At 38.2% G+C, this 287234-nt stretch overlaps 2 protein-coding genes across 2 annotated transcripts; one reads left to right on the top strand and one right to left on the bottom strand.

The window, feature by feature from the left end:
- The first annotated feature begins 73834 nt into the window (after positions 1-73834).
- On the top strand, positions 73835-256351 carry zcchc24 (zinc finger, CCHC domain containing 24). The gene is made up of 4 exons (XM_039772967.1): positions 73835-74374; positions 91065-91265; positions 232572-232736; positions 255292-256351. Exons 1-4 carry the CDS (start codon positions 74138-74140, stop codon positions 255403-255405), a joined length of 717 nt encoding a protein of 238 aa, XP_039628901.1. The 5' UTR covers positions 73835-74137; the 3' UTR covers positions 255406-256351.
- A 10176-nt stretch (positions 256352-266527) lies between these two features.
- Positions 266528-287023, bottom strand: ppifa (peptidylprolyl isomerase Fa). Its single transcript, XM_039772955.1, has 6 exons — positions 286704-287023; positions 270505-270535; positions 269482-269570; positions 269238-269334; positions 267243-267318; positions 266528-267149 (listed from the first exon to the last, which is right to left on the bottom strand). The coding sequence occupies exons 1-6, from the start codon at positions 286881-286883 to the stop codon at positions 267014-267016; spliced, it is 609 nt and encodes a 202-aa protein (XP_039628889.1). The 5' UTR covers positions 286884-287023; the 3' UTR covers positions 266528-267013.
- Between the last annotated feature and the right edge of the window lie 211 nt (positions 287024-287234).

Here is a 287234-nt window from a genome sequence, read left to right as displayed (position 1 = left end):
TTTTACAGATGAGAGCAGGTTCACCCTGAGCACGTGACAGAAGTGAAAGGGTCTGGAGAAGCCATGGAGAACATTATGCTGCCTGTAACATCATTCAGCATGAGCAGTTTGGTGGTGGGTTAATGATTGTCTGGGGAGGCATATCCATGGAGGGTCACACAGACCGCTACAGGCTTGACAAAGGCACCTTGGCTGCCATTAGGTATCAGGATGAAATCCTTGGACCCATTGTCAGACCCTATGCTGGTACAGTGGCTCCTGGTGCACGACAATTCCTGGCCTCATGTGGTGAGAGTATGCAGGCAGTTCCTGGAGGATGAAGGAATTGATACCATTGACTGGCCACCACACTTTCCTGACCTAAATCCAATAGAACACCTCTGGGACATTATGTTTTGGTCCATCCAATGCCACCAGGTTGCACCTCAGACTGTCCAGGAGCTCAGTGATGCCCTGGTCCAGATCTGGGAGGAGATCCCCCACAACACCATCTGTCATCTCATTAGAAGCATGCACCGATGTTGTCAGGCATGTATACAAGAACACAGGGGCCATACAAAGTGCTGCGTACAATTTTGAGTTGCTGCAATTAAATTTTGGCAAAATGGACTAGCCTGCCACATAATTTTTTCACTCTGATTTTTGGGGTCTTTGAATTCAGGGCTCTGTAGGTTGATCATTTTCATTTCCATCAAACGATGTGGCATCCTTTCGTTCCTAACACATTACCCAGTCTATATCAGTATAGATATCCAGGAGGATTTCTTTTTCCCATTGAGATCTGATGTGTTTTCAAAGTGTTCCTTTAATTTTTTGAGCAGTTTATATATATATATATATATATATATATATATATATATATATATATATATATATAGTGGTGTATGGCGGCTGTTAATCGGCCAATACCCTAAGCGCCAGGTGGAGCCCTCCATTCAGTATGGAGGTCCCGAAGACCAGCAGGGCATCATGGACATTGGAGTTTTATACACAGCCCTGCTGGATACCATGGGGCCACTAGGAGACGCTGCAGGAGGAGCGATGGTTATTTGCCTTAAGCCCGGAAGTTGAGTCACATGGGCAAGGGAATGGCGTGCTTCGGGTGAAGAAAAGGACTTTTGATCTGACCGGAAGTGATAGAAAATCACATGACCTGGGGATTGGAACACTTCGGGTCAGGGACTATAAAAGGATTGTGGGAGCTACGGATGGTGAGCTGAGCTGGGTGGAAGGGTGGCAATGCGTCTGGGAGTGGAGGATTGTTTATTAGTGATTATTGTATTGTGGTTAATGAATATTGTGGAGGAGAGGGTGCTTTGTGCTCTGTGCAAAAGTAATAAAGTCAACATTTGGACTTTTACTTGGTGTCTGGAGTCTTGGACAGGGGTTCAAGGAGCGATAGTGCCCCAATCTGTCACAATATATATAAATGAGTCACTAAATTGTGAAAAAGTGCATAATTAAATAAAAGTAATCTATTATGAAAGTCATTTATTTTGAAATACAATGTCATTTTTATAATTACGTTTATTTCAAAATGGTTTTATTTTTAAAGACCGTTTCATTTTACAAGGTGACTTTTCCAAATGGCACATTTCCTAATTGCTCTTTTAAAGCCAGTGCTTTTTTTTCACAATGCCTCTTTTCAATAAAACGGTCTTTAAAAAGGCTATTTGGAAACAAAACCAGTAATGATTATAAAATAATGACATTGTATTTCATAATAATTAGATTACTTTTTTAAATTATGTATTTGTTTTATCATTTATTGGCTTATTTATATATATCGTTGTACTTTTGCTTGTCATTATTATAATCTTCTTAAACCAAAATTATTAAAGAAAGAAAGAAGAACTGTGAAAATGTGGCTCTCTAAAAATATGAAGATTTATTATTTAAAAAATATCTTTTAATATGAAACAACCAAAAACTAAGCCTGGCCAAAAAAGTGGGCAAAATGTAGGTTTGCCACAAAGGCTACCCAAAGCAAACAAATCCACTCCACAGTCCAAAATTCCAAAAACCACAAGAATACAGGAAAGAATTACAAGAAACAGAAAATCCACAAAAGTACTCAATATGAAGATGCTTTCACTACAGCACTCAATGCCAAATACAGTAAATAGGCAGAGAGTGGTCCCTCAGTTGAATGTCATGGGGTCCGTCAGACAGAGTGGGGCGTCCGTCCTGGATAGGCAGGGGCCTCGGTACAGGGCTTTGAAGCCCAGCCCTGTAGGGACCCGTGGCCACCGCCAGGCGGCGCCCCGGTGCCTAATTATCCCGGGAGCCCGGCACTTCCGCCACACCAGGAAGTGCCGGGGCTTTTGTGTGGCACCGGAGAGCTGCCAGGAAGACAGCCGACACTTCCGCCACGCGGGCGTGGCTAGGCGGAACACCTGGGGCTCATCCGGGAGCCTTATTTAGGCGCCTCCCTCCAGTCGGTGGTGGAAGTCGGGAGGCAGAAGGACTGAGCTGGAGAGAGAGGGGGCGGAGGCGGCCAGGACAAAGGCAAAGAGACTGTGGGCCCTGGACTTTGGGGGAAATCGGTGCAGAGGCACTGGGGTCGTGTGAGTGTGCACTAGGACTTTTATATTGTAAATAGTGTGTCAATAAACAGTGTGTTGGGCAAAAATATGCTGTCCGTCTGTCTGTGCCGGGGCCAGCGTTCACAGTGGCGTAGTCGGCAGGATGCTCCGCCTGGGACAAGGCGGGGACCTGGGTTCAAACAATCAATTTCTGTGACGGCCCGGCGCAGCAGCGGACCCCACACACTGGCCGCGGGAGCGGCCCGTGCACAACCCCGCGGGAGCGTTTCGCCCCAGAAACCGCCACCGGACAGCGAATCGCTTTCCCCGGGTGCGGAGGAGGACCCGACAGCGCGACTTTGGGCGGACAGCCAGGCGGCGTTGCCGCTGAAGGCCACGCCGAGCATGGCGGGATTCGGAGGTGAGTGCCTGCCCTGCAATCGCCGGCCCGCCGGTCGGACTTACCTTTGTTTGACAGGGAGGGGCGGGCGGATCGCGTCGTGGCGAGCACGCCGGACCCGGGCTGTCGGCAGCGGCGGAGAGCAGCGAAGAGGGCTGCGGATTGGAGCGCTGCGGCTCAAGGAATCGCCGCAGTCTGCAGCGAAGAGGCACATCTCCGCGCGGAGCAGGGGAGGCAAGATGGCGCGGGCGGATGTCCCGCCGCTAACAGGCACAGGATTGGCGGTGTGTCTTGCGTGCCCGCCGATGATTGGATAGAGGCGGGCCCAAGGAATCACCAGTCTCGTGCCAAACCGAGACGATTGGGCCAGAGGAGTGGCCCAGAGGAGGCAGGCGTCGCGTGGAGCTGGTGGACAGGTAAGCCCACCGGCGTCTGTCTCTCTCTTTCCACCAGCGGCTCGGCGTGTGTGGAGGAGTCCCGCCCGCCAAGCCGTCAGAGAGAGCTGCTACGTGTTCGCCGCTCAGTGTGAGCAGCTGGCGGAAAGGCGTCGCGTCGGGAGAGGCGCCGCGTGAGACGGAGGATCGGCGCGGCGCTGGAACCGGAGGCCGGCAGAACACGGCGGGGGTGGTGAGTATTACCGTCCCCGTAGAGCAAGTGGGGGGGTTCGCCGAACATGGCCGTGACCGATTACGGGACGAGCGGCTCGGGTAGGCAACTTCCCAACAGCGGATCTTGGCGGTGCAGACAGCTAGCGAGGCTGGGAGATCGAACACGCAAGGGCTGGTAGGATCGGGGCTGCGAGTGCCCTGGGTCCTAAGCGCCCTGCGCTTCAAGCCCGCAGCTGTCTCCTGTCGCTCTGCCTGGACGCAGAGCGGGGCTGGATTTGAGCTTTTGCTGTGCTCAGACCCAGACCGTCAGCGCGTCCAAGAAAAGAAGGAGGAACCGAAGGGTGAATGCTGGTTCCTCCGATAGGAGAGCGGCGCTGGCGCTGGAGTGCAGCGTCCGGAGAAAGGCCGTCCTCTGCGGGCAGAGGAGATCCCTGGGCGGCTGGGCGAGCCACCTGCGAGGCGGTGCAGCGGGCAGCGACGGGCATGGAACCTGCGGCGGAGGACTTCAGCAGGCAAGTTGGGGGCTGTTGGAGGGGCAGGAGCACGGTCGATACAGAGACCGGCAGGCGCTCGGGATGAGTGTCCTGGCTGTGCTTCTGGCCCTCTTTCTTTATTTTACAGGCCGAAGCCCGGCGGCGCTGAGGCCGGCGTCGGCGGGGACCTGCCCGCCTGGAACGGGCCGCTCCGCGGGAGTGCTCCACGCCGGGAGGCCTACAGTGACCCGCTGGGGAACAGCGAGAGGCGGCGCAGACCACAGGGGCGTTTGCGCCCGGCGAGGGTGCGAAGACAGATGTCCCAGGGTGCCGTGTTGGACCCTGGGGACATAGTAGGACCCTCGCTGGGGGCGTGCTGCCCTTCGGGTTGTGGCGTTGGACCCGTGTCCTCGCTAGCGGTGGGGCACTGTGGCCCCGGCGGGCTGGAGCCCGGCGGGCGCTGGAAGGGCGTGAGGAGGGCTTGTGCCTCCTCCAGACCGCGAGGCGTCCGTCCTTGTTCTGTTGGGGGCCCGCGGGTTGAGGGCATGGAAGCCCTTCCCTGTAGGGGCCCGTGGTCACCGCCAGGCGGCGCCCCGATGCCGGTTTATCCCGTGCGGTTGCGGTCGGGCAGGAGCCCGGCGGGGCGCCTTGAGGACCGGAGGAGGGCGAGTGCCTCCTCCAGACAGAGTGGGCGTCCGTCCTGGATAGGCAGGGGCCTCGGGTACAGGGCTTTGAAGCCCAGCCCTGTAGGGACCCGTGGCCACCGCCAGGCGGCGCCCGGTGCCTAATTATCCGGGAGCCCGGCACTTCCGCCACACCAGGAAGTGCGGGGAAGCTTTGTGTGGCACCGGAGAGCTGCCAGGAAGACAGCCGACACTTCCGCCCGCTTGGGCGGGCTAAGCGAACACCTGGGGCTCATCCGGGAGCCTTATTTAAGGGGCCGCCTCCCTCCAGTCGGTGGTGGAAGTCGGGAGGCAGAAGGACTGAGCTGGAGAGAGAGGACGGGAGGCGGCCAGGACAAAGGCAAAGAGACTGTGGGCCCTGGACTTTGGGGGAAATCGGTGCAGAGGCACTGGGGTCGTGTGAGTGTGCACTAGGACTTTTATATTGTAAATAGTGTGTCAATAAACAGTGTGTTGGGCAAAAATATGCTGTCCGTCTGTCTGTGCGGGGCCAGCGTTCAATATATATATATATATATATATATATATATATATATATATATAGTGGTGTATGGCCAGCTGTTAATCCCGGCCAATACCCCCAAGCCGCCAGGTGGAGCCCTCCATTCAGTATGGAGGTCCCCCGAAGACCAGCAGGGCATCATGGACATTGGAGTTTTTATACACAGCCCTGCTGGATACCATGGGGGCCACTAGGAGACGCTGCAGGGAGGAACGATGGTTATTTGCCTTAAGCCCCGGAAGTACGTCTGAGTCACATGGGCAAGGGGAATGACGTGCTTCCGGGGTGAAGAAAAGGACTTTTGATCTGACCCGGAAGTGATAGAAAATCACATGACCTGGGGATTGGAACACTTCCGGGTCAGGGACTATAAAAGGATTGTGGGAGCTACCGGATGGTGAGCTGAGCTGGGTGGAAGGGTGGCAATGCGTCTGGGAGTGGAGGATTGTTTATTAGTGATTATTGTATTGTGGTTAATGAATATTGTGGAGGAGAGGGTGCTTTGTGCTCTGTGCAAAAGTAATAAAGTCAACATTTGGACTTTTACTTGGTGTCTGGAGTCTTGGACAGGGGTTCAAGGGAGCGATAGTGCCCCCAATCTGTCACAATATATATAAATGAGTCACTAAATTGTGAAAAAGTGCATAATTAAATAAAAGTAATCTATTATGAAAGTCATTTATTTTGAAATACAATGTCATTTTTTTATAATTACACGTTTATTTCAAAATGGTTTTATTTTTAAAGACCGTTTTCATTTTACAAGGTGACTTTTCCAAATGGCACATTTCCTAATTGCTCTTTTAAAGCCAGTGCTTTTTTTTCACAATGCCTCTTTTCAATAAAAACGGTCTTTAAAAAAAGGCTATTTGGAAACAAAACCAGTAATGATTATAAAATAATGACATTGTATTTCATAATAATTAGATTACTTTTTTAAATTATGTATTTGTTTTATCATTTATTGGCTTATTTATATATATCGTTGTACTTTTGCTTGTCATTATTATAATCTTCTTAAACCAAAAATTATTAAAGAAAGAAAGAAGAACTGTGAAAATGTGGCTCTCTAAAAATATGAAGATTTATTATTTAAAAAATATCTTTTAATATGAAACAACCATAAACTAAGCCTGGCCAAAAAGTGGGCAAAATGTAGGTTTGCCACAAAGGCTACCCAAAGCAAACAAATCCACTCCACAGTCCAAAATTCCAAAAACCACAAGAATACAGGAAAGAATTACAAGAAACAGAAAATCCACAAAAGTACTCAATATGAAGATGCTTTCACTACAGCACTCAATGCCAAATACAGTAAATAGGCAGAGAGTGGTCCCTCAGTTGAATGTCATGGCGGCTCCGTCCCCTGAAACTCTGTATAAATAAGACCGGATATACTGTATAACTACAGTACTGTATAACCAAACACACTAACATAAAATGAAAATACATATATGAATAATTAATGAGCAAAACAATATTCAAAACATAGCAGATAAACAATCAAAAAATGTAATACAATAATAATCATTATTATCACAAAGAAACTAAATTACATTTAAACTGGTGTTGAGATGCTGCTAAAAAATGACAAAATTGAACTGAAGCAAAACTTGCAATAAAGCTGAATCATGAAAGAGGGGAAGCAGGCTGCTTTTATTAGTTATAAATTCAAGTGTAATTGACATTGCCTGGCAATGGCAAATAGTAATGTCACTCTATAGTAGAGACATGGTTTGATGGGAGCTTACTTGAGAGTGTGACTGAGAGCTGCAGTGCCCATCCATAGGTCACTGTAAGCCACCTCAACAAGTCCGTTAACGTGCTTCACATGTAAAAAACATGTCAATGACTAAAATGTATCTCGATTTTATGAGTTAATCCTGACACAATGGAGTAAGGTAGGAACCAGCCCTGAATGGAATGCTCATCTATTGCAGGATTGTTCTCATGAAGTTCACAAAGACAGGCTAGGAGCTGAACCCATTGTGCACTTAACCTCATGCATGGTGAATTTAGATACTTGTATAACATATTACATTCTCCAGTGGACTGGTATCTTATGAATGGGTGTCTCTTGTTGCATTCTTTAGCTGGCATAATCCTCAACAGAGTCACTGTTTTAGTTGTGGCTATTCAACCTTTGAAATCAATTGAACAATAAAGAAGATAGGCTGAAAATCTATTCAGAGATCAACATTTTTAAAAGACCCTTTTAATACAGAAGTTGCCTAGACAAATTTAAAAAAGAGCTGATGTGGCACTAAAGGCAGTCATGCCATTTTTGAAGACATATGTCATGTTTAGGTAAATAAATAAACCAAAGCGTTACCTCTTTAAATTTTATGTTGCAAAATTCCTGCTGTAAATGCTATGTCCTCTCATATATGACTCACAGTTTAAATAATATAATCGCTTGGACTGTTTATTGAAGTAGAGCATATAAATGGTGAACCATAAACTAAAAGGTTTGTGGATTCAAGGTGTATCCCTTTTAAGAAAAAAATTCTGTGATTTTGGGTGGGGGACGGTGCTGTTGAAATCCTGACAGGGAGGGGATTTATACTTACTTTTAAAAAGAGTCAATGCTTAAAAAGCAGACCTGGAATTCAATGAGTGTTGTTTCTGCTTGTCTTGTTTCAAACTAGTAATTCAGGTTTTTCATTTTTTGCCATGTGCTTTGTTTTTTTTTTTTTCAGATTGTTAGCATGAAACCCAAAAATAAATGACAAAGTCCGGGAGGTGGCCTTATTTCTCTGTTACTAGATTTTGACTTCATTAAAAGTTAATATATAAACACTTGTAACCAACCGACCAAAAAATATGCATGTTAGCTGTGCAATATTTATTATGTTTCACATTAAAAATCTGGAATTTATTTATTTATTTTTAGGTATTATTGAGGGCTTGAATTTAAAGAGAGTTTATCCTATGGTACACATAATATTACAGTGTATATCCATGATAAACATGAGCTCTGATACACACTAGAGTCAGACAAACTCTGAAGGGTTAGAACTATAATGACAGAAGTAAGTAAACTGCAGATAAAATTTAATGGGCAGCAGAGCAGCACTTTGACTGTTACTGCTGCCTCACTGACATGGCATCTGGGATTTGAATCCTGGACCTGATTGTTGTCAGTTAGGAGACTGCACATTCTCCTTGTCTTCATGTGGCTTGTTTGTCGTCTTATATCCACAAAGATATGCATGTTAAGCTAATTGTCAGTTTCACCTGGACCCACTGCAGCTTGCCTATCGGACAAAGATTTGCAGCACTGTAATAAATCTCCGATGCTTTCAATAACATCTAGCCATCCCTGTTAAGAGATAAGCTTAGAGATATGCAGGGAGATGAAGCTACGATTTCCAGGATCATTAATGGACTATCTGTTGGGTAGACAGCAGTTTGTGGGACTCAAGGACTCAGTTTCTGATATGGATGTGAGTAACACTGAGGCACCACAAGGAAAGTCCAGTCTCCTCCTCTCTTCACTCTGTACACCTCCAACTATAAACTTTAAAGTCAGTTTCAGAAATTCTCCGACGATTCTGTTCTTATGGGGTGTATTGATAAAGGGGATGAGACAGAGTAGAGGAGTCAGGTGGAAAACTTAAAGAGAATATCTGCTCTGAACATCAGCAAAACCAAGAAACTAGTTATTGACTTTTGCTGCATCAAAGAGCCTGTTTATCTGATCCATATTCAGGGAGTGGATGTAGCTGTGGTACACTCTGTCACACACATGTGCATAGGAGATGGGTTACAGGTTCTAATAGTGTGATTTTCCAGCTGGGCTAGGCGTTGGTGCTGCCTTCTAATACTCTCTCCTTTTGGCCCTCTTCAGACCGACTGAAGACTGTACCTCACAGTAGCACGACCTCTGTTTCTCCCTCCGATGATGTCACTGCCGGCACCAGATAATGACGTCCTATCCAGTCCAGAACCCACCTTCAAAGACATCACTTCCTTTTCTGACCTCACGAAACTCCACCTCTTCATTCTTGTACAATATATATACGAGAGAAATTGTTGTTAACCAGTTCCATTTTGAACTCTGTTTTGTAAAGACGTCTTTGTTGTTTTATCAATCTGATTTTTCAGTGTATGAGGTGGCCACCCCCAAACCTTTTTCTGCCTCCAACTCTTTCCTATTACAACTCCTACAATTACTTGGGTGTCCACATTAATGATAGGTTGGACGGGTCTCAGAACACAAACACAGAGCAGACTCTTTATCCTTAGGAGACTGCTTTTCTTAAATTTGGGAAGTGACATCCTTCACATCTACTGCAAATCTGTGATGGGCAGTGAATTTTCTACACTGTGGTGTGCTGAGCTAGTAGCATCACTTCAAGAGATGCACACTGAATGAACAACCCAATTAAAAGGGCAGGCTCAGTCATGGGATGCACTTTGGACCCCCAGTAGTAGTGAAGGACAGAGCGAAAACAGCACTGAGTGCCATTGTGAACAATGCTGCACATCCTCTCCCTGACACAATAACACTGAGGACTTTCAGACAACAAATCATTCAGCAGAAGTCTGTCAAGAAACACTTCTGGGACTCCTTTATACCAATAGCAATACATCTGCAAAATACCTCAGTGTGAGCTGGGACTGCCAAGTCAGAAAGTTTCATTTATTCCTTTAAAATTTTCTTTCTTTTTAATCATTCTAGTGTGTGTTCAGACCATAGTGTGTGTGTATATACTGCTCAAAAAAATGAAGGGAACACTTAATCATCACAGTGCAACACCAAGTCAAGTAAAACTTCAGGAATATCAATCTGTCCAGTTAGGAAACATAAGTGATTTTGAATCATCTTCACTTGCTTTGGTGCAAATGAAAGTGATAACATGTGCACTGGAGAGGCAACAGCAGGACACCCCTAAAGAGGGAATGGTTTTATAGGTGGTGGCCTCAGACAATTGTTCTCTCTTTATCCTTCTCTAGTTTTGCATTTTACTAGTGTCCTTGCCACTACTGGTAGCATTAGGTGGTACCTGCAGGTAGTCCAGCTCCTCCATGATGGCACATCCATATGCTCCATCACAAGAAGGTTTAATGTGTCTCCCAGCAAAGTCTCAAGAGTACGGAGTAGACTGGGCCATTATATGAGGAGTACAGCCATCCTGGCTAGCTGTGGTAAAGAGGAACTCCTCTTCTCTGGCGAACAGTCAGGCTTCTGACTGCAGAGGTGACTTCTTTTTTGATGCAGGCTCTCTCCATTTCAGCCTCGATACAGTTGCTTATGCAAACACACCTATACTGGGTCAAATTACAGCCACCAGTCAATTTAACAGCATGTTGTTGTACTGTGGGTAGAATTTGGAGTCCACACATACAGAAGCGAACTCCATAAAGATGCTTTGGTGTGGTCAAGAACAATACCTTCTTAGCCGACATGTATGCACTTATTGTGTAGTTTACTATTTCTGGCAAGCTGAAGTCACTCAGTTACATTGTCTGTTTATTTCAGTACAAAGACAAAACTTTTCTTCTCACATTGAAAGTCCTGTCAACACACACACCTCCCTGTGCCTTTCTGTACTACATGTATACCTTTTTGGCCCCCCAGGCTTCTAGATACTGTGAAGCCTTGTTACCCTCCTCATGATGGAAGCTACCTAGGACTTCACTTTTATATCCTTCTCTTGTGTGATTTATTTAAAACTTGACAGTGCCAGATGCTATATTACACATATCCTGTCATATTGTAATCAGTCTTTGGATTTGTATGTTTTACTGTTTGTTAGGTTTTAATTTGGAGGGCAGAGAAGCAAACAAATTAAAGAGATACTGTAATCTCATTTAGAATCATGAACAAAGGTCAGTAACGTTAGTCAGAGAGACCAGATCGCCAAACCAAAACCATCCTTTTGTTAAATTAAGTTTGGACATCCTGTTAAACATGCTGCCATCTTTTATACAAACAGCATGAGGCCATAACGAACCATGGCCTGTTCGAACCACATGATCAGCAACAGGCACCATTGCCATAAACAGCAAAAAAACAACACAGAAAAAGCGCACAGAAAAAATGACAAAATGTTGTCATGATTACATCACAAAATGAATGTTAGAATAAATCAGCAACCAAAATTAAAATTAAGTTTGGATAAAATTATATACAGAAATGGCACAGTCAAATTCCTATTATTGTTACCATAGATAGATAGATAGATAGATAGATAGATAGATAGATAAAGGCACTATATGATAGATAGATAGATAGATAGATAGATAGATAGATAGATAGATAGATAGATAGATAGATAGATAGATAGATAGGCACTATATGATAGATAGATAGATAGATAGATAGATAGATAGATAGATAGATAGATAGATAGATAGATAGATAGATAGATAGATAGATAGATAGATAGATAGATAAAGCAAAAACTGATCCTATGTGGGATGCTGACTCACCACAAATAAAAAAATATAAAAAATTGTAAACCTTTGTCAAGATTAATGAGTAAATTAATGTATCTAAACCTTTGGATGAATACTTCTACCATAAATGTGGGTATAATGTATTAGTTTGTGGTGTGCCATCAGAGTGCCATGGGGGTGATGCAGCTTCAATGACACAGTTTCAGTATCCAGCCCAAGAGTGCATGTTCTCTCTGTATCCATGTCGGTGTACTCCTGTTGCTAAAGCTTCCTTCAGCATTATAAAGGCACGCAGTTTAGGTTCATTGCAGACTCTTGATTGGCCTGGTAAGTGTGAATGAGGGTATGTCCAGCAATGGAGTGGTATCCCTTCTAAGGTGGGCTACTGCAACTCCTGTATTAGAAACATGGAGTCACAAAAATTACTTGGTAGCATGAACTATTTCTAAACCAAAGTGTTAGTCATCTTCCAGATATTTCACAATGAAGTCACAAGGGAAACTGTTTAATGCAAAGTTTACATCAGCTGAGAGCACAAAAAAACATAGCAAAATGAAAACAGAAATTATAAATCCCACTTTTTATTTTCCAGGTTTTAAGGTCTTTGCAGCCAGCACTTAATGATTACATTTTTAGAGATTTTTCCAAAGCTTGTAACATTTGGGGTAACTACTAGAATATTATTATTTGGGATTACTACTGTTGACATGCAGAACTTGTTTCAAGTTCAAATGCTTTCTATGTAAATATTGAATGCTGCCAATTATGCGGTGCGATCATTTGGGAATCCTTTGAAGACCTCAGTGAAATGCAGGCTGGTTGCCTTCAGGGTGGCATCATATTAATGGAATGTTCCTACCTTTAAAAGTGGCAGCTCTCCTATAACTGGGACACAACAGTTTAAAAATGGGTGGACTGTTAAGTTCATTTGTGTCTTTTTCTATGTGTTAAACAACATCTAAAAGTTCCTTACAAGTTAATCTCATTTAAGAGGGAAAATATTTTTCTCTTTGCTCCACTATTTTCTGGAATTACAAAAAAAGCTCAATTGAATTTGCTGGCACAAATCAATGGAGCTCATAGTAGTTTTGTTAATCTAAAATATGACTGGATCATATTGTTTCATATTAAATACTATTTATTGTCAAGGAAGTCTTTCTTATAATCTATTCCCTAATTCTTTTTTTCATGATAGAGATGTTTGAAGGCAGAGCCTGTTTGGGCATAAGGCAGTAAGCCCCATTCATCACAGGGCATTTACTCTTTTCTTCTCACTCATACTGAGAACATTTTGAATCTCAAATCAACCTACTATTCACATCTTTGAGATTTAAAAGAGAACCTGAGTTCTTAGGGAAAACCCATTCAGATACAGTATAAGGAGAATGTGAAAACTCCATATTCTCAGAATCCATGTGAACATGCTGGAGCTGTTTGTTAATTTACTAAGTCATAGTGCTTTGCTCTTTCTCTGACGTCTGTTCCTTTTCTGGTACTCCTTCAGTGTGCAGATGTTTTATGGTGCTTTGTATAAATTTGTGTGTGCTCTGAGAGGTCATTATAACTATTTTACTTTTTCCAACACTACTATGGTCATAGCTATATTGCTTGTAGCCATGGTGTTGTTGCCAGTCATGCGACATAGTTAGCAGGTAGTCTGGTACATCAGTATGCAGATTCTTTGAATTTTAAGAGTGAAACAATGATTCAAATCAAGGATCTCCTATATGCAATAATAACAAAGAAAACAAATATTAAAAGACAAAAAAGAGGGGGGAAAAGAAAGATTTAAGACAGGGGTGTCTAACCCTGGTCCTGGTGGGCTCCAGTGGCTGCAGGTTTTCATTCTAACCATCTTCTTAATTAGTGAGCTGTTTTTGCTGGTGATTAACATGTTTTGCCTTAGTTCTAATTGACGTAACTCAGAACCCTTGGTCGTTTCTTTTATCTTAATGAGCAGCCAAACAATAATGAGACACAACACAAGCTGCCACATGACCAGCTAACTTGAAAATAAAGAATGGTGAAGTTCTCGGTCATGTTGGTCTGCTCAGGTCACCAAAACATCTTGACGGTGATCTTAGAAAAAACTGAAAATCAACAGTCTGCTGTGGCAGAATGAGAGCAGCAACAAGTCATGGTATTCAAAAACGGCTTTAATTAGCAGCAAGAATTGGCTTCTCATTAAGAGACTGGTTGGAGTGAAATTGGCTTTAGGTTGACGTTCCAATTCAGCTGGTCATCTGTTGGCTCATTTCATATCACATTTCTGTTTAGTTGCCATTTAATGAAGAAACGAATCAATTCAGAGGACTGAATCCTTAAATACAGGGCTATTACAATGAAGGGAAAAAGGAGTTAATTAGCAGTGAAAACTGCTCGCTGATTAGGAAAAGGGTTTGAATGAAAACTTGCAGCCACTGTGCCCCACCAGGACCGGAGTTGGACACCCCTGATTTAAAGAGTATAAAAGCCTCATCAAGGGTTTGAAAAATTTCACAAAAATCAGAACGGTAAAAAAGGTTAAATGTTTAAAGCACTGACTGCAGAAGTATTCATGGCCACAGATCAGTTGGTTAGTTGCTACTCCTGTGCTGACAGTTTACAAAACGTTGTCAAAACCTGGCAGGATCTAATCAATAACATTTTAAAATAAGCATTACAATTCGGGAAGCAGGTTCTCTCCCCTCTTTTACTTCATTTACTTTATTCATTTATTATTTTATCAATTCATTTGTCTTTACTAGCATAAAGTTTTACACTGCTGGCCTAGCTCTCTTTCTCAGGGGTGGGGGTTGATTTGTGTTTCTTTTTGTTAAACTTGAGTTATGTGTATGGATTGTTATTTGATTTTAATAAATTCAATAAAATAAAATAAAAAAAGTCAGTCAGTTTCATATCCACCACCAGAACATTTTTATTGATGTGTAGATGGCAAATGAATGCGAGTCCTTTGTCTGTGATGCTGCAGTGCGAGCAACTGTGCCACTTTATAAGCTAGAAGGAGAATAGTAAAAAAAAAACTTGTGCAATTTTTATTACTTCATTGGTATGACCTCTCCCACTTTGAATTATGATTTCTTTCAAACCAGAATATTGTTTATTTCAATCACTAATACTATTACTGTTACAGTACAATTACTATTATTTCTTAAAACATTACTAATAAAATTAGTGGATATTCCACGTTGAAGGAATTTCTTTCTTTACTTGTCGTCAACAGTGATCAACATGCCACTCCTCTCACATTCCTACAAGTCCAGTTCAGCATGTCTCACCAGAAAGTGATCTGCATTATTTGTGGTCCAGCACTTTCACTTTAGTATTTTGAACAGGACTGAATTTTACCTTCGTTATGACAGACTGACCATGCATAAATCAGCTCTCAACAATCACTTTCAGGATTTTGCTTTGGATTTCAGGGCTGGTTTAGATGCCTCAATAGATGACATGACATCTTTGCCATCTCTCATGGGTAACAAGTGTAGTGCAGTAAAAACTCTTGGCTGTGATGGATCTCCTCAAAGTTGTTTCATAGTATCTGGCATCTTTCCCATTTTTTTTTAGATTTTTAGAAGATCAGAAGCTGGAATGTGCAAACACTGTGACTAATCTAAAGATCGCTGAGACTTTTCAGATAGACAGCTGGGTGTGCAACAGCAGGAGTGGTTGGAACTGTGTGACGGATGAACTTTGGCCCAGAACTAAATCTGCACACCTGAAAATGAGTAAATGTAAAAACTTGTCATGTACTACAGCTGTGAGCAATTAAAATGCGCTAAAAACTTCCCACATGATGAACTGCTATATCTTAATCATTTGCATAACTGACGTAGTATGTGAATGTGAATTTCCCCTTAATAAAGTATCTATCTATCTATCTATCTATCTATCTATCTATCTATCTATCTATCTATCTATCTATCTATCTATCTATCTATCTATCTATCTAGTATCATTTCTAATTACCAGTAAATTAATCCATCCTTTCAAAGGTTATTCCATTAAAGCAGTGTCTATAACTTCGTTCCTGGAAGACCAAAGTGGCTTCAGGTGTTATTTTGGACACTTTTCTTATATAGAAGTCAATCCTTGCTTCAAGCTGAACTTAATTATTTGTTTTTGGTTTCCTTTTTCCCATTTAGAGATTTAGAACCATTAGTTAGTTCTTTTAAACTTAACAACTACATTTGGGAGCCTAAAGCAAATTTGGTACCTGTTATAAATTGTTTATATGGTATTGTATTGTTTATTTTTTATCCAACTGAAGGGTAGTTTTAACTCATGCTGTGGCCATATTTAGCCTTAGCATCAACAGTTTAGTTGTGGAGACTGTTAGGAGTACCAAGTTCCTCGGTGTGCACATAACTGAGGAAGTTATGATGATGCATAACACCTCATCACCAATCAAGAAAGCCCAGTAGAGATTATACTTCCTGAGGTGGCTGAAATGAGCAAGTCTTCCCCCTTCCATCCTCACCATGTTCTACAGAGGCACCATTGAGAGTGTTCTGACCAGCTGCATCACTGTCTGGTATGGCAACTGCAACATATACGACCGCAAGGATCTGCAAAGGATGGTGAAGATAGCAGAGAACAATATTGGGGTGCCTCTCCTTTCACTACAGGATATATTTTACAAACACAGCGTCCACATGGCCTACAGCATTGTGCAGGACCCCTTACACCCCTCACACGGACTCTTCACACTTCTGCCATCCAAGAGAAGAGCATCAGAGCCAGATCTGCCAGGCTGCAGGATAGTTTTTACCCCCAAGCTGTTAACACCATGCATTCACCTGGGATCTTCCACACTGCCTCAACCACCTTTAAAACCAGAACTTTTATACATGCAAGCCACTTTCCTGCAAAGACTAGTGTGCATGTAGAAAAGAACTTAAATTTCTCACACTGACCTTTAAGTATTTTGCACACTGCACTTTGACATTCTTTGATATCCTTCTGCTGTAAAACATTCTGACCTGTCACTGTTTACACATGTCTTAAACAACTATTAACATACACTGATAATTTCTGTATTATCTATGTCTAATATTTATTTATTATATTACATATTTATTGACTATATTTATATATCTAGATTGTATTACACCATACATTGCATCAATGTTCATATTGATTACTACACGTCAATATTGCTGCTACTTCTTTGTCTTGTCTTTGCACAATGTCTTGTCTTGTTTGTGATTTAATTTTAATTTTAAATCTTCCATCCATTCATTCATTATCCAACCCACTATATCCTAACTACAGGGTCACGGTGGTCTGCTGGAGCCAATCCCAGCCAACACAAGGTGCAAGGCAGGAAACAAACCCTGGGCAGGGTGCCAGCCCGCCGCAGAGCACACACACACACAAACACACACTAGGGACAATTTAGAATCCCCAATGCACCTAACCTGCATGTCTTTGGACTGTGGGAGGAAACTGGAGTACCCAGAGGAAACCCACGCAGACACGGAAGTGAACCCGAGTCCCCTAACTGTGAGGCAGCAGTGCTACCCACTGCACCACAGTGCCGCCCATTTTAAATCTTAATTTTAATTTTTAATTTTTATTTTAATTCTAATTTTAATTTTTTATTTGCACTCTACACTGTGGACCTGAGGTACACAATTTCATCTATGTGTATACTTACTTGTATGTGGTTGAGATGACAATAAAGTTCTCTTTGACTTTGATATTTATACCATATGTTACAGATGCGTGTTATAGATCACCTGAATCATGATTTGCATCGCATAAATAATAAATGGGAAAAATAAAATTGTTACAAACCATTTCCAAATGAATTTCAAAACACTAAAACCAACAGAAATTAATATGGACTATGACACCTATAAATAAAATACACATTTCATTAACAACAAGAGGAAAGGCACTCAGTGAAACCCCTAGAATTCAGAACATGAGGCCAGAATAAACCCCCAATGGAATGCTAGTGCATTAGAAGACACATGTATACACACTTGTTCTGAGAAATCAATTCAACATACACATCTTTCTGTGAAGAAAACACAGCACAAACATAGATAGAGGTGACTACATGCACATGATTATTGTCAGCAGCAGGTCCTGGTATAGACGGTATAGGCTGGTGCTTAGGGAGACAAAGGAACAGGGCAGACAAACATCCCCATTCCCCTCGCAGTGCATCTTTATCCCTTTAAACCGCATGACTGAATCAAATGGCACTCATGTCCATGGCCCCCACCAGGCACTTGTTCCTCTTTTCTATGCTTCTTCTCCCAATACAGCTGCTACTGTCTGCTAACTGGAATGAAGTCCAATGAAGGTGTGGTGAGGCTGTCAAAACCTAATACCATCATTAAGTTTGTGGATGATACAACAATGATAGGGTTTGATTTCTGATGTAGATGAGCTGGCTTACAAGAAGGAGATTCAAAACCTTGTAGGATGGTGCAAACAGAACAATCTGGCACTCAATACCATCAAAATCAAACAACTGTTCATTTACACCAAGAAGTGTAGTGCAAAGGTTTTTTCCAGTTTCCATAAAAGGAAAACTGGTGGAGAGAGTTTCCAGTTTCAAATTCCTGGGTATTTTATTATTTTAAAAGGTCTCTCATAGATAACTAACTCTTCTACCTGTAAGAAAAACCACAAAAAATCATCATTTGAGTTGTGGCACCCACATTCAAAACCTGTAAAATTAAAACAAAATGTGAATTATAAACGTGTTGAAAAGAAAAGAAAATATCTTAAGAGTGAATTGCTCCAAGATGTCAAAACTTTCAGTTAAATATAGGCCAGTCAGGAGGAGCAGGGTCCAGACAGACAGACTCCCAGAAGTGATGTCAGAGGTGGTAAGGTTGTCAATCATCCAGTTTGAAGAGGGAAGAAAAGAAGAGGCATTAGTATACAGATGCAAAGTTTCAAAGTTGACTGTCTCCCTCAGTCAATCCCTCACTCACTCCTTCATTCATTCACTCACACATCAACAAAAACACTATTTCCCATTTAGGTAAAAAGCTGAAATTTGGCAGTATGGTTCATCAAAGGAATTATGTATCTGCTAAGAAAGAATATTTCGATATCTGTTGACCTCCAGACCCTTTTCGCAGTGCTGAATTATGCCCCCCAAACTCTCATGGTCATGGTGCTGCAAATTACAATGGAGAAACTGCAGTCTTACGCTGGGTGCACACTGACAACTTTTAGAAATTGTGATGAGGCAACTATTGACACTGCATTTTAGAGTCACCAATCGTATATGTGCTCAAACTGTACAAACACATTCGGTCTGATTGGCATGCCACGACGTGGGTGCTCAGCTTATACATGTACGTGGCCCCAATGGACAGCTTTACTCATTCAAAAAACATAATGTCCACAGGCTTCTCAAAATGTCAACAAGGAAAAGAACTGCATTCTTGACTCTTGCTGTAGTGCTGTACAAAGAGAAAGACTATGTGGTCTGTCCATTTTACAGACACAATTAGAGGTACGTAGTCTATATAATATACCATTGTGTGTGTTTTACGTTCACATCTGCAGACTTTAAATGGAAACTGCAAACAACTTATAAAAAATTATTCTTCTTCTTTTGACTGCTCCCATTAGGGGTTGCCATAACAGGTCATCTTGTTCCATATCTTCGTGTCCTCTACATCTTGCTCTGTCACACCCATCACCTGCATGTCCTCTCTCACCACATCCATAAACCTTCTCTTAGACCTTCCTCTTTTTCTCTTACCTGGCAGGTCTATCCTTAGCATTATTCTCCCAATATACCCAGCATCTCTCCTCTGCACATGTCCAAACCAACACAATCTTGCCTCTCTGACTTTGTCTCCAAACCATACTTACCCTCTAATGTATTCATTTCTAAACCTATCCATCTTCATCACACAAAATGCAAACCTTAGCATCTTTAACTCTTCTACATCCAGCTCTGTCTCCTGCTTTCTGGTCAGTGCCACCGTCTCCAACCCATATAACATAGCTGGTCTCACTATGATATCTGTCTGTCACAAATTACTCCTGACACTCTTCTCCACCCATTCCACCCTGCCTGCACTCTCTTCTTCACCTCTCTTCCACAATCCCCATTACTCTGTACTGTTCCCAAGTATTTAAACTCATCCACCTTCGCCAACTCTGCTCCCTGCATCCTCACTATTCCATTGACCTCCCTCTCATTTACACACATGTATTCTGTCTTGTTCCTACTGACCTTCATTCCTCTCCTCTCTAGAGCATATCTCCACCTTTCCAGGATCTCCTTAACCTGCCCCCTACTATCGCTACAGATCACAATATCATCAGGAAATATCAAAGTCCTTGGGGATTCCTTTCTAATCTCGACTGTCAACCTGTCCATCACCATTGCAAATAAGAAAGGGCTCAGAGCCGATCGCTGATGTAATCCTACCTCCACGTTGAATGCATTCATCACTCCTATCATAAACCTCACCACTGTCACACTTAACTTGTACATATCCTGTACAACTCTTGTGTACTTCCTTGCCTCTCCCAACATCCTCATACAATACCACAACTCCTCTTGAGGCACCCTGTCATATGGTTTCTCCAGGTCCACAAAGACGCAATGCAACTCCTTCTGGCCTTCTCTAAACTTCTCCATCAACACACTCAGAGCAAACATTGCATCTCTGGTGCTTTTTCTTGGCATGAAACCATACTGCTGCTCACTAATCATCACCTCACTTCTTAACCTAGCTTCCACTACTCTTTCCCATAACTTCATGCTGTGGCTCATCAATTTTATCCCCTGTAGTTACTACAGTCCTGCACATCCCCCTTATTCTTAAATATCGGCACCAGTACACTTCTTCTCCACTCCTCAGGTATCCTCTCACTTTCCAAGATTCCATTAAACAATGGTTGAAAATGCCACTGCCATCTCTCCTAAACACCTCCACTTATCCACAGGTATGTCATCTGGACCAACGGCCTTTCCATTCTTCATCCTCTTCATGCTTGTCCTTACTTCTTCTTCGTTAATCTGTTGCACTTCCTGATTCACTATCTCCACATCATACAACTTTCTATCTCTCTCTCTCTCATTCTCTTCATTCATCAGCCTCTCAAAGTGCTCCTTCCATCTCAACACAACCCACCTGATAGCAACTGATAAAAAAACATAAAAAGAAACACTGTACATGAGTGAATGATATAGACAAATGGAAATCATAAACATCTAATAATGAAAAACATGCTCAAATTCCACATTATTCTCACTGATTTCCTGTTTCATTACAAAAGAATACACCTTCCTGAAAAAGAGGAACAAAGCCAAGTCATTAACAAGTCATTGACAAACATCAACAAAGCCAAGTCATTAGGAAAAGTAGAAAAAAAACAGGAATTGATCTAATGCAGGAATGTTTTACTCATGGACTATCATATATAGCATGTTCAAGACTAAGCAGCTCCAGTAACCTAATAATAAAACTATTATTACTTATTATTTGACTTATTTGACTTTACCTTAGGCAAATTACAACATATAAAATACAATTGGCTACATTTCTTTTGTTTTTCCAGTTGGAGCACAGGCAAGTGACGTGACTTACTTACGGTCACACAGTGTCAGTAGAGGGATATCATTTAGGGAATCACATATTGAATTTTGTACAATAAAGACATTGTTGTCTATTCCTGTTCTCACTTTACCATTAAAGAGACTTTTCTTTGGTGATCAGTATCAAAAATGCCAAATTAAATCTTCTGTGATTGAATGTTGTATAATACAAATGTGAAAACATCCAAAGGGGTGAATACTTTCTATATGAACTGTACATGACTGGCCATTTCAATCAGAAACTGGCACTTGGGGAAATTTTTTCCCGGTGGCTCTTTTGCTAAATCAGGAAGTTACACAGTCAAAATAATGCATAAATATTTTTAAAGTGAATTGTTTTTCATTTTTTATTATGTTATTATTTCAAAAATTTGGAGATGGCAGCTGAAAACATTACCTTCTTTTGAAAAAAAAAAACAGTTTTACATCAATTTTGTTAGTTTCATCAACACTGAAGCCAAACCTCTGTTAATCTATACTGCAAACCATTTTGATTATAATTGTAAATGGAATACATTCCACAAAATCTATTTGTTTTACAAACCATCACCCATTATAGTTTTTTTGAACAGGCAAGATGCTATGCCAGTCACAATGAGCATAAGACTAGAACATCAAGAGAATAAAAGTTGTACAACTATTTCATTTTTGTATTTACCCTTTGTTCCTAACCATTACTGACCTTCTGCTGCTGTCTTGGTGGATTTAAAGACAGATATTCACAATTTCATATTGTCGCTTTTCATGTTATTGCTGAATGAACTGATTGTTTGTATTTCTTCTGGGTTTCTGTTGCCTCACTTCTGGATTTTTGACCTGCCTCAGCATGAATGTAACGGCTGATTCTGAGCTATTGACGCTCTTGAAGTTGCTGAAATTGCATTTTCTTCATCCTTACATAATTGTGTTTAGTGGTCATAGAAGAACTGCTGTCTTTAATTCTGATTAGAAACATGCTTTTTGATATTTGCAATAGCTTTGTAAATTTTTAATTTGTGCAATGCGCCAGATGCCTGCTAATTTTAATAAGCAGTTAATTTAATGGTAGTAATTGCTCCTGTTCTCCTATCTTTACTTTGTTACAGTGAAATGACTGACTGTTTATACTGAAAAGCTACTTTACATTTTTGTGATGGTCTTGACAATGTCTTCATTTTGGCATTTTGAATAATACACTGTGAACAAAAGGATATAGATTATATAGTTCCACAGTGGATTTGAGTTGTTTTACGTACATATGCTTATTTATCGGTACTATTATAAATGCAAATGCATGAACAACAAAACTTACCAAATAACATTCATTCATTTTGATTCGACATGATTCCAACTCAGATTGAACAATAACTCTGCATAATGAAAATAATCATTTACTGTCCAAACTAATAGCATTGAATCATTTTCTTACTTGGCCTTTTGCAGGTCATTGTAACAAAACGTTTCCTGTTTTAGTTGCTGCTGAATTAGGCTTTGCTTTAATGTGATACCAAACCATGAAATGTGGATTGAGACGATTGACTGGGCATGGATAATTTCTATCAGTCTGTCTGTCCATTTCCTGCACCCATTTAAGTCCAATCTTTATTGTGGTGGGGGACCTGGAGCCCTTGTCTGAATCACTGGATGCAATAGGCAATAAAATCCGTCACTGGACTTTAGTCATCCACAGGGCACACTGTCCTACACAGAACCATTTAGTGTTACTGATTAACCTACCATACATGGAAAGAACATTTATACTCCAAACAGTCTTTAAATAGACTGAGACCTGAACCTAAGTTGTCAGGTTTGGCAGCCCACACTAAATATTACGTCATTGTGTCCCACCTAATTATTACAAGTGCTACGAGTGCTAATGAGTTCTATAGACAATGTCACCAGAAGAGTTACTTTAAAGAAGTTTGTCAAGTTAGTTCTATCCTGTGGTTATGAGCAATTGACTATCAGAAATGTCGAAGACAATAAGCAGGCACATTTTTGAGAGCAATGGAAAAGCAAATAATAAATCTTATGGCCCAGAAGGAGCAGGGGCATAGCTAGTTAATTATTATTCTGTCAGCAGGGAGGCCTCAAATACGACTAGATCCCATTCACACACACCTTTGCCACATTTTATGAAGATGAAAATATAAAGTATTTAAACTCCTGCCCTGAAAATAAATGAGTTGCATTTAGATACTGAGGACCAGGACAGCTGTTACGTGCCTGAAGCTATTGCAACAGATGTTATTTTGCAAGTATTTTTGGCATAAAGCACAATGCAAATTAAAATATTTTTTGTATGGTTTATGATTTTACACTTCCCCAGCTCCCCAACCCTAATTTGGTTTAACTGGCTTTGAGATTATTATGTTTTTATTATATAGAATATTTCATAGAATTATATAGAATATTTCAAATCATATTATAATAACAATAATATAATTGCACACCACAATTTTGATACCAGAGTAAGAAAGGATGCAAAATGAAATGACTCCATCACAATTTCACAATATGAAAACAAGGAGCTGCACACAATAAAAACAATATGCAAAAAAGCAAAAGTAAATTCAAAACCCTACTTTTCTCACCTTCACTTTTTGTGGGAAACTGCTTGAAAAACATTACCTTATCCATAGTTGGATGACCATGAAAGCTGGATGGATATGAACGTTTATGTCCATGAAGAGGCCTGCACAGGCTCATCTTATCTTGTTGTTTTTGTTTTTCATTAGCTTCTTCCTTTGGGAATAATACGTAGCACCACCTGGTGGTTTTTACACACATTGCATCTTCTTAAACCAGATAAGATGAATTGGATACAGGTCTAAATTTTGGAAAAGTGATTTGTCACAAGGCTTTGGATGCTGGGAACATTGCACATGTCATAAATCCACCTACAATAGCTTTAAAACTTGAAATTATGTCATTCTAGTCAGAGTGAGAAGAAGCCCGGGCTCAAAACTGCAAGCAGAACGTCATTCATCTATTCTCAAACTCACTTAATGCAGTTCAGATCCATGGGTTTTAGACCTTATATATGTTGCTGGTCCATTGTAAGCAAGGGAACTGCCTCTGAGGTTTTGTGGACCAAAGCAACTCCATATTCTTCATTGCACAAGGTACCATATTTATTAGGCTATTGGAGGCACAATAAAACTTATTTTTTCACATATTTCAAAGTGAAATGAAATTTGTTTTGTTATTATTTTCAATATATTGGATGTTTAACCTCCTCCAGTTTTCCTTGGAGTAAATTCTTTTCTTTGACGTTGTATTCTTACTTCTCTTTGGAACCCTTTCTGCAACCCCCTAACACAATGAGTTCTGTCAAAATGTTTGGGTGCCACAATCAATTGTAGAACACACTCCGCCAGAGAGAGCCGATTTCAAGTGTACAAATTAAGTAACACTAGCTTTTACACAAGAGTTACCATCACTGGTTTTAGCAGCCATTTATTGGTTTACCCGGGATAGTCAGTTGCTTCCAAATCTTTTTCCTCCGCTCTCCACAACTCTGGGCATTCTTGAGGGTGAGCCTTAATTCTTTCATACCACCTGACACTGCATGCAATGTTGTCTACTTTGGCCTTCCTCTTGGCCTCCTTCCCTCCTTCTTCATCTTGGTGCACCTCATCACCCAATCCTTCTCTGCTTTTAGATTCACACAGCCAGACCACCTTAGTCCGTTTCTCCTCATTACAACACCTACAGTATCACCTTTCCGCAAAGCCTTCCTCTCAATCCTGAATTTGTGTTCCTCTGAACACTCCACACAGCCATCTCATTTCTGCTCTTTCCAGTTCTTCTTCATGTTCCACTTTTACTGGTCATGTCTCACATCCATTGAACATACTACTCCTCACACAGGCTTCATAAATTTTAGCCTTCAATGTCAGAGAGATTTCTTTAGAAGTCAGAATGGGGAACAGTTTGTGGTCATTTTTCCATGCACTATCACCTTGTGTCCACAGTTCTGTCTGCAGTCATCATGGCACCTAAGTAGCAGACCTTCCTTTCTTTACACAAAGCAAGTCATTTGCTAATATTTACATTTTCACTTATGACATTATCATTATGCACCCCTGTCTAACAACCTTACCACACAGAACACATGGCAGCTGCACCCACCTCTTCCTAGCCTCCTATTCCTTTGCCTCGAACCATAACTTTGGTCTTTTTCGCATTTACCTTGAGTCCTTTCACTTCCAAACCAGCTTTCCATTTCCTTCTCTTTCAGTTCTGCTTCACTTTTTGCCATTAAAGCAAGATCATTAGTGTAGAAGAGGCTGCATGGACACCACCTTTGTCACAGGTTTTCTGTTCTATATGGAATTAGCTATAAAAACTCCATAACTTACTCCACTTGGCACAAATTCTTAATCTCTCACACTTATTCTGTTTCCTATTTCTTTTTTCTGTCAGAGACTACTGTTATTAGGTGTAACAAAACTCTTGCTGGCGAATGTCTAGAATTCTTCCATTCAGTAAATGGAAATCCTCAGTTTCTAAGTCAGTTATCTTCAAGCATGTCTGTGGCACGAATTAATAGGTCATCTGAACCCAACATTAAAAGGCAGATGTCTGTGGTGTGATTGGTGTGAGGCTGGGTGGCCAGTGATTGGTGTTTCTAACCTAATTCTTAGTTTTCTCCAAACTGTGAAGCCTGCTATGTGCACTGGCATGTCTCCTGCCATTTGATTCCGGAATCTCTTTACTTGTTCCCTTGAATTTCCAACAATACTGGGTCAGAGCTGGGGGAAAGGGTATCATTTGGAGGCTGGGTCTCTTTCTATTAATTTTGTTCATTTTACTCTTGCTTTTTCTTCTGTTCTTTAATCCCAATTAAATTTCATTTACAAAAAAAACCATGTAATTGCAGAATTATTTTTCTGTTGAGCAAAACAGTAATGGTTGTTATAAATTCACTCTGCATAATTTTTCTTAGCAAAGCAGATAATGTAGGAATGAATGTTATTTTAAGACCACTAATAAAAAAAAATTCTTACACGTCACAGGTTAAAGGACCTTGTTACAGATGTCGGGGAAAAAAAAAGAGATGTGCAATGTTGAGCCTTAAATGATGACGGCAAATGCAAAGTGGCTGAAGACAAATGAAGCCTTGTAGCACTCAAGCACAAAGCCTGCATTCACACCTACACTAGATATGACTGCCCTGGATTTCAAGGTCAGCTTTTCTTAGTAAGTTGAGAAATCATTACTCTCTGAGCAACTTAAGCAATGCTAGCAGCACAGACTTTGCAAAAGCAGCTTTGTTGCTTGTTTAGAATCTTTCATGATCTAAATATTCCACCAAAAGAAACTGCAAATACAATATTTAGGCAGGCAACGACAGCAGATCAAATGTTTAGACTCCAATAGCTGGTGTAAACTTGTCTGGTCAGGTCCACACAAGTGCTGTGCTGTCCTCAGGATATTTTGGCTGCTTTATAGCTGTGCTTCTGAGCCTTAGTCCTTGTAGGAGATGCAGCTGACTGTTAGGTTTTGTTGTAAATGCATACTGTTTACTGCATGCTTGAGAAGGCTCTACTGCTTGTGAGTTTATTCATGCATGAATTATCAGCTAACGACTTGTTTTTCCAATAGAGGAAACTGATCTGACAGCTAGCATTTAATTTCCTAAATCAGAGTTTTGAATAGTATGAAAATGTGTGCTGAGGTATTTGGCAAAAACTAAATTGTGTGAATGTGTGTGTGAGTCTACTCTACAATGGTCAGTTTGGGTTTATTCTGAATTGAGTCCCATCCTGTCTTTATAGGCGTCAGCTACTTGCCACCCTAAAAATAGATTTAGCATTTTCAAGCAGAATAGACTGGCTTATCTCTGTGGTTTCATCGGCTTAGTGCCGGTACTCTAAAGTTGTCACAACCCCCCTCCATTAAACCTGCTGCTTACTCTATATACTGGCAGGACACCTATCTCTGTTACCCTGCACATTATGGACTCCAGTCTTGGATTTCTCACAGGGCCACCCACCAGCAACATAACTCTAGCACATAAAAATTCTTCTCATTAGAACATTAATGAAAATATCCGATATATCCAGTGCAGGTATTTAGAGGAGTATGCAGGATGAGCAAAGCAATCAAATTTCATTTTGCATTTAATTCTTTATATGAAAAACTCAATAAAAATTTTTGTCAAACATTGGTGAAGAAATTATTCATGTGTATTGTTTGTAATGCCTACTTTGTGTGTTTCATTTCTGTTCATATTTTTCACAATAGGTGTAGTATCCCAAAACAGTGCAATGTAGGGGGGTGTAAAATGCAAAAATGTGCATTTCCTCATTATTTAATGTGTCTTTATGCCTGGCTGAATGACTGCCTGGAGCTCCCCTCAAATATCATGTCGAACAGTGACCCGCCCCAAAATTCAACACCTCCACCCCTCATCCCCACCCATTCTGTCCAATATACTGTTACTTGTTGGATTTTGGGGATTTTACGTCAGGAAGGGCAGCCACTGTAAAATTCTGCCAAATCAATATGCGGACAACAATACAAATTTCCATACCGGATCGGCCGGGCCCTGGGTTAACAACGACCGCCAACCGGCGGAAATTTGGCTATTGTTGGCGAAAGAGGAAGAATAAGAAGGAGAAGAAGAGGGGGGAGAGGTGTCCAGAGGCAGGAGGAGAGGATGAAGGTAAAGAGAGTGGAACTGAGGGTAGGAACTTTGAATGTTGGCAGTATGACTGGTAAGAGGAGAAAGTTAGCAGATATGATGTAGAGAAGGAAGGTTGACATATTGTGCATGCAAAAGACTAAATGGAAGGGGAGTAAGGCCAGGTGGATCGGAGGTGGATTCAAATTGTTCTATCATGGTGTAGATAGGAGGAGAAATGGAGTAGGGCTTATTCTGAAGGACAAGTATGTCAAGAGTGTTTTGGAGGTGAAAAGAGTGTCAGACAGAGTAATGATTATGAAATAGGAAATTGGAGGTGTGATGATGAAAGTTGTTAGTGCATATGCACTGCAAGTTGGGTGTGTAATGGATGAGAAAGAAGATTTTTGGAGTGAGTTGGATGAAGTGATGAACAGTGTACCCAAGAGACAGAAAGTGGTGATTGGAGCGAATTTCAATGGACATGTTGGTAAACGGAACAGAGGAGATGAGGAGGTGATGGGTAGGTATGGTGTCAAGGAGTGGAATGAAGAAATTCAGAGGATAGTGGATTTTGCCAAAAGGATGGACATGGCTGTGGTGAATATGTATTTTAAGAAGAGGGAGGAACATATTGTGATGTACAAGAGTGGAGTAAGATGCACACAGGTAGATTACATCCTATGCAGAAGAGTCAATTTGAAGGAGATTGAAGACTGCTGTTGTAATGTAAGATTTTGCATATAACTTGATAAATGTTTTGTATGTCTTTATTTATAACTAGAAAAATACCCGCGCTTCGCAGTGTTGAAATACTGAAGGGAATGATTACTTGATCAGTAAACAAAGTATAAAATACCTATACAATAAGTATAACAATCGTAATAAACGAACAATAAAACTGCGGAGAACCCGTGGATTAAATAAAAAGGCTGCTAATTCGGCGAAGCAAACAAAAACAACGGCTTATACAGTATGGCGTTTGTTTATAAAATAGCGGAGAAGCTACGTAAAGGCTGCTTGACAAAAAAACAGCGCAGCGGCTTATATGGGCAGGCAGTCAGAGAAAGAAGGGAAGCAATAAATAACTCTAATCGTAATAAAGGAACAAAAAAATAGCGGAGAGTCCGCGGATTAAATAAAGGAAATGGGTATTTGAACAGTAAAGTAAGTCTAAAATAGCTACACAATAACTGTAACAATCGCAACAAATGAACAATAAAATAGAAGAGAACCCGTGAATTAAATAAAAAGCAAGGAAAAGGACTTTCTTATATGTCGTTCGTTTTTAAAACAGTGCAGAAGCTGTGAGAAAGCTGCTTCCTTGGCGAAGCTCGAAAACGAAAGAAGACACCGTGAACACAGAAGAGAACCCGTAGATTAAATAAAACCTACACAATAACTGTAACAATCGTAACAAATGAATAATAAAATAGAAGAGAACCCGTGAATTAAATAAAAAGGTTGCTTCGTTGGTGAAGCAAGGAAAAAGGACTTTCTTATATGTCGTTCGATTTTAAAACAGTGCAGAAGCTGTGAGAAAGCTGTTTCCTTGGCGAAGCTCGTAAACGAAAGAAGACACCGCAGTGAACACAGAAGAGAACCCGTGGATTAAATAAAACCTACACAATAACTATAAAAATCGTAATAAATGAACAATGAAACAGCGGAGAACCTGTGAATTAAATAAAAAGGTTGCTTTGTTGTTGAAGCAAGGAAAAAGGACTTTCTTATATATCGTTCGTTTTTAAAACAGTGCAGAAGCTGTGAGAAAGCTGCTTCCTTGGCGAAGCTCGTAAATGAAAGAAGACACCGCAGTGAACACAGAAGAGAACCCGTGGATTAAATAAAACCTACACAATAACTGTAACAATCGTAACAAATGAATAATAAAATAGAAGAGAACCCGTGAATTAAATAAAAAGGTTGCTTCGTTGGTGAAGTAAGGAAAAAGGACTTTCTTATATGTCGTTCAATTTTAAAACAGTGCAGAAGCTGTGAGAAAGCTGCTTCCTTGGCGAAGCTCGTAAACGAAAGAAGACACCGCAGTGAACACAGAAGAGAACCCGTGGATTAAATAAAACCTACACAATAACTATAAAAATCGCAATAAATGAACAATGAAACAGCGGAGAACCTGTGAATTAAATAAAAAGGCTGCTTCGTTGGCGAAGAAAGGAAAAAGGACTTTCTTATATATCGTTTGTTTATAAAACAGTGCAGAAGCTCTGAGAAAGCTGCTTCCTTCGCAAAGTAAGGAAGCGACTGAAGAGACGGGGGGCGGTAAGTGTTCGGCAAGGCAGCTGAAGCACTGCATTATGGGATCTGTAGTTTATTGTGTTACCAGCGCTTCATATCCCCGGGCCATTAATAACAATAATACAGTATATAAAATGATCTCGGGGCGGATATAATTACGCCGGGCGGATGTGGCCTGGGCCTTGAGTTTGACACATATGGACTAAATAGAACTTGAAAAGATATATTTTTTCGTACATCGAGCCCGCGTGCTATTGTGGTTTTGCCTGCATGCCTCAATAAGTCATCCTCCCCTCGCTCTTACTTTTTTACCGTTCATCTAATGAATACACTGAGTATGGCTTTACCAAAACAATCATTGATGGCGAATAAAGTATCCATTATTCGAGTATGTAGATCGGGGTATATATATACATATATATATACCCGCATATCGCAGCGGAGACGTAGTATCTTAAAGAAGCTATGAAAAAGAAAAGGGAACATTTTAAAAATAACGTAACATGACTGTCAATATACAGTAATTGTTTTGTGAGTTTTACTGAGTGTTGCTGTCATCAAGGATTTGATTATCATTATTTCTTTCAATCAGGTTCGTATTTGTAGGATGTGTTGTGTTCAAGTTACATTCCGTGTTTGTCAATCGTTGTAAAGATGACAGGTTTCATTCATCGATTCGTTTCTTACTGCATCAATAAACAGCTCGTCTTCTTCTTTATCTGAGACCTGACACACTGCATGCACGGGTTTTTTTACACTGTCTTCCTTTAGCGGGACATTGACTTTTTCCACTGTGTGCTTTGTTTCCACAGTAGCTGCATTTATGAATATGCTTGTATGTATCAGACGCTTCATATTTTTTTGCTGCCTTTTCAATTGTGTAATTCGTTTTTGTTCAGCTCTTTGGAACTGTTGCTTTTTGTCTGTGCACTGCGTCAGTTCACGTGAGCCGCTCGGTGTACATGCATCGAAGTTTCCCAGCTGTGCTGGTGCCATGTCGTGCTATGTCCATGGCTGTATCTAATGTTACCGAAGTCCTGGCACTTAAAACTTTCTCTCGCAGTTTCTCTGAGTTTGTGCCAAACACCATCCTGACCATCTCATCTTCCTCTGCATAAGCACAGTCCTTCACCCGTGAATATTTACCCGTGGCAGTTTGCTATTGGATTGCCGCTGACCGACGGCCTTATATGGGTAGGCACTAAATTACAAGCGCCAGCGGCAGCCTGTCTATGAACTTAATTTAAAGTTTAGGTTTACATCATGCTTTGTTTCCGAAGTAGCAGAACTCATGAATATGGTTGTATATGTCACTCGCTCGCTTCTTATTGTTTCGCTGCCTTCTCAATTATATAATGCATGTTTTCTTCAGCGCTTTTTGGGCCTCTTCCTGGTTTTCTACGTACTGCGTGATTACGTGGAAGGCGTGATGATGTCACACGAAACTCCGCCCCACGGGTTTCAAGCTCATCTCCATTACAGTAAATGGAGAAAAACAGCTTCCAGTTATGACCATTATGCGTAGAATTTCGATATGAAACCTGCCCAACTTTTGTAAGGAAGCTGTAAGGAATAACCCTACCAAATTTCAGCCTTCTACCTACACGGGAAGTTGGAGAATTAGTGATGAGTCAGTGAGTGAGTGAGTGAGTGAGGGCTTTGCCGTTTATTAGTATAGATTTAGACAAAGCAATGTAATTTAGTGTTACTTTGGTGGGAGGCATTCGTGTTTCCCCTCCCCTTTACGACTAAGTCTGTTTGTAATTTTATGACAGGATTTGGGGGATGTGTCTTAAACCAGTTTGGCAAGTATTTCTCTGCTAAAGTCTTTCAACCCCCCGCAAGGAAGACATGATGTTTAACATATGGTTTGGGGACAGGTGTTAAGATGTACTATTTCCCCCATTGGTCAGAGGGATAGCTGTTTGGAATTGGCTTGTCTCAGAGGCTTTTAAGCACCATGATGTCCTATTTGCTGTAGGGGTTGGACAGAACATCTATAAATGTACATGCTTAACCTCACAATCTCTCTCTCTAACCAACATATGATGAAGAAGCATCTCTCTTGCTAACCTGTGATGATGTAGAAGTATCTTTCTCATGTTAACAACTGATGAAGACCATCGCACCATGAACTGACAAGAACAGCACAATGAAGAGCACAGCTTCAGCCATATTGAGACAGGCTTGAGGCCTGTTCTGAAGAAAGCTGAGCACCAATGATGCCTTAACTAGAGACATTTTAAGTAACTACAAGTCTGTGTGCCACCTGAGTTACACATCACCATTGTATCAGGTTGTATGGTTGCCAATATTAAAATGTACTTTGCATTTTGTTATTATTTATAAATATTATCAGTAATACCTTATTTTATGTGTAACTTAACTCCTGCTTGTCTTTTTACTACATCTAATTACCTGAGGTTATAGATATAGAAGGGAAGGTGGGGATAAGTTATATAGAATAATACCTTATAAACAGTGGTAAGTCTGTGAGATTACACATTCTAAGGCTACATATTAATAATACAATAGAGGAAAGTAGAGCAATATATATATTACTCTACCAAGATAAAACAACTGCAAAGTGGTGGCAGGGGAAAGTGTAGTTAAGCAGGATAGGATGGTGGTCTGTAGGATGTTGTTGGAGATCAAGAAGAGGAAGAGAGTGAGGGCAGAGTCAAGGATCAAATGGTGGAAGTTGAAAAAGGAAGACTATCAGGCTGAGTTTAGGTAGAAGGTGAGACAGGCACTGGGTGGTAGTGAAGAATTACCAGATAGCTGGGAAACTACAGCAGATATAGTAAGGGTGACAGCAAGAAGGGTGCTTGGCGTGACATCTGAACAGAGGAAGGAGGAAAAGGAAACCTGGTGGTGGAATGGGGAAGTACAGGAGAGTATACAGAGGAAGAGGATGGCAAAGAAGAAGTTGGATAGTCAGAGAGATGCAGAAAGTAGTCAAGAGTACAAGGAGATAAGGCACAAGGTGAAGAGAGAGGTGATGAAGGCTAAAGAAAAGATGTATGATGAGTTGTATGAGAGGTTGAACACTAAGGAGTGAGAAAAGGACCTGTACCGATTAGCTAGACAGAGGGACCGAGCTGGGAAAGATGTGCAGCAGGTTAGAGTGATAAAGTATAAAGATTGAAATGTACTCGTAAACGTACTTGAAACGTAAGGAGATTGTGTTGAGCAGATGGAAAGAGTACTTTGAGAGGCTGATGAGTGAAGAGAAAGAGAGAAGAGGTTGGATGATGTGGCAATAGTGAATCAGGAAGTGCAACGGATTAGCAAGGAAGAAGTAAGGACAGCTATGAAGAGGACGAAGAATGGAAAAGTCATTGGTACAGATCACATACCTATGGAAGCATGGAATTCTTTAGAAGAGATGGCAGTGGAGTTTTTAACCAGATTGTCTAATGGAATCTTGGAATGTGAGAGGATGCCTGAGGAGTGGAGAAGAAGTGTACTGGTACTGATATTTAAGAATAAGGGGGATGTGTAGTAACTACAGGGGGATAAAATTGATGAGCCACAGCATGAATGTATGGGAAAGATTAGTGGAAGCTAGGTTAAGATTAATGAGCAGCAGTATGATTTCATGCCAAGAAAGGGCACCACAGATTTGATGTTTGCTCTGAGGGTGTTGATGGAGAAGTATAGAGAACGCCAGAAGGAGTTGCATTGCATCTTTGTGGACCTGGAGAAAGCATATGACAGGGTGCTTCGAGAGAAGTTGTGGTATTGTATGAGGAAGTCGGGAGTGGAAGAGAAGTATGTAAGAGTTGTACAGGATATGTACGAGGGAAGTGTGACCGTGGTGAGGTCTGCAGTAGGAGTGATGGATGCATTCAAGGTGGAGGTGGGATTACATCAGGGATCAGCTCTGAGCCCTTTCTTATTTGCAATGGTAATGGACAGGTTGACAGACGAGATTAGACCAGAGTCCCCGTGGACTATGATGTTTGCTGATGACATTGTGATCTGTAGCGATAGTAAGGAGCAAGTTAAGGAGACCCTGAAAAGGTGGAGATATGCTCTGGAGAAGAGAGGAATGAAGGTCAGTAAGAAGAAGAGAATACTGTACATGTGTGTAAATGAGAGGGAGGTCAGTGGAATGGTGAGGATGCAAGGAATGGAGTTGGCGAAGGTGGATGAGTTTAAATACTTGGGATCAACAGTACAGAGCAATGGGTATTGTGGAAGAGAGGTGAAAAAAAGAGTACAGGCAGGGTGGAATGGGTGGAGAAGAGTGTCAGGAGTAATTTGTGACAGACAAATATCAGCCAGAGTGAGAGGGAAGGTCTACAGGACAGTAGTGAGACCAGCTATGTTATATGGGTTGAAGACGGTGGCACTGACCAGAAAGCAGGAAACAGAGGAGGTAGCAGAGTTAAAGATTCTGAGATTTGCATTGGGTGTGACAAGGATGGGTGGGATTAGAAATTAGTACATTAGAGGGTCAGCTCAAGTTGGACGGTTGGGAGACAAAGTCAGAGAGGCGAGATTATGTTGGTTTGGACATGTACAGAGGAGAGATACTGAGTGTATTGGGAGAAGGATGCTAAGGATAGAGCTGCCAGGCAAGAGAAAAAGAGGATGGTCTAAGAGAATGTTTATGGATGTGGTGAAAGAGGACATGCAGATGATGGGTTTAACAGAACAAGGGGCAGAGAACAGAAAGATATGGAAGAAGATGATCCGCTGTGGCGACACCTAACTGTAGCAACTAAAAGAAGAAAAAGAAGAAGAAGAAAGACCACAGGTATGCTGCTTTCCATTTACCTTAAAAGTCGGATATCTGACCTGGGAAAGACACCACACCTGTCATAATCTGGTATTATTTTGGGTCCTCAAAGTGTTTATTTCAGTCATTAGGTCCTGTTCCAGCGTTTCAAGTGGTGTGGCCTCTGGTGTTATGGGATAAAAGGACAGCTATGAGTGTAAATCCTTATCTAATCTCTGAAATATTTAAAGTTCATCTTTGTGTTCTTTTGTCATGTGTACTTCTGGTTTTGACCCTCTTGTTCTCTCGATCACAATTATTGTCTCTCGTGTTGGGCTTCAGTCTTAATTCACTTTATATATTTTTTGTTTTATTTTTTATGCACATCTCCCAGTTTTTGCTCAAAAATGTATCTGACAGTAAAATTGCCCAGTTCTAGTAAAGCATTTGGAAAACCAATAAAGACACCTCCAGGAAAACCTTTCTTGTGTTTGCTCTTTCAGAATAAAGACAACTACTAAACAATGCATTAGGCAATACTTTGCGCATCCAAACTCAGAAGAAATATTTCCACAAACAGAAGTTGGACAGTACTGTGTGTACGACTGATTTAATGAGACACAAACAGATAGGATTGCTATTAAAAAGTATAATATTACAGCTTTCACTTCTGCTGATGTGATGAGCAGTCCATTTTGTATTTTGAGGTCTGGGTTGGTGAAGTTCTACCAAGTTGAAAATCCAGTTCCCAGCAATAGTTGCAGTGTAGCTGAGATAGTACCGAAGAAGCAACAGATCATGACCAAACTATGTTTTATGATACTAAGAGGAGATGATCCTCAAGTCTAAATACTGTCTCTATGAAGAGCTGAACAAGATCAATACCAAGTACTAGTCTTGTTTTACCCTTGTGTTTCTATTTGGTTTCCTCAACTGGCTGTCTGAATGCCCATTAATGGCAGGGCACTGGCAATTAATGTCCTGCCCTATATCAATTAACAGTGTGGAGCTGCACAATCCTCTCGATTCAAAGGGACCAAACACAGGGAAGAAGTACACCCTCATGTAAACATAATAACAAAAATTGCTGTCGTATACATTAGTAGGAATGTGTCTGAAGCATAATTGTCTCCCTATAACTCATTTCCCAATTACATAGTAGATAATACAATAACAGAAGAGTTGATATGTGTCATTAATTATACGCCCAGCTATTCCTAATAACTGTATTAATCCAAAAATCACCGTAGCACATAAAATACCTAGTCAGAGGCTGAATTTTATTCGTAAAGAATGTCTCATCGTGGTACATACTTCACAGTAGCACATAAGCTCTACAAAGTACATTTTGTGAGAGATCTCATATCAGATCTGCAGGCCAACCATTAAAACCAGAAGTTTTAATGTGTGTGGGGGGAGTTGTTTTTTTTATATCTATTTTTTCTTGACCTTATGTAATTAGGCATTTTGCTACAATTTCAATATGTGGAAAAAAATGTATTTGATTTGATATCTTCATAACACAACAAATGAACACATCATGGAAAAAACTGGGAGCATCTTTCAGTGTGCATTTTCTGAAACAGCAGCCTGAAAGTTACCATTTTTTTTTACAATAAATACATAATTAGACCAGATCAGCATGGGATCATCTCAGGCAGATAGAATACTGCAACTGAGCCACCATGTCCTCTCTAATATTTCAGATGCCCCTTTATCAATTTTGCTTGTCCGGAGTTGGAGCTGCATGCCCCCTGTGTATGTGTTTTTTAATAAATTTGCGGTACTTTTAAAAGTTTGTAGGTCTCCTCCTATACATTTTTCCAACTGTTAACATGATGATTTCTAGAAAAAAATGTTAAAGTAATGCCAGGGTGCCACCCCTGGTATATGTTTAAATTGTTTGTTTTTTTATCTTTCTTCACTTTTCATTAATATCCATTAACAATTAACAATTTAGAATCGTCAATGCACCTAACCTGCATGTCTTTTTGGACTGTGGGAGGAAACCCACGCAGACACGGAGAGAACATGCAAACTCCACACAGGGAAGCAAACCCAGTTCTCCTTACAGCCAGGCAGTAGTACTACCACTGCGCTTATATGTAGTATTTTCTGCTAATTTTATTCTATTTAATTAGTAGTTTCTGTGTACTTAGAATTGTTTTATGATGTTCCATATAATTGAGTGAGGTTCCCAAAGCGGCATGGACACCTGTCCGTCTCTGTTGAGAGATTGCCCTCATTCCTTTAAAGGCTCATGAAAACGCAGTCCCTTTGCACGGTGTTTAGACGGAGGTTATGCTTTACCGCATCCTGCAACTTTGGCAAGAAATCACGTGATAAGCTTTTGCTTTGTACTCTGTAGTGTTTAGAGTCCCTACTCATGATCTGTAGATTCTAAGAGAGGCACGCCGTGCTCTGCCTCTGCCTGTGGCTGTGTCTACACGTGGCTTGCTTCTGGATGCGAGAGCAGGGTGGCGGCTCTTTTCTTCCACCTGTTGTTTCTGCATTTTGGCTCGGTGATCCTTGTGATTCAACATGAGTACTAAAAGGAAGTGTCAGTTCAATAATGGGCTTCAGCGTGAATTTTCGTATTTGCGTCCGACCCCGGATGCTTCTGTTGTGATCTGCAGCGTGTGTGACTCCAAGTTTTCCATCGGTAGTGGTGGGAGAACTTCAATCACGGAATATGAGGGGAGTAGTCTACGCTCCTCTAGCCCCAATGTCCCCAGATTGGCCCAAAAAAATCTGGTCACCTTACTTTAGCCTCCCATTTTCCTGGGGCCAGATTTACCTTATGGCAAGACCAGTTTTGTGGACTAATTTTGAAGGTTCCACCTTTGGTTTTGTGGAGCAAGCATAATCATAATGCATGCTGTACACAACCTGCTTTGTAAAATATGAATATAGACATTTGCAATATAATCTTTCTTGAAGTAATGATAAAAGTCTTGTAGCCATATGGTTATTCATTCCTACTGTATTAACAAAGCGTTGCCTCCAAACTCCAGAGCCCTCCTTTAATTCCTAGCACATACTCTGTGTGTTTAACTCCTGATTTAATTAGTTAGCTTTTCTTTCTTCTCTTTTTCTGCATGTAGGAAAGTTGCAGCTACTTGAGACTTACATATATAGGATATTTTCTGTAGTTTTAAATGCTTAACTCTATTTTGTTGTTTTTCCTGTTAATTCAAATTTTTCCTGTGGAGTTTGTTTAATTAATTGCATCTTGGTAATGACAATTAACAACGGGCAGAGCAGACACCAAGACAAATGATGCTGCATGAAGCTGCAAGTATTTTACGATCGTACAAAGCTTAAGTCTGTGGACAGCTTGAATAAAATCTAACATGGCTCAACCTAGTGACTTCTTGGGGATTTTCTCAGTCTATTAATCCATCAATCCATCCATACATTTTCTAAACCTGTTCATACAGAATAGAATCACGGGAAAGCAGGAGCATTTCCAAGCAAGCATTGAGCTCAAGGCAGGGACAGTTCCAGGAAAGGATACCAGTCCATAACAAGGAGAACACATACATACACACACCCGTGTGCACACCCACAAACAAATGAGAGGCCAATTCAGCATTGCCAGTCCACCTAACCGGCATGTCTTTAGAGTGTGAGAGGAAAGCAGATCACCCACTGTTGTAGAAATGAGCAGGACTTCTCTTATAATGTTTAAAAAGTGGACCTTTACAAAGATATCTAATTTTGCTTTCTTATGGTTTATTTTTTCTGTACCAAATTATTTGTTGTGTTAAAGCAGCTGGTCAAATTTTTTGACTACTGAAAAAAGATTTTGTTTGCTTACAGTTTGATAATTAGTTTTAGCGGAAAGCATAATTAACTCTTCTATAGTGCGAGTGCAAGCTGTTTTTAACTTATACATCCCGGCTGTGCTGTTGGCTCTCATATTTATGTCAGAAGTATTAGATAAAGCAGCTGAGTTCAGACATATAGTTTTAGTTTTATGAACTTTGGGTGTATAGAAGAGCCCCTGTTCCTAAGTTACAAAAGCAACCCTCACTGTAGCTTCCTAACTCTAATGGCAGAAGCGCCTGAGTTCTGAAAACTCTTTTTGGAGAAAAGACATTTATTTGTTAAAAAAAGGCAAAGTTGCCTTGGAGACAGGACAACCACATCATATCTAGATCAGTTTTGCAAGATCAGTAAGAAGTTGGTCAGAGAGAAGAAGAGAGGAGGAGGGGAAAGTCAATCTAAGAATGCTCTGAGTTACTGCTGATACTTCAAGCAATGCAAGAACTGGGCCACCTGGAAAGACTAAATATCTAGCAGTACCAGTATGGTGTTCACACATTATTTTGCTTTTGTTTAATGGAAGTGTCTGCTGTGCTTGATCTGTAATACATGAATAAATATGTAACTTTTTGTTTGCCTGTTGTGGTACTCTGTTTCATTGACTTAGAGGGTTACAGATGTAAAAGGAAAGGGGAAAATACTGAACTACAATAGCAGTCAACCATGACAGTGTGGTAAGAGTATAGGGTTTGACGCATTCTGCTAAGGTCTACATAATAAAGAGCTTAAAGGGCAATGGGGTCAGCCCAGGACCCACCCACGACAAAACTCCCATGCTGACATGGCGAGAACATGCAGATTCCACATAGGGAGCATTCAAGACCTAAACCACATTCTCCTTGTTGCACTTGTAGATTTTGCATTGTAAGTGTATCATTTTCATCATTTGGTCAACGTACTTTTCCACTCTTGTCTCTGGATTTAAAATTTTGATTTTTTTTTTGTTTTGTTTTTTTTAAAGTACTTGATCATCTATGAATTTTTTTCTTATGTTGATTTTGAGTATCCTTGAGCTAGTTTTTTGTTTTTTTACTTTACTTCTCCTCCCTCCCTTTTTTAAACTAATATCCTGGTCCTTTTCATGCCACAAACCTGAACCTGTGCTTCATGGCCAGGACTGTGTTTTGTGTTGAAGCCTACTTGGAATTTGTTTAGGTTTAGTCTGATATTAAAGTTTTTTTTTGTTGAGTTTTGTGGGCTCAGATATCTCAACATCTGTCTCATCTCTAACTAGAAAAGGTAACTGCAGCACAAACCTGTCTGGTATTGCTGGGAAAAGATTGTCCTGCCGTGACCATGAAATGGATTACATGGGTACAAGAATGAATGACGGAACTGCATCATAAATAAGTGCATCTCAATCATGCACTAAACAACATGGAACATATAATAATTAAAAACATCCATTTCAAAAAATGAAGATACATACAGTATACTTAAATGAAGGTTTTTCCCTAAATTTCCAAGTTATCACAAACTAAATATTTAATATATTGGTTAAACATTTTTAAACATAAACTAAATCTTTCCTATAGATAATGAAAAAAGAAACTTCTTGGCAACAGTGTAAATATATGAGCCTTTATCTGATATGGCAGCTTTCACAGATTACATTATCACAAGGTTCTTTAGAAAACACAAAAAATGGCCAGAGAGAGCTAACAAACTACAGAGTTTCACTCTTTGAAGCATTGACTGCATTTCATGAGCAGCCACAATTCATTCTTTCCATTTTCTGACTCAGACTTGCAAAGTGAGACACCAGCAGTGCTCTTGAGCACACCCTGTTTCCAAAACAAACTTGTGAAGCATTTTGCATTTTTGTCTCTATGGGGAAATGTACAGGCAACGTTCACACTCGCAATGGGCCTTCATAACCATGCAGGACACAGTAAATCTTCCTTTTTGATCCATAGTCATTTCAAAGTTATTTTATAACAGAGGCTGATCGAGTGTGGGGAACAGCTTCATTAAAAGTTAATTAATTGGTTGTTGCTTGCTAAAATAAACAAATCAAAGATAATGATTAAATGGATCAGCAACACTGATGTCCTCATTAAATGTATTCCTGAGTGGAGATGGAGTCTGTATTGTGGCAATAAAGGCTCTTCTTCTAATTACAAAGCAGAATGAACTGGCAATACTAATGTACACTACTGTCTAATTCATGCATGTTATGATCAGACTTTCTTCTAATTTTTGTCTTGGTTTCATTTTATGTGTTTAGTAATTCATTTGAGGTATTTGAGGAAAAGAATACATTTTTGTTATTTGCTTTCATATTAAAATTAGTTTTAAAGATATTAAATTATTTTCATATCACGTTTTATATGGCTGTGAATGTGACCATGGGATGAATTACGCTGGTCACTTTGGTTTTACAGTTGCCATGTGTTGCCATGTATGGAAATCAATGGCTCAAAAGTATGATTTCACCATTGTAACAGTATAATGGCCAGTGTTGTGCACTTCCTGGTTGTCCAAGGTTATGGGTACAACTCAACTGAACTCAGTGGTGTGCTTTCTAGTTTGTTCCTGGCTTATAACATTCTCATTTCCTGAAATATAACTCTGTTTAGTGTTTTTTTGTTTGATTGTATTCATTTAACTGATGTCATAGATTTCAATTTTAGACCTGTTTTTATTTCCTGGTCAATATTTATTTTGTCGACCATTTTGCTCTTAGGCAGGACAGTGCACAAGTGGCTATCTGTGTAACCCATAATAGTTTTTCCTACACATTTTTGTTATGATTTTCCATAAAAACAAATTCCAAAACACAAAAAATGTCTATTAAAAATTGTATTTATTTATTAAAGAGATGGAGAAATAATAATCGGAAAATAAACACTTAATTTATTAATAAAACTGAACCAAATAACATTTAAAATAAAATAAATGAAATCTGAATGCAGAATGTGCCAAACAAGACAAGAACAACAGACTATTACTTAATGTCTTAATCCCTGGCTCAAGTATCTTTTCCCTTTATTTAGTTACTAGCAAAATACCCGCGCTTCGCAGCGGAGAAGTAGTGTGTTAAAGAAGTAATGAAAAAGAAAAGGAAACATTTTAATAATAACGTAACATGATTGACAATGTAATTGTGTTGTCATTGTCATGAGTGTTGCTGGCATATATATATATATATATATACACACACACATATAAACATATATATATACACATATATATACATATACATACATATATACATATATATACACATATACAAATATATACATATATATACTGTGGTCCCCGGCCGGGGCTGGAGCCCGGCCGGGACGCCCAGGAGGACGAGAGGAGGGCTTGTGCCTCCTCCACACCGCGAGGGGGCGTCCGTCCTGGTTTTGTTGGGAGCCACGGGTCGAGGGCATGGAAGCCCTACCCTGTAGGGGCCCGTGGTTACCGCCAGGCGGCGCCCCGATGCCGGTTGATCCCATGCAGTCGCCGGCCGGAGCTGGAGCCCGGCCGGGACGCCTTGGAGGACGAGAGGAGGGCTTGTGCCTCCTCCACACCGCGAGGGGGCGTCCGTCCTGGTTCTGTTGGGGACCACGGGTACAGGGCATGGAAGCCCAGCCCTGTAGGGGCCCGTGGTCACCGCCAGGCGGCGCCCGATGCCGGTTTATCCCGTACGGTCCGCGGCTGGGGCTGGAGCCCGGCCGGGACACCTTGGAGGACGTGAGGAGGGAGAGTGCCTCCTCCAGACAGAGTGGGGGCGTCCGTCCTGGTTAAGCAGGGGGCCTCGGGTACAGGGCATGGAAGCCCAGCCCTGCAGGGACCCGTGGCCACCGCCAGGCGGCGCCCCAGTGCCTAATTATCCCGGGAGCCCGACACTTCCGCCACACCAGGAAGTGCCGGGGGGAAGACTTTATGTGGCGCCCGGAGAGCTGCCAGGAAGGCAGCCGACACTTCCGCCACGCTGGGGCGTGGCCAAGGAACAGATGTCGGAAGCACCTGGGGCTCATCCGGGGCATTATTTAAGGGGCCGCCTCCCTCCAGTCGGGGTGTGGAAGTCGGGTGGAAGTGGACTGAGCAAGAGGAAGGACTGGAGGCGGCCAGGAAGGCACAAGAGACTGTGGGCCTGGACTTTGGGGAAATCGGTGTAAGAAGGCACTGGGGGTGCACGTGAGCCATTTCTGTAGATAATATTGGTGAAAATAAATGGTGTGTGGTGAAACAATGTTGTCCGTCTGTCTGTGCCGGGGCCGGAGTTCACAATACATATATACATACATATATATATACACATACATATATATATACACATATACATATATGAGGGGGTGTCTGTCCTGGTTACGCTGGTGGCCTTGGGTAGAGGGCATGGAAGCCCAGCCCTGTAGGGGCCCATGGTCACTGCCAGGTGGCGCCCCACTTCCAGACCATCATCTGCCACATCCAGCTGAGGCAGGAGCCCGGCCGGGATGCCCAGGAGGACCGGAGGAGGGCCTGTATCTCCACCAGACCACGAGAGGGTGTCCGCCCTGGTTATGTTGGTGGCCTCGGGTAAGGGGCATGGAAACCCAGCCCTGTAGGGGCCCATGGCCACCGCCAGGTGGCGCCCCGCTGCCTAAACAGCCCTGGAGCCCAGCACTTCCGCTACACCAGGAAGTGCTGGGGGGAAGACGACAGAGGACACCCTCGTGTGGCGGAAGTGCCAGGAAGCAGCTGGAGCCCATCCGGGTTCCCATAAAAGGGACTGCCTCCCAGCGGTCGTAGTGGATGTCGGGTGGAAGTGGACAGAGCTGGAGAGAGGACGGGAGGCGGTCGAGAGAGAAAGGCACAAAGGACTGTGTGGCCTGGACAATTGGGGGATCGGTGCAAGAGGCACTGGGGTTTGTGCACGTGACTTTAATTTGTGTAAATATTGTAAATAAACAGTGTGTGGTGAATTTAAGATGTCCATCTGTGTGTGTCCAGGTCCAAGGTCACAATACATTTACATATCTACACATATACTGTATATACACATATATATATACAAATCTACATATATATATCTACATATATATATTAGGAATGGGACTCGATTAAAAAAATTTATCTAATTAATTAGAGGCTGTGTAATAATTAATCTTGATTAATCGTATGTAATCACACATTTGCCCCAAATCGCAAATGTTTTTTTTTAATTTAAAAGGGTTTTAGTGGGCGACAGAATCAAATAATAGACATGGACATGAATATTGTAAACTCAAGCTGTTTTAATTTCTGAAAAAAAATGCTTTTAAACTGCATTTCAATTCAAAACAGAAACAAAAATATCATCCCTGGCTAAAATTGGGCAGACTTAAAAATAAAGTGGTAGTTTAAGTACTTTAAGTACATTTTCAGAATGGTATTGTCTTTAAATAATAATAACCAAAATTTCAACATAAAGTGCAGTTTTTCTTCTTAAAAAATAAGTCAGAAACATAAAAGGTAATTTGACCAGCTTAATCTTTAAACTCTGAGTAACCTTAGCCAAAATTATTTTGTACATTAGGCTAAAACAGTGTGATCATTGAACATTTTGTAATTAGATGTAATTAGAATTACTAACGGTCACGGAAGTCCAATGATTCCCAGTAAGAGCCACAAAGTCCGCTTTCTGTAATGCATCTAATTTTGCTTGCTTTTCAGTGTGCACAAAACCATGCTTTTATCAAGGCTTCCGCTCGGGTAGTCCTTTGAAATGAAATTTTCCTCCGATCAGTCGTAGGAACGCTTTATTCCGACTCTAACATTTTTGTAGCTCTGATGTGTGCATCAATGTAATCGATGTACCAGGAAATCATGCATTGACAAAAGTTCCCCTTTGCTTGGAATTGAAAGTGTGATTAAATGCGTTATTTTTTTTAACGCGTTATGGAGTAAATGCATCGAAGCTTCTCAGCTGTGCTTGTGCTAAGAAAAGGAAACATTTTAAAAATAATGTAACATGATTGTGAATGTAATAGTTTTGTGACCGTTATGAGTGTTGCTGTCATCAAGGATTTGATTATAATTTCTTTCAATCAGGTTTGTATTTGGACAGTTTGCACAAAACCACGCTTTTATCAAGGCTTCCGTCTGGTAGTCTTTTGAAATCAAATTTGCCTCCAATCAGTCTTAGGAACGCGCTTTGTATCCATTATTCATAAAGCTTCAATTGGTGATCTGTCTTTCTGTGTTAACCGCATATTTTTTCATATGTCTCAAACCAAAGGGATGCGAGGGTAAAATGAATCGGGAACCACACATACATACTCAGTGCACCCCCTCTTGGGAATCGAACCTTGGCGCTAGAGACGAAGCCTCTACCATTGCGCCACGGCGTGTGGTTTGTCTATTTGAGAGTATGTAGATTGGGGTATATATATACATATATATATATATATACCCGCGCTTCGCAGCAGAGAAGTAGTGTGTTAAAGAAGTTATGAAAAAGAAAAGGGAACATTTTAAAAATAACGTAACATGATTGTCAATATACAGTAATTGCTTTGTGAGTGTTATGAGTGTTGCTGTCATCAAGGATTTGATTATCATTATTTCTTTCAATCAGGTTCGTATTTGTAGGATGTGTTGTGTTCAAGTTACATTCCGTGTTTGTCAATTGTTGTAAAGATAAGATAAGAGGTTTCATTCATCGATTTGTTTCTTACTGCATCAATAAACAGCTCGTCTTCCTCTCTATCTGAGACGTAACACACTGCATGCACGGGTTTTTTTTTTACACTGTCTTCCTTTAGCGGGACATTGACTTTTTCCACCGTGTGCTTTGTTTCCGCAGTAGCTGCACTTATGAATATGCTTGTATGTATCACACGCTTCATATTTTTTGTTGCCTTCTCAATTGTGTAATTCTGTTTTTGTTCAGCTCTCTTTGGAACTGTTGCTTTTTGTCTGTGCACTGCGTCATTTCATGTGAGCCGCTCGGTGTACATGCATCGAAGGTTCACAGCTGTGCTGGTGCCATCTCATGCGATGTCCACGGCTGTATTTAATGTTAGCTAAGACCCCAGCACTTAAAAGTTTCTCTCGCAGTTTTGCTGAATTTGTGCAAAACACCACCCTGACCATCTCATCTTCCTCTGCATAAGCACAGTCCTTCACCCATGAATATTTACCAGCAGTGTTTCTATTGGATTGCCGCTGACAGATGGCCTTATATGGGCAGGCACTAAATTACGTGGGAGGCGTAACTCCGCCTTCCACGGGCATCGAGCAGAAGTCTATTATAGTATATGGACGAAAAAATAGGTTCCAGTTATGACCATTACGCGTAGAATTTCGAAATGAAACCTGCCTAACTTTTTTAAGTAAGCTGTAAGGAATGAGCCTGCCAAATTTCAGCCTTCTACCTACACGGGAAGTTGGAGAATTAGTGATGAGTCAGTGAGTCAGTGAGGGCTTTTCTAATTCTGTTTTTGAGTATGTATTCTTCTTAATGATTATTGTTTTCTTAATTAGTTGTATATTATTGTATTATGTTGGTTATATATTCTTTAGTTCTTGTTTATATGTTACATATCTTCTTTCTGTTGAGCCTAAGGGGACAGGATCCCCTGATGCAACAACAGTAGGACCACCCCAAGACCTTTATAATTTCACAGCAGCGGTTTGGCATTCAAGTATCTGCTTCTGTCTTTTGCTTCTAATTTTGGATTTCACAAGTGTATTTTTGTTATTTTTTTTTATAATCTTTGGTTTGTTAGATATTAAAGATTTTCCTGAATTTCAGGCTGGAATTGTTTGCTTGGAGGTTTGCCTTTAGGCATCACCTTTTTGCCTGGTTTTCTGCTTTTGCGCTTGCTGTAAATTTTTTTGGTCTTTTTAAATACAACTAAAAATATTAAAGGAACTGTCATTAGTTTTCATGGACGAGAGGTTTTTATTGTTTTTCCTCTCTTCTTTGTGAATATTTTGGTTATAAAGTTTTTCTCCCAATATTCGGCCTGTGCCTCTTGAATTTGAGCTGGGTTGCTTGGAAGTGATGAGACTTGGGTTATTTCGGTGTGGACTTGTGGTGAAGTGAAGATCTGACTTTTTTTGTTTTTGATTGTTGTCACCAATTTTTATATTATGAACAAACAGGATAACACAAATTAGAAGTGAGAGCTACATTGAAAAAATCTTCAAGACAAACACAAAGAAACAAAGCTAAGAATTTCTTGAGAAAAGTGGTATGAACATAGGCTGAAAGAACAATATTGAAAGCTAACTAATTCAACAGTGATGAATGGTGGCATGCAGGAGTCTTTTATATGCCTTTCAGGTAACTGCATTCCTAATAACAATGCAGTCTTAACAATCCCGTCCATTTACACACTTACTTGTTTCCATTTGGATGTAACAATAGCAGTGCCTGACTGGTATTAGGCATTAGTTTAGCATAATACAAAAGAATGCTTTGAGAAGGGCTGTCTACCAATAGTATAAGTCACCATAATGAACAAAGAGTTTTTCCACACACTAGTACACTGCAGGTAGAGTTTGCCTATCTTGAGGCGTTATGCCTTATAACTATAAAAGGTGATTGGGCAGGGGAGATTTTTTAAGGGCACAAAATGAGACAAAAGGTAAAGTGGATAAACAGGTAGACAGTGCAGCAAAATATCCCCAAGTGGGATACTTAACATCCTGTTGCCTATTGTAAAAAATCCTTAAGGACTTTTATCTCTTTAAATAAAAGAGTTGTCTCAGAAGTGCAACAGTTCTAGGCACAGCTACTGTAGATGGAACACAGACATGGTGAGCCAGGAGCTTATGAGCCACCTGCTTATGATAGGCTGTTTTACAAGATTTGAGTTTGTTATGTATTATAACTATTTATAGACTTACTTTGCCATTTTAATTAGATATAAGGTTAATTTACCTTATGTTTGCGAGAGAGTGATGTGAAAACTCCAGTGAGAAACAGCAAAACACAACCACAAAGTCACCATTTGGAGGAAAGTGCAGTCAACCAGATGTGGAGTTTCCGGTAAGCCTATTGAAACTCGGGTTCTGTCGAAATCACTGCGTTACTCTGTAGCAGCTGAGGGAATGATGTCCATTTAGTCTGCATTTGTTGCAGAAGTTACCAGCAGAAAGAGAGCACAAATACAAGTCATTCTAAGTTAAAGTCCTGGAAAGAGTTCAAGAAATTTACCTGAAGATAGCGTTACACGTACTCCTGCTGGCCGGTACACACACACGTTTGAGAAGACATAGATACTGAGGACACTTACCTGATGAGGAAGTAGAGGGAGGTGGATGTCAAGACATTTTCTTAGATTGATTGTACCAGACAGACTTAAGTGGAGACCCTGCATACAAAACCAATGTAAGACCACAAGAAGTCATCATTTGACCAGAATTGTAGAGTGAGTGCAAAAACAGTAAACAATTTATATATATATATATATATATATATATATATATATATATATATATATATATATATATATATATATATATATATATATATATATATATATATATATATATATATATATATAATCATTGTTTTTTGTTGTACTGTTTTGGCTTGTTTTTCCCCACTTTTTGATTTTGATAACAGTTCTTTTTTTGTCCTCTTCATATTTGTCTTGTGGAAAGGAGGGGGGAAGAATAGCCATTTGCTTGTTTATCTTCTTATTGTTGCTGCACCTTTATTTTAGAGCCACTGTTTATACTGTGCAGCTTCACCTGCACTTATTTTTATATTTTGTGTCATTTCAGATTGATGTGATTATATTTGAGTTCATGACACTGGGATAATCTTATGGCCTTTAGTAAAGACAAGTATTGTTGTGGACAAACATTTGGTCTGTGTCCTTTACAACGTCCATGTCTCTGTTTACCTTACAAGATTGATTTGCTCAGGTATGACTCCAGATGCCCGGAGTTTGAGAGAATATGTAAGAGTGCCAGAACAAGAAGCATCGCACTCCCAGATTGATTACATTAAATGCCCTAGAAGTAAACTCTGAGTGGATTTTAAAGGTCACTCCCTCATTGGACACTGTGGAGTGCAGAGGTACTTCTTCGATTCAAGATGCTTAGGTATGTTGTCTGAAAGGTATGGATCAAAGTGCAGACAAAGGCTAAAAGGCAGAGTTCAATGTCAACAAGTTCAACAAAAATTGTGTTCTTGGAAGAACCAATATTAAAATATGAATGACTATTCAGAAAGTCCAAAAGTCTATTGATATTATGTTTTAGATTTTTGTGAGTCCCCTTTTGTTGTTTTTGGTGGGGTTTGGATACATCTGTTTTTTTGAGAACTCATTTCTAGAATATATTTATAAATTTATTTTAAAGGAACTGGAAGATTTTTGCATCTTACCATGATGCCATTTTCTTTTTCTTATGGGTGTTGCCATTTTCCAGTCTTGTTTCCACAACATGACAGCTGGTTGTCAGGGTGTATGTCCCAGAAGGCATGTCATATCACATCATCAGCTTGACTATAATTAACTTGGCACTGTGCTGAGACAATTTTTTTTGCTTTCTTATTGCTTAATTCCCCTCGTTCTTGAGGTGCACCTCTAAGCCACCTGTTTGGTGATTAAATGAGAGGCCTAGCATAAGCTAGTGACTACTGTGAATAGGCCAGCTGACGACTTGGGAAAGACCTAGGGACTGCTGGATAGACAGCTGACAGGAGGGAAAGACCTCTGATAGGGGCTGGCAAGGCTAGCAATCCTTGGCAGCAGCAGCTAGGAAATTCTAGGTGCAGCCGATTTTACTTGCTACTGATGGAAGTAAGGAAGAAATACCCACTGAATGTGGGTGGGTAAAGATTAGCATAAGCAGATGGCTAAGGATTCATCAAGGAAAGATAGGTTGTTTGAAGGCAGTGGAGAGACGCCACATTGATCAGTACTTCTTGAGAAGTCAGTCAAGTCAGTCGGGTGAAGTCCAACAGCTGGCGACTGACCACAGTGTGCAGGAGATCACTATCCATTGTATGCAAGGGAGGAGCAGTGGCGAGTGGTGAATCTGAGGCCATGAGAGCAGAAGTAGGAAAAAAGCTAAGAGAAGAAAAGGGCTTTGACAAGGAATAGGGTTAAATGGCCAAAGGCATCTGAAAAACATGAATAGGAAACAATTAACGAAGACTTAGTAAGAATTCTTGGAAGCAACAAGGGGACTGTTGAGAGAAAATTAGAAAAGATGAGCGATGTCATATATAATTATGGTTTGAAAAGATTTGGTGTCTGCAAGCCTAAAACAAGGCAGGAGAAAAAAGAAAACATGTAATTGCATCACCAAGGGCAAATATGTAAATTAGTGCCAGAAAGAAGAAAGCTAAGAATGCAGTGGAAAAAGACAATTTTTGGTACTGTGTGACAGGAGCAATGAGATCCTACAAGAGGAAACAAAACTGAGGTTGGCAGAGCTGAGGAGAGACGGGAATCTTAGATAAAATAGGAAGAAGGAGGGCAAGGGCAGATTTTTTCTGTGACCCATTTAAATTGACAAAATCCTAGTTTGAACATCAAAAAAGTGAATGGCTTAAAGTGTCCAAAGAGGAATTAGAGGGACAGCTGCATAAAATATATACTGAAAAAGAAAAGCTGGGGGAAATGACGTTGCCAGGGGATATGCTGCCACTAGGAGAATTGATTAAGGAGGTGGATACAAGTCACTCTAAGTGGTTGGAGGTATTAAGGGTGGTGCAGCGAGCTAGAGCGGGGTCAGCTCGAGGACCAAATGGGGTCCCTTATCGGTTCTATAAGAAAGCCCCAGGGGTTCTGAAATGGCTATGCAAGATTATTCCAATGGCATGGCGGAGGGCAGGAAGAGTTTACCTTCCAAAAGAAAAAGATGCTACTGAAATCAGTCAGTTTGGACCTACAAGCTTACTGAACATAGAATAAAAAATCTTCTTTAGCATACAGTCTTATAAAAAAGTTTGGGAACCCCTCTTAATTCTTTGGATTTTTGTTTATCATTGGCTGAGCTTTCAAAGTAGCAAATTCCTTTTAATATATGACATGCCTAATGGAAACAGTGGTATTTCAGCAATGACATTAAGTTTATTGCATTAACAGAAAATATGCAATATGCATCATAACAAAATTAGACAGGTGCATAAATTTGGTCACCCCAACAGAGATATTACATCAGTACTTAGTTGAGCCTCCTTTTGCAAATATAACAGCCTCTAGACGCCTCCTATAGCCTTTGGCGAGTGTCTGGATTCTGAATGGAGGTATTTTTGACCATTCATCCATACAAAATCTCTCCAGTTCAGTTAAATTTGATGGCTGCTGAGCATGGAAAGCCTGCTTCAAATCATCCCATAGATTTTCGATGATATTCAAGTCAGGGGACTGTGACAGCCACTCCAGAACATTGTACTTCTCCCTCTGAATGAAAACTTTTGTAGATTTCAAACTGTGTTTTGGGTCATTGTCTTGTTGGAATATCCAACCCCTGCGTAACTTCAACTTTGTGATTGATGCTTGAACATTATCCTGAAGAATTTGTTGATATAATAATATATCAATAATATAATAATACGAGAAAATCCAGCACGACTTCAGTCTGACTTCACCTCAGAGGCTGCTGAGATGAGCTTGAAGTATGAGCCTATTTTGTGTGACTCCGAATGGAGTTTACCTCTGAGGTTGGCAGAACAGGCTCGTACAGGAAATAAGTGGATCAGTTGGTTTATTGGTTGTATTTTATTACTTCATAATATCATTTTTAGATTATTTTAATAAAACTAAGGGAGATACAGAATTGGCTGGGCCTCTGTTTGTCAGGAAAGGAAGGGTGAGTGTGCAAGACGTCACATGCACTATTCAAACCTTTGCTGTCTCGTGGGCCTTATGGCCAGGTTTATACTTAATACGAAGTGACCTGTGCTCCAGCGGACACTACTACTACGCAAGTGATGTACTGTTTATACTTGTGCACGTACTTTACGTAAATCTGGAAGATTCCACCCGGTGGCAGTGCAAGATATCATCACAGTGAGAACAGGTTCAGCTTCATTGTGTTGTGAATTACCTGAAACACCAAATAAATTCTGAGGACACCTTGCCACAATATCTCAGAAAAGCATGGATGTTTATTGATTAAATCCATCAATACTGGGATGCGCCCATTCCACCTAACATCGGGCATGAGGCAGAAACAATCCCTGGATGGGGTATAAGCTCATCGCAAGGTGAATAGATAGATAGATAGATAGATACTTTATTCATCCCAAGGGGAAATTTATATACTCCAGCAGCAGCATACTGATACAAAAACAATATTAAATTAAAGAGTAATAAAAATGCAGGTAAAAACAGACAATAACTTTGAATAATTTTAATGATAACTCGTCACACCCAGGTGGAACTAAAGAGTCGCATATGGTGGGGGAGGAACAATCTCCTCAGTCTGTCAGTGGAGCAGGACAGTGACAGTAGTCTGAAGCTGCTCCTCTGTATGGAGATGAAACTGTTCAGTGGATGCAGTGGATTCTCCATAATTGATAGGAGCCTGCTCAGCGCCCGTCACTCTGTCACGGATGTCAAACTGTCCAGCTCTGTGCCTACAATAGAGCCTGCCATCTTCACCAGTTTGTCCAGATGTAAGGCATCCCTCTTCTTTATGCTGCCTCCCCAGCACACCACCGCATAGAAGAGGGTGCTCGCCACAACCGTCTGATCTGAATCTTATTGCAGATGTTGAAGGACGCCAGTCTTCTAAGGAAGTATAGTCGGCTCTGTCGTCTCTTGCACAGAGCATCAGTATTGGCAGACCAGTCCAATTTATCATCCAGCTGCACTCCCATGTATTTATAGGTCTGTACCCTCTGCACACAGTTACCTCTGATGATCACGGGGTCCAGGAGGGGCCTGGGCCTCCTAAAATCCACCACCAGCTCCTTGGTTTTTCTGGTGTTCAGTTGTAGGTGGTTTGAGTCGCACCATTTAACAAAGTCCTGGATTAGGTTCCTATACTCCTCCTCCTGCCCACTCCTGATGCAGCCCACGACAGCAGTGTCATCAGCGAACTTTTGCACGTGGCAGGACTCCGAGTTGTATTGGAAGTCCAATGTATATAGGCTGAACAGGCCCGGAGAAAGTACAGTTCCCTGCAGCACTCCTGTGTTGCACTCACATACAGTAGCGTCATTTTAGCATCACCAAATCCCCAAATCTGCGTGTCTTTGGAAGGAAAACAGGGCACAGTGTGGAAACCCAGCAGGAAAACATGCAAACTCCAAGCAGAGAATACCAGCGACGGGACTCCCTGCGAGACAGCAGCGCTACCACTCTGCCACCGTGCCACCCCATATGTGTAACTATTAACAGTATTCATTATTTAAATGAAGTTAGCGACTGAAGTTAGAAATTTCCACTTTAATCATAGAAAGACCTTTTCACCGTGTCCTTAATGTTTTTCTCTCTGGCTCAAATACAGCGCTGTACATTATACTGGTGTTATGAAGATGCAAAAAAAAAAAAAAAAAGACGGCACAAAAGATGGTGCGTGAGACTTTTCAAATGTATCTTGTCATTATGTTGGGGAATATGCAACACTTGAATATAAAAGCACTACAAATGCATTTGTATGTCGACATTTTGCTTCACCTCATCGAACCATTCATCAAACATCGAAGCACGCACATCGATCCAATAGGATCCTCAAAGCGGCTTTCTGTCACATGTAGATAGTAAACAGAGACTCTGACGTCACATTCCGACTTTTATCACACTGCCCCCCTGACTTTTTACCGCAACTTGCGCACATGTCTTGTTAATTTCTGAGGACGTGCTCAGAGGACGTGTCAAATGAACACTGAGAATGCGTGGCAGTCATGATGCGTGTGCGTAGGCCTATGTGTTCTGAGCATGAAGTATAAACAAGCCCTAAATCTGACGAATTGAGAGAAGGGGGCCCACCCGATGATGTCCTGTGAGGCAAACTGTCAGCCAAGTCGCAAAGTCATTTAAGTAACGGCAGTATGAAAGGCTTGTTTCATACACTTCTAGTTCCGTTGAGGTTAAGATGAGGAGGGGTTCCTCTGAGCCACCTGTCTGGTGCAAAACACTATGCGATTAAATTATCCTTACTCTGTTTTTTGCCCTTGATTTTTGTTTTGAATTTTAAGTAAAAGATTTCCCGGTTTTGAAGTTTGATTAGTGTTAAGACTGCGTTACACTCCAGATGTCAGTTTTTAGTCAATGCTATTCTTTCCATCTCTGTCAGCACAGATTTCAGATAAATGATCAAATTTTAGAAATTCTGTAGAACAGCATGGTGATATTTAAGCAGGTGGTGGAAGGTAGAGCGCATGGTGCAAGTGAGGAAGTCACACTCCCAGTCAGTTAGTTTGATCTAGTTGAGGGAGACTGAATTTATTTTGTGTTCAATTATTTAGTGCTATGTGTTCTTTCTTTAATTACTTCTATCCTTTGTTTACTTCAATTTTTTTTTGAGGTTCTACTACCATTTTATATACTGTATATAACTTATCCAGCACGGGGTGCAAATAAAGATATAGCAGTGACACCTGATGAAATTATTAAATTTTGTTCTCTAAAGCAATCTTTTATGGCTTGTGTAATTCACTATCTCTGATTTTGCTAGTATTCCAGGGAGACTATCTAGCACGGTTTATAGCACTGTTGCATCTCAACTACTGTATATGAGACTAGGTTAGCACTTTGGTCCAACGTGTCCTTCCACATTACAAAAATGTGTGTACTAGGTTAGCTGGAGTTGTTGAGTTTGTCCATTTTCAAGGAATATGTGTGTAGTGTACCTTGTGAGGGACTGATGTCCCATTTAGAGTTGGCTCCTGCCTTTCACCTAATGCTGTAAGACTAATTCTGCCTGTGATAGTGGAGGTTGAAAATGAACAGATATAGGAATATTAGTAGTTTAACATTGACAACTAATCAAATTATTATTATTATTATTATTATTATTATCAGATACTCATGAAAATAAAACAAAACATACTTTGTCAATTAAAACTCAAAAAAAATGTAACACTCATTTGTACAATTCTTCGGGATTTTGACTATTGCTGTTTTTAAAGAGCTAATAGTGATAATTTGACTAAAGGGGTGATACGAGAGAATAATCATAAAATAGTTTTAGGATTAGTACCAAAATAATGTAAATAAACTGATCGTCAAAAAGAAAAAGATGCAAAAAACTGCAGACTTAGCATTTTACATTTGTTCACTTAGCAGACACTTTTGTTCAAAGTAATTTACCAAAGAGGTCAACAAAACTGAGTGAATATCAGTGTAGGAACGGTTTAAGACAAAGCGTTACAGGGCAAGGTTACAAAATTGATCATTATACGTGGAGAAATGTAAATCAAATAGAACACAAAACTAGTTAATGTTTTCTTAAATACAAGGACCTGTCAAAGTCATTATCAGTTCGACAGTGTCTTGTGTGTATGTCCAAGTAACTCCTTGAGTACTCATCCAAGGTTTGTAATACACTTCAAGCACGACAGGGGCTGCTACCACTAACAGGCTTGTCTCTTTTCTCTTCCTCAGTACCAAGAAGATAACCCCTGAGGTCAATTCACTATGTCCTTTGTTGGCGTCTCATTTGGATCTGAATAATAGAGAGAAGGGATTTCTTTAATTCTCACCAGGGCCGGATTAAGACGAAATTGGGCCTGATGCTGCAGCGCAAATAAGGCCTATTTTTTCTCGGCATTGGTGCATGTGCATTCGACACTCACTATACATGTGCACTCAGACCGACCAAGGAGCCTTAATTGCTTGCGATGCAACCAGCCAGCCTTTATTGAACATGAATAATAATAACGACGTAGTATTGTAACAACTCGTGATTTACATCAAACTATGTAAAATCAAAATTCAATAGCAATTGTCTGAAAAGTGCACTTAATGCAGAAAACTTAACAATGAAATACAAAAAACTTCACAATTCTCTTACGAAACAGAATAAGAATAAATGAATTTGCAGAGACATTGGGTCAAAGTGACTCAGTTCAGGCTCTTAAGGGTAAAAATTTGTCCACGATTTAAATTTCATAATAAACCAGAATCCAGTCGAGGATTTTAAAAATTCTAAACATCCATGCCGGGCCCGCCGGCTGGCTTTTAGTTTTACCTTTTAGGATAACCATTTAAATAGCCATCGATTTTTACTGTACAACTAACTTTCAAGGTGAAAAATTTACTATGTGGCACTTACCGAACAATAATAAAATTGCAAGAATCCCCAAGATATTGCAAAAAATGCAGCTAAATTACTAAGTAAACTGTTTAACGTGAAATTGATAGCATTAACTTGAAATGTTCGGTTAACAATAAACACAACAACGTTATAGTTACGTCACAACGCAAAGAACAACAGTAACTGTATAATAAGTAACTCTGTGTCTAGGTGTCCGAAAGTTGGACTCCAAATGTCATTCTAAGAATTATTTTGAGGTTAATATAGCGAAGGAAAACTGTTCGGCATTTAGTATTTTATCAAAAAATACATGTGTTTAGGATGTTGTGAACATACGACTGGAAAACTTGCCATGTGGATTATGCAACATGAGTATCTTGAGATTTTTTTCAGGGATATTTTAATATTTTTTCTGTTTTCCAACCTTTGCCCCACTGGCCCCTATGGAATCCTATTGTATCAGAAACTTTATGTCTGTTCGTAATGAAAACAGGGGTACTTTTTTTGTTTTTTGGTCATCACTACAAACACAGGATACAGAGTATGTAATGCATTTACAATTATTTTTGGGTGGTATATTCCTTTATATAATATTTATGCAATGTCATCATGTGTAACTATATCAAGAACTCATCATTAACAGCAGCACTGTGGCCATGAGCATTAAATCTCAAAATTGCAAAGTTGGCTTGGAAAACAATTGTAAAATGGCACTGTGATAACAATACAATAATAAAGATGCAATTTTGTAATATTAAGAATAACTACTGAAAAATGAAAGGAAAAAAGGTGAATGAATACAGATGTTTTCAAAATAATTTCACAACATGAACCATGATGAATTTTGGTGCACATGCTACAGCATACTATAATAAATCTCCATAAACTTGACAGCAAGCTCAGAGCTATGGGCCAGAATGACTCTGTGTGCAGATGAATACTGAGCTTCCTGTTAAATCGGCCCCAGGTGGTTAGAATGGGTGGCATCACTTCTTCTATAATTGCTCTCAACACTGAAGTCCCCTAGAGATATGTACTAAGCCCTCCTTTATATTTCCTCTACACCCATGACTGCACAGCTAGGGACAGATCTAACATCATTATGAAATTTTCAAATGACACAACAGTGTTGGGCCTTATTTCGAGTGGTGATGAGACTTAATACTGAGGGGAAATTATAGCCCAGACACACTAAAACCAGAACATCTGTCTTTCTCTCAGTGTAACCAAGACCAAAGATACTGTAGTGGACATTGGAAACCAAGGAAGAGTACACTTCTCTGTTGCCGTCAATGTAACTAATGTGGTGAGGGTGATTAGTTTTACGTTTCTCTGCACATATCACTGAGCACCTCACACGGACTGTTTACACAAGAAAAGTGGTCAAGAAGGTGCAGCGACATCTCTGGTGCCTCAAGAGGATGAGGGCATGAGAGCATGAGCCCTTGAAACCTCAGTTCATTTTACCACTTCACGATTGAAAGCATGCTAACTGGATGCATCATAGTCTGGTATGGGGGCTGCACTTCCTTCAGTCGCCATGCTTTGCAGAAGGTAGTGCATTCTGCCCAGCAGACTATTTGGAGATGTAGCTTCTAATCTACAATACACACATAATAGACGGCTCTAGTGAAAGCCAGGAAAATCATCAATGATCTCACTCATCCCAGTCATGAACTATTCACATTATTACCTTCAAGTAGATGAAACTTTAGCATCCCAGACCAGCAGGCTCCGAACCAGCTTCTTTCTTCAAGCTGTTCAGATGCTGAACTCTGCCTTGTGACAGGCTGTTATCAACACCCCCATCCCTCTCCCACATTCATGCCACTCTTCCTTCATAGCTGCATTTCATTGCATCATATCTGGTTTGTGTTATTAGTATGCACTGTATAGTGTACGAATTGTTGGTATGTCTAACTCAAGGGTTCTCAGACTCGGTCCTGGGGGCCCACTGTGGCTGCAGGTTTTTGTTCCAACCAGATTCCTAATCTCAGTGGCAACACCTGATAGCACTGATCTCATTTAATTAGCTGGTGTTATTTATCTTTTATTCTACATTCAGAAAAACACAGCAGCATTGTTTTTACATTTATAAGAAACGTAGAAATATTTCTGTTTTTGCTATGGATTTAAATGCTTAACTCTCTTTTTATTATATTTTGCCCTTTCTCGGTGCAGTTTGCTTCCTTCATTGAATCTTAATAATGACAATTAAAAACAAGCAGAGCAGAAACCCAAGCAAACAACACTCAATCGTGAAAGGCTGAAACTACTTTAGCGTCAGCCCCACAAAGTTGTAAATAACGGATTGATTAAACAATTAGAACACCTAGAAAAGTAGTATGACAAACAAGATGAAAATACTGTTAAAAAGAAAAAAATACATATAACTGCTTAGTACATTTTAATACTTTTTTTTTTTTTTTTACCAAACTTAGTTTTCTAATTTGTATATTGTTCCCAAAACAGGGAATCTGGGAAACAACAGCACTTAATTAGCCCAGGAGTCCAATTAAAAACTGAGGCTGGTTGGAACAAAAACCTGCAGTCACAGGGGTCCCCCAGGACCGAGTCTGAGAACCCCTGGTAACTGTTTACTTACAGTATGTAATGTGTTTATTTTTACACAGTATGTGAATGGTGTATCAATATTTAAATGTATTTATTATGTGTATGCTCTGTTATTGCTGAGGACTTTTGCACTCACCTGTACATTCATGTCAAATGCTGTGACAATAAAGTGACTTGACTTCACATTCCATTAATTTATTTTTATCAATCTATCAGTTCTTCTATCCACTTTTTCAGTGAGCCAATGAAGGTCATGTAAGTGCTCATCTACAAAATAAAAAGGTCATGTAATGGATGTTTTCAGGATGTAACAACGAATAGAAGGTTGAAAACAAAATACAGCAATTGAAATGTGGTTCAAGGTCTTGAGACATTTCCAGCCCAGTTGAGACGTTGAGTTTTTATTTTTCTTTTTTACCTTTTTTCATGTATTGGCTTTTTTGTTGAATAAATAAAGACAAATTAAAATCTGTAATGTGTTTTGTAGATTTGTACAATTTTAGTTCTTATTACTGACTATATGATTGATAGTTAAGCCCTTATATTTGAAACTATGAATTAAAACAGGGTGTACAGTACAGTACTTACTTTTTCACTTGACTGTATCTATCTGTGATAAGTATCCACTAGATGGCAGTGCACTCCCAACCCAATCCTTTTAAACTCTAAATAAATTGAAAATGTCTGAGGCTGACTTCTAGTTGCAGAAGTGAACAGCACGCATGTACTGTTGCATTTATCACATATTCAAAAATCATTAAAATCGATCATCACAGGATAACATTGATATAACAACATACCATGAAAACACATGTATATACACCGTCAAGTTAAAGCAGTTAACAAAGGGAAATTTTAAAAGGAGAAAAGTTTTTTATTTTTTAACCAAATGAATGTAGGTAACCAAACAGTGCTGCATTTAGTGCAGTTGTTTTAGGGTTGTGGGTCCAAATTCTGGCCCAGTCATTGTCTGTGTTTGTTTCTCTTTGTGGACTCTGGTATCCTCCTGCATCCCAGAGTGATATAGCTCAGGCTGAATAGTGATTCTAATATGGATAGCAATGACTGAGTGTGATTTTATGCCTGAAGTGTTTCACTAGTTTTCACTATAGTGCCCCATTCATCCTTCACAGCATAGCGTTTAGTATAGCTGTCTAATCTCTGACAAAGTATGGGAATTATTTTAGGGAACTACATGGTGGTGCCCTGGGTAACATCCTTCCATAGCCACCAGCAAACCACCTTCCATATAATTTAAGTTTGGTCAGATTTTTAGAGCACCGGGTCCAAACAGAGCAATGTGTGCATTCCAGAAAACTTTTCCAGGTAGTATGACAGTGCATCATTGGCTGTATTTGGTGTATGTGGCCCTAAAATGGGTTGTCATCCTGTCCAGGGCTGTTTCAGGCTCTGACACTGAATAAATAAACTGGTTTGAGAGTGCAGAAAATAACCAAAAAGCAAGAAAATAATCTTAAACTAATACATTATATTGTCAAAACAATTTGGATGCAAAGCAATGGGCCATAATGCAGAGACCCAAATCCATATCAACAGTCATGGCAGAGGAGCAAATCGACAAACAAAAAATATGCTTTCAAAAAGCTCAGAACCAAAAGAATCAGACAACCAAAGATTTAAATAAAGGGACGTTTTTCCAAAAAGGGATTTTTTGAATTGCCAACTCAGATGATGAAGTGAACTTTCACCTGAAAGTTTTTCCTGATTACTCACAGGTTCAAAAAAAAAACAGCAAATTGGTGGAAATTGTTAAAATATAAAATTGACCCTAAAACCCGTAAATGAAATACAGGTAGTCCCCAGGTTATGGACATCCGACCTACGACTTACGAATGGGGCCGCAGCTGCAACGCATGCACCTCAGTAACTGCCGCTCCGTCATCTTCGGCCTGGGGACGCTGCAAGCGGTGGCTGGAGGGGGACGATTTCACTGCTCGTGCATTGTAGTGTCCCTCTGGCGGCTCCCAGCTGCAAACACTGACCCGCGGTCCATAGTCACCAGGCTTGATGAGGCGATTCGCTGCCCACCCACTACGCCGCCGCAGTTGCTGCTCCTGACTGGACGCAGGCTGGATGGAGTGGATATTTCACTGCCCGCCCACCTCACATGGCTGCCCCGTTCATTCTTAGTGGGCGGCTGGTAATGCTGCAAGCGGTGACCTGGTTGTGGCTGAACGGAGGATATTGAGGGTGAACGGGGTGGCGGGGGGTAGCATTGTAGTGTGCCTCAGATGGCTGCCTGTTGAATGGAGGTGGTGTTGGGAGGTTCACTACCTGCCTTTGGCCGCACCGTGTTCGTCCTCGTTGGGCGGATGCTGCAGGCAGCATACTGTAGTGGAGGTGACTGTGAGGTGGGCTGGTGATGAATCGCCCTTCGCCGCCCTATTCATTCTCAATAGCAAGCCTGCTTGTACCGTTACACACATAGCAGGAAGTTGTCTCTTGTCAGTACATCAGATGTGTTGACGATGGGTGCCTTCCTGCTGTGATAGCGTGGACAGTGCTGTGCAGAAGAGCTCATCTTAATCTTTTGTCTTCACCCTTCAAGAATGTCTCTGAAAGACAAATCTGATGCAAGTGCTGGTGATACAGTAAAGTAAAGTAGAAATAATAAAAAGGTCAGAGAGAGGTGAAACTCCATCATTCATTGCCAGAGCACTTGGTTACAGTCGGTCAACAATAGCATTTATTAAAATAATGTACCTGTTCTGACTTACAGTGGTGTGAAAAACTATTTGCCCCCTTCCTGATTTCTTACTCTTTTGCATGTTTGTCACACAAAATGTTTCTGATCATCAAACACATTTAACCATTAGTCAAATATAACACAAGTAAACTCAAAATGCAGTTTTTAAAAGATGGTTTTATTATTTAGGGAGAAAAAATCCAAACCTACATGGCCCTGTGTGAAAAGTAATTGCCCCTGAACCTAATAACTGGTTGGGCCACCCTTAGCAGCAATAACTGCAATCAAGCGTTTGTGATAACTTGCAATGAGTCTTTTACAGCTCTGGAGGAATTTTGGCCCACTCATCTTTGCAGAATTGTTGTAATTCAGCTTTATTTGAGGGTTTTCTAGCATGAACCGCCTTTTTAAGGTCATGCCATAGCATCTCAATTGGATTCAGTTCAGGACTTTGACTAGGCCACTCCAAAGTCTTCATTTTGTTTTTCTTCAGCCATTCAGAGGTGGATTTGCTGGTGTGTTTTGGGTCATTGTCCTGTTGCAGCACCCAAGATCGCTTCAGCTTGAGTTGACGAACAGATGGCTGGACATTCTCCTTCAGGATTTTTTGGTAGACAGTAGAATTCATGGTTCCATCTATCACAGCAAGCCTTCCAGGTCCTGAAGCAGCAAAACAACCCCAGACCATCACACTACCACCACCATATTTTACTGTTGGTATGATGTTCTTTTTCTGAAATGCTGTGTTCCTTTTACGCCAGATGTAACGGGACATTTGCCTTCCAAAAGTTCAACTTTTGTCTCATCAGTCCACAAGGTATTTTCCCAAAAGTCTTGGCAATCATTGAGATGTTTCTTAGCAAAATTGAGATGAGCCCTAATGTTCGTTTTGCTTAACAGTGGTTTGCGTCTTGGAAATCTGCCATGCAGGCCGTTTTGCCCAGTCTCTTTCTTATGGTGGAGTCGTGAACACTGACCTTAATTGAGGCAAGTGAGGCCTGCAGTTCTTTAGACGTTGTCCTGGGGTCTTTTGTGACCTCTCGGATGAGTCGTCTCTGTGCTCTTGGGGTAATTTTGGTCGGCCAGCCACTCCTGGGAAGGTTCACCACTGTTCCATGTTTTTGCCATTTGTGGATAATGGCTCTCACTGTGGTTCGCTGGAGTCCCAAAGCTTTAGAAATGGCTTTATAACCTTTACCAGACTGATAGATCTCAATTACTTCTGTTCTCATTTGTTCCTGAATTTCTTTGGATCTTGGCATGATGTCTAGCTTTTGAGGTGCTTTTGGTCTACTTTTCTGTGTCAGGCAGCTCCTATTTAAGTGATTTCTTGATTGAAACAGGTGTGGCAGTAATCAGGCCTGGGGTGGCTACGGAAATTGAACTCAGGTGTGATACATTTTGTGTTTACTTGTGTTATATTTGACTAATGGTTAAATTTGTTTGATGATCAGAAACATTTTGTGTGACAAACATGCAAAAGAATAAGAAATCAGGAAGGGGGCAAATAGTTTTTCACACCACTGTACATACAAATTCAACTTAATTACAAATCTACAGCCCATATTTTGTACGTTACCCGGGGACTGCCTGTACACACATAAAACAAAAAAATACTAATAGATACCAAACCATAACACTTGGATGAATAGGAAGCATTAGCCGCACATTGAGACTACCCTAACCTAGCAGCAACTGCTCCACAAAAAGGCAGCTGCTTTGAAAAACAAAATGACACACAGAAAAGATTGTAAAATAATTCAGCTTTTTAACTACACTTTCTAAATGCAAGCTAATGTTAAATTCAGAATCCATGGTTTTAAAAAACCCTAGTCAAATGCATATTTTTAAAAAAAATACCTCAGAAAAGCCAAGACAAATGAAAGAAAAAATGCAAATCATAACAGTCATAAAACTTACAGTATGAAATGTAAGAAATAATAATCACTTAACTGGAAAGAGACACAGAGTCTGGAGCCATAGAAATAACGTGTGAGAGACGAGAAATGGAGTTAAGTCACTGATGGATAAGTGGGCCAACCACCTCACATAACATTTATAAAACATTTATAGAGGTTTTATCGTTGTGTGTTTAAAGTTCTTCCTTGTGTGCAAATCACTTATGTGTTTTATTCTCTTTTGTTGAAATTTCTCCTCAGGGTTAATAAACTGTATAAAATCAAAATACCTTTTTTGACTTTTCCTGGAGTGAAAGGGTGCCCTCTAGTGTTCACCCCATGCAAGTCACCCTGGCTTTCTCCAATCTTGTGCAATGCAAGCTAAAAAACCTTAAAATTTTATTACACAACAAAAATATACAAAGACCCAGAACTGATTAATGTTTACATAAACTTGCAACTCAAAGTCCTTTCCACTGGAATCAGAATTCATAAGGATCGCAGGAATCTTCGGGTAGAGGGGTCCTTTCATCGGATTGGTTGGCTCAGCTGTGGAATGGCCAATTGGGGGAGGCAGCTTGATGGACTCTAAAAAAATACAAATCATATTATGTGATATCATCTACTGTTAAATTCTGCTCCATACGTTTTATTTTTATACCGTATTGAGGATTTGTTCTGTTCTTAATTGTATTGTATTGACCCCCTTCTTTTTGACACCCACTGCATGCCCAACCTACCTGGAAAGGGGTCTCTCTTTGAACTGCCTTTCCCAAGGTTTCTTCCATTTTTTTCCCTACAAGGGTTTTTTTTGGGGAGAGTTTTTCCTTGTCTTCTTAGAGAGTCAAGGCTGGGGGGCTGTCAAAAGGCAGGGCCTGTTAAAGCCCATTGAGTCACTTGTTGTGTGATTTTGGGCTATACAAAAATAAATTGTATTGTATTGTATAAGCTCAATGTAAAAATATGTTGTTGAACCCAAGTATTTTGTGCCTCCTTATTAATTTATTTTTATGTTACATTCTTTGCCTCTTCCTTGTCCTTGTATAATGCCAAGTCAGACACAGAAGTGCACATGTTACTGACAGCTGAGCAGATGTGTGCAAAAAAAGTCCTAGGCAGCCAGCTAACTACCATTTTTCTCAACCTTAAATGTTAGCTTCGCTAGCCGTAAATGCTGCTTTCAGGACTGGAATATCACATGGTGACTGGTGACGTGCAGGTCAGGTTTATCTTTTGCAGGCAATTAAGTGGTAGCTGACATTTACAAAACTGGGAAATGCATGGAAAGAATGCAAGTTGCCACCCTGAGCAACTCCATCTTGATCATGTTGCTGTAAATAAACAGTGAACATGAGTGAATATGAGGCAGTAATGGCAAAGCCAATTAGAAAAATTAGCTGCAGAATGTTAAAAAAATAAATTGCTTATATTATAATCTAATACTATTTTTTGCTGTTTGAATCTGAAACTGAAAATAATTCGTCCTTCCCTAAATAGCCCATCAGAGAAGAAAATATTCAGTGCCTTCACACTTGTGTGCATGCTTTGTAGAACTGTACTTTCTTTAAATGTGTGTGCTTTGGTTACATTTGTAGCAGAAGTCCAGTATCTATGGGGAATGAAACAAGCACAAAACAAACAACATCTGAGCTGCTACAGTACTGCATCTATGACACGTGTCGGTATGTGTCTCTGGAGTAATACTGTCTGGAAAGTGAACATATTTAATATATCAACAGGCCTCAGACACAATTTTAGCGGCAGACTTAGCAGAAAAGAATATATTTTACTCATTAAGGGCATTCATTAGTAATGAAATCATTTTGGGGTCAACCTATAATAATCAGAATTGGCAGAAGACATACAAAATAGGCTTTGTTGATAATTCCTTATCTATATAGCTTATTTCTTTTTGCATTACTATGTATTTTTTGGCTGAGGTATATTCTCTGCTTTATGTCATATTACTGAATGGCACGAGTTGTTTCAATATTTACCCTTTTTATGTCACCTTCCACACTATTTGAAAATCATCTTGAAAAATAACACAAATCAATCTTTTTGCTTCCAAAAAGCTTGCACAAAATGTCTTATTAAAATTTGAAAATCAAAAGTATTTTGCAAAGTTTGGAACTCTGTGAGTACAATGATCTACATTTTAATTACTTATTTCTAGTTTGTGGCAATTATTTCTATTTTTTTTTTGTAGGATTCGTTCAGTCTGCACTTGTTATTGCTTGAGATATGATGACGCAGTGGTTAGAACTGTTGCCTCACAAGCTCATTCAGATCCTACTTTTGGTCACAATAATAGCAATCATGGTTGGCAGACACTTCACCAGACTTTAGGGACACATAAACAACCTTTGCAATATTATAATCCATTCAAAACTAGTTCAGTTCCTCTTTCTCCATTAACTTCAATTAATTTTGCAGAGTTCTGATTTTGCTGAACTCACAGTGAAGCAAACTCTCTGGGTTTTTTGCAGTCAATACTACTGGTATGGTGTGTTTAAATATTTACTATTTAATTAAGATTCTTCCTGATGTATTTTCAACAAGTTGCAGTCATATAGGAATGACATAAGAGACAAGCATATTTTGTGTTTCTTAAATGAAAAAACACAGTGTGAGTAATATGGTTAATGTGCATTTTCAAATGTACTGTAGGTCTAAATCCATAATTATACCTAGATTCTTTACTTCTGGCATGATCTGCAAAGCCAAATAGTCATGTTTTATTCTCTAAGAACCTCAGTCTGTAATGCAGTCAATGACAAATGCTTTTGTTTTTCTCTTGTTTAATTTAAGGAAATCATTGCTGATCTATTCGCTAATAGTAGTAAGACACTCAATTTAGGGGGTTGAAAGCCTCCAGATCATCTGATAGATATAGCTATGGTAATTTATATTATTTATACTATATTTAGAAAATGATTTGGGCAAGTGTATAAAGTTACAATAACAAAAAGGTCTGGAATTGATCCTTGAGGCAAAAGTCACTAGGACCTTGGAAGAATTTTCTCGCTGTTATACACAATTGAAACATGCTTAAAACACAACCAGAAAGACCAACCTATCATCTAAAAAAGTTAATAAAAACACTATGATATAGAGTTTATGCACTCCAGAAAGTTGAATTTTGACTTTTTAGTGGCCAAATCGAATGACTGTGAAATTTAAGTCTCAAAAAGAGCTAGCAAAAACATTGTTTTTAAACAGGCAAGGTTCAGGAAACTATAAGAAGCCAACCAAAACCTATTGACCAAACACAAAACAAACGTGAAAGTCAAAAAGTCAAAGGTCCTCATAAACTAACATGGTTTCTTAACTGCTAACTATCATTGATGTTCTAAGTTGTTTTTAGTTTGTAGAATTTTTTCAATGCACGGTTAACATGATATTATATTCTCCTGTTTTAAACTGAGTGGTGCAATGATTTCTTTGTGACAGCATCTCTTGTTCATAATGTGATCAAACACCATTGCTGCAAACAACATGAACCATCAGAAAAAAATATCAGAACTCCTTGAACAGAAAAAAACACATGACGCATAGTATCAAATGTAGCTCTCAAAGGAGCAGCCATATATGAAAACCTTACTAGTCTCTATATTATGATAAAAACGATCCTGGGACGAGACAAGACTTTTTAGCCTGGGATGAGACATGACTTTTTCAGAGAGATACTTCACATCTCACGAGACGAGACATTGTGCCAAGAGGTTTAACAACACCCAGGGCCGGAAATAAAAGACATAGAGTAGAAGACAAAGTAGAACATCGTAAGAATTCACAAACATTGGCGCGATACACATGCAGAGCAGGTTAGAGATAATGAAAGTACTAAAATTCCAAAATCTCAAAAAAATGATAGTAAAGATCGCATTAGCACAAACAAACAGAAATTATTACTCTGTGAAATAACAGAACAGCAAAAAGAGATCGAATATATTGTTCAGATTTAAATTTTAAGTTGGAGATCGTCTAATTCATGTTGCCATCAGGGAAAAGCAGTATTTCTTCCCAATGAAGAGGCATATCCGCGAGAATTAAAAGTTTGTTGTAAGGTGAAAGTTAAATCCACATATGCAGAGCGGCAGAGACACAAAGTGAGCGAAGCCCCCTAGTATTTTTAAAATTAACTGTCAGAAACACTTTTCTAATATTTTTCCTTATAAAAGACAGGTTAGAGCTAGTTCTCAAATCATCCAAAACAGACTAGTCGATGTTATTTTTCTTAAGCAAAGGTTTAACTACTTCAGCTTTTAAAGTATATAAAGAAAAGTTATCTGTGTTTATTATGCCATCAATTAAATAATCAGAAATGTCTATGAAAAATCGGTAGGAATCTTATCAAGGATGCAGGCGGACAGTCTGCAAAATTCAAGTACTCCACATGCTTTTTGTTGAAAGAGTTCCATTTGGTGAGTGGCATAAGAAGATGTTCACATTACTCTGTTCTTGATGTAGGTATTACATTAGATATTATATTATTATTATTATTATTATTTTCCTGTAAAAGATGATTCACACTGAAACAATGGCATTTTGCTCATCCATCCAAATGTTTAACAGACATTAAATAGTTGAGACAAGCACTCTTCAATTGCCTTTACTGTCATTTATAATTCTGGAGAAACAAGACTGCTGAAATTGAACTGCTGTTTTGTATATAGTCATGAGTTAATTTATATAGTCATAATCATTAAGACATGAATCTTAAGAATTCATTTATACACAATTTTCCATGACACCATAGTAGTATTAGTTTATTTTTTTCCAAATGTTTTTAGGAGTGCTGTGTTGGCCTTGGCCTCTGCCTAATGTTAAAATTGCCCACCTGGTTATTTACATTTGCAGTTGTAGTAAAATGAGTAGAATATCTATTAATAATTCTAGAAAATGTGACAACTGCTGCATAAAAATAATATCTCTTAGCAATGTGTTCTTCTTAGATCTCATTACAAATACTGTATTATTATTATTATGCCAAAGAAAGTACAATATAACTAAATTTAATATGTAACCACACCTGTCTGTTGGCTTGGTGCAATGGTGACTGAGATTAGATGTCCAAAAACTCATCTTGCGATTCTAATTTTTTTGTTTTTAAATATTTTACCTTTTTTTTTTTTCTTTGAGCCACCATTTTGTTGAATGGTTATCACCATTTTGTGTTTCCTGATATGATGTGATGCTATGATAGAGCACACAAATTATAAAATAGATAGGCACCTGTAGGCATACATCTGCATTTGATAGACTGAACATAGCCAGCTCTGCCATTTAAGTGAACCAGGAGAAAACAGCGGCAAAATTGTGTGTTGTTATATTCATAAAATGTTAAGTTTGTGTTTATACATTTTGCAACTTAAAATATACTCAGTTCTAATATGCTAAGTCAAATAGTCATTATTTAACTAATATCTGAAGTAAATTGCTAGTTTTCTCTGGTATCATTTACCATGGATTGTGAAATTCATTATAAACAATATATACTTTGATGCATATAATTGCTTGGGGATTGTCTAACTGGTACAATTGAGACAAGAATATCAAATGTAGGGTAAGGCTGAAAACAATTGCTAACCACCACTAATTGCTTCCCTGAAGAACAAAGTACAGGCCATAATGTCACTTCACTCTTCTAGTGGACCCACCTCTTCCATCCCAGGAGCTATTTAAATAACAGCAGATTCAGAAATCAGTTCCCATTTGGATAACATTTCGCAAACCTTTTACCAAGTGCTTATGATGACCCAAGATGTTCTACTACTCGTTTTTTTTTACATTATAACTTTCAGTTTCATTAGCAAATGGGCATCCTGCTAATCCACAACCTTATACGTTATTCTGTTTTTTCTTTTGGTTGCAGAATTAAAACTTAAAGTCTACATCAATTGCATACATAAATGTGAATACATGAATCAGTTCATGCCATTTAAACTACCAGATTACATGTTATATAGCTAATACTGTATTCAAGAGTGGAACAGCAATAATCCTACATTTATTAAACTCTTATGTCATATGAAGTGGTGTTTGGTTGCCATTTACAGCTTTGCCTAATGCATAAGCCAGACATGAGAGGAAAGGACTTTCAAACTTTTATCAAGATCTTTTTTTTTTTTGGTTAGCAAACTCTTAGTGGAAGCCTTCACTAAACCCCCAACTAACTTTTCCTTTGTTTTTGTTTTTTTTTCCTTTAGTTAAACGTTTATTCAGGCAATTCCTTTGTTTAGTAAGAAGTCTCTCTGGGCTTTGCCTTAACAGTTAGTAAAGAAATATCAAGAAAGATTCCCTGTTAGGTTTTATCTTGGCCATATCTTTTCCTTCATGATTGCAAGGAAGAACATGGACTCCTTTGCTTTGGGGTCACATTGATTATCTCTGTGGAAATTGAAATTGCATACTTTTTAAAGCCTGTCAGAGCTACTTATTTCAATATATAACAAATAAGAAAATTAATTGATTAATGAGACATTACATTTTATCAGACAATGAATCAATCCATTATCCAACCCACTATATCCTAAATCCAGCCAACACAGCAGAAAGGCTTGAAACAAATCCCGGGCAGGGCACCAGCCCACCGCAGATGAATGATAATAATCAATTAAAAATATGACAACATAATATTCAGATGAAGCAAAACCACCAAAACTGGTATCTCTATAGCTCATATGGCTCAAGAAGATATTTATCAAGGCACTACCTTTCTCTCTTTGGCAGACAGAATAAAGGATATGAAATTCCAAGAGCTGTTTCATTTCAATTAGCACAACAGCTCCATCATCGCTAAGCCAAGTTTCACTCAAATTAAAACATGTATTTCCCTATCTGTAATAAGGCTGTTAATATAAAACACTGGACTATATTCTACTTTAACCAATGTGTTTCCTTTGGCAGATGCTCTCTTATTTTATACAGTGGCTTTCAGAGTACACTATTACAGCAAGCTGTAGAAAGCACTCATAAAATCAGTATAGATTAATAGGATAATGAGCTCTAGACAATTCTAGGCAACTTTGGATAAAAGTTAAAGATCTGAGATATATGAACAAGTCTACTGCAACATTTCTACAAGGTTTTTGTCTATTTTTAAAATTGTAGATATTATAGCAGTAATTACAAATTTGTAAACATAACATACATTAAGAATTTCAGGGGCTGAGCAACCGATATGACAGCAGGGGTAAATAATACATCAGGTTAGCTGAATTGTGTTTTCTATTAAAGAAAATGGTGTTATATACAGTATTTTAATATGCTCTTGCTTAATATGGCGCCAAACAGTTATTGGTTGGACATTCAAGTAAGAATTTCACTGTACTCTGTACATGTAATAAAATGCAGCTACTAATATCTAAGGGTATCAGACTGGCACATCTGCTCTGAACATTTAAGACAGCTAGAGTTGCAAATGAATTCCCTTCTTTATTTAAACCTTCTGAAAATGTACCACATTTTAATGTGCTGATGGCTACCATTATGTATAAAGTTAAATAGACATCCTAAATGTTTTTTGAACATTTTATTTACAACCATCTCACAGACAGCTTTCAGTTCTTCAATTGAGTTCATTTGCATTTTCATACTATTATATCCCCATACAACATTTTTAACTGTAACATACAAACATGAACTCTCAAGCAGAATTTAAAAGTGAGTCACCTAGTCTGTTGAGATAAAAGTAACAATTAATTGTATTTAATATAATACTATATAATATATTATATATAATATATATAAAACTATATAATATATAGTCTAGTATTAAAAGTATTTATAATACTATAATAATCAACCTCAAAGAAAAATCATTACTTTTGTATTTTATTTTCATACATTTCTCTAATCAGGGCACTAAATAAATGGCTGCTTACAATTCTTCTGCCAGTATACTGACACAGTATGGTGACAATTAAAAAACAAACAAAAAAAATTGTTAAAAAAAGAAGATAATACTTTTGTGTAAAGCTAAGAACGTTGAATCTGTCTTCTTAAAAGTTGCTTTTTTTTCTAATCACTTAATTTTGACTCTCAATTTATGTCTAAGTGACCTGTTATTGAATACTACAGTATAGGCTGGACAAATATTTTGTTAGTAAATGACAGTATAAACTTTCTTTCTTTCTTTTGTTTTATGAAGCTCATTGAAATCATCTTCAATGAAGTAACACGCCATTTAGAGTTTGTTTCTACATTCACACTAAAACAAAAGCCCCAGTCACCTGTGGACTCAAATTATTTAAGCGGGTACAAAAATGAATGGATGAATGCCTAAGGGTATGACCATTGATATTCTAAAATGAGATGCTGAAGCTTCTACTTTCAAACTCCTTGGTTTTATTCCACTTGAACATCACCTTTACTTATTTTGTTGACCTGGATGCTTTTACAAGTGAGAAAAGTACATTTTAATACAAAGATCCCCTAGATGTTTTGAGATCACTGCATCTTGAAACCTTTATATTCCAATTTTGATAGATACAGAGCTGCACTCAAATTGGTTTATAGAGTATTCTATGCAGTCTCAAAAAAAGTGTATGACTCCAGTAATACATTAGGGGGCACTGCTGCATGGTTGAAAATAATACAAAAGTGTTCTTTTTTATAAACTCTGCATAGGTAATATTGTGGTTTTGTATTGCACTTATTTATTGCCCGTATTTTTCATGTCATATAAACCTACTTTGAAAGATACATGCCACTTTCTTATTTGTATGTCTTCATGATACGTGCTGCTTTGTCTCTGCCATGTAGCCAAGCTCTTTCAGGCAGTCTTTTGGATGCTAGGCAACAGTTAACAGAGTACACTCATTATGCACCTGAAACCTAATAACTAATTAGTATAATATTTAAAGTAGCCCACATTCTACCTGATGGCCCACCAATAAGATCTTGTGGGCTCTATGTGTATGTGCTGCATGCTGGGTGAGATTTAGTTTTAACAATTGGCCTTATGATAACTTTGGGTTTATGTATATCATGACACATAGACAACAAAAAAATTACAGAATGGTAATGAAAAATATTTTTTACCATTGAGGATAGCTAAATTCGTCCAGTGACCAAGAGTGCAGTCAACACCTGCCCCTTTTAACGTTTTATGGGAAAGTGTGTAAATGACATTCAGGATTGCTAAGTGGCATACAGTAAAGTCATTAAGCTTTCTTTTTGATTACCCCTTAGATAGATAGATAGATAGATAGATAGATAGATAGATAGATAGATAGATAGATAGATAGATAGATAGATAGATCTGCATGCAGCCCTGCATGTAGGCCCTCCAACCTGCAGGGAAAAACTTGTGGGTTGGTGGCAGAATTGGCACTCCAGTCCGCATAAAAAACCTCACACTGTTCCACTCCATCTGAACTAGTGTGGTGCTGAAGTGTCACCCGTTGCATGGCTGCACTCAGGTCCTAATCTGGATCCTGAGTTGGTTTGTTGTGTTGTGGGTGTGGCAGTGTGCTATATCAGCGCGTGCTCCTAGCCTCCTCCTCCTCCTCTTTAAATAATTTAATACATAAATTGGTAGATAAATAAATAAATAAACACACACAGTATGATCAAGTGAGTCTGAAAACTAATTACAGGATTCCAGAGGGGACAATCAATTAAAGCTGAAGACAAATGATAATTTAGTCTACTATTAAGATGAGAGTCAAGGTGAGTTTTTGGAACTCGAATGCAAGATGATAATGAATAAGCAGACCCATCAAAGTGAATCTGATGAACCCTGATGAGAGTGTTTTCTTATTTTTGTTATTATTCTTGTGTGTTTCCAAATAGCTACAGTCTGAACAAATTTGACTTTGTATCGCATTGTGGTGTCTTCTTGTGGTGAAAAACAGATTTATAGTACATACTGTGACAGGTTTCCAGGGCAAAATGGCATTGGGTATAAGCACAACAGGCAGTTTGTTGGACCACCAGTGCTCATATTTTCAAAAAGGAAACCACACTGATAACTAGGAGAGACTGTCCCTTAGTGCCAATGTATTTAAATGGGTGCTGGGTGTGGTATAACCTCCACATATGAGATTACTGTTGTAGTCACTCCAAGAGCACCAAAATGAGAATGACATCATAGAGGATTGATGGAACAAAATAAATCTTCCTTAAGTGTTAGAAGCCTGCACAATCTTCACACCTGGGATAGCTGGAACCATGTTGCACATTATAGAGGCCAAACAACCAGAGAGCCATCATGGGTGCCATTAGATCAGGGACGTTTAAGGCAATTGAAGGGCATTACTGACCCTAGAAGTGATTCTGGAGATTGAATATTAGACTGATACTTTTCGACTCTTCCTGTAACCTTCCCTCTCTTATACTTTTTCGTTTATTTACAAATAAATACATTTATTTGGTTAGTAGAAATTGCCACATTACTTTTTTTTTCCAAATCTGTTTAACCCAATTATAGTGTAAACATATCCATACTTACAGTATGGACGTGCTCCAGGTATATACACAAGTATTTCCATAAACAACGTTCCAACTCATTAAATGAAGCTTAGAATCCGTAGTAAAAACACTCGGCGGCGTACTTGTAACTTTTTGAACATTAAAGAGCACGTGCCAATGACAAAACCTATAGCAAACATTTAAGTGGCCTCTTTTAAAAGAAATAACGACCGAGGCGCTTATTATATATTGTTTTAATGCGCCCCTTGCCCTTTCGTATCCCTAATACAAGATCGTCCGCAGCCATTGCAGCGACTAGAACACTCCGGCAGTCTGTATATATATTTAAGAGCGATGACCGTTCCTTCAGTTCATTGGTGCCCCCGTTCGACTGTCTAATTAATATTCAATGAGGTATCCACCCCACTCGTCGCGCAGAAATACTCATGCAAATCCAGAGCACAACTGCCCTATTAGGTTGCCCGCCGCACGCGAATATTACATGAGCTGCTCGCTGCAGCTGCGCAGATAAGGAGAGATAGCGGATTGGGAGCGAACAGAAAGTTTTTCACCCCCACTGACAACTTTCTGGTGATGTATTGCAGGATTGGGAATTTAGGCTAGGAACTGCTCGTTCCCAGCAGAGAAGAAGTGGGGAAGGAAAAGTAAGGACAGGGAAGAGAAAGTATTTTGCTACAATACAGACTTGCATGCACACACATAAAAGGACGATAGTAAAGTGTACTCAGAGCTCAGGAGGGCAAAATAGTGGCGAAAAGGAGAGTCGCCTTCGCAAAGATGAGCTTGTTGTCTGCTATAGACACTAGTGCCTCGGTCTACCAGCCTGCCCAGCTCCTCAACTGGGTTTATCTGTCCTTGCAAGACACTCATCAGACCAGTGCCTTTGATGCCTTTAGACCAGAGCCTAATTCTTCCCACCCGGATCTTAACTACACCAAGACTCCTGCTGCTGATCTGAGCTCTTCTCTCAATTCCAACTATCTCAACAGCTTCTTTCAGCTTCAAAGGAGTGAGGTTAGACGTTTAATGTTTCTTTGTATGTGAATAGATGTAAATATATAAAAAGAAAATACTGACAACATTTTGTTAATGCTTGCAACGAATATGCTGCTTACGCGTGATGAATACGTCCGAGTGCAAACTGCTTTTCATTTAATGAACAACCCCGCCATGATGAACTATATTTTGGAAAAGCTTTACAGCCAAAGCAGACTTTCGCCTTTCTCTTATTTTTCTTCGTCACCTCTTTTGCTTCTTTCCGTAATTGTCTAATTATAGACCACTCTTCAGTCGCTGTGCCAGCTTTTCTTTTTTTTGGCTGTTTCGTCAGTAGCGCGAGTTATTAAAAAACAAACCGTTACTTGGAAAAAGTGATTTATGCTAAAAGAGAAATGCAATCCCTGCACTCGTTGAGGACTTTTCAAAACTCTGAGCATGGTATGGATTGCCAACAACGTGGGACCATTTAGACTTGCGTCAGCTACAGTAAAATCAACCAATTTTGTGCATGAGTAACATATCTATCTATCTATCTATCTATATATCTATCTATCTATCTATCTGTTTTAAGCAAGAACGCATACGAAGAATACGAAATCAACTTTTGTAAATTGAATAGATCGAAAACTCAATCGTCATCTTTTTTTAAAAAAATGCCTGCTAATTTTCAGCATATTAAGATTTATGTGCTAAACTATAAGTGTATTACTTGCTATTTGTGTTGATTACAGTGTTAATGGGCAGGCCCTGTTTACTGTCCACCTTAGAAGTTATCTGTCGCTATTATCGCGTTGGGGTCCATAGACAGTCACCATTTATTTTACATGATGAAGACACATAATACCTCTGTAAAGGCCCTTTTTGTGGGGGTGGTGTTTAGGTTGTCTGTACTGGTGGTGGGAAGGTGTTGATCCTTGTGGAGCTGATCTGTTGCTTGCCGACTTCTAGCGGCTTTTAAAATCTCATGTAGTGCGTGGAAACGTCAGGCAGCAGAGAGAGAGAGAAAGTCTGTAGGCTGAATAGTGCGACTGGAGACACGAAGGAAACGCATTGTTTGAATTAGCAACAGGCACAGTCTATCACTTTGTGATCCGCATACAAATTGAAGTAAGTAAAGCCTGTTGTCTATTGAATCCTACGTGTTGAAACGACAGAAATGACAATTGCTTTATGCCAATAGCATATGATGAATTAAAATCAGAAATAGTCAAATAAAAGTGCACATGTAATTGCTAGGGATGCAATTAATGACAATTCCAGTACATTACTTAAAACAACCCAGTGCCCTCTTATTAGTCTCTGACGTTTTAGATATCCATGGGCTTCCACCCCCCACCTCAGCACAAGCCTGAATTGAATTATGCAAGTTTGAGACTGTTTGCACACACACACACACAGACACACACACACAGTGTCAATAGTTTTTTTTTCTTCATAAAATCACTAGCTTGTTTTTCTGCCTCAACGAATAATCAGGGTTTGAATAATAATGCTTAAACTACATCTATGAAAGCAATGTTTCCATACATGCACTTTAATAAGGAGATTTTTCTATGCTGATCATGAGTAGACAAGCAGTATGTGAAAAGGCAACCAGGATTTTAATGTCAGTGAGACTTCAAATCAATTCATTTTATACATGAAACTTGAATAATTATAATGAAATCGTTTGCTATGTAGGGCAAATTAGCATTGTTTTGCACAAATACATGGTTGCCCCTGAAATTTTGTCAAAAGTTTTAGTTTTTTTTATGTTCAGTTTGGTTATTGAATATGCACATTCTAACTATAGTGGATAACATGATAACTCACTAATATCCACCAAATCCAGTTTAGGGCTGCAGTGGGTCAGAACCAATCAGCCTATCCTTGCAGCATCAGGCACAAGGAAGGAACAAGCCTGGGATGGGGCAGCAATCCTTCAGAGCAGTAGGCATGATATAATAATAAATGATGTTAAATACATCAAGGTGATAATCAGTATGTAAACTGTAGCTATTTATGAAGGTTATAGTGTATAGTCTCATTGCAGAATTGTAATTTTCGCTGCGTGAGATTGTTCGCTCTTTGTGCCTCTCTGCATGTGGTGGTCTGGTTGATAATTAACACCTGGGATGGCTTTAAATGTTTCTGCCCCTAACTTAAAAATATACACCTATTTGCAAAACACTGTCAAACAGATACAATATTCAAATATAAAGGATACAACTCTACTGTAAATAGAAATACTGTCCAAATATATATACATCACTAATTTAGAGAATGCTATAATGACACCTAAAAATGAGCATTTGCCTTCCAAAACTTTTTGGAATTTTCCGTAGTTTAAATTAACACTTGTACCCACGATTACAGTATAATTTTGAGGAGCTAATTTAAATGAGAAGAAAGAAGAGGCAATTGTGTTGACATTGTTGTTAACCTAATGGCAAATAGGCAGATGCATTAGTTGAAATTCAACCAAGACTTATCTTATAAATTGGCAGTACCTGTAATGTTATGGTCTAATTCAAATCCTCCCTGCCAACTGCAGTTATCCCGATGGTGTCACATTGTCATTTCATACTGTCAGCACTGTCTAGTCCCATGTGCTTGCAGTTCATCTTTACTTATATATTCCTTGTGCCCTTGTAATTGATCAAGTGGTGAATGATCGTTTTCATTTATTGTGTTACTTGTAAAGATCCATGTGGTGGTGCCCTCTATAAAGGCCACTGCATAAAATAAACATTGACTGATGAAGCATAAAATCGTCATAGCATATAAACGAGGAGTCCTAACAAGTGATATTAAACAGGGAATTAGAATACATTTAACTGCTTGTTTAATAATAAAAAGACTAGTCTTTTAATTTCCAATTTCAAGTTAGAATTGAATTAATTGATTATCCAACAGTACATAGCAACATTGGTATTTTCAAGTGGATAACCTGGAAAAGTAGCTCCTACATTGAAGTCTGTGGCAGAACGTTGAAGTTTACAATGATCACGTTTTAAAGCAAAGGAAAAAGATCATTTTACTAGCAGTGACAGAAAATTTAAAAATAAATATAGTAACTTGCAACTAAAGGTGTTAAGCGAAAACAGTAAAAAAATAGGAAGTGACAGGTTTAATTTTTTATGCGGTATATTTATTTCCAAACACATTTACCTTAACCTTTTAAACGTGTTGAGATTTATGTGAAATTCTTTTCTGAATTTAAATGTCACAGTATTAGCTTAACAATATAAGAAAAATTTGTCTAATCCAGACATATAAAGTTCATAAATACTGTATTATTTAAAGCATTAACTACATTAGCTTAATAATAAAAACCTTTGAATATTGATTGTCTATATTATTGGACATGTTAGCATACCAAAGTAATTGCACTTCAGTGAGTAAAATACTTAGAATCATGTGTTTACACTGTTATTTTAATGAAATCTGACCTTTTTGTTTTGTGTCTGGAGTTTGCATATTCCTTGTTTTTACATGAATTTTCCTGCAGGTACTCTGGTTTTTCTCTATCTTCCTCAAAGACATGCAAGTTATGTTAATTGGCGACTCTAAATTGGTGGGGTATGTTTGAGTTTAGTAGTGTGTGTGTGTGTGAGTGAGCATTGCGATGGACTGGCACCATGTCTACAGCTGGTAACCTCCTGGTACCAAATGCCACCAGGAGAGGCTGTGGCCCTTTCACGACTTGGAAGTGGATTTAGTGGTTTGTGATTGGTATGTTATGTTAACACATAAATTTGCTTTATAATCATCAATACTTACTAAACATAGATTAACATTTCCTGTTTGCGACACTTCTTGTTTAATCCAGAATATTTGATACTGACTAACTACATTATGAGATGACATAATCGAGTAAGATTAGTAAATCATTTAAAATCACAGAATTTAAGTCATACCCAAGCTGTCATTATGTTGCACAAGAAAAGTGACAACTCAGTCCATAAAGCCCATTGATTGGAATTCACCCACTGATCCTCAAATGATACCAAGTTGGGAATTAAGATATTTTGAGTGTAACACACAGAGCTATTTAATTTATTATTTGTGGTCACTTTATTGGATTGTTTCCTCTATCTTTTTATTAATTTCACACTACTGCTGTGAATGTCCCTTGTACTCCAAAAGACAGTGAGATTCTATCTTAGACATACACTGTTTGGTTCTCTCCGGTTCTTGTCCTTTGCGCTATCAAATCAGCACTCAAGTGTTTAGCCTGATGATTATGTGATAGGTAGGTCAGGCGTGAGGCCTGAAATATTACCTGCTTTGTATAAACTGTACAAAAGGAAATAGGTACGTCCATTGTAAAATACCGATCCCACCACCCACCTAGGAGTGGGCGATAAGCCAGTTGATATGGTATACCAGATAAGATGGAAATTCTTGTTGCGGTTTAAAAAAAAATGCTAAAAATTTAGTGCAGACAAATTTATAAACACATTCTATCATGAAGGGCGGCACGGTGGCACAGTGGTAGCGCTGCTGCCTCGCAGTTAGGAGACCTGGGTTTGCTTCCCGGGTCCTCCCTGCGTGGAGTTTGCCTGTTCTCCCTGTGTCTGCGTGGGTTTCCTCCGGGCGCTCCGGTTTCCTCCCACAATCCAAAGACATGCAGGTTAGGTGGATTGGCGATTCTGAATTGGCCCTAGTGTGTGATTGGTGTGTGGGTGTGTTTGTGTGTGTCCTGCGGTGGGTTGGCAACCTGCCCTGGATTGGTTCCTGCCTTGTGCCCTGTGTTGGCTGGGATTGGCTCCAGCAGACCCCCGTGACCCTGTATTTGGATTCAGCGGGTTAGAAAATGGATGGATGGATGGATTCTATCATGAAAAGTTAATATCTGTGCATGCAAAAGGATTTGGTAATGTGATTATATATGTTTAGGAGGGTCATTATTGTCACAGTGAAATTCCTACTGGCATGTTCATATCAACATGAAACATGTTGCCACTCTTGGGTGTTATAATTAGTGGGTATATTACCTTAAAGCTTCTCGTCTTTATCATTTGAAAGAACTAGCTGCATATTAATGCCTTGAAGGTAATGCCTTTGTTTATTGACTTGCATGTGAATTGTGTATAATAAGTGCACCTACCCCTTTAACAATATTGCCTAGAGTTAATGTTCAAACTGATTGGTGGAACACAGTGACTCTGCATTAGATTACGTGGGATTGACAATGTGTGTTTTAAAAAGAGAGTGAGTGACTGGATAGGGAAAAGCCATGCCTATCCTATGTTTGGTTAGTGGCTATGTTAGAGAATGAGAAAGAAGCTGCACTTTTTTTGTCTCAGGCTATCTGTGTTATTTTTTTTCTCAATCCATTTGAATAGCAGATTGTTAACAACTGTTTCAACAGGTAAAAGGTGCACATTGTGCACAATTAACCATCAATACATGTGTTGTTAAAATATCTAGCAAGTACATTATACAGCATACATACTGTATTATATCAGATTTTTCATTATACTGTGTTACAGTACTGTCCACATCAAACACCAATAGGTTGGCTAAGTGGAATGAGTGCAAATTAATGTGCTTTTAAAACATTTGGGCAGTGCCAGGATCCTAGAAGTGTATGTATTGATTCAAGTTTGTTTTTTTTTGTATTTTTTATTTGACAAATTCACATTTTGAAACATTCCGATTCTTTTTAGTTCACATTTAGATTTTTTGTTACTGCTATATTTTGTCATTATACATCCATCCACCCATCATCCAACCTGCTATATCCCAACCACAGGGTCACGGGGGTCTACCAGAGCCAATCCCAGCCCACACAGGGCGCAAGTCAGGAAACAAACCCCAGGCAGGGCGCCAACCCATTGCAGGGCACACACACACCCACACACCAAGCACACACCAGGGACAATCTAGAATCGCCAATGCACCTAACCTGCATGTCTTTGGACTGTGGACATGGGGACAACATGCAAACCCCATGCAGGGAGGACCCAGGAAGCGAACCCAGGTCTCCTTACTGTGAGGCAGCACGCTACCCACTGAGCCACCCTGCCACCCGTCATTATATATATTAACTATAATTTTTTATGGATCCATCATATTGTTGATGTTTAAGGCACCATTTGTAGCTATGATTGCAGAATGCTGCACAAAATGTTATGCAAGTGTAACAACCGTTATAAGAGGTAACGGCACAAATTTTGATTCGTCCAAAAAATAAAGACTCATGATAGTCTAGTACTAAAACAATCCAAAGGAAAACAAAAGAAATCAAAGCAAATATCAGGTTTAACTTTTGATAGGCATTTTGACATAAACATTTGAAAAGCATTTTGGTAAAAGGTTTTGAACCTTAGCGTTGAATACATTTTTAAAAACCTTTTTGTTACTGTAAAATGTTTTTTTGTGTTACCGTGTATCAGATCTATTTCTGTTATCCCAGAAACAACCAATCTTTCTCTCACTGCAGCTGCAATACCCCAAGTTGAAAAAAGTAAAAAAGAAGAGTAGTAGCATCCTAGATATAGTTTGCTGCATATAAGTATCATTACTGAAAGTACTATTGGCCTGCTGTTTAAAAAAAATGAACATTTCAATGTTTTTCTTTTAGGCTTTTTCTGCCTGCTTATATAAATAAAATGTATTTTTATTATTACTGTGCAAACCATGAATACAATTTTATGAAATACAGCAAAGCCAATCATTGTTATATTCTGATATTGGACTGTAGAATCACTGCCCATGGAGGTGTGATATGAAGGGTAGTGATATATCATTTAACAGAGCAACTTAAATTACGGAAGATATCTTGTATCATTTAGCTGCATGTATCCCATCACATGTTTAGTTTTTTTTTGGGCACAAATAAACATTTTCCAGCTGTTCTTCACCATTTAACACGCTATCAAATGCTGACTTTGGGAGATGTAGCTGCAGCAAAAGTCAAAGGCAGTAATTCTTTAAGTCTGGCCCTCCATCTTATTAATGGTCATAGTAAGGAGGGCACTGATAAGAGCTGGTGGTGTCCGAACAAAGAAGTAAATAGTATAACATGAATGTGAGTGATGAATATCTCAAAAAGGTTCTACCCCAGTCACCTTTTCATGCAGAATTTTAACTTGAAGTCACGTTCATTTTATAAGTTTGGAGAGGTTAAATTGTATAGTCAGGTTATTAGCAGAAGGGAAGTCTGGGCATGTTGATGGAGTTTAAAAAACTCAGACCTATAGTGAATAGTGTGTTGCTGGTTCAGCAAGCTACATAACTGTATGTTCCGGTTATGAATGTAGTTAAAGAGGATACACTTAATTCCTACTGTCTTCTTGCTCATCAAGGCCAGTATGCAGTTTTCATAGAGATAGTCACTAGGATTTATTGTTGTAAATATTCAAAATGAATGCTTCCTCAGTACCAACACCATTCTAGTAGTGTGTGTGTTCTAAGTTGGGCTATCCTATTAATGTCCTGCGTATCTCACAAAACCTGCCCAGTCACACGATCTGCTAGCTACCAGAGAGAAAGAGGCAGAGACAGTTTTCATTTTATAGTTAACACCCAATGAATGCCCAGTCAATCTTGTTTGTAAGCTTCTTGTTTTCTTCTTGTTAGTTTGTAAATTGATGTTACAACATTATTAACTGTATTTTGAAATGTTCATATCACTTTGTAATTTGTGTTTGTTATAGTTAGACTAGAAGATGAGTAAGCATACATCCTTTAAAATAAAATGTTCATAATATCCATTATAATAGGTTAATTAATTGTTAGCACTAATGTTTCACAGCACCTGAGGTGTGTGTTCAATTTCCTCTGAGCTAATGTCTTTATATTATAGTTTGCACAAGTTTTCTGAGACAAATATTAGGTTTGTGCTGTCTCCGAACCTGTCTACGGAATTGTGCAAAATAGCACCTTTTTTCTGCTTTATGCTCGATGCTGCTGTGGCAGACACCAACTTTCAGCAGTCTTACAATGGAAAAAGAAGAAAGTTGAATTAAATAAGTATATTTTACAAACAAATATACTTTAAGAATGATTTAAAAACTTCTGTTTTTACACTTACAGTATAGTTCTGCTACTGTAGACAAATGAATCCTTAACTTGGCTTACTGTTTGTTATGTTTTCACTGCTTAGAGGTTCCTGGCATATCATCCTATTGGATTTCAGTCATTGCTACAAATCTTGTAAAAACTACATGAACTTATGTACATCTCATTGTCATAAAATAACAGCCCTGCCTCACATTGTTGCTGTGATTAAATTGCTTTCTGTGTCAAAACGTCTTGCACACCCGCAATGTTATTGTTGTGAAACAGCCAGCATCCCTGGGGTGAGTAAAAGAAAATCAAAAGGAAGTGCAGAACAAGAAACCTGAGCTCTCAGATTTGTCAGACAGAAGCTTGCTCTTGACAGATAGAACATTTCTTTTACCTGGCAACAAGCAATTTCACTTTTTTTTTACTTTGTTCGCTTTCCGTGGTTGTGATAAAGTAAAGGGGTAGCAAAAAAAAAAACCAAAAAACCGCTGAACCTCCATGTGAGACAGCAGAAGTGAGATCTCCTGTGGAGAAATGTAAAAGTAATTTGCACCGTGAATGGCCCTCCTTGTGCCTTAGTGTAGTGCCTATGTGTCAGAACAGCATTTTGGTGTCAGTGGGCAGTTGTTGAGGGATAAAAGTTTGAAAGGGCCTCCTGCTGAGCTTGTAACCTGATTTGAAGAGTTCATCACAAGTTGACCTCTTTTTTTTTTTTTTTAATCAATTCTGCCCAGTATCATTTATTAAACTGTCCCAGCACAAGTCAGTGTTTTACGGTTTTTTAAATGAGTAGCCTTTAATCAAACTTTTATATTACTATTATTATTATTGTAAATAAGATTGTCATACCTAGTTAATCCAATTTGCAAGAGCTGAAACCTACTCCAGCAGTGCTGTATACAAGGCAAAGACTTGGATGCCAGGCATAGTCATGTTCTCAACTATATACCCACAAAGAGACAATTTAGAGTCACCAGTCGACCTCACACACATATTTGGAATGTAGGAGGAAAAGGGAGTGCATCCAGGGGAAACCCCATAGGGGAATTCATTATTTATGCTTTTATCCAAGGTGTCAAATAATGTTCTAAGAAGCGCTTCTGTGGGTCTTTTCTGCTCACTGCTACCAGGTAAATCAGTGCTTCCTCCCGATGTACTTGTTAAGTTCACTTTGAAATATCTGTACAGTATTTATTTATTTGTTTATTGAAATTGAATTTATATTCTTGTTTTTTATATTTGCATTTCAGTATGCAGCTGAATGTCCCCTTGAGATTAACAAAGTTAATCTAATACAATACAATACAATACAGTTTATTTTTGTATAGCCCAAAATCACACAGGAAGTGCCGCAATGGGCTTTAACAGGCCCTGCCTCTTGACAGCCCCCAGCCTTGACTCTCTGAGAAGACAAGGAAAAACCCCCAAAAAACCTTGTAGGGAAAATGGAAGAAACCTTGGGAAAGGCAGTTCAAAGAGAGACCCCTTTCCAGGCAGGTTGGGCGTGCAGTGGGTCTATCTAATCTAATCTAATTATTCTTCCAAAGTCAGCATTCTAAGGCATTTAACAAATTGTTTTACAGATAGACAATTATAGTAAGATTATATAATATTCACCTGAGACATTGGTTAGCATGTCTGTTAACAAGCTGCAGTGTTTTGGGCATTGCTAATGTCAAGTCTGCATGTTCTTTATGAGCCCATGTTTTTTCTCTTACACACCCCCTAGTATTTCTGACCTGGTAATAGTTTAACTGGCTCCCTGCGATTGCATGCTGCTTTTTTTTTGGTCAGCAAAATTTAAAGTAATGAATCAGAGCACCTTTTATTTTTAAAATATAGTAAAATGTGATTAAAATTTTTATTTAAAAAATTAGCAGGATTCTAAAGAACACTCAAAAGACTACAACTATAGACTACAGCATTAAACTTCACATAGGTGTTATTGATGCTACCTGGGTGGACCTCTCATGCTCCACAAAGACCTGACAATCAATTACATTGGATAACACTCTTCTGAATGATGATTGGAGAGTTCCCACTCTTACTTAAAATTGTTTGTGGCACAACTGTTTTGAAGAAAAAAAATTGTGCTGACCCGCTAGCAATTTTGTGTAAAAATAATAAAAAAGAGTGACATTGAAGATGGGTAGTATTAAGCCAAACCTAACTTCAGCAGTTTGGATTCAGTTCAGTTTCAAACCAAGCAATAGTGGATAACCACAAAACTTAAAAGAGACTATTTGCTGTCATTTCTACAAAAAGGCAGTCATTAAATTGTCAAATATGAACAAATTGTGGACACACTTGAAACACAATCAACCTTGTGCTTTGCTCCATTGATGCCCAATGCGTCTTCATCGTCAGCCTCACGATCCACATTCACATGCCTTAGATTTTTAAGATGTTTGATTGTACTTTTGTCATGATTCATTTTAATAAGCAGTTTCAAATTGTAGTCTTTCATTTATTTGTTATTTATAGTCTACAATTTGCAATGAAGTGTTTGTTTAAGTAAAAAAATCACAGTATTTGTTTTAAATAGGGAAAATGTTCCTTATGCTTCTCCATATACTGTGGGCTACTGTTGATAGTGAAGCGATTTGAACTGTTTAAAAAAATAATTCCACTTTTGTTTATATAAAAGCTTTCACTGTTTTTCACTAAAGTCACATTTTAATTGTTTTAAATGAAAAAAAATTCAATTGCAGCAACCCCCACCTTCAAGACAATGCCTGCATAACCATCTTCCGTCAGTATTTGTTTTGTTACTAATTCAAGTACGATAAATGGCCAACCCGAACACCTCTACATCAATGTACATCTTACTTTTATTGACAACTTTATCCTGGCGCAATATGAATGTGCCTGTCAGTTCACTGGCAGTCTATCTAGGTTTTATGGGATAGACATGGCTCTCTGCCACACTAAACTAAATATGCAATTAACAAAATAAATGGATGTATGTACTTTATTTATAATTGGGGCACAAGCAGAACAGGAGGCTTGATAGGGTCACATAGTGAGGTGGCAACCCCTTATCAAGCGGGGTCATTTTTGCTAAATCGCCTGTAATTCGACCTCTCCAAATTAGAATCATTGCTGTTATTGAACTATCTGGAGTATAAACACATGTTTGGTCTCTTTGTAAAGGTAACATTCTCTAGTTTCACCCTTAGTAGTCAGAATCACTGTAGGTGTGACTGATCAAAAGTTATGCACATTAGAACTCACAGAAAAAATGAATTTTTTTGTTCTCGCCTAAGTTTTTTTGTGAAAATAAAGTCCTCTATAGCTGCAGTAGGTAGGTGGGGACAGAAACACACTATGTACCAACAGAATAACTTGTTGACTACTCACATTTCAAATTTGAAAAGAATACCTGTAAAAATGACATTTTTTACACCAGTTTTTATGTGGGCATGCCCAGGGGCTTTTTAGAGGGACCATTATCCACATTTTGGAACGTATGGAAAAAGTGTAATAACTTTTGAATGCTTCAATCCACAGATATCAATGAAGGCTCTACTGGAAGCTTACACCTAAAGGAATCTATATCTACACACAGTGTCACTCTATTACTGTAGTTATGAAAATTCATATTCCATAATAAAAACAATAAAAAATACACATTTCAATATAAAAATAGTCAAAACAAGTCTTATGGGCTAAAAATATATATATATATATTATTTTACCGGTACGTGTGCATGTTAAGGGGTTTTAAAGTCCAATATCTCAGCCAGTAGGCAGTGCTATACTGTTATCATAACATTTATAAAGGGAATGACATTATTACAGTATCTACATTGAATAACGCATCTGAACAACAGACATTGCAAGGAGATCCTTGTTTATTGCTTTACTGACAGAACAGTTCACAGCTATGCCTAATGAAACACAAGTTGACGAACACACTGAGCATTTCAAAATAAAATGCCTGATATAATATATTACACATACCACAATATAATGGAGTTAGGGTCACTTTATGTGTATGTAGATTATCTACCCATTAATCACTGAATTACATTACAGGCCTCATTGCTCAATTCCGGCTTTTTGCTCAGATCTACTTTGCCTCTCTTTGCGGTTCATATTCATAAGTACAAGTGACCTGTATCTAACTGTAATGTGAACACATCTGTCCTTCGAAATTGTATCATCTGCATCGCCAACAATAATAACCTCCAGGTTGTAAGACAACTTGTGGAATTAAAACTGACAAAATGAACTCACTAGTAAGCTATTGTATGCATGGCATTTTTCTCTAGAGGTTGGCAAACAGTTCATCAGCTGTAGATGATTAGGTCGAGAAGAAAAGTCTGACAGCTAGCTTTTGTTGTTTTTGTAGCTATTGCTGACACTGCTACACCAAGAGATGTGTGGGTACAAGGAAGGAGCCAGCAATGGTGGGACCGTGACTGTTGTCACAGCTGTAGCTGCTCTCCTCTGTGGTTGTTTTGTCACACTGTTGGTGCTGGATGAAGATGGCATAGCTCAACTCATGTGTACAGGCAAAACACCACATTCCAGTGTGACCGTTGTCTTTTGTGTCACATGACCACGAATTGGATATGTATCCAATCTAGGACCACATATGAAAGAGACTCAAATTTCAATATCGGATTTCTGTGTCCACACAGTCCTGTAAACATCAGATTTGTGTCACATTAAGGCAAACAGTCAGATTTGAGTCACTTCAGTCTGGTAAGGTGAGTGTAGCCTAAGTGGGTGTTGTAATGATGGTTGTTGGTGCTGCCGCTTCCCAGATCTAGCAACCTGTGTTCTTATCTTGTGCCCAGCTATTGTCTGAGTGGAGACTGACTGTTCTTCCCATGTTTACATATAATAGGTTATTTCTATGGGCAATCCAGTTTTCCTGCTACATCCTTAGACACATGTATGTTGGGTTAAATTCCAAATAGGCCCTGTGCGAGTGCGAGTAATTAGGCCTTTGATGGCACACTGGCCAGGGCTGGTTCCAACCTTGCATGCAAGGCACTGGCCCCATCGTGTGACCCTGAATTGGGTTAAGTGTGTTTTGAAAATAATGGCAAACCTGTAGTTTTCATATTTGGATTTGTAATGAATGTTTAAACAGAACTCAATGTCACAGCCCTTTTTAAATTTGAAAAATGTTACAGAAACTGACACAATGCAGATTAGATCAGATCCTTCCCAAGTGGTTTGGAATGATTTCCTTAATTGTTTGATTAAAATATGTTATTCCTCTGTAATTGATGCTTCCTGTCATTATTTCACTTTTCTGAAAGCATGCCTGATGATTGACTGATTATTTGCCAACTTTAACAAAACAAAAAAATAACCAATTGACTTTAAAATCTTGCTAAGCTGGTGCCAATAAGCTGGTATAAGCCATTCTTCTGGTTGACAGGCTCTGTGCTTCTTCAGAAGTGTCAGATCGCTCTTCCGCAGCAGCTAGAAGATTCACTTTTGGAAGTGATAGTGCTCATTAAAAAGCCTCCCTTGTCATTGAAATGAAAACTGTAAGAAAAATGAATGGCTTGCGCTTGAATTAGCTAGCTACAAGTTGGCTGGCTCAGCCTTCCCCATGGGTGGATTTTTTGGAGAATAACCGAAAGCACTTTTACTAAGCAGAATTTCATTGCAGATAATCTGTGGAATTTAAACATGTTTAAGAAGTAATAAACTTTTTTTTTCTCTTTTTCAAAGTAATTATACTGTTACAGAGATCATCGGGAATTAAGGTTTAAACTTTATATCCCCCAGAAGAAAGGAAATGTGAGGGATTTACCAGGTATTGGAGCCAAATGCATCACAGATGTAAGCTAATGAACAGTCTAAGTGCAGGCTTTCCCCATCAGCTTTAATGTCGGATCGGACACTAGTTGTTTTTTCTCCTAGATTGTCACTCTGACAATATCTTACTCTGTTTGTGTACATTTAATAAAATTCTCAGTGATCTCAGCTTTTTTCTTAAGAGTGAATTTGTTAAACTGACCTTAAACAACTCTTTGACATCTGTTGGTGAAGTGGTTCTCTAGTTAAGCTGGTAAAACCAATAACAAGTAATATATACTTTACCATGTATCGATACAACATAACCATCCAATATGTTCTTAAACCTGATTAATCCAGTTCAGGGAATCTCAGGTCAGAGTCCCACTGTCTCACTTGCAGCATCAGGCACAAGGCAGCTACCAACCCTGGTCTGGGCACCAGTCTATCACATACACACACACTCACAAGTGGCCAATTTAGTATGATCCATTAACCTAACCTGCATGTATTTGAGGATGTGGGAGGAAAGCAAAAATACCAATTGCATCACCATGCCACCCATTACCAATTACTTAATACATCTTTATTTTAAAAACACACTGCATGTCGTGATGGTCTGCCACAGTTGACTGAGCCGTAAGGATGGCACAGGACAGAAAGAGGACCCAATATTATTTGCACATGACAGTAGCTGCTAAGAGCATTTCTGAAGGTCTGCATGGATAGATGGGTGTTGTCTAGGGGTAGCAAGGGGTAAACCTTATGGTGCCCGAGAAGATCAACCTCCAGAGTATTAACACAAGAATTAGACCTTGGTGGATCAATGAAGGGCAAGGAGTCCTCCTGGTTGGCAGGTAGCTTTAATATGTAATTGTAATGGGTTCCTGTTAAAACTGAATATATTGCTCAAGAATGCAATGCATCCTGGGGTGGTAGAAGGCACTGTAGCCTTGTAACGCTGACAGTTTGCAGGGGTTTGTCTGGCCCTAAAGACATTTTGTGGAGTAACTTAGGAGTAATTGCATAGGATGTGACTGCAATGTTGTGCATAACAGCTCACTTTAATAATAATAATAAAAATAATAGTTCATTTTATTTATATAGCACCTTTCCCATGCTCAAGGTGCGTCAATCTCTATAATCCTAAACACTCTCCCAACCATCCACGAGCTCCTCATCAACATCAGTTCAACTTTCAATTTCTATATACACTTTAGGTTATAATCGTATACTGTATCACCAGTTGGATGCCATGTGCTCAAGACCAGCCTTTACTGCCTTAGTCTCCAGGCTGCTGTGTATGGGCTTCCTATCCTAACACCAGTCAATAACCAGCTTTGATATTTTTGTTCAGTTTCTAAATTACTTCCTAGCTGTATAGAAGGGCTTTTTCCACAATGTGAAGGAACCTTCACTCCTCTTGTACAGGTTCCAAGCATGTCTTTCTTTCTGTCCATGGCCCACAGTTTATTTCACTAACTTTAGCCTATTATTATAAAATTAAACATTTTATGGGCTTCACCTACATATGGTATCCAAAAGATCCTGTTTACTTTGTGACCATACCTCCAATGGCAAGATATATTGTAACTTAGTAGAACCCCAAATCACCTTTTGCTGTTCTTTTCAGGAACCAAGACATGCATTCTTGAGCATAAATGTATAATTACTTTTTTTTTTGTTTCTAGAGAGAGTCAGCCATCTGTCAGCCACCTGTCAGAATGCTTCTCTGTGATTGGCTGGGATACAATCTATAAATGGAATCTGAAACTCTCTGAAGTGTTTGAGCTTTAAGTTGTTACTGAACTCACAACTTCCCTCTCCTGGCAGGCAGTGTGCTTCATTGGAACGTTTGCATAACCAGCCTGTGAACTCAGGAACACAATAGTATTTTTATTTGACTCCTCAGCTTCACTTTATGGATATATGTCATAACCTGTGAACATGCTTTCAGTGACAAAAGTACTACATTTTATATGAAAAGACACTATTTAAAAAAAAGGACACTATACTGTCTATATGTAAAACTTATAAAGGTGAGGCAAGTACTTCTGCCAGCACTGCTAAAGATAATTTAAATGAAATAAAGTTATGATAAATAATGTGAATTAGGGGTAGGGGAGCTGAGTTACAAATAATTAAAAAAAACAATCAATGGCTCAGTGGTACTTAAAACACTGGAGACATGGAGATGTGACTTTAAATATTAGGTTCAGGAGGTCAGTCTTACAGTGATTTATTTACAAAGTGGCTGTTAAAAGGTAGCAGCAATAGTTCTTCTCTATAGTCGTGCACTGTGGGTGTTGCACAGATTGCCCTAATTTATCTGCTCCAGTGTCTTTTAGTTGGTACTGAGTGAATCATGGTTTATAACTCACTGTTACCAGCAGTAACTGTCATTTTCTTTTTCCTCATCTTTTTTTTAAATCTTCCCAGTGGAGTTTACTCATTTTAGTTGTGTTCATGTAAGTTTCTTTCCAGGGTGAACTAAAAACTCATAATCGTTCTGGGATTGAGCTTTGTGGTGGCTTGCAATGAAATGGCGTTCCATCCACACTTGATTCCTTGTTGTACCATAGATGGACATTCTCAAATAGTGACAAACTGACAGGCTGACAGATGGTTTTATTACATTAATAGAGTGAGAGACACAGACAACATTTTAATGTGCTATATAAATGTAATGAATTATTATTATTATTATTATTATTATTATTGTGACACATTTTAAAGTGAGTTTATTACACAGTGTCAAGTATCACAGCCTTCAGCTGTTAGGTATCTTAATGGTGTCTAAGTAGTGCCCTGTATATCGTCTGCTTACAGAACCGAGTTCTTCTCCTTTCAACATCTCTTGCTCACCTCCAGATATTCTTCTTACAATATTAAAACATGTGAGATTTGTGCAAGCTGACATTTGACTTTTTTGATTTGTCTGCAGGCCTTAAGCAGTAGTCTTTACAAGAGTGCATCACCCTACGGATCTCTCAATAACATCGTTGATGGGCTGAGCTCTTTGACGGACCATTTCTCTGATTTATCTCTCACCTCTGAGCCAAGAAAACCTAGCAAAAGACCACCCCCCAACTACCTGTGCCATCTTTGCTTTAATAAGGGACACTACATTAAAGACTGCCCACAGGTAAGAAATACACTTCAAAAAATGTGAGCTGCTTTTTCAGACAGTGGTGTTGAGTAGTGCATCATGCAAGTGAACACTCCAGAGAGGGTGTAATTTAGGTTGATGTCTCTCATTAAGTGAAAGTATTTGTCTACTGTGATTCTTTTCTGTTTGCACAATTACTTTCTTCACGTTGGAGGTCATTCACCTATGTGATTCACATTTAAGACATGTTGTGCATGCTGATTCACCAGACATGTCTGAAGAAAAATGAGACCTGTCCTACCTATCTGGGATTATTAGTTCTCACTTTTGTTGCCAGAAATCTGTTCATATGTTGTTGGTAGATAATATAGTGAAATTAATAAAAAATAAACCTGCATTTAACCTTTAAATGAAACAAATGGTACTCTTTTTAAATAGTAGGGTAGGCATGGTGCCGTGGCAGGTATCATTGACACATCACAGTTGTTCAGTTTTACACACTCCCCTCTTGTCCATGTGGGTTTCCTTTTGTAATTTCAGTTTCCTGCTTGAGCCTGTCATGTTAATAGGCATTGGTAATTGGCTCTGGTATGAATGATTGTGTTTGTCTGTGCCCAACTCTGGATTACGATCTCAGCCACAGATGGTGTCTGCATTGTGCCTGTTGCTTCCAGGCTATGGCACCCCACAACCCTGAATTATAGTAAGCAAGCAGTGATGGTGGTGGGGAGATGGGGAAATGTATAATGGCAGATGTGCAATGAATTTAATTATCCTTTTAGAGCTATCTAATTGGACAGGTAGCAATGAAAGCTAGATTATTTATCTGTCTGCCATAGACAGTTATGATAGGATATGCTAGGAAATTCCAATTAACACTGAACATTTAAAATAGCGTATTTATTTAATTGTCAAAGCAGCAGAAATTGACAACATATCAGCTGATAGGATGAGATTATATAGTATACTGAATAGAACAATTTGTGGAACATGGAGTTTTTTTCACCAGTACCTACAGGCCATCAAAGAGCATAGGGTACTAGAAGGGAATACAGTATATAGGTTTGTTCAGTTTTTCCCTAATAGAGAATTTAATGAGATAAATACTTTTTGGAGGCCCTGCCCCTTAAATGCCACCTCTGACATTTCCTCACATTTTCACTCTGTCTCAATCCTTAGTCAAGGGGCCAGGTCCCCCTGCTTAGTGCCGGACTGTCTGTCCTGGTAGTGTCTTGATGGATCATTTCATGTTTCTACCCAGACCATATCTCTTTCTCTCTGTCTTGCACACCCACACACAGTGACGGTTTTTGATATGGGCGACATGGGAACATGCCCAGGGTGGCATCTTGGGCATTGGAAAAAAAAAAAATTTTTTTTTGCGTGCGTCCATGCTGCCCCGACATCACGGCAGCACATTTTTGGGATTGCATGGGCACCGATTGGTTTTCTATTGCCCATTTGTGGGGAGTAAGGGCGCCCTCCATTTGCGAGGTGCGCCTGCTGCCTGCTGCTGGCGCTGTTCTGCACTTTTCGCCGCTCTGCCTGCTACCAGCCTGCAGCGTCTGCCTTCTTAGGGCCAATTTGCTGCTGCGGTGATTTTTTTATTTTTGAAGTAAATCGTGAAGTTTAAAATGTAGATCGCGCGGTTATTTCTGTTGATTAATTCATGATTTCATTATGTATAGCTAATACTGTTAACAAGTGTTCGCTATTTTTGCCTGTTGTATACTATCTATCTAGCGCCTTTCACATCTATCGCCACTTTAACTGCCCGCTTGCCTGCGTGCAGCGTGTGTCGATTGATATGATTTAATGTATTTCTTTTTGGCATAATTCTCTGAGTTGTAAAATACATATACATTATATATAAAACGAAACTACTATTTAGTTAATACAGTTATCTATCTGTCTAGTGCCTTCTCTGTCTGCCTATTATATAGCACCTTTCCTGTTAATATCTGTTGTACAATGTCTTCTCTATCTATCTAGTGTATTTCAAATCTATCTGTACTCTCACTGCCTGCTTGCCTTGTCTGTCTGCTATTATGCAGTGAATTCCCTGTCTGCCTATTATATAAGTGTCTTCCCTATCTATTCATTTATCTAGTGCCTTTCACATGTGAATGTACTCTTACTGCCTGCTTGCCTTTCTGCAGCATCAGTCATATAGTGCCTTTCATATCTATCTATCAATTTATTATATAGTGCCTTTCACATCTATTTATCCGTATGTGTCTATTTTTTTTCTCCTGACAGTTTTATATCTTCTATTACACAGTGCCTTCCCAGTTTACCTGTCTACTGACTTCTCTGTCTGTGTATTATTCAGTGCTCTCTGACAGTGAATGTCTTACATAACTTAAAAATAAGAACAGTTATAAGGACACTTGTTCATGTTAATTGTAGTCACAATTTTTAAATATTTTAAAAAGAACATCCCACATTTATTATACATCTGCATGCACTCTCACTATCTGCTTGCCTTCCTAAAAATATCTGTTGAGTAATAAAAAGGCTGGACCATTTTTCAGTTAGCAGTGCTTTCTCTGTCTGTCTTTTATACAGTGAACTCCCTGTCTATCTATATAGTAATAGTAATCTTATTATTATATAGCAGCTTCCCTATCTGCCGATCATATAGTGCCTTTCCTTCCTATCTATTTATCTATCCCCTTAGCTGTTTTTTATATCTATTATAAAGTGCTTTCCCTGTTTATTTATATATCTAGTGACTCCTCTATCTGTCTGTCTATTATGCAGTGCTCTGTCTGTATATGTCTTATGGATTTTAAAAATTACAGTTATAAAGACACCTGTTCATGTTAATTGCAGTCTCAATTGTTAAAAATATTTTAAAAGGAGCATCCCACATGAAAATGCAATGATCTGACTGACTGACTGACAGTGCATACCACTTTATATTGTTAAAAAGAAAACAAAAATAGCACTTTCTCCCCAGCAGGGAATCGAACTGATTGGCAGAGCAGTCTGTGTCAACTATCCGCGACTGGCCCCCGCGCGTTAGGCGGGGAAAGTTAACCTGAAATAATAAACTGACTGCAGCTCTGAGAGAAATGGTTTATGTAGTTGTTAGTGACCTGGTGAACTGATGACTGGAGATGGTACTAAAATGAAAATTCTTTACACTATAACGAAATATTTTGGTGCTGTATAAATGTCTCTGTTAGACATTACATTTCCAATAGTTTGTTTTATTGCACTAATTTTGATCAGTGTTTATTAGAATGCTGGGGGGGCGACGGGGCCAGAGGGGGTGTTTGCCCAGGGCACCAGACAGGCTAGGACCGCCCCTGCACACACGCACACACACACACACACACACACAAGCACAGACACTAACACATTGGATCACATGCCTTATTTCCTTCCAGAACCTCAGTACATATACAGCACAGTATCTCCTGTATTCTCACAGCTGAATGTGGAAACCTTTCCTGCTGCTTTCCCAGGCCTGACCTTTCCCATCCTGGTGTTATTCTTGCCCCATGCAACCTCTTTCCAGCCGTGCACTTCCTTACCTTACATTTATGCTGTGTTCATATATATATATATTGTAGCAGTAGGGGGCACTATCGCTCCCTTGAACCCTCAGGTACCACATCCAAACACCAGATAAAAGTGCAATAATTCTTCGTTTTATTATAATAATTATGTGCACCAAGCACCCTCCACTCTACACTATTCCTTAATAAACAATACAATAATAATCACACTTATCAATCCTCCACTCCCAGACGTGTTGCCCTCCTACCACCCAGCTCAGCTCACCGTCTGGGAGCTCCCAGAGTCCTTTTATAGTACACGACCCGGAAGTGCTCCTTTTTTTTTTCCCTTTTTTTTATTGCAATCCATACAAAGCAATCAAGTTTTTACAAAAAGAAAAATTATGTTAAGAACAGATCGATCCCCACCCCTGAGAGAGAGAGCAAGCCAAACGGCGTGAAATTTAAGGTTTGTAAACATACCTAAATTAATAAATTCTCTGTACTTTATGAGCTTATTTTAAAATATTACTGATTAGATCCTGCCATGTTTTGAAAAACGTCTGTACGGATCCTCTGAGTATTTGATTTTTTCCAATTTCAAATAATATAACACATCAGTTTCCCACTGACTTAAAAGAGGAGAGTTTGGGTTCTTCCAGTTTATCAGAATAAGTCTGCGTGCCAAAAGTGTAGTGAATGCAATCACAATGTGTTTGTTTTTCTCCACTTTAAGCCCCTCTGGAAGAACCCCAAACACAGCTGTTAATGGGTTAGGAGGGATTGTGATTTCAAGTCTATCTGAAAGGTAATTAAAAATTTTTGTCCAGAATAATGTTAATTTGGAGCAGGCCCAGAACATGTGACCCAGTGAGGCTGGGACTTGGTTGCAACGTTCACAGGTTGGATCATGCCCTGGAAACATTTTGGAGAGTTTTAGTCGAGACAGATGTGCTCGATATATCATTTTGAGTTGTATAATTGTATGCTTTGCGCATATGGAGCTCGAGTGAATTCTCTGCATTGCTACTTTCCACTCCTTTTCTGATATATTAATTGAGAGATCTTTTTCCCAGTGTCCTCTTGGATCTTTGAAAGGGAGGGATTGTAAAATGATTTTATATATTGTAGAGATGGAGTCTAAGTCCTTGAGATTCAGCAATATTTTTTTCCAGCATGGATGAGGGTGCAAGATGAGGAAGTGCTCCTTAACCTGCAGTCCATGTGACTACCTAGCACTTCCAGGTCAAATCAAAAACTATTCTTTCCTTGTCAGCCCGGAAGCACTTTATTCCTTCTGTCCTTGTGACCTGCAAGTACTTCCGGGCTATAGGAAAAGCAAATATCTTTGTGCCTCCCTGCAGCGGCCCCTGGCAGCCCCGACGTTATCCAGCAGAGCTGTAAATTACAACTCCAAAGTCCATGATGCCCTGCTGGAATTCGGGGCATCTCCACATTGCAGGGAGGGCTCCATCTAGCAGCTTGGGGGTCTTGGCCGGGATAAACTGCCGGGCATAGTCCACAATATACAGGGGTGTGGAAATCAAATTTGTTTCTACTTGTCCACGGACAAGTAAACTTAGAGAATCCACTTGTCCGCCAGTTAAATTCACTTGCCCATAAACAAATAACAAAAGTGAAAAATAGTTTATTTTTTCTGATCTCTTTTATTGTTACCAAAACTGCCTTCCATTTTAAAACTGAAAAAAGTTCTTTCAGGGAGTAGTATTTTGCCACCTTGCTCTAGAACATTATATAAAAGATTCCCTTATTTTAACTGGCTAATAAACAATGCCTTCATTATAGCTACACTACTTCTTTTTTCATATATTACAGTTACATAACAGAACACTGTCCTGATTCATTTTCTGCCATGTTCTTCAGCTTTTGTCTTGCAATATCTTCACCCCCAAGAATCTTTACAGACAGCAATCTCAGACAGCATGGGCTGAATGAATGTTGTTCATTTCTTCTTGAGCTGAACTGCATGGTTCCTGGACTGATGGTCCTGCAGAAGTGGATGCTGATGACTTTTCAGGTTTTTTATGAGTGATGTACCTGTTGCCAGGTGACAGCCAGAATTCCACAGCTGGTCGTGGGTCAAACTCTTCTAAAGAAGCAGCATTGAACAGCCTAGCATAACGCTCAACCCTTCGAGCGTTCAGCTTTAGAAAACGCTTTTTCAATTGAACCAACTTTTTTCTTACTTTTAGACTCATGTCTCTATGTGATGTACTAAACCTCCAGTTCCTATCCTTTTTCTTTCTGCACATAACCAATCACCACACAATAAACGTATTTGTGAAATCAAAACTAGTTATAAGCTTAGACCTCTGAATGGATGTCATAATTAAACATGTATAACAAAATTTTTTTTAAAGTTCTGAAAACTCTGAGGTCTAGGTTTATAACTAGTTTTAATTTCACAAAGACGTTTATCGTGTGGTGATTGGTTATATGGAGAAAGACAAAGGATAGTAACTGGGGGTTTAGTACTAAAGATAGACACAGCAAACATGCAATAAAGAAAGCCTGCTCAGAAAAACATCAATTGAATTCTGCGTTTGTGTCTCCGACCTCCAGATCACGAACCCAACATTCACGTATTTCAGTTAAACCTGCGCGATACCCATTCAAATATCCAGTTTTTTGGACCCTCGTCACACCCGCCATAAACTTCTCTACACTGAACGTAGATCTGAGGACCCCTTAATGCAAGGGAGCAGCACTACAACCACTCCACCGTGCCCCCTGCCACCCATGTCTAATACATGCTTTAATGCATTTCATCGTGAAAAAGATAAAAGTATTTATCTTAGTATTCTGAATGTTCATTGAGCAGGAATATCATGAAGTCAATGTGCGGCGACTGCTGCCGGCGCTTCCTCAGTGCAAGAGGAAGTCAGTTTAAGAAGCGTGCAGAAATTAACAACTGGGTCGGGGAACACTTAATATAAAGCATTTAATGTGCTACATTAAATTATGATGGGGTTTAAAAAAATCTAGTAAATGAAACATTCATTTTAACATGTAATTTAGTTTGCGACATTCTACTGATAATCTCGACATTTACATTTTTTTTGTCTTCACTGTGTCCGTATTTTTTTCACCGTGGCCTTAATACGCTCCCGTAGGTTTTTCAGGGCCTGTTGTCTCAGTTTTAATCAAGCAATGATCCATTTCTCATCCGCGATGCTACTTGTTTCCGTTTCAGCAACATGCATATAGCGAGAACAACATACTTACCGCAGTGCATTATGGGTTACGCAGGTAATTCCTAATTACGTATTTGAAATTCCGTAAGATGGTACATTTCCAAAGAAGTAAATATTACCGATGTTCTTGGGAAAAAATAATCGCGTCTAAGTGAAGATTTTTATTGATATTTCATAACATTTGGAAACCGTTAGAATGTTTTCTTCTTTATTTTTAATAAACCAACTTGTTTTATATGAAAAATTCTCTAATCAAAAATTATCTATTGACAGCTCATCAAAACTGATGTCATGCAATAAATTTCTTAATTCCTCAATATATCACAACCTGTGCAAAATCGCAAATTTCAGGAAAGATTAACTGCCTAACAAGCTTTATGTGGAGAAAACAATTGCATTGTAGGTGAAATGACCGCATTTTTATGTGGAAAAAATTAATTTATCAATAATATATAAAAGTTATCGATTATAATGAAAAATCATCAAATTACATCGTAATGTCGGCATGAAAAAAATGACCGCATCTCCAAGCGTGTAAATAGTAGGGTAAAATACTTATGTAAGACCACAAGAGTGATTCCCCTTTGAAAAATCAGCCGTCATTATGTAAACAATATTGAATAACAATTTGAGACATGAAGAACATGCCTAAGTAGACTGTTTCCGCATGAAGTACGTACCCAAATGTTTAAAATTTGAAAGTAGTTGTAAAACTAGAAAAACACGCTTGTCCGACGGTCAATTTACCTATGTGTCAGACAAGTCGGGCGTTGGATTGATTTCCGCACCCCTGATATATATATATATATACATATATATATATACATACAGTGGAACCTCGAGATACGAGTTTAATTCGTTCCAGCACTGAGCTTGTATAGCGAATGTCTCGTATCTAGAACAAACTTCCCATTGAAAATAATAGAAATCCAGTTAATCCGTTCCGCACCCCCAAAAATATCAACATAAAAATCAATTTTCCTAACAAATAACACTGATAAATAATATATACAAGTGGAACCTTGGTTTGCAAGTAACTTGGTTTACGACTGTTTTGCAAGACGAGCTAAATTTTTTAATTAATTTTGACTTGATAAAACGAGCGATGTCTTGCAATACAAGTAGTATGGATACACTTTGTCTGCTGAGCGTCATGTAAGTATAACTGAGCCGATGGTTCTTCTCTCTCGTGCGCATCTCTCTCTCCTTATCTCTCTTGCTCGCGCACGCGTCTCTCATCTCTCTCGCTCGAGTGGCTCGCGCGTGCCTCTCTCTCTCCTTATCTCTTTCGCTCGCTCACGCGTCTCTGTCTCTCTCCTTATCTCTCCTCTCTCCTTATCTCTCTCCCTCGTGCATGCGTCTCTCTCTCCTTATCTCTCTCACTCGCTCCCCCCTCTCTCTCTCTCTCTCTCCTCTTGAGGGCAATCGTCTCCTATTCTCCGTCTGCATGTCCGCGATATTTTTGGATCCGCTTATACAGCGAACTGCTACACGGAAACAATGAAATCACAAGCGCACAAACGCATAGGTCCTCCTTACTCTGTGAAATAACGAAACAGTGAAAAGAGATATATGGACATAGGTGATATGACAGAAATATGTAGATTTTGTTAGTCTGTCAGGGAAAAGTAATGCTTCTTTCCAATGAAGAGGCCTATCTGTGAGAATTAAAAGACTTGTTATTTGGTGAAAGTGAAATCCATCTACACAAGAGGCAGAGACGTGAAGTGGCTGGCACGTAGCACAGGCCGGGGGGTTGACAAGAGAAGCGAGCGGGGGGCAAAGCCCCCTAGTGTGTAAAAAGCCCAGGGTCCTAGAAACTATTGAAAACGTCAGAAAAAATTGAAATGTAGAGATGTCAGGTAATTGAAAGGAACTGCTCTGGGCATCTGTCTCCTAGGAGGATTTGTTTTGCCGACATGCTCGCAAAAAGTAGGAGGAAAAGTAAAAAGAATACTGTTTTGCTGATGTTAGCGGCTAATTAACTTTGTCTTTCTTCTGAGGTTTCATTTTGATGACGTGCTGGCTTCGCACGTCTTATTAGCGGCCAAGCAAGTTTTCTGTTTCCTCAGAGGCGGATCCTTTACCCCGATTCCACCTCTCACTTCTGGGACGGACAGACACATACACTTTCATGCGTAGTATATATATAAAATATGTATAGTTTGGGCACCCTTGCTTAAAATGTCTGTTACTGTGAATAGTTAAGTGAGCAGAAGATGAACTGTTCATCCATAGGCATAAAGTTAAAGATGACATGTTTCTTTTCAGCATTTTATGCAAGATTAGTTTGTTTTTATTTTGTACAGTTGTATAGTGAAAAATGGAAAGGAGCACCATGCAACAGTTTGGGCCTCACAAGATATTTGAGATCTCAGATAACTTTTCCCAAGGTCCCTTAATTAGCTTGTTAGGACTGTGGCTTGTTCACAGTCACGATTAGGAAACCCCAGGTGAAGCTGTATACATTCTCTGACTTCTTAAACATTGTCCCAACAATCAGCAGCTATGGGCTCCTCTGAGCAGCTGCCTAGCAATCTGAAAAGTAAAATAATTGATGTTCACAAAGCATGAGAAGGTTGCAAGAAGATAGCAAAGCGTTTTCAGGTAACTGTTTCCTTATTTTGTATTGTTATTAATGAATGGAAGTTAACAGGAACGGTGGAGGTCAAGTTGAGGTCTGAAAGACCAAGAAACCTTTCTGAAAAAATTGCTCATTAGATTGCTAGAAAGGCAAATAAAAACCACCGTTGAAGAAGATTCAGCAGATTCTGGACTGATGGTACACTATACTACCATGCAGAGATACCTGACAAATATGACTGCCATTGTAGAGTCAGCAAAAGAAAACATTTCCTGCATCTTGGCCACAAAATTCAGCACCTGAAATTTGCAAATAAACACCTAAACAAGCCTGATGCATTTTGGAAACATGTCCTGTGGAACTTTATGGCCACAATATGCAAAGGTATGTTTGCAGAAAAAAAGGGCACAGAATTCCAGGAAAATAGCTCCTCTCCAACTATTAAATATGGCAGTTGATCAGTCATGCTCTGGATTTGTGTTGCTGCCAGTGGCAGAGGGAACATACCATTGGTAGAGGGAAGAATGGATTCAGATAAATACAGTGTATTCTGGAAGCAAACATCCCACCGTCTGTAAAAAAAGATGATGGGACCTACAACAAAATAATCATCTGAAACACACTTCAAAATCTGCAATGGAATACCTTAGGAAGTACAAGGTGACAGTTTTGCCATGGCCCTCACAGTCTCCTAACCTAAACATCATTGAGAATCTGTGAATAGATCTCAGAAGAGCAATGCATACAAGATGGCCCAAGAATCTTGCAGAATGGAAAACCTTTTGCAAGGAAGAGTGGGCAAAAATATACCAAGTAAGAATTGAAAGACTCCTAGCTGGCTACAAAAAGCATTTAAAAGTATGTGATACTTGCCAAAGGGGATTTTACTACGTATTGATCGTGTTGGATGCCCAAACTTTTGCTTCAGGCCCTTTTCATTTTTTTGATATTTTGTACCTGTGAATGATCGAAATAAAAATGTAATCTTGCGCAAATATTAAAGAAATGTGTCATCTTTAACTTTATGCTTTTGGTGATCAGTTCATCTTCTCCTCATTTAACTATTCACAGTAACAAACATTTGAAACAAGGATGCCCAAACTTTTGCATGCCTTTGTAAGATAAGATAAGATAAACACAAGAAAGGCATAATGAGTGTTTGGGGCCCATCCTGGAAAAACACCATTTGATTGTCAGTGACCAAAAGAAAAAAAATCAAAAACAGAAAAAAGGCCAAATGCCTCATAGTAAGGGAAGACCAAGCTTCATATCTAAAATTAAAAGCTGAGTGTTTATCTGTACTGTATTTGACACCAGTAAAAGAACAGAAAGTAATCACATATCAATTTGTATATATCTGCAATCATATACATTGTGTAAAGTTAGTAAAGCAGTACTGAATATTAAGGGCATTCTTTTTGTCATGTTAACATTAAAACAGTTTTTATATGGCCAAATAAAGGCAGCAGTGGCTGCTGCTGCAGGGAGTGAGACTGCTCCCTCTGCAAAAGTGGGTTGACTCTTGAAAAGTTTTTAAAATGTCTGTTGTATTATTATTATTATTATTATTATTATTATTATTATTATTATCATTACTGCAACAACTTCTTTCAAACTATGTTTTTATTGCAAACTTAAATATTAAAAAAGGAAAAGTTTGAAATCAATATTAGTTATTTGTCAGCAGGTATCTTTAACATAACATAGTTATATGCAGAACTTAGTATCTTGAATATTCAGTCATTAATATTTGGCTGAGATACCTTAAACGAATACTATAGCTGTACTTGATAATTTTTTTTAAACTGTTATGTTGTTTGTAGTGGTGGCAGAGAAATTTTTTTTTTGATCATGTTTTAATGGAAAACTGAGATAGCAAAGTTTCTTGACCAATTAATTCAGTCCATTTCAAAAGCTTGAATCCTCTTAAATGCCCATCCCTTTTGTATGCTGCCTTAATTTTCTGGAAGCTTTATTTAACAATATTCTTGAAAAAAAGCATGTGCTTCGGATGATCTGAACATATGACTGGATAACTGACTGATGAAAATAAAACGAGTATACTGTGAATACGAGTAGGTAGAATTTTTTTTCATGGTTGTTTTAATATCATTTGCTGTTATTTAGCCTTCTCCCCCATTGTATATGATTTTGCTTCAGCTCTGACAAGCTGCCCAATGCTGAATGAAAAGCATCCCCACAGCATTATGATGCTTCCACCTTACTTCACTGACAGGATGGTGTTTTTTTGGAGCACGAACAGAGTTAAAGCTGTGGCACGCATAGTTCTTACAGTTTTTACCACAAACTTCATTGTCGGTCTCTTCTACCCACAAAACTTAAAAATGACAAATTTTCATAATTTTCTGGCAAACCACAGAAGCTTTAACATGATCATTTGTATGTAATGTTTTCTTTCTTGCCACCCTCACATAGAAGTCATTGTTATGTAGAACTCTTGAAATGGTTGGCTGATGCTTCTTCACTCCACTTTCCACCGGTGAACTCCGTAGGTGATTATTAGTTTCTTGTTGGTCTTCCTCCCAGGTCTTCTGCCTCTTTGTGGGCAGCATCCTGATGGCAAAATGCAATTTACATTTTTTGATTACTAAGCAAGCAGTGCTCAGATGGAGGCCCAACACTTAAATAGAGCCTTGTGCTGTTCTTCGAAGAACTACATTTTATCTTCTTATCACTGACTTCCTTAAAATGTCCTTTAGTGTTCGTGTTCATTTCATTCCTTCAGGCTCATTGTGTGACTGGTGACTCTAAAACACAAGGAAAGGCTGACTGAGAAATCGAGATGACTGGGAGAGGAAATGTTAACCAAAGCCAGAAGCCAGAAATCTGTCCGAATGTTTGCTGCTACGAAAATGCTAATATAAAAAAAGCAGTAAGAACATAAAAGTAAGGAGTTAGAACCAGGAAGTCTAAAGCACAAAAACTAAACACAAATGCATGAAGATTGATAGGGATGTCTGCAAGCTTGGAAAATGACAGTTTTGATATCCTTGATTTGATTAAATTAATTACATAGGCCTTCAAAATTAAACTCATAACAAATGTATGCATTCATGAACACAACTAAAATCCAATTAGCATGTTTCCATCACATCACATTTAAGTACAAAACTGAAAAGAAGTTTGATTAAAATTTAATAAAATACATTTAACAATTTAGTCATGTGTACAATATTGCTCAAAAGGAAAATGGATGGATGGATGAAAATCTTTAGTCAATCTAATAATTTAAAGCAAATATTTAAGGAAAACAATACATATTGCAGTGGGCTGGCACCCTGCCCGGGATTTATTCCTGCCTTGTGACCTGTGTTGGTTGGGATTGGCTCCAGCAGACCCCCATGACCCTGTGTTAGGATATAGCGGGTTGGATAATGCCTGACTGACTGACAATACATATTCATTAACTGCTTCATTAAACCAAGCTTAATATGAAGCGGTGGTAACAGCACTTTATCTGGATCCACCCAGCTAGGCCTGATGGTGTTTTTGGCACTAAACTGTAGCTTTTTTCTAGCTGGCCATTCCTTGAAAACCTAATGAAAATTCTTTGCTCTGCTGTTCCACTAACAGAGAAAATAAGAATTCTGTATGTCCTGCCTGCTGCTTTGACTCATCACCATGTTCAATTCCAGCAATATTCTGGCCTTATTATCAAATAAAATAACTGTTTTACTTTAAATATTGATTTTAATATTAAAAATATTAGCGTCAAACAATTCATCATTAAATAGAAAGTATGGATATTAGTTAATTATAGCGCAAAAAACAATAAAAAAATATTATTGACAACTTAAAAATGTGCTTTGTGTAAAATTGTTAAGTGATGGAGAAACATGGCTTCCTTTTTTTGAATTTGGTGTCCAAAATATCTATAAAAGTCACATGAAATAATCCATCCATCCATTATCCAACCCGCTATATCCTAACTACATGGTCATGGGGGTCTGCTGGAGCCAATCTCAGCTAACACAGAGCGCAAGGTAGGAAACAAACCCTGGGCAGGGTGCCAGCCCACCACAGGGCACGCACACACACCAAGAACAATTTAGAATTGCCAATGTACCTAACTTGCATGTCTTTGGACTGTGGGAGGAAACCCACGCAGACACGGGGAGAACATGCAAACTCCACACAGGGAGGACCGGGAAGTGAACCCGGGTCCCCTTACTGCGAGGCAGTAGTGCTACCCACTGCGCCACCGTGCCGCCCACAAAATAATTAAAACATATTTTTCAATCTATACCTGTTTTATGGTATTTCTGGAGACTCACACTGTAGAAACCAACACCACATCATAATGACAGCAACTCAACATGCTACCCAAAACTGTTCAATTATTTCATTAATAACAGAAACATATGTGCATGTACTTTATGCTAGTCCAGAAGTCTCAGTTTGTATTAACAACACTATTTCAAACTTCTTCAAACTAGAAAGTGGTACTAAACAAGGAGACCCCTTATCACCTCTGCTCTTTGCAATTGCCATTAAACCATTTGCTGTATACTTTTGAAATGCATCAGAGATAAAGGTGTTTGTCAGAGAAGGACTTGAAGAGAAAATAACAAAATATGCAGGTGATGTGGTACTGTATATATCTGACCCACAAAATTCAGTGGCAGCAGTCCTAATAGCATTAGCAGATTTTCAAAAGATATCTGGACTCAAAATTTGAATAAAAGTGTGCTTTTTCTTGTGAATTCTCTAGCATACAATATCAGACTGGACACCTTCCCATTATCTTAGCAGATCAGTTTAAATATCTAGGGGTAAATATCACAAGCAAATATAAAGCTGTTTTTCAACAAAACGTATCTGTCTATATGGAAAAAATTAATCAAGATGTAAATAGATGGTCTATCCTCCAACTTACATTAGCAGGGAGAATCAACATTGCTAAGATGACCATCCTTCCCAAGCTTCTCTTCCTATTTAAGAGCATCCCCATACACATCAACCAATCATTTTTCAAGAAATTAGACTTGATCATTACTTCTTTTATTTGGAATTTGAAAAATCCATGCATCCAAAGGGCGACTCTACAACAACCTAAAGCAGAAGGGGGTATGACACTACCTAACTTTAAATTGTATTACTGGTCCGCAGATATACAAGTTATAAAGACCTGGACATCAACACAAATCAAGGAATATACACAAGCCTGATCTGCAATAGAAATAAAATCTTACAGTACTTCTCTGACTTCTCTCCATTGTGCCCCAGGTACTACAAATTACCATTAATACACTTTTAATCCAATTGCACTTCTCTCTCTCAGAATATAGAACCAATGTAAGAAGCACTCTAAGACAGAGAAGCTTTTATTTGTTTGCATCCCTACATGACAGCCACCTTTTTCCACCCTCTCATATACATTCTTTAATGTCTGGAAAATGTCCGGGATTAAAATACTTAGAGACCTGTACATAGGTAATGTCTTCGCATCTTATGCTTCAAATTCAACTTCTCATCAACACAATTCTTCCACTACTTTCAAGCTAGAAACTTTGCTAAATGGAACCTGCCCAATTTTCCAGACCTCCCACCTTGTTCTATTCTAGCAGAAATATTGATTAGTCTTTAAGACTCAGATAGCATCTCTATTATTTATAAAAATATCTTTGCTCATCAGGGAAAGGATTTGTCATTTAATATTTCAGAAAAGGAGTGGAAGGCAGCCATGTATAGAATATACTCTAGCTCCTTATATGCAAATCATACAATCATTCAACTTAAAGTCTTTTATCGAGTGCATTTATCTCAATTAAAATTGTCCAAAATGTTTCCAGGGCAAAATTCAACCTGCGAACGTTGCAATCAAGTTCCCGCCTCACTGGGCCACAGGTTCTGGTGGCACACCATAATAACAACATTTTGGACAAAAATCTTTGTATGCCTATCAGACAGCCTCTGTGTCACAGTCACTCCGAACCCATTAATATCTGTGTTTGGTGTACTTCCAGACAGCCTTAAAGTGGAGAAGGACTAAAAAACTGTCATTGCCTTTACTATACTACTAGCATATGACTTATCTACCTCAACTGGAAGAGTCCCACCACACCACTTCTAAGTCATTGTGTAACTGATGTTCTATACTATTTAAAATTGGAAAAAATCAAAGTCTCACTTAGAGGATCTGCTTAAACCTTTTTTAAAATAATGCAGGATCTAATCATTAGCGTTTTAGAATAAGCTTCCTTTTCAGGCTAAAGGATACCCTTCCTTTCTTGTTCCTTTTATAGAGTAGCATTTTGTTATTGGCTCTCTTCTCTTTCTTTTGGGCGGGGGTTGAATTTTGCTTTGCCTCATTAAGTTTGACTTACGTAACTGTATTGAATGTTATGTGCTTTTCAATAAAATAAAAAAATATTATCAGAAAATAATACTAATTATAAAAATAATTATAAAATATGATGCAGCACTTCAAAAAACCCAAAATGGTAACAGTTATGAACAACAAGAATTTGAAATTAGTGTTCTGGAATTTTGTACAACACCGCCAGAGTAGAAAGAGAATCAGAGTTGCTAGAAAGCAGGATTCAGAGTAATACATAGGAAGTAGCAGATTCACTTTTGACTTTCTGCTCACAAATTATTCTTAACTATTATGCACATTTTCTATAAGAATATACTGTAACAAGATCTATCTATCTATCTATCTATCTATCTATCTATCTATCTATCTATCTATCTATCTATCTATCTAAAAGTGACATTTGTAATCCAGGCGCATTTGGAAACTGCGAAACAGGTTTGGTAGCACTATTAACTAGTTGACTTGTTATTGATAAGAAACATATTTTTGAAGTGTTGCAGAACCTATGTAAGGTGCAAGGATCATATGAGCATACATGACATGACTGGAGGACATTAATCCGTTTATTTTGTGAAAGAATGGTTGGGGGTGCCTATTTTTCTGTTAACAGAACAGCAAATGTTTATTTCAGCACATGGGAGAAAGTCAATTTTGGAATGGCACAGAATGAAGCTGAGCATGATATAAACCAAAATGCTTGTGTTTGTTTAGCTGTTGATCGCACAGAGCATTTTACTAATTGAGACTTTCAATTTTTCAATTGCATAATTGATACCAGAGCCATGAATGCCAACTTAGGCTTCACAATTGGTCACAATACTTCCACAGTGCAGACTCTTTTATTTTCCTCCTGAACTAATCATTGAAAATTATTCTCACATACTGCTTTATAAACAATATACTTCAAAATGACACTTATACCTTGTAAGTCTATTGCTTAGTAAAAAAAATCCATTTCTCCATCGCTAATTGCACACATAGATCATTTTACAAACTTTTTTGTCATATTAAACACACATATATTTTGATTGTGTTTAGAAAAGAAGAAAAATCAAAATGAAAATGAAGCAGTCTGTTCTTCAATTTGTGGAGTTTAACATGCACTAAATACAAACAAATATGTTTCAGCTCACTCCTCCCTGCTTTGTTTTCATATACCACAGCATGGTGATAAAATCCAGATGTCAGTTTAAAATCGGAACATTTCTTCTTACGAAAGATGATGTGAGGCCGTCCCATAAAGCTTTGTAAGCTGGTGGATGATGTTTTTTCCCTAGAATGTGCGCTGTTTACAAACTCACAAATTGTACAGTGCAGGGTATTATGGAAGAAATTACCAGTTAAAAATAATATACTGAAAATTTATTCTAGCAATTAGGCAAATGTTTTGTTGTAAGTTTATACTTCTTTTGTAAATGTTCATGTTAAAATGGATGCAGAAATTACTTAAGGGCATCGCCCAAGTTACTGTAAATTCACATAATGCATCAGTCTGGAGCTGTGTGAGACATTCTTATTTTTAACCATATGCTTTCAATGAATTGCATAAGTAGTGTAGTTAATTTTTTGAGCTCCCCATAGGCAAATATCAAGAACCCTTAAAAAAAAATGAATAAAATACCAGACAACCTGGATTTCCAAACATGTATTTAATAAGTTTTACTACTATTTTAGGTTGAAGCTTTTTCTTATGACCGATACCTACAGACAAGTGGAGGTCCAATTTGGGTATGAGAAATGAGACCACCACCACAATATCAATCTGTAAATAATTACTTTTTTCTTGAAATATATTTAACTAGAATTTAATGTCAATGTCAATGAAGATTTGAGATAATATGACTGTTAAGGAGGCCTGTTAACTTTCAGTAGTGTTTTGCATAGTACTATGAGGAAGTAACAAAAGGATGTGATCAAAGTGGAGGATATGATATTATTTATCTTAATTTTCAGAAAACGTTTGATAAGATGCCACATCAGATGATGGTTGTCAAACTAAAAGAAGTGGGAGTTCAGGGTGTATAGAGTAAATGGGTGCAGAATTGGCTGAGACACAGGAAGCAGAGGGTTATGGTACGAGGAACTCTATCAGAATTATCTGATGTTAAGAGTAGTGTCCCACAGGGGTCAGTGCTAGGGCTGCTACTATTTTTAATATATATAAATGGTTTGGATCAGATTATAAGTAACATGCTGGTTACATTTGCAGATGATACCAAGATAGATGGTTTGGCAGATAATCTGGAATCAGTTAAATCATCACAAGAGGGACTTGGCCAGCATACATGCTTGGGCAGATTTGTGGCATATGAAGTTTAATGACAGTAAATGCAAAGTATTACACATAGGAAGTAAAAATGTTAGGTTTGAATATATAATGGTAGGTCTGAAAATCGAGAGTTCACCTTTTGAGAAGGATTTAGGAGTCATAGTGAACACTATGCTGTCAACTTCCAGATAGTGTTCAGAAGCCATTAAGAAGGCTAATAGAATTTTAGATTTTATAGGGTGATGTGTAGAGTACAAGTCGAAGGAGCTTATGCTCAAGATTTGTAACACACTGGTTAGACCTCACCTGGAGTATTGTGTGCAGTTTTGGTCTCCAGGCTACGGAAAGGACATAGCAGAGCTAGGAAAAGTCCAGAGAAGAGCGATTAGGCTGATTTCAGGACTACAGGGGATTAATTATGAGGAAAGATTAAAAGAGCTGAGCCTTTTTCATTTATGCAAAAGGAGATTAGGAGACATTATTTAGGTATTTGAAATTATGAAGAAAATTAGTCCATGGATCAAGACTGTTACTTTAAAGTGATCTCATCAAGAACACGGGGACACAGTTAGAAGCTTGGTAAGGGTAAATTTCGAACAAATATTAAGAAGTTTTCTTCACACAGGTACATGGAGTACGCTACCAAGTAGTGTGGCAGACAGGAGAACTTTAGGGACTTTCAAAACACATCTGGCGAGCTTTGTTGGGCTGAATAGCCTGTTCTTGTATAGATGTTTCTAATGTCCTAATACAATTTTGTGTTTTCTAGAAAAAAATCACTGTTGCTGTTGACTTAAATAATAGACTTAATGTGCAATTTAACGTGCAATTTAAAATAGATATAATGGATTAACATAAAGAAAAATCAAGCATCCCTAATTTTATATTTCATCTTTCTGCATTGAAAGCTGGTCCTATGTTTTTTACCATGAAAAACTATGGCAGTGTTCATATTATTTTTTTGCTGGTGGTTAACTAATTGGCTGAAGTTTAAGCAGAGAGTCAATGGGCTGGCATCATTGTGTCTTAAATGTCCACCACGCAAACACGATTGTAGTAATCGCATGTCAGAGTTCTAGAGCCACATTGTCAAACTGGGGGACAGTGATCAAGTGCCTCTAAAAACATAGCACATACTGCCGAGACATGCTAAGAGTGTCATGTGAGTAAAATTATGAGCCTCTGTTGCTGTGACAAAAAACTATTACGAGATCTAGTATTCTGCTTTATAACATTCTTCAAATAGAATATAATTCTTTTCTCATGATACAATGTACATTCTGAAAGTCCTTGTGGATTGGAAGATACTCATTTTGAGGGAATTTTAAACTTAACTGACTCTGTCTTTATAATTGTTGCTTTTCAGGTAACCAGCCTGGTGCTCTTAAGGATTTAGGCAATTCTAATCATGTTGATCTGTACATTAGTTATGCAATTGTTATTTTATTGAAGTAAATTGATCTAACCTTTTCACAATTTTGGTGTACTTAAAGGAACAGTCAGTCAGTCATCTTCCAACCCACTATATCCTAACACAGGGGTCCACTGGAGCCAATCCCAGCCAGAACAGGGTGCAAGGCAGGAACAAATCCCAGGCAGGGCACACACACACAAAGGACAATTTAGGATCGCCAGTGCACCTAACCTGCATGTCTTTGGACTGTGGGAGGAAACTGGAGGAAACCCATGCCGACACAGGAGAGAACATGCAAACTCCAAGCAGGGAGGACCTAAGATGCAAACCCAAGTCTCCTTACTGGAAGGCAGCAGCGCTACCACTGCGCCATTGTGCCGCCCACTTAAAGGAACAAGAACTAGCACAGACAAAGATTTGGTAAATCTGGGAATTCTGAGGAGCATACAAAAAGGTCACAATGCTCATCTTTGAAAGTTAGAGTTAGATATGTTTAATGCATTTGGTCTGTTTTTTTATGATTGACTTGGAATGCACTGCTTGACATGTGATTAATACAGCGATGCTGTAATGAGTGTAACATCCTCACAACTGCAGCAGTTTGGGCTCAGTTTCTGGCTCAGACACTAACTTTGTAAAGTTTGCATTTTCTCATAGACTTTCTGCATGCACTTCTCTTTACCATCAAGTTCCAAATACATAAATATGAGATTAATTGGTGACTGGGTTTAGCCCACACAGAGCTGGTTCCTACATTATTCCCTGTAATGGAATAAATTCATTGGTGAGTGAATTTGTGCAGTTCAATTTTGTTACATCCAGTGAAGGATGAAAATGGCTAAGCCTGGCACAACTCAAAGGATTTTGTAAACAACTAAAATATCTGACCATGTGTAACATTATAATGGAAAAAATGATTTCTGAAAATGAGTGGCTGTTTGTACTCTGCATAAAAGAAATACAAAAGTAAAACTCTTTTGAGTGTTATGGTCATGATGGTGTAAATATATTGTAGGCTTTTGTCAGTGGGGCTATTTGTGAAACAAAAAATCTAAGAAGCATGGCATGTTCTTGGTTTGCTTTAGGCTTCATTTGCAAACTGTCATGTGTATAAAGAAAATTCTCTACAGAGAACCCACAATACACTTTACTTGAAGCCAGTTTAGTTTATATACCCACATCTGGCAATTTATTTCTTTTATCTGTCCTCACTTGTTGAAGAGGAGCATATAGCTTTTAAATATTAGGAAAAATGCATTCAAACCATTTTTTATAGGAACCTATGTAATTAAATTCCAAAGATATCAGAGCTAATTTGCTTTTGCCTTCTCTCCTCCACAATGCTATAAAGTACCAATGTCATCTCAGTGTTTTTTCTTTTCTGATGCTCTAAGAGAAATAAACACAAGCCCAGTCAGTCCTGGTAAAAATTACTAGAATTCTGTCTACAAACGAGAAAGGTATGGCCAGTGTAAACACAGACCTCCAGCTTCACAAAGGCTATGATCTACTGCCAGCTCCCAGGATCACATTCACATGCACTCCCTCCGTGAATATTGGATTTTTCCTTTAACGCAATTTAGTAGAATGTTCTGTGTTGTTTTTGTGCAAAAAATCAGAGCACGGAATCATTTATTTATAAGCGCTAAGAGGCTTTCATTTGGCAGTCCAAGAGAGCAGTTAGACGGGCTTGGTCTGTAAACACTATATTCACTAAAGCAACCAAGGGAAAGAGGAGATTTTCCATCTTTAAGAAGGCAAGCAACCAAAAACTGAATTAGACCTATAGACAAATTTAAGCGAGTCAAGAAGCTAATCTTTTATATGGAGGAAAACAAGATATACATCATGCATGCATATTGTGTCTGTATAAACTCACCTTAACGAAATATGGTGTTGTAAGAACAGAAAGACAGATTTGCACTGGTGATGAAATAAATGACCAAATCCTTCAAAACATTAAAAATATGAAACAGAATCGTAAAGTCATTTAATTGCTCCCAGCTCTGGTCTCAGAACCACACAGAATTCAATTTTGTTTCCACAGTGATAGACACAAGCACATTGAGAGCATGAAGGTAATAGTTTAATAATAATAATTTATACTAATAATTCATTACATTTATATAGCGCTTTTCTCAGTACTCAAAGCGCTATCCACACAGTTTACTCTTATTATGTAGTAAAATAACATTCTCAAACCCATTTAATTATATTCAGAGCCTGTCCCTGCAGCACTGGTAAAAAAGCAGAGCCCATCCATGCACTCATCCAAACAGGGCCAGTTTGTAATCGCCAGTTAACCTAACCTGGAAATCTATGATAGCTTTAAAATACACAAAGTAAACTACAGAATGCACAGCCAAAAGTGACAATCTTAGAGAAACTTCTCATTTCTGAAGAGTTACTTTTATTAACAGATAAGTAGTTGTTTTGGTGTCTACAAAGTTGTTGTAATTTCTCCAGTTTATTTCTAAGATGGCATGTACAATAATTTGGTGTTCAAATACCAATGGAAAAATCGACTTTGCAGTAATACATCAGTTTTTACACAAAAACATCTGTTACAATTCAATTGGGAAATCATTGGATATGGAAACAACCATTTAGAGGTCATTTGTGAACAGCATTAAGGATAAATATGTAGCAAGTGATTTCTTTTGTGATTTTTATATACTCTAGCATTCGAAGGATGATTTCTTTTGTGACTTGGATATACTCAAAGTAGTATTCAAAAGAGAAGTCACTATTTCCACATCGATCTATCTACATATTTAGATTTAGTCAATGCCATTCAAACTTTTCTTTCTCAGTTTGTTTCCTTGGACATCCTGAATGGGTGATATCCCATTTTTTCTATGTCATGGTCTCCTTTATAGCTTCATCGGCCTCTTCATCTGAAGATGTTTCTGTTTCTCTGTTCTTTTTCGTCTGATCATCATTGTTTTTCTTATTTCATTTTTAGACCATTATTTAATTTCGGCGTATTCCTATTTAATTCTAATTATGTTTTTCCTGTTAACATATGATAATCCACATCACCACCTCCATTTCTACCACAAACATTAACAGACACAAAGTTTGATAGTACTGTTCTGACCACCTTCTTTTTCCCTTTTACATCAACAGCACCTCCAACAGTAACCATTCGTGTTCTCACTTTTCAGTTCTCATTTCTCCCATGTCTCTCAGTTATATACCATTCTGTAGACTTTAAATTGTTTAATGTAGCTTCCTGCCTTTCATCTGATTCTTATTCTTCATTAGCCTCACAATAGTGAATGCATAATAATTTCCTTTGTAAGACATAAAAATTGAAATTTATGTCTTTAACTTTCACCAGATCCTTTGTTTTCTTTCTCTAGAATTTTCTCTTTCTTCCCAAACGTTTGGTTCCACTTCAGGGGGTGTCTTGATTTTTACTTTTATCCAAACACATCCTTTGACATTAATTAGGCAGCAGTCACCTGAAGCCTCTTTTGTGGTGATTACCTTTCTGTTTAAGGGGACTTCTGCTTCATATTTAGCATTCTCTCACTCAATCAAATTCCTTGTCTTTTTATTTTCTTCTCTTATTTTCTTCATGTTTTTTTATCAATTATGTGTTTCAAGCTTTTTTCTTATCCTTAAAATACAACCTATTCTGACCCTCTTGGTATTGTTTAACACTTAATTAGTTACTTGCATAAATTATGCTGACCTCCTGCTGTGAGTCTTGCAGTATCACATGTTAACATGTTAAACAAACACTGCTGTTGCAATGGCACTGATTGAAAGTCTGCAAAATTCTGCAATGCCAGCTGCCAAATATGAAATAGCATGCAACAATGTGACACATTTATACAACACAACCCAAAATATTAAGGGGACATCTGAAAAACTAGGGGGGCTTGATGTGGTAACGTCCCAAAATTCTAACAAGTAACGTTATACCTGACAGCAGGGGTGAGGGGTTTGACATGATATTTGGGGGAGGTCAAATATATATAAAGTATTTACTTCATGATTTATGTATTCATTTTATAATTGCATGTTGTAATGTTAGAGGTGATTAGTCACGATTAATTTACATACATATACTTAAAAGATTAATTGTTTAAGTTTTTTAATTGTTTTCCAGGCCTTAAATATATTATATATATATATATATATATATATATATATATATATATATATATATATATATATATATATATAAATGTATAATATATATAATATAATATATATATAATATAATATATATTAAATGTATACTGTATATACACACACACACATATATGTCAAATGTAGTGACCACCCTAATGCCAGATATCATGCCCGAATGCCAGCAATATATACAGTATAAATAGACAGACAGATAGATAAATAGATAGATATATAGACACCATCTGTCTACACAATCAGGATGATAGAAATTAATTATATACAATGGTAATTTGGGGACTGGGAGTATGACTTTAAAATTATGTGAGTGAAAGTGCTCAATGGTGGACCAGCCTGCTCTTCAAAGCTGGATTCTACTATTCAACCACTGTTAGTGTCTCAGATTATAATGTCTTGTAAATGTGACCAGTAGAAAAACAAGGTATTGAAAAAACTGTGTTTAAATTCTAATAAATATGTCATAAATATGTAATATGTTATATCATTATAATTTACTTAGTCTTAACAGGCAAGAAACTTAAGGAAATAATTTACAACTGAAGACGGTTAAATTGCAAATTACAGGAGGTTACATAAAATTTGTGGGGTGGTTTGTCATCTAAGGTAAATAATGAGTCCCTGGAGGTTAGGCTAATGAAGTCCATGGTGAAACAGAGGCCTACGAACTGAATGGGCCCATGGTGAGTCACAGACCAACGTGACTTTTGATTTACCTCACTACACATCTGAGAGGAAACATTTAGAAGCAGCTGTTTCAGATCTATTAAAGGGTGTTTGCCACTGCTTTCCTTTGTTGTATAGATGTTGAGTAGATGTGACTAAGCAAATATTTGTCATGATAATAGAAACATAGAGGACAAATGTACTTCACTTTGCTTGTGATAATGGCAATGTTTGGTTTTGTTTATGCAGTCTGTTGAGAGCAGTTTAATCAGTGATTAAGAGAGTGCCTCATACGTTGTGCATTAGAAGAGATTTAGCTCAAAAATTTTGTGCACTAAAGATGCAATAAACTCAATAGAAATATGGGTGAAGAGCCTTGCCAAGGTGTCAAATGTATCTAAATTGTGAAAAGATCAATGACTCATGCTAGTTGTCACCTTGTGTATTACCTTATGCCACTTAACCAAATGGGACTTGCAAATTACTTTTGTGTAGAACAAAGGGTTAATAATGGTTAGTTGAACAGTGCTTTTTTTGTGACCAAATGTAAATGCTACTTCACTAAGGACATGTTAAGGAGTGCTGCATGTTTATTATCCCAACTGTTCTCAGTTGCATCATGTCAACACAAATGCAAGAAAGGCTGTTATGAATAGCATATTTCTGTCTCATTTAATATTATTATCATTGTTAGTTTTTATTAATACTAAAATCTTTTACTCCACTGTTAAATGCTATACCTCAGTCTATAAATTAAAAAAATACATAAATAAATAAAATGTCACAGGTATAAGTGAATGTATATTTTTAATATATCACTCAGTCATGGACACTACAATGGATAGTGCAGACGCCACACAGATTCAGCGTCTGTTCAGAGTTTGCACCTTCTCCTAAGTGGTTTTCCTCCAGGTACTTCTTTTTTACTCCAACAATCCCAAAGACGTACATGTTAGATTAATGGGTGATACTATATTCTCCCTGTGTGAAGGTGGGTATGAGTATAAATGGGAGTGGACCATGCAGTGCTCCCAGAGGCTATTATCTGCCTTGTACCCAGTGCTGCTGGGATAGGCTCCCACTCCCTACTATAGTGTAAGTTTGATGATGTCATATTAGTGTATGTTAGAGAGATAGAGACATATACAAATTATTGGCCACATCATTTTTCCTTGAAAATTTGAACAGTTTATATAATGTATAATCCACCAAACTAAAAACTAAAAACTGAAATACCTGGAAAAAAGCTCACAAGAAACAAGCAGGTCATGCAAACTCCACATGGACAATATCCAAGTTCTGGATTTGAACCCAAAAACTTCAATCCATAAAGCAATATAACAATAATTTAGTAATTAGGTTGCATATACTGCAAACATATAGTGTAATTACCCAGTTGACTTAAATGATACATTGACATCATTACTGTAAATCTAGTATTGCTTGCCAAGTCCATACATCTATCAATTGATGCTTTTTTTTATGGTGCCATTAATGGCATGCTCCATCTAAAGGCACTTTACACAGAGAAGTGGATTACAAAATAAAGCATCAAACATATTACCGTTTCAGTACAGGGTGGAGTGGTGGCTCTGAGGCTAAGGATCTGCGCTGGTGTCCTGAAAGTTGCTGGTTTGAATCCCCATCACTGCCAAAAGAGATCCTACTCTGCTGAGGGTCCTTGAGCAAGGCCCTTAATCTTCAATTGCTCCAGGGGCACTATACAATGGTTGACCCTGTGCCCTGACCCGAAGGGGTATGTGAAAACTAACAAATTCCTAATATGAGAAATTATAGGTGAAATAAAGAACAAAAAAAAAAAAAACACAACTGATATTACAGAAACTTTTTTTAGGAACCAGGGTGCTTTTAGAAAACTCAGGGACTTTTGTAGCATTTCCACCACTGGAACTCAGGCAATCTAAAAATAAATAAATAAATAAAAAGAGTTCCTGGTACTCTTTTTAGCTTTAACTCCAGAGTATGTACTTTTTGTTCAAAAAGAAAAAGTGTTGGTGGGGCTCAGGTTATGAATTGTGCAGACTGGTTGGTTATATAGAAAACAAAGTTCCTGCAGTGGGAAATCTGCATTAACGAATACCAAGAAGAGCTTGGAAGTGTGCCTTATAGACCTGAAAGAGCAAATGTCAACAGCTGTACAAATCAGGCACAGCTGCAACATAAAACGTAAAAGAACATTAACAAGTACCAGAACATGGTAAAATGATACATTATTGGTAAAGGCTTGCAAATAATAATAGCAGAAGTATTGTGATGTGTTCAGAGTGCAGTGAAATTCTTATATGTCAGACCAACATGTAACATGTCTCCACCCTCTGGCAGCATGATTAACCATTTTTGCATTTTATTAAGTATGATTTTATGTATTTTATCATCAACTGCATGTCAAGTATATGTAAAGCTTGTAAATTAAAGAACATCAGTTATTGCAGAAAAACATGATTTGTTTTTAAGATCAGGAAGTTTAGATGTTCTTTTTTGTACTACTACACTAAATTGAACAAGGTTAGTAGTTTGAGTTTAGAAGAACACTTACCTAATGAATGGAATGAAAACCTGTAACACTGATGTCTTGATGTCAGATGTCCTTTACTTGTTTGAGCAGAAGACACTATAACAGAATCAAGGAGTAAACTTGTTTAATTGAACAATGATTGTGTGTTGAAGAAAAATGCTTCTTGAAGTACTGAAACATTTCTTTGTTGGGTAAGCCACTTCTTTTAATTTTTCATGGCCAGTAACTTCAGCATAAGGTAGAAGGCTTGAATTCAGAAGTAAGTAAAGTAAGTAGATTTGTTAGATATGAATAGTCCTTTCCCAAAGATGGTGATCTTAAATAATTACACCACACAAAATATTTTAATATGATATGTACCCCATGTACTTTGCACTGGAGGCCAAGAAGAAAATATATTTTCATGTTTTCATAAAGAATAGAGAGAAAGATGTTTATTACATAACAGAACTTAATGGTAGCTACAACAGCAAACAATGCAAAAAATGTCCATGGAAAAAGAAAAAAAATATCACATTAATTCATGTTGCATAATCCATATGTCTGTTATCCAGTCGCTTGCTCAGAACATTAAAAAAATGCTTTTTTTTGCTAAAATATTGTTAGTCATGTACAGAATTATCAGCAGAGAAAGACCTTTTTAATTGAAGATAGGACACTTGACCAAAGAATGATGAGGAGAGGCAGGTCAAAAAGTCTTTTGAGTTTACTGTTTATGTACACACTAATAATTCTAGAAATAACTATTTAACAATCTTTTGGCAAAAAAAAGCATTCGTTTTTCTTTCTTTGAGTAAGTGACTGGGTAATAGCCATGTGGATTTCTTTTTCCCAAGGATGTTTTTCATATCGTTTGCTGTTGTATAGCACTGGCCAGTAGCCACCATTGAGTTATGTTATGTGATAAACTTCTTTTTCCCCATTGAGCATGAACACACAAGATTAAAAATTTTCTCAGCCAGCACTACAAAGTACATGGGGTAAGTGACATAAAAAGTATCATTTATGGGTGGAGTATTCCTTTAAGTAGAAGAAATGTATAACAGGGTTAAAGAGATGAGCGGGAAGTACATAATTTGGTTTTTCTCTGGGTACTCCATTTTCCTTCCACGTCCCAAATACATACTTTTTAGACTAATTGTCAGCTATAAATTGATACCATATGAGTGACTAGGTACAAGAGTGTGCTATGTGATGGATTGGTGCCCCCTGCAGGGTTGATCGAAAGCCCTTACCAAATGCTGAGGTCTGATGTCGTGAATCCCTTTTCACTGAATCAAGAGGGTTGTGAAAATAGGTGGATGGAAAGGTTTTCTTCCACATGTACATTGGTTCCTCCTACATTCTTAAATGTGAATATGAGTAATAACTCACAGTTACTTTGCTATTAGTAGGTGTTGATTACATGATTGTGTTCTGTGGCACATTGTTGCCTCATTCTGGATTGCTTCTTGGCTTGTGCCTTATCCTACCAGTACCGGACTCAGTTCTTCATAAACCTGTAATGGATTCAGTGGTTTAAAAAAAGTGAAAACTGATGGGTAAATATATGTAGATAACTTTAGATCAGGGGTGCCCACACTTTTTCAGCCTGCGAGCTACTTCTAAAATGACCAGGTCGTATATAATATAATAATATATATATTGTGACAGATTGGGGGTGCTCTCGCTCCCTTGAACCCTTGTCCACGACTCCAGACACCAGGTAAAAGTCCAATAAGTGACTTTATTAATCTTCCACAGTGCACAAAGCACCCTCCTCCATAATACTCATAAACCAACAATAATCAATTACAAATACAATCCTCCGACTCCCAGACGTGTTGCCACCCTTCCACCCAGCTCAGCTCGCCGTCTGGGAGCTCCCACAGTCCTTTTATATCTCCTGACCCGGAAGTGTTCCTAATCCCCAGTCCATGTGACTCTCAATCACTTCCGGGTCAAGTACAAGTTGTTTTCTTGACCCCGGAAGCACGTCATTCCTCTTGTCCACATGTGCTTCCGGGGTGTAGGGAAAATATCCCATTATTCCTCCCTGCAGTATCCCCTAGTGGCCCCCATGGCATCCAGCAGGGCTGCGCATAAAAACTACTTTGTCCATGAAGCCCTGCTGGTCTTCTGGGGACCTCCATACTGCAAGGGATGCTCCACCTGGCGGCTTGGGGGCATTGGCCGGGATCAAGGGCCGGCCATTCACCACAATATATATATATATATATATATATATATATCGGAGTATACTTTATACATAAAATGTATGTTGTCGTACCTTGTATAACTGAATAACCTTTATGGCACTATAACAATTCAATACATTTATGGTCACTACTCTGTTTGGATTTAATAATCGTCACGTGGGAAAAAGCTGACTTACATAAATAAGTAGAGCCGAATAATGCAGTCAAGGAGCTTTTGAATTCAGCCGAGTCAAAAATGACAGCTGTCCGATTAACTGCGATTTTAGTTCCCTCTCCTTTCTCTTTCTTAGATCTCTTTTTGGAAGGATGTTAATTTCGTAGTTTTTATGAACAGGTCGAAAATGCCTTTCCACATTTTTCTTCTCTAGAATAGCAATGACAGATTGACAGATCAGACAAACGCACTTTGATTGTGACATTGTGAGAAAAAATTCCACCTCCAATTCCACATCCAGCCCATACGCTCCCCAAACAATTTTTTTTTTAAAATCCCTTCTTTAATCTATATAAATTGGAAGGCTAACTAGATCACAGCCGGAGTTTTGCAGTAGCTCGTGCGTTTGATCGTGCGTGCGGGATGACCAGTGTGTTAGAAGAGAAGAGATCTCAGATTGGCCGCCCTGTATGTCAGTCAAGTGGCAAATGCCATTGGGAGGATATATGATAGGCTAACGTTTAAAAAAAATTTTTTTTAATGCAACGCGATCTACCTGTACTACCTTTGCGATGTACCGGTCGATTGCGATCCACGCATTGGGCACCCTGGCTTTAGATGTATTGACCGTGAGAGTTTAAACTATCAATGAAAAACAGTTTAATATCCTACTTTACATTTCCCCTTGGGATGTTAATAAAGTGTGCCAAAAAAATGCCAGCTACAGATAAATTGTTATGATTGCAGTATGTGGGACATGCAGTCAACCTCATTAGTTATAATGTTGCATTTTAAACAAGCAATTGTCAAAAGTATTCATGCACATTCTTGCCTATTGATTACAAAGAATATCTGTAAGTGTACTGTAGTTGTCCAAGGTAACAGCTGAAGAATTCTGGGGTGCCAACCTGGCCCTCCCTGCTTACTCTCAGTTCTTATAAACAAATCAGATGCGTGATGGCGTAAATGTGAAAACAGAAGAGTCGCCCCTAAAACTGTGTGGCACCCGTTAATCAGGCTCTATCGCTGGGTTGATAAATATGGAGCCCCTTCGCTCAGGTCGTTGCTCTATAAAATAACATCTAATGCAGTTTCTTGGCACTGAGGAGAAATACTATGGACTAGGAATTAAGAAAGGCTGTAGGATTTAAGGAATACTTGGCTGTGTGAAAAGTATAGGGAATTTATGTTAGAAATGTGGATTTCAAGGGGGGGGGGTCAGAAAAGTTTGAAATCCCTGTAAACAGAAATTGATGAATGTTTATTTTTGTTCTTACGTTAAATTTATTAAATAATTAGAATAAAATCCGGTTAAATCTATTGGACTCAGAAGTGCCAGGCTTTCTCTATCATATTCATTTTAGTGCCGTGATGTAAAAATATTCTTGGTATCTTTGAAGATTGCCAAAGATGTTTCATTTGTTAGGTGACGAATAATAGTGTCTTCCCATAGTTGTTTTATGTTTTGAGATTCTTACTTTACAGCATCCTTTAATAAAATGTAGTCCAGTATGTGAAAAGCAGCAAAAACTCTTATAAGCATACTCATGAAAAGTCCAAAGAAACTCAAATCAATGTTTTTTTTCTGTAGAAAGTTAGGAACGGGGAGTGAAGATTGACGAAACTTCCTGAAAAAGGAAATCAAAGTTAAAAAGAATATGAAAAGAGGGTTTCCTGCCAGCTGCTTTGTGTTCTGTACAGGAATATCTGTCTTCCTTTGGGTTTAGTGATACAACAGTTATTGCATTTCCCTTAGCCCTGGCATGCCGTAACTTATAGCTTATCTTGTTTTGTGTGTTTATGTTAGTAGGATTTTTTTTTTGTTAGTTGGTTTCTTTGTAAGAGTGTAAAGTACATTACCTTGTTTAATCTGAAACATAAGTACATTATTATCATTATTACAGCTAGAAAATCTGACTTTCTTTGAAAAACTTAACAGTTGTTTCAGAAATCCTATATCCCTGTAACCAATGAATTACATCGAAAAAAAAAAGCAAAGCACAAGGGCAGATATTTGAAGGTGTGAAATTTTGAAGTTGATTAGCTCAGAATGTATTTATTTTGAACAAAAATAAATCAAGAATTCTTTGCCAATACAGTGTGATGAGGATGATGATGATGTCGGTTTGTATCCAGTTCTCACTGTTCAGGAATGCAGCATTGAATCTGTACAGAAGAGCACAGAGTTTTAGGCATACAGGCTGCCACAGTTGTTTAAAAGACCTAGTATGTGTTATGAACACTGCATCGTTACATCGAGCACAATGTGTTTTTTGTTCAGGGTTACAGGCATATTTATAGGAAATGTGTCTAGTTGTCAAAGAAGGGATAAACCGTCTCCCTGAGGCACCATTATTCTTTGATACAGTCCAGACACTGAGGACAATCTGCCTTCCATGATAACTCTACTGTATATCCATTATAATGCTTAACCCTGACATACTTTGTGTTCTTCAAGTGATATGCATATTTCTTTTGATTAATTGAACATTTTTTTGTAAATTATAACACTTTTTGAATTCAATAATATAATTGGCTCTGGCACCTGGACTTATGTGGGTATGTAAACATTATGCTATTTTAAAAATGTTTGTAGGTATTGGTAAAGTGAAACATGCCCAGAACAGAAATGTTTGCAATTGTCAAAGTTAAAAAGACATGTGGGTCTCTAGCAGATATATAAGCTGTAAGTGGAAAGGCAGGGAACCTGTGAACTTAAAAAGATTGACTGATGTATAATGGAGCTAAGTAAAAGCTTAGTATGGCTCAAATGGTTATGATTGGTGAAGTCTGGTTATGGTTAACTGTAGGATGAAACTGAGCCGTTAAGATTTGTAGATCAAAGTGAATGAGATTTGACCCACATAGTACTGATGGAATGGATATTAAACCTTATAATTAATTAAAACATTAACAGGCTGGGCTTGAATGGGGTTGGTTAAAATACCTCAAACAATTGTGCCAGTGACTGGAAAAGTTGTTATTAAACTTATTGTAAATTCAATAAAAAATGAGTAAATAAACTTTCCAAAGAATGGCAGAGCTCAGTCAGATTTAGATTTAACAGACTGTAGTAGAATGGACCTGGCTGGTAGTGCTGCAGCATCTTGAATGAGCACTGTTTAAGTGAACATGTTGAAGGAAAGGCCCGATATATTTATAACTAACATGATCCACAGCATACCAACATATTGTGGGTAACAAACATTGCACAGTATTTTTGGCCAGTGGCTTTTTCCAAGGCAACTTGTGAATATATTTAAACAATTTACATACTTTTTTTTTTATTTATTACAGTTGGAGCACAAGTAGAAATTGAAGCAGCAGTGTCTTACCACACCACACTGACTCATTTTATATTCTGAAGGTGTTTATGTAGTAATTTACATTTCCTCTAGTTGTATTTATTCACAAAAATGTAAGGTCAGATATCATTGAACAGAATTCTGTCTTACTTTGTAAAAAAAAGTAAAATTACAAATGACAATATGTGGTATTTATATCATATATTAGCAATTGTACTTAATGGAGTTAATGATACAAATGTTTATTACTGTACAAGAACAAAAAGTGGTCTAGGCCAGAGAACCCAAAACTTCACTTCACTAAAGGAATTCTCCATTCAAAGTGGTATTCTTTATATGTTACTCCCAAATTGTAGTTTGTAGTGATGGCTAAAAAATGTTTAATTTCATGTTTTCATGCAAAACAGAAATAATAAAAAAAAATATATAAAACAAGCCAATGGTGACTGCATGATAAATTAAGTAAAAAAGTACATAGAAAACCTAAAAAAAATCATGTTACTTAATTCACATAATCCATATGCCAGTTATCCAGTCATATGTTCAAAACGTACAAAACACTTTTTTTGATATAATATTGTTAATTAGCTCTTTTCAGAAAAAATCTGTGCACATCATAAACAGGAAATACAAGTCACCTGGGATTTACTGTTTGAATTGAAGATCTCCCTTTCCCCAGTTCATTGGTTAAGAGTCCTGTCTTATAAAATTGACTTTCCTATTGACATCCTTAATGATGCTGCCCTTCAGTTAAGTGTCTGGATTTAAAAGGGAAAAGAAAACAAACACAGGCAGAAACATCTCAGCCTGTCGAGTCTCACAAATTTGATACAGGTTGGTTGTGATTAATGTACCTAGTGTATTACAAACCCCCTTGCTGTCATTTATATTAACAGGTTTGGTGAACAGCCAACTATCTGAGCATTTGTATTCCATCCAGGAAATTTACTCTCTTTATTAACTTTTCCCTCATATTTTTATATATGAAGTTAGTCCTACACATGTAGTCTTGCTTTGCTTCAATATTTGTGTCCCTCCTGGTCCTTTCATGTATCTTTCTTGAAATGGATATTCACATTCTCCTTTTTCCCATCATACTCATGCACCACTTCCTTTTTTAATAGGCATCCATAATATAAGGTAGAGAAGATCATCAACTATTTAGTGCCTTTTTCGTTGGTTGGGATATGCTGTAGAGAAGGGTTCGTCTATAATAATAATAATATAATTGTGAATTTCCACCTTGGGATTAATAAAGTATCTATCTATCTAATAGCAATTTATCTCAATGTACCAATTCTGCTGTGTTCTTTTTACTCGCCTTCCATTTGGCTGATGTTCACATCTGGATTCTGTACTTTGCAAGAAGGGGCATGTCCTATATGTTGTGTATTCTTGTAGTAGTTAATAGCCATTTGACTTAAGGTTCTCTGGTTTCTGATTGTTTATAAGACAGTATGTTGCCAGCTGGTGTTACTTAGACTTGAGCTCTCATTTCATTCGTAGTATTTCTCATGCAAACTCTATTTTCCTGGTATATCTGATTAGCTTAGATTCTTTATGTACCATTTTCAGGTTGTCCTAAAAAAATTTACTTACTAATTTGTAAAGTAAGCTAACTTATAAAAGTAAACCTTACTGTGTAATGAAGCAATCTGTCATTCTATATAAACTAAAATGTATGAACAATTTAATCACGAAAAGGGTTGTCCAGGAGTGCAGATAATTCCTAAAGGTGTAAATCAACATACTTGTACATATCAAATATAATGTTTTTTCAAAATGCCATGTAATCTGAAAATGTTTTCCTTGGAATTTCCACATTTTTTCCTTGCTGACATGGATTTTCTCATGTTCTCCAGTTTAATATATATCACAAGCACACCTGCTAAATGAAGTCACCCATCTGAACTGGCCTAATTTAAGTCTTTGTGTATGTTGGATGAGTGTGCCCTGTGATGTTTATAGTTTTATCCAGCATCTCTTAATTCTTAATGTATTTGATCACAGATCAATCTGACTCTGAAATAGAAACATAAATGGATGGGAAACTGGATATTCTTAATATTATTGTAGTTCCCACTTTTAAAGGCAGTGTGGTGTGACAGCTAGGGCATTGGGCTTTAAGCCACAAAGTTGCTAGTTCAGCTCCTACCTCTATCTCAGAATATGTGATCTTGAAAATGTCCCCTAATCTAAATTGTGTTTTATAGTTGTAAATACTGTAAATGTAATGTAAGTTGTGGCATCTGCCAAATATGCATTAATAGGATAGCTTTAGAGAATAATTTGATTCAGTCAAGCACTATACATTTAAAAGATGGGAATTATTAATATCTATCATGCACAAATAATAAATGGCAGGCATTACAACTCTTTTATTGTTATGCCTTTTATGTGGAGTTCAGCATTTTCTTAGTTAAATTGGGAAGGAAGTTTCATTTTTGCTGATGTGGTTTTTATGAGCAATAATCTCCAAGACTTTGCAGAAATCCATTTTAACACAGATGTTAAGAAATAATTGTCAACACAGATTTTCTGTTGCTTGGTTACTGGGAACAAAAAAATAAATTAAACAAAGCAAAACAAAAATATGCTAGTTAAAAACAAAGACACTTCTCAGTAGTTTTTGAAGGAAATAGACAGTTACCTGCCCCTAGGTAATCATACAGGTAGTGTTGAATTATGCCAACAATCCTGAGATTGTAACAGGCAATGTGGTGTAGTGGCTAAGACTTTGTGCCTTAACCCACAAGGTTGTCGGTTCAATTGCCACCTCAGGTTTTCTGTGCCACCCAGAGCTACCTGATCCTCCTGTACTAAACTTTAGAAAAATCTTATTAAGCAATTGCACTGTGTTCTGATCTTGGATAAAGGTCTAAAATAATACATTGTGCAGGAACAGCACCTTTATCACATATAGGTGGCACATTTTTTCACCTTACTTGCAGCATCAGGCAGAACATAGGTTGTACTCTTGTGCAAATAAACAACAGTTCATTTTGACATAAATTTCATACCTTTGGGGAGTCAAATGAAAATCTAGAAACACTTGTGGAGAATGTGTCAATTCCACCAAGTCCATGACACTGCAGAGGATCGAGCACTGAAAAGAGCACTGGAAGCCACTACACCACTGGGAACTGACTACATTGATGGAACAAATGCATATTCTGATGCCATATTATTAAGACGACAATTCTAAAATTATTTAATTTAACAAAGACCGGTTTACCATGTCTTAGATGACAGATAGGCTTAACCATATTACTTACAGAATAAAGGCCTCCAGATTCTCCAAAGGGTAGCAGTGCTTATTTGTTTAATATGTTTTTTAATAAAACTTAACTTACATGTTTATTCCTAAGCTGAAGTGCAAATGTTACTGTTATACTGTTATTTGTTTTAATTATATTATGTTTTTATCATTGATTCAGACTTTCGTCTTAGATGTTGAGGATTTCTACACAATTAAATAATGGATTCTAGAAGACATTCAGACATCCTTTCCGATTTTATTTTTTTAATTTGTAATATGTAAATGGCAGAAAACGCAGACAGAAAGAGAAAAGGGAAATCTGTCATTTCACCCAAGTAACTTTCAAAACAAATACTCAGTGTTTAATAACTGTGCTGCAAGAGTGGAGTCTGCTGCTAAATAAACTGTACAAGTTTCCAGGCAGCAATATTTTATACTCATAAGGGTCTGAAATGGAAAATGTACATATCTTTTTTCTTCCACAGCCATTATAAATCATAGTCCAAGACTTCAAACATTCTCTCAGGTTTTGGAATCCATCATCCTCTTTTATTATGAAGTACAATGTGTACTGTTGAGCTGAGTGCCGAGAAGCCTCAAAGGCAACATTATAATAGATCTTAGTTTAGCTATCCAAGTTCAGCTAACTGGCCTGTTAAACATCTAATTAGATTACCACACTTTAATATAACTGAAATCATGTGAATTACAAATAAACCATTTCAGGCAGTTTTACAGTTCTGCACTAACATAATTGAACTGAATATCAAGATTATGATTTTCATTATGTTAGGTTCTCTGGGGTTCTTAAATATTGTGGGGAATAAACACTGGAGGCAGATAAAGATCTGGAGGAAATCCCAGTCTCACAATTATTATGCAGTAAGCAGAATGTACAGTATCATGTTGTGAGATGTGTCTCCGACTATATCACATTATTACAGTGAACTTCAGTTGGAAAAAAAATCTAGCAAAGTGAGATTGGTCTTTGCAGGCCTCTTCATCTTTCCTCCTGTCTCTTCTTCTTCCTGTTTGTCTCTTTCTGTCCATTCAGGATTTGTAATTATATTTCAGGTCATTTGGACTTCTGACAAAATGGTACAGCGGACAGACTGTCCTTTATATGTCCCACTCAAATGTGTAACATAAGGCCCACACTTATGAAAGTGCATCAATGTGGGAGATATGAGGAGATGAGAAGATGCTGCCCTACTGTATATATCAACCAAATAAACCAGGAGAAGTAAGTCAAACTAGAAAAAAGGTGTGGCTAGGGCTGAAGAGGGGGAACCTACGGTTAGGGGTGGGCGATATGACCAAAATTGTATATCACGGCATTTTTCTAAATTATCCCAGTTTCACAGCATTTGACAGTATTTTTTCCCATGCATGAGTGGATGTTAACCACATTTTCCACTGCAATTACTACAGTAGACTGGCTACGAATAACCTATTCCACTCATGAGCATTGTACATTGTACAAAATAAACATTTTAATGTGCAAACAAGTATTAATACAGGTTTGCATAGCCCCATAAAGTGATAGTTTTCAAGGGGGTGGCACTAATGAAGAGAAGGAATCACATTGCATGACAGATGCAGTCAAAATATAGAACCTTTTTATTGAATACATTTTGCAAAAACTATAATTTTGACAACATATTTTCAACCCTCCAAAGAGGCATTTAGACTTAGTAAAATATCCAGAGGTGCTTGTCAAAAGTTGTATTGCACTGAACATGTCTTAGAAAAGGAATAAATAGTAAATATATTTTGTAAACCAACTACACTTTCTGTTAATGTTAACAATTTCTGTCCATTGACACGTTAAAGTGACTTTTTAAACAACTTTACCATCATTAAACTACATAATATTTAAACTTATAAATAATAACAATAAACTAAATTATAGTATTATTACTGATAGTTGCACTATTACTTCAAGAAGCGGGTTAGAAAATGGATGGATGGATGAAGTGCAACTTGGTTAGATATTTTTACCAACTGAACCATCATTTAGGCAAACTGCATTAATATGGACATTGCTTCAAGCTAAGCTATATACATAAATAATAAAACTGTAACTTGCATTTATGATGCTATTTGTGGTAGAGCCCTACGAAAGCGTATTAGGGCCAAGGTGAAGAAAAAAAACTACGGACACAGGGAAGAAAAAAACAAACTATATGTTGGGAATAAAGTTAACATGTTGACTTTATTCTCGACATTACCACTTTAATTTTGACGCTTATGTCGAGATTAAAGTCGACATTTCCACTTTATTCTTGCCGTTTATGTCGAGATTAAAGTCAACATTTCCACTTTATTCTCGCCATTTATGTTGAGATTAAAGTCGACATTTCCACTTTATTCTTATAGTTTATTTTATAATTAATGTAGAATGTCATAAACTAAACTTCATCCTAAAATCAATATTTAATTTACTAGATTTTCTCAAACCCCGTCATAAGTTAATGTAGCACATTAAATGCTTTGTGTTAAGTTGTTAATCACTACGCTTCTTAAACTGACTTCTTCCGCACTAAGAGGGTGCGCCGGCAGCGATCACCGCACAGAATCCATTCACTTCATGATATTCCTGCTCTCTGAAAATTTAGAATGTTAAAATAAATACTTGATATCATTTTTATGATGAAATGCATTAAAGCATGTATTAAACATGCACGGTGGTGTGGCAGTAGTGCTGCTCCCGCTCAGTAAGAATTCCCCAGGTGTATGTTCAGTGTAGAGAACTTTATGGGATGTGTGACGAGGCTCCAAAAAACTAGATGTATGAATGGGTATCGCAAAGGTTTAACTTAAATATTGTGTAAATGTTGGTTTTGTGATCTGGTGGTCGGAGACACGAACACAGAATTCAATGGATGTTCTTCTGAGCGGGCTTTCTTAATTGCACACGTGCTGTCTGCCTGACGTACCAAAACCCCAGTTTCTATCCTTCCTTTTTCTTTGTCTGCATAACCAATCACCACACGATAAACGTCTTTGTGAAATTAAAACTAGTTATAAACTTAGCCCATTGAGTGTTCAGAACTTTAAAAATATCTTCGTTATACATGTTCAATTATGCCATCCATTCAGGGTTGCGCCCATCCCAGCAAGCATTGTGTGCAAGGCAGGAGCAAATCCTGAACAAGTCGCCAGCACATCGCAGGGTGAATACGAGCAAAACATACTCTAGCAGGGTCAATATAGCATAAAACCCGCCATCCTACATGACTTTGAAAGGAAACTGAAGCATGCCGAGTAAACCCACCAGAAAAACATGCAAATTCAAGGCAGGGAACACCCGAGACACCCTTGCTGCAAGGCAGCAGTGCAACATCCACGCCGCCGTGCCCCCACATGATTAATACATGCTTTAATGCATTTCATCATGAAAATTATATCAAGTATTTATCTTCGCATTCTAAATGTTCAGAGAGCAGAAATATCATGAAGTGAATGTATTCTGTGTGGCGATCGCTGCCGGCACCTCCTCAGTACAAGAGGAAGTTAGTTTAAGAAGCACGTACCGATTTAACATGGCTCAGGGAACACTTAACACAAAACATTTAATGTGCTATATAACTTATGACGAGGTTTGAGAAAATCGAGTAATTTAAATATTCATTTTATGATGAAGTCTATTTTACGATGTTCTACTTTAATGACAAATAATGAGAATAAAGCCAACATGTCGACTTTAATCTTGACATAAACTGCGAGTCAACATGTCATCACACTATTACACAGTACCCAGGTACATAACACTGTATTGAAAACAAATAAAACAAATACAACTTGGCTTGCAGTATTATCCAGTAGTATAGAAACAGTATTTACACATTTGAACATAATGGTCCACATCCGACCTTCAGGCAACGAACATGACTCCTTTTTTTCGGCAAAAGTTCTTCTGTGTCATCATGTTCAACTTTATCGTCAGCTACATCTTCAGTTTCAGAATGTTCACTGTCCAATTTTACGACGCAATACCTACACTACCACTACCTATTTAACGGTGTAGCAGTGAAAAAGAGCCCCTCGGGCAACACCTCTGTGATTAGCGAAGTAGCAGTGAAAAAGAGCCCCGGACAACACCTCTGTGATTAGCAGTGTAGCAGTGAAAAAGGTCCCCACTTGAACAGTTTCCCGCTGCGCCGCGTTCCGAATGTCATTTAGGCAATTTAAACCGGTGTTGCAGTATAAGAAAAATCCATATCATAACAAAAATAAAAAACGGTTTTCGGAATGAACCGGTATACCGCCCAGCACTACCTGCGGTCCAGGCAGTTGGAGGAGACAAAGTGGACATCCTGGACATTCAAATAGAGAAAAGCAGAGACAAGAAAACCAGAGTCAGCAGCAACACATCTAAAAATGACATTGCAACACAGTGCATGTTTATCCTGAAAAATCAAACGCTCTTTAAGCTAGGTGTCTCTATTAAGACATTCAGTTTTGATTTGTTCACAACGAGAGCTGAACTGATAAAAAGTAGTGGTGATTTGTAAGTAAATATGTGACAAATTAGCAACACAACACCAGCACCTTTTAAAAAAGTGGGTTAGCTATTTACAAATTGTAGAGGTAGTTAAATATGGATAAATAGACATCTCTCTTCTTCTTCTGACTATCTATTTTTAACACTTGGGAATCCTATCAAGTATATTTACAGCAGGACAGCACATACTTTTTCTGGAAGACAGAAAGTTGGTTGCTAACAACTAGCAGTCTGCAGTTTGTTCTTGAGTTGTATTAGTTTGTTGAAAACTGCTACCTTTCATGTAACAAGCCAATGCTAGGAAAATATTTGGGTTATTTATCAGTTATCTGCCAGAAAACTCTTAGAAGTCATATGCATGAACTATATTACCACTTTCACTTTGGACTCAGTGCTTTAAACCCTGAAGCTGTAAGGCAACAGCATTACTTTACTGTGTCACACACTTTTTAAATAATTCTTCCTAACCATTCTTGGTATTTCTGAAGGATGGCATTTTAGGGAGCATTACTTCCTGAAAATAGTGTGACCTGCGTTTTATTCCTAAACTAGCAAAATACCCGCGCTTCGCAGCGGAGAAGTAGTGTGTTAAAGAAGGTATGAAAAAGAAAAGGAAGCATTTTAAAAAAAACGTAACATGATTGTCAATGTAATTGTTTTGTGACTGTTATGAGTGTTGCTGTCATATATATATATATATATATATATATATATATATATATATATAGCAAAATACAGTACCGCGCACTTCTCAGCGATGGCGTGTGTTAAAGAAGTTATGAAAAAGAAAAGGAAACATTTTAAAAATAACGTAACATGATTGTCAAAGTAATTGTTTTGTGTATTTGGCGCAGCGTCTAGCGTTGTTTCCGTCTTGCTGCATCAGAAAATGTACCACGACGTCTGACACGCCTCCTTTTTACTGTTTTCTCACAGCTTGGATTGCTGCTGTAATAATGGGTTTGAGTCTACATATATATATATATATACACATACATATATACATATATATACACATACATATCTTCATCTTCTTCTACATATATATATATATATATACATACCTATCTACATCATATATACACACACATACATACATACATACATACACACACACAAATTATATATATGTGTGTGTGTGTGTATGTATGTATGTATGTATGTATGTATTTGTGTGTGTGTGTATATATATATACAATGTAGATAGGTGTGTGTATGTGTGTGTGTGTGTATATATATATATACATATATATATATATATATATATATACACACATACATACAAACATACACACAGGTATATATATGTGTATATATATGTATGTGTCTATATGTGTGTGTATAGCTTTGGTCACTGAGTGCAAGGGAAAAATAATAAAATGTAGTCTATAAGTTATTAAACAGTAAAACATTAACGTTTTAAGAAGTACAGGTACATTGAGCACTACTGGAGTGGTTGCGGGTAAACTACATTTTAAAGACGGTGTAACAGAACAGGTAAGTAGTACTAACAGCAGCTAAAACGTATATGGATCATCTCTTGGTAGTAGATCCCTTTTGAAAGGCGCTACACGACGGCTGTGGTATAGAAATTACATTTTCTATGTGAACGTCCTTACTGGCATTACCAGCAATTAAAGAAAACTAGTTTTGTGTCCTCTGCAGTGTTAAGAGAGAAAGGCTTTGGTTTGAGATAAAAGGAAAAAAGGTGTAAAGAAAGGAAACTTGCCTTTTTCTTTTATATAGTATAGAGAGATGTGTTCGCTGACGATATGAGCGCCTTTTGGGGACAGTCACGGTGGGTCTTGTGTAGACTGGTGAGACATCCCTGCCATTAATCGGCTGTGATGGCACTGTCAGTCCTCCATTCCTGTGCGTGTCTTCATAATCCGAGCTGATGACCTCATAATCGTTTGCGTGCAAAATAGAAAGTGCGAATCGCCTTAATATTATTTTGCCGTGGTGTAGAAAAGGGGTCCCGTGTTTGCACTTGTCTGGGCTATAGCTCAGGTGGATAATGAAAAAAATTAAAAGTGCTCACTTTGACTTAAAGCAGAAGCCCAGTCAGTGTCTCAAAGGCCGGCACAGCTATGCGCGCGCGCCGGCTGCTCGAATTTCGTTGGGCAGGAGACCCCACTTTTTGCAGACACGTTCACTTGATCAAAAGTCTCAGCACTCTTTGAAAGTCATTCATATATATATATATATATATATATATATATATATATATATATATATATATATATATATATATATATATATATAGCAAAATACCCATGCCTCTAGCGAAAAGTAGTGTGTTAAAGAAGTAATGAAAAGAAAAGGAAACATTTTAATAATAACGTAACATGATTGACATTGTCATGAGTGTTGCTGTCATATATATGCCTGCCTGAATTAGTCACCCTCGCTTCGCTCTTACTTTTTTACCGTTCATTTAATCATGGCTAGTGGTGGAAAAATTATAAAATGGAAGGAGGATTACACTGAGTATGGCTTTACCAAAACAATTATTGATGGCGAATCCATTATTCATAAAGCTTGAATTGGTGATCTGTTTTTCTGTGTTAACCTCATATTTTTTCATACTTCTTCTCAAACCAAGGGGGTGCGAGGGTAAAATGAATCGAGCGCTGATCAATGTAATCGGTGTACCAGGAAATCATGCATTGACAAAAGTTCCCCTTTGCTTGTAAAGCAAAGTGTGATTAAATGCATTATTTTTTAACGCGTTATGGAGCACATGCATCGAAGCTTCTCAGCTGTGCTTGTGCCAAGAAAAGGAAACATTTTAAAAATAACGTAACACGATTGTCAATGTAACCTTTTGTAAGTAGTGCCTGGAGGATTCTGTGTGGAGAAACTCTAGAGACAGCGTATGTATTAACTTGTGGATTTTTCTGTGAGTATTTGGTGGCAGTGTGATGAAGTTGCTTCGGAAGACGGCGTTACCTGCGGAGCTCAGCTCAGAGCGAAATCAGGTGAATGGGAGAGGAGATGATGACGTGACTCCTCCACCCACCTTAACTGTCAGTCCCCCCACAAACACAGTCTCTCGGAATTTGCATAAGCACAGCTCCTCACCTGCAATTTTAACTTAGTTACAAAGTGATCAAAACTGTCGTTTATACCCTGCGTCCTCTCATTAAACTTGTATCCCGCTTTAGCCGTGGGCATGTGAAACGCCAGCGGTAGCCTGTCTATGAACTTAATTTAAACTTTAGGTTTACACCGTGCTTTGTTTCCGAAGTAGCTGCAGGCATGAATATGCTTGTACAGTATGTGTCACTTGCTCGCTTCTTATTGTTTCGCTGCCTTCTCAATTGTATAATGCATGTTTTCTTCTTTTTGGAGCACTTCCTGGTTTTCTACGTAATGCGTTGACAGTCAGTTCACGTGATTACGTGGGAGGCGTGATGATGTCACACGAAACTCCTCCCCCCACGGCCATGAGCTCAACTCCATTACATTATATGGAGAAAAATAGCTTCCATTCATGACCATTACGCGTAGAATTTCGAAATGAAACCTGCCCAACTTTTGTAAGTAAGCTGTAAGGAATGAGCCTGCCAAATTTCAGCCTTCCACCCACACGGGAAGTTGGAGAATTAGTGATGAGTCAGTGAGTGAGTCAGTCAGTCAGTCAGTGAGTCAGTCAGTCAGTCAGTCAGTCAGTGAGGGCTTTGCCTTTTATTAGTATAGATTAATTGGTAACTCCTTAGACTTTAAATGTTCTTCCTGTGCCTTCTGTATGTTTTTTTCTAGATGCTGCCTCCACATCCCCAAGGAGTAATTATGTGAGTGAGTATTACATTGGTCATTGTCTATGCATAGTTCTTCCTGTGTCTGTGTGGGTTTTCCTCCTGGTACTCCCGTTTTCCTTCTGAATCCCAAAGACATGCAAGTTAGGGCAAAGTTAGAGTGTGACAGAATGTGGGTGTGCACTTGTGTAGGTTCTACAATCACTGGCCATGTTGATTTACCATTTTATGCCTGATGCTGCTCCGCCAGCCCCTTGTGATCCTTTGATAACAACATGTGTGTATGTGTTCCTTGAGATGTACAAGCTCCCATTTGAGTCTGTTTTATCTTTGTCATCAGTTCAAATATTAGATGGAAGTATTAATTTCTTAAAACTAATTCCAACATCATGTCTTGGCAAAGACAAATCGAGATTAAGTGGTTAGAAATATTGCCTCTCAAGTCCAGGAGACTGGAGTTGAATCAACCTGGTCATTATTTGTGGCATTTGAACTTCTTCCTAGTGTCTTTTGGGGGATTTCCGTCTAGGTACTTTAGTTTTCTTCCAAGTCTCGAAAAACATGCATATTAATGTTGGTGGTCCACTGATCTGCTTCCTACCATGATCTGGTTTCTTGGTCTCTGAAAATATTTGAAACATCATTTTCATGGTTTTGGAGGCCAAGAAATCAAGTGGTTAAGTTTATTTCTTTTTTCAATATGTTTTTAACAATGTTAGAAATGAAATGCATTCTCCCGTGACACCATCTTGCTTTTCTTATGGTTTCTGCCATTTTGAGACCTTTTTATTGACAGTTGCTAGGCAAGGTCAAGTGGACAAATTTTTGGTTACAATCTTTTTTGTCTTTTAACTTTGTCCTTTGGTTTACTCCTTGGCTCAGTTCATGAAGTATTTTACCGATTTTCTATTCTATTGCTACACCCCATAACTATGGTTTCTTTTACTACTGAGCTTGTTTCATTGACTTTCAGTCTCCCGGGCTTGACTTTGGCTAATTTTTACGACCAGATCCTGTCTCCTGATTTCATTCTCATTTCAGATGGCTGCCATTTAGAATTAGAATGCCTTTTATTGTTATTGCACAGATGTACAACGAATTATTAGTGCATACCCCAAATAGTACATACAGTATAATAAAAGCAGAATCTTCAACAGATTTAGAATACGCTCTGCATTATAAACTACACGCAAGCATTAACATAAACCAATAATACCTCTGTATGCATAAATATATACAAAATGGAAAAATATAAATAGTAAATAGTGGAATATTTACATTTTACAGTGATTGCAGTGGATCCTCAAAATATTGCACTTTTGTCCCATTGCTGCCATGTGGGACAGTGAAAGACATAAGATCAAAACCTTGAACTTAAATGAAGTAAACAGTTATTTAACAGAATATAGTTCTCTGATAGCGCTTGGGTAGAAGCTTTTCAGCAGTCTGGAAGTGTGTGTCTTCATAGAACTATAATGCCTTCCAGGGTGGAGTAGAGTGAAAAGATGGTGGCCTGGATTAGATGGATCTCTAATGATTTTGTTGGCCTATCATAGACATTGGGTTCTGTATATATCCTCTAGTGAAGGTAGATGGGTGTTGGTAATTTATGTGCTGATATGATGCCTCTTTGAAGAGCCTTCTTGTCAGCCATGGAGCAGCCAGCATACCATAACAGGATGCCACAAGTGAGTGTGATTTCCACCGAGCAACAATAAAAAGATACCAACAGATGCTTGGACAGGCTAGCCTTCTTCAGCATCCTTGAGAAATCGACTCGTTTCTTTGCCTTCTACACCAAAGAAGTCACAGTAACAGACCATGTGAGGTCCTGGGAGATGTGTTAAAAGAAATTTAAAGCTCTAGCTCTAAGGCACTCTCTCCACTATGTCTCCCTTGATGTGCTGATGGCAGGTTCAGTACACTGCATGCATTTTTTTGGATACACCAGTTTTTTTCCCACATCCCCAAAGGTGCAGGTTAAGTTAAATGATAACTTTAAATTGAACTGGTATGAGAGAGCGATTGAGTTCTGAGATGGATTATTTCCTCACTCTGAGTTATGTCAGTGTATTCTCTGCAACCCTAGAATTGGTTTCAGCATGTTTCAAGTATTAGATGAAATGATTGTACAGATGTACAAGTTTTGAAACACAGAATGCAAAATCAGTCACATAGTGCTCCAAATATGCATCTGTGATATAGTATAAAAAATTCTGTTTCTCTTCCCACAAATGTGAAAAGAAAAGTGACATCACGCATTGAACTTTGGAATGTGAAAAGTTCATGACTTATATAGAAAGGAACTAAAAAGCCTCATATTGTTAGAAGTAAAATGACTTAAGATGATAAGGTTGAATGACAATTTCTATGTACAAGTAATTAAAGTGGCAGGCAGTTTATCAGGAAAAAGTACACCAAAAAGCAAAGAAAGAGTTTACCTCAAAATTTTACATGCCTTCTCAATGAAAAATCTAAATATGCCTTTCATGCTCACTTAGACAGTGTTTGTAGCTTTCTAACTAGCTCAGCATTTTATTATTTACTGCGCTAACTTTCTGTTTGTAAAAGCCTCACATGCCTCTAAGCTTGTTAAAGTGTGTTATATTAGCAAGTGTCTGTGTGTGGACACTTTTTTAGAATCAATAAGGTCCCTATTGTTAATACGCCTGGACTTTGGGTCAGGAAGTCACTGCTCACTGTTGAAGCTCCGGGGGGCTGACTACCGCTTTGTCTGATCTCAGTCATGAAGCATGAGTTTCTTTCTTTCTTCTTTCTTTTCTCTCCCACAATGTGGCCATTTTAAAGATTTTCAGGATGTATTCTCCTAATTATTAGCAACAATGTGCTTTCCAAAAAATGTGGCTGTCATGGTTTTTAATTTTAACCCAAACATGGAGCATAAAATAACTTTTTAGAATTTCTGATGTTCTTATCTTATCAGATACTCTTTAGGAAATTAAATGAGTATAACATTTTTTCCACTAGCTTTTATCTTTTCAATTCCTGTAACCCTTAAACTGATTTAGCAAGCAGGAAAATCGATGGATTGACTGATTTTACATTTGTTTTAATAGGATCTGTTGGTATTATCTGCCACAACTATCCATGCATTATATAGTATGGCTTGTATGGCTTTACAGTTGAATTATTAGACTAAGATGTTGTGATTTTTGATTAAAAGCTGGCATCTGCTGATGGCCTTCCTATACAAAGAAATAGTTCATACTCAACCGTCCCACTTTATGGTATCTGAAAGGTAAAATGTCATGTTTTGGTATCTGCTTTTACATAAAGATGTTCTCATGTTGCAAGGAGAGACAATGAGATTGTAAAAAAACACCAAACAATTTAGATTGAGCTGATTGCACTGGGCTATCAACTGTGGCTTTGTATTTGATATATATTTCCCTTAAACAAACATGCCTGCTGGATTCTGTCTTCCTAATGTATGTACTGTATGTCACAGGAGGGCCATCTTCAAGAAGAATCGCCTTAACTGACATTACTTTTTAGTTTCTACTGTGCTTCCTCTCTCTTAGTAGTTAGTCCCTTTTTTAATTCAGCTTGGATGAACACTGTTGTCTTTTGCCATGAATAGTAATATCAGTAAACAATTTGTATTAAACAAATGGATGATCGATGCTCTTTTAGTGGAGAAGTGGATGACCAAACTTGCATATTGCAACAAAATGCCAGGGATGATTTTTGAATATGCATCTTTGTCACAGTGAGAAATACCCTGTGGTAATCAAGTGTTCCCGTTAGTGTCCAGTGTTGGCTAAATCATACACAGTGAAGTAGCTATGGAGAATGTTACTACTTAAGTAGATGAATTACACACAAATACAAGCTACCCCAACTTGTACTTTTGACCAGCATCATACAGAACAACCACTTTTCATGAGCAACACGTACTTAGAGGAATTGTATTCAAAGCTAAAATGGCTATTTTTAATTTGGATTAAGGTTAGAACAAGTATGTGATATGATCCAATTCATGCAGCTGTAATTAGTTATGAGTATGGAAGATGTAAACAATTGAGTATAAAGCACATTCTCTGGCAATATGAACACTGGTGGTATTAGAGGATCTGCAATCTTCTTCAATTTTTGACACTCCCCGTCATACTCTTCAGCATCAGTTAGAACAGGAGAATCACTTAAAGCTGCATGTGGCTGCTATATAATCGTTGAGTATGAAAGTCTAAGCCTTCTTTCTCAAATTCTCTTAAGGCTTATCAAAGGGCGCACTTCCTTTCTCTGCCGGATGGGCTGCTGCCACTCAAGAATCTAGCCCCATCCAGCCTGTGTAGTGTTTGCAGACTTCTGCCTTCCTGGCCTGCCTTATGAAGAGCTATCTGCTGGTTGCTACAGCACTTTCTTACAAATCCTGTCATGGCCACTGAATGTTTCACAGGATAACACCATTGCATGAATTTAACTTTTAATTTCATTGTCAACTCGCAAATTTGATTTTCTGATTTTCCAGTAGTGCAAAGGATTATTTGATCTTTTTGCTTTACAACCAAATTGCATAAATAACAAAAACAAGATGTTAATGAAAATAAACTTTTTTAGTTCAAGACAAAGTAAAATTTAAAACACAAAAATGAGATCTTCAACATAAAATACTTTAACTAAATTAATGTAAAGCTGCCCTAAACATTACCAAAGTGAGGGAATATCAGCTGCTGGGATTTCCTCCTTCATTAAAAACCCATTCACCATATTTTGCAGAAATGACATGTCGCTGTTATCCATTTTCTTACACTGATCTTTTCAAAACATGAGAGGCTTTCATTCAGGTTTGAGACGATAATTGTAACTACTAGTTATGACTTTGCACATTTTACTATTATCATGCATTGGAAGAGGAGGAGGAGGAGATTAGGGTCATCACAAATTATGAAGACATTCAGAATCATGATAGACATTTTGCTTTTCATTTTATGCGAAAAATACATGGACGATAAAGTTCAATTATTTGCAGATTGATAGGTTAGACGTCAGTGCAGACCATTTAGCAAATATTGTATGTTTATTGATAACTATGCATTTTGAATAAAGCAACCAAAATTAAGCTTGCTTAACAGAATTAAATGTTGTAGCATATAAAGTTAAAAAGGCCGGTGTCTCAACTTCTTAAATAAAAATGCTTGTATAATTATTTCTTGCTTAACAATTTTTGAACAGACTTTTATGAGATTACAAATGTGAGATTTTCACAGAAAAACAAAAAAACACCATGGACTTTGAACTAAAACCAAAGAATGTCTGGATAATTATAGACCAGTTAACGACCATTTTCCTTGCTTGTGAATAAGCAGACGCAGACAATGTGCTTTTGTGGGAACTGTGACCTTTTTAAACAAAGCACTGTCGTTGTTACCAGTTACAGTATGCTAAAAACTATTCTTAGACTGCTTTTGTTGTTTATTACTTTGCCATTTTACATTGATTTTACCAGGTCATTGTTCCATATATGATTCAAGAATTTCTACCTGGAAGTCTGTTTGGTTTTTGAAACCCCAAACTTTTTTTCCATCTCTAGCCAGCATTAAACTCATTTTAGAAAGTCTGGTTTGATTATTATTATTATTTAAGTACTGCACATAGAGCAGCACTATGATTAACACTGCTGCTCCACAGTCTGGCCCTGTCACTGTCTGTGTGACCTTGTGGACTTTGCACATTTTACAGATGTCTGCTTGGGGTTTTCTCTAGTTACTTTGATATTTTTTTTATCCACATCCAAAGGTATGCTTGTTAGATGGATTGGCAACACTCTGTCGAACTTGTATATGCCAGTGTTCCCTAGGCTGTTAGCACAGCCTTACAACCCTTGATTAAATTAGATTCTGTAAGCAAATGAAGGGTTGAGATGCTAATCTCTTTTTGTACACGTGTGTCATCAATCTGACTGACTTTTGTGATAATTTACTGTACAGTATAGAGTGGTTTTGAAATCATCAAGACCTATAATTCTTTACAGGCTTGAATTGTAAAAGAACTTAACTCTTTAAGAATAAAGATCTTACCTTTGTTTGTGATCAGTTTGTTAGGTACCAACAAAACACTAATTTGATCCACTATTTGCCATCAGGACAGCCCAAATTATACTTGAGCATTGAATCAAACAAGTATTAAAAGCTAATGATGAATCCAATGTGTATCAAAATTGCTACAGTTATCTGTTGGGGGATCACCTAATGAACTTGCCCTCGATAAACAAACACTATTTGGAGGTTGTGAGTTTTTTGAATGTGGTCAACACCGCTTTTTATTGAGGACAGACTCCTGCCTTTGCATGATCCTAATTAAAGAAATGGAATGGATCAGTTAGTGAGTAAATTGATTGCAGTTATTTCAACTAAACTCTTATAAACAGAATAACACCTGGTAAAACCTTCCTTCCATTTTGCAAACTTATACGATCAGTTACAGATCATTGAGTGTCAAAGCCTACCACAGTAGCATTTGACTCAAAGCAGGCATAGATGGAGAACATTGTGCCACCCTCCATTACATAACAGGCTTACTTAGCTAATTTAGAATTCTTAATCAATATAACTTATCCATCTCTGGGTAGTAGCAGGAACACTCAGCGAAAACCCCCATTGCTGCCACATGAACAATGGAGCTATGAGGCAGTAGCACTCAACACTGTGCTACAATACCAGCCCTATGCAGAAAAAGATTTAAAAGTTGACTAATTATGATCTAATTTTTATTTATTTTGCAGTCAGAAACAATAGCTGCCTTTGTAATGTAATAATCGGTTTGAAAAAGATGAGCCCAGAGGCTGCCATTGCAGACTAAGCTGAGCGGGATCAACACTGACTTATTGCTAGACATTCTTAATTAAATTAAACAAGTGGCTTCCCAGAAGGAAGAGCTTAGCTCATTTCTTGCCTGCACACTCCAACCCTAGTTCCTCTTTCAAATGTTATCCTCTAATTCCCAGTTAACATTCTATACCACAATTTCCACCAAACTTTAGGAATGGTGTCCTAAGACATTTGTAAAATTGAAATGGATTTGTGGTTCAGATTGTGATCTATTAAGTATATAGGCTTTGCTTCCCATTTTGCTGCTCACTTTAATTAGTATGTTACCATTTCTCCATGCTTAATTTAGTTTTACCTTTGTTAATATTTGAAAACTATAGTCATATCTTTCTAAAAATCCTGAGATCCGCTGTATTTATGAAGAGTAGAATTGATCTTGGTGGTACATTTGCTTTACTTTTTGTTTTATGGTAGGTGTCTGTGGAACATCACCACAATTCCAGATGGTGTGATTTCTCTGTGGAGTTTCCATACTCTCCCTAGATTTCTCCCACAGCCAAGAGTAATGTAATCTTGCTATGTGGGGACTTGAAGGCTGCAATGTTTTGTTTTCTGCTTTCTCATTGTTACTTTTATTCATTACTTTTGTGCATTTTCTCAGTAATTTCTACTGCAGTCATCTATAATAAGATGACTTTTGATTTTATTGCAGGGACAATGGACTTTGTTTAACAGGAAAAAACATAGCAGCAAGCCTCCAAGGGGAGAGTCTGTTTGATTGGAGTGGTTTCTTGTGAGGATGAGCAGTAATTCTTGCTAACTACTATTTCCAACAGTCTGGCTGACCAACCAGATGGGGAAACACTACTGAATACTACTGAAATCCAGTGTAGTAGGTGCTGTCCCGATTCTCCTTGCTTGAGATTTCAACCTGAACATCAAAGAGATGGATAAACTGCTTGTGGACTTTGGGACATGGTCTCACTCCAATAGGCTTTGATGGCACATAGGTGGAAAATGGCTAGGTGTTTTAAGTTTCTTTAGTTTTGGACGTCTGTCTGTCAGCCTGGCTTAAACTCACTCCATTCACGCAATAATGAAAGAGCATGTTCAAAATCTGATGATCCTTTGTACTTGTTGATTTCAGCAGAAGAAGCATGGAACAGAAATGCTATTCACTGATTAAGTGGTATTACTTGAAACCATTAAAAAATCAGTTCTTTCAGGGACATTGGCCAGTTCAATTCACTAGCTCATTTACCCTGCCCAATATAGTATAAAACAAAAATGTAACCCCATTTACTTGTAATGTTTCCATGAGTCTAAATTCAAGTGCCTAGTGACTCACTTTCAGTGTCTCCCTTAAAAAAATCATAATTGAATAATTCACTGATGATTTTTGGATTGAAGCGTTGCCAACAACAAAATTGCTGGAGTCAGGGATGAGACACTGATTTTCTAAAGGTGGAAGTGGAATATTATTAGGCTGCCGGGCAACTTCCATGTCCTTCCCCAGTTCACCACTTAGGTTATACCCTGGAAGGGACAGGGTTTTCTTTTGTGTGTAACTCTATATTTAATATTATAATATGAGAAAGATCAAGAGGGAGACGGTAAAGGGTTGGGAACCAGTTGATACCCCCTTTAAATACTGGTAAATTATATGGAAGTAAAAGTCCAGATTAACATAACATTATCAAGTCTGTGACTTCTGGCAACTACATAGCCTGCGAGGCATAGGAAATGGGACTGCTGGGACAGAACCAGAAGTGATGTCAGCAGGCTTTGTCATTGAGGCTACAGATGAAAGAAAAGAGGATGTTAGCAACCATGCCTAGAGACACCGGTTTGTGGATCCTTGCATTTGAACTGTTGCCTGGGTGCTCCCAATTCGCATGCATCCAACAACTCCTACTGTAGTTGTGATTTGTGATAATGATGATAAAGGACAATAAACTACTTTTAACTTAACCGTAAATCTATTTCACCTTTCCCTTTTATAAATTGCAAATATAAGCTTTGTTCATTATAACTTTCTGTCCAGGATTATTTCTTTTCTTGTACGCAGTGTATGTGGAACTGGTTCCAGCCTCTAATGGCCATATATTAGAACAAGCACGTTTATAAAATGAATGGATAAATTATGCAAAATGTAGTATGGCCTAAGTGCTAATGGTGTTGGAACTTAAAAACTCCCGTTCAGTCCTCCCCACTTGCTCACTACAGTATGAGGTTATGATCAAGTCATTTTAACTGCCATAACTTGAATTGTATTCAAAGAGAAGCCGTTGTAGTCTAAAGTACCTGTAAAGCACCTAGGGATTTTGTTCACTATGGAAAGATGCCATGCAAAATTGTGTGGAGATTTCTCAAAAATGTGCAGTAGGTTTTTCTAATTTTTCTGTTCTTGTCTAAATAGATGCACAGCATTAATACAGGAACAAAATCAAAGTCATAATAATATGAAATACAAGTTTCACTTAAACTCACACAGCATAATCATTTTCAGTCTATAGACTGTTTTTAAAAGCAGAAAAATGCAAATAGTACAGATTCCAGAATGGAGATTAGAGGCAATAAAAACCATTAGTCACTCACAAGCATTCTACACTATTGAAAAAATATGTCATCAATCAGTTTTTATAATGTGCAGATAAAGCACTAAGTAATTTAGAAAGAAATGGTGTCAGTAAAAGAAAGACGCAAATGTTTTGCGGAAAATATCTACTTGATCAGTCATAACTTTAGAACTTAATGAGTGTAATTTTATATTAATAGCATTAGACTGGGGTAAGAAAAAAGGAAAAAAGATAAAATAAATTTTACCATTCTTTGAATTTTTAGAGATGAATAAACCTCTTGACACCGTCTCCCAGCCACTCCCAAATATTACCCAACACAAGCAAGAACTGGAAATGCAGCACTTCTGAAGAGGCATTACAGTAATTAGCGAACCTGAAAATGTACCGTTGTTCAGGTGAGGGCGGAGCTTGGCATCTCGGTAGGTGTGGCCGTATGATAAGTAGGAAGGGACAAAACTTTACACCTGATGCAGCAGGTATGAATGTACATTAAAATATGTAATTTTTGCATTTGTTTTGTTTTGTTTTGGGTCTCTCATTTTCATTAACAGGTTGGACAGCCACAATCAATAGCCCCCATAATCCAGTTTTTCTTGATTTTAAATATTATTCAGTAAGTGGTGCCCCTCTGAGAAGTAATACAGCATGCTGACAATGGCAGACACCCATCTAAAATAACAGCATCATCCACAATTAGCCAAGCCAGCATAGTGTGTATCTGACTCATTTTTGCTCATACTTCTCTGGCCTAAAGGCTGTAATAAAACAAACCAAAGCGAATTCTGGCCCATATGATTTTTTTTTATCTTCTCTTCATTTCTTTCACATGAGACAACACACCTGCTACTGTCGTTCTCTCTCACTCTACTAGAAATTTAATCCCAAATTGCAGCTGTACAAGTCGTCAAGGGCAGTTTGTGATCATCTTAGGACGTGATGGGAGCACAGGCCTAGCTGCCCCACGGTCGGTCGTTCACTCTCAAAGGTAAACAGGCCTTGTTGTGTCAGGATTGCAAAACAGCAGTTTGTTTAGTGAAAATAGGTGACACACTAGCTTCCCACCTCCTTCCCCACCAGAGTAAACACCTACTTTTTCTAAACAGACAAAGATATCAGTGGATGTTAATGAATTTTAAAAAGGATTATTTTAGATATAAATATGTTTCAAATTTATATGACATTTTCAAATGTACTACACGTTAAATACATGTAGAATTTGGTGAATAACTTCCAGGCCTGAGCTAGTCATACCTAGTAGCTATGTTATGCGTGTTATAAACATGTTGACAGTGATGCCATTTTCTTTTCATCTGCATCTCAATTTGGCATTGCTGACTGCAGCATGATAATTTTCTAATGACAGCCAACTGGAAGTGTCTATCTCATGCCATGTTTGATATGAAAATATGTTTAGATCTGATATGCTGCTCCTTCTACTGGTGACATTGCAAATTGGTATCTCTACTGTACTGTGGCATGCTACTATTGGTCTACTGGTCTAGTATATCTATTGCCCAACAATTATGACATTTATCCTCAAATGTTAAGCTATGCTGTGTGGGTTTTGAAGACATTATTGAAAGTCTCATGAGTATTGCACTTTGGCCATTATGGTTTGTGCAAATGGATGACTGACGCTGAAAAGCAGACTCATGTCTAACCTGGCGTCCCACTGCTATTTAAGAGTGTGGTGCATCTCACACTTTGGTGCACAGACTGCTTGCTAGTGTTCATTTTTGGAGAGTGAAGTACCTGCTTCACCACACTATACAAAGAGACATTGTAGCTCTAGTAGCTGTGCAAAGAAGAACCAAGTGCATCTCTGGATAAAATAGCATGTTCTAATAAGGGAATTAAACATCCATGGTGCTGAGCTGAGAAGCCCTTCTGAGGACCATGTGTTCTAAGAGGTGTCAAAACAAGTTAATGCAGCAGAATTCCTTTAGATATCTAAACTATCATATAATTGAGAACAAGGATAAAAATTAAAGTGGAAGCTCATTTAAGACATAAATCAGGAAGCAGCTCTTCACACAAAGGGGTTGTCAAAAACTGAAACCAGTCTCCCAGTTGTGTAGTTGAAGTGTAAACCTAAACAGTTTGAGAAACCATTTATATCATTTGCCAAACATCTGTTATTTTGTACCAGATGCTTTCATGGAAGGCGGGAACTACAATGAGTACAGATTAGTGTTTGTTTTTTTATATTAAATTAGTACATTTAAAAAGAATGAATAGTGTATGCAAAGGGTTTAATGTTTCACTCTCGTCATTCAGTGTTGTCCTGCTTTTAGTTTTCTGTCATGAGTGAACTGGGGCTCCTTCTTTCTTCCTTACTTTAGGGTATTTTCTCCTGGGCCCTCTGATCCTTTTTCAACTGTAGGGGCCTTCTGAGTGGGAGGCTTTATGTCAATTACCCACCAGTGCTAAAATTAGGGGGTAAATACCCCACAATTCCAGAGTAATGCTGGAGAAAAATAAGTGATGGGAAAAATTAATCTGTTGCATGATCTGAGTGCATACATTTCTACAGGCTACTTATTAATGCTGATCTGTACTCAGCCTAACGTGTAGATTAAGGTGATGGTGATGGTGATGGTGACTACATAATCATAGTCTTACCAAACATACATTTAATTTAGGTCCCTGAAATAAACTGAATAGCCTGATGTAACAGCACAATTCAGTATTATCAAAGTATATTAATCTTCTGCTACTGTGGCTGTCCGTTTGTCTGTTCAGAATTTAAAATCACTTGTAGCTCGCAAACCGTTTGAACTATTGTCCTGAAATTTTGTACACATATACTATGTGACATCTACTATCCGCTTTCGGGGTGATGATTGACCTCCAAGGTTATTGCTCTTTTTATTTTTATTTTATTTTTTTGTAAAATCAGCTCTCAGCAGCAGCCAGCAGGCCGGCCGTGCGGCGCATGTGCAGTGTCGTTGTCATTCCTACCTCCTTCGCCGTCACTTCCCCTGCCTCTTCATATCTTAAATCATTCTTGAGGCAGATTGAAGACTTAAGTGAACATTTAAGTGAAAAATTAAGGAAAACATACTAAATAATTGCAACACAAATACTGACTTAATCACTTTTAACGTGAAAGATGCAGATGAAAGAAGAGAACAAGTGGGCCGCTAGGGTGGAGAAAAGAAGAGCTGCTTAGGAAGCAGCAAGCGCATCAACCTCTGAGCAAACGAATGGTAAACATACAGAGAAACAGTCTGAAAACTAGGAATGCTCAAGTCAAGTGTATTCACTGCAGTTATCGTGCAGTGCGCCATTACTGGTCAATTTATAATTAAACATTCACTCATGATTCCTATTTACTGTGTCACCACCCAATCATTACACATTATCAGAGTTTTCCAAATGAGAAGCTAACAATAAAAAACTTTTTAGCATGCTAGGAGCAAACATGAAGAGTGTCATAGAATGCAGTGAACCACAGAGAATGATATTTGCCAAGTTATAACCCACATTTTCGGAAACGCTTGTTATTTCACTTGAAAAGCAATGCATTCAAAGCCGTTGATTACAATCATGTTATAATACTCCTTCATTTTATGAGCTTGTTCAACAATTAACTTGGTTTAGTTTCAAGTCCATCCTCAGTTTTTTTCTTGTCTTTGTTTTGGATCACTTTCTTTTGTTTTATGGGTCTTCCCTAGCATTTTGTTATTTTTTTTTTTTACTTTTTATCAGATTTCTGCATCAGCCTCATTGCTTAACTTTCACTTAGACCTAGCCAGCTTTTTTATTCATTTTTGTGCATGATTTTAAGTTTATTAATCTTCTGCTCCTCAAAGCATTTATTAGAATACTCCACATTTTACATCAGTCTTTTCATAAAGCCTCTTATTGCTTGTCCACACTCGCTAAAAGACCATCATGCCCATGACCTTCCACTGAATAAGAGTGAAAATCTTATGTTTTAGAGGAATTGAAGGCTGAATAAAATTAGCTCACGATGGCCTGTAAAATAGCCTTCCTTGCCACAAATCAACCTCAGTTATTGAAGTGAAGAAACTGAAGGCCAGAATTTTTCCCCCCAGAAGATGAGCTTTAGAATGTGCAGCTAAGCAGAGCTGATCCCAAATGGTTTTTGGCATATATGGGCATCTTCAGTTTTGTATGTGAATGTGGCAGTACAGACACACATTAATTACATGAAAATGGCAACATGTAGGGTGTGTCCAGAATAGCAAATATACTTTACAAATCTTTTTTTTAATTATTTTTAGGGTGCATACTATTGTAGTCTGCAGTGGGCTGGCGCCCTGCCCGGGGTTTGTTTTCCTGCCTTGCGCCCTGTGTTGGCTGGGATTGGCTCCAGCAGACCCCTGTGACCATGTAGTTAGGATATAGCAGGTTTGGATAATGGATGAATGGATGGATACTATTGTAGTTATAATAATATTATTGATGTAAGAGCAATGCTGTAAAATGGTGATATCAGTTTTTTCTGACAAAGGCCTTTCCGGCCTATTTTTTGAGTCTGCACATTTTCCCTGTGTGTGTTTTCAATGGATATTCAGTTTTCACTCATGTCCAAAAGATGTCAATTTTAGGATAATGTGACTGTTTAAATGTTCTCAGTATAATGGTGTTTGAATGCATGTGATAGACCAGTGTCCTGTCAGTATCTGGTTCCATTCTTATACCAAGTGCAGCCTGGATAGGTTTAGTGGATGGATGGACAGATTTTTTACAAACAGAACACATTCTTTTTGCAGCTATAATCAGTTTATTATGAGGATTAATACATTGTATTAAATTAGGAATCTCAATTACAATGTGACAGATGTTTTTGATGCCAACATTTATCCATAAATTTTACCCTGGTCGCCTACAGTGACTATTTGAAAATCTTTTCATTTTTAATACCTGTAAATAACACTTATTAAAATAATACTCCATATTTATCTGTTCATGTTTTTATAAGACCCTGCTAGTGTGAAGTCTGGTTTCCTGACATACTGTATCTATTTATTCATCCACCCATCCAATTTCTGGACTGTCTAGTCTAATTTGGGGTCATGAGGCTGGAGCCCATCCAGTATGGTATATATATAAAAAAAACCTTAAACAGGGAAAGGTCTAAGCATTGAACACCCACATTAGATTTGCCAATGAATTGAATATTCAAGAAAACTTGAGTACGCAGAGAAAAATCCACCTTGACACAGGGAGAATGTGTAAAGTCCACACTGACACTAAATTCTAGTGTGTTGTGAGACAGCAGTGACCACTGTGCCACCCAGCTTCAGAAGGTTTGTCATAGATACAGTATGTATATGGATTATGTTAAGACAGATTCTGTATTCACTGAAAAACTGCTCATTAGTAAGTAGTGGACACAGTCAGAGATGACTTAGAATAATTAAAACTATTGTTTAGTTCTTTATTTAGTTAACTCAAATATGTTGCTTTATTGAAAAGACTTTCTGTGCCTTACTTTGAAAAGAGTGACATCGACCTGGTATTTTCAACAAGCTGACTATTTGCACTAAAATCACATGTCCAGATTCTTTTAAATACAGGATTAGGTAAACAAGAAGTCAAAATAAGCAAGACATTTATTTATAGACACAAGTTGTCAGGTTGGCTGCAATGAAAGCCCACAGACACTGTTGCCCTCCAGGCTGCCCACCAACCCACCCCTGTTAACGTTGAGGTGTCCAAATCCAAAATTGTTTTTTTTTCATTTGCTCAATGAAAGGCTGTTAATGTGACGAAGAACAGAATTTAGTTTAATATCCAGCTGGCATTGAAACCACATGATGAAATGGAGCAGGGCATGAATACATTTACTGGGCCAGCTCAAACAACCAGTTTAAATATGGGTGTAAAAATATTTTCTGTATATCATTGCATTGTCATGTCCACCTGCTTCTGCTTGTCAGGAAGTGTCTGTTTTAAAAAGAAGTCTTTAAATTGAATTAAAATTTTACCTATTTCTCCAATTCTCAAAAAAGCATAAGTAAGATTCTTTGTTTCAGAAATTATGTGTATTTTTGCTGGTCACTTTATAAATGATCAAAATTAGTAAGCCATTGTTTAAGCCACTAACTTGAGTGCAGAAGTGTGAATCATAATTAGGCACCCCATTTATCCATCCATCTATCAGTTTTCTCTACCTGCTTATCCAGGGCAGGGTCGCGGAGCAGGTAAGGCACCCCTTAACTGAAATCCTAGCATAAGCGTCTTATTGAGAACTTAGATGGAAGGAAGTGTGCTGCTCAAAAAACGTCAGGAATAGAATGAGATGGCTCTGGACTCTGTGTCAGTTAAGCGCAGTGTTTAGCCTTGAGCATACGAGGGTGTCGTGTGTTTGGTACCATTGACTTTCATTAAACAACTTTAGTTCAGTTGTGTTTTTAAAAGATACTTTCACTTTTCACATAAACATAGTCAATGTATAACTGACTTAAATAAACCATCTTGGGCACACATGTTGCAAGTTAGGAACCAGTGGGGTCCTAGCACTGGAATTACACACATGCTGACTGTTCTATAGAAATACAGACAAGCTTAATTTTATATAATGTCATTAATAGTCAATTTCATCCCACAGCTCTTCACATGTAGTTAACAGATTACATTCTCTTAAAGCATGAAAAAGAATTAACTTCTTTAATGTTACCCTGAGGCCTGTGGGTTGCGAATTCAGCTCCTTCAACTTGACCTCACAAATGTTCAAATGTATTGTCTACTGTATATATTACAATTAAATTCTTACTTGAATTTCTCCTCAGAACATGAGGATTGGCAAAAAATCTAGAATCCTTTGAAACATTGCAGAGGGACTTGGACATCATACATAGGCCTGCACAAATTTGTGTGTTACATATAGGAAGTAAAAATGTTGGTTTTCAATACACAATGGGTGGTCAGAAAATTGAAAATACACCTTATGAGAAGGATTTAGAATTCGTAGTGGATTTGTCACTATCAGGTTACAGTTTTCAGTAACCTTTAAGAAGGCTATCTGACAATATTAGATTATATAGCACCCTGATATGTACAGTACAAGTCCAAGGAGGTTATGCTCATTCTTTATAACACATTGGTTAGACCTCACCTGGAGTACTGTGTACAGTTAGTTTTCAGGCTACACAAAAGACATGGAAGTGCTAGTAAAAGTCCAGTGAAGAGAGACTAGGCTGATTCCAGGGATTCAGGGGAGGAATTATGAGGAAAGATTAAAAGAGCTGTGCCTTTTCAGGTTAAACAAAAGGAGATTAAAAACAGACATGATTGAAGTGTTTAAAGTATGAAGGGAATTAGTACAGTGGATCAAGACTGTTACTTTAAAATGAGTTCAACAAGAACACGGGGACACAGCTGGAAACTTGTTAAGGTTAAACTTTGCACAAACATTGCAAAGCTTTTTTCCCCACACAGAGGGCTATAGACACATGGAATAAGGCACTAAGTACTGTTGTACATAGCAGGGCTATAGGGAACTTCATAACTCAACCATCTGTAGTGCTCTCCCATTAACACTGTAATTTCTTTTTGACACAGTCTGCTTTTATTAATAATGTAATTATTATTTTCATTTAATTAATGTTTAGGGCATATTAGTTTCATAACTTGTAGTTTTTTAGTCTTCTGGGCTTGAAAGCTCGATTTCCTGGCTGGAAAAGAATGTGCTCTGGAACAGATAAAGCAGGCTCCAGTCTTTCACTCATCATAGAATCCCCCTTTCCTGTCCTATGGTGACAGACTGCTGCCATATGGGTACAAACGTCCTTTGGATTATTTCTGCCAAGGTTAAAGGAAGTGTTTTCAAATAATAATAACCAATATTCAGTTTTGAACTCGAGGCTGGTTTACATTTTTTATACTGTATCTCTGATTTAGAGCTTACTGGTTAATATTGGATAATTAATTTATTTTAATCATTATTATACTGCATGTTGGACAATGAAAAGTTCTGTTTTATATTTAGATATAAATATCCAATATAAATATTAGTTAGGACCAGAGGACTATAAAAAAAAATCTTGCTCCTTTTATTGATCATATAATTTATAAAAGATAAGATAGGAGTCAGAAAAGGGTTTGAGGTTTAAGAGGATGCCTCATTTACACTATTTTGTGTGAGAAAAAAAAATGGATAAAGCAGCAACATTAGAAAAAAGGCTTCCAGGGGTGGAGCTCTCTCCTACTGAAAAGCTGGTGCAAGACTGAATGATGACTTCCATTTCATTGTTGTCTTAAACACCGCTGGGACCTGAAGGGGCAATGCTTGAGGCGTTGCAGTGGAAGGGATATCACACATCAACCAGGGTTTCTAGGAATGTAAGTGAAACATATATTGGAGATGGTGCTTCCTCTTATGTTTCCCATCAGCAAAACCTGTGAAATACTCCCCTTGAACATGTGTCTGACAGTATTTACTCTACTGGAGTGTAACAAGAAGAGACTCGAGGCAGGGCAAGGTTTGGGGCAGCCACCCGTTTAATGCAGTTTCCTGGCTGCAAAAGCAAATGATTCATGTAGACAAGTATACATGACAGAGTCCAAAACAGAACTGCCTCCCAGAACAAAGGCGGGAGGCTTTATAGGACGTTGGGTGGAAGTGAGGTCGTCCTCGGGGCCGGGACCGGAAGTGATGTCGTCCTTGGGTCCGGACCGGAAATGATGTGTCCCACTTCAAGGTGGTGGCTCCTGGTGGGATTTCCCGGGAAAGACCTGTAGGGAACTTAGAAAGAGCGTCAGCGTACCCCGCCACCCCCGGGCAGATGTATAATCAGTCCTCTCTAAGCCCTTCAGCTGCCTCCTATGCACACGTGTGTGACAGGAGTTATCTTCTTATATAATATGCTGGCTGTCCGTTTGTCTGTCCTGGATTTTAAATCACCTGTAGCTTGCAAACCATTTGATCTAATGACCTGAAATTTGGTACACATATACTACGTGACATCTACTATCTGCTCTTAGGGTGATGATTGACCTCCAAAGTTATTCCTCTTTTTATTTTTATTTTATTTTATTTTATTGTAGAATCAGCTCTTGGCGGCGGCCAGCAGGGTGGCCGTGTGGCGCATTTGTACGGGCGCCGTTCTCATTACCTACCACCTTCACCGTCACTTCCCCAACTCTTCATATCTTAAATCATTCTTGAGGTGGATTGAAGACTTGCCAGCTTAAGTGAAAAATGAAGGAAAACTTACTAAGTAATTGCAATACAAAAACTGACTTAAGTTTTAGTGTGAAAATATGACAACGAAAGAAGAGAAAAAGCGGGCCGCTAGGGTGGTGAAAAGAAGAGCTGCTCAGCAAGAAGCAAGCGCATCAGCTTCTGAGCAAACAAATGCTAAACATACAGAGAAAGAGTATGAAAACTATGATTGCTCAAGTCAAGTGTATTCACTGCATGTTTTTGTGCAGTGTGCCGTTACTGGTTATCTATACTAATAAAAGGCAAAGCCCTCACTCACTCACTCACTCACTCACTCACTCACTCACTGACTCATCACTAATTCTCCAACTTCCCGTGTGGGTGGAAGGCTGAAATTTGGCAGGTTCATTCCTTACAGCTTCCTTACAAAAGTTGGGCAGGTTTTATATCGAATTTCTACGCGTAATGGTCATAACTGGAAGCAGTTTTTCTCCATTTACTGTAATGGAGATGAGCTTCAACGCCGTGGGGGCGGAGTTTCGTGTGACATCATCACGCCTCCCACGTAATCACGCAGTGAAAACCAGGAAGAGCTCAAAAAAGCGCTTAAGAAAACATGCATTATATAATTGAGAAGGCAGCGAAACAATAAGAAGCGAGCGAGTGACATATACAACCATATTCATGAGTTCTGCTACTTGAAACAAAGCACGATGTAAACCTACACTTTAAATTAAGTTCATAGACAGGCTGCCACTGGCGTTTGTAATTTAGTGCCTGCCCATATAAGGCCGTCCGTCAGCGTCAATCCAATAGCAAACTGCCACGGGTAAATATTCACGGGTGAAGGACTGTGCTTATGGAGAGGAAGATGAGATGGTCAGGGTGGTGTTTGACACAAACTCAGCGAAACTGCGAGAGAAAGTTTTAAGTGCCAGGACTAAGGTAACATTAAATACAGCCACGGACATAGCACGAGATGGCACCAGCACAGCTGGGAACCTTCGATGCATGTACACCGAGCGGCTCACGTGAACTGGCGCAGTGCACAGATAAAAGGCAACAGTTCCAAAGAGCTGAACAAAACCGAATTACACAATTGAAAAGGCAGCAAAAAATATGAAGCGTCTGATAAGCATATTCATAAATCCAGCTACTGCGGAAACAAAGCACACGGTGGAAAAAGTCAATGTCCGCTAAAGGAAGACAGTGTAAAAAACCCGTGCATGCAGTGTGTCAGGTCTCAGATAAAGAAGAAGACGAGCTGTTTATTGATGCAGTAAGAAACGAATCGATGAATGAAACCTGTCATCTTTACAGCGATTGACAAACACGGAATGTAACTTGAACACAACACATCCTACAAATACGAACCTGATTGAAAGAAATAATGATAATCAAATCCTTGATGACAGCAACACTCAGTAACACTCACAAAACAAATACTGTATATTGACAGTCATGTTACGTTATTTTTAAAATGTTCCCTTTTCTTTTCTACCTTTTTAACACACTACTTCTCGCTGCGATACGCGGTATATATATATATGTATATATATATATCCCGCTCTACATACTCGAATAATGGATACTTTATTCGCCATCAATGATTGTTTTGGTAAAGCCATACTCAGTGTATTCATTAGATGAACGGTAAAAAAGTAAGAGCGAGGGGAGGATGCAGGCTGTAGTGCGCGTCAACTCTATCTGAATTGCGCGATCACATTTGAAAAACATATCTTTTCAAGTTCTATTTAGTCCATATGTGTCAAACTCAAGGGCGCGGGCCACATCCGCCCGTGTAATTATATCCGCCCGAGATCATTTTATATACTGTATTATTGTTATTAAAGCCGGGTATATGAAGCGCTGGTAACACAATAAACTACAGATCCCATAATGCAGCGCTTCAGCTGCCTTGCATCAGGGTAACCTGAATGCAATTCAGAAGATACAGAAAACAGCATAATTAAATAAGAATCTGACACTTCAGCGGACGTTTTAACCCGTGCACAATCACAAAGTGATTTCAAGTGAAGCTGCTTTTATGGGAGACACAAATGCACCAGTTCACCTTGCCCCACTTTCCCTGTTGCCAAGTACTGTTAAACCAAGTCGTCACTACGGTGTTCCCAAATCGCACTTTGCTGATAAACTGGCGCACTGAGTTTGCGGCGCTTTGGTGACTTTGATGAACAAAAAGTCCGTCTACATGCGGCTCGAACCTTGTGCATGTTTGGTAGCACATATCTGTGTGAGAAGCTCTTCTCAGTGATAAAGACTAACAAAACAGCACACAGGAGTCGCCTCACTGATGAGCACCTGCAATCCATCCTCAGAATCTCCACAACACAGAACCTCACAGCAAACAGAAACGAACCTGTGGCCAAAAAAAGCCAGGCGTCCAGCTCTAAAATGACATATGAGCAAAGACAACTGAATGATTTGATTTGTTATTGCACGTAAGAGCGGGAGTCAACCGTTTTAACAAACAGCGTATTGCACTGATACGAAATAGCTGTGTGTGTATATATGTAGATATGTATGTATATGTATATATATGTTTATATATATGTGTGTGTGTATATATGTATATATATATATGTATTTGTGTGTATATATGTGTGTGTATGTATGTATATGTGTGTATATATGTGTGTGTATATATGTAGATATGTATGTATGTATATATGTGTATATGTATAGATATGTATATATATATATATATGTTTATGTGTGTGTGTGTAAATATATATATATATGACAACAACACTCATCACTCACAACAGTGACAAAACAATTACATTGACAATCAGGTTACGTTATTTTCAAAATGTTTCCTTTTCTTTTCATTGCTTCTTTAACACACTACTTCTCCGCTGCGAAGCGCGGGTATTTTGCTAGTTAAATAATAAAGTTAATGATAGAGAGGAGATGAGCACTGCTATCTCAAAGCTCGGTTTAAATCTCAGCCAGTTCTATCTTTGTGTGGATTTTTCATTCTACTTCTGTGTTTGAGCAGGTGTTTCTCTCTGTGCTCCAGTTTCTTTGTGCATGTGCATGTTAAGCTATTTTGCAGCTCTAAATTGGCCCCGAATTTAAGAGGTGTATGCAGGGTGATGGACCTGCTTCTGTTCATTGTTGGTTTCTTAATGTCTCTGGGGCAGGTTCCAACTTCCTGTGACGCTGATGTGAAATGAGCAGGTTTACAAAATGCATGCATGATACAGCATATGTATAAGGACATTGTAGCTCCACAGTGGAGAGTGCTGTTGCCTCACAGCTTATCAAGTCTGCAGTTAAATCTAATGAAGATGTTGAAATACTGTAGAAATGAAACAGTTCTCAGGAGGACCGCTGCTTACCTCAGGAACACAAGACACAAGGCAGTAAACAGTCCTGGACAGGGCGGGAGTCCATCAGAGTGCCTACTCAGGCACCCACATGGACACTTTTAAAACATAAATCCATAAAACCTGACCATCTTGGAGAGATATTGAAAGAGTAGCCTTTAGAAAATGCATGCAGGTAAGATTATGCAAACTCCCGGTGGACATTGTACAGGCATGGGATTCCATCCCACAATACTGGTTTCATGAAGTAGTAGCAGTAGTTACTGTACTAATATGCCACTCTTCTCCCTTTTCATTCATTTTTTAACTTTATTTTTTTTTTCTAATTGTTTCTTAAACCTAAAAATCATTTTAAGTATTTTGGAGGCATGCATAGAACCAATGTTTTATTGTGTCTTTATCCATTATATAAAAATTAAACAAAAATACCTGAAAGGACTGCTGCTGCATTGCTGTTTCCAAACTCTTTTCTTGTTTCTTTTTTGTAAGTGAAATAGTCTTAGATAAAATGTCTGAGCTAAAATGTAGATTCTTGCTGTAACTCTGGGGTCGATGATAATAATTAGAGGTTGGATGTTTGGTCATAACTATTGTTGGTAGCACTTTAGCTCTGGTACTGCAAATATGCAGCTTTTACTCATTTTCTATCATGTAAAACAATCTTAAGGCTTCTTTGTGTCTTCCTAACACTTACAAAACATCATTAAAGTGTTTTTTTCCCCTCTGCAATGTAACCCACTAACAAAACTTCACATTGTAGTGGTCTGAGGTGGCTTAGGTAAGACACGCTACTCTTAATATTACATATTTAGTATCAGACCTGTGAGTCCTTCATATTAACAAATAATTTTACCATCATGTCAATATGCCACAGAGTACATAGATGAATAACCTATCTACTGTTATTTTAGAAGTATCATGGAGACCAAAAGAAGCCTTTGTTAAGGACTTGTTACTTAAAAGTAAACGAGTAATAGATGAATTATTACAGTACCTAAACTAAAGTGTTACTGACAATAGTTGTGACCAAACATCCAACTTCTAAGTAGCACCACCAGTCTAATTGTCTCCTTAACTCTAGACATCAGAATTAAAAATGAAATTAGTACTTTTCAATGCACTGATCTGGTTGGGGATGACATGCAGTAACGCTGCTGTGGTTAGCTCTGTTGTTGCACGGCTCCAAGGACCTTGGTTTATTTCCTAGGACAGATGCTCTTTGGAGTTTCCTCATTCTCCTATTGCCAGCATAGATGTTCTCTACATACTTTAGGTTCCTTCCAAATCTCAAAGATGTTAGGTTTATCTGTCTGCCAGAGTGAGTGTAGATGTTTGACTGTTTTCTGAGTTGCACTTTACAGTGGAAAAAAACAGGATTCTTGAAATAGACTGATAGTGTTGTGGCTGTCTCTGGCTGCCTCTAAATCACGACTAAATACTGTATTGCTAGTAAAATTAAAAAAGATAAGAACTATAGAAACAATTTAAACCTCTTTTTTCCACAGTAGTTACCCATACTTCATATTATGTTTCTTCTTTATTCTTTTCTATCTTCTATTCTTCTTATCTTCTTTATTCATTATCTTGAGGATAGCAGTGAGACACCATGTATCCCAATGGCAATGGAGCAAAGGCCAACCAAGAACTGAATGATGGTCAATCACAGAAGGCACTTTTACTCACTTCCATCTGGTCAATTTTGACTTAAAACTCTACATATTTAACCGCATATCTTTAGACTTTATAAGAAAAACTTGTGAACAATATGCAAACTCTTCAAAAAAAATGTTTCTTTCTAGAATCAAACTAGCATCCATGCACTTGTGAGGTGGCAAGTGAGCAGCTGTTCTGATTGGTTATGCCCTCTTCTTCATTTTACCTCAACTTTTCTTATTTATTCACAATAAAAAGTTTGTATTTGAGTGAGACTTTAGCATCCTCTTTTCTACCACGACACTTGTTATCAAAAAATGCACTTGGTTTAAAACTGAGGTGGTTTCTGTGTAGTGTCCATTTCTTCTGCACTAGCCAATAGGCAGCAGATGGGACATTGAGCTAAGACATGCTGTGGGAAACTAATAATGGTTCTGAGTGAAGAATACATATTAGGTCATTTGTTCTGCTCTGTACAGCTGTGTCTTGTTTTCACACTACTAGAGCCAGATTAGAGGCGTCTCAGATAACACAAAAACACGGTCTTCTCTAAAGTGCTGGAAAGAACTACTCCATGTGGTCAGAAGTTTTTATGTTGGACCTTCTTATCATTTTTAGCATTTTTGTTCTTTAGTCCAAGGCTTCTGGTGCCTTCATGAAACGAAACATATGTTAGTTTCCATACTGCTTTAGTATTAAAAACTATCAGGTTTCTAGTTGATTGTTAAAAACGGTTTGGGATTTACGCAGCGGTGTAAAGAATTTGGGTCAAAGGATAAAAAAGGACTAGTTTCTTATATCGTTCAAATAGAATTATAAACATGTCTTGTCGATTGCTGAGTGGTTGCGGTCTTCCGTGGGCATTTATATTTCAAGAGAGGGGCCCACAGATGGAACAGGAGGCCATCCTCTGCCTTAATTTAGTTTAAAAAAAAACAAAACTATTATGCAAAATGCGTTTTCTGTGCTAAGACAGCTCCAAAGAAACAGCAGACTGATTTTAAGCCAGGAGATTTAGGGATAACTTATTCAGCCTTTACAATACTCCCTCTAGCCAGATATATGAAAATATTTATGTTGTGCTATGTTTTACTGAATTTAGGATCATTGGAAATCTGTTAAAGTATAGAAATTAGAAATGTCTTATTTACTGATTGATCCAGAGTACTGCATAAAATTTTTCTTCTAGTATGTATTTAGAAAAAAAGGTTTACCAATATGCTAAAAATTAGGGGAAAACACATTTAAACATAATATGGATGTGAAAGAAGTGTGAAATGTTATTTTTATATCAGCATATTAGTGTTTTAAAGGTAATGTCTTTGTGTATTGGCTTGGATGTGATTTGTTTGTAATAGGTGAGTCTAAACCTTTTAGGATATTACCCAGAGGGATATATAGTTCTAACTGACTGGTGAGTTGATGCTTGCTGTCACCGTCCACTCTGCATTGGATAACGCAGGTTTGACAATATATGTATATTTAAAGCATGCAATTTGAAACAAGGAGAGAGGGCAATAGAAAACTGTGTTTTGTCCTGTGTTTGCTTGGTGGCAGCAAAAGTGAGTGAGTGATAATGAAGCTGTGTTTTCATCACTTTAACCTGGAGAGGTGAATAGCTAGAGAGTGTTCACAGGAGTTTTGATGGACTTTGTGTACCTATGTGCACAATGAATCATTTATTAGTTGTTAAAAATATTTCAGGAAGAAAAGTACATACAAATACATCATATGGATATCTACTTTAATCAGAATGTTTTTATTATATTGTAGTATAAAATTTTGTCCATCCTTTTGGCAAAATCCACTATCATCTGAGCTTCTTCATTTCTCTCTTTGACACCATGCCTACGCATCACCTCCTTGTCTCCTCTGTTCTCTTCACCAACATGTCCATTGAAATCTGCTCCAATCACCACTTTCTGTCCCTTGGGTACACTGTTCATCACTTCATCCAACTCATTCCAAACATCTTCTTTCTCATCCATCGCACACCCAACTTACGGGCCATGTGCACTGTGGCAACCCCTAACGGGAGCAGCAGAAAGAAGAAGAAGAAGAAGTTTAAAATTTTATTCATATTGCCCACTTCTGGTATTAAGATTTGTTAGGTAAATATTTCAAATAATGTTACAATTATAATGTACAATTATGCCATTATTTACAAATTCAGTTTCTCAGTTTTTGATAGTCCACTCTTATCCTCAATATTATACCACCAGAATAATAAATATTATTAACTCCATAAAGCAACTAATAATCGTTGTGAGAATAGCCATCAACTGGTGTGATTAATTACCTATTGTAGCCTACACAAAGTGCCATACTCATCAAAAAATATAATACATACAAAAGCAATGTAATTGTTTGTCTGTTCTGTGAGTGTGAAAATAGAGTATAATCATGAAATTATGCAGGAAAGGTATATGCTTAATGGGGGTAGTTTGGGGATGGGGTGTTTTTCTCTTTTTACATCTCTCATATTGTGGACTGGATGGGATTTAGGATGAACTCAGTACTGTTTTGCGCACGCAGGAAGGAGCCACGCCCACCAACTCCAAGACCATTGGATACGACAACAACTCGCAGAGCCACGCCCACCAACTCGGAGGCGACAACACAGAAAAACCGGAGTCATTTATATTCGTCTGTCGTAGAGGCTACATGCACCTCCGAGCCACGTTGACTGTTCATAGTGGCATATTTCTCGCAGAGGTGAATCGGCATATGCAGCGTCTAAAACGGTTGCAGCCTTTCCAGTAGCTCCGTATATGACTTTATCTTTTTACCTTTTTATCTCTATTTTTCTCTATTTCACTGATCACTTCTACCACTTTCTTTTATGTGGAATTGCTCCCTGGACACTTTTTACTATTTTACTACTTGACATGGATTTTTACACTCCGAGAATCGCCTATTCAAGTAGTCAGCTTAAAGCACTGAGAAGAAATGCTTATGCCGGTGTGGTTCCTTATTTACCTGACGAGGTAAGAAGACGATATCGGGGAGGCCGAGCCGTCGCAAAGATAAAAGATAAGATTAAATCGAGACAACTTGAGGGAAAATGGTGTTATAAACCGTTGGTGCCTTCTGTGATCCTGGGAAATGTGAACTCACTACCAAATAAGATCGACGAACTGGCTGTGCTGGTGAAAAATGTCAGAACCTACAGAGAATGCAGCTTGCTGTGTTTTAGTGAAACGTGGCTAACAACTACCATCCCAGATGCTAACGTGGAGCTACCGGGTTTAGCACAGTTAGAGCGGACAGAGACGCAAGTACCTGTGGAAAGAAGAAAGGAGGAGGACTCGCTCTCTATGTCAATACAAAGTGGTGCAACTCAGGACATGTAAACGTTAAAATCTCCACTTGCTGCAGGGACATCGAACTGTTGGCGTAAGTCTGCCCCTATTACTTGCCCAGAGAGTTTGGACACGTGATTGTTGTTATTGTTTACATCCCCTCAAGCAACGCGAGATGGCGAGTGACATCATCCATTCCGCAGTTGCTAAGTTACAAACGCAGCACCCTGAGGCACTTGTGCTAATCGCTGGAGACTTTAACCATGTAACGCTGGACAAAACATTACCTGCCTTCTCCCAGTATGTGGATTGTAACACTCGGGGAAACAGGACTATCGACCTACTGTATGCAAGCGTTAAAGAGCATACAGCGCCACCCCGCTGCCTGCGCTTGGGAAAGCAGATCATAACCTGGTTCTGCTTCAGCCTCAATACAAACCAAGAGTGAGGGCGCTACCTACAACTACACGCTCATTCAGGAAGTGGTCCCTGAGGCAGAGCAGGCTCTGAGAGACTGCTTTGGAACTACAGACTGGGATATATTGCTTGGGTCACATAGTGAGAACATTGAAGAGGCTGTTGAATGCACAACTGATTACATCAACTTCTGTATGGACATTGTAGTTCCAGTAAGAACAGTATGCTGCTATGCTAACAACAAGCCATGGATTACAAGTGACATCAAGGGCCTTTTGAACCAGAAGAAAAGGGCTTTTAAAGGTGGTGATCAGCATGAGCTCAAGTGCGTGCAGAAGGAACTCGAGTCCAGCTCAGGGCGAAAGAGCAGTACAGGAGAAAGCTGGAGCAGAAGTTGCAGAACAACAGCATGAAGGAAGTGTGGGATGGGATGAAGATTATCACTGGCTGCAGCTCGAAGCGGGTGGGCGCCATCGAGACAGGTGTGGAGTGAGCAAACCAAATGAACAACTTCTTTAATAGGTTTGATCACTAACCCACTCTCACCTCGGTACTGCATCCTCCAACCATCCTTCTGCTGATACCAGCATAGGTGAGACATCCCCACCCACAATTACAGCAGCCCATGTGAGCAGAGAGCTGAAAAGACTTTGTGCCAGCAAAGCAGCGGGTCCAGATGGTGTATCGCCACGACTGCTGAAGGCCTGTGCGTTGGAACTGGGGAGTCCTCTACAGGCATCTTCAACCTGAGCCTGGAACAGGGAGAGTCCCAAGGCTTTGGAAAACATCTTGTATCACCCTGTCCCAAAGGTATCACGTCCTAGTGAGCTGAATGACTTCCGGCCTGTTGCTCTGACGTCACATCTGATGAAGACCATGGAGCGGCTGCTGCTTCACCACCTGAGGCCACAGGTCCGCCACGCCCTCGACCCTCTGCATACCAGGAGAAGGTGGGAGCGGAGGATGCCATCATCTATATGCTACACCATCCCTCTCCCACCTGGACAGAGGCAGTGGTGCTGTAAGAATTATGTTTTTTGGACTTCTCTAGCGCCTTCAACACCATCCAACCTCTGCTCCTTAGAGACAAGCTGACTGAGATGGGAGTAGACTCACACCTGGTGGCATGGATTGTGGACTATCTTACAGACAGACCTCCATATGTGCCTTGGGAACTGCAGGTCTGACATTGTGTTCAGCAATACAGGGCGCCGAGGGGACTGTACTTTCTCCGGTCCTGTTCAATCTATATACATCAGACTTCCAATATGACTCGAGTCCTGCCACGTGCAAAAGTTCGCTGATGACACTGCTATTGTGGGCTGCATCAGGTGTGGGCAGGAGGAGGAGTACAGAAAGTTAATCAAAGACTTTGTTAAATGGTGCGACTCAAACCACTTACACCTTAACACCAGCAAGACCAAGGAGCTGGTGGTGGATTTTAGGAGGCCCAGGCCCCTCATGGACCCTGTGATCATCAGAGGTGACTGTGTGCAGAGGGTGCAGACCTATAAATATCTGGGAGTGCAGCTGGATGACAAATTGGACTGGACTGCCAATACTGATGCTCTATGTAAGAAAGGTCAGAGCAGACTATACTTTCTGAGAAGGTTGGCATCCTTCAACATCTGCAGTAAGATGCTGCAGATGTTCTACCAGACGGTTGTGGCGAGTGCCCTCTTCTACGCGGTGGTGTGCTGGGGTGGCAGCATAAAGATGAAAGACGCCTCACGCCTGGACAAACTTGTTAAGAAGGCAGGCTCTATTGTAGGAGTAAAGTTGGACAGTTTAACATCTGTGGCAGAGCGACGGGCATTAAGCAAACTCCTGTCAATCATGAATAATCCACTGCATCCACTGAACAGTGTCATCTCCAGACAGAGGAGTAGCTTCAGTGACAGACTTTTGTCACTGTCCTGCTCCACTGACAGACTGAGGAGATCGTTCCTCCCCCACACTATGCGACTCTTCAATTCCACCCGGGGGAGTAAATGCTAACATTAATTTTATTTTTAATTTTTTCTTTTTTTTTCATTTTTTCATTTTTATTACTATTTAATTTAATATTGTTTCTTTGTATCAGTATACTTCTGCTGGATTATGTGAATTTCCCTTGGGATTAATAAAGTATCTATCTATCTATCTATCTATCTATCTATCTATCTATCTATCTATCTATCTATCTATCTATCTATCTATCTATCTATCTATCTATCTATCTATCTATCTATCTATCTAAATTAACATTTGAAAAATTGGTAATGTAATAAATCAGAAAGAAAAGCAACATTGTAACAATGCACGGAACGAACCAACACACAATCATCCATGACTGAAAACTGGTGGACCGCCATCATGCCTTCTCTTGCCAGACGGTGGGATGGGGGTACACGGCGCTCAGGCGCGGAGGGTGGAATGGGAGGAGAGGAGAAGGACGTCCATTCCGCTCCCTCCGTCATGCTAGTCTGCTGATTTCTCATTCAGTATGCACTGCCTGCTCATGTGCCCACCTCCAACTCGTCACTTGAGTCGTTGTCGTCTTTACACAGTCCAGATGCACCTGTGACTCACGTAGACTTTTCACTGCTCTGTGCGGTTTTGGCTGCTTTTCTATGTATAATCAACCAAGACACCCGACCACGGTAGTAGTGAGGAGGGAGGGGGGTGTGTACAAAGGGTAGGGACGTAACCAGTGGGAGTGTATGAGTCGCACTTAGTGGGAATTCCATGGTTTGCAGCCGGAATGGGGTTTAACGGCTTACCCACGCCTCTCTGCGCCGGGTAGACACACTCTCAATCTTATGCATAATTATTTATTGAATGCTAAACACTTCTGGAAAGACACGGTTGTCTAAAACGGGTTGGTGTGAGAATATAACAGTAAGTGAATGAAAAGATGGAACTCTGGAGAGAGCAAAATACAACACAATAGTGAACCCGTGGCATAACAAACGCCGCATAATTATTTATTGATGGTTGAACACTTCTGGAAAGACACAGTTGTCTAAAAAGGGTGGGTTTCAGGATACAACAGAAAGTGAATGAATAGATGGAACTCTGGAGAGAGCAACATATAATTGTCCGTGAATGAAGAAGACGCATGTTTGTCGCGGAATGCGAATCACTATATGTAGCGTGTAAAGCAGTTTGCTATGGTGCACGCGGTTGTGCATTGTAACTGAAAATTCGGTTTTTAAAGACTGCTTACTTCATTGTGTTTTAACCTCAGTTGTAAAGAATTGTTTTAAGGATCCCATGGGATACCCATAGCAAACCGTTTTAAACGCTGCATATGGCGATTCACTTCTGCGAGAAACATGCCACTATGAACAGTCAACGTGGCTCGGAGGTGCATGTAGCCTCTGTGACAGACGAATATAAATGACGCTGGTTTTTCTGTGTCGTCGCGTCCGAGTTGATGGGCATGGCTCTGCAAGTTGTCGTCGTATCCAATGGTCTTGGAGTTGGTGGGCGTGGCTCCTTCCTGCGTGCGCCATAGGTGTCTTAATTGTCGGCGGCTTAGTGAATCCTATCCATGGGTGTCTTGCCTTAGTGAATTATATATATAGATAGTTACACTTTGTTCACTTTGAAAAATTCATTTTTAGTTCTAACAGGTTTACTTAGTCTTGATTCCATCATCATGCTGATGCTGCTTGAAACAAAATGTGAACATTTGACATACCTGGGCAGTCCTAAAATGGGAATTAATAAGATAAGTCAAGCAATTTCAGACAGAATGCAATATTTGTAACCAATAAGTGTCCAGTTTCCATTTATTTGATTTGAGCTTGAAAAACATAATGCTAAATATCTGGAAATGAGACTAGTACCATATTTTCCCTGGATGTTATGTCACAGCACACTCAAATAGAAATTAAAACAATTATGGAAAAGCAGTAAGTATTTATCTGTTATTATTAAATATAATACAATTTTCTTCTTGTAATGAGTGGACAGTTCATCCAATAGACATCAGGCATTGCAGGAAACTAAATGCTATCCTGTTGAAACAAATGTTAGCCGAACTAGAGAAGAAACCTCAAAAATTTGCCTTTCATCTGTGGTTCAGATATTTTTATTCTGCAGTCTATTAGATAACACACATTCTGCTTAATGTGCAGCATATTTTCCCGTTTGTATGAACTTCAAATATCTTGTTTGTCAGCACCTTTTGAATACCGCAATAATCCAAAGCTATGTTTCCTGTTAAAGAAATAATAACAAAAAACAACCAAAGTAGAATCCTGTTTATAGGAAACTGCATTTCATTTGACACAAAAATGTGACTTGAACTGTGCTTATTACATTTATTCATGTTTGGTTAACTGTTTATTAGTTAATTTAAATTTTAGTGGCTTTGGACTCTTGCCTCCTTACCCTGCAAATTGATGGACTAGATTTGACAATGTGAATAAAGGCATGCACTGGATCTGATGCTGGTTAGCATGTTGCCCACATTCTCTAGAGGTTTATGTGGTGCTGCAAACATCTGTCCAGCTCTAGCTATTGCCGTGCTTGTGGGATAAATAATTAGCATATACCACGCTGACGGATTCAGCGGGTTGGAAAATGGATGGATATCTTGAAATTATATGCTGTACATTTTGAGATATCATAAATGCATTTCAAGATATCTCAAATGCAATTTGAAATATTTTGAAATAAGTTCCTGTGCATTTTGAGATTTGCAAATACATTTTGAGATATCTTAAAATACTGCATATCAGCAGCCATTTTAAGATATCTGAAATACATTTTCAGATGTCTTATAATAACCTTCTACTCATTTCAATATAACTCAAATACATTTTTCAGATATTTCAGAATAACTTCCAGCACATTTCTAGATATCCCAAATACCTTTCGAGATATCTCAAAATCACTTCCTGTAAAATTTCTTATTCTTTCAATGGGACTTCCTGTCTATTTCAAGATGTCTTAAAATGTATATTTGTATATTTATTTCTATTTTGAGACATGTTGAAATGTATTTGAGATATCTCTTAATGTGCAAGAAGTTATTTATGATATTTGAAAATGCATTTCAGATATCTTAAAATGAATCTGAGATGATGAAAATGAGGGGTAAGTTATTTTAAGATATCTCGAAGTATAATTAAAATATCTTAAATATAATTTAATATATCTTGAAATTCACTGTTGTTTGAGATATCTAAATGTACTTTTAGATATCTCAAATTTATTTCATGATAACTTAAAATGAGCCTCTTCTAAACTTGTGATATCTTAGAATGTATTTCAAGATGTCTCAGATTGTATTTCAAGATATCTCAAATACATTTTGATATATCTTTAAAAAGACATGACATTTTTTCAAGATATCTCAATAGCACTTTTATAATACAACACATTTCCAGATATCTTGAAACAGCTTCCTGTCCCTTTTCAGATATCTGAAGTAAATTTCAAGATATCTCAAAACCACTTCCTGCTCATTTTAAGATATCTCAAATAAAGTTCAAGATATCTTACATTAAACAGGAAGTCCTATTGAATAATAAGCAATTTTATAGGATATCTTAAAATGCATGTAAGGTCAATTTAAGATACAGTATATAAAAATTCATATGTAATATCCTGAAATGCACACACAGTTATTTTGAGATATCTGAAAACGTATTTGGAGATCTCTTGAAATGCATTTAAGGAACTTAATTAAAAAAGAGTTTTAGTTATTTTGAAAAGTAAATTTTAAGATATCTGACATTCATTTTTAGCTATATTTAAATGTTAATTCAGCTTGCCATAAGGCCAACTCAAATAGTGAAACAGTGAACACTTTTATAAAAAATATTTTATGAAAACAACACAATGAGTATCACATACATTGTAGCACACACAGAAAATACCTTTAGAGTACCACCTTGAGAATGGATTTTGTCTTATACCTTAGAGTGGGTAGTGCCATGTCCTATAGGTGTCTGCAGGTTTGAGCCTGTGCTGACCACCCTAATTTAATAGCTTTTAAGGTGTCTTTGATTTAAGAATTTAATTCCTTTAAGAATTTAGAGCAGTTGTTCAAACTCAAATCCGGGCAGGTATAAGTAGCTACAAGTTTGTGACCAGCCAGTTTTATTTTATATCTTATTACTACTACAATTGGAACTTATTTATTTTGCAATCATTTTAAAATTCATAATTTTTTTTTTTCTTAAAATACTTCACCCAAAAATTATACTTACCCCAAGTAGTTTGAAGTGGTGGTTGAGAAAAATGTTTAATTTCATGCAAAACAAATAACGTGAGATGTTTTTCTTGGACATTTTGATATTGTCTGCTGTTGTCCAACATTAGTGACTGTTGACTTTTGTATCAGAAACTTGTTTTCTCTCTCTGGTCTTAAACTTGAGGTTATATATTTTTTTCAGCCATCACTACAAACCACAAGGGTTAAGTAACATATGAAAAAAATAACATTTTTGAGTGGAATATTCCTTTAATCAGCAGACAAACAACAATGAAATTGCAAGAGGGTCAAAAGGTGACCAGCTAAACTGATACAATTTACACCCAATATTCATCATTCATTATGCTTGGATAGAGGTGTCTAATAAATAAAAAAATAATCGGTTTCAATAAAATACTTGGAAGTAATAAGTGAAGGTCAGCAGTTAGAAATGTCAGTGGCAGAATGAGAACATTAACAAGTCAAAGAGTTGAGTAAGATGTTTCATTAACAGCAAGAACCGAGTTTGAGGCCCCTGAGCTAGCTGGTCATTCATTTCAATTTTAGATCTCATAATTGTTTAGCTTTTAGTCAAGTAAAAAAGAAGACATTCACCCACACTGAACATGTATGCATCTGCAGAACCATCCTTGAAGGGATGGCCAAGGAATTTATCACAAAGCTGTAGTGATCAATAAATTATTTACCTTTTGTGCAAGTAAACAGCATTCAAACTGTACAATATGTAATTTAGATGTATACAGATAAGCAACACAACAGAACAAGAGCCATGGAAAGCAATTCTTCTATGCCCCATATTTTGGAATATGGTTTTCTTCTGTGAAGAGTGACTGATCAGGAAATGAGACGGATCCAATTAGGGAAGGGCCACGTAATAAGCACAATAACTAAAAAGGTTGTGATTACAGCATACATTGGGTGTTTTCTCTTATCCTCAGTACAATGCTGAGGCTGTATTTTCGAAGTATAAAGTTCTGAAGAGCGTTTTCAAAAGTCTTTCTTTATGGGGGTTAAAGGCACTGGGGTAATGTGGACAAAAGGCAAATATGAAGAATAATGTTTGCATTTGTAATCAAAAAAGTAGTAGTGTGGACAGGGCTATAGTTATGTTAGAATCCTAAACATCAGATTAGATTAGATTAGATAAACGTTATTAATCACATGGGGAGATTCAGAATATTAGAACTTGTGTTAAAAGATTTTATTTGGTTGTTCCAAAATTTATAAATGTTCCATTTTGCATAATTGTAGATTACATAATGACAGATTGTAGTTTTATCAAAGATCCCAAACTAGACCCTACCTTTGCAAATTTATTGAACGCATCTTTATGGGATCAGTCTGATGCCTGCTTCCTGATTGGCACTTCATCTAACCCTCACCTCACCTTACAGGTTCTGAGCCCTCCTGACAGCGCCCTGCAGCTTTTCTAGGACACATTACAAATGTAGCAATTACAGTACATCTCTCCATTAGCCTTTCCCCAAGGAGGAGCTAGAGGACATTTGCTAGAGAGAGGGTGTCTTATTCAGGCTAACTCATTGTGTTGCAACCATAACTTTATGAGACAAAGAGGAATGAAAACAATGGTAAAATGATGATGATGTTTGTGGGAAGACAGAAATCCATGAGATTTTTTTTTTATTTTAATTACATGTTTATCTAACTGGTTGAATTTCCTAGGGCCATTCTTTTAGGACCTTATTGGTTGTAGATGCCAGCCTTTTATTTGAATAAATATCTAATTTTCTGCCTTAATGTTGCTCCTCAAACACAGTCTAATCATCTATAATGCTAGTATATATTCACTAATAGTCTGAAGGAATCTATTGCCAATCTTTGTATCTTTTGAATGATGGCCACAAAAGGAGAACTGGGTGGGGAGGCCTTCTCAGTAGAGTATGTATGGTCTCTTGGTGTTCATACAGCTTTCCTCTAAGGAATCCCATTTTCCTCCACAGTTCAAGAACATGTTTTTCTTATTTTATTAGCTCTAAACTGAACTTGAATCAATGTGTGTGCATGGAGGAATGACCGTCCATTCAAGGATGGTTCCTGTTTCGTGCCTGTTACTGCTAGACAAGATGCCATTGCTCCATAATCCTATATTTGAAAAAATTGGTATAAAAATAAATAGAGGGTTATGTTGTTGTTTCATCTGTAATTATTGGAGATCTGTCTTGGAACTGCATTGCTATGCTGCCTCTTGATGCCTGGTATTCCCCAATTTCAGGATGAGGTTGTGGTTTTCCATAGTAGCTAGAAGAGCAACGTGATACTATTTGGTCACAACAGTTCTGAGCTCTTCTTCTTCTGATCCTAATCATACTCTCAGGAAAACATGAAATTAGCCAATTAGTACCAGAAGATGGCACAGGAGGATAAGCATCCAACAAGGAAAAAATGCACAGAAGCTGAAAGTGTGCAGAAGTAGTTAAAGGGGATTGATGGAAGTTAAATGATTATGCGTTATTCCCTTTTAGGTACAAGGTTATCAGATATTTTAGTCAGTTTTGCATATGCAGATACTGTATGTTGCTTTATGTTAAGGTTAAATATTTCCAGGTTTTAAACCAATATTGAAAGCAAGAAATTATTTTGAATGCCTCCTCCATTTGCTATTATTAAAAGGTTTCTCCATGAGCTACTTTAAAGTTGATACCATTCAATTATATTTACAGTTTATACCACCATGAAAGTTGCATATACTGACTAGTGTTAATAATGTATCTTAGGTTCCATATCAATTGATTTTTTCATCTTATATAAGAAAAACTTGCTTTTACATAAAGGAATAAAAGTAAAGCACCAGCCTGAATAGGTATAAGAAACTACATGAAAGTACAGCTCAACTTCTCCATTATTTCCCATGTGTCTGGAATGTTTTTGTATCTTAATAGGAAGGTTTATGTATACAATCAATGACATTAGTAGGTTATACAAATATGCAGTGAAACTAAATAGCGGAGAGTAGTCCCTGGTGTAGCCTCCATCTTCACAGGCAAGGCTCCAAAACACAGGGAAAAAAGACAAGGAGATAAAAAGCAGATTTGTTTAAGATGGCAGCCACCTTAATCACCATGTGCAGATTTACACAGCTTTAATTTTTGTTTTCCCTTGTTTTATTAATAGAGCACAGCACAATCGGTCTATTTCCTGTGTCAAACTAAAAAGATTCTTGCTTTACTTCATGCATTATCAGTTCATATGAAAAAGTGCAATTTGAAGTTTCTGCAATGGAGGAATTCCAGACATGTCTTTGGCTTACATTGTTTATTTAAGTACGTTCAGTTAATGTACTACAGCTCTTCATATTTCAAATTTGTCTTTTTAAGAGGTTACCTACTTCATCAAATATTCAAGAACATTGCATCCTATTCAGATATTAACTTTGTCACATTTAAGTACTGTAGAATGCCAGGGGTTCTGGGTGGTCTTTTGCCGTTAGAAACCCTTGCCAGCTTAAGTTTTTGCTTTCCTCACCTATCTGGCCATCATTCCATAGCATATATTTTCAGATTGGCCATTGATTTTGAATGGAGGATAGTGCATTACCAGTCTTGGTGTACCCTGCTGGCTAAGATGTCCTTTCTCAGTAATGCATGTAATGATTGCCTTTATTAGGTTTTCAAACAGGCATTCTTGGAAGCACTGTTATTATTATTTTGGAGCTACCTGGTGTAAATGCTTTAGGTCTGATTGTTCTGTAAGACCCAGTGAAATGAAATACTGCTAACATTTCTATTTGCTGACATAATTTGACCACTATTTTAATTTTACCACCTTTTTGATGGGGGAAATTACTTTGGCTATAAAATTTATTAAAATGTGTGTAAACATTAGGTGTTATTTATTCACATTGATTGCCTTTACTGATTAATATGATTTAGATAAAACCCTGTGACCCTGTATTTAGGATATAGCAGCGGGTTGGATAATGGATGGATGGATGAAAACTGAACAACAGTCAGTTTAGAAGATATGAAAAGCATTACAGTACTTGAAAGTGTGCTAAAAAGTGTACATAAAAGGTGCCAAAATATTCTGGCAGTTCAGTTTTGAAAGTTGAAGCCTATTGTGCTTTATACAACTCATGGTAAGAAAGCTTTTGTACAGTTAGACATTAGTCAAGAGAGCTTTGTTCCAGCCAAAGTTAGTCAAACCTACATAAATACAAAGTAGTTGGTTCATGATAGCCATGTTCAAAGTTTAAACCAAACTGTTAAAGCTTTTTTAATTAAAAGTTTATATTTTTACATCATTATATTATACTTTTCCATCCATCCATCCATGGGCTGATGCTGGCTGGGATTGGCTCCAGCAGACCCCCGTGACCCTGTGTTAGGATATAGTGGGTTGGAAAATGACTGACTGACTGATTGACATTTTTATCATACTGCTGTTTGTAGTCTTTTGGAGGGCCTCCTGCGATCCTCAACTGGATTAAGCATGTTTTGGAAATCAGGATGATTACTCAAAGATTACATATTATAAAAATGTGCTGAGGGTCTATGACAACCACAAGTATGTCCAAGGTCCACTACCTCTTTAACACATACGTAGGTGGTAAAGTAGTAGTAGTATAGTAGTGTAACATGTACAGAAAAAGTGTGAAAGTTTTACATGCATGAATGTCCATGATGGTGTAGTTTATACAAGAAAGTGTGCAAGAAGAACAGTAAAGTGCATCCCTGAACTGAAGAGAGTATTTACACTTAAAAGACCAAGGCTATGTCCACATTACTACATTTTCATTTAAAAAGTAATACATAAGTTACCATTTTCACCTTTTGTTCCCACCACCCAGGCCTTTTTATCCCCCAAAAATGGAGACTTTTTTGATGTTTCAGGGATGGCGGCTAAAACTGTATGGTTCTGAAAACACAGACTTATTCACACTCAGATTTTTTGGTGCTTATTAAGTAGCTTCCCTATTGGATTCTTCTCATTACAATGTCTCATACCTTGATTGGTCATTCTTCACCGAAGAAAATCTTGTGCCAAAATCGCTGACATAGAGGAGTTGCCCTCCATGGAGCTTATTGTGTTGCTTACCTGCATGCATCTAAGTTGCATTTTGCACAATTTGAATGCTGCCAAATAAAAGAAATGCAAATAGTTTACTGGTCACTATAGTATTGTGAATAATATGACTGGCAGTGCTACTGTCCAGGTAAGGATTTTTCCACCAATCTGCATATGCCCATTGTAGACAAATGCCTATGTCGTGTAAGTTTTTAGTCATTTTAGTGTGGATGTAGTTATCTTTGTAAAAGATATGAAATTGCTAGTGTGGCTGGAGATTTTTACATTTTTAGTTAAAACGCTATTTTTAAATGAAAATGTAGAAATGTGGACTAGGCCTAAGTGAAACTGTCTTTCCTTTAGCATTGAATGGCATATAAGAATCTAATCTGGGCCTTCAACATTCTGAAAGCCTTTAATATTGGTTATCCACTGGTTCTTCCAGATAAGTAGAGTAATCAGAGAAAAGTACAATTAAGTGAAAAATCGGGAAGTACTCCGAAAATCATGTTTTGGTCATAGTTAATGCAGAAATCCTGATGACGTTTGTAAAAAATTCTGGAAGATATGTTATGAGAAGTGAAACAAAATAGCACCTTCTATGGGCTAACTCAGAAGTGGAATTTTGCTTCACGTCTCATTGCAGCCATAAATGGCTAGCATGGTACATCACTCTGCTACTGGAAGAGATATTAAAACAAAGTTATCCAACTGAATGGTCCACTCATATTGGATACACCTGTTACATTTAAAAAAAAATCCTTTTAGAGATGAAGAATGAGGTTTGGCTCAGTAATAGTTAACAATGTGGAGACATGCTTCATACGTCTACATGTGTCATGGGTACTTTGCAATATTTTTGCTAAAATGCATATTGGCTATGCAGCGTTGCACATTTCATTCATTGCTACATCTGCAATGTTTAGGTTAGTGGTGATGGCAGAGGCAGGGTGTCTATGGGATGACCACTCTCAAATCCATGCCCTTCATTGATTTGTTTATTTTGCATTCTCAAGTTTGGCCTGCAGAAAGAATTTTGCCACATATTGGAAATAATTTGTTTTGGTCCTTTTCAAAGAGAACGCTAGCAATGTTGTTTTAGATCTAAGACCGACATTTTAATCCCAGTGTCCACATGAGTTTTCCTTCCGCATTCTGAAGGACTTGCTGGTTAGGTTGATTGTTGATTATAAAAATGTCCTGTTGTGAGTGTATGTATCAGTGAACACACCGATAGACTACCGACATGGATCTAAGCTGTATCCAGCCTTACTACCAGGAATGCCATTTAAGGATTTGTCACCTACAACAGTTCAGTGCTCTCTGTCCAGTTTCAATTTAGAAAAAATAAATGCTGTAAAGTTTGGGTACCCTGTCCACCTCAGTTAGTTGATCTGATCTAAATAATGAAAAATACAGAATCATCATGTTAAGCCAAGCTTGTAGTCATTGGTGCCATCACAGTGAATGGTTCAAAAAAAAGGAAAATAACCAGTGAGCCGCAATTCTTTGGGCAAAAATGTCTTGTTAATGCCAGAGGTCAGAGGAGAATGGCCAGACTGGTTTGAGCTGATAGAAAGGCAACAGTAAGTCAAATAACCACTTGTTACCGGGAACGGCCAAGTTCGCATATATAGCATGTAAAAGTGTAAACATCAATCAAGAAATAACAGAGTTATAGTTGAAAACTGAAGACTTCATCGATGTCTGTCAGACAACAGCTTTGAATAGCAACTTGAAATTGCAATGCATCAGTATGTTGCATCCGTATTATCTGTGCCAAGAAACTTGCCATCACAGAATGATGACAAGAAACTGGATGCATCAGTAACAGCTGAAATGGCGGTGTTTCACAGCAACGGCAAGCGCGGGCGTTGTTTAGAACAAGTGTATCTGTATCTGACTGTGCTGCCTACTTCAGTGGAGGCAAAGCGTGCTTTCTCAGTAGCTGGTGTACTCTGCACGAAGTGCGCTCTCGCCTGGACGACCGCACGCTGGACAAGTTATGCTTTCTACGCTCTTATTACCACAACTAACTAGATCGGGGTGCCCACAGTTTTTCGGTCGAAATGATCTACCTACATTAAAAAGTATAAATATATATATATATATATATATATACACACTTGCATAACTTAATAACCTTTATGGCACAATAACAATTCAATACATTTATGGTCACTACAGTATTTGGATCTAATAATCTTCATGTGGGAAAAGGCTGACTCGCATAAATAAGTAGAGCCGAATAATGCAGTCAAGGAGCTTTTGAATTCAGCTGAGTGAAAAATAACGGCTGTCCGATTAACTGCGATTTTAATTCCCTCTCCTTTCTCTTTCTCAGATCACTTTTTGGAAGGACGTCAGTTTCGTAGTTTTTATGAACAGTTCAGAAGTGCCTTTCCATATTTTCCTTCTTTGCAATAGCAATGATAGATTGACAGATCAGACAAACGCACTTCGATTGTGACATTGTGAAAGAAAAAAATCCTCTTTTAATTACACATAAAGCCCATACTCTCCCCAAACAATTTTTTAAAAATCCCTTCTTTAGTCTATAAATTGGAAGGCTAACTAGATCACAGCCGGAGTTTTGCAGTAGCTCGCGCGTTTGATCGTGCCTGCGGGATGACCAGTGTGTTAGAAGACAAGAGATCTCAGACTGGCCGCCCTGTATGTCAATCAAGTGGCAAATGCCAAAGGGAGAATATATGATAGACTAATGTTTAAAAACATTTTTTTTTAATGCAACGCGATCTGCCTGCACTGCCTTTGCGATCTACCGGTCGATCGTGATCGACGCATTGGGCATCCCTGAATTAGATACATGTACTTATATGACAGCATGAACTGCTTGTAGATAAGGTTAGTCTTTTATTGGTGTCAACATACTGCAGTAGTTTTATTAAAAATAAGTGTAGGTCGTTCTAAAACCGTTCACATGTGAGATGCCCTTGCACTGTGTCATCTCGGGAAGCCCGGGATTCCTGGGAATGACATGCAGGATTCCCGAATTCCTGGGAATGGATAAGCCCGTCCGGGAATGGATTCCCTACTTGTTACAACTGAGGTATGCAGAAGAGCATCTCTGAATGCACAACATGTCAAACCTTGAAGTAGATGGGCTACAGCAGCAGGAGACCACACAAAATGCCACTCCTGCCAGCTAAGAAAAGGCAACTGAGCCTACAATTCATACAGGTTCACCAATATTGGACAATAGATGATTGGTTAAATATTGGTCTGAAGAGTCTCAATTTCTCCTGTGATATTTGGAAGGTATGGTCAGAATTTGGCATAAACAGCATGAAAGCATTGATCCATCCTGCCTTGTTTCAACAGTTCAGGCTGTTGTGGGTGTTGTAATGGTGTCGGGGATATTTTCGAGGCACAAACTGGGCCTCTTAGTGCCAAATGAGCTTTGTTTAAATGCCATTGCCTGTCTAATTATTATTGTTGATGACCATGCACATCACTTTATGCCTGCAGTGTACCCATCTTCTGATGGTTACTTCCAGTAGGATAATGCACCATGTCACAAGGCTCAAGTCATCTTGAACATGACAACGAGTTTCTTGAACATGACAATTAGTTCACTGTCCTCAAATGGCCTCCACGGTCACCAGATCTTAATCCTATAGAGTACCTTTGGGATGTTGTGGAATGGGAGATTCACATCATGGATGTGTAGCCTATACATCTGCAGTAACTGCATTATGCTCTCATTTAAATATGATCCTATGTTTCCAACACATTGTTGAATCAATGAAATGAAGAATTATGGCTGTTCTGAAGGCAAAAGGTGGTCCAACCCGGTACTAGCAAGGAGTACCTAATAAAGTGGCATGTGAGTGTATACAATATGTACAGTAGAGGTGATGTCCTTAATAACACTATAATAAATGTTATTTTATAAAGATAATTTAATAATACTATTCCTAGTACTTTAGTCCAAAAAAGCTAATTCTTTTGATGTATTGGTTTTATACAGTGCCAGCAAACAGATAAAATCCAGGGATACTTTACAGTACTCTAATAAAGACATTGTATGCTGCTAAAGATTGACTTAGGCTACACTTATACTGTAGGACTAAAAGCACAATGCTAAATTTTCATTTTAGTCTTTAATCATATTTTTCTTTGATGTCTGTACAATCTCTGAATTTAATGCAAAGGAGATTAATTGGCTGGCAAACATGAAGTATTGTGAGCCTTGTTATGATACACCACATTTACCTTAATGGTATGTTGTAACTAACTGTGTTAATAGGAAAATGCAAGAATGCATTTCCATCCATCCATCCATTACTCCATTTTTTCAAGTAATTTTTTATTTGTCACTTCAGATTACATCACTTGTTTCTCAGTAGATAAAGATAGATAGATAGATAGATAGATACTTTATTAATCCCAAGGGGAAATTCACATAATCCAGCAGCAGTATACTGATACAAAGAAACAATATTAAATTAAATAGTAAAAAAAAAAAATGATGTTAGCATTTACTCCCCCGGGTGGAATTGAAGAGTCGCATAGTGTGGGGGAGGAAGGATCTCCTCAGTCTGTCAGTGAAGCAGGACAGTGACAAAAGTCTGTCACTAAAGCTACTCCTCTGCCTGGAGATAACACTGTTCAGTTGATGCAGTGGATTATTCATGATTGGCAGGAGTTTGCTTAATGCCCGTCGCTCTGCCACAGATGTTAAACTGTCCAACATTACTCCTACAATAGAGCCTGCCTTCTTAACAAGTTTGTCCAGGCGTGACATCTTTATGCTGCCACCCCAGCACAGCACCACGTAGAAGAGGGCACTCGCCACAACTGTCTGGTAGAACATCTGCAGCATCTTACTGCAGATGTTGAAGGATGCCAACCTTCTCAGAAAGTATAGTCTGCTCTAACCTTTCTTACATAGAGCATTAGTATTGGCAGTCCAGTCCAATTTGTCATCCAGCTGCACTCCCAGATATTTATAGGTCTGCACCCTCTGCACACAGTCACCTCTGATGATCACAGGGTCCATGAGGGGCCTAGGCCTCCTAAAATCCACCACCAGCTCCTTAGTTTTGCTGGTGTTAAGATGTAAGTGGTTTGAGTCGCACCATTTAACAAAGTCTTTGATTAGCTTCCTGTACTCCTCCTCCTGCCCACTCCTGATGCAGTCCACAATAGCAGTGTCATCAGCGAACAGTAATGTCAGAATATATGGTTTCATTTCTGTTACATCCAAGAAGCTTCTCCTTGACAGCAGACTCAAACATACCACCACGCTGCGGCTTCCACAAGTGTTGTTTTCAATTACATTTCATCATTCGGTTGTCCCGTTTGGGTCAAAGCTATTAATACTAATTGCTAGGGGTAGCCTCAAGGACTCTACTGTCCACACATGGGTCTTGATCTTCAAATCAAGTTAGAAATGAGGCCATTAGGTCTGATTCACACTTTGTGTATTTTTTTTTCTGTTTGGACAGCAGACTGAAACATTTGATCCCTGGAAGATACACCAAAAAATCTGGCTGGATAAAGTTGGCATTGTGAGTGTAATTTGTGTCTTTAGAAGCTGCGATGGAAAGTGCTATTGTTACGCAGTTTTCCTTGATTGTGAACTTGATTTCCAAGATGGCAGGCCTTCTGTGTTGAGCCACACAAACTTTGCTACTACATGTATTATGCCAGGCATATGACCACTCCAGTGTTTATGATTTGTGGGAAAGTGTTGCTAAAATTTGTCTCACTTCAGCCCTGATAAGTGGATGGATTTAGTCTAAGGGGGATTGGGGGAAAAAAAGGAAAAATGGGACAAGCAGAATTACCCTTTTTTATAGATTTAAAAAAATCCAGGACATTGTAACTGTATTTCATAATAGATTACGTAGCATGCATGAACCATCAAGAGTCCCCATGACTTGTTTAAATTGATAACGCTTCCAGGTGCTTATATTGCAGCAGTGAGTCTCCATCCTGGGCTCACAGACACTGAAGCAATGTGAAAACCTTCAGCAATGTGCTCACGAGAGCTTTTGATGAACGTCTTCCTGGGGATCGTTGAACTTTATAATCAGGGCATTCTGGGTTTAGATAAATTAGGAATATGCAGACCTATTTCCTGCCTTTCTTTTTAAACAAGTTCTCATTGCTTACTTAACATTTGATTCTGTGAGAGGCCGTTTCCTGTTTTTTAATCCACTGCCAGCTGCACTAAGTGATAGACACTAAAACAAGCCAATCACTGTGCCCAAAAGAAAACTGCCTCAGTCTTCTTTGGAATCTGCATTACTGAGAAAATGTCAGCAGCCCAACAAAAGACATTATCTTCAGCACTGTCAGGAAAGTGTCTAAAAACTTGCTGAAAGCATGAAGTAACAGTTAATAATTTCCATCTATTCCTAATTCAAAGTAGTTCATAGTTTCATATTTTGCAGTGCATTTCAGGACATGTATAATAGCATTTTTACTCACTGACAAGCAGGGCGCAGTGTTTAATGTTATGGGATTCTGGCTTCAGAGTGTGGGTTAGAATCCAAGCCCATGTGCTACAGTACCTGTATGAATTTCACAAAATCTGTCTGTGATTTTTCATGAGTGCTCTGGTTTTCTCTTTGTATCCCAAAGGTGTACCTATGAGGCAGATCCAGGTGCTTCAATGTCCCTTAAATCAAAACTTTGGTGTCCACATTTCAGTGAACTTGCACGGTAATTTTGTGATGTGTCTTGTTAAGTGTTTTCACAAATAGAAATCTTGTCCTAAGAATTTGCAGGGTCACAACAGTGGGAGAACATGATAGTCAGTTTGAAAATGGCATTAATCAATTAGGCTTTTGTTGTCGCATGTGTAAATGTTTGAGTCAAAGCGTATATGACCAAAATTTTGAAAGCATCAGTGAATACATAATTTACAAGGTAACAAAACAAAACAAAAAAAAAGAGTTTGCATACATAAACAGGTCCATGCACATTTGTCCAAACTGAATAGATATCTTTGATGTTCTGCAATATAGCTAGTGGAATGTTCTCACTGCTGTGGTGGGCTGGCGCCCTGCCCAAGGTTTGTTTCCTGACTTGTGCCCTGTGTTGGCTGGGATTGGTTCCAGCAGACCCCCGTGACCCTATAATTAGGATATAGCGGGTTGGAATATGGATGGATGGATGGATGTTCTCACTGCAAATCTTTTAGAAAATAAAGAAAAAAGCACCCCATACTGTCACTTTTCTTCCAAAAACAGTTACAGCAGGTACACTGATAGACTCTACAGTCTCCCCAGTCATCTTCCTTGCACTTTATTAGGCCTGCTCCATGACTGCATGAGATTATCTATGGCACCATCTGAGGAGCAATTGATAGTCTGTACTGTGGCACAGCCTCTTAAGCTAGCAAAATAAGCAGTAACAAATTTTAAAGAATTATTTGTCTAATCGTTAACCCTAGAGTATCAGCGAACAGGCTTTACAAGAGAGCTTCTTCTTTCTTCAACATGATCATAGCTGCCAGAGACAATAAATTAAGATGCCTGATGACTGGAAAACTTTTCAAAGAGAAAATGAAGGCTGCTTACAAACAGTCAAACTGTATTCATAAAACAAAATAAAATGCAGAGTTTCAAAAATGGTGCCCCTTTAGAAAACTATCCATCCATTATATATTTTGGATTCTTTTTTTCAAATGTAGTAACGAGTGAGGACCGGTAATTTGTCCCAAGTATATAGCTTTCAGAATTGAACATATGCTGTATAATAACTACTTCCTAATGTAGGTACAATAATAAATGTTAGATGGTATATTGTCAATGGTGATTCTTCTGCAAACTCCTGCTCATTAAGTTCCACCACTGTAACCTTCAATATGTGCTTTATTTGCATGAATTTGAAGGCAAACATACAAGATACGGCATGTGACAGGCTTGTTTAAAAGTTTTAAACAAATGAGTATAATGATGCATGTAATAGCTTATAGCCTTTATGTATTATGATTTGCCATTTTTATGATTGGGTTTTGTTGCCTATCAAATCTTTATTCATTGCTGTTTAGAACTCTAAACAACACGTTATGCATGCTTTTCACTTAGAATTTTTAACAGCTTGTGGGTAAACATGCAAAGCTACTTTGTATCTCAAAATGTCAATTCCATGTGGTTCAAGGTTAAATTAATGAATGTCAAAGTATTGTAATATATATATTTATTATATATATATATATATATATATATATATATATATATATATATTTTTTTTTTTTTTGCGGTGGGTTGGCACCCTACCTGGGATTGGTTCCTGCCTTGTGCCCTGTGTTGGCTGGGATTGGCTCCGGCAGACCCCCATGACCCTGTGTTCGAATTCAGCGAGTTGGACAATGGATGGATATATATATATGTATATACTTACACGTCCAAAGTCTTTCCAGGAGTTTGCATATTCTCTCCATGTCTGCGTGGGTTTTCGTCAAGTGCACAATTTTCGAACTCCCATTGTCTAAAGACATGCAGGTTACACTAAATGGTTTTGGTGTATGTGTGTTTTTCGTATGTGTATTCAAGGTGTGATGGGTAGGTGCCCTATCCAGGAATTGTTCCTGCCTTGCGCCCTGTGGTTGCTGTGTTAGTGTCCAACTCTCCTGAGAGCCTGCACTGGTTTAAGCAGGCTTGAAAAATGGTATGTATGCATAGTGATGGAGTACCACAGGATCACAACCATGACCCAAATTAAAATGGCATTAGAGCTGTTACATACAAAGTATTTTATTTTAAATACATGGGAATGATAAAAGAAGTAAAACAAGCACTAAACAAGAACAATTTAGGAAGCCCAATGTGCTTTGCTTAATCTACCTTACATCACCTGGTCTGACCCACGGTGTTAGGTATTCTGGCTCACATACTTATAGACCTTATATAATCCTAAACACTGCCCCCTTGCACTGTGTAGGCTACAGTACATTATTTCAATTGATCCTTCACTTCACTCTCCTACCAAATACCATCTAAACTAGCACATTCAGGATTTAGACATTTATAGACCATTTCCAGGGTAATCTCTGGGTTATACCAGGTGTTACAATGGAGGTTAGGGCTGCCCTGAAATATTTTTACCCCATAGTACTACATTACCCTGCTGTTGCTACTTGCCCTGCCACACCATGATCCCTTACTTTGTCTTGAAGAATCAGGGACTCATGATTGCTGCCTGTTTTACTAGTCTTTAGATTTACTAGTAGAGCTCCATTTGAACCATATTGAAAGTCCAGCTGCATCCAGACAACAATAAGCATTAGGGCCATGCCATTACCCTACAGCCCAAATAACGATTCTTCTACGTCATTTAACATAAGTAAATGTAAAGTTTTAAACATACTCTAAACTGTACACAATGGAAAGTCTGAAATTTGAAAATATACCTTATGAGAAAAATTTAGGAGTCATAATAGACATGTCTCTGTCTACATCAAGGCAGTGCACTGAATCTATCAATAAGACTCACAGAATGTTAGGCTGTATAGCACGATGTGTGGAGTACAAGTCAACGCAGGTTATGCTTAAGCTTTGTAACACACTAGTGAGGCTTCATCTGGAGTACTATTTGCAGTTTTAGTATCTGAGCTACAAAAAAGAAATAACAGCACTAGAGAAAGTGCAGAGAAGAGCAACTAGGCAGATTCTGGGACTGTAATATATATGAACTGTGAGGAAAGATTAAAGGAGATGAATTTTTTCAGTTTAAGGGCATGGAGATTAAGGGTGACACGATTGATTTTTTTTTTTTAATTATTAAATGAGTTAGTATAGTGAATCCATGCTGTTACTTTAAAATAAGTTCTTCAGAATTAGTAGTGAAGTAGAGAGTAGGACTTTATGGACCTTCAATACTTGACTTGATGTAGGAGGAGTAACTAGATGGAAATAACTGATGAGTTTTGTTAGGCTGAATGGCCTGTTCTTGTCAAACTTTTTATAATACAGTGATCCCTCGCTATATCGCGCTTCAACTTTCGTGGCTTCACTCTATCGCGGATTTTAAATGTAAGCATATCTAAATATATATCACGGATTTTTCGCTGGTTTGCGGATTTCTGCGGACAATTGGTCTTTTAATTTATGCTACATTCTTCCTCAGTTGGTTTGCCCAGTTGATTTCATACAAGGGACGCTATTGGCAGATGGCTGAGAAGCTACCCAATCAGAGCACGTATTACATATTAAATAAAACTCCTCAATGATATACGATGTGCTTCCCACGTGGTGCTTGATTGTTTGCTTTTCTCTGTCTTTCTCACTCTCTCTGTCTGATGGAGGGGATGTGAGCAGAGGAGCTGTCTGCACAGAGGCTGTTTGCCTTGGGGATAAGGATGCTCCTCTAAAAAATGCAGCTTTATCGGGTGCTTCGGCATACTTAAAAGCACGTATTGATTTTTTGATTGTTTGCTTTTCTCTCGCGCTCTCTCTCTGACATTCGCTGCTCCTGACACGCATTCTTTGAAGAGGAGGATATGTTTGCATTCTTTTAATTGTGAGAAAGAACTGTCATCTCTGTCTTGTCATGGAGCACAGTTTAAACTTTTGACTAAAGGGTGTTATTTCATGTCTAGAGGGCTTTAATAATGTTAACAGTGTAGGAGAGTTTATAAGGGCTTAAAATATATAAAAATAACCATACAAACATATGGTTTCTACTTTGCGGATTTTCATCTATCGAGGGGGGTTCTGGAAAGCAACCCCCGCGATCGAGGAGGGATTACTTATTCTAATAATTGTTTTAAGTAACATGTATGCTTTCATCTGGTAGTGCTTGGTTACCTACACTGGTTCCTAACTTTTATTGAAAAGCCTTTCTTGGCACTGCTCATCCCCCTAAGCCAGGGGTCTCCAACTCCAGTCCTGGAGAGCTACTGTGGCTGCAGGTTTTCATTCTAACCCTTATCTTAATTAGTGACCAGATTTTTCTGCTAATTAACTCTTTGCCTTAATTTTAATTGAGGCACAACTTAAGACTCAGACCCCTTACTTCTTTTTATCTTAATTGGCAACCAAACAAAATAAAGACACAAACTGAACCAACACATAAACAACAACTGCGTCCATCACACAATAACTGAAAATAAAGAAAGCTGAAAGATTCAGTAATGTTGATTTGTTCAGGTCCACAAAACATTTTGACAGCACTCTTAAAAAAGAAAATCAACAGTTTTGGAAACGTGGCCATGGCAGAGTGAGCGCCACAGAATTAAATAACGGGTTAAATTAGCAACGAGAATTGGCTTCAAATTAAGAAACTGAATGAAGTGAAGTTGGTTGGAGTTTGAGGTGCCAACTTAATTGGTCATCTGTTGACTCACTTCACATCAAATTTATGTTTAGGTGTTGTTTAAGGAAAAAAGCATCAATTCAGTGGTCAGAGTCTCAAGGAAAGTCAATTAAAATAAAGGGAAATAGTTAATTAGCAGCAAAAACTGGTCACTAATTCAGAAAAGAGTTAGAATGAAAACTTGCAACCACAGTAGCTCTCCAGGACCAGAGTTGGAGGCCCCTGCCGTAAGCCAACTGAATTGTTTTGTCTTCGGTATCTGAACAGATATCTTCTGAAATTCAAGCAATCATGATATACAAAAATACATTGGGTCATCATTAAGGTGCTTGAGATATTCAAAATGTTAAATCTCTTTAAATGTGAAGAAAAACTTGATTAAGCTTTTTACAAAACTCTCAACATGTAATGTTAAACCTTAGCAGGTCTCAATGTGAGCAGTGACTTGTAGCTTTATAAAAAGAAACATTGCTAGATCTCTCTCCAACCTGTCCTTTCTTGACGTAGAGTTGTGGCTCTGAATGTATATTATTAATTCATCCATTCAATGTATGCAGTCCAGTGTCACAAGGTTCCAGTGCCTATTCATTTTAGATAGAAGAGTAGAACAGTTCCTTCACAGATTTATGTAATATATAAAATAAACAACAGCAATAATATCTTGCTTTTTATGACTTATTCAAGAAACAAAATAACAACACAGATGAACGCCTGGCAAGAACACATGATTGTTCTTAGAACTGAAGTATATGAGCTCATTTTGCAAGCCGTTTTCCTGCAGGTGTTCACGATCAAAGCTTTCACAAAGCATGCCCACATACTGCAGTCACGCATACGGAAAAGACCTGGACTGAGTGGAGTTTTGCGGGAAAATGAAGTAGGAAAGAGTACATCATCGAGGAGACTGTAAGACTGCGACCTGAATCTACAGTAGGGCAAATGAAGGGCAACCATTATAGAATAAAACTGCATGCATTACAAAATGAGTCTCTTTAAGGAAGAAGGGAGAAAGACAGCACTAAAGAGTGCAAGAAGAATGGAGAAAAGCATGCATCACACCACTCCTTTTGTAAAGCAGACATGATATTTAAATGAAGAATCCTTCTTTGTGATGTTTCACATTTGCAAATTGTATTTTTTAACTTTAATCATTAATGCTCATTTTTATTGTGTGTAATTTTCCAGTTGTATGTCCTTGAAAAGGTCTACGCACATTAGTGAAGTTCATGAATTTATCCTCACTTTTCTGTCTTTAAGTAGTTATTAATCATTAGTTTAAGAGTGCCATTAACAGCATTCTTCACAGATCCAGCATTATATTGTAAGTTTAAATCTTTTTTCCTGTTGATGCATTGGTGGATTTTGTACATTCTCTTTCCACATCCCAAAGATGTGCATTTATAACTTTCTACTTTTTGCACATCACTGGACTTTGACTTTCATTTTTTTACTCTTTTGTTGTTTTGGACTTGTTATTACTTTTCATTATCATTTTTTATTATCACTTTGCAATTTGTTTCTTGCGGGCACCAACAATTTGAATGTACTGTATTGAGCTTCTTCACTTCAACAATGTCCCATTACTACCATCTTTAAAACAGCACTGTGGATGCTTTGTAAATCATTTCCTTCTTTTAGTTAGAAATGAAACTTTTCACAGAGTCAAGACTTTTTGTTTTAATTGAGTAACATGTTCCAATACTTTTTCTTTTGCTTCTGCTATTTTTTTATTTTGTCATAGCAGTTTGTAAGATTATAGCCCTATGCATGTGAGTGGACACCCTGTCCTAGGGGGATTCTTCACTGACATTAGCAGACATGAACCAAGGGGGAGTGGAAGTCATATCAGAAGAGCAGACAGGGTTGTGGAGTACACAGCAAACTAGAGCAAAAAGGAAATGTGAGACTGAAGTAAGGTTCCAGAGAATATTGGAGTGCCAGAGCATTACATTAGCTGAGTGAAGAAAATGGTTGCCCAGGGTATGGCATTACTGAGAACATATAAAAGTCATCATCTCATCATTCTCTCTTAAAAGTACAAAAGTACAACTGAGACCATGTGTGGTTAAATAAATGGGGGATAATCTGTAAACAAGGCCCTCGTGGCTTTGCAGAAACTTACCATAAGGTTTGTTATGAGATGCCGATGTGGGGAACTCGGTTCTTTGATTTGATTTGGACTGGTCTGAGACACGTAGTACTCTGGTGACACTGCTCTGGTGTTTCACAAGAATTTGGTCCTTATTTAATGGATTTCAAGTTCTGACATTGCAGTATACAGGTACTTTAGAAATAACACATCATCCTTTTATTATTGTGATTTAGATTATCCTAGATTGGATTATAATAAGCAGAACCTATCCTAGCAAACACACAAAATGCTGATTCACATATTGATTTTGGAGGAAAGTACCCAGAAAAGACCTGAACTTAATCAGATAACTCCATAATCATATGAGGCCTCTAATGTTTGCTAATTTATTTAACACACTTATCTTTAGGGTATGTAGGAAAACTAAAGTATAAGTTTAATCATAGTATGTTGTTATAAACCCACACAGACATGGGAAGTTGCAAAAGTTCAGGATTTAAGCTCACTCTCCAGGAGACAGCAGCACTAATTGCTTCACCACTGGGCTTCCTAAGTTACTGGTGGTAATAGCCATAATACACCTTAAAAAGAAAACAATAGCAGATTCAGTTTTTTTTTAGTTGAGACATTTGCCAGACACAGCCTCTCTGTTTCTATCACAACGGTTGGGTGGAGGTGTTCCTGTAACACAGTTATTAGCCCTAAATATATGTCTTACACAATTATGTTAGCGAAAGGGAAGGAATTTAGGAAAACACATTTGCAGAATAGTAGCAAAGCTCTCTGGCTCTAAGAAGGACTAAAACAAAAGGAAACTTATTGTTATGGTGTGCTTTTTTATTTGATTGTGCTTTATGTAATTCAGCACCGAATTCTACATATTAAAGTATAGATCCTGTACTTTACAAGTGTTTAAATATGTGTCAGTTTTGTAGGGTATTTTGTATTTCATATTTCTAAACCTGTTCAGAATCTCTGCACAGGAAACTTTGGTATGTAATTATTATTTTTTTTAAAGCACAATTAACAACTTGATTTACAACGATAATATAACACCGTGTTAGACATAGTATACAATATACAGTATATGATATATGAGGTGGGGTCTGGGGCCAGGGCTCAGTGAGGCTAGATATTTGAGTGGCAACACCCCACCAGCTGAGGAGGAGCACTCATATTTTAAATCAGGAGGGTTTCAGAAAGAGGGTAGAAATTTCCTAGAAAATGAAAAGATTAGAACCCCACCTAGGCATTAGTGTGAGTCTGCATCATCTCAGTGATGCTGAAGGGTGTAACATCGATTTCTGAAACTGTTATGCTGACAGTTTTTAGATTGGGAACAGCAAAAGATAGCAGTGTTTCCCAGTTCCCAGTTCATACCAGTTTTGGAGACATTTCCTGTGAACTAAAAAAATCTGAATGTGAAATAATGAGTCTTGTTATTCTCTTAGAGTTCAGTGTTGTTGTTGACCATACAAGTTTGCAAAGAGGACTTCAATTCCCAGCAGTCAGCAGGAGATTGGCACACACTTTAAAGGAAGTTGGTGTTCACATGAAAGTGATCTTTGACAGACAGCATCTAAGCATATATAAATCATGAAAAGGCTTTTTTGGTTTGATGCTGTTGTGGTTTTGGTTTGCAGACTATATATCCAGGTGTAATGTGATTTGTCTACTTAAGATGAGCATATCCTCACTCATAACATTCTTTATATCAGGTCAATTGCATACTAGCCACTATACCTGTGAAAGAAATAGAATACATTTTAAAACATTTGATAACTCTTATCATATGTGCACCTTTAGCATTCCTTGTACGCCTTTCCTCAGTTTCTTTGGGTGTCTGGACTTCTCTTGAGCACGTTCCCATAAAGTCTGCTTCTTAGGCATTTTGAGTTGCCTTGTTTGCCTCCTGTTTGCTTTTTGACTACCACCAATGGTGCACAGCCCCCATTACCCACTATGAAAACATAATTGGTATTCTTGCAAATACGTCTGTCTTTGAAGACGACTTTCACCATTACTCCTATGTCTTTACTCCTCCCCATGTGCCTCAAACTTTGTTGCCTGGCAATTCCTGTGTTGATCATGTCAATAAAGTCAAATTGACCAATCAGATTGCTCTGAGAGACCAGACACAAATACACATGCAGAGACAGTAGCATTTTATATATATATATATATATATATATATATATATATATATATATATATACTGTATATCCATCCATTATCCAACCCACCAATCCCAGCCAACACAGGGCACAAGGCAGGAAACAAACACTGGGCATTTTATTTTGCATACTGACAATATACCCCATAAACACATCTAATTAGCATAATCAAATGTAACATTAGCGTCTCGTTTCCACAAAAGTTCTGCAATGGCTGTTGAACAAAGGCAGCAAGAAGCACAAAGAAAGAGGGACATAAGGACTAGCATATGTGGTGAAGATTGCACATGATTGAAACAGACAGACTTACCATGGTACCAATGTGCCCATTTACCAAACGGCCTTTTCATTATGCTAGTTTGTTATATTGGCGGTTTGCAGATATCTAAGAAATAGCTTGAAAATGAAATTAATCTTAATTCATAAGCTCAGACTCCTACATTTAACAAAAAGTTAATCCTAGTCTGTCAAAGAATTTTTTCTGAACTTTTTTTACAAGAGAATGCAAATCTTGTGAAATGTATATGGTGGACAAAATAGTGACATTTTAAAAAATAAATCCGATAAATTGATTGCTGTCTGCTTTTCAAATATGCAATTTAACTTTGTAATTTGGATCCCAGGTGATATCAATAATAATGATCATTTTCAAGAATTATTACTGTATAGGAAAAATGAGCAGTTAGTGGTTAGCACTGTAGGAGGCTGGGATCAATTTATGGCCATGTCAGATTCTGTATTGAGTGTGTTCAGTGTCCTGTTATTTTTTTGGTACTCTGTTTTTTCTCCCACATCACAGAGATACAGAGTTAGACTAATTAGCGACTATAAATTGATCCCTATGTTGATGAGTGAGTGTACCCTGTGATGTCTAGGATTGGCTCCTGCCTTACTCCTGATGCTGTTGGCTTTAGCTACACAGAGGTTGGACTGAAGTAAGTAGGTTCAGTAAATGGATGGATGATAGCCAAATTAAAACTACAGACAGATCAGCTCATTCATGTTATCCTAAATTGGCTCACATTCTCACACGTGAACTTGAGTATTTAAATAGATACAAATTCAGACAGTACTCTCTCAAGATAAAGTGTTATGTTCATGCTTTGTTACCACATTGCATCCAATGCTGTCAGGACAGGCTACAGCCCCTATGACCCCGATCTGTTTCAGGTAGATTAAGTGTACTCAAAATGGGCACATGTTTATGGTTTAACTGTGAGAGTGGAGGATAAGAGCAATGTGGAGACTAATAGTGTTAAGGAGATACAGCCATGTGTTTAAAACAGGTGAGTTAAGATGCTATATGATTTTTCGGTTAAATGCAAGCAGTGCCTACATGAAAGGTGGAGGGAATGAGACCACCAGTGATGGATGTGGTAACATATAACACAAGAAATATGGCTGTAACTGCTAAGAGTACTCAAACCTGGTTAAAGAGGATGTGAACAACAGATGGTCAAATGCAGGTAACGTCCTTTCAGGAGTCTTGTTGTTACAACTTGTAACTCCCATGACTTTGCTCCTTTAAACGCGCAGTTTAAAAATATACCTTAGAATTTTTGTCAGGATTCTGTTGCTTCACAAACAAGTTGTTATTCCAAGACATTTACAGTATATCAAACAGTTGTCATCAAGGATAACGTTGAAATTTTGTAAATATTTAATCATTATTTAAATTTACAATTAGTACAATTTACAAATATTGATGTAATATTATAATACTTTTTATAGATATAATTTTGTCTCTTCAGGTTTTTTGCTACTAGAATTTAATTTTTAGGATTTAATTTCAGTTTTAATTTCTTTTGACAAAGACTTCATTTTATCCCATCTTGTTTTTCATTGGTTTAGATATGTCAAGTGATTGTGATTGTCATGACATCAGGGAAGTGACTCTATAAATATGGTGGCAGTTTTGATATGCACTATCCTTTAGTGAATAAAAACATCTTTAAAATCTTTAGTGTAGTTAGCTTTAGTCCTAAACTAGCAAAATACCCGCGCTTCGCAGCGGAGAAATAGTGTGTTAAAGAAGTTATGAAAAAAAAAGGAAATATTTTAAAAATAACGTAACATGATTGTCAATGTAATTGTTTTGTCACTGTTATGAGTGTTGCTGTCATATATATATATACACACAGACACACACACATATAAACATATATACATATACATATATACATATAAACATATCTACATATACACATATCTACACATAAACATATCTATATATACATACATACATACAGATAAATATACATATATATACACATACACATACATATATATATACACATACATACATACATATATACACACATATATATATATATACATATCCACATATATATATACACACATATACAGTATATACATATCTACATATATATATATATATACACACATATATACATACATACATACATACATATATATCTACAAATATATATATTGTACATAGCAAAATCCCCGCGCTTCGCAGTGACGAAGAACTGCTTTTAAATTTTTATTAAGAAGAAAAGAAAACCTTTTTAAACTGAGGGAAAATATACCAATAACTATCTGTTAAGGATCTCTTTGTATACCACGTTGTCAGTTCAGCAGTCCGGTTGTAAAATGACCAAGCTGTTAACTGAGATTACTTTTGAGAATGCAACGTATAGTTTTGTCCAGGTGGAAAGCAATGTTGCCTCAAATCAATGGCAACCTTTTGGCCTTGTGTCCCTGAGACTTATTAATTGTTATCGCGAAGCAGAGCCTTACTGGAAATTTGAGGCATTTGAATTGAAATGGGAGATCAGAGGGTATAACGGTGATGCGAGGAATACATTCAGAGTGTGGCGCTCTGCTGTTTTTTTGTAGCTGCCTTCACACAGCTTCTCCGCTGCTTTATAAACAAATGCCATATAAGGCCGTCGTTTCTCCTTGCTTCGCGGTTCTGTACTGTTTTATTGTTCGTTTATTACGATTCTTATAGTTATTGTTTAGCTATTCGAGACTTACTTTACTGTTCAGGTACCCATTTCCTTTATTTAATCCGCGGCTTGTACGCTATTTTTTGTTCGTTTATTACAATTATAGTTATTTACTGATTCCCTTCTTTAGCTGACTGCCTGCTCATATAAGGCGCTCCGCTGGTTTTTTGTGAAGCAGCCTTTACACTGCTTCTCTGCTGTTTTATAAACGAACGACATATAAAGCCATCCTTTTTCCTTGCTTTGCCAAGGAAGCTGCCCTTTTTATTTAATCCACGGGTTCTCCACTGTTTTATTGTTCGTTTATTACGATTATTATAGTTCTCTTTATATATCACGTTGTCAGTTCAGCACTCTGGTTGTAATATGACGAAGCTGTGCGAGCTCACTCTTGGGAATGCAACGTATAGTTGTCCAGGAGAAAAGCAATCATGCCTGAAATCAATGGCAACCTTTTGTTGGGTCTGTCCCTGAGACTTCTTACTTCTCATCGCGAAGCAGAGCCTTACTGGAAATTGGAGGCATCTGAATTGAAATGGGAGATCAGAGGGTGTAACGGGGATGCGAGGAATACGAGGAGTGTGGAGAAACTCTAGAGACAGCGTGTGTATTAACTTGTGGATTTTTCTGTGATTATTTGGTGGCAGCGTGACGAAGTTGCTTCCGCAAGACCGTGTTAGCTGTGGAGCTCAACTCGGAGCATATTCTTTTCTTACCTTGTCAATTGTGTAATGCGTTTTTTGAACAGGTTTGATGCATGGAAGTGATCACTCGTACTGCATTCAGTCAGTTCACGTGAGCTGCTCTCTTGTGTGATGTTGCGATGTCCACGGCTTTATTTAATGTTAGCTAAGACCCGGCACTTAAAAGTTTCTCGCTACAGCAATTTTAACTCCGTTACAAAGTGATCCAAAGTCTCATTTATACCTCATGTCTTCTCATTAAACTTGTATCTCGCGAATAAAGTATTCGGCGTTTTTCTTCAGCGCTCTTTGGGAGCTCTTCCTTCTTTTCTACGTACTGCGGTCACATCAGTTCACGTGATTATGTGGGAGGCGTGATGATGTCACACGCAGCTCCCCCCCCACGGCCATCGAGCTAACGTCCATTACAGTATATGGAGAAAAATAGGTTCCAGTTATGACCATTACGCGTAGAATTTCGAAATGAAACCTGCCCAACTTTTGTAAGTAAGCTGTAAGGAATGAGCCTGCCAAATTTCAGCCTTCTACCTACAGGGGAAATTGGAGAATTAGTGATGAGTGAGTCAGTCAGTCAGTGAGTCAGTGAGTGAGTGAGTGAGTGAGTCAGTGAGGGCTTTGCCTTTTATTAGTATAGATAGACCCTAGTGCTAGGTTTGGTTTGAACTTTGCTGTTCTATTTGACTCTCATTTCTTCTCTTGTCCTTCTGCTCTTGGTTATTATCATGCTCCTGATTTTGTCCTCTGACTGTCCTACCTTCATTCAAACCATGTTTTTCATCACATGGTCTTTTCACTTTCTCACAATAATCCTTCTTCACTTTGCTGTACCTTATCAATTGAAGTGCTGTTTTCTTTGTCATTATTTTGGTTTCAGCACCCGGCATTTCAAAAGCACTGCCTTGCCATTTTCAACATTGAGAACAAATAACCACATTAGTTGTTGATACAAAATGCACCACGTCATCACATCACCTCTTTTTAAGATAGTGACACCCCCTAGAATATGAATCATTCTTAGCCTCATCTATTTAACAAGATGTTCACTAATCTTCTGTGCTCAACAAAATAATGAGTCTAATTATACATCACACTAAAAATACATTGTTTTACAAGTTTTAATAAACATCTAAAGAAATTTGCTTTCCTTAAAATTGTAAATGATAAGCACAGGGAATTTGGCATGGCTATTTGTAAAGTCGTCATTTTATAATGTCACAGGGTAACTTGAAAGCAGATGTAAATGACGGTAATGGAAAGACAGCTTTCATATAGCTCCAGGAAGAAGTGAAACCTGACAAAATCAGATTGTATGTTTAAGGCGCCGCTGATTTTGATTTGTGATGCTGTTTTGTGCGCATTCCACATGGAGAGTGTGCATTGTAAATCGAGGCAGCCTCTGGTACTCAGAGATCTAGACCCGTGGGAAATAGTTCTAAAACTGGGTGGATTCATATTGGCAGTAAAAAGATGGCAATTGAAAGCACACCATATGTTTTAGGAAAACAGATCAGGGAATTCTGTTATTTCATTAGCTCTGCTTCTGAGCGGGGCCATACAAATTCTTGAAACATTCACAACGCACACCTTCATAGTTAGCTGTCTACGAGAAAGAAGAGAAATGATCCACTAGGAAGGGGAAACTGAATGCATAGCTGTGTAGCTGGGTTTATTCGAAGTTCACCTTTTTTATTTTGTGGTTAAGACGTGCCTCTGGGAGCAAGGATTGTGATTCCCAATGTTTAAAAAAACTGCATTTCACCAGGTGTGCAGAGCAAGTTGGTTTTAAAGCTGATAATCTTCATTGAAAGTCATGTCACACAATGTAATATTGCATTTGTCACTGCTTATGTTTTCACTCAAGTGTTCCTAAGCTGAATAAACAGTCTTAAGGTAAGCGGGTGTAGTATTTTGTTTCTTGGCCAGATTTGTCTGACGGCTGGATTAAAAGGTATTAGTCTAATAAAGTGGCCGAATGTGCCAAAATCAGCGAGTGCCAAAAAAGTAAACCGATATTGTATATTTCCCATCCTATGTACTGTGCTTTTTCAAGTGGAAGCAAGAATGTCATTTTGGCAGATTTATTTCAGTGAAAGAAACCCTTTTGCAGTTGGAGGATTAAACTGAAATATAGGAATGGTTGGATGTGAATGTCTGAACGTGACAGTATTGTCTGATGTTTGATTCTTTGGAGATGTAGCAGCCGTTATGGCGTGAGCTTGAGCAGTACATTCTTTTCCATTTCTTACAAAAACCACAAAAATGTTTGTTTTGGACAGGAGCAGGACCAGCAGTGTCCCTCCACTGAATGATTAATTTTGTAACTGTTGCAGAAGTGGGCTAACTTTCTGAAAAGCCAGATTTTGCTTAGCGCTGTCTTTTTTAATTCCCATGAACAACATCATTTAGTTAAAAGCAGATTCAAACATCTCTCCAGTACCATGTTGTGGTAAATGAATTGAAGATCAAAGATAATGTTTAGTAATGAAGATGTAAAAGGTAAATTTTATGGCCACTATTTTTTTTTTTTCTGTCTGTTTGCAATAGCAGCTGGGCTTCTCTGTGAATCTAGGCTGCTGTGCCAAACTAAACAAAAAGTAGGAAAAAAGCTCAGGTTTGTTAGTCTGGAGTAATTGACCACATGGTGTCCAATAGTTTTAATATTCTCGTGTTCTCTGGATTAACGTCCCAAGGGAGCTGAGTTAGGGGTTCCAGCTCCGAGGACGCCATTGTTTATGTTGATTGCTTCCAGATGCTTGATTTAGGAACAGCCAACCTCCTGGAGCTTTTGCCAGGATCCAGGAAGCTATCCAGGACTATCTGGAATACTTGGAAAACATGGGCTTTCCTTATGAAACAACCTAGGGGGATAAAAAAAAAGCTTCATTTTACTGGCATTTCTAAACAAGTTGCAATATAGACTTACAATTTTGTACTTTTACAACACTACAGGGATATTTTACAGAAAGTAGAATAGCTTAAACATTATAGCCTAGCATTATAACTGGAGTGCATATTTTTAGTGTTTTTTTAAGTAAAGTATTACTTTAAATGACTTTCCCATTAAACCGTAGTGAATATAAAGTTTTTCTTCGGCATAAGAGAAGGTTCACCCACTACTTTTAGTCGAGAATTATCTTAGTCTATGATGGTAATGTTTGGTGCAGGTTACCATCCCTCACTGCCATTAGGCCTTGTCTTATTTTAAGAACGTCCCAGGGGACCAATTTATTATTTGAACTGTTTGGATCATGGTTCGGGATACCTTTGAGTTGTATAAATGTCACTGATGTTGGAAGTCTTATATCAGACATTGTAGGATATTTACCCAGCTCCAATAAATGGGATAAATAGTTTTGGTAAATTACGGAATGGGATCAAGTTTCTTCTGAAATCAAAGATTATGCCTATTAGTATCAAATCCAAGATGTAGTTTTTTGTGATTAATTTGTTTTGTGGTGAAGTTTAAATTTATGTAATTCTGAAACAGTTTATTTATTTTATCATGATTTATTTATTATCTCTGTATGTAGTCACATATCTGGGTGGTTCACCAGTGATGAAGGGATGTTTAGTTCTTTGTTGAGCTAACCTGTCCTCTGGTACTCCAACTTTTTTGTTCCATTTTCTTGACACAATTGTAGTAGCCATCATACTCAGATATGTTGTGAAACATGGGTGTGCTGGCACTTTGTACGTCAGATAGTGTAGGTCCATTGACTTAAGTCACATTGGCCATTTGTTGCTTTAAAAGGACTATACAAAGGAGAAACTGTCATCTCTTTTGATCGTCCAGAGAGCCACATGCCATCCTGCTAAAATTTTATTCCTTGCTTATTGCCAATCGTTTATGCTGTTTTCTGACCTTTTTCATTCCCTTTATTTTCATCTCATTTTCTGTATTTTTATCCTTGAATATTATTATTAGTTCTGAAGGACTTTATGTTGCCTGAAGCTGAATGGGAAGGCAGGCACTTCCCTTACCCTGTAGGCTTGACCCAAAGTTATTTGGTTTACGCTGTTAGTATTTTTGGACACCTTTTGCTGTTTCTTTTTGCTACTCTCTATGTTACTATTACCTCCTTGATGATTCAGCAGCATGATTGTGTTGCCAAAAAACAAAAATTATTTCATGTGTAAAACACAATGAAATCATTGCATCATGACAAGAATTATCCTGAACCTAATGCAAGGCATTAATCACTCCCTCCTCTTTTCCCCCGGGACAAAGCCTTCAGGTTTTTCATCGATTAGCCAAATGCACCTTGGGCAAGGCTTAACAGTAAAACCATCATCCTTGCTTTACCCCCTTAGCCCATCCGGTCCAATTACCACCCAGCTCTTTCCATTTCTTTTCCACAATCTTGCCTGAAGAAGGGGTCAGAGTTGCCTCGAAAGCTTGCATATTGTAATCTTTTTAGTTAGCCAATAAAATATGTCATTTTCCTTGACTGGGCTAAATTCTGCCCTCACTCATTCTTCTTAAACCAAAGCCACCAAGATGCTATCTCCACCAGCTTTCTGCGAGCTGGACTTATAAACCCAAAGAAGTCCCAGTTTACTCCAGAGTGACTTCCCTAGAAAAAGTCCTGCAGCTGACTACCACTAGGAAGTTTCTGGCACTCCATCCCTTCTGCTTGCACTTGAGGATAAGGGCTTCAATTTTCCAGAGCTAATGCTCATAAGCTTTGTCAATCCACTCCTCTCAGGGCAACATTAAGTCCAGATAGATCACTTGTTTTGTGGTGTTGTCGTGGTAATTCCCCTGTAAAATATGAGCTGCTTCTTGAGTCCTCCCACATCTCCCATTGAAATGCTATAGTCGGTTTTCCTGTACTTCTTGACTGTTTGCCCTCTTTCTTTCTGTCCTGAGGAAGCTAATGAAATTAGGTGATGTGGCCTGTACATTGCTGTTCATTTGCTTCCTCACATTCTCCTATCTAGCAGCGAGTTTTACCAGTACCTGGTCATACCACCACTTGAACGTCTCATCTGAAAGCTCAATTGGCAGGAAGAGAGAATGTGTTTCAAGCTAGTGGCTCTCCCTCACAACATGCAAACCAGGTTATCTATTAATATCCACCAATGCAGGTTTATTGTTGTGGGCAAAATGTCATGGACAGGGTAAAGTAAGAACATAATCCTATGCTCCTCCTTGTTACACAAGTCTTTCCAACCCAGAGATCTCCTTTGTGCACTGTCTCCATGACTCCAGTTGCATTGTTGTTTCATAGCTACTGCTTTAGAATGCCTGTGCTTCTCCTCTGCGGCCCAGATCTCTCTCTGCACCATGCCTTGACACTCCTATTTGATTTAGCATCCTTCCAGCTCAACCTAGTGACGTAGCCCAGCCCCAGCCTCTACGGGTTCATGGTCCTCACAGTGTTGACGTGTTGAAGCCACTCGCTGTCCCCTTCAGAGTATTGTTAGCTGTCCACTTGCGTCTAGTCTGAATGTTGACTCCTGCCAGACCCTTTCATCCTCACTCTCTACCAGGCATCATGGCGTACTGGATATTTGCTACTGTAAACTCCTCCACAACTGATGTGATTGGTAGCTGTAGCTTGCTGCCTGAGCTGTACAGGCCAAAGGTACAAAAATCTTTAGGTATCTAGTTATCATACTAGCTAGTTTGCTTAGGGACCCCTATTTTGATTTTTTTAATTTAATATACTTTGTTAATCCCCATGGGGAAATTATCCTTTTGCATGACCTTTGGGGTCTGAGCACAGGATCACCCATTGTACAGCACCCCAGAGCAGTTTTCAGGTTAAGGGCTCCTCCTTCCTTATCTTTGTCTGTTGCTGTGTTAGGTTAATTGTGCTACAATCACATGATGGGAGGAACTAAATAAATAAAATATGGTGCTTTATAAAAGCTTTTCCCTCTAGTATTGTGCATCCAGTCATTGTGAAAGCCCTGTCAAACTTATTCTTGTGTTTACTAGTTTCTGCTTAGTGTTTTTGATCCTTTACTTACATTTTTGGGTTCTATTTATTTCTGCTTAGTGTTTGCTGTTTTATGCCTTTTGACAGATGGCTGTTTTTGCCCCTGTTTTTGATTTTGGAACTTTAACAAGTACTGTATTGTACATTTTATCAAGAAAATTTATGTTGGCAACCAAGCATTTTAGGATGGTACTCCACATTGCAGTTCTATGACTAATGATGTCTGTGGTGTGCACTGTGTGTGTGCTTGGCTCTTTGGGCACAATGGGCCAGTGCATACCTGCCAGCAGTTTAAGATTTGACCAGTAGAGACAAAAAACTTTTCTTTCAAACCCTTTATTATTAATAAGACCAGAATGGGTGACTCTCTTTCTCAATCATAATGGTAAGCTGGGTAACTTCCCAATATGCAGAGAAGGCAAAATGTGTGTACAGCTGTTGGATAGACTTATATGGAAAGAAAAGGGCTTAAAAGTTTAACAGAGAAAGTCCATTGCTTTTTGGCTGTAGTTCCTCCCTGTCAGTGAACTCTTGCTTCCATTTTCTGCGCTCAGTGGCCATCGTTATTTGTTCAAAATGTGCTGAGATCTATAAGGTGGCTGGCTTGAACATGAAGTCAAAACCTGCAACTGGCTCCATGCACCTGAGTCGCCGTAGTCATACATTTGGTTAAATATTCCAAGGCAAGGTGCATGGTAATTCTCACCTTGTGATATTTACATGGATGTCTGCTTTTAACTCTTTTAAGACTTGTACTCTTTAGTATTGTCCACTCACTCATTTTTTGAAACCATTTGTGTGTGGGATTTTCAGAAACAAATTACCATTTACATCTGTTAAACTGTTTGCATATGCCATATACATTTGAAGCCTCCATTAAGAAAAAATATGACGTTGTCTGTCCTTGAGTGTGCTCTGCCATGGACTGTCTTCCTGTCTAAAGCCCAGTCTCCCAACCTTGCATTGCTCTTACTGCTGCTGTGATAGACTCTTAACTTCAAGCATCTGTAAGTATGTTTTTTGCATAATTTTAACTGTCCTGAAAGTCTAAAACTGACATATCTCTTACAATGGAGAATTTTCGATGAAGGTATTTTAGCCACGGCTTGCAGTGCGCCTAATGAAAGTGATGCTTGAGGCTTTGCCATGTTGAGACAGTTCTAAACGGATTATTTTACCCTCATAAGTTACAAATTTCCTCAGAAGAATGCTTTGTTTTGGCTACATTCCATCACCAGAAATATGTTATAAAGTTCCATAAATCACAACATTTGTTTTCCTTTTAATCTTGTAACAAGGCTTTCCCCAAGATTCTGTTCTGTCAACATGACTCTTATGTTCTTCAACTTCTATTTTTTCTTAATGTTTTGTTCACCGCATATAATTTATTGCAGCCACAACATAGTAAAGCTCTTTTGTGTCTCCCTTCCTATTGTACTTGCCTGTGCCGTTTCATGTAAAAGCATGACTTAACTTGAAAGTCTGTAGCCTAATAATGTTTTTTTACATAAATACATGGACTAAGGAGCAGAGCGTCTCCATTGTCAGCACACCTGTTTCCTCTGTCACCTTCTTTTGGTTTTATTTTATTTATTTATTTTTTTTTTATCTTGGGCTTTAAAAGGGACAGCTGCACTTGCAAAGGACCTAGAGGACCCAGAACAGTACCTCCATTTAGCCACAGCCTGGAAGGAATTAATGTGGAAGAGAACAGTCAAGTTATTTACGACGGACTTGAATTCTCACACAGGACTTGTCTTTAGAAACGGAAATAATCAGTTCAAATGTGCTCATTTAGAGACAGGCGCACAGCTGATGGGTAACAATGTTAGTTTTGTGTGGATGTGTCAAGGGAAGATACAACTTGGCACTTTCTGAATCATCATTGATTTTTAAAAATACACAAAGATCCTGTTGCAGCTGAAATAGCGGTTTGCACAGCAGTGTTTGAGGGCTTTATCTGAACAGTTTCTTGTATCAGAGAGTGAACTCTTGTGCCTGTTAGAATTTTGTGACCATTTACAGAAAAACACTTGGCTTGTTTGAGTGTTTATGTGTAAGAATCACTTACATATGTAACATGGTCTTCTGAGTGTATAATTTAAAATAATAAACATGAATGGAAGTGAGAGCATTGAAACATTCAGTCAGTGCTCTCTCTCACAGGTCTCACACCTGATTTCTGCCTGTATGGTGCCTTCTTTGTCATGTTGCAATGTTCTCCCCTTGTTTACTTGGATTTCCTCACCTTATCTGAAGATATGCTGTTAAGTTTGATTGGCTCGATGTAACTGCTTGTGGGTGAGAACTGATGGTGACTGACTGGCACCCATTTGCTCTCAGCATTGCCAAGATAGAATGTGGTGTCCACCACCCTGCACTTGAAAAAGCAGCTCCATACAGTTGCTGTTATTGTACAAGTCCATCTTTGGCGTGTTCTAAAAGAACAATGGGTTTAGCTAAAGCAGGGTTTTCACACTTTCTCCCATTCATGATTGTCCAACAATGCCTATTGGAGTCTGCATGTTTTCTTCGTGTTTACGTGGGGTTATCTCCCAAAAATCTGTTATTGAACCACACCAAGAAAGTTGTGCCGGTTGGGACCATTGGTAACTGTAACGTTTCGCTGTATGAGTAAATATAAGGTCAGGTGTGAGTGCACTCTATTCCTGCCTTTCACCCACAACCCTGTCTGTACCTATTGTAGATTACACACATCAAAAAAATGAATGGAATGATAAAACTTAAAGTGCATGTTTACACCAAGATGGGTTGCCATAAACATTATTTGATGAGATGATTCATTTTTCTAAGTACATTCTTCAATTGTAGATTTAGATCAACCTTATTTGTATTTTTTTTTAGTTTAAGTTAAGGAACATCTGGTTTGCCAATTCTTGGTGAATTTTCTCACTTAATCCTCCCTCCATTTTCTCTCTTTCCTCCATGCTTGTCAAAGAGCTTCCTAAACTCTTCTGGTTTGGGTGAGTACTCAAAGCAAACTCAAGTAATCAAATTTGGAATGATCAGTTCCTCTAAGTTTTGTTGAAAGAAAATGGATATCCCTACTGACTGTATTTATCGTAGATGAATTAGCCTCAAAGACCTCTACTTATCCTTCTCTACACTTTTCTGTTAGATGAAACAAGTTCTTTATTGTTCATATTTATAAACACATCTTTACTCAAATTGTTTTTCCATCCATCCACTCAAAATTCTAATTCTTAATCCACATAAAATTGTAATGTAAATAATCCTAACAAGTTCAGATATTTCTAATTTTCGAAGTGGTGTTAAAATCCAGATTCAGCCTTCCTGTTTTCTCTGGTGGTAGTGTAAATGCTGTTTTGGATCCTACCCTCCATGGCTTCCAGACTTTCAGCATCAAGCAATACATCTTGGATAATTTAAGCTCCTTCATTCTTGTTGGCCTTGTGCTCTGTTGCCCATCATTTTCAATTCAGTAGGTCTAAGCACAGAAAGTAACTGCGAGGTGTGAAAATAAAGTTCTATGAAATTGAAGGATGTGCTTAGTTGTGTGCCAGCATGCATGCAGTGCCATCATAGTTGCTCAAGTTGGATGTACAGTAAATGTGATTTTAGTTTAAATGAAGCTTTTCTCATTTTATTGCAGTCCAGCCATAGTTTAAACACACTTTACCATTGTGGTTACAATTGTGACAAATCATTCACCTGCTGGCTGAGCTCTATCCATTAGAATAAAATAAGTGGTATCCACATTTTTTGTACTGTTGTTCAGTGGTTAAAGGTTGCTGCCATATATTTTGGGAGTCCTAGGCTAAAATCCAAGCTCATGCACTTCCAATGTGAAGTCTGGGTGTTTGTTTTGTCTCTGGGGCCTTCAGTTTTCCTGCCACATTGCAAAGACAGTTTAATAGTTTATCATGATGCCAGCGAGTGACGGGGTGCAGAATGGTCAGACAAGTAAGAATTTCCCTGTATTCTGTACACATGACAGCACAGCTACTACTACTGCCACTAACACCCTGAAAGCCTGACTCCATATTGGAAATGTGTTCAGAAAGTGTAGCAGCTTGTGGCAAGTTATTTTTTTATTCTTTTCATGCTGAAGAAGTAGTTTGAGATTGCCCACATGCTCACACTTTTCCTAAACGCTATTTTCTTTTTTTGTGCACACCCAGTATCCAGCTGTCACTGTGGTGTATCTCCAATACTACTTCCTCCTCCTACTTCATAGCTTCTTGTGTCAGCTGCCAATGCAGGCCAAGACAGGTGACATTCTCAGTGTTTCTTTTGAGAACCTAACATCATGACAAACAACAGGAGATCCTTCAAGCAGTTTTGGTTAGCCAATAACAAATTTGTCTCAGTGTCTCACCCATGTACCTTTTAAAGGTTTTCAAGGTCTCCGGTTCACCTACATGACTCCATAGTTTGTTCCAGATTCCCAGGATTCTTTACATGAAGAGGTACTTCAATGCAGATTCCCTTGAGTCATTATTCCGGATCTGCTTATCAAGGCATTTAAGAACATCAAAGACCTGGATTAGGTCCCCCAAAGCCTCTGAGCATCTTGTTGTAGGACAGGCGCTTTAGTCCTTTTTGGCTTCTTTTCCCTGAACAGCTTCTGGTGCTGCTTTTGTACAGCATGGTGGCACTGCAACCAGTACTCCAGATATGTCCCACATTATTGTATACAGTTTGACCAGTAATTTTTCTTTGTTTATATTCAGGAACTTTCACAATATAACCTAACATTTTATTTACCTTATGAATTGCTTCAGCACATTGTCTGTATGGTGGAAATGCTGTATAAACGTAAACCACTAAATCATTTTCAGTTGTGGCATCCTATGGGTCATCATCAGCCATCACATAGTTATAATTAATGTGCATTTTGTCTGCATGAATCATTTTGCAGTTTTCTACATTATACAGCATTTTAAACATTTCCTAGAATATTGTGAATTGTTTTGCTGTCTATTCAGCGTATGCTGTCCTTCGAATTTTAGTATCATTTGTGATCTCCACAAGTTTCATAACTAGATCAGAATATGTATCATTAATAGAAGTTTGAAAAAGCAATGGCCCAAGGATTGACCCCTGAGGAACTAAAGACCACCCTATTTAAAATATTCTTCTCTTATCTGGAAACTTTGCTTCAGCTCAATTGAAGTGTTTGCAGGTATGCTTCTTGTCCATTTTGTGGCTTTAGTACAGTATTTTGTAAAGCAGCTAATTCCAGAGTTACCAAGTTTGACAATTATTTTTCCATGTAATTACCTTCAGAACTTTGAATTTCTTTGATTGCCCTACATTTTTCTGGAATTTTCTGAACCCCTTGCCTAAATGTTTACCGATGACACCGCCTAGAAAGTATGATCCACTCTGCCTGAGCAAATGATTCTCCATGTCTACTTTCAAACCAGCTTATTGTTCTCCTCAAGGTCATCTTTTAGCCATTCATCTCACCACATTGTTCATATGTAAAATTTCATTTGTTTGTAGATTTCTGGAGCTGCACTTATTCTAAGTTAGAAACGTTTAAAACATTATCTGGCAAAAGGTGTAATAGACATTAGTGGGCTGCACTTATTATGTAATGGAATTTGGCAAAAGGCTAATGAAATTACTAAAACAGCTGTCACTGTGACTACAATTTCTTCTTGGATGGTTTTTATAAATTTTTCCCTTTTTATGTTCTCATTTAGTTTCTTTAGTTTAATCCATGATTTTTTTTTCCATTTTGTCAGTGCACACACAATTTATTTTTGATTTTTTTGCATTGTGTCCTATTTGTTTTCACTGTCTCTGATTTTACTTCTGATAACGACAGCATGGCATGCTCTGAGTACTATGTGAACCATATAGTGTTTCCCCTTGTATTTCCTTTTGAAAAAAAAAAAAACCTTTACCATCTTTCATCTCACTTCCTTTACCCAGAGATCAAGTCTTGTGTCACTTAATTGTAGGCCCTTTGCTACCCACAATGAGATATGTTTAAAATTGATTTAAATGGAATTTCTCTGACATATTCAAAGCTGTATCCATTTTAGCTCTTCTGGAGTTATTTTATAGGTTTATAGGGTCATTATAGGGTTCACATTGTGGCCTGCTGGAGGCACACTAGTCACCCAAACCCTATACAGACAGACACTAGGCATGTTCCAGCACAGGAAACGTTTATTTTAGTGGGAAAGCACTTCTGGTTCACTTTGGTACGCTTGCCTTTCTTGTCAGTCACCGCTTGCATGCCTCCCCTTGGCCTTCCTTCTATTTCAGTGTGGGACCCTCAGACTCTTCAGTGTGCTGTGCTTTTATGCTTTTTCCACACAACATCACTGTCGTTCATCTTGAGTTGGGTTACTGTCAAACCTCTGTGCTTATTGCATTTGAGGTGTCTGTATCTGTCACTTGCTAGCTGGTTTTCTGTGTGTCGTCCACTGGTTTCATCATGCCATCTACATCACTGTATCTAAGGTGAGATGCTTTGCCATCTGCTTTGTGTAGGCAGCGCTTTATGCTGTACTCTCATGACTAACCTGTGATATTGTGTTCATTCTCTTTAAATCCTGAGGTTTTCTGACAGCTGGTTGAATCTTCACCTGCCTTCTTGTTGTTTCTTTGATAGAAGCAAGCTATCAGGGGTAACACCTTGCTCTTCAAACCTGGATGACATAATGTCTTCATCTGTATCTTTGCTGAAAGTAAAAGTCTTACTGTAAATATGTTTCCTGCCAGCTTGTACAGTGGACAGCAGTGCTGCCTCATAGGAGGAACTTCTTGGGTTTCCACTGTCTGTGTGGAGTTTGCATGTCCTCCTCATGTCTGAGTTTATCTCCAGATTCTCTGGTTTTCTTCTTGCATCTCCAAAGTCATGCTGATTTGGTTATCTGGTAATTCTAAGTTGTCCCTGTAAGACAGCCGATTTGAGAGCGTTATGTGTGTTATAATGTTTTCTGACTCATTGTCCTTACTCCATAATAATTTCATGCATTGAACTTTACCAAGCCCTATGTGTCAGTTCTGTAACTAAAAAGCATATGTGTCACTTTTGAAAATCATTATAAATAAACTTTTTAGGCAAATTAAAATTAAAAAAAGGCTTTCTTCATTGCTTTTACCTGATTTCTTGTTTTCCCATCCAACCGTCACTGTCAGAGATCTTACCCTGGCAGCATCAGGCACAATGCAAGAAGGTAGGCACAGAGGTGGCACCAGTTTACTGCAGGTGGGAGAAGACCTATTAACATAGGTGGATAACATGATCACACCACTAAGACCATGACCAGTCAGAGCCAGTCATATACATCTATGAGGCAGCTGTGCTAACCACTGAGCCACTGTGGCACCTCCTTCAATCTTTTCTAGATTACATGTCTTTTACTTGTGGCTCTTCAATATAAAAACTCCAATAAAAGTACAAGGGCACCAGTTCACTGCCACCACTGAGTCAGTATGTGACTCACTGACATGACAGTGCTCTAGCTATAAAATATTCAGTTCAATTCAATTCAGAGTTTTCCATTATCTATGTAGATTTTTTATTCTGGCTAAGCAAATATCTCCATTCATCCATCAATTTTCTGGACCTGCTTTATCCTGAGCCTACTAAGGTGAATGAAATAATGACATTAACTGCAGAATTGGCACTAACACTAATAATTTACAAGTTCAAGCTCATATACCAATAATATATGTACAATAATTTGGCTTTCCATATCTGTGATATTACATTCCTTAGCTGGTGGTGAATGGATATCCTGACATGCGATTTAGTGTTGCTGCACATTAAAACTGGTAAAATGGTATGCATTTCCTTGACTAATATATCAGCCTCCCTCCAGATAGACATTAAGTACAGTATATGACATGACACCAGCACATTACAAATATGTAACATTTACACACCTTCAACATGTCCCTGTATCGAAAACCCAAAATTCAGCACTATAATTTGCATGACCACGTATGGACCCAATTTTTCTGAAAAGAGAAATATGCAGAACAGCTTATCTTGTTTATACCCTTCAGGAATCTGAAAACTTCTGGTATGTCTCCCCCCATCCTTTTGCTCTCTACTTTTGCTCAGTGTATTCAGTTTCTGCAGCCATTACTCACTGTTACCAACCACTTTGATGTCCACTGAGCCTTTCCAAGGTTATCAGTGTCTTTTCTATAATGTGGTGAGCAGATCAAGTGAGTTCTTCTCAGTGCTTCCCACTCTTCTAGAGACAAAGGCTAACACTTCCTAGATAAACAAGGACATTTTTAACAAGTTTTCAGGTCTCCTCTTATTGGAACACTACAATAACCAATGATATAAACAAGGTATGTCAAACAGGCGCCCCCGCATGACAGATCCTAGTTAGCACTAAACTTGTACAAAATGATTACTGTGATTGAATCATTCTGCATCTTCGGCGTTAGGCCTACTGATTGACTTTTCTTACTTCTGGCTTCTGACAAAAGCGCGGATTCCCATGGCATTACAGTACCGGAAACGTCATCTGCTAGTATAATTGCAGCTGCGGTGTCAGCTCCTTCATAACCTAGGCATGACACTGCCACCCCCCACGAGCCTTGACCAAAGTTAATGAGCCGCGATGTCGCAACTGAAGTGCTGGGCTGCAGCAGCCTGGCAGACTACACTACTGGCTGGGCTGCTGAGACTGGCCTCTGGGCAGAACTGACCATCACGATTAGTAATAGCTCGCATATTTTCACATAATGGAGCGGGAGATCGACAGATGGATTGGTGCGGAGTCCACAGTGATGCGGGCTCTGCATCAGTCTGTCGTGGTGAAAAAGGAGCTGAGCCGTAAGGCAAAGCTCTCAATTTACTGTTCGATCTACATTCCTACCCTCACCTATGAGCTACCTATGGGTAGTGACCGAAAGAACGAGATCGCAAATACAAGTGGCTGAAATGAGTTTCTTCCGCAAGGTGTCTGGGCTTTCCGTTAAAGATAGGGTGAGAAGCTCAGTCATCTAAGAGGAACTCAGAGTAGAGCCACTGCTCCTCCGCAACGAGAGGAGTCAGATGAGGTGGCTCGGGCATTTGATCAGGATACCTCCTGGACGCCTCCCTGGTGAGGTGTTCCGGGCACGTCCAACCGGGAGGAGGCCCCAGGGAAGACCCAGGACACGCTGGAGGGACTATGTAGTAGAAGTGGCCGGGGAGAGGGAAGTCTGGGCATTTCTACTCAAGCTGCTGCCCTCGCAACCCGATCTCGGATAAGTGGAAGAGAATGGATGGATGGATATTTTTACATTTTTTTGTTCTAGTTTTATGTAATTTTGTGCTAGTATTGTAACGAACAGCTAGTGCGGACTACAGCTGAAGGTCTGAAGTGGACGTGAGAAGTTGGTTTATTAACAAATTTTTGTGATTTTGAGATTGTAAAATTAGTGTAGGTCAGGGGGCTTTTTGCATATCAGCTTATTTTACAATATAAACTCTGAAGTAAATTTAGTAAAGTAAAATTAGATTTTTGGAGGATTTGTTTTCCAACTTGAATTACTGAGCAAAGAATTCAGTGAGCGTTTTCGTGATTTCAGTTCACACGAACAGGACTTTGCACTGTTTACGTCACCATACTCTTACAACGTTGAGAATGTGCCTGAGAATATCCAAATGGAATTAATTGAACTGCAGTCAGATTCTATTCTGAAGACAAAACACAACAAAGTTGGTGTGTCAGGCTTGTATGCTTACCTGCCACCCCCTCGTATGCGCAGATCCGTAAGTTGGCATCTAGAGTACTGTCTATGTTCGGAAGCACTTACCTTTGTGAGCAATTGTTCTCGTTAATGAAAGCTACCAAAACCCCACATCGCTCAAGACTTACTGTCGAGCACCTTTCATCCCTCATTAAAGTTGCAGCTGCACAACATTTCAAGCCTGATATTGAAGAACTGGTTACTAACAAGAGATGCCAAGTGTCGGGGCAAAAGAAATAGATTTCAGACTGGACCTAGCTAAGAGGCTAAGACTCTAATTGTACGCTGTTGTACGGAGATTGTATAGAAATAAATTGCTTTTCTTTAAACTTTAAACTTTAACTGTTACATTTTTTAAAGTTTTCAGTATTGGAAAGAAAGCTACAGTAACTTTGTATAATAGTATAATAGTATTTGATACAGTGTGGCCCGCTGACGCACATATGGCAGTCGAAGCGGCCCACCAATGGTAGTGAGTTTGACATGTCTGATATAAGCCACTTTATTAGGCTCACAAATCCTGTAAATTTAAGGACAGCATCATATGTGTAGTCAATCAGATACCAGAGGTATGTGTGTGTCTGTGTTCAGATGAAAGGATAAGGGGTAAAACCAAAGGCATACTAGAGGATGCCAGATGCTCTTGCATGATTGTATCAGGAATTGTAACCCTATTGGGAATTTTATACACAACAGTATCATTGATGTTTGAAAAATGGGCCAGTGGAGGCAATGGAAAAAAGGTTATTAATGATTACGCCAACAGAGACTGACAAGACTTGTACAGAATAACACGTGGGCTGACAGCTGAGTGCAGTGCAGATGCCAAAAGAGGCATATCAGAATGTATAACTTGTCATACCTTGTAATGGATTGGGTGTGGCAGCTGAAGACCCAAATGAGTTCCATATCTGTCAGCAAAAAGCAAGGAAATGTTTAAGTAAGCTAAGTAATGCACACACACACACACACACTCTGGACCCTGGGAGACATTGCCTGGTTAAATGTATCCAAATTTTTGCTGGCTCATGTTAATAGAAGGACTAGAATATAATGCAGAACTTTTGAGGGCCTGAATCCATCCCACTGGATGTTACCAAAGCATGCTGAAGAAACCTTCTGTGTTTGTCTTGGCAGTGAACAGCTTTTGAATGTCATAGGATATATGAACAGTTACCAGTTAGGTGCCTATCAGTGAAACCACAATAACAATGAATTAAGCCTAATGCAGTTGCCTTCTGTATTCACCAGTTCTTAATACAACAGAGCACCTACTGTATATGATGAGCTAGAATAAGTTTGTCAGAGTAGAGATCCATTATAGACTAATTTGGAACAAATATGGGACACATAGTAGCTGGCATGAGGCTACACTCCTTGCCACTGTTAGACATCTTAGGCCAGGTTTATACTTCACACGATGCGATGCATGCTGCAGCGGATGCTCCTGCTACGCAAGCGTTGTACTATTTATACTTGCACGCGTACTTTACATAAATCTGGAGGAATCCACCAGGTGGCAGTGCGAGATATTATCACGGTGAGAACAGGTTCGGCTTCGCTGTGTTGTGAATTGCCTGGAACACCCATTAAATTCCGATGACACCTTACCACAGTATCTCTGAAAAGGATGTTTAATGATTAAGTCCATCAATCCAGGGATGTGTCCATGCCAGCTAGCATTGTGCACGAGGCAGAAACAATCCCTGGATGGGCATTAGCTCATAGCAAGGTGAATACAAGCACCCACATACGCTAGTATCATTTTAGTGTCAGCAAATCTCCATATCTTTTGAAGGAAACCGGAGCACACTGAGGAAACCCAGCAGGAAAACATGCAAACTCCAGGCAGAGAATACCAGCAACGTGAATCCCTGCGAGACAGCAGTGCTACCGCTCTGCCACCGTGTCATCCCCATGTAATTATTAACAGTGTTCATTATTTAAATGAAATTAACAATTTATCTGTAAAATGTAACATACATATTTTAATGCATTTCATCATGAAAGTGATATCAAGTATAAATCTAATGATTCTAAATGTGCAGAGAGTTGAAATATCATACATTTAATGTGTTCTATGTGGCGATCTATTGCTGTTTTCCGCTGCTGTCAGGTCCAGAGGAAGCCACGGAAAAAAAGATGGCACATGAGACGGTATGTGAGACTTTTAAAATGTATCGTATCATTACGAATGGGAATATGCAACGCTTGAATATAAAAGCACCACGAATGCATTTGTATGTCGGCATTTTGCTTCACCACATAGAACCATTCATTAAACATCGAAGCGCACCCATCGATCTCGTAGGATCCACAGTGGCTTTCTGTCACAGATAGTAAACAGAGACTTTGACGTCACATTCCAACTTTTAGCACACTGCGCCCACACAGTGCACACACTGTTTTCAGATCTTTAACCAAAATCTTGTATTAGATAAAGTACACCAGAATAAACAAATACATTTTTTTTACTTATATCATTCATTGCATTATCAAAATGCTGGGCAGTCAGCTGTACATTCTTAGTCTTTTTAGGCTATTCCTTAGGTGATTTACACAAACGTGTGGTGTGCTGAATATCACTCAGAATGTTTTAAATTTCTCAAATAACAGCTCTCCTGACCAAGAAACAGCAGGTCACGGTGTAAATGACATGGGTTTTTCTTCCATGTTGGGGGATTTTTAGGTGACTAACTCATTTAATTGCATTATAATTTTTATTGCACTCCCTGCCTTGTAAAATATTTACAGAACAAGTTTGATATACTACTATTATTTTTCATGGATAGTCACTGTGAAAAGTGACCATCTAGCCGATATTATAGCCATTAAACCTGCCTGTGTTTAATGAAGAATATACAGTAAGTAATGTGTCATCATTTCAGTCTAGTATGTTGGAAATATTCATAAAATTGAACCAGACATTATTTGTTGGCTGTAGCTAATGTGGTGTCTGATTTTTATAGTAGTAGTGTAAATTATCATGCATACCTACTTAAAAGTTTAACTGAAAGCTTCTTCCTTTGCATGGTACAGTACGTGTCACAGTTGTCTTTACGTATAGTTTAAGTGATTACTAACAAAGACGCTATATCTTATGACAGTATGGTTAGATCTGTGAGATTCAGAAAGCATTGTCGGCGTGTGTTTGAACCTTCTCCACTGAAACAATTATGTACAGCAGTCAAGCTTTTTATTTAATAAGGTTTTGTTCCTTCTGTTGTGTTATTTCTCAGTAATTTGTGAGGATAACAGTTTTTAGAATCTGGTATAGGCTAATTAATGTGAACTAGCACATTTACAACTACAGATCTTAAGTCGTGAGCTCTGTAGGAAAGGCGAGTGTCTGCTGATTTTATACTTAAAACAAAATCTTGTTAAACTGACATTAACAGGCAAGAGCATTATGGATAATGAAAGTTTACTTGCTATGAAGGAAGAGTTGAGTGGCCTGTGAACAACACATACTTTACAGCTGTATTCCATAATCTAGTGCCAAAAGTTGTTTTTCTACAATTTTCTGTGTGCATTTCAAGTTTAGCTTTCACTTTCAGAAACCGTCTTAACTATTTGCTGCCTTAGTTGAACACAGCTTTAAACAAATTTTGGGAACTTTTTATTGTATTCTCACTCTAGAACAATGGAGAACTATCAAAAATATGAACTGAGTAGTTTCAATAGAAGCAAGAAGCCCTAATACTGTAAGACAGAACCACCGTCCAGCTTATGGCAAATGATAGTACTGTACATTTCATCTCTCCTGGCAATAGCCATTGTCATGTTAGAATGTTAGTCATCTAAAAAAAAAAGTGTGGGCGTGTTGGTGACTTTACCACATTCAAAATGGAATTTTGACTTAAATTTAAGCTTGGTTCATATCCCAGTGACCATGTAGTGGAACAAGACATCCATCCTTCCACCTGCTTGATAAAATTTACTGTCATTAGAGATGGAGCCTGACTAGATCTGTTTGGGTGCAAGGTAACACCTATGAAGCATTAGTCCATCATTTGACACAATTATACAGTACATGTTGATTTATACCTGACAATTTAGATTTTATTACATTTATAGACATAGAGAAAAGTCCGCACAGACATGGTTAATAGTGTACAAACTTCAAACAGCAGACAGTGGTCTCATATTGCACTTCTACCACTATTTAGTGAGATTCCAAAACAAGATGTTTGTTGTCTTCATGTGATAACCGTGCTACCTTTATTGTATGATCTTTAATTGGAGCATTAGAACAATCTACATGAGAACAGGTCATTTAGTCCAACTAAGCTTGCCAGTCCTATCCACTTAATTCTTCTAAAATAACATTAAGTCAAGTTTGGAAAGTCCTTAAAGTCCTACTGTCTACTACACTGCTTGGCAATTCCATGTGTCTATTTTGAAGAAAAACATCATAAAGTTTGTGCAAAGCTTACCTTTAACAAGTGTTTCTCCATGTTCTTGTTGAATTCATTTTAGAATAACAGTCTCAATCCACTGTACTAATTCTCTTCATACTTTTAAACACTTCATCATGTCTTCTCATAGTCTTTTTTTGCTTAAACTGAAAAGCCTCAGCTTTTTTTAATCTTCTTAATAATTCATCCACTGTAGCCCTCAAATCAGCCTAGTCACTCTTCTCTGGACCTTTTCCAGTGCTGCTATGTCCTTTTTGTAACCTAGAGACCAAAACTGCACTGTACTTCAGGTGCGGTCTAACCAGTGTGTTGTAAAGCTTGAGCATAACCCTAACCCTAACCCTAACCTCCTTGGACTTGTACTCCACAAATCAGGGCGCTACAGTATATAACCTCACATTCTGTTAGTCTTCTTATTGACTACAGAACACAGTCTGCCAGTTGATAATGTAGAGTCCACTATGACTCCAAAATCCTTTGCATAAGGCGTACTTTTGATTTTTAGACCTCCCACTGTGTATTCAAACCTAACATTTTTACTTCCTACGGGTAACACTTTACATTTACGTACATTAAATGTCATCTTCCCAAGCCTGTATGCTGCCCAAGTCCCTCTATAAATATTCAACCGATTCTAGATTATATGTCAATCCACCAAGCTTGGCATTATATGTAAACGTAACCAGCTTGTTACTTATACTGCTAAATTTTTTATATATATTAAAAATAGCAGCGGCCCTAGCACTGACCCCTGTGGAACATCACTCTTATCATCAGCCAATTCTGATAAGGTTTCTCAAGTCATAACTCTCTGCTTCCTGGGTCTGTGCCAATTTTACACCCATCTGAACTCCCACTTTTTTTAGTTTGATACCCAACCTCTCATGTGGCACCTTATCAAATGCTTTACGAAAGTTAAGATAAATAATATCATATGCTCCACTTTGATCATACAATTTTGTTGTTTTCTCATAGAAAAAATGAGAATAGAGGAGCTTATGCAGGAAACAATATATTGCAGTCATGTTTTTTTCCTAGCAAGATGCAGGCTTTATAGCGTCAAGTTAATTTTTAATCCTTATAAATGATTGCAAACGTGAACAGAAAACAAAACCAGGAGCCATGGGAACTTCAAGATGGGTGAACATTGGAAAGCCTTGAATCTTATTTTGGCTCTGATGGGATTTAAGTGCTGTATTAAAAGTGTGGGGATGGGCTCTTTTAGGGATAGAAGAAAAGAATACTGTAAATTAGTTTAAGAGATCAGTCTTTAAAAGTATCATCAGAATAAAAGGATGGATTCTCATAAGCTAATGAAAAACAGCCATCCATCTTCTATTGGCCCATTGGGTGGAGTCGCTTTTGCTCCTCTGTTGGCTCGCCATTTTTGTGATTTCACTGCAATGCTGGAGCCAAGTGATTATTCATTTAACCATTAAAGGTCCACCTTAATCTTTTAAAATATTATTCTCATTGAAATGACATCATTTTATTTTTTTATTTAAGAACACTATATGTCTTTTTTTACATTTCAAATGAAAAATCCCACATTTGGCATTCATTTCACAAGGTGGCAAGCAAAATGAAGCACACACTGGAAGAAATTAAATATGACACCAGTTCTGTAGATTCTGGAAGCAATTATATTTATGCCAGCTATTTTCTTTGGTGTGTTTGCAGTGAAAAGCACAAAAGAAATTAGATAGTTTTGTGATTATTTACTTTATAATCACACTACATGTAGAGCGCACATGTGGCTGCCGACTTGGTAGGGTACAGCATTCTGCGAAGTTGGGGGGAAATCTTGTCTCAATGGGCGACATGTCAGGAGAGGACTGATCATGTTTAGTCTTGTCTTAACCATGCTAGCACCTTAGCTTTTGTAGCCTTTTACACTCTCACCATGGTAAAGACATCCAGCTGTTTTGGAGTCTTCCTCTGCTGTGAGGATTTTTCTTTTAGTGCACTTCAAGTTTTCTTCTGACATCTTCCAAATGCACAGCAAAATGGCATGTCTACATCATGTCAGTGTCTTGAAACTTCCTTTTTTATTGTGTGCTGTGTTTGCAAAATCTTTTTCTAAGCAATGGATTTGTCCAAAGCAGTGAAATCTCACTTGTTAAAACATTTTAAATACAGTGGATATTAAAGAATGTATGACTCCAGTTTTATGCCAACATCCCCAAAAATGAGTAAGTTAGGTAAATTGGTCCTGTGTGAGTAAGGATGCCCTGCAGTGGACTGGCATCCTGTCTAGAGCTTATTATCCAGGGAACCTGATGCTGCACATCCCATAGCCCAGGAGTGGCTTAAATGGGTTTTCTGAATTGATGGATGGTTGCATAGCTAATCAATATGCTAATACAGTATGTGTTGTGATTTTTTTTAATGCAGATTTTCTCTTTTTTCTTAACCTGTTTAATAACTGCCACATGGTTTCCTTCCTTATTCTCTTTACTGTTTCTATAAACTGAAATTTGCAACCTGGACCACTTTTGTCTTGATTATGTTTTAATTTACATTAATTTAAATAAAAAGAAAAAAAAAGTTGCCCCAAAAAAACGCTTCAGACACTTTGGCTTTCAAATGTGTCTGGTGACTTCCTTGAACAGGAAGAAGAGTACAGGGAGTGCTGGTGGTGTGGAGGCTCATGGGCCTCTGTGAACACACTCGATGGAGGAAGTGACAGCCCCACAGTGGGAATCCAGCTTTATACAGCTGTGGCTTTGCTTTGTACACTGCCATCCCTTGGACATTTACATGTATTACAGCTCTGAACTTAATACTGAGTGTGTGTCGAAAGATGGATTGGACTGTAAGGAATACTCACATCTGCTATCCAAGCTTTGCAAAGGCAGAAAGGATCTTGAGCTTTTTAATACACATTTTTTATAAGCTTAGAAAACTATTTGCAGCTTATTCTTTACAATCAGGGATGACGCAGCTCTGGATTAAAGGCTCTTTATTCAGGTTGATGTACTTAATGATGATTACAATGACTGGATGCCATTTCCTAAACTAAGACACTTTACTCACTTTTCTGTTTTTACATGTCTTGGATTACACTAAACTGACAGTTCCCATTGTTAGAGATCTTTGTGGTTTTCAATTGTTGCAACTGTAATTGTATAATCCATCCATTTTCCAACCCGCTGAATCCGAACACAGGGTCACGGGGGTCTGCTGGAGCCAATCGCAGCCAACACAGGGCACAAGGCAGGAACCAATCCTGGGCAGGGTGCCAACCCACCGCAGGACACACACAAACACACCAAGCACACACTAGGGCCAATTTAGAATCACCAATCCACTTAACCTGCATGTCTTTGGACTGTGGGAGGAAACCGGAGCACTCGTAGGAAACCCACGCAGACACAGGGAGGACATGCAAACTCCACGCAGGGAGGACCCGGGTCTCCTAACTGCAAGGCAGCAGCGCTACCACTGCACCACCGTGCCACCTAATTGTATAATCTAAATGCAAATATTTTGATACTTTGTTTTGTAATATTTTTATATCTAATATAATTAGAAGAACTATATTGGATATAAAGGAAATAAAAGACATTTTTAGAAGCTAATGAGAAACATTTTTGATCAGTATGCATCAGAGTTCCTTTATGAACAGCAATGAATCTGTCCCCTTTGAAAATGAAATTAGAGGGAATCCAGATAAAAAGTTGGGATCCCAGAGGGCAGTCCCCATTTCATATTATGGTTTTCCTTACTAGGCACTTTTGATGCACATTAGCATACTGTATGCATGTTATTCCTTGAATTTTTCACACAGTCTGCCCTTTCACCCTTCTGTGTGATTTACTGACAGCTAATGATATGAGGACCCCTTTTATATATACAGTATCACCATTTGGCCAAGTCAGGCCAGGGTCAAAATCCTTTTATGAGTCAGGCTATGGAGGAGATAATGTTACACATCTGATCCCACTCCTGATACCACAAAGAACACACCTGACCAGTCCTTACTGCCACTGGGCAAGGTAGGCAGGTACTTGGGTAATAGAAAAGAAGCAGAAGATGTAATGTTAGCCAGAACACCGGCAGGATGTTGACGCCAGGAAGTCAAATGATTGTATGTCAAAACCAATTACATTAACCAAAAACAAAATCTGAAGAACACAGCAGTAAGTCACAAATGAAAAGTCTTTAGAAAGTATCGACAAATTTAAACATTGTTTGACCAGCATTTCAGGCTTAAATATCATCGTACTGATGATGTCATATAATGTGACTTCCAAGAGCGTATCCTTGATGGTGATACTAATGTTACAGTACATAAAATGATGGTGTTCATAACCAAAAAAAATGCCATTGAAGTAAAAAATAAAAGTGGGAATATGTTCAGCAGATTTCAAAACTGTGGAAATAGCAAGTCATTCAGATAAATGCATTAAGCTCAGAACAAGATCATCAAGAATAAGCATAACAGCCTGAAAGTGTCACTGTTACCCACATAACAATACAAGAACTTAGCCCACTCAGACTTGCTGCTAAATCTAAGGATATTTCTGAAGGCATTTCTCAGTCAGTGCGTTGTGATTATGAGGGGCTCATGTCACTGGGATCTTTATAAACAGAACCCGCCTTTTCTTATGTTTTAAGCTATGGAGTTTCAAGGTGACAATGAATATTTTCTGGATCCTTTAAAAGGTTCAGAGTTTCCTCGCCTCATTAGTGAAATTCACTTACAGTAGTTGTAAATATGAAGCAGGCTAAGGTGTGTGAGTGGAAAGCAGGTGTCACCTGTAATATTTATTCACAAATCAACATATGCAGCGGTCTCACAGCTTGGGAGATGCCTTTTTTCTGTGTTGCTTTTTCTTCAGGTACTCATTGAAAACAGTTATATTAGGTTAAGTATTTTGTAAATCAATTTTTTATTAAATATATAAATTAAACATAAAAAAATAAATAAGGAAGCCAAACATTTTAGAATGAATAGAAAAAATGGCAGCCGCTTGAAACAGCCCCTCCAGATTCAACATTCAGGACATAACCAAGGGGACCGACAGGACAGTTGCAACACCCTGACATGACCTGCTAATAAGTACCATGGAAGCAATTCCAAACTGCTGGTTGATGATGCAGTGAGAGCCTATGGACAACGGATTTTGGAGCAGCTGGATTGTTTGTGTCTACTTGACAATATGAGTAAGTGCAACTTGTCGTCTCATCCAGAGTTGCTAGCTGCCTTGCACCCAGTGCTGTCAGGATAGGCGCTACCTCAACCACGATTAATTTGGTTCAGTAAAATAAATGTCTCCTGCAAGCTGCTAACTTAGAGTGGTATGGCTGAAGTCCAAAAATCAGCCAAGGCAGCATTATAAATTACCCACACATTCTGTAAATAATGGATAACACCCAACCTAAAAAGACAGCGATACTGCTCAGCCCCCTCTCCTTTCAGGATGGTTTCAGTCTGCCAAGTTGAAAAGGACTTCTTGTGCTGGTCCTGTTCATGCTGGCTTATATAGTGTGGACAATCACAATAATTCAGAGTGACATGTAATGTTGATGACTTTGGCATTTATGCCATTGAACTTTAAAAGAATCTTCCTAGGCAGGTCCATACCATATAAAGCTTCTTCAAGGATAAGTGCTGCAGTGCCCCGTGAGTGTAGATCACTAACTTCATATTTTTCATACTATGTTATTGCCATTATTATTGTTATTCCAGAGACTATGGTTCAGTTCCTGGCCTGGTCATTGCCTACTGCATGTGTAATATGCATGTTCTCCTCTGGCTATTTGGGTTTTTCTGTTTTTGTTTGTTAGGATAACCATAAACTCTAGGCTGGCCTTGCGTGAGCGTACTGCAGTGAACTGGCAGCCCGTCTTCTGCCTTATGCCCTGTGCTGCTGGAATAGGTGTGCCCCATAAAAGAATGAGCAGGTCCAAAAAGGGGATGAACAGTGTGTTCAATAAATAATTATGAACAGTTCAATCTTTACTTTTCGTCTGTAATGTTGTATGTCCAGTATAAGAAAATATTCAAAGCAAGCTGCTTTACGCCCAGCATAAAATGATCCTCAATCACAATGCTTCATTAATAATTTGAAGAAAACACATTGATTTGGTAAATGATTTAATTGTAAAGTTTCTGAACTCTCTTAATCCAGTTTCCAAGTCACAAGGGTCTGCTACCTGCCCCAGGAGGGCTGAGTATCAAGTTAGGGATCAAACCAGGCAGAGGCGATGGTCCAGAAATGGTTCAATGGACAACTATGGCTCAGTTACGTCTGTAATATATAGTACAGTGGGTGTCATGGGGTAGTGATTAGCACTGCTGCCCTTTTTCTAATGTCATTGATTGCCAGTTGCTATTTTTGTGTGTTTGGGTGGATAGTCCTTCAAATACTACTAGGGTTGCTCCAATCGATAGGCCACCTTTTGAAATTAGCTGAAAAGACTCAGTCGTTGTTCTGTAAAAAGGCTGACTACAAAAACCAATATTTTCACCCTCTGCTTTTCTAAGCTTTACAGTAATTTAGTTGCCGTGCTCCTTTATGCAAGTGTTATGTTTTTCTTTTGCAGCAAACAGCGGGTGAATTTAGGCTTGATTTATCAGTGACTGAGAGGCAAATGGAATATTTGCCTTTACCTTAAAGAAAGTGTAGGGATAAACTGAAATAAAGGAATCAGAGAAGTTTTTTTTTTAAGAGAAATGATGAAAACTACTTTTTTTAATCAAGCCTTGTTTCAGATAGGTACATTACAGAAAAAATTAAAAAGTATGACAGCTTGTAATTAATGAGAAGCATTTTCTTTTCTTTTATGCCATATGTATTATGGATAAATATTTCTGTATATATTTTATTAAAGTATATATTTTAAGGAAATTGTATTTATTTTAGTATTTTATGTTCACTGAACAATAAGCCTACAAAATTTCATTTTTTTAATAATAAAATGAACAGGTAACACCTATGGTCTAATGTCCTATATGTCTAATATAGGACATAGGTCTGGTTATGCAGGAGATTAGTGTAAAACGTTTCTTAAAGAGATAAAGGAAAAACAATCTGAATTGGTATCAAAATCAGCCAATCAAGTAACATGAAATTGGTGATTGGTATGGGCCTTAAAAAACCTGATCCCTTCCCATCCCATCCCTAAACACTGCCATTTTCCTCCCAAAACGCCCTGGTCTGCTTCTCAATTGGTCGTGAGTGTGTTTGTCAGTGGTTTTTTTTTGCTTTTCTGCTTTGTGCTCACCATGACCAGGATAGGCCTCACTTCTCCCATGACTTAGTTGTGTTATAATATATATCATCATTATCATTGTCCCTTCCTTGAAAAAATCAAAAAATAAATTGCTGGCAAATAGAACTGACATGCCGACAGCATAGGAAATAGTTTTCCTGAAAGAAGGAAAAAGTTGATTTTGCAGGTATTTCTTCCTAATCCTAATCCTGATTATAATGTGCAGTTTTGCAGGTTTGGTTTTGGTTCCCAGTTTATCATCTTAAAACAGGTATAACTACGTGCTGCACCTATAAAGGGTGAAGATGTAAACAAAGTGATGCCAACAAGTGCTGAAAGCAAGTTCCTTTGGTAGAGAACTGGTTAATTGTTGTCTGACAACTCCTGAAACGTTTAAGACTGGTTTTTTTTTCTTCTTCAAAAATGAACAAAAAAAAAATTACCATTAGAATTAGAAGCGAGCCCCCTCCCTCCAGCTGTGCTCCCCTGAGAAAGGAAAAGAGGCCCAGGCCTTGCCGAGTTACCAGTGGGCTGAGCCTCTTGTCTAAAAGAAAAATACCACAGCGACACAGTCATCCCTCCCAGCTGGAGCGGGACCTCCAATCAAATGAAAAAGGGCGAAGGGGGAGGAAATCAAAACCAGATGAACTCCATTCTGATATAATGCAAGAAAACATCGGACCCATCATAAAAACACTCAGCATGGTTTGAATTATGGGATATTCTAGAAGGTGGGCAATGATGACTATTAGTGTGTGATGAGAGTTCTGAGGGAAGGAATGGATAATAACAACAAGTAAATTTTACCCTGGAACCATGACAATGGAGAACAGCTAACTATTACAAAAGCAAAATTTTATATAGCTAGAGGAAGGAATATTGATTAAAGACGACGATGATAATGAAGAATTCTGTAGGCACTGATGAATGACTCGGTGGTTTGGGTTTGAATCCCAAACCTAGTGCCCATCTGCTTGTTCTCCCTTTGCCTGTATGGGTGTTTTCCTGTGCCCCCTTATATTCCTCCGACATCGCAAAGACATACATGTTTAGTTTTGTGGTGACTATAAACTGTCCCACAGTCTGTGATGGACAGACACTCTAGTCAAAGTTGGTTTGTATCTTGTGCTTGATGCTGTGGAGCATTTCTGAGCCCCTAATGTTTGGCCTGCAGGATTATTATCTGTAAGAAATGAGCCTTTACATTATCTAGTAATGCATGTGGCTTAACAGGCCAGGGTAAATGATAAAGTTTTCATACTTTGCCTTTCTTATTATCCTTTGGCTGTTCATTCTCATTCTTATATTGCTGACAGCCATATGACCAGCTTGACCAGTCATGCTGCACGGATAGGATGTCTTTTTGTTGATGAGGAACTGCTTTTCTGTTCGTCCATTTTTTGAACCCAGTCATGGCGGAGTAGCTTAAGGCACAAGGGAGGAAGCATACCAAAATGGGACACTGGATACTGGCGTGCATGTCTTTGGAAGAAGCCACACAGACACAGGGAGAACGTTCCACCTCCACATAGATGATGTGAGGCAAGAGCAATGTGACTACTCGGCCACTGTAGTTGTACAATAAAAACAGACAGGCGTTTGGAGTTAAAAACATTTCCAGTAAGACGGTGTCTAGTTCACTTCCCTTCTTCAGCGATATGAAATACTTAATTAGAATTTGTAACGCCTTGCTAAAATACCTCCATTATGCCCATGAACAGGCCATTTTCATCCCTGCCGTTTTTTTTTCTGCAGTAGGAGAATCATAGGGCAGAGCACTGGAATTCTGATGTAATGTTTTTCAGTGTCGCTTCCAACTGAGAAAACAACAGGCTTATTTGTGCGAGATTCCCAAGTGTTGGGAGTTCATCTGCCCGCGAGCAAGAATGTGCAACTGCACTACATAGAAAGAGAATCATTTAAAAAGAGAAGATGAAGGATTCAGCAAATTAGCCATCCTTGAAACATGCAGTTTCACTAACATGCACCAAGAGCATCTTTCTTGGCAGGCAGAATTCCAAACATCACTGTAGGTGTGAGATAAAACGTTAATAATGTGAGTGGAGACTCTTGATGTTTAGGGATTAGGGGTTCAGCTCCAAATTACTTCTGGCACAGTGGCCGTGCACTCAAACTTTAATGAGCGCATAACCCGAGAACATCTACAATTAACTCTTTATTTCATTCAAAAGGTCACGTCAGTGAGCTGTGCTGCTAATAAAAGTAAAGCATATAAAATCAAGGCAGAAAAAAAACGCCACCCCAGGATTTGAAAAAAACAATTAGTAGGGCAAGGGAGCATCACCAGACAAGATGTTTCTCCCCCCAACACACTCACACAGTCTTATGGCTATCCTGCCATTGCACACTTCCTCTATTGTCAGTGTAGTTTACCGGGTGTGTCTAATTAAGAAGAAAGCTGCCGTCCGCCAGAATGTTCTCCCAGGTTTAAAGTTACACTTAGGGTTAGATGCGAGGCTAGGCATCAGTCAATCAGACTGCAGCAACTCACATGGCAGCATATCCTTTATTTATATGAATATTGCAGTTGGAATTGGCTTTAGATAACTTAGCAAAATATGTATATTCTGTACAATGATGTGAAAAAGTATTCGGTGATTTAGAATATTACCACACAGAATTTGCATTGTATGGTATGTGTAGTTATGTTTGTGCATTGCCCAACTTTCTTATTTAACATGGAAGGTGCTGCTGAAGGGCGACAATGAAAGCTTTAAAGCTATAACACTGATGTCAAAGGAATACCTTATTGTACATGAAGATTACAGTCAGTCATCTTGGAAGTGCAAAACTCGTTTAACAACAACAAGCGATGCACCAGCAAAGATGAACTTAAAAGTGGAAGAGTGTAGTTTTCAAAATGTTGAAAGAATGAGGGGACTTCTACGGACACATTCCTACACTTGAAGACGTTACTGTAGCGCAGAAAATGTGGAAACCATGAAGCATCCATGTTCACTCAACATCACCAATGTTGTTCAAGTCAGGAACCCAAGAAATTTACCTTGCATATTAGCTGTTTTTTAGCCCATTGTTTCTTTACTAGGGAGGGCAATTAACATTCTTCTCACCCTCTCAGGGCACAATATTAAGATAAATCTTACTTTAAGCAAAAAACACCAAATTAACTAATTTTACTTTTTAATTATACATATAACAAATACAACCCATTTATTTGTCTAATGTTCATCCATCTTTTTTTTTCCGGGTAGCTCAGATCAGTTTGGGTATGATGACCCGAGGACTATCTGCTGTGTTTTTCATGGACTTCTAGAAGCATTATTGTTGCCCAACTTTCTTAAAATGTGACGTCTGTAGCTAAAGTCAGATGATTGTCATGGGTCAGTGAGACCCGTAAAACAGGCCGAAAGTTATGCACAGCCGTAGGGTGGCCTGGAATAAAAACACATCAGAAATTGTAACTGATCACTAAATGGTAAGAATTATTAAACAGAGAATGTTTTTACAATTCTAAATAGTGAAATTCCCATAAAATGGCCAAACAAATTCTATTGGGCTTTATGGCTTTAAAAAAGAGCAGCATTTGAACCAAATCAGCATGAGGCAGGAAATTAAAACAGTGATCCATAACACTCAGTAAAAGCAATGTTTGTATAAAAGAGGACCGGAAGACTGGAGGCATTTGAAACTTAAGTAATGCAATTTGGGAATTTGCTTTTGATATCGGAAAATAAAAGCATTTATATGTGTAATGCAGATTCGTTGATCTCTCCTTTCATAGGAGCATAAAATTTCAAACAAAAGAGGCACTACCCTTCAGTTTTGCCCAGATATCCCAAAGTCAGACAGAACTCTAAATTAGATGTAGACAAGCCTCACGGGATGGACTGACACCCCATCCAGAGTTGGCCTCTGAATTGCATCGGATTCTGCTGCAGTGGCTTTGACTGCCCATAAACTTAAAATGCACTGATTAGATAAACTTAATGATTGGGTGGGTGACTATTCGCCACATCAAATTCATTTGGACAGATAGTACTAGAGACGTATATGGGACCACATGCAGTGAAATGTCTTTAGACAAACTGTCATGCTGCAACTAAAGTAACGTGAAATTGGTTTACCTGTACTCAGAAGTATGTACAGTATATGTAAATTAAAAAAAGGCAATTTGAAAATTATGAGGTATAACCACAATGGAAAAGCTGACTTTTGCAATGGCTTATGGGTAGTTCAAACACGCATAGCGCAGCGCTCTACTTTTAGTCTAGCTGAAGCCAAGGTCAAATGAATATGGATTTCACCATTGTTTTGTTCTTTGGGCAGTGGAAGTGAAATGTGCTGAAGGATGCTGGCTTGTGAAGATCAGTAAGTCTGTTGTCTGGGTACCCATCTTGGGCAAACATTACAGTATCTCAATTCATCATACACTGTTTAATGTGCAGATCCATAGCTGATATCCAAATGTGCAGCAACAGTAGACAACGTAATCCTTCGGTCATTTGCCATGCCAGTGTGTTACATTTGGTTAGTTTGTTAATGAGAATTGACTTGTTAAGAGCTGATAAAGTTAAGTACTGTGTACAGTAGTGCCATAAGGAGACTTGCCATGCTTATAGTAAGTACCTATCTCAGTGCTTTTTAAGAAAAACGTTGGCAGTGTGTTGGTGGAAAATTTTTAAAATATAAAGTAATGAACCTGGAACTCCTCCATTCAGGAAAAATTAACAGTTCTAACATGAACAAATCTAAATTCATTTTTTGAACCTGCTTATTCCTGTAGTTTGTAAGGAAGTGGAGCCCATGTTGGCATTGTTAACCACAAGACAGAAACCAACTCTGGAAGTGGTGCCCCTCCATTGAAGGGTGCTCTCACTCACACAAGTTCAATTTGGGGAATAATCTGCACATCTCTGCAATTCGGAACTCCTGGGATTCTCACTGCCAACTAACGCTGTACATCTCACTTGTATTTTGTTAAGAGCACACAAATGTATAAATCTGGGCCTGGCCTGTTCATTTAATAAAGTTACTTGGTTAATAAAAAATGTGTTTCCTAGAGAGTAGAGTTTTAGAGATTTACAGTTTTGTCACCTATATACACACAGGTAGGTACAGTAAATGCAATTCAGTAAGCAGCCTGTACTGTGCAATAAAATGAAAAACGATAAATTAAAAATAAATATTAAAAGGTGCAGATTAAAAATACTCAAGTAATTGTGGCTGTGTAACACATATACAGTACAAATTTGAGGTATAATAATTAATAAATAGTTCTCAAATGCAGGCTTGTGAACCCTGAGTTAAACTTTACTCAGTAAATAGTACGTTGTACATTAAGCATTTGTACTCCTAACTCTGACTTATTGACATTTCAGTTTTTTCTTAAATAGACTTTTCAACGCTGTCATTTTACCTTGCACAGGTATTGAGTTCAGTAGCAATAAGTAGGGTGAGCAGGGCTCATCAATGGAGCTCATCCCTCTTTAAGGCTAATGTAGGCACTGAACGTGATGCAGTCATTACACTCCAGTCTGAGAAAATACCATCTGCCTGACATTGCTGGCCACCAAAAGTGACATATTGCGTTTTTAGGAAATGATTAATTCCAAGTTCCATTAATCTTTAACTTTCATGTGTACCTTGTATTTATAAACTTTTGTATGTTGTGTTTTGATGTTGTTTTGTATTGAATGAGTTTCTTTTTCAATTGAAGCGATTGTATTGAACTTGTAATCTCCAATGCACATTTTTGGAGTCTGAATAACATTGCTTTTGTTAATTAATTTGGGGAGCTCAAAGGGAAATTTCCACTGAATAAAGACAGTAAAGTCAGTCATTGAAGTGAATTGAGTTTAATTTAACAAGCAGGTAAAATGTAAACTATATTGACTCAGGTCTATCTATACCATTTTCTGTTTTTTTCAATAGAGTTTGATTGATTGATTTCACATAGGTTTGGTGTGTTTTCTGCTTAGTATTGTTTCTGTTATAGATACTACAAGAGATTCATGTATATGATTGAAGCCAACAGAGAAACTGACCTGAATAATAAAGGAGAGAGTAAGAAAACTTAAAACATGACTTATCAACGCAATCTTAATCACGCATACTCACTGACTCTCTTTATGCCATTTAAAAGTATTGTTATAAGACAAAATAAAGTCAATTGGAGAGATTCAATTAAAAAAACTCCTCCTACTTTTTATGGTTTCAACTTATTTTCTGTTGCATGCAGAAAGCCGCTAAAGAGTATCCACAAAGTGACCTGGGCTTATTGGCACTCGCCATGTTCAGAGACAGCGGGTGTACTCTGTTCTTATCATATGAGTTGATACACTGTGTTTTATGCAGTGTCTCTCATAAGGGGCTTCACAAAGTCAACACGAGCACAATAATAAGCAAAACAAGATAACAACCACATCCAAGAAAAATTGTATCTCTGAGACTCTGGCTACATCCTGCAGATGTCCTGGCATCAAATCAGAATGTGAAAGCAGTGAGAAAAATGTACAACAGAGGTGAATAAATGGCAGGATTGATAGCCAAAAGAAGTGTTTTACTATCTTAACATACTGTAGTTCCACTTTTGAGTAGATTCTTAGCATAATCCTTCACTTAAGTATCACAAGCAACAAATATTAAGGTTGCCAAAAGTATCTTGTTTAATGTAACCAAACCCACTAAGAACTCCACAAGTTCAATGTCACAACCCTGCTAGTTAGACATTAGATTATACACACAGATTTTGGAAAGTAACAAACTTAAAATAACCGTTTTTTCAAAAATGTCTATATAGTATAAAATGTAAATATATGGTGTACTATATACAGTATGTATGTTGTATAAAATTAGAAACACACAGATTATTATTGTTTTGTATAGGACTATTGTTTTCACATTACAGACCCTTAAAACCTTCTGTAGGTCTGACAGTAGTTTTCATTTTGAATTTTGAAGATGTCATTACTGCCCTCTGGTGGACTTAGAAGCAAAATGTTAACAAATAACCACTTCTAGAAACTGAATAGTGTAGGTCCATCTATCCATCCATTATCCAACCCGCTAGGTCCTAACTACAGGGTCATGGAGGTCTGCTGAAGCCAATAACAATATATATCTATTATATATTAGATAACTGTGCCAAACAACAAAAAAATACTAAACCAATAATGAGATTAGCATTATTTGACAAACATGCAGCAATATGCAGCATATAATATTTTGTATGAAATATGTCTACCATCGGTTCCCAGCAAAGCCACTATCTGAATTTTTAAATATGCAGCTATGGGTTGTGTCATGAAGAGCTGGCCTGTTGTAAAACTGTGTTGATGGTGCGGCATAAACCATCTGAACAGACACAGACATGCAAACACACATTGTAAATATTTATAAATAAATGTAATGCTTTCGGATGTTTTCACTCCCCTGAAACTTAGTACATATTAATAATGATTATCATCATCATTATCTGCACAGAGCTTGCAAAAGTTGATGGCTGCCTCGTTTCTGTTTTACTGTGTGAAACAAGAAGTGAGAGGGAGATCATAAAGGACTGGGGTCCATCCATGCACCCCGTTTAATTGAAGTGAAATCAAAAGTGTAAAATACAAGCTGTGACACTGGATGGCGCTATACCAGTGCTTAACCCAACACAGACAAACACGGGAGGCACACTTATAAAAACACAAATGTTTTTATTTGTCTTCGCTCGTGTGGAACATCTTCCCCGTCCCCACGAGCCCACAATACAGTCCCACCATTCCTCTCCGGCAAGCTTTGCCTCCCAACTCCCGGAGTGGTGGCTGCTGGGTCCTTTTATAGCCCACCTGGAAGTGCTCCAGGTGTTTGATGACCTATTTCTGGCTGCACTTCCGGGTGTGGCAGAAGAACTGCACACATGGGCTCAGGAACAACTGCAGCATCCCCTGGTGGCACCCCCAGATCCCAACATTGAGCCCTGTGGGAATCTGAGGTACCACTGCCACCCATGGGGGCTGCCATCTAGCCTCCCAGGGGAGGTACTGTTCTGTCCATGCTTGTTTCCCCGGACCATACAAAGGAGAGGCATCCCGGCCGGGCAAGGGCCCTGCCACAAAGCAAAATCCAGCAGAAAGTACTGGGTATGTGTTGCCCATTTACAGGCTGTGATTGGTGGTTCTTAAAAAGTCTGTTTTTCCTCAGTTAGGAGCTTCTCCTGCTGGTGATGTGTCCTTCTTGGGTGCAGGTTTGCAAGTGACAGCTGGCTTCCTCCACCATAATTTTTGAAGAAGGTTCCAGGGCAGAAGAGGTAGGACTTACAAGCAAAACCAAGAAGTGATGTTAAAAGTCATTGTAGGGCTCATTTTCCAGTCTGTGGGTGAAAAAGAAGGAGGCATTAGTGCCCGTAAATCCTCAGGCATGTGGAGCAGAGGTGTCTTCTTACCTGAGCCTTGTAGATGCTCCCTATCTGCATGCGTGTGTCAAATTCCAGTTCTGCTAGGCTGTGTTCCTTGTGTCTTCGATCTTTGGTTCACTATTTTTGATAATATACAGACAAATTGGTGGACTATGTAAATAACAATAGGATTTATAATCCTGTGGTACCTAATAATAATAATAATATAGAGGCAGTATGAGAGTCCATAAAGGCTAATGATTTTGTTCCTAGTAGAGTAAATCGACAGGACAGCAGAAGGAACTTGTAACATTTAACTCTGTTTAAAATAAGGTATAAATAAAACGACATGTTCATCTTGCTTGATGTTGGTTCAGACTAATTTTTACTATCGGTTTACAAAGATGAAACTGGGCAAATGCATATAACTAAGTCCTATATCACTCGCACAAATATTTTGAGGTATGTTTTTCTTCGTAATAATCCATACAGCTCTTTTTAAGTGATCAAGCGCATTCCAGCTGTTCAAGAAACACCGAACACCTCCATGTACACATGACTGGATGACTTGAGCAGATTACATTTGACATCCTATGATCCCTGAAATTCTATAAAATTATAGATGGAAATGAAAAGCCTTTCGTCTAAAAGTGACCACAATGAAGGTAATAAAAATCAGCCGGAGAATAGCCGGAAATGGCAGGAATTTTTCAAGCAGCTAATATAAGATGGAATAATTTAATGGGAACCATCTGTCTTCTCTGTGTTTCCTAGCAAAGGTGGTTCCATTTATTCATCTCATGGAGTTGCTATGTTGGTTTGCAGGATTTTGATAAATGAGTTTCTCCTTTCTTCCTGGTTTTCTCCCATTTCTGTCTCCTTTGCTTATTTGCACATGTGTATTGTAATTAGACAAAGTGAAGCCATCAGCTCACCCATGGCTCTGTTCCTTTTTATTTTCCAACACCGCCCTTCAATGAACTGTGAAAGGTGCTACATAGAATAAACATAGATTGGAGGGAATATAAAATAAAACATAGTTTATTCGCTTTATCGTAACCTTGTTGTAGTTCAGGTTTACAGTATGGAGGGGGGAGCTGTTAGCAAAGTCAAACCACCCTGAGTCTTGGAGTAATTATATTTGTAAATTATGTTATGCAGGAGCCACCATTGGGCATTTAATGAGTACGATTATCCCTCATTCAGGGCTGCCAAAACTTATTGATACAAGAGGCCAGCAAAAGCTGTCACATCTGGTACGCACCAAAAGAAGGGCTACTGTGGCACAAATCACAGGTAATTTTAATGTTGTGTATGGGAATAATGTGTCACGACACATAGTGCATAAGACTATGGCACTTGTGGGACTGTGCAGCTGCAGGCCAGTCAGTGTGCCCATTCTTATGCGTGTCCACTATCAAAAGTATCTACAATGGGAACCTGAGTATCAGAACTGAACCGTAGATTAATGGAAGATAGTTGCTTGGTCTAATGAAACCCATTTTCTGTGTATCATGTGGACTACCAGGTATGTGTGGGTCATTTACCTGGGGAAGAGATAGCACCAGGATGTACTGTGAGAAGAAATGCCAGTGGACGGAATGTGATGCTTTGGGCAGTGTTTTGCTGGGGCGCCCTGTGTCCGGGCATTCATGTGGATGATGATTTAATGTGTAATGCCTAACTCAACATGGCTGCAAACCAGGCACATCCCTCCATGGCAACAATATTCCTTGAAGTAAGTGTAAGAGTTGCTCAGGAATGGTTTAAGGAATATAACACCACTAAATTTCCCAAATCCCAATACATCTGTGGGATGTATTGAAAGAACACCTCACTGAGAAGAAACAGCATATCAAGGAGACGTTCATAATGTTCAGGCTATTCAGTGCATACTATGCTATGTATACAGTCCTTTTGTCTATATCCACTACCATTGCCAGTCAGCTGTTAATTTGAATCAATCTATTATAAGGTAAAAAACTAGAAAGCATCAGGATGTTGGTAACGCCATTTAATTAAATAAAAACATCAGAGCAAAGAAAAATACAGAGGACCAAAGTGGTTAAATAATCGGCTTCTTAGCCTGAATCAACAAAAGATCTGTCCTTTACAAGATCTGGGTGCAGAGTGAACACTGACTTCCTGTTGGACGATGGTTTAAATAGTAGCTGGCACAGGGGATGGGGGACCGTAAGTTGTGATGTGGACGTGTCATCAGAGTTTGCCTGTGAAAACTTTCCTTGTTTTAGGGGAAACAAAGCAAGGGTCATTAAAGACCCAGCATTATCCTTCCCCATCTCTTTTACTGTAGCTGCTCAAAGCCAGTAAACTGTTCCATTGGCACATGTGTGTGTGTCACACTATCTACCTATCTATCCACGTGTACGTCTGTCTGTCTATGTACAGTATCTATTTATGGTACTCACATTCAGTAGATTGTTTTCTTTTTCACATGTTTCAGGAGCTTCTGAACACTTCCACTGTGACAGTTTTGAAATTAAATGAAGCTTGTGAGGTATTAGACACTGCTAGTAATGACATATGAAGCACTCAAGCAGTGAGTGTGTGTGTCACCTTGGAAAACTCTTTCAGTTACAGTAAAAAGGCAATACCAGCTTTTATTGGTTAGTCTGCAGTCTGAAATAAACAAGGACTGTGGGCTTTGAACACATCTAGTATTTTGCTCTCCTTTTTAAAACAGCTGCTCGCTGCATTTTATATTTTAGCCAATCCTGTTTTTTTTTACTTAACTTTTCTTTTCTCCTCTGCTAGTCCCTGCCAGTATTTTGTTTCACGACATGAGCACATCTGCAATTTTATTTATTAAAATGTGACATTTTTTTCTCCCCCTGTTTTGCTTATTTTCTGTTTTGGAGGAGGGTTTGGCAAAGAAATGTGACAGCTTGATGGCGCCATAATTCAAAGGCAAAAACTTCTAAAGCACTTCCTTTGTGAGCCTCTGAGTGCCATGCTTTTAAATACACTAATATAGAAAGTGTCAAGCGGGACCAAAAGCAGACATAAAAGCTTCATGTAACCAGATATTTATTAAACTACACACCCTGCCACTCAAGGCTACCATCCAGATGTTGCATATTATCAAAGGACAGTTGTAAGTATGGCAGTAAAATGCATAGCACACTGCAGGTTATTTTTTGATAGGTCACGAGAATCACAAGAACCGAGGATAAAGTTTCAAATCATTAATCCAATGAATGCAGGTCTTATGAATTTGGAGGTTGGGGACCTTACATTTGTCATCTTTATTTGGCATATTTGCCTTTAGCTGACTGAATTATGTTAACAGTAGTGATAGAGGGTGAAAAATATTTAGGGCAACAAGTAAGTTTTTTTGTAAGTGTAATTTTTTATATGATTACCGTTTTTACTCTAGCATGTTAAGATTAATATGTAAGTTTGTACAATTGCCCATACTGCTTAAAGAAAAGAAACATAACATTGTAAGAATATGACGTGTGAAATCAATCTACAGTCGGTTCAGCTTTCACACAGGCACTTTAAATCTATCTATCTATCTATCTATCTATCTATCTATCTATCTATCTATCTATCTATCTATCTATCAATTGTATAATGCCTTTCCTGTCTGTCTATCTTATAGTATCTTAACATATATGTAGTTGCCACTCCCTGAAATGTAAGCCAGTTGACCCAAAGTCATTTAGCATGGTTATAAACTCTTATGGACCATATTGTTTTCCAAGATAATACAGTATAGTCACAGCTCACATGATTTACTGTGTAGATTATGTTACGTGGTGAGTTTTGCCTATGTTTTCAAATAATATTTTGCCAAATCCATGTTTGCTAACAAATATGTGATTAGCAGCTTAATGACAAACCTGAGATTATACTTGGATAAAGAATGTAATTCACTTTGCAATCCAAGTTAGTCTGAGACTTGTGGCTTCTTCAAATGTAGGTTTAGCACATAACACACATTTACAACATCACACACACAAAATAGTTTCTGGATAATGGAGCTTAGCAGGACAGATAGCTTTGATCTCGTACTTGTGTTCATTCGTAAAATCAACAGTCACTGTATTTATTTATTTCTTATTTTTTGTCTTCTCTATTAGGCTCGTCCAAAGGGAGAAGGTCTAACTCCATATCAGGGCAAGAAACGCTGCTTTGGAGAGTACAAGTGTCCCAAATGCAAGAGGAAGTGGATGAGTGGAAACTCGTGGGCTAACATGGGACAAGAATGTATCAAATGTCATATCAACGTGTATCCACACAAACAGGTAATTGGAAACAGACAATAGAGACAGTCATCTCCATGACACGGTGTCAACAAACACCTGTTGATTGTATAGGATCTGCAATTTAATGATTAATCATTCATAACACATAGTTACACCAGTGTGAATCATAATGTGTTTTTGGGTGGACCAGTGACAGCAGTTCAGATGAATCGTTTTTTACAGAACTTTCGCAAGTGATTTGGGTTGTTGTGGTTGGAAGAGGATTATAGCAGTCTGTTTAACTCAGCATTGCCAAACTGACTTTGAATAACTCATCCATCCATTTACTAAAACCACTAAATCAATTTTTAGTTGTACTTGGAGGTAATGGTGTAAGGGTGCAATTCCAGAATAAATCCTGAATGGGTTGCCAGAGCACCACATGGTGCTCTCACTTTAGAGTCACCAATTAACCCAACAAGCATACCTTTGGTATTTGAGTAGAATCAAAAATAGGAAAAACTCAAAAGGACATGGGAGATGTGAAGAGTTGGACAGACCAAGGAGTCTTCTGGAGCAGACAGCCATCTATGCTAACCTCTGTGCCACTGTGTAGCCCCCTCGGTAAAAATCAAGAACAAAAGAAAGAATCAGAAAAGGAACTATAGGCTAACGACTAGAATAACTAGATACGCTGAAAGAGTGAGCGTGGGTGTGAGTGTAACCTGAGGACTGGCGTTCCATCCAGAATTAGTTTCTGCCTTGCACTCAATAAAATGAATTAATAGATGAATGGATAACTAGATATGTTTGGTAGTTACCATGCAATGGACTGAGCCAGCAAGTATTTAATTCAGGGTGCATTGATGTCATTTCTTTGTGTTACAACATCGTGACTGATATCCTAATACAGGCATTTTGAACTTTGTGATTGGCATTTCAATGTGTAAGAGCATCATCATTAGACTCATTCATGCATGTTCAGAGTTTTTTTGTGGTTGTCCAAGATTACTTTTTATTAAAAAATAAGGAGTACAAAACATACCTGCAAAACCTACACAACCGATAAAAAAACATGTATAGAATGACTACAGATAAACTGCTCCCTTTGGCATGTGTTCATAACCTCCAAAGATGAAGTGCTTCCATGTGCAAATTCAAATTATGTATGATTGCCGGGTGGCACGGTGGTGCAGTGGTAGCACAGCTGCCTTGCAGATAGGAGACCTGGGTTCGCTTCCCGGGTCCTCCCTGCGTGGAGTTTGCATGTTCTCCCCATGTCTGCGTGGGTTTCCTCCCACAGTCCAAAGACATGCAGGCAAAGAAAAATTACATATGATTGTCGATCAACAACAATTGTTTCTTTATTTAGCACATGATGTATGAGGTGCTGCATCACACTTCCAGGAGACTGTGTTTCAGTCTTAGGCTGTCTTTGTGCACATTATATGTTCTCTGTATATATGTAGTTTTTTTGTTACTTCAGGTTCTCCCAAACCTGATTATTTGAAGGCTAATTTAATTGGTGAGTGGCATGTGATTTGATGTAGATGTACTGTATATGGGTTTGTGCAGGACTGTGATGATCTGATGTTCTGTTCAGGGTTGACTCTTGTGCTGCCAGGACAGACTCCACCTCCTGACAATCCTGAATTTGTAGATAGATAGATAGATAGATCTACACACTATATAATGTAAATGTATATAATCAAACATTACGTATAAGAGCTTCAGCCTCAAATAAGGGAGCTGCCGCTGTCAATCCCAGGCTAATGGGTGGCAGTAAGACTTGGTCAGATCAGCTCAGTTGTACTTTAGGTTTTCATTTAAAGGCATTGTCACTCAAATAAAGCAAGTCTAGCTTGTTGTGTCCAAAAATCTAACATTCTAATTCAAGTTTGTTGGTTTCAAAGTCCCCCTGGTTAAGTCAGCAGCATTTTAGGTTTAGGATAGATAGATAGATAGATAGATAGATAGATAGATAGATAGATAGATAGATAGATAGATAGATAGATAGATAGATAGATAGATAGATGGATTGATAGATCACATTGTTTCTACAACATCCACGTTAATTAAAGGGTGTCTATGTGTGTGTGTGTCTGTCAAGTTGCTATGTCACTTTCATTCTAGCAAATAGGGCAACACAAGCATTTGTAGTAATAAAATGCATTGCATTTGTAATTTCAACAGATGGTGCATTAAAAACTAACAACACGTTTTTATGATAATATTATAAACATGCTGCCAGTTTAGTGATCCCTGATTTTAAATATTCCTTTTTAAGTCTTTGCCACCATATGTTTTTGCTTTTCCCTGACACGAGTGAAACTCACTTGAGTCATTAGCTGCCTTTAACCATCCAAGACAAAGTATGAACAGTTGTGCATTTAGAGATGCCTCCTTCAGCCCGACTTTTGTACACAGTTTGTTACATGGCACATGTCATGTCATTGGCCCTTTACTTCAAATGTATCTTTTGAACCAGTGTGCCTTTGTTGACTAGATGTCTTTTGGGATGTGGTCAATTCTTGATATTCCTGCTTGGCAGGATTGTTGTTTGTCATACAATTACTCCCAATAATGTGCCATGTTCAAAGACACACCTTCTAAATCTTTAGTGTCATGAATTTTCCATTAGAACAGCATGTATTGTCTGCATATATGATGTTTTTTACTATTGAAGCAGACAATTATGTGGGACAGTCAGACTTACCTAATAAAGCGGTAAATTATTGAAAATATACTTATGCGTACTGCTATTACAAATTACATAAGTAAATTTGAGTTCCTTCAGTTTTAGGCTGATGTCTTGCATAGAACCTTTAGCAAAGAATCACTCATTCATTCACTCAGGGTCTATCCTGGCAGCATTAGACAAGGCAAGGCCTATCCCTGCATGAGGTCACCAGTCCACTAGGGGGCATACTTAACTCAGACACTCACACTGTCTTACAGGGTTATTTTCACTCACCCATTAAACTAAATTGATCCACATAGTAACGGCCACAAGTGAGAACAGAAACTCTTTGTCCCATCCTGAAAAATATTTTGTGATTTAGTCATGTGTGCTTATTAGACATAAATGAGTTTTTAAAAGGTATGTAAATTACAACATGTTTTAAAGGTTATTAAACTTGAAGAGTGAGTTGCAATATGCAAAACACAATGTAACCCAAATGCAATCAACACAACATTAAAAAAATGCTCATCTACCTTTAAACACCAACCTCGCAACCATTCAGTTTGGATATTAGTTGAACATAAGGCCCCTTATAAAACACCCAAAGTAAACCCCAAAAGAAGCAGAGGCCGGATTGTTCTAAAACAACATTAAGGAATTCTTACCAGAAAACGCTGCACTATTCCTTACAAAGAAAACTTGCTTTTAATTTTCTAGCTTTGGATAATACTAATGGTAATTAAGACTTGAATTCTGCAAGAAAGTTCACTTTTCTAGTGGAATAGATAACACAGTTATCCAGATAATACAAATAGAAATGAATAGAATCGCAGCGATGTTCTTTAAACTCTAGTGCTACTGTTAAAGTGCAAGTTAAATATTACCACAGGTGCGAGTCAGATGTATGAAATAATAAAGAACAATGAAACAACAAGTGTACATATAAGCAATGTAGCAACTAATTACATCAGATTTGAACTAAAATTTAATTGAAATGAAGAAACGATTAGTAAATATTCACAACAGAATCAAATTCACAATTGCACAATGGTATTTATAAATATAAATCTGGCAGGTTTATTTTAAAGTTGCCATTTGCTGGTTTTGAGAATTAAGTGAAGTAAAATGAAAAAGTAAATATTAAACCAGTAAAGACAGAACAATGTGAATATCTTATTTTTAGAACATAATAGGACAGTAAGTTTTCTGTGATAAGAGATATTTTTTTAGCAATAAGCAATTCATTGATATTACTTACACAGTGTTGATAATTATTTTTCTGCAATATTTTTGTATACAAAACATAAATAAGATAAAAAAGGATACAGGAGAGATTTGAACTACGATGTTGCCGACCTGCTACCATCTCCTGTTTTCTACATTTGCCATTGACCAGCACTAAGATCTTTCTTTAAATGTGAACCATCATCACAGTATTCTCATTATTAAATTAAATTACGTTTTACTGAAATTTGAATTTTTGTGGGCCTCAAAACCATAACATTGAGCCATTAGTGAAAACATGTTTTCATATGTCGTCTGCAAATAGCCATGATAAGTCTCACCTGTTAGTCAATCCATTTGATCAATATCCATTTGAAAATGCATACTTTTGCCTTTCGTCTACACTACCCCGTCGTTTTTGACACCTGATAACAAATACTTTAAAAACACACCTGAGAGCCGTAAACCTCTGAAAACGTAACGTCCACGCTTTGGGGTGTATGGACTTAAATATGTTTTTCTGAAAATAATATTCTAATTGCGTTCTGAATGGTTTGCAATTATTTTGTGTCCCACCCCTCACTGAATCCCACTCGTTACAGTGGCTCATTTTCTGATTGGTCACACTTCAGAAAGAAAAATGTATTCCAACAAAATGGACGTAACAGAGTTGCTTTACATGGCGCTTGTTGTGCTACTTATCTTTATGAATCTTAAATTGCATTTTTTAAAGTTTGAATGTTGAGTATATGCTTAAAAAGCCGGGTACTTATGGGTCACTATAGTTTTGTGATAAATCCCATTCTGTGCCAGACGAAAATCAGATTTTAAATAACTCTGTTGACAGCCTCTAATCAATGTTTATTACTTAAACTTAATCTGTTCAGTAAGGGGGAGCGAATTCTGCAACAAAATTAATAACAAGACCTTTAAATATCTGGGAGTGCAGCTGGATGACAAATTGGACTGGACTGCCAATACTGATGCTCTATGTAAGAAAGGTCAGAGCAGACTATACTTTCTGAGAAGGTTGGCATCCTTCAACATCTGCAGTAAGATGCTGCAGATGTTCTACCAGACGGTTGTGGCGAGTGCCCTCTTCTACGCGGTGGTGTGCTGGGGTGGCAGCATAAAAATGAAAGACGCCTCACGCCTGGACAAACTTGTTAAGAAGGCAGGCTCTATTGTAGGAGTAAAGTTGGACAGTTTAACATCTGTGGCAGAGCGACGGGCACTAAGCAAACTCCTGTCAATCATGAAGAATCCACTGCATCCACTGAACAGTGTCATCTCCAGGCAGAGGAGTAGCTTCAGACTTTTGTCACTGTCCTGCTCCACTGACAGACTGAGGAGATCGTTCCTCCCCCACACTATGCGACTCTTCAATTCCACCCGGGGGAGTAAATGCTAACATTAATTTTATTAAATTTTTTTTCATTTTTTTTACTATTTAATTTAATGTTGTTTCTTTGTATCAGTATACTGCTGCTGGATTATGTGAATTTCCCCTTGGGATTAATAAAGTATCTATCTATCTATCTATCTATCTATCTATCTATCTAGAATGTAGCGGATGAGAACAGAGAGAGACACAAAAGCACAATGCAGTAAATGTATGCACATTTATTTATTTATTGAGCTAATTTTACAAATTTTCTTTGGTACAAGATGCTCTCTGATTGTTGTAGACTGCTTATATTGTATCATATTACGAACAAACAGAAAGCCAAGCACTTTTTTTTTTTTAAGTGTCACTTTAAAATGTGCTTTGTTTTTATTTAATAACAAGGCAACAGCTGCCAGTTCTGAGGACTGTTACTTTCAACTGTAATCAGCCCATTAACGTGACATCAGTGCACCACTACGGCTCCTTAAAGGAATTTCTTTCCTTTTCAACATTAGAATCCTGCCTGCATTGATAGTTTTCAAATTGCATAAAGCCCATAGGAATCTTATTTTCATGGGGCTCTGAATTTTTTATTACACAACCCCCTCAAAGAGCTTGCCGCTGAGTTTGGTCACCGTTATATGCATTTTCAGGTGTTTAGTGTGTGTTTCAGTGTGGAAGGAGATCGTTTTCAAAAACTTCAACACAGTCTGAAAAAAATACCTGAGCATTTTCATCGAAAACAATCTTATCTCAAACCCCATGTCTTAACAATGCTGCTGCCTATTAACAGTTAGAGTCCAATCTCTGATATATTTTGGATATTTCTAAGCTTTAACAATGTGTACAGTGTGAAGAATTACACCATGCTTTGCATTGATTGATGAACACAGTATGATATGACAGCTTGAATTTCATTTTTTTTGTCTAAGATATTAATAGGTAGACCTCTTTCCTGACACTGCCTAAGATTATTTAAAGATTTACACTGAAATTAGTTGGTAGAGTATTGAAATACTCCTGATATTTTCCTCAATATTAAAGGTAAGCAGTTGGCCCACGTTGGCTGTTGTGTTAGTGTTTTTGTTAGCTAGGACAATGAGGAAAAGCACAATTCAGTTAACAGGGTACTCAAAATGTGCAATGACAGACTAGCATTTCACTCCAATTCATTTTATATTTGTAACACAATAATGGAAAATGGAGACTAAAATCTATTTTTGGGATTAAATAAATCCCTACCATTATTACTGCCAAAGAAAATGAGTTGTTATTTTCTAGCTAAAGTATCTTCAAGTGGAGGGATTAATGGAAGGTTAAAATAAGTTAGGCAGGTCCCTTTTGATCAAGTTTCAAACTTGTAGATAAAAATACAGGTAACAATAACAGTAAACAATAGTTTATGAAGGACTTATGCATTTTAAATCAAAGAATGCCATACACATGGTCAATGTAGAGGTTTCTAAATGTCTGGACATCTAATGGCATCCATGAATTAAATACCATGTAAGTTAAAGAAGGCTTGGATGTATAAGCAGCAGAGAACAGATCTCAGCCTTAAATGTTTCCTAACATGTTTTAACTGAATGATGGATGACCCGATTGCTAGTTAATCGTTGATTGATATCGATTTTATTCTTTAACCTTACATCTAATCTGCGCTGAGGGCCATCCTGAAGCACGTCATATACACCGTGCACAGCTTCATTGATTGTTATTCCTAGTTTTGGAATAAAGGCAGATAAAGTGTCGTAGTTTTCAACAAAAAGTAAGAGCTGCCTTGAAGTTCCACTCTAATGATTATGTCAATGAACAAAGAGAAAATAAACTGCTATTAATTGAATACTTTTAAGATATTTTCTAACTCATGTAATGTCATAATTTTATTCATAATAAAGAATATTGAGGCATCAGCACAAAGGGCCACTATAGACAAAGCCTTTATTTAAAGTAATTCAGCCACGTTTTAGACATGTTGTCTGCAATTTGGAGAAGCAGCAGCAGAAAAGCTTTCCTGTGTTTCAGACTCATTACTCAAGTTATCATTACAAAAACCAAATAGGCCATAACTGTGCAAAATGGTCATGTTTACTAAAAGGAGATACATTTTTCATCTGTATGTGATTATGTTCAGCTGAGTAGACTGTAAAAAATTATTTTTTCTTTAATATTGTTAAAGCGTTTAGTCCAGGGCGGTCTCACGTAGACCTCAGTGTTTTAGGTTAGCGTTTTTTTAGTAAGAAAATGACACAAACCACATTTCTGTCATAGTTTACTGAAAATGTGCCGTGACAGATTACTTTTTCAGCCATTTCAATTTATATATGTAACCCAATAGTGCAAAATGGAGACTGAAATCTCTTTGTGGGATTAAATAAACTCCTGTTACTGCAAATACAAATGAGTAATTATTATTATAATGTAAATTATACAGAAATAATGTGCAAGATACAACAACTGATAAAATAGGGAAAAATGATGACTATTACAAGAATGATTTTAGTTATCCCTTAGGGAGCTGAATGAATTAGGAGATAGCAAGGTGTTTTGACTGAGACAACGTGGTAGAGGACGCAAAGCAAAGGAGTAAGGGAAGATTTGCCCCCTTTTTTGTTTATGAGTTATTATTTTTCCACTTACGCCCTTTTCTTGCAACCTGTTTATAATGATGACATTATATTTTATTTTACTATTATAGTATGACCTGCCTAATGCATTTCACAAATTCAAAGTCTGATGGACTGGCGCCCTGTCTGGAGGATGTTCCTGCCTTGTGCCCCATGCTTGCTGGGATGGGCTCCAGTTTACCCACGACCCTGCTAAGGATAAAGTCAATTTGGAAAACAGATAGAAGGATGGATTAATACATTTCATGATCATAGAGAGTCAGAGCCCATGCCAGCAACACTGGAAACCCGGTCCTTTCAGCTATGAAGAAAAAGCCATTACGCAACTGTGCTGCCCTATATAATCATTATAATTGAGAGATTAAGTCTGACTATTAAAAGGGCAGATTCCGTGGATACTTTAGGCTGCTTGTCACTCCTTTCTTCTCACACTTTTACGTACGTAAGACCTCCGCTTTATTCATGTTATTACGTACTCAAGAATACAAGGGAGTTGGAAGATAGTCCAGCAGCAAAGGGTGTTAGCTGAACATCAGCCTTATTGGACACACATAAACATCAAGGGCAGCACAGTCGCTAACCTCACTATCTAATGGATCCAGCATTCTGGTTTTAAAATCTGTGTCTGGACTTTGTGCAGTTTTCACACTTTCCCTATGTCTGCAAAGATTTTCCTCCAGGTACCCTGGTTTTCTTTCCATGTATCTCCAAAACACGTGCAACTTAGGCTAAGTCCACACCACTAGAAACGGCGTTTTTAAACGAAAATGATCTCTCTCCACACTAGCATTTTTACATCATTCACAATTTATCTTTGTCCATACTTAAATGACTGAAAACAAATATGATGTAGGTGTTCACCTACACTGGGCATGCATGCATCAGCGAAAACAGGAGGAGGAACTGTCCTTCACACTAATCGTACATCTGTAGCTTCCGTTTACTCACAGAGAAAAACTAAAATTTCGATGCATACAGGTAAGCAACAAGTACCGTGGAAAGCAACTTGTCTATGTCCACCATGTTGGAATATGGTTTTCTTCCATGCAGGGTGACCAGTCAGGAAGTGAGACATGGTAATGAGCAAGATCCAATCAGGGAAGGGATACATAATAAGCATGAACCAATGAGAGCAGGCTTAGAGTAACTGTTTACACCCGTCCACAGTGCAATGCTGATCGAGCGTTTTCAGAAGTATATGGCTCTGAAGAGCTTTTTCAAAAGTCTAATTTTTCAGGGGTGAAAAACCGAGGTAGTGTCAGTAAAAGGCAAAAACAGAAACTAATGTGTTTGCATTTTTAGACCAAAACATAGTAGTGTGGATGTAGCCTTAGTTTAATTGTGACTTCAAATAGACACTTGCATGACTGGATGTTTGTGTGAGTGGGACCTGCATTGGACTGGCGTGCTGTCCAAGTTCATTCCTGTTTCATGCACAGCGCTAGGCTTCAAACATGTGTGACTCTGATTTAGCATAAATATTAACATACAGAGCCACCCCAAGAAGATCTGTGTGTCACCAAGATGAGAACTCTTGGTATGAACACAAATGGGACCACAGCATAACAGTCCAAGTGTCCTCAGCTGTCAACCTTACTCCAGGAGCCAGTAATATTTAAATATTTCATTAGAATATTTTCTGAAAAAAATGATAGAAGGTAGAATTTTAAATGTGTACTGAATTTCAAACATTTAATACCCTGTTTTATATCCAGAACCCAGACTAGAAGCTGGTACTATTCAAAGATGAATGCTTATCTTCATTAATTGTTGTTTATGTCATTTCAAAAACTTTTTGGTCGCTGGGGATTTGAGATTTCCATAATATATACAATTTAAATCCACATTTAAACCTTTATGTAAACTTTCAAAGGATTTTGCCGTTTATTTCAGGAGTTTACAGTGAATAATATTTATACCTGCATTTCATAGATTCAAGGCAAAAGGTTAAACAAATAATAAAAACACGAGCATTTACAGAATATGAAGTTACAGAGCTATTGCACATGCCTTTTTGTGCCATATTTTAAAGTCTGGTCAGCCGTCCATTTTCAGAATTTCTTAATCAAAGTCAGATAGGCAGGAAGCAGTGGAGATGACAGTGCCAGAGCAGTGCAGGAGACAAGTCTCACAGGCCGCAATCTCTTATAGTGGGTTAATTCAGACTCACCGGTCAAACTAACTGTGCAGGATTCAAGCCACATCTTGGACCTGTAATGCAGCAGCAGCGGTAGACACTGCGTCACCTGTTTGAACAAATGTAGTGTTGGGAAAATACGATCCACAGGTATAACTACAAGGAGAAAAGCAGATGTTAATACTATTAATTAATTATGAATTTCATTTATTTGCAAAAATTATTAACACGCTTTCATTGCTCACAGACAGTGAGTCACTAACTTTGACAGCATGAAAAATGGCTTCCTACGTCATGATTGTTACAATTGTAAGAACAGCGCAGTGCATTCAAGTACTACGTAGACACCGGCAGCACCGTCACTATTACTCATGCCTGGCACTGTTCAGCATAAACAATGTTTCTACTTTTTAAAAGTCATTTTAAGAGGAATTTAGCACATGATTTTATAGAGCAATAAATTTGCTATGCTTTTAGCCAGCTTTGTGAGGCACTGGTAAAATGAGAGCTGTGATAAAAAAGTGTGAATATGCAGTGCATCATTCAGTAGGAGCAACACACTGCACGACCATTGCAGCAACACAGTGGCTATAAGTACTCAATGTTCCCTTGGACTTTTTCACAATTTATTGTGTTGTAATATGGATTTTAGGCTTACAGCAAAGGCTTGCCTTGTTTGCATTCTCCTTTTCTTTTTTGATTTTCCCCATATCCCATATCATGTCTTGTTTTCATTTTATTTTGTGTTTTTCATTTGTTCTCAGCAGAGCCGGGCCTAGAGGTATTTTCACCTGAGGCAGGAGGATAAATTTGCGCCCCTATGTATATAGTTTTTTATTACTAATAATTATTAAATAAAAATAAATGATTTTGAGAGCAAAATAAATTTCTTAATTATTAAATAAATGCAGTAATAGTACAATAGTAATAGGAACATAAAATTGCACTTATTAAAAATAAAATAACACCAACCTTAAAAGAAAAACAAAATAAGTATTACACATGAGATGAATTAGAATATTACACATTTTTCAGTAATTTAATTTTATAACAGAGACGAAATAATATCAATAACACTTTAGACAAAACAAAATTTAATATACTGTACAGGCAAAATTCCGTTACAACAAATATTTTTACAATTAAATTTTCATTACAACAAAGTATTTTTATAGTCCCGACAATTTCCTCATATGACGCGAGTCTATAGAAATCTCGTTACTACGAAGTACGTTCAGCAGATACTTTCATTACAAGGCAGTGCACAAAAGACATTGAAATGCCTGAATGAATCATCCACAGAGAGGCTAGTTCTGTGACTGCAGCTCAGTTGTGCACAACGATCCCCGAACAGAAACACTGTAATGTTTTTTTTTTCTTCCAAATTTCCTCGTACTGTTTTTTTATTGCCTTTTTTGTTTCCATGATACCTTTTGCTTATTGCTCGTCAACATTTGAAAAGTGTTCAGAAACCTCGCAATATGAAGAAGAAGAAAAGGATGATTCGGCTCCTGATTGATAACTGTGCTGTCCACAACATGCTTCCGCATTTAGATAAATTTCACGTTGAATTCTTCCCAACCAGTTGCAGAGCAGTGCTTCAGCCATTGGATTGGGGCATCATTCGCACCCTGAAAGTGTATTATCACAAGGAAATGCTGAGAAAAATTCTCGTCGGCATAACTTTTAGGCAGGAGGAGATTAAAATTAATGCGAAAGAAGCTATTGAAACGCCTGGACGCAAGTTAACGAAAGCACTATAGTAACAAATACAGAACTCGTCCCTGGGAGTTCATTGTAACGGAACTTTACCTGTAACTACAATTAATAAATAATTCAATAAATGCCCAATATAAAATCTTTTTGTAAACTTATACTTTTAATCAATTACTTTATCAAAGTGAATCTGTTTAGTCAATTCCTGTTCGATTGATAAAATTGCCATATTTGACAATTTTTCCTGAACAAATGACGATCATAAATATGTTTTGACAATTTTTAATTTACTAAAGCTTCTTTCACCAGAAACTACAGTAACAGGTAGTGTTAGGAATTTTCTCAATGCAACTTCTAAATTTGGATGGACTGAACTAAACTATATTCATAAATCATTTTTAAAAGATCTGCTTTAAAGATCTGGAATTAACGTCATTGCCTGATTTTTGAAAGTGATTATTTCTGATAAGAATTCTACAGAATTTATATCGTTTGGACAGTTAAGAGATAAATCACAAGCTGCTTTTGTAAAATTTTCTGTATCCATCAACTTAAATTTTTCACCTGTTAAAATCAGATGAAATTCCATATAGTTTTTCATATATCCATCTAAGTTGTGATATTAAAATATCTATTACTCCTTATATCATGCAAGGAAATGAGTGTATCGAGCGAGAGCATCCAGTGCAAATCATCAGTTTGCTTAAGGTATTTGACAAACATTGCAATATACATTTGGCCTTTTTCTTTTTTTTATTTTGCAATTTATTAATTTTCATTTTTCAGCAATTTTGCGCCCTTTCCTGTTGTTCACCCAAGGTAAGTGCCTCGTTTGCCTCACCCTTGTCCCGGCCCTGGTTCTCAGCCCTTTGCTCTCTGTGTTGTTATGTGGCAAGAACTCTTTTGGGATTAGGTGCTGCAAGTATTTGCGATGCAGTTACCCGAGGACAATATTTAAGACCCACATGTCTCCGTAAGTTGTTGTGTGTTTTATGCAGCTGCATCTCCGGCCTCTTTTAAACATTAGAGCAGTTGTGATGAGAACAGGCCATTCAGCTCAATAAGCTCATCCATCATATTCACCAAGAATTGTCCAAAATCTAGTCAATATTTGAAGGCCCCTTCTTCACCACACTATTTGGTAATTTATTCCTTCTGTCTATAGTTCTTTGTGTGAAGAAAGACTTCCTAACATTTGTGTGAAGTTCCTCTTGATAAAATTAAAAAATGTTTTTAGGTCCCTTCTGGTGTCTTTGGGACACTTTGTGATGTTTTTGTTTTCTGTGTCTCTTTCATTAAGGATTCCTGGTTAAAGACTTTGGGATTGTCTTCAGGATTTCACTTTTTAGATTGGTCTTTTATCTTTTGTTTTAAACATATCCCTTTTTGTTGTCATTTTCTTCAGGTTGTTTTCATTTTGCTTATGGTTTTCGCCTTCATTTAATTTTGGTAAATTTTCATATTTTCTAATCCAAGTGTTCTTCCCCAGCACTGTGTGTCAGGCCACATTTTGGAATCATGGTGTCAGTTACGTACCTTTAGTTTTAATAGTGTTTCGTAGCTTTTCTCTTTTATTATAATTAATCTACTAAACATTGTTATGGCTGATAAACATAAGCATGTGGTGTTGGAATTGTCACAAAAAACTGAGATTATTAAACGGCAAAAGTGCTTCAAGTATTGCTTCAGTTTACGGAGTAGGAAGAGCAACAGTGAACAATGTATAAAGTGTGATGCCAACAAAATGTAAAAATATGTAGAAAATGGAAACCACTGACAGTAATGTTAATATATTAATGTTAATGTTCTCCTGTATTGTAATTTTCTTTTTAAATTCTGTTCTATTATGTTTTGTATATAAATGTGCTGTTGGGGAGCAGAATGTGTGTAATAAATGCTGTAGGTGACGGGAGTGGGTGAAGGGCTTCTATTCTGTGAGGGGCGGACACACCTCTTAGGAGATGAGTGACAGGAGAAAAAGGAAGGTTAGGGTTAGGGTTAAATGTTGAAAACTCCAGTACCTCTGAGTTGTGTTTGCTTATTATGCTGGAGGTTACAATAATTAATATATATATATATAATTGATATGATTAATTTTCTTAATATTATATTTTGTTTTGTAAATAAATATGACTATTTGCTAACCTACAGTATATCAAGGGGCAGCACAGTGGCGCAGTGGTCCTCGCAGTAAGGAGACCTGGGTTCGCTTCCCGGGTCCTCCCTGCGTGGAGTTTGCATGCTCTCTCCGTGTCTGCGTGGGTTTCCTCCCACAGTCCAAAGACATGCAGGTTAGGTGCATTGGCGATCCGTTGGTGTGTGTGCCTTGTGGTGGGCTGGCACCCTGCCTGGGGTTTGTTTCCTGCCTTGCATCATGTGTTGGCTGGGATTGGCTCCAGCAGACCCCTGTGACCTTGTAGTTAGGAGATAACGGGTTGGATTATGAATGGATGGATGGGTAGAGCCCCAACATATGAGACCACTCTGATGTCACCACACAGATGGATTTTTTGTGAATTTCTTGCCTGTTTTTTTAGATTCTATATATTAAGATTTGTTTGCCTTTTTCTGCCCTGTTTAGCATGTTTGCCTAATGTTTTAATTTTTTGCTAATAAATATTCAATTTATAAAGACCTTTTGATGGCCTTTTGTTGACGGCTATCCCCTCTCTTGTGGGGACATTTTGTGTGGTTTTGCCAGATCCCCATTTTTGTGGCCTCCTCCAGCTGAAACCAGCTGGTGGTATTTGGGACCTGACTGATCTTCAGGGCATGTTGGTGTAGATCTTTACTTACTGTTCTAGTCTATGTTTGGAGGCCTAACATCCCTCTTGTTTTTTTTTTTGAAGCCTGTATTTCACTTAGCAGACATCAATCCAGATGACCAGATGCAAAGGTTCTGAATACACTTCATATAGCAGGACGAAGGGATCAGTTTATCAATTGAAACAGCTTGATGTCAGTAAAATTACAAACATTTTATGCAAGACCACCTTCCACTAAATTCTGTCCCAGTCTGGAGGTGCCATATATGAATGCTAATGACTGGAAAAACTAAACAGTCATCTTTGGAAGCATAAAAGCATTTTGAAGGCACTTAGCATATAATATCTGATTTGTTATCATAGGTTTCTTTGTTCAGATCATTTTTAAAATGCATGCAAAAAGTCACTAAGCAAGTCGGCCTACACAGCAATTCATATAAGAAGCAACTGTATAAGCCTCAAAAATATCACAAGTTTATGTCAGCCAGCTTGCAGTTGAATATAGATAGATAGATAGATAGATAGATAGATAGATAGATAGATAGATAGATAGATAGATAGATAGATAGATAGATAGATAGATAGAGTGCATCTGGAAAGTATTCACAGCGCATCACTTTCTCCACATTTTGTTATTTTACAGCCTTATTACAAAATGGATTAAATTCATTTTTTTCCTCAGAATTCTACACAAAACACCCCATAATGACAACATGAAAAAAGTTTACTTGAGATTTTTGCAAATTTATTAAAAATAAAAAAACTGAGAAAGCACATGTACATAAGTATTCACAGCCTTTGCCATGAAGCTCAAAATTGAGCTCAGGTGCATCCTGTTTCCCCTGAGCATCCTTGAGATGTTTCTGCAGCCTAATTGGAGTCCACCTGTGGTAAATTCAGTTGATTGGACATGATTTGGAAAGGCACACACCTGTCTATAGAAGATCCCACAGTTGACAGTTCATGTCTGAGCACAAACCAAGCATGAAGTCAAAGGAGTTGTCTGTAGACCTCCGAGACAGGATTGTCTCTAAGAACAAATCTGAGGAAGGTTACAGAAAAATTTCTGCTGCTTTGAAGGTCCCAATGAGCACAGTGGCCTCCATCATCCGTAAGTGGAAGAAGTTCGAAACCACCAGGACTATTCCTAGAGCTGGCCGGCCATCTAAACTGAGCGATCGGGGAAAAAGGGCCTTAGTCAGGGAGGTGAACAAGAACCCAATGGTCACTCTGTCAGAGCTCCAGAGGTCCTCTGTGGAGAGAGGAGAACCTTCCAGAAGGACAACCATCTCTATAATAATCCACCAATCAGGCCTGTATGGTAGAGTGGCCAGACGGAAGCCACTCCTTAGTAAAAGGCACATGGCAGCCCGCCTGGAGTTTGCCAAAAGGCACCTGAAGTACTCTCAGACCATGAGAAACAAAATTCTCTGGTCTGATGAGACAAAGATTGAACTCTTTGGTGTGAATGTCAGGCATCACGTTTGGAGGAAGCCAGGCACCACTCATGACCAGGCCAATACCATCCCTACAGTGAGCCATGGTGGTGGCAGCATCATGCTGTGGGGATGATTTTCAGCGGCAGGACCTTGGAGACTAGTCAGGATAAAGGGAAAGATGACTGCAGCAATGTACAGAGACATCCTGGATGAAAACCTGCTCCAGAGCGCTCTTGACCTCAGACTGGGCGGCGGTTCATCTTTCAGCAGGACAACAACCCTAAGCACACAGCCAAGATATCAAAGGAGTGGCTTCAGGACAACTTTGTGAATGTCCTTGAGTGGCCCAGCCAGAGCCCAGACTTGAATCCGATTGAACACCTCTGGAGAGATCTTAAAATGGCTGTGCACCGATTCTTCTCATCCAACCTGATGGAGCTTGAGAGGTGCTGCAAAGAGGAATGGGCGAAACTGGCCAAGGATAGGTGTTCCAAGCTTGTGGCATCATATTCAAAAAGACTTGAGGCTGTAATTGCTGCCAAAGGTGCATCGACAAAGTATTGAGCAAAGGCTGTGAATACTTATGTACGTGTGATTTCTCAGTTTTTTTATTTTTAATAAATTTACAAAAACCTCAAGTAAACTTTTTTCACATTGTCATTATGGGGTGTTGTGTGCAGAATTCTGAGGAAAAAAATTAATTTAATCCATTTTGGAATAAGGCTGTAACATAACAAAATGTGGAAAAAGTGATGCGCTGTGAATAGATAGATATGGAGAGCACTATATCATTGATAGTTACAGTAAATGGTGTGTGATTGCCTGCCGAATTCTCTTACTTTGCTGAACACTAAGGGCGACTCCAGGGTCATGGTTATGCTTACAAAAAATTGAACTCAAAATAGAATTTTATTTTGAAGTCTAATTGATAGCTACTGACATCGTTTTTCTAGAATTTCACGTAGGATAATTGTTTTTACAAAAAAAGACAAGAAGAAATGAAATGGCCTTCATTGAAACAGTCCAGCTTTAAGCTTTAATTTGGGAAACAGATCCTGTCACCAGAAATGGATTTATTTCCCTGAACTCTCAGCAGACACAGCTGAGCCAAAACCTCCTTCTTATAACAGGAATCCAAAACTCAACATTAGGGATTTAGAGGCCACTCTCTCTTATTCTCAGAAAAAATGTTTCTAGAAAAAAAAAAAAAAAGAGTTGAACAAATGGCTCATAAAATAGTTGTGTAACAATCCATTTTGGTTTGTTTTTTTTTCACTGCAGACCAATTCCAAGTGCCCTCCTGTCAAACACTTTCTTTGTCTTTTCCCGCTGGCCCTTGGTAACCCGGTTTCCGATATTCGTGAAATCCATCTTAAACAATTTGGTAACAATAACATTTCTCCGGACTAGTGGCTCTTGGGCCAAAAAACAGCTCCGTCAGTGTGAGGCAGGAGGAGGAACATATGATTGTAGAGCTCTTGTTTACAATGGACATCCAAAAAATTGTTGGCACTGAAACGTTTTTCCAGCATCCTTTTTTTAATTTCCAGGAAAACGATTTCCAGTGCTTCATTTTTTATGTTTGATTTTCCCTTTTGCAAGCTGGTCTGAGTGAACACACGTTAAAGTGATTGTGTGTACAGTATGTTTTAGCTTTTGGCTTCACTTTAACGTAGACTCCTAGTGTTAATGGCTATCAATGTGAGCCATTTGGCTTTTTTATTCTGCGTCATATTTTCCCATCTTCCTTCTGTTATTATGTGGCACCTTGACTTTTCCATTCAAATCAGTTTAGACGAATACAGTAATCTGATTTGTTAGTGGCTTAATAAAAGAAATGGAAAAGCTCTTAATATGCTGTCAAAGTTTATAGATAACCCAACAATGCATTTTTTTTGTTTTATCAATTAATATCAATTCATAACACATTTTGGGTTAAGAAAGAGACCCTCTACACTCTTTGAGTTTTGTGTTGATCTGAATTAACAATTAAAAGAACTAACTGCAGACTTGTAACATAACATACAATGAAGTCCAAAGGTATTTGGACAGTGACACCATTTTCATAAATGTGGCTCTTTACACTACCACAATGGATTTTAAATAAAGCATCATTATGGGATTGAAGTGTAGACCTTCAGCTTTTAATTTCAGGGGTGTACCAAAAATAACGTGTGAGCCGTTTAGGAATGACAGCCATTTTTGTGCTTCGCCCCCCACCACATTTCCAGGGGCTCAAAAACTATTTGGAAATATTGACTGACAAGCTGTTCCATAGCCAGCTGGGAGCAGGTCCCTCAATACTCCATTAACTATTAAGCAGGTAAAATGTCTGGAATTGCATTTGGAAGCTGTGACTGTGAACTTTCAATATGAGGTCCAAAGAGCTGCCCATGCAAGTAAGAACAGTCCATCATTAGGCCGAGAAAACAAAGGAAACCCCCTCAGAGAGATAGCAGAAACACCAGGAGTGGTCAAATCAACCATCTGGTACATTCTTACCGAGAAGGAACACACTGGTGAACCCGGCACGTCTGGAAAACCACAGAAGTCATCTTCTGTGCTGGATGATTACAGAATTCTGTCCTTGCTGAAGAAGAACCATTCCTCAACATTTATCCAAACCAAGAACATTTTCCAGGAGGTAGGCCTGCCATTGCCAAAGTCTACAATCAAGAGAAGACTTCATGAAAGTAAAGACAGAGGGTTTACCACAAGGTGCAAACTACTGGTAAGCCTCAAGCAAAGGAAAGACAGATTAGATTTTGCCAGAAAACATTTTTTAAAAGCCTTTCCAGTTCTGGACAATTTTCTTTGGACAAAGGAAACTAAGATCAATATGTACCAGAATGCTGGAAAGAGAAGAACTGGCTCATTATCTGATGAATACCACATCATCTGTGAAACATGGTGGAGGCAACTTTATGGCATGATCATGCATGGTTGTGAATGAAAGTCAGTCACTGGTGTTTAGTGATGACATGACTGCTGGCTGAAGTAGCAGGGTGAATTTTGAAGTGTGTCGGGCTCTACTATCTTCTCAGATTCAACCAAATTCTGCAAACTGATAGGACAACGCTTCATAGTACAAATGGACAATGAGCTAAAATATACTGCAAAAGCAAATCAAGAGATTTTCAACGCAATGTAGTGGAATAATTTTCAAAGGCCAAGTCAATCAACTGACCTCAACTCAATTGGACATGAATTTCACTTGCTGAAGACAAAGCTGATGGCACAAAGTCCAATAAATAAGCAGCAACTGAAGACAACTGCAGTAAAGGTCTGGCAAAGCATCACTCAGGTGTAAACCAAGCACTTGGAGAAGGCCTTGGGTTCCAGACTTCAGAGCAGTCATTGACTTATATAAAGGATTTTCAAGTAAATATTGAAAATGATCATTATATTTATTATGTTGGTTTGTCCAAATACTTTTGAGCCCTTGAAAATAGGGTGACCATGTATAAGAATGTCTGTCTTTTCTAAAGAGCTCATTCAATATTTTTGTTAAACCCCTTGAATTAAAGCTGAAAGTCTACACTTCAATCACATAATGATTCCTTTGTTTCAGATCCATTGTGGTGGTGTACAGAGTCAAAATTATGAAAATTGTGTCATTGTCCAAATACTTATAGACCCGACTGTAATATTGTCAACCCCACTTACAGTAATTCAATTATGCAGAGCCTAAGCGTATCCCAGCAGCACTAGGTGCAAAGGACAAGAGAGCCCTGCACCTTGTGTCCCCAGTCCATCGGAAGGCCCACAGATTACAAATTCGGATTACAGTCAACGGTTACCCCTAAGTTTTTTACCTCCTTCTTGACTTTTAATCCTAATGCATCAAGTTTATTTCTGATAACCTCATTGTATCCATTATTGGCCAATCACTAAGATTTCAGTTTTCTCTTTATTTAGCTTGAGAAAATTACTATTCATTCATTCTGATATACTAGTCAGACATTCTGTTAGTGAATCAAGAGAGTCGGGGTCATCAGGTGCTATTGATAAGTACAGCTGTGTGTCATCAGCATAGCTGTGGTAGCTCACGTTGTGCCCTGAGATAATCTGACCTAACGGAAGCATATAGATTGAGAAGAGCAGCGGACCCAGGATAGAGCCTTGTGGAACACCATATAGAATATCATGTGTCTTTGAGTTGTGATTACCACAACTAACAAAGAATTTTCTCCCTGCCAGGTAGGATTCAAACCAATTTAAGACACTGCCAGAGAGGCCCACCCATTGACTAAGGCGATTTCTAAGAAAATATTGTGATCAATGGTGTCAAATGCAGCACTCAGATCTAAGAGGATGAGAACAGATAAATGGCCTCTGTCTGCATTTACCTGCAAGTCATTTACTACTTTAACAAGTGCAGTTTCTGTGCTGTGATTTGTTCTAAAACCCGACTGAAATTTATCAAGAATAGCATGTTTATTGAGGTGGTCATTTAACTGCATAATGACTGCCTTCTCCAGAACTTTACTTAAGAAAGGCAGGTTAGAGATGGGTCTAAAATTTTCAAGAGCCGAGGGGTCAAGATTATGTTTCTTAAGTAGGGGTTTAACTACAGCAGTCTTAAGACAGTCTGGGAAGACCCCCGTATCTAATGACGAATTAACTATGTCAAGAACATTATCAATTAGCACGCCTGATACTTCTTTGAAAAACCTTGTTGGTATCGGGTCAAGGACGCAGGTGGAAGGTTTTAATTGAGAGATTATTTTTTGTAAATCAGGTAAATCTAACCTAGTGAGAGAGTTTAATTTGTTTATAACGGAATGCTGGGGTTTAGGAGGATCCTTAGTGCTGGGGAGATATACTATGTTATTTCTAATATCATTAATTTTTTGATTGAAAAATACAGCAATAGCCTCACAGGTTTTACTGGAAGTACTTAGGAGGTATTCCTTTGAGTTACCTGGGTTTAGCAGACGATCTATCGTCGAGAATAAGACTCTGGGATTACTAGCATTGTTATTTATAATCTTAGAGAAATAGCAGCGTCTCTCAAGACGGACAGTGTTATTGAATTCTGTCATTTTAACTTTTAATATTTCATAGTGGATAGTTAGTTTAGTCTTCCTCCATTTAGAGCCCAGAGTGATCTCTAAGGGAGCAGGCTAACTAGTGCACCATCTTAACTGGGAGTACCAAATTTTAAGAGGGCTGTTGGGATCATTTCAGCTTTTGACTTGCTGCATTACTAGACTCAGTAGATGGAGGACAAAGAAGATTTAATCAAGAGTTGTACAGTATTGCCTTCTCCTGTAATCCTTGCAGTGGGGTGCATAGCAATAAATCAAATATTTACATTTAAACGGCATTAACCAGACTGATTGTGTATGCTCTGTTTGATCGCTACAGCATCAATTTGGGTTGCTAAATCTTTGGAAAGAGAAGCAAACTTATACTTTTCGCCCAGATGTGCAACTTTCTTGCTTTTATATAATATTTAATAAGTTTAAGGCTGAGATGCCACATAAATGCACCAATTTTGCTTTGCTATGTGGAGACTTGCGTCTGTCGCTCACTTGGCTCGGTTAACAGATTCTGCATTTTTATGTTCTTGCATCCAAAATTAATAACTTCCAGACCGCCATGTCTATCATCACAATTCATTTACTTAGCTGCCGTCTGAGGTGTGCAACGTCTTTGTCATATGCTGTGCCTGTGATGGGCATCACCACTTCTGCGTCTGATGTGTGGAATCACTACAACAATTAAGAATCTTGTGTTGATTACACAAATAGTTTTCTGGAAGTTTTTAATCGCCGGTGCTTTTCATTTCAAAATGTTCATTTTCCAAGTGTCTGAATAGCATGTTCTTGTCTAGATTGTTCTAATATTCGAGTTATCAAAAGCATAGCAACTCCAGTGTGAAGCATGGCGGTAGTAGCATCATGCTGTTGATATGCCTCTCTGCAGAAGGTCCTGGAAAGCTTGTAAGGGTGAAGGGTAGCAAAATTTGGGGAAATCCTGAAGGAAGGCTTGATGCAGTCTGCAAGAATCCTGCACCTTGGGAGAAGAATTACTTTCCATCAAGACAGCAAGCCAAGCATGAGGCTAAAGCTACACAGGAATGGCTTATCAAAGAACAATGTTGATGTCCAAGTTCAGAGCTCACTCCACTTGACAATGTGTGGCTGGACTTTGAAACAGCTGTTCATTCACAGCCTGACGCAGCTTGAGCAGTTTTACAAAGAAGAATTGAGAACGAGTACAGTGTTCAGATGTGCAAAGACTTGTGCAGACAGACTCAAGGCTGTCCTGGCTGCCATATGTGCATCATCTCAATGTTGACTTGAAGAGGGTGAATATTTATGTAATTCATTATTTAGCGTTTTACATTTTTAACTAATTTAGATCACTTTACGTAGACCTCTTTTCACTTTTTCTGTCGATCATTGTGTTAGAAAAACCAAATGAAACCCACTATGATTCAATGTTTTATATAAACAAAGGGTGAAAACGTCAGGGGGTTACTTTGTAGAGGCACTATAATTGAGTGTTAACTGTAGGGTTTCTTCCTTAATAATTATTCCTGTTTTCCAGAAATCTCAAGCCCACTCTTCAGAGTCGTTTGCAACTTTATAATTTGTTTGCTTTCATTGTTTCTTTTGTCTTCATACAGCGACCCCTGGAGAAGCCTGATGGCCTGGATGTCTCTGACCAGAGCAAGGAGCACCCTCAGCACCTGTGCGAAAAATGCAAAGTCCTCGGATACTACTGTCGTCGTGTGCAATAAATGAATCCCTCCCACTGCCCTGCCTTCATTAATGAATTGACAAAATGCGCTTTAAAAGAAGGAAACTTGCCAAAATGTATCTGCCTTTATTCACTTAGTGGGCCTTAAAATAGCAATACGATGTAACACATGTGCCTGTGTATGTGTATAATCTTGAAGTTGTATTTATAGCGATATCACTGACCGAGGCAGTATTATCGATCTCCACGTTGGTTGACGTAGCTTACCTTATCATGGTGGCTGCTGATTCTTTGTTTACATACTGTTGTGCTTGTTTCCTGTCTGGATGATGTAACTTTCAAGTGCCAATATCTTTATTTTTAATTTTTTTTTTTCCAGTTTGGTGAGGCCATCCAAGTGCCTTCACCATTAATTGGGTTAACAGCACATTAAATTAACTGTGAATTATTCAAGGGGAATTATTACAAAAATGGGTCTCTGCTTTGCATGATGATCTGCTATTTATTGTCGAAAAGCTGCCAAGACATGGCTCCTAGACTTAGATTGCGTAATTTGTATTATTTTATTTGTGTTTCTTTGAAAACTGGGATCAATATGCACCTGCCTTCTCTAACCGTGCTTTTCATATGAGCTCAGGAACTACTGGTCGCTTCTCAGGCGTTGCTTTGAAGTTGCGCAACCATTCTACCGTCTTTATAGAAACTAACGTCTGTTACTCGATATGTAGATGGGGGTTTTGTCACAGCCCTAGCAGCTGCAAGGCCTTGACTTTACAACATTCATTTCAGCCATCTGGCTACCCAAAATGTCATAAATTTCCGAAACGAAAGAAGTTATGGAATGTGCAGTTCTTTTATTATTATTACTATTATCCACTGTATTTTTCAAATGATTTGATTCTGTGTTGCGTAAGAAATTATACCAAAGTTTATTGATACACTATAATGAGCATGCAGGAATGAAAGAAAGCAAAAAAAAAAAAAGACATACACAAATAAATTCAACTGTCAGCTGTTTAGTAGCAGCTGCCTCCAGCTCTTCTAGAGTAGCGTCCTTCACAAACACAGCACATTTTCAGCAGTGCTGTTTTGTCCTCCATGCATGGCTTAAAAACTGGAACATTTGTGCCTTACTTTACGTGTTATCATTTAGGTACTGACAACCCCTCCGCTGGCTTTGGCAGAAGCCCCCTGACCTAGCAGGGTTAATGGAATGCCTTTCATTTCAAATGGTGCTGTGATGGATTGTGGGGAAATGAAATAGATGTGAAGAGGGATGCTCCTGTGCCTGGGTGACCCTCCTCTTGAATCGTTCTTTTTCAATCCCATCCAGTCCCACATGTTAACATTAAGATCAGCTATTCAGCAGTGGATTACTACGGCAGTTTTGCCAGTCTGATTTTTTTTTTATTTAAACAGCTAATGTTCATTCTGTTCTGTATGCTCTTGCGTTGTGTATCTTTCCAAATGAACTTCATTGGGCAATGACACAAAGAGGCTGATGGGGCTGGCATCTTAGGAACGGTGGACTAAAAAGATCAGATAAACTGCATCTGTTATGTGAGGAAGAAATGGACAAATGAGATGTTTCATTCTAGAGAAAGAAACTGAATGATAGGGACATGATAACAGAAACTGACAGCGGCTGACAGTCAGAGATTTTTGATTAGAAATGCTACAGAAAGTGGACTTGCTATTGTTTGTTTATTAGAGGACAAATTTATCCAACATGATTTACAAAAATTAAAATGCAATTATATGAGTTAAGGCCATTCACGCAAGAAAAGCATCTTTATCCAATCTAAACTTGCTCCAGTGCTATTGTTTTAAATTGACAAACTCTCAATTGATACCAACAGGGTGACTTGGAAAGAATTAAACAGTCCCATGAGTTCTTGTCTTATATGAATAAGTTTTATTCCCATGTAGGTCAGTCAGTCAGGCCAACTAATAAGTCACATCCATGAGAGCAGGCAAATCTCAACTGTACACACAAGTTTAAGACATGATCGTGTGTGCACAAGTTGGCGTCCATTTGTCATCAGTTGCTTCACAAGTCCTTTTCTTGCACACCACGTAACAACAACAAAGTATTTCTTGTGTAGCCCAAAATCACTCAAAGAATGCCTTGATGTACTTTAACAGGCCCTGCTTTTTGATGACCCCCAGCCCTGACTCTATAAATAGACAAGAACAAAAAAACAAAATTCTGAGAGAGACCCCCTTCCAGGTAGTTTGGGTTTGCAGTGGGTGTCAAAAATGGGGTAAATACAACACACAAAACAGAACACAAGTAATCCTCTTCACAGAGCTACATGGCAAATCTGTGATTGCCACCTCAGAAATACAAACTGCTTTGTTCTTACACAGCACTCCTCACCAAGTGCAGGCGCAGACCGCCATGACAACTGTTAAGGCAAAATGTAAAAATAGATTGTACCACTCACTAAATACACAACTGTCACATACATACATACATAAATACATAATAACCCATGACCACAGAAGAAACGTGACGTGATGATCTGGAGAGGACAGTGAAGCGTTTTTTTCCCCTTTTCCTCAAGTCCATGTTTGTTCCCATGACTTCCATCTTCAATGTGCACCTCATTCCAGTAGGTGATGATCCTGGCAGTCAGCATCTGCAGTCTTGTTTCTGAAAACGAACAGCTTCTTATCGAATGTTCAAGAACATGAGGGACAAAAATTTTTTAGAAGTAGTAAGTATTTAGAAGTGAGCATGAGGTAATAGTTAATGTGAAGGACATTTAATAAGAAGTGATGTGTATTTTACTTATTTTATCTTATCACCTCGTTTAGACTGTCAATAATTATTTAACTTCTCGGCCCTTCCTGGTACATTGTTGTCTTGTAGCCACTAGACAAGATCTCAATAGGATCGTTTTTTTGTTTTTCTTTCAAGTCACCTTCTACTTTTCCATCAGAATTGGTCATTCACATTTACTTCCTATTATTTTGTTACGGGACCTCATTAAAATGCATCTTTGCTTTCTTGACATCACAGTTTAGCCCAAGGTCAGACTTGAGTCAGCCATATCCAAGATTTTGTTTTAGAAGTAGCAGAGACTCTCGCCTTTCTGCTAAATCATCAGACTGGTTGAGTTTTGATTTGAAAGTATGGGGTCACCAATGCCTTGTTGTGATACACCTGGCAGACAAAATTAAAATCCTTGCGGTTTTGTCATACATGCAGAGTTTTTGCCGATGGAATGTGATGTTTAAGGGTGTTGATATTTAGGTATTCCCAAGCATGTGTTTTCTTGGAAGGTTAGGTGAATTGGAAGCTGCACAGGGGCTGAGGTGTGAGGGCTGTATGAAGGGAATCGTGTTTCTTTGATGGATCAGAGTCGGAGATTCTAGTACAATGCGCAGGTGATCCCGAGAGGCCTTAGGCTCAGCCGTCACTGTCAACCGAATTGCAGGGCGAACTCTTCCCATCTCATCTGCTTTGTAGTGCAATCAGCAATTTACTGTTAGTTCAAGGGCCTGACAGGCAATCCTGTACCGCTTCTTGGTGTACTTGAGCATTCTGGTTTAGGAAATAAACGCAGTAAATACAGTACAGTATTTACAGTACAAATACAGTAAATACATACATTTCAGGAAATGCCATTCTTTAGCCAGACAACTGAAAATGCTCAGTTAGGCTTTAACTGTACTTGGAAAATGAGAACAGTAACCGCCATCACAAATGTATTAGGAGCAATAATGTAACCGTATTTTGTAATTGTTATTGTTAGGAACAATACCTTTTAGTTGTATATATGAAAACAAAGACTTCCACTTTCTGGAAGGTAATTGTGTTTAGACAGGGCATTTTTATCGATATTTTCAAACATTCATTTGTTACGTACCTTAAAAGCCATTTGTGAATATGTATATTATAGCAATAATATTCATGCGTTAAAATGTTATACAAAAGTATATAGTGGAGTGCTTCCATTTAACTATAATATGCCAAACTAAACTTGAAAACTTAGGAACATGGTAGTCTCATATATATATATATATATATATATATATATACTATATATATATATATATATATATATATATATATATATATATATATATATATATATATATATATATATAAATATATATGAGTAAAGTGATAGTCAAGTGAATTTAAGCTAAACATTTTAAAAAATAATCGTGTATATTGATACATTTCAATTTTTTGTCAAATGTCGTTTAAAGTACAGTAAAAATGTGACCGACTGTCAGATCATCTCATTCAAATTCACACCAGGTGGACAGTGCAGGGACCCACGTTTGACCCTTGACCCGGACTCCGTTTTGTGGAGTTTGCACGTTCTCCCCACCTCCACATGCGTTTTCTCTGGCTTTCTTCCACAATCCCAAAGACATGACAGACTCTACATTGGTGTAAGTGTAGAGTGTGTGTGTGTGTGTGTGTGTGTGTGTGTGTGTGTGCGCACGCACTGTGACCGACTGCCCTTTGTCCAGAGGTGGTCTGGGCCTTGTGTTGGGCGTTTCCTGTCTCTCTGTGGTTCTGTGACAGAATAAGAGATTTCAGAAATTGAATGGCTGGGTATATAAGAATAAAATGATGATCTAATATTGACTGTTCAGAGCTAAGAGCTAAAATAGGCTGTACATATTTTTAATTATCCCCATTTTGACCGGATTGTGAGCTCTGAAATGTTAATCTGCCTAGTCGGGTCGTTCCCTCTGCCCCTCATTGTGTCCATAAATTCTGCATGAAACTTTGCGGCACTGTTACAGCTTCGAGAGGAAAAACCCATCATCTTTTGTAAATGGCAGAGTGACTCCTGTTAATGAAGCTGATGGGTTGGTCTGCAACAAGTGTCATAAAACTGGCAAAGAAAAATAACCCTGCAAACACTTTAAAGACTAGGAGGCTGAACCGTTTGTATCATTTCAGATTGATTGTAAAAGTTCCTTGTCTTTGCTTAGCTGCCTACGACGTGTACTGGGAATGTGAGTTTTTTCTCTTGAATGCATCAATTGTAATTAGATAAACACTACGAGTTGTTAACACTATGCAGTCGCTGCGTTGTACAGAATGATATTTTTCTTGTGGGCACTTTTTATAAAGCAACTGAAGTGGCTGCGTGCGCCAGTGTTGTTACACTGGGTGGTCTTTCGCGAGTCCCTTTGAATAAAGCGATGAATTGAGCGTAGAAGAGGACTGTGTGGGAGATGAAGCAGAGAAACCATTGAAATTCAAAGAGGACAATCGACTTGAGTTTGGGCGACAGACGTAGTCCTTCTAGGCGTCCACTCAGAAAGCAAATATGCCGCCGTCCATTACTTGTTGTACTCATCGGGAGTCATCAATACTTGACTTGTGGGGTTCATTTGAGTAATTCTCAAAATCATAATGTGTGTATTTTAAATCAATCATTGTAAAATAGAAAAACGTTTTTTGTTTTTTTTTTTAAGTTTCCCTAACATTGAAGTCTCCGCAGTTAACCTTTTTATGTATATATTTGAATATCATTTTTTAACTTTATTTACGATTAAAGGGTTTTGTTATTAAAATAGCCTGTATCTTGGAGTAATAAGCAAAGCTGGGAGGATTTTTTTGTTTGTTTTCCTTAAGTATTTTACAATCTGGGGGCATATCCTGCAGAAAATATTTATAGAAGGATTTTTTTAAATGCTTTTTTGTCTGTATAAAGTATGCAACAAAACTACATTAAGAAGGAAATATTGATGTCTACATAGAGTATTATATGAAGGTTGGTACATAATTCTTAAAATACCCTTTCTCTCTTAAAAGCCATTATTGTCTGTTTGTAATTGAAAATATTGTCAGTATTATAATAACCAATGATATAAGTGAAGTGATTTAACTAATAATATGCTTACTGGGATTATATATGTGTATTTTGGAAAAATGTTACCCGTTTAGGGATCAGTATTAAAAATATATTAGGAAGATTAGTAATGTTTACGTCAATTAAATATCATGGGGCATAATATTTTGAAATATTTATGTATTCTTTCATCAGCTATATAACATGTTATATGTCTAAGAAACAAAAATCTATATATATATATATATATATTAATATTTGGGATTTGAGCTGACACTCACCACTTTATACAAGCACAAGAAAATGTGAGTTCTAGAAGTCAATATCTGTTAAAACATTATCTCGATTTATTGTGGATGTTTAGTTTGGATAATATTTTAGATGTGTGACATACAAATGTGGTAGAAATTGCATGTGCATGTACTTTAGAGGTGGTTTGAAACGTTTACACTTTGCTTACGTTGCGTTACTCGGTTTAATGCATTCTGCCGTGACGAGGAAGATTTCCCTAATGCTGTACCTAAGTCTTGTATGCAAAGAGAACACTTTTTATAGCATATTCTTTATATACTGGAGGTGAACAAACTAACTTTTTATCACTGCTGCTTTTTAAAAATGCAGCGTAGTTTATAAAACATGTATAAAGAGTTACAGTATAACTAGTTAAGAGTGTTTACTTGATTTTATGTTGAAATAGAAATAAATAAAAAAAACTTAGAACTGTTCATAGTTACAAAATAAGAATGGACAAGCAGAGTGGTTGCTCTTTTGGAAGTGAGCAGGGTGGGCTGTTTGGTGTGCCGTTTACTGAGTGATGGTGGAGCAGGAATAACTAGCCCTCCGTTTAAGTATCCGATGAATCTTGACGATAGTTTGGACGATTCTAGGCACTAAACAAGGGGAGTATTTGGGTGGCTTATCAAGACAATCCTACAACTATTTTGTACTAGGTTAAGTTATTTTCCATTAGTGTGTTGCAGTTTAAAATGGCCAACGATAACGTGTGTTTTAAAATGGCTGACGCCCAGATCCCGCTTCACCATCGGCCTGTAAACCGCATTCATGACCACAAGCCTTTCGCACTACCTTCACAAAAACCCTGCATCCCTCGAAATCGGCAAAGAGTTTGAAATGCTGCTGTTGTGTCCATAAAATGGCATCCCAAAATGTGCCTTATGTGCTGTTTAGGAATAAAGCTTACTTATTGTACTTTTTAGAATTTTATTGCTGAATTAAAAGAAATCAACATAATGTGAAGTTTCAGGTGTGCGTTTCTTTATTTGATTGTTTTCAAATTGCTGACAAAAAAGCGGATTAAAGTTTCAAATAGAGGAAGATAAAGGACTGAAAAACCACATGAAAAATGAGGTTAAATAAAACTAACAAAATCCAAAAGATGTGTAGAGTGAAACTCTTAACTTGCAACATGTCGCCACTCACTGGTGCCATCATGAAACGTGAGTCTGCCTTACCTGAAAATTTGTACAACATTTCTGTTATTAACAAATAGAACGAGGAAATGTACATTATACGCATTGGGATGTGCCTGTCCTGTAGTTACACGGCATTACAAACACATTACAGGATTGTGTCCAGTGATTATGTGGCACAAGTGGCATCTACAGTGTGTGCTTTTACTGTGACCCAGCACTTTGTGGTCCTCGAAGTCTCTTGTGACAGATCACTCGTGTAGTGGATGCCATGAACACACTATGAAGCTCTTGAAAACCTACAAAACCTATAAAAGGTGAGTCCTCTTAGGGGGTACGGCCCATAGCACATTGATATGGGACAATTGAAGGCAACATGAGGGACCTCACAAAGCTCTGAAGAGGCCAAATGGTCAGCAGCTGAACTGCAGGTGCCTTGATCACAAATCCTTCAGGATTACTTCATGCGTCAAGGGGAGCAGGTGAAAACTGTTGAAGCTCACTGACCGGACTCCTTAGAGGACAGCAGCTAAATGCCACAAAAATACAGCATGAAAAGAACACAGAAATTAATTAGCACCTCTGTAACTACATCTCAACAAAAACTAGACATCTAAACTGCTAGAATTCATGGCAGGGCTGGTATTTGGAAAGAACTTGTTTTCAAGTGAATTCTCGAATACTCATAGCCTGATGTAAGGAGTCCAAAAGGTGGACCACCAAGCAACAGAAAAATGGAACGTGATCTGCGGAGTCATCTCTCATTGTATTTTTTGCACCCATAATGGTTCAGACAGTCACTGCTTCCAATGATCAGTCTGAATGGTCGTGTAAGCAGTCAAGGATTACTTTTGCAAACACTGTTCCCTCAAGAGGTTTCTCGGATGATGATAATGACCCCAAACACACTGCTACACCAAGTCAAGAGTGGATTGACTCAAGCACATCCTATGGCCTCCCTATTCAACTGACCTAAACACCTTCAAACCATTAGGGTTAGTGCAGTGTGCAAAGTAGAAAAGATGTACCTTCGTTACTTCACAAAGAAATGGAACTGGAATAACCCATCACACACAGCTTCTGTAACTACTGTAACTAAGTGCAAACTTCCAATTATCTCTCACCATCAGACTATCTTCCACCTGCCCCAGGAACCAGCGAGAACCTTTGTTAACTTTCTTTACCGGTGGGTCCAGGCATTTCCATGACATTTCGTATGTACAGTTCCTGCCAACAGGAACACCTCCAATAAGACTTTAGTGAAGTCACAGCCACCAATCGATTCCCTCGTGCAATCACATATATGAGAAGACTGACACATTTGGTTCAACACTTGCTCCAGCTGTTGTGTAGCACCCATGTCTCTGGAACATAAGTAGTGTTCAAGTATTTACTGCAGTTTGGCCTGGTGGCAGCACTCAGCAAAACTTAGAAACGTCCATCATTAGCAAGAAAGCATAGAGGCGAGTGCAGCACATGCTGTAAAGTGTCGTTAAAAAGTACTGAAAGGAAAAAACTAGCAACTAGTACGTCCCATTGCAGTTTCCTAGTGAGCAAATACCTATGTTTGTTGTCACCAATGCACAGCTGATGTCTCCCTTAGCATTGCGGCACAGAATGAAAGAACTGGAGACAAGCCACCATCCTGGTTCAGGTTCCTGGCATTAAGTGAAAAAGTGGCACATCATGGGGTACCACAGTGTCTGCCAGATAACTGAAGACGACAGGGCTTACTTCAAGGTTGAATGCATCACTCAATTTAAGACGTGGTACTGATGTTTGTATAAAATGTACAAAACTTTTCATTTCACTTTGCACCTTTGCTAGTAAAAGGTTAAGGTTGTATGCACTCATCCCCCCCTGACAAGTTTAAATTTTCAGACACAAAAGAATGACAAGTATTGAGGGCACACATTTTTCTTAGGAACAAATCCACTTACCTACCTCTTGGTAAAAACCTTCCCAGATGAGAAAGTTGCACTTTAACCTAATCTAAAGCAGAGCATTTATTATTTTTTTACCATGCTGGACTATTGGCAACGTCCTGCTATATTTTGCACATTTGGCACTGTGCTGTTCTAATACTGGCATGAAACTTTTTCTCCGTTTACATAACTTAATTAAATGTACTGTAAAACCAATAAAGCACCTCACCCAGAAACCAGGGGAAAAAAAGCATTATGGGATATCAGATGCCAAACTGAACTGTCCAAACCACCGGAATGCGATATCTGAAAAGAGAAAAGTAAGCTTGAGATGAAGTAAAATGTAACCTGCAAGGGCATGGATACTTATGTAAAAATGGAGCTTTTGACAACACTTAGCAAATAAGTCAAGTTAAACAGTTAAAAAAGGACACATTTTCATTTCTTTGGAATAAAGCAATGTATGTTACTCCAAGTTATTCTTTCTATAGGTCTCTTTCTAAACACCTCATATAAAGCAATGACAACATTCTAATTGTGTCACTAAAAATGTCTAACAGGGACCCCAAAAGGACCAAGGCTGCTGGTGTTGGCTCCAGCCCCCAGGGACCCTGAAATGGATTAAGCAGATTTAGGTTTGTTACATAATGGTTGACGGAGGTCACATAAAGTAAACTGTAATAGTTTTTTTTTTTTTTGTTTTCCGCCATTTTATTTTTGTACAACACCTTTGCTTTTTCAAAACAAAAAAAACAAAAAAAACAAGTGGGCTCAGCCTCTTGGGTTTAAATTTCAGGTCACTCACTTGCCCATCGTGTCTCCAAGTTATTTCTCTCTGCGTACTCCTCTCACATCCCATAGATATGTCAGGCTACTTGGCCCTGTCTCAGTGTAGGTGTAGGTGCAAGTGGGCCTAGCAGGGGACTGGCATCCCATCTAATGATGGCCCAATGCTTTGCACACAATGCTGCTATGCAAAAAACACAACTACACACATTTGTATAGATGAGGAAAACAGCAATAATTTTTTGAGGTTCAAATAGTTTCACATTCTTTAGTTTCTCGATGGTGGAAATCTTGGGAAAAGTCAACGAGCGATATAAGCGGAGCTAAGCTTAAGACCAAAAGAAATCCAAAATTCAATTAACACAAATGCCTAAAAAAATAAACTCTTCTGGGCCTTTGGTGAAAGACTAGTTAAGCTTGGCCATTAGGACAGCCCACCCCCAATGTGCCTTCAATAGTGCAGAATATTGTCCACAATTCCAGAGGCACGTGTGTATACTGTAAATTACCAACTACGAACTATGAACCAACTTTATCAACTACTATACAGTATCTGTATCAGTGTGGCCACCGTTTCTAATCTCCGTTCTTTCTGCAGAAGCTCATTTACAATTTAGAAAACTTACACTTGCTGATAGTGAAGGCATCTGATGTATTCTTCACTACGGTGTCAAGCTCATGTAGCGTGTGTAAACCTCTGCCACATAACCTGCATTCATTTAACCCCATTTTATATGCTAGAATCTTTGGAAGATTATTTAATCACTGCTTGAAGTACAGTTGCACTTCAATGTAAGACCAAAAGGTACACTAATGCATCTTAAAAGGCTTGCAAAATAATTTTTCTCAAAAACTATACCTACTTAATCTATTTCAGGGTGTAATTCAAATACAGAGAATCACACCACAATAAAAATAAAATCCACTGGTCGTAAAATTTGCAGTGGTTTTGTTTAAGACTTTTGCTGCCCCCTTATGGCTAAAAACAGCAATTCACTAATTTCACTATTAAAAAAATCAGAGAAAAAGAACTGAACTTATTTGGCGTTCTCTGCTGTAATGCTTATTACAACAGCAAACAAATACTAAAAGGGAACCAAAAAGCAAGTCAAATTTTTATTAAAAAATAAGTCCTCCTCTGTTGTAATTAAAGCATTAAATATGATTCAATTAAAAAAAACCAAAAACTATTATATATATATATTTCACTTTAATGCAACACAAATAGATTTTTCTAGTACCGAATGTACACCATAGCACCAGTGTGCTCCAGACGTATTGTAGCAGAAATGCATATCACCTTTAAAACATTTCTTAGACAATTTTAGCAGTTTAAAAATAAAAATCTCACTGAATCTACTGCACATTATTTATTAGAAATTACAAAAAAAAATTTACAGCAATTAACACATATTTATTCAGCCATAGAAAAATACAAATTTATGTTAGCAAATTCTTTGTTATTCTCAGTGATGAAAACCAGCGTTAATGCTGAAGTTTTTGCTTTAATTCTTAAGAAAATATTCCTTTCACTCAAATAAAATCATCTATGAATTAACTGTAAGAAAACTGAAAACAACAACATGTGAAAAGACTAAAATAAATTAAAAATCCTGATCAATTCAGTAATCAATTTATTCACAGTCGGTAGTTCATATTTGTAAGAGCAGAATTTCCATTTACGCTAGCTGCCCACAGTCAGTGATGGTAATTTTTTTAGAGGTATTGCCACTTCTAGAACCAAATTTTTCAATCTTAGTAACAACATCCATTCCTTCTTTTACTTTTCCAAAAACAACATGTTTGCCATCCAGCCTAAAAAACAGAAATTAAAAAAATAAAAATGACTTTCAGCACACAGTTTTTTAGTAAAATATTGACTTTAAATTTAAGACAGTCCATACATACCACTCCGTTTTGACTGTGCAGATAAAGAACTGAGATCCATTGGTGTTTGGTCCAGCATTAGCCATTGATAACACACCTGCAAAGTAACCACCGATAACAATTTACTGTAAAGAGCCAATTACTACCTAAGGTACACAATGGTAATCAGCCAAAGTACTCTAAGTTGATTTTAAAGACCACTAATATTCTACAATTTTCTTACTTAAGACTAACACATAAAATATGTCCTGAAGTTGAAGTGAACAACTTTAAAAAGCTGCATGAGCTACTGGAACAACTTAGCAAGTACCAACCAAATAAGCTTGGTGGACTGAATATTCTCGTGTGTCAGATATTTTGCATTCTTAAGCAATGTGATGATTTCCTAAGTAATACATTTGATTATTTTCTTGTTTACGTAATATCGATTTTAACTGCAAACTAGATGAAAAGTGATATTTACATAATCAAAATACTATAAAGCATTATTCAGTAGAAGAAATGAGACGTGCCTTGATCGTCTTCAAATAAAAAATTCTATTACCTTATACCTAGACAGGTAATTTGAACATTGCCCTTTGCCAAACCAGTACGAGAAAAATGTCTCCTGCTCATGATGTCTGAAGTACGAATATGATGTACCATACATGCTTGTTGCGAGACGAGCAGGGGCTATGACTTGGTGTGAACAGTTTTGCTGTTTTTTAAGTGGCAGCCCACCCCGGGTTTTAGCTTGTGTCGGAGTGGCAGACACACCTACCAGCATACACAAGCTGTAATTAATGACTGACAGTCGAAAGCAGTGTGGCATTTAGGAGGGACCAGCTCAGCATGATTCAAAGAATAAAAGAGAAAGTGCGGTAAGTACAAAAGGAATGAATGAGAAAAGAACAGAAATAAAACTGCAAGACAGAGAGATTGCTAGTTTCTGGAGAGAAAAATCGAGTACGAAGAAGAATTGTCTGCTGATTTGTTTACTGACAACAGAACAAAGGACTGGGTGAGGGAGCCGAGAGAGGTGGATGCACTCTAGTCACTAAACAACCGAAAGGTGAGCTGGCGAGAGGAAGATCAGCCACAGGAGCAGATGAAACGATGGTGTCCTGATATGGTGGACTTCTGAGAGAGGGCATGCCCACCTTGAGGGTATGGGGACATGACGGGGACGTCAGCTCTGGGACCGTGTGTAGTGGCTGAGGTGGTGGATTGATGTCCTTATGTGTCACAGAGCATGGAGGAATGTTAGGGATTTCACCTCTCCGATCTGGATTTTAACTTAATAGGATCATGCATCTCTAACACCCTCTGACAAGGATTTAGGGTTTATGAAAATTTTATGGATTACTTGTTTTATTTATTGGATTATTTATGATTGGAGTCATGCACTGTTTGCATGTTTGGAAAGCATTTTCTATTCTCCAGGTTTTGAATAAACTGACAATACTTTGGATGAGCAAGTCTCTCACTTGTTTGCTCCCTGGTTTCAATGCCTGTTAGTTTAAGCTCAAAATCAAAAATTCTGAGTGCACCTCAACTGTGAAAATAGATATCACAATTAACTGTTACACTGTGCTTGGTTTACATTTTACCACACATTTCAAAATTAAAATAAATAAAAACCTGACACAGCATACACAAACATGCTAATGGCTCAACCCTAATTTCATTTTGCCCTAGCTGTAGCCCACCATGTTACAGTAGCATATGCCCATCTTTTTCCATTCATCTATTACCTGCTAAACCGATTACCGATCCTACTTGACTCAGATCAGAGTCACTGAGGCAATCTTGCTCACTTTTATTAATTTTGCTGTCGTATACTTTTTTGAAGAAAGTAATTCAAAGCAAAATTATAAACAATACGTTAAATATTCTTGTAATTTGTCGAGGATACAATACTTCCCAGTCCAGTACGTTGAACAGCTCATGATGTATGCCTCCACAGTATTTTCATTAAAAGACCTAAACAGGACTACCACATATGACAACAAGCTCAAGTTTAATGTAAATTCATACCAGGCCCTGTATGTTTTAGAACAAAATTTTCATCAGGAAATCTTGGTCCGTAAATTGATTTTCCACCTGTGCCATTGTGATTAGTAAAATCACCACCCTAAAAATAACAAAAAAAAAACACTTTGAATTTAAAAGACACGATTAAATATTGATTTTGCAAAACAGGTATACTGTATATATATTTTGCAAAACAGGTATACTGTATATATTTTTTTTAAAGGAAGTGAAAATATGGGATATTTACCTGGCACATAAACTGAGGAATCACTCGGTGGAACAAAGACCCCTTATATCCAAAGCCCTTTTCTCCAGTGCAAAGTGCTCTGAAATTTTCTGTGATGATGACAAAAATAAAACCCTTCTATAACAAGATGATAACAGAAATTGAAACAGGAGAACTTTGAATAATGTCTTTACAAAACACTAAAAACTCAACTGTCAAGAAATTAATGAGAAGCAATAATGTATCAATTATTTGCTGTACTAAAAAACATACAAAAATGAAATATGCTGACATTCCTAAGATGTTCAGTATCCTAGTTTGTGTGTAATCCAAGTTTTTTGCCCTGCATTCTCAAAGATGTGCATGCTGGGTTATGTGGCAACTCTGAATGAACCCTTTGCGAGCGTGGTTGGTCCTTGCCTTGCACTTGATACTGCTGGGTTAGGCTTCAGCTTCCGCAAACCTAAATCACATTAGGCAGATTGGAAATACGGTACGTCTTTGTAAATTGTTAATAGCTTTAGTTGGAGACTAAACCATACAATGCTAATACTTCAGTTAGAGGTTACTCCTGTTACATCTAGGGGTGCCATTAATTGTGGCACACATACATTAGATAAAACATTCTTTTATAAATGTACCTTTTAATTACATTTACTTCAGTTGTAGACTAGATTTTATTAACATTTTAAATAAACAATAAAGGCATTTTATTTACAACCTGTTTTTTTTTTATTTACCAAAAGGTGCTGATAATTGTGGATGGCACAGTAAGTACTCAAAACTAGACATTTGAATTTAATGTTTAAAAATATCCAGCTGTACGGACATGTGGACAAGGAACTGTACATAAATCATTTACTGTATATACTGGTTCAAAACCCACCACTGATGACATTATTCAAATTATTAAATTATTTTGTCCATTAAAAGAGGGTGTCAATACATTCAGATGTGTTTCAGGTATTATCTAAAATTAAATGGTTTTCTGTGCAAACATTCATTTGAAAGAAACAATACAAGAAAGGCACTTGATGCTCCTACCTGCAGTTTTCGGAACCAGATCAGCATTCAGCTATAGATATATCAAAAAAAAAAAAAAAAGAAAGAAAGTGTAAGATCAACTGTGTAAAGCTGTTTAGGGGCACCCTTTCAGTTACTAGTGAACTCTTCACAATGAATTACTGACTATTAGGTAAGCCTTGTATTATCATTTTTATTAATAAATTCACAGATGCTTCTAAGCAAGGCAGTACTACAGTATTTACTACCAACTCCAGCCACTGTGTAAAACCTCACATTGATCCAGTGCGGTGCTGAGATGCCACAAGCTGCACTCTGGTCCCAGTCCAGGTGGTTCACTGTGTGGTGGGTGAGTCAACGTGTTATTGGTGTATGCTCCCAACCTCTCTCTCTGTTCACATGCATACAGGTACATTTAAAACAAACAAAAACCAAACACTGTAGCATAGGAAGGTCAAATGACGGGTCACACACTGATTAAGAGGTTCATACTGAACCACCTTCCTTGCTACAAAGTTCACTGGGTTGCTCATCATACCACCCTGCCATTTCCTAAAGATCTTATATTAACTTGGCCGAAAACACCACAACCAGTGTTTTTTTCCATTGGTAAGACCTGCTAATCAAACACTGTGTGAGCAAGACTTTAGCTTCAGTGACATTCATAAACACCACTTTCCTGGTGCTGGAACTAAAAGGATTTTTCTTAGCAATTACTAAACTATAAAGTTGTAAAGTATTGTTAGTATAAAAAAAAAAAAAGATTATCCATGTTTTAATTCCATTATTGTACCAACTCATATAAGCTGAGATTTATTCCAGCTACATCAGATGTTAAGATAGGAACCAAATCCTGGAAGGTCACTGGAGGTTTTTTCTTGTTTGTTTTTTCTGTTCTCTCGACCATCTCACCTTATCCTGGACTCCTCTTCAGATACTTACTTACATCATGACATTGTATTTAAGAATGCTACTCTTCTACTTGGAATTTATCCATTTTTAAGTTCAAACAGATTTTTTCCCCCTTCTTCCTTGTTACTTATTCTGTAGTATTATTGCCTAATCTCATCTGTTTTTATTTTCTTGCAACTTTCTTTTTGTCAATTTGTAAACACTTTGAGCTACTTTGTTTGCATGAAAATGTGCCATATACAGTAAATAAATGCTGTTGGAAGAGGCAACAGTGAAAATATTCTCACAAAAGAGTTAAACTCAAGAAGATAACACCATTATTGAAATATTGTATATTTAACCGTCTGACTTCTAATATCCCCTTCACAAATGAAAAGATCTCAAAAATTGTATTAGAATATCAAAATGTAACATTTCTTAATAGTTAAACTAAATTTTGTTTTGAATATCTTATACAGGAAGGCTCACAAAAAGGTGGCCCTCCTCCAATCGATTCCATGATGTTGCAAAGAGTGTACATAAACATGCTGAAACGGGCACAGAGATGTAGTGATGAACAAGGAGATCACTTTCGGCATCTTCTGTAAATGAGTACCAAATTTGATTATTTTTCTCTTTGCCACGTAATCCAATTGTCTCGATGAAGCTGGACACTTTTTCGTGGGCCACCCTGTATAATGTGTACAAAATCTCCAAATGTACAGCAGGCCTCTATATGTGCAACTTTTGTAGCGCTACAAAGGTGCACTGAGTGGGTCATCTTTTTGGAGGAAAAGTGCACATTAGCTTTATGCTATTAGGATTTTAACTTCAAACTTATGATGAGAGAGGAGGCTTACTGGTGGATAGATATCAGCCCAGTGGCTGGGTTCAGAAACAAAACATGAATGTTGATGAACATTTTCAGTTATACAGAAACAAACACTGAAATACTAGCCTTGTTTGAACCAGCTTAATTCTGTTTAGGGCTGTGTGAGGGTGAAGACTATCATTGTAACCTTTGGGCAAAGACGCAAACCATTTGTGGATTTTCTTACTAGCGTACTGCTGGGCGCACTCACTTTTACTACGTCAATTTAAGGTCACCAATCAACCTACCCGATGGAAAGTTGGACAAAATACATGCATACATAGGAAGAACATTCAAATGGCAAACTGGTAATGCTGGGCCTGGGACTGTGAATAATAGCAGACTAACCACTGTGCTGTTCAATACAAAAAAATTGAATTCAACAGTATATTAAGCATTTGTGTCATTTTAAAAACACTACAAGCTGTGCTAATGACTAGACATTCGTTCATGTATTCTTTACACCACTTTTGTATTTTCTTTATATACAGTATGTCATTGCAACTATGAACATTAATGTGTTGCCTTTTGCATCATCTGGGCATAACTGCATAATCTGTTTTGACACAGTTTCAAATATTTAAAGTTAATTATTTTAGATTAAATAATATGGGAAAGATAAAGAGCTTGAACATATTACAAGTTTATTTTTCCTACAATAAATGATTAGTTGCAGAATTTAAAATTAGTTTATTGTTGAATGAATCAATAAACATGCAAATATGTTTTTCCTTCCTATTGTAATTTACAGAAAAGGAATGCATTGTTTCAGGCAAAGCTAAAATTGAGTGTTTCTTTCTAAACAAGCAAAGCATAAAAGAATTTAAATTTCACAAGATGAACTACAGTGGTGATGCATTACTAAATCCATCCTTTAATGTTCCATATAAAAATAGACAGAGCTTAACTCCTCAGTTACACGCCTGGACAGGTTTTGGAGTTGAGGTGTGTCTCCTTCGTACCTCGGAGCCTTTTTTCTTTTTTAGGTCAAACAATACCACTGGCATTATGTAACTTCTTAGAATTGTGCATAGAGCAGGATAATTATTTCACGTGACACAATGATTTGAGTACCAACTGACTCATGCAAAAAAAAAAAACACAGATACTTGTTTTGAAACAGACCAAAAAAATGGCACCCATGTTCAGATGGCACCTACTATATCAAGAAATTAATATTTAAATAATAACATTTAATTTATTTCCTAAAGCTGCTTATTTCAATCTTGAAGTAATGGGGGTTTAGCAATTTGTATGGACACTGCAGGCAAGAGTGGAAGCACCCTTGGCCAGAAAACCATACTTTGAATCCTAATTTGAAATACTTTTGAAAGATGAAATAGGAAAGTCCAGCATTCACTACTGACAAATGCAAAAGGCGGGAGTGGCCTAGTAGCCAAGGCAGTGAGCTATAAACCTTCATAAAAACATACATTATTAAGGGAAGTACATATATGCAGCGTGGAGCAAAGGACTGTAAGCCACAAGACTGCAGGTTCATGCTCCATCACCAGTTCAGTAAACGAGACAGGAAGTGCTGCAGTTCAATTCATCCATCAATGCTCCAAACATCTTTTAGACGAGAGCTTCTGTTAAACCATCCATTTCCCTGTTATCTACTCCTAGGTTGTGGGGAGCTGCTGCATATCCAACTAGCACTAAACTAAATGTATAAACCAAAGTACAGTTAAATATATGCACAACATATGCAGTTGATGTTAGAGTTACTGTACAAACACATACAGATATATGGATGGATATACTACAAGACAAAATGTCTGTTTTCTAAATTCAGTAAGTTTTGAACATTTGATGGCATTCTTATTTGAATGGTATCGTAATGTTGTTATCTTGCTCCTTTAAATTGTACTTGCTCTGATGGATGACTTCATAAACACCACACAGATTGGCTTTTTAAAAACAGTCAGGTTGATGGATATACAGGAGGCACAATGGTCTTATTGTTTATTGGAACAACGGCCTAACAGCCCTCAAAGTCCCGAGTTCAAATGCCAGCCTGGACTATGTCCTTATGGTATCTGCATATTCTCCCCATTTCCGTGTTCTCTTCTTTTCATCTTCCTCATGTCTGTATGGTTACTTCATCTTACTGGTGTTTGAGTAATCCAGTACAGGTTAGATTTACTAGGAGCATTAAATGGACCTGATGTGTTCTGTCATGGACAGGCGTCCAATCCAGGGATGATTCCTGGTGTCCACCTAACACCATTTGATGGGTTTCTACCTTTGTGATCCTGTGTTGTAAAAAAGAGGGATCAAGAAACAAGTGAACAAATAACTGATGCATTTAAGTACGAACAAACTGAACATAAAACAACCACAAAGGTACTTAAGCAAATTGGAAATTGAAGCCAAGTGAAAACGTTAGAGTTGGCATAGCTAACAACTGGTTTATTTGGACACAGCTTTCTTATGACAGGTAGATACTTAAAGGTTTGCCAGGTGTCTTAAGGTCCAATGTAGTCAGGAACCTATAAAAGAAAGGCCTTCTTAAAGCTGTCTTCATCTTTCTACATTATGCTGTTAACTAGCACTATGATTTTGGGATGGACAGATTTATTTAGTCTTGTTTCCTTTTCATCATTTAAATGAGGTACTGCTTTACATAAGTCAGCATATTTTGTATTACAGTGAAAATGATACAAGAAGACAGTTTTTAGTTTGACGAGAGGTAAAAAAAAAAAAAAAGTGCTCTGCAGAAGGACATTAATTTTTCATATTGAAAGGGATCATATACTGGTAACACAGACAGTAAGTAACTAAGCAGTGGCTGGGGAACCAGCAGGACAAGCAGCATGTTGAGCCTATGGATGTTGTCAAACTGATGTAAAATGGTGATATTATGGGATTTGCCTTTCATGATTTTATATAGCCAACTGCATGCTCGTATCTACCATTACAATGAGAAGACAGTTGGCTATGAAAAAAATAGTGAGATTTGAGTAAGAAGCATTGCATGGTGAGGGTTTCACATTTACTGTACCAAAGACTGACTGCCTTAAGAAAGCCTATTAAACAGTAGAAAGTTATAGGTCATAGGTTTTTTGTTTTTTTTTGTCATGACTATCACTAAATAGCATACAATGTGGCAAGCAGCAACCTCAATTTTGTTACCTTTGAAAGATAAAGACATGTATAACTGCATTTTTTTGGTAGACAGGAAGAACTGCATAGTGGCTAACATGCTGACTGTACCTTCCTGAACTTCTTAAAAAGCACAGCAATTTCTTTTTGAAATATAACAAATTATGTGGAGTGTGTCATACCCATTCTCATGATAGTTCAGCAGCGTACTGCTGCCTCTCAGCTCCTAACTCCTATGTTTTAGTTTTGGCCTGACCTTCCATCAGTACAGATTTAGTTTGTGCTATAAGTTTATTAACCAAGGCCAATTAGTCCCTTAAGCAAACACTTAATATTTAGGCAGATGCCAATAATGAAATATTGACAGAAAAAGGTCAGAGGAAATTATACGTTTGAATAGCTGCTGGCTTGAACTTTGAAATATACAAAATAACAGTTGTTAATCCTTTGACATGTACAGTCTTTGAGCTCAGTGACTGTTATCCCAGTTTTTACAGTAAAATAGTAATTTTCAATTGACTACTACCTATGAGCAGCAGTTCAGTTGAGATGAGGAATTTTGTAATGACTTTTTTTTTCTTTTTGTTGGTTCTAGATTTTTAAAACCAATTCACTTTGTGATGTGTTACTGATAGAGAGGTATCATCTCCTCCACAGGATGCACTGTTAATTCACAACATGCCCATTGCTAATTGACTAGTATTTCAGAAAAATAAGTTAAAATCAAAGCCATCAATTAAAATGAATCAGAACAGGTGGGGCCTACAACTAGTAAGAGAAATATCCATACTACTGTATGTCTTATTTGAAATGAATTAACATACTTTCTAAATTAGAACTAGAGAAGTAACAAACTCATTACCATACCAATATGTGCTGATGTACGGAAGAGAAGCAAAAATGCCTACTGGACATTATAGTCTGTTGTGTAAAATATACACTTATTTTTCACCATGAATGCTAATAACAAAATAGCAGTGTGCAAAACTGGATCTATTTGGAAAGAGTATGTTCAAATATAATATTCCAAGTTTACTTACTCACCTAAAAGGCACCAGCCGGGGAAGCATGCAGCCTGGCTGCTGAGGTGTGAAGAGGAAGTTGCAGAAAGGGCAGGTGGGTCAAATCAAAAATAATTTGACTAAACTTAGCCTGCGATCAGCCTCAAAAATATTTGTAGTCTTTGACTCTTACTTGAAATGTAAGTATTATTTGAACAAAGTTAATGAATTGCACTTTATCATTTATGTAACTTAGCCAAGGTGAAATATTTGCTTTGATTTTAAGATGCAGCATGCCTTTGTTATTACTAGTACAATTAACTATTGCAATGTCTTTCATAATGTCCAGGCTGAACACTTTACAGATCATCAACAAATGATTCAAAATGTTGTGGCATGAATTCTGATAGGGGGCAAAAAAAAAAAAAAAAAAAGAGAGAGAAATATAACTTGTGTTCTTAAGAAACTTTTTTGGCTTCCTGTGAATTTTTAAACTGACTTTGAAGTTCTTTTATTGTTTTAAAATGCGTGGCTTAATAAGTTGATTCAAGACATGACATTTAGAAGCATAATTCTTTTTTTTGTAAAAACTTGATTGCTATGTATTGATTGTAATAAAATTAATAAATAAAAAAAAAAAAAAAAGAAGCCATGTCTTATGCTGTCTTTGCTTGGAAGTAACAGTATGAGGAAATGAGTGAGAAAGAACATACTGTGTCTTTGTTGGTTCAAGAGAGGTGAATACTGATATGAAATCTATTTGAGTAACAGAACGTCGCACTTGTGTTCACAATTAATGAATAGTACATTTGCTATTTACTAAAAAATATGTTCAATTCTGAAAATCATATGCAAATGAATTTTAGGGAGTGGCATGGTGGCGCAGTGGTAGCGCTGCTGCCTTGCAGTTAGGAGACCCGGGTTCGCTTCCCAGGTCCTCCCTGCATGGAGTTTACATGTTCTCCCTGTGTCTGCGTGGGTTTCCTCCGGGTGCTCTGGTTTCCTCCCACAGTCCAAAGACATGCAGGTTAGGTGCACTGGTGATTCTAAATTGTCCCTAGTGGGTGTGTGTGTGCACGCGCGCCCTGCACTGTACTTACAAGCTTGTTTGTGTTGTATCATCTTTAATTCAGGAGATTTGCTATTTGCATTCTACAACACCCCTAGAAAGGATGGTATATATATTTTTTTTAATTCAGCTCCAGGTTACTGCTCCTAACTCCTAATGAGACGACGGATGGTGTCTTGTGGCATTTCCTCCTAGATCTGTATGAGGGGATCCCTGAGCTGTTGTACAGTCTGAGGAGCAACCTGGCGGCGCCTAATGGACCGAAACATAATGTCCCACAGATGTTCTATTGGGTTTAAGTCAGGGGATCGTGAAGGCCATTCAATTGTTTCAATTCCTTCATCCTCCAGGTACTGCCTGCATACTCTTGCCACATGAGGCCAGGCATTGTCGTGCATTAGGAGGAAACCAGGACCTACTGCACCAGCGTAGGGTCTGACAATGGGTCCAAGGATTTCATCCTGATACCTAATGGCAGTCAAGGTGTCTTTGTCTAGCTTGTAGAAGTCTGTGCGTCCCTCCATGGATATGCCTCCCCAGACAATCACTGACCCACCACCAAACTGGTCATGCCGAATGATGTTACAGACAGCATAACATTCTCCATGGCTTCTGCAGACCCTTCAACGTCTGTCACATGTGCTCAGGGTGAACCTGCTCTCATCTGTGAAAAACACAGGGTGCCATTGGTGGACCTGACCTTCTGGTATTCTATGGTAAATGCCGATCGAGCTCCACTGCGCTGGGTTGTGAGCACAGGGCCCACTAGAGGACGTTGGGCCCTCAGACCACCCTCAAGAAGTCTGTTTCTGATTGTTTGGTCAGAGACATTCACACCAGTGGCCTGCTGGAGGTCATTTTGTAGAGCTCTGGAAATGCTCATCCTGTTTGTCCTTGTCCAAAGGAGCAGATAAAGTCCTGCTGATGGGTTAAGGACCTTCTATGGTCCTCTCCAGCTCTCCTAGAGTAACTGCTTGTCTCCTGGAATCTCCTCCATGCCCTTGAGACAGTGCTGGGAGACACTGCAAACCTTCTGGCAATGACATGTATTGATGTGCCATCCTGGAGAAGTTGGATTTCCTGTGCAACCTCTGTAGGGTCCAAGTATCGCCTCATGCTACCAGTAGTTACACTGACCATAGCGAAATGCAAAACTAGTGAAGAAACAGTCAAAAAAGATGAGGAGGGAAAAATGTCAGTGGCTTCCACCTGTTAAACCATTCCTGTTTTGGGGGTCATCTCATTGTTGCCCCTCTAGTGCACCTGTTGTTAATTTCATTAACAGCAAAGCAGCTGAAACTGATTAACAACCCCCTGTGCTACTTAACTGACCAGATTAATATCCCAGAAGTTTCATTGACTTGATGCTATACTCTGATTAAAAAGTGTTCCTTTAATTTTTTTGAGCAGTATATTTAAAACAGTTATTCAGAAACTCTTAAGATGACTCTAATGGAGTCTTTTGATTTTGTTTCAGTTTATTACAAGCCCGACTCATAAACATGGTCATGCCTTGGACCTTATATTTTAATCAGGACTCTCTATTTGTAACATTAAAACGGACCAATATCATCTTTCGGATCACAGGTTTACTACGTTTGATTTCAATTTGCAGTATTTGCCATCAGTGACTGTTCCTTCTTCTTATTGGTCACATAGCTTTAATTCTGCATCTGCTAGCATTTTCTGTAATTCTTATAAAACTGTTTCTTTATCATCTAGGGGTGAAGCATCCTTTCTGGATCTCAGCATAGATGAGCTTTTGAATCAATTCACATCTACTTGTGTGGATATTTAACATGTTGTAGCTCCAATTATAGAAATGTAAGCCCAGAAGACAGCTGTGGTTTAAGGATGCTACGCGTTCTCTATTAAGGATGTGTAACAAGGCTAAGAGAAAGTAGATGAAGGATCACTTCCAGATCTATCAAGAGGCTGTGAAGGCTGCATGAACAATGTTTTTTTTCCAAATGTTATTGTGAGCCAATCTAACAGTCTGTTGGGGGGTTCTGCAAATACTGGGTCATCACTCTCTTGTGATGACTTTTTGCAATACTTTATCAGTAAAATTACTGACAGTAGAGCTAACATTGCGAATGTTGCTCAGGATATGTCAGTGGGCATCAGTCACTCTTCTGTACTTCATCAGTTTCAGCCAGTCTCTTTTTCAGACCTGATAAAAATTGTGAAATGTATTAAGCAGCCTTTTTTATCCTCTTGATTTTATGGCTGCTGAATTCTTTAAAGAGGTGTTTGATGTAATTGATCCTGAGGTGCTCTCAATTGTTAATAGCTCATTGCAGACAGGGACTGTTCCTATGTGCTCTAAGCATGCAGTAATTCAATCCTGTTAAAAGAGGCAAACCTTAATCCCTTGCATCCTAGTAGCTTTCGTCCCATTTCCAAATTACCATTTCATGCCAAAGTTTTGGAGAAAGTTGTGGGTACCCAGCTTTCGGCTTTTATTGGAGCACAACAATATTCTTAATATGTTTCAGTCGGGATTCAGAACATTTCACAATAAAGAATCAACGCTGCTAAGAGTAACAAATGATCTGCTGCTAGCAGCTAATTGGTGGAGGTGCTCAGTCCTTGTTTTATTGGATTTGAGCACTGACACGGTTGATCATGACATTCCAATTAACAAGCTTGAGCATTGGGTGGGTATTTGGGGTACTGCTTTTAAGTGGTTTGCAGACTACTTCAAAGGCAAGATGTTTTCTGTACTTATTGGTAGTTCAACATCTCCTACTGCTTCTGTAACCTGTGAGGAACCCCAGGGGTCTGTTTTAGGTCCGGTCCTCTTTTCTTTATATATGTTACTGTTCTGTTCTTTTCTATACTAAACAAACAGAACATCCCATATCATTGTTATGCTGATGATATCCAAACTTACTTCCCACTGCAATTGGGTGAAATGGTGTCAGTGAAAAAGCTTTTTAACTACTTAGATTATATAAAACACTCGATAGCACTTAACTTCCTGCAGTTAAATGAGTCAAAATCTGAAACTATTCTGTTGGTCAACCCACTGTTACCCGAAACATTGCTAGCACATTGGGTCAACTAGTCCGATAACAAAACCATGTGGTAAAAATCTCAGGGTGATGTAGGATTCAGGTTTTAAATTTGGCAATCAGATCAATGCTATGGTAAAAGTTTTTTTTCTACCTCAGGCCGATCAATAAAGCTGTTTTATTCATTTAATGACCTACAAAATCTCATTCATGCTTCTTATTCTAATGCCCTGTATGTCAAGGTATCCAGTACGACACGGTCTCGCCTGCAAATTGTGCAGAAAACAGCTGCTAGAGTTTTGACCAGCAGCAAAAAAAGATATCATATTGCTCTGGTGTTGGCCTCTCTTCACTGGCTCCGTTAGTTACAGGGTGAATTTTAAGATTTTACAGTTTGTTTTTAAAGCCCTACATGGGTTAGCTCCACCATGCTTAGCTCATATTCTTGCTCCATATTCCGTATTTCTTGTTCCGGGCAGCTGAGGTCTTCAAATCAGCGACTGCTTACTCTCCGCGAGGTGATTGTGCCTTTGCGGTGGCTGATCCCAAATTGTGAAACGGTTTGCCCCTTGTAATAAGGTCGGCTCCCACACTTTATAGGTTTAAGTTTCTTCTAAAAAAAAAAAAAGCCCTTTAATACATTTGCTTTTTAGCTTATGAGTTGTAGTGTTTAAATCTTTCTATTTATACTGTTTATACTGCATTCATCTCATGTACTGTAAGTATTTTTTTTTACATAATTTAAAATTTTGTATAAGCTATTTATGTGTGTGTTGGTATATGTGTGTTCATGTATGTATAATGTTTTTTGTTTTTCATTTTAATTCTTTATCTGGCTTTTATTTCTTACTGTTAGCTCTTATTTTATGTTAAATGCCTTGCTTTAAAATGTGCTATACAGTATAAATAAATAAAACCAGAAAGAGGAGGGTGGGTGTTTACTACTGATGCTGGGGGTTAAATTCCTGGGTGTTCTATTACCATGACACACCACTGCTTTAGACAATGACCCTAAGGCACATCCGTTGGCATTTCTTAGAAATTTAAAAATCCCTAGTTTAACATGTGTGCACATGAAACAAGGGTATTGAGTTGGGTGTGGGGGGATGAAATCTTTCCCTATGTCAAATCACCATGTCACATCATGACTTTTCACAAATGACCCTAATACTGTATACACCCATTTATAGTTCTTTAAAATGTAAGGCCCATTCATTCATTCATTCATTCAGTCCAGCCCTGCAAAATCCTTGTTTACCCTTGCAGAAAAGCAGGAGCCAACCATTGACAGAGTGCCAATACATTACAAGGCATGCTTATACACATGTAGGGCTGGGCGATAACATTTTTTTCCATATCATGACAATTTTTTTTCATTTCAGTCAATATTGATATATAATCACAACATAACTGAAATCACTATTTCTGTGAAGCTTAAAAGTTCTTTTTTTACTCCCAAGAGTGATATCAATGTATCATAAGGTTAATTTTGGTTTAAACATTACTTATTTCATGTCAGAAGTGTACTCTAGCACATTCTACAACTGAATTTCAAATAAATAAAATAGGTAATACAAAATAAAATCTCAATTGTGACCAGTGAAAAGCTTTCAGGTTTTACAGCAGAATACACTAAATGTGTTTATCAACTCCAAATAAATAGAAATTTTAGTTCTAAAATTCAAAAATCTTAAATCTAAAACTAAAATCTTAAAGCTTTCAATTTTTACTTGAGAACACAAAGGAAATTCTTTGGTCAGTTCAAAATAAATATAGTAGGTATTAATACAAAAATGGAATAAAAAAAAAAACAAAAAAAAAACACTATACTGTATCCTTTCCTTTGTATAGGTTCAAACCTACAAATAATGAGACAAAAAGCATTCTGTATATATCCTCAGTACAAATTTAAGCAGCTGGCAAATGTAAACGAACGAGAACATAAACAAAATTGACAAATTCGCTCAACTGTGGTTAGCTTATGCTAGGTCTGCACTGCAGAACTTGATGCAAGTGCTTGCCACACAGGACTGACTTTCAGTTTTGCAGGGAGAAGTGGGCAGTACATTCATTATTATATATATTTATAAAAATATATATATATTTTTTTTAACCTAAGCTGTGAAGACACATGCATATACTGTCTCTTGTGCAGCCTTCTCAAGATTACAGAGTCCAGAAACAGCCTGACATCCATAGCAGTGGAAACAGCATAATTAATTAATATATATATATATATATATATATATATATATATATATATATATATATATATATAAATAAAAGGAGAGTACAAGACTGCAAAACTTGGTAAAGTGAAGTGTGACATTTGGCAGTCACTTTCAATTGTTATTGATGGCGAGGCAACCAAGTGCCGTTTGCTTGCTGTGATAAATGTGCTAACATACAGTGGACACAAGTCAGACACCTCAGGTTTAAAGCACCACACATGTGCAGTAGCGAAGGGTCAAACTAATCTGGCATTCTTACCAAACCTATCAAAAGTAACAACTAACGCTAAAAGCGAAGCAGTGGATAAATGTGCAGTTTTTGTTTGCAAGGATATACATCTTTACAACACAGTGTCTGGTGAGGGCTGTATTCAAATTGAGCAATACTTGGTTGACAACAGCAGCCAATACTGGCAAGTCTGAAGTTTAAAGAATTACTGCTCCCTCCGATGACTGTAAACTGAGAAAGGATAGTGTATAGGATGTGCTAGAGACCATTAATAAGTATGGGTGTTCTGTCACAACTTATATTTGGACCAAAAAATACTTCTTTGAAAAAACCTCTTTCATATCTGCTACCATTCATTATATTAATGAGAGCTACAATCTTGTGTCAAGGGTGCTTTTTAAGACCCTATCTGAGGCAAGCATGATTCAAATGGTTACAACCATTTGCTCTTTAATGTTTGAAAAACTTTTTAGTTTTTGGAATTGACTGTTGCTGACCAAGGAGTAAACACAATTACTGCCTTGCCCGGCTACACCAGATTAAACTAATGCCCACATTCTTAACACGATTCTCTCAAGTGCTTTTACACCAGCAGTGACAGAGAAAACACTAGGTTGCACTGCTTCTGGCTAGTGTAAAAAAGCTAGTCAGGTATTTTAAACATACTGGACAACAAGGCAAGCTTACGAGGTCACTCAAACAGGTCTGTAGTGACAAGATATAGTGCTGAATTCAGTGTTGCAGCAATGTGATGATAGGCCACATCAACATAAAGATACAACTGTTGTCTCTTTCCTGAAACTATTCAAAGATGTGACAACGGATTAAGAATCAAATATCGCTGAAAGAAACTGTCAAACTGTTCGGCACCGACTGTTATCCACAAGCTCTACAAAGTAGAACCATTTGCCCTAAATCAAAGAGTGCTGTGAAGTTCACTGGTCAGCTGTTAGCAACGCCCTCTTTTCTCTCAGAGTTTGCGAGCAGACGAGGAGATGTCAGTATGTTCACAGTACTTTACTTGGTTACAATGTGGTTGTGTTGATAACCAATAAGTACTGTGAGAAATCCGGGAGATTTTGTTAATTGTAATTGGTTGCCTACTCACAAAGGTTTAACAGGATCTTGCTTACACTGCTCCTTTTTGATCCTTTCTGTGAAAAATATTTTATAAACACAAGTTAACACATCTTTAAGACCCATTGTATGATCTATATTAAATACTGATGAAACAGAATTGTCACCAAAACAAAAAAAGCGAAAAGGACAACTGTACCAAAGAGCAGAAACCTTCAGCCACCTCTTTGTACAAGGTCATATTACACAGGCTTATCAACTACATAGGACTCTTTTCCTTAATGGAAGCAATTTGTTTTTTTGGGGTGGGTATGGGACAAATGAGGGCAAGAATGGCGGGCACAGGATAGAGTACTGCATGAGTGAGCCAGCACAGGTTTTTAAAAAAAAAAAATATTGAGATATATATATATATATATCAATCAATCCCACACAGACATCTAGTCCAAGGCAAAAAAAGGCAAAAGAAATTCCATTAGTGCAGCACTTGCTTGGGTCTGGGACTGTAAAGTCTTACATTGTACGTGCTCTACAGGATATCACGGTTTCAGTTTGTACAAAAGATTAGTGGTCTTTGTGGGAACATGCTTTTGACAATTTGCAGTTCATGCTACTCTGTTTCTAGACAAACTTTAAACAACCAAAATTTCTCTATGCTACAGAATTCCTCAGACCCTTCTTTTCAACAACTACCTCGTTTTTTGAACCTTGGGCTGTGTCTTCTTCGGTAACGTTGGTTGTCGTTTGGTTTTTTTTTTTGAGCTTTCATTAACATTTTCTGTCATCATTTTTCTCTTATCTAGCTTCCACTCATGACATACTGGTGTCCATGGCTGCTGTAACATATGGGCTGCTGCCAGCTGCTACTCCTACGCTCATTGCTGTGTGCATCAATCTAACCTGATGTGGTTGTTAACTCTGATCTAGCCACATGATTAGTTTGGTGCAGTGCTATTCTCATTATCATTGGCTTTTCACTGTGTCTGTCAAATCATGGATGGAATGAGTGCTGCCAACACTGTATCGACCATATCTTAAATTTCTATCGAGGAAGTGATTAAAATTATGAAAGGATAAAATGATAATCATGTCACTTCATAATCCTGGTTTGTTTAAACTGAAAAGGGTCTGCTCCTCATACACCATAGCCTGCACTTTTCTCTGCACTTTTTTTTAAGAACTACTGTCTTTTTTTTATAGCACTTTGTGCTCCAGGAAAGGCCTTACAAGTGCGTTACACTGTAGAGCATAAATATAACCTCCTTTGCCTTTTATTCAACACAGAGTGGTATATAACCTTACCTATTGTCCTTAATGGCTGCTGAACAATGCCTGGAAGTTGTAAGCATGCCATTTAATTCAGTCTTATATACAGACATGTACACATATATACACACACACATATACATATATGGACACACACATGAAACTATTGAATATACAGTTTGAAACTAAAATAAGGTGAAATTAGAAAACATTAACCCAAGTATTTGAAGGCTAAGGGACAGCCAACATAATCAGAAATACAGTAGAGGTGACCTCTCGTGGGTGGCCTTAAGACACCAAGCATACGACTACACAGCTTGTGAATTTCCCCTTGGGGATTAATAAAGTATTGTAATATCCCTTCCCAGACGGGCAAGTGGCGGCAATTAATTGTTTTTATTCACTCTCCTTCCTACTTTTTAACAAACCGAGCAACAACAACGTAGTCAGGACAAGAAGCAGAAAAACAAAAACAGCAAAACACACCCCACAACAAAAAACCCAATCCACATACAAGCACCCCAGAGGCTGTTTTATTAAGAGTGGCAGTTGTTTCTGCCTGCCCCCCCTTTTTTATCTTTTAACTATTTATAATTAAACACTCTGCCCAGTGGCACTTTCTTTCCCAGATCGTTACAGTATCTATCTATCTATCTATCAGCAGTCCAGATCATGGACTGACATAAAATACACTCACTTCCGTGATGCATAAGCGCTTTTCAACACAGAGTATGAATTAAAAGCTCACTATTGTCACATGTACGATTATTAATAAAAACTAAACCACGAGGTGAGGAGTCGCACAGTAAGAACGTTTTAACTCTCGGATTCAGCAAAATGTCCGTTTCCATTTTACCACATGGCATCAGTTCTAAAGAGTCTTCACTGGTTGACCTTCGAAAATGGAATTACAACAGCTGGCGAGCCTCCCGTTAAAAACATGAAGTCAGTTTACTTAAAACACGTGTCACGCACACAGTCTATCAGCGCTTTACATCTTCCGTCGTTCGGAGCGCTTATTTAGGACTTATTTCGTTTTCTTTTTTTAAAGATTCAAAACTCTTTTTGGTGTTAAACGAAATACCTACCATGAATTAAACCCAATTTAGAGTGGTAAATGTGGAATATATGAACAAATTGAGAGAGAAATGCTTCACTCTGCTAATTTTACGCAAGCGCATTTGGACGCACTGGCTTATCTGCTCATGCGCATTTCAACTGGATGGTCAATGCGTGAACCGCTGAGGTTTTCGTCTGTGACACACAGTTTGTTTATGGCGGGCGGTGTTATCTGATTTGTATACAGTACACTACAAATGATATGCTTCTTTACAGCAATACTTTATAAAACCAGTGTAGATACTGTACACAGCTTGCCGAGTTATTTATTTTCCACAGGCTCATTTTAAATAAAATATTTCAAAAACTTTCAAGTAACTCTTTTAGAAAACAGATGACATTACCTCAAAGGTCACCCTCCCGAGGGGCTCCTTGTCCGCCGCAATATCAAAGTATACAACAGGGTTCTTGTTGCTTGTTGCGGTGCTGCTGCAAAGCCTGCTAATGTGGAAGATAGCTGCCCCAAAGGCGCAGCCGTTGTGGAGCCTTTGAGCTAAAAACGCGGACCTGAGTACGTTCTGCATCGTAGCAAACGGAACCTCTACGCTCGGAGGTAAGTGCCGGTGTAAGCCGTGTCTGTCAACACGCAGGAAGTACAATTCAAAAGAGTAAGCGCTGCACGCGTATTCCTAAAATAGAAAAATGAGACCAATGAGACCTCTGCTGGTAAACCGACAAATTTCAGCTGCGCATTATTATGTGTGGCATCTCACGCAACAGCTTGTCAGACGGATGGGCGGGCGTTTGAAATTCCCTTTTATCAGGACAGCATACCCAACAACAGCCAACATTCTGATATAAGTGGCTTTTTTTTTTAAATAGAGTTCACGTAAGAGTAGCACCTGAGTTTAGCTACTGCGTGCACTGTAATTACA

This window comes from Polypterus senegalus, chromosome 1 (assembly GCF_016835505.1).
Source record: "Polypterus senegalus isolate Bchr_013 chromosome 1, ASM1683550v1, whole genome shotgun sequence".
Taxonomy (NCBI): Eukaryota; Metazoa; Chordata; class Cladistia; order Polypteriformes; family Polypteridae; genus Polypterus; species Polypterus senegalus.
Note: the sequence above shows the minus strand (reverse complement) of the source record. Positions and strands in the feature narration are given on the sequence as shown.

Coding starts and splice junctions, on each gene's coding strand:
- zcchc24 (XM_039772967.1), top strand. CDS start 74,138: ATGAGCTTGTTGTCTGCTATAGACACTAGTGCCTCGGTCTACCAGCCT. Junction 91,266..232,571: donor ACATTAAAGACTGCCCACAG/GTAAGAAATACA, acceptor CTTCTCTATTAG/GCTCGTCCAAAGGGAGAAGG. Junction 232,737..255,291: donor ACGTGTATCCACACAAACAG/GTAATTGGAAAC, acceptor GTCTTCATACAG/CGACCCCTGGAGAAGCCTGA.
- ppifa (XM_039772955.1), bottom strand. CDS start 286,883: ATGCAGAACGTACTCAGGTCCGCGTTTTTAGCTCAAAGGCTCCACAAC. Junction 269,335..269,481: donor TTCCTCAGTTTATGTGCCAG/GTAAATATCCCA, acceptor TGTTATTTTTAG/GGTGGTGATTTTACTAATCA. Junction 267,150..267,242: donor TGCACAGTCAAAACGGAGTG/GTATGTATGGAC, acceptor TCTGTTTTTTAG/GCTGGATGGCAAACATGTTG.